We start from the raw sequence: 259493 nt of genomic DNA on the forward strand, positions 1-259493 counted from the left end.
TAAGAAAATAGCAGCGAAGCATGGAAAGCACAGCAAGGCAAGGCTTGGACAGAGAAACGCGACGCCAGGCCTCCCTTTCATGTCTTGGCTGCTCGGTGGGACTGACAGCGTTAAAAAGAGGAAAGTAATAATACCAGCAATGAAAGAAATAAGTGAAAAGTTATGCGGATCCACAGCACCGGGAGCGGCCGAGACTGAGCTCCTGCAGGTGAAAAAGAACCAAGACCCATGGAAGCCCGAACTCCGCGGGGCTTCGCAGGTGCGAGCAGACATCCCTGACATTAGGGATCCATTTTACGCTTCTTGCTTTTCAGCTGAAATATTTATCTCTGAAGAAAAAAGGACAGAAGAAAGAGGCTTAGAGACGCAGGAATTAGCGGAGACGGCAGTCGGAAAAGTACCCGGGCAGATGCATGGCGTGAAGAAGTGAGGAGAAAGGGGGAAAGAGAAAAGGAGAGGAGAGGAGAGCAGGTTCGTCCGTTGCTTCTCTCGCTCTCTCCCGCCCCCTTCACGGGAAGAACTTCCCTTCTCTTTGGTCAAAAGCAAATTATGTTTCCGTGTTCTTCCTACAAAGCTTCCCTCTACTCTCATGCAATTGAATGAAAGAATAAAGTTGTGTCCCCCTCTATCTCCATATTTCTTTTAATGACGGGAAGGGAAAGGCACTTGTGACCCGGCCTGGCCACCGTGGAGAACAGGACGCTGGTCCTGGTGGACCTGTGCTGTGACCCAGCAGGGCACTGCTTAGGCTCTTCCCGCATTGCAGCAGGAATGGGCTCCCTGTCTGCCATCACAGTCTCGGGTAGGACGGGAGGAGGTGGTGGCAGAGCTTTAAGGATACGGAAACCCAAGGGCTTTGGTGACTTCAGTGAGCTTGGTGGTTCTGACACTTTTCATTTTGCTTTTCTATTCTTTGCTCTGCGGGTGTATGTGTTGGAGGATCCTTACAATGAGACTACACACCAGAAAGGTTTAACCCACACATTTTATTCATACACATGTATGTGTATTGGGGGGGGGGGGAGGGTCCTTAACAAATAAGCCGTCACATGGGGGTAACTTGCTGGTGTGGCAGATACTACCCTTGGCAAATAGACTTTAAAATATGATGCAACTCCATCATTGCTGGCTGCTTCAACGGCAGGGGGAAAAGAGGAAAGGAGGAATTGGATTCAGGCAACAACCAACAAAGACATTGAACGGTAGGGTCTGGGAAAACACATGAGCATGGGGGTAACTTGCTTGATGCCGCAGTTACTACCTTTAACCAAAAAGCCTGATACTACACTTCTGATGCAACTCCAACATTGCTCTCTGATTCAATGGTGGGGGAGGAAATTGGACTCAAACAGTAACCAACAAGAGCCCTGACATTGGCGCTCTGAGTAACTGATAAGTATGGGAAACTGATAACTATGGGAGCTTGCTGAGCAGACTGGATGGGCCATAGGGTTCTTTTCTGCCATCACTTTCTATGTTTCAGTGGTTCCAGGGGGTAGGGATGTGCATTCGTTTCATACGTTTCCTATACAAGCATGTAATATGAAACGTATGAAACACATGAAACGAATGCACATCTAATTGACATGAATTGGGAAACGAATGAAACGAATGCACATCCCTACCAGGGGGTTGTCAGACCCCTCCACCCCTGCAGTGCTTTTATTTTAGTTGTTGGTAGAAAGGATATGGGTAGCTATATTTATGGCTGCTCTGGCTGCAGCAAGATTTGCCCATCCAAGTAAGGAACCTAGCACTGAAAATCTGCCTTAGGTGCCTAACTTTCTTCTCTCAGACTGACCCTGCCCACTTTTTAGGTAATTAGATCTAGGTGCCTAGAGAAAAATAAGCACCTATATTTAGGAGCTGTACCTTGTCAGTTTTCAAAGGGGGCAATTTAGGCATTAAACCCTTTCATCATTGGCTTTTTTTCTGTCTGGTTACTTTCTTCCAGTATTATCTAATATCTAGCATCCACTGCCATAGGAAATCAGCACACAGTCTGTCCTAGGTCTGTTCACTTTTGCTTTTTATTAAACAGTCCTCCTGTTGTTTCTGTGATCCTTTTTGCAGACAAACTTGTGAAGGAGAAATTATGTATGTTTATTATTTATTTAAATAATGGATCTCATGATTGCACTTACTGATTTCCAGCCCTTTATGATTCATCCCCCTTTATTGGATGCTGCAACAATCTAATTTCATTTCTCAGATAGGTCAGTTCAGCCAACCAGTTCTAATTTATAATAACTACAAACACATATGAGAGTTATTTATAAGCAGAAAGAAGAACTTGGTGGACTAGATGGCTCAGAGAATTTATAAAACCCTCCAGGTCCCCAGTTCAAATATAACATAAGTTGGTAGGGACAGAAAATTATTGCCACCTGTTTATTGGGGGACGTTTGCATTGCAGCTCCTTTGATGTGTTGGTTCTATAAGGGGTAGACAGAGTGTGTAAGATGGAAGCTTGCACTGCTGATGACATCTGTGCTGCACTTGTTCTGTGATGGGGCAGTGCATGAGGGAAGTCTCTGCTGCTGCTCTCTGAGTTGCATATGTTCCTTAAATCATTGGTGTGTGGAATAAATGTACACTAATCCTACTTGTTTTGTACCTGGTCTATAATGAAGCAGTGTAATGAGTCGCTTGTATTGCTACTGCCTGTGCTGCACTTGTTTTGTGGTGGGGCAGTGCATGAGGGAAGTTTGCAAACAGACACTCTTTCCCTTCTAGCTCTTCCACAATGTTACTTATGAGGACATCAAAGAGGACTGAGCATTGTTTCCTGTGGCAATGTGCTAGTCACTTTCCCCTCACTATAGTGGATTGCTTTCTGGGGTTATGGCATCAGTGATGAAGTACCACCCTGGGTGCTACACAGGATGGACAAACCTTGAGAGAACCCAAAATGTGGTGTCTAACCCAGGCATTAAAGGCCTGCCAGCTCATCTGAGATGACTTACTAATGAAACCGAATCCTTGAGCACCGATGATCCTTTTGGGCAGAAAGGCAGTTCTGATAATGCCATTATGACACAGTTCTGGCCAGCTTATTGTGTTTATACATTATTGTTATTATTTATTTGACTTAATTTACTGCAATTCCAAATACACTATATCATTAAAGATGTTTGACATAATTAAAAAAAAAAACATAAAATAAACACTTTTTAACTAACCAAGACACAAAACAGAAAAAAGTGCAAATTCTAATTAAAACTCTAAACTATAAAAGATCAACTAAAACTATCAGTCAAGATTCCCTATCCTAATATATTGCAGGAGATTATTCCAACGAGGAGGTGCAATAAAACTGAAGGCTATGTTATGCATGTGTTCCAGTCTCCTTTACACAGGTGATGGAATCACCAGCAAGTCCAGCTTAGCCCTCACATTTCATTTTTCATGCCTGAGGACACCAGTCTGTGTGAGAATAGAGAATGGGAGTTGTTACATATGCACCTTTCACTTACATCAAGTCATTCTGTAGGTGTGTCAGCAATGGCAGATTCTCAGTGAAATTCCACAGTGATGGGGAAATTGAGACAGACACACATAAAGGATACCCCTATAAGGGAGTCACAGATCTCCATGCAGACAGCTTGGGTGTGATGCTTGCTCATTGTTGACCTGGAGGAGGAATATCCCAGTGGTTAGTGCAGTACATGAAAAATCAGGGAAGACAGGGATCAAATTCCACTTCTCGACTCTCCTTGGGACCCTGGACACATAACTTTGCCTTCTATTGCTCCAGTGACAAATGTATATTGTAAGCCCTTTGGGGCAGGGACCCAGCTACTGCATCTGAATTATAATTTGCTTTGAGCATGGCTTTGGAAAGGTGAGTAATTAATCTAAATCTGAAATAACTGCAATGTTTGCATCAAGGCAGCCCTATTTAGGGATAACACTACATGCTCAAGCAGGACTTTAGGATATTAAGGAAAGATGGTGGGCTAGCAAAGCAACTGAACTGCAAGCAACAGCAGACAGGCAGTTCACTGAAAGGATGAGTCTGCTCTGATCATTGAGTGTGCCGAGATCTTGGAGCATTGGGCACAAAGGGCAGAGCATGTCCATGTGATGCTCAACCAGTCTTCTTCTGATTACACACCATGCTTGGAGAAATTACACACTCCTATGCCCTCTATTTTAACTGTCATTTGGAAAAGCACCTGGTCAGGACAATCTGTCATCTGAAGTGTTTAAATTTAGTGGACACTTGGTATCAGTTGGTTCTTCATGTGATTAAGCATTTTCTTCACATATGGCAAAGGAAGGAATAATGCCTCAACATTTAATTATCCATATCTTTAAAACTAAAGGTGATTGAGCAGGCTGTGATGAGCATTGTAGTATTGCTTAACAACTTATTTGTGGAAAAATCCTGGCACATGTCTTCCTTAATAGGCTGTCAAAGCATGTCACAGTCAATTATATCATTCCTGAGAGTCCAAGTGGCTTCTATGCTGGGAGAAGCACCATAGAAATGATATTTACAGCTACACAATTGTGGAAGAAATGTCACGTGCAGTTGCAAACTATGCTTTATTTGTAGATCTAACAAAAGCCTTTAATTCTGACAGTAGGGCTGGACTTTGGGATGTTTTGGGGAAAATGATCTGTCAGTAAATTGATAAATGTTATTTGCTTTTTTCATGACAGTATGAAGGCTTGTGTGCTGGATGCAGATGAGAGATCAAAGGGTTTCCTTTTTGCAGACAATTGTGCATTGATAGCATATTCTCTGCATGATTGTTTTGTGTCATTCTCTTGGAATTCTGGTCTGTCTCTGAGCCTAAAAACGCCCCCGAGGTTATGCACCCGTCTTTTCCAACTAGTGCCAGAAATGTGTACTGGAGACACAGACACTTGTCACAGCTATTGACAAATTATTTTATTTTGGCATTCCCAAAAGAGTTTTCCTTGAGCAGCTGGTCAACAGTCAATAGTCATGCGGTGGATGGTTTAAAAGGTATAAAGAACTCAGAAGATGGCTTGGACTGGAGAACAGAGTAGTATCAGATCTGCCACACAGGTGAACCTCCGATTGAACATAACTACATCACGTCACTGATGAAGCCACATCAAGACCACAAAGCAGCTGTGTATCTTCATTATCCTTCATTTGAATGTACTCTATGTGGAAGACTGTGCATATATATTCACATAAAAAGCATCATCACAGAAGAGATTTGTAGTTCTATGACTCAGCCCACATAGTCTGCAGTGCTGCTACCTGTGCAGTACTTGGCTGTCCTGGGGATAAATGATGGCCTTCATTTCACAACACTTAATTAGTGTAGCACCTTTCTGGGTACACATTTCTGTGAACTGCTATGTGTAAAATAATAATTCAGAATAAGGAAGCTAGGCAGATGGCAGCATTTCTTCCTGTAACCTGGAATATTAGATGTTATGGTTGTGGGTTTCAGAGCACACAGTGCGACATATCAATGGGAGAACATATGGCATAGTATATTCTCTCTGCAGCATTGTCAGAGTGAGACTTGGCACACTCAGCTTCCCTTCCTTGTGTTAGTGTAAAGGAACCACACTCGCAGATTGTATCCCCTCTGCAGTGCTTTAATAGAGTACTTTATTTCATCCACAAATGGCAGGCCATCAACATTAATTCATGACTTCCTGCCATCCCCTTCTGCATCCCTGCAAGGGACTATGCTACCAATCCCAGTTGCATTTGTTCACTTTTTCTCTGGCAGTATAGCTGCTAGGGGTGTGCATTCGGATTGACCGCATTAGTGAAACGCAACTCATTTTTTTTTTTTACTTAAAAAATTGATTCGACATAAACGATCGGATTTCCCACATATCGAACATAGATATGTTCGATATGTGGGAAATCGCGATTGTTGAGCCAAAATAAAAATATAAACCCCCCTCACCCTCCTTAATCCCCCCCCCCTGACTTACCACAACTCCATGGTGATGGAGCGGAGTGAGGACGCCATTTCTGCAATCCTTGGCGAGAAGCATGTGACGTCGGCGGCACGTCGAGTGACGCCGGCGTCACGTGATTCCCGGCGAGTTCGCGCCGGACGGCTCGTTCGGCCCAAAAAGAACTTTTGGCCAGCTTTGGGGGGCCTCCTGACCCCCCCAAGCTGGCCAAAAGTTCTTTTTGGGCCGAACGAGCCGTCCGGCGCGAACGAGCCGGGAATCACATGACGCCGGCGTCACTCGACGTGCCGCCGACGTCACATGCTTCTCGCCAAGGATTGCAGAAATGACGTCCTCACTCCTCGCTCGATCACCAGGGAGTTGTGGTAAGTCTGGGGGGGGGGGGATTAAGGAGGGTGAGGGGGTTTAAATTTTTTTTTTGCACATATGTACATATACCCAACTCATTGGATTTTTTTTATGTCCATATTGGCCGCAAGTGGGACCCCCTTTCGGACATAAAAAATATGAACATAAAATTTTGCTCTGCACATCCCTAATAGCTGCCAACATGGGCCATCTCTATAGGCTGGCAAAGGATAAAATATGGCTTGCCAGCCTTGGTTGGGATGCAGTTTGGGCACAGGTACCTACCCCCTCCTACAGCACCTGCAGTTGAAACAACCCCTGTTTGAAACTCAGGGTTCAGTATCTATGGTGCCCCGCATCAATAAAACATCAACAGTTAGAAATGCACGAGACCTACGCAGGTCTAACAGTTTATGTTTGAACCACACAGGGCTCTGTAGATACAGTACTGCAGCTCAAAGGATGGTTCAGCCATGCACACTGCAGATAGGAGAAGGTGCCCATATCAAAGCTGCAGCCTGAATAGCTTAGAGATACTGAGCTGTTGGGGGAGAAGAGGCCATGCATAGATAAAGCAAGAACTGTTGGTTGGGGGCTGGGGGTAGTGCAGGGGAATAACAGGAAGTGAACTGGAGGGAATGAAGGGGAAGAACAGGGACTTGTGGTAGAGAAGAGGAAAACTAGAAAGTGGGGACTGGGGAGAGAGCAGGGACTGGGGAGAGCAGGGAACAATGAGGCAGGGGAATTGGAGGGGAGAGCAGAGGAAGAAAGGGACTTAGGGGTTGGGGGGAAGCAGGAATGAGCAGAGACAGAGGGAGTGGGGACACCGCATATAGAACAAGTATGAATAGGGATGGTAGATTGGCTGGAGTATGAGTGATGATGTAGGGGTAAGAGAAGGGGGCTGAAGATAATGTGAATGACCTAGAGAAGTGGGAGAGGGTGAAAGGCAGTGAAAAGGATTTGCACGCTGGGGAGAAGTGTAAGAGAAAGGGGTGGGTCTTGGAAGGGGGTGAGAGAGTGGAGTGTGGCTGGGGAGAAAGTGAAATAGGGGTAAGAGAAAGAAGAACATCTGAGGCTGGTGGGTGGATAGTTCAAAGGAAGATAGATGAGAGTTGAGGATTTCAGAGGGTGGTGGAAATGGGGGATTAGGGAGTGGGTGAAAGACAAAGGGGTATAGGATGCTGGGGAAGGAGTGAGAGATAGGAGAATGGAAGGGCTGTGGGGGTGAGAATGGGAGATAGAAAATTAGTAGAGAGATGTAAGGTGAAAAGAAGGAGACAGGACTGGAGCATTAAAGAGGTATAGGAAAGGTGAAAGGCAGAAAAGAGAGAAATGGAGAAAAAGATGAAAGGGAAAGATCAATATCTGAGATGGATGGAGAGAAGGAAAGGAAGAAGAACCACAAATCTCTTCTGTGATGATGCTTTTTATGTGAATATATATGCACGGTCTTCTACATAGACTTCATTAAAATGAAGGATAATGAAGATACACAGCTGCTTTGTGGTCTTGATGTGGCTTCATCAGTGACGTGATGTAGTTATGTTCAACCGGAGGTTCACCTGTGTGGCAGATCTGATACTACTCTGTTCTCCAGTCCAAGCCATCTTCTGAGAGAAGAAATGGCAAATGGAAAGAAGACTTGACTCTTTTCCTTGGGCTAATGCCATGTTACAGATTTACAATTCAATGATCCTCTCCACATGGATGTCCCTTTGCTCATCTCGGAGAAACAGGTGAAATTTCCTTCTCCGTTGCTGCTCCTGGCTTGCATCCTTTATGGAATGAAACTTTGGAACATCTTCATATCTGTATATCTTCAATGAAACAATGGCTACACCAGAATAAATTGTCTAAAACAGAATTTGTATTGATTCAGAAACCACATTCAACATTCTATCATGAATCAATTTTGATTGATGATTTGAATTTCTCCATAAATGCCCCAATTAAAAGTTTGGGGGTTTGCATTGACTCCTCTCTCCTTTCATCCTCAAATCAAAGCCACAATTAAATCTGGGGTTTTTAAAGTTACGTTCTTTCAGGGTTAAAACATCTGCTACATAACTCTGATTTTTCTATTTTTCCTCTGATCGATTGTTGCAATGGTCTTTATTTGGGTCTTCCTTTGAATTTGTTGCATCCTCTGCAGCTTTTGCTAAATTCTGCTGCATGGCTTATTACTTGGATCAAACGATATGAACAAAACATATCAGCCCCTGTTCTTAGTGATTTGCACTGGTTACCAATGCAGCAGCGAATTGCGAATAAAATTGGTATGATCACATTTAAGTTAGTTAATTCAAGTTTTTGTCCATGGTCTAAAATTGTATGAACCCTCTCAACAGTTGAAATCTTCTTAACGGGGACTATTTGATGTGCCCTCAGCCAGAGCTGCTCATCTTACAGTTACAAGAGAATCCACTTTTTCAGTAGCAGTGTCTACTCTTTGGAATACTTTACCAATGAAACTCAGAAAGTCTGACTGCATTAAGAAGTTTCGATTCCTTATGAAAAACTTCTTGTTAAAACAGGCTTTGGGATAAGAATGTTGATATTAGTCCTTCTGTGAAAAGCATCTATGCGGTGAATTATGACTTTGTTAATGATGTAAATATGTCTTTGATAAGTTTTGTTTTATGTTAAAAAATGTTATTATCTGTGAATATTTTATTTGTACATCACTTAGGCCATCAGTGTTAGGTGATCAATACATTTTAATAAATGAAATGAAATAAAATGAAAATCCTATCTGAGAACATATGTTTAACAAATGTTCCAAAATCTGAAGACCTCTTTATTTAAATAGGCTTTTAATGATTTTTTTAATTGTAATATTTGTCTGTGGCCGCATTGATAGTGGATTTCATTTTATTTTTCTTTTATTTTTCTTTTTATTAACATTTTTTAGATTTTATTCATAACTATGAGGAGACTGAGACCATTATTACAATGTTTATATGGATAGTATTTTATAATGCCCAGATTTTTATTGTATTATTGTGTTCACCATGTCTTTATTGTAATTATGTATGTTTGCTGATTATGAAATGCAAGTAAATATTAAATACTACAATACTAAGACATTGGAAAATAACTTTGGAGAAGACTAAAAGAGAGACCAAGACCAACACAATCTATAAAATAAAATGCCCAAACAAAAGTAGAAACTGTATTTTATTTACAGTTTTGAGAGAGTGGAATAGTCAGCTTTGGGAATGTGCATTTCTTAGATCTTTCTGTTTTGCTCAGTACAGGAGGAAATGCATTTCTGTTCCTTTTTCTCTGGTGTTGCACTGCATACAGGATTTCCATTTCAGTTTTTTGTTTTCCCTTGTTTTGTTTGAGGTGAGGGTTGGTCTGTGTTCTGCATGTGTGACTGAGGTGAGGGATCTTGCTGGCATGTAGTGTCTGGGTAGGATCTATAGCAGGCTGACTTCTTCTGTATTTCCAAGAGGGGGAGCAGTGGTAATATTCACAGAGCTGTGCTCGAGTCCTGGGAGTTAGTGCTGTTGTGCTATGGTAAGATTGCTATACAGGTTCCCAGTGTCTTTTTTTTGCAGGTATTGTGTTATTTTACAAAATATTTGGCATTGGAAAGGGTTTGTATTGCAGTTACCCAGGTGACATTAGAATCAGAATGAGTTGGAAGGGGAAACCTACTGGTGCATTGTTAGGGGGGTTTCTGGGGATGCAGTGAGTGCTCAGAACTGGAGGTGCAGGGTTTCTGAAGCCCTATCTATATAGGATGAATGATGTAGTATTTGCTAGGGGGGGGGGGGGGCGGATTTCATAGAGGGACCTTTTCTTATTGTGCTCTATATTGAATTTGAAGGCAGGGGGCTGTGCTGTGAGAGTGGGCATGATGTGTGGAGATGTCACTTTCTCAGCCCATCCTGGGGGGGGGAGGAGAGTTCCCTGGAGTCCATCTGATCGAGGCGGAGGCTCTCCAGCACATCACCGGCCGCGGGGTATACTCGCCAGCTTACGGCGCCCGCCGCCTCTCTGCCCTGCAGTACGGTAAGCAGCCTGCGCTCCCGGCTCCCTGGCTGGCTCGCTGCAGTCTCGCCGGGCTGGCGAGCTCGGGGCTGGGCGGGATGTGAGCTCTGCCTGCCGGGCGGCAGCTCCAGCAGTCGGGACGTCCTGCAGCCGAGTTGCAAGTAGGTGCAGCCGCCTCCCGGGCGCGAGCTCTGCGCATCTCCTCCCGGGGCTGAGAAAGTTCCCTTGCTGTTGGCGACTGCTGCATGCTTTTCGGCTTGTGCTGTACCGTCTCTTATGACTTTGGGGTGCATGGTGTTTTTGATATTAGGGACAGGTAGTATGTAGGGCTGTAGATTGTACGATCTGGGGGTGCAACATATATTGGGGTGTACAGTGTTTCGAGGGTGCACCGAATGTTTGATGTTAGGCTCTAATTTTGTGAGGGGGCAGTGCTTTTGTTGGGATGTACAATCTGTTTTGGGGGTATGGTTTTATCGATTCTTTGACTGATTTACAGTCTTTTCTAACGCGCCTATAATGAGAACCTCAAGCTAGGCAGTATACAATGCGCGTTACCTGAGAGTGAACAGTGTGATTTGGGGTGCATTATATTTTGTGGCTGTACAGACTGCTTGATACGGTATAATGTTTTGGGATGCACAGAGTGTTGTTGGGGTGCTGTATATTCTGGGATGCACAGAGTACCTGACACAGTGTAATGCGTTTTGGAGATCAAAGTGTGATTTGGGGTGCAGTATATTATGGGGCTGTTCAGAGTGCTTGATACGGTATAATGTTTTGGGGTGCACAGTGGGATGTTGGGATGCATTATACTTTGCGGGTTACAGAGAGCTTGATACGATATAATGTTTTAGGGTGCACAGTGATGTTGGGGTGCAGTATATTTTGCGGGTGTACAGAGTGCTAGATATGGTATAATGTTTTGGGGTGCACAGTGTGATGTTGGGATGCATTATACTTTGCGGGTTACAGAGAGCTTGATACGATATAATGTTTTGGGGTGCACATTGGGTTAGGGTACAGTATATTCTGGGGGTGTATAGCGTGCTTAATGTTATGGTATAATGTGTTTTGGGGTGCACAGTGGGATGTTGGGATGCATTATACTTTGCGGGTTACAGAGAGCTTGATACGATATAATGTTTTAGGGTGCACAGTGCCATCTTGGGGTGCAGTATATTTTGTGGATGTACAGAGGGTTGATACAGTATAATGTTTTAGGTGCACAGTGCCATCTTGGGGTGCAGTATATTTTGCGGATGTACAGAGGGTTGATACAGTATAATGTTTTAGGTGCACAGTGATGTTGGGGTGCAGTATATTTTGCGGATGTACAGAGTGCTTGATACAGTATAATGTGTTTTGGGGGTGCACATTGTGAAGTTAGGGTATACAGCATGCTTAATGTTATGGTATGTGTTTTGGGGGGCACAGTGTTTGATGTTGGGGTGCAGTATGTTTTGGGGGAGGCAGTGCAGCTAGTAGAGAGCTCTTCGGTGCAGTTTCTCTGCCATGTCTGGGTCTGAGGTTCTGCCTGCCTCTTTACCGAACCTTAGTTGGGCAGAGTTCTGGTCCGGAAGAGATTTGGATTCAGCAGGTGAGGGGATCTTTATTGGACCACAGTGATGGGGTGCGTGAGGTTCCCAGACCCGCCCGCTCTCATTTTATTTCGCGAGCATTAACGTCGGTGCTAATCTCCCAGACCGCAGGAGTTAGTCCAGGATTTAGCAAAACGACCTAAATTATTTTGTAATTGTGAGGGATTGCCCCCTGCCTCAATTTTACTATTGCTTTTTATTGAAGTAACAGCACATCCGGGGCTAGCTTGGAGGAGTTAGCCTCTCTTAAATAAGCAGTTGCATGTACTTTCTTTAAATAAATGCACCAGGGTACAAGGGGGACCGAATAGGAACTTGAAATTTGCCACCTCTGAAAGCAGAGGCAACTGCTGAGACCCCTGTCATTTATCCTGGGAAGGCGTAGGCTAAAATATCTGTTGCTTTTGTACTGAACGTTTAGCGGTTGCAATTATCTTTAAAGCAGCAAACAGTTTATGCAGCTGGATGGGGGCTGCCAAGGCCCATCTTTCCCTATCTCTGCACCAGGGACGTGCAGACCATCCACTTTCTGTGCACTGCTGGAGAAAGGTTTGCATAGAAGCAGCCAGAGCATGTGAGGGACCATTAGGGAAGGACCATTAGGCCCAATTCACTTCCTGGTGCAGTGCCACGGGCCCCATTGCTTTCTGTCCACTAATGATCCTCTCTGCTTATCCAGGGCTTTCTTGAATTCCATTACTGGTTTTGTCTCCAGCACTTCCCTCGGGAGGCTCCGCATGCATCCACTGCTGTCTGAGAAGAAATACTTTGTAATATTGCTCTTGGTACTGCCCCATGTTCAGCCTCATCTTATGACCTCTTCTTCTAGAATATCCTTTCAGCTGAACAAAGGTTGCTTCTTGTGCCTCATTAAATGTCTCTGTCACATCCCTTCCTCTAGGGTACACTTTTGGTGGTTGGAAGGCTCAGCTGTATTGGAGCTAGCAACTCCGCTTCCCAATCTCATCTTTTCATTCAGAAATCCAGTGATGGGGCCTGAACTCTGCCTTCACCTATTCCTTAATCTCTTCCCTTCAAAAAAGCTGGAGATTTGAAAGACATGCAGTGTGCCCTCAGGTCAAGGAGGAAAGCTACCTATGTGTTGGACTTTAAATTTCTCCCATCCGCTCTTTAATAACTAAAGAACTGGCCCAGGATCCTGTTTAAAAACATTCTTTATAAACTCTTTCAGCCAGGCATATATAATGTACTTTCCTTCGTCCTGAATCACCCTTACAAACCTGTAGTGACACTTAAAAATCCGTCAGGGAGAGGGCAACAGAAGAAGATGGTTGATTCCTTCTCTGTTGGGCCCAAGCTAGCCCCAGTGCAATGCAATGGTAATTGTGCATCATTAATGTCACACTGACCATAAATTCATCCAGCATTAAATTACTGCTAGTACTGGGATCTTCAGTGCCCCAGTGATATAGGAGCCCCAGAGATGGTCAAGTGAAAAGTAACAGAGCAGACAAAAAAAATCCAGTCCTGCACAAACTTTTATTTATACTTTCCAAATATTACAGCAAGTGTAAGCCTGACAAAGGAAATAAGAGATTGATATGCTAGTAATATCAATTCAAAAACATACAATAACAAAGCATCAAACTCCAGGTAATCCACAATAAAGGAGATGCAAAAACACTAAACCATTGAAGAATATGGCTTCAGAGATAAAAAGGCAAAATGAAAACTAACAATGAGCTGCAATCCTGCTATATACCACAAACAACCTCTAGCTTAATGTGTGTGTGATTTTTATGTATTTGTGAGTTCTGTTTGGTTTTTTTTGTACTGTATCAGTGCACAAATTGACTTATAGTTTACAGTGCAATGAGTCTGTTTAGAAGAATAATTGTACCCTCATGTCAAACAGTTCCATTAGCACCAGGCTCTGTATTTCTCCACAGATACAGATGCATTTCTAGATATACTTTGTGTTTTGTATTGCTTCCCCTCTGGCAGATGTTCAGATGGTCAGTAAGTTCTGCTGTACTCTAAACTGTGCAGAAGTTTTTCTAATGTATGCAGATGTGAATATGCATGAGTAAACAAGTCAGTAAGATCCAGCTGGGTGACTGTATTGTTTCTTCTTGCCTTCTGTGATTCCTTGTTACAGTAATTATGGCATGTCGTACAGTCACAGAAAGAGAACGCAAGACAGAGCCTGGGGGACTGGAGCTTCATTAAAGCACTGTTCTGTGGCAGCTTCGTTTCCATCCCTGATGACCAGCACCATCCTGTCACACTACCAGGCTTCTGTCTGTCTGTCTTTTACTGTACCTTGGCTGCAATGGGAGGGCATGTACAATGGCTAGTGAGTGTGCGGGTGATGGAGCAGTGCAGTGCAGTGCAGTGCCTGGATGGTTATGTTAAAAATAAAGCAAGGGGCTGTGAGATCCCTCGCTGGCCCAGGTCCACTTGTCCAGGAGTCCTCCAGTACTAGGGCAACACCCTGATTTTGGATGGCTCTAATTTGAATTAATTAAAAATATATATAAAAAGCCAATATTCAAAGGCATTTAGCCCGATAACTCACTAGTTATTCAGTTAAATGGTGAGTTTTCAAAATTTGTGGTATTTTACTATTTAGTGGAATAAGTAATAGACATTCTGGGTCAGGGATGAATTAGCTGAGAAACGTATCCGCCTAACTCTGATATTAGAAGTCAGTAATTAACTTAATTTCCTACCTCTAGACCTGCTCCAAGGCATGTTTAAAGATATCTGGGAAGTTTATCCTTAAGTGGCTAAGTCCTATGCAAGAGAATAAAAAGTGGAGCATGAGCTGGGAGCACAAATCACAGTCCCCAAGTCAATGTTAAAAAAGGGGCCCAACTGAGTCCCCACCCCAAAAAAACCCTCCAAATATTTAGAAAAAACAAAAGTAAGATGGGCCACACTGGATCTGTGCTGGGATCCTGGCCACTTCCAATACTGCTCTGACCGCAGCAGCATTTCCGACAGCATCGTTGCAAGCAGCTGGCTTGCTGCATACATGGAATATCCCAGCACAGAAGGGGGCGGGGGAGGGGGGGAATATCCCAGCACAGAACCGTGCGGGTGGACAGGAGCATGGGGGCGGGGGGGGGGGATATCCTAGCACAGAACGGGGCGGGTGGATGGGAGCATGGGGGAGGGGGGGGATATCCCAGCACAGAGCGGGGTAGGTGGATGGGAGCATGGGGGAGGGGGGGATATCCCAGCACAGAGCGGGGTAGGTGGATGGGAGCATGGGGGAGGGGGGGGGATATCCCAGCACAGAGCGGGGTAGGTGGATGGGAGCATGGGGGAGGGGGGGGATATCCCAGCACAGAACCGTGCGGGTGGACAGGAGCATGGGGGAGGGGGGGGATATCCCAGCACAGAACGGGGCGGGTGGATGGGAGCATGGGGGAGGGGGGGGATATCCCAGCACAGAAGGGGGTGGGTGGATGGGAGCAGGCAGGAAAGAGTGGGGGGCGGGGGGTGGTCAGTACAGACCCATCCTACTTTCATTTTTTCTACATACTTGGAAGTTTGTAAGGAGGGGGCAGGGCAGGTGTTGGACTCTCGGGCCCTGTGCTCCACAGATTTTGCAGACCATCACTTTCTGAGTGCAGCCGGTTAAGGCAAAGGTTAAGAAGCTTTCTTTAGTGGATATTAATGTTAAACCGAAGCGGCCACATTCAGAAGATGAGCAGTTTCTGGTTAAAGGTAGCTGAATTACTTTATTTGGGGATGTTTATCTTGCTGAAGATCCCAGATAACTTACCCAGCTAACCTTAACCAGAAAAGTATTTGTTTCCAGATTTTCTAATATTGAACTGAATTTACAGTATAATAAAAACTTTCATTAAAAATGATGGTGAAAATATTGATTTACAAAAAAGAAATCTGATTCCTTCCTGAGGAGAAAGCGTAACCTTTCTATAGTGAATTTGTTTGTTTTAGAAAAGCGAATGATTTTTTTTCCCCATGAAGATTTCAGTCTGGAGAGAGAGCATCCTTCCTCTCTAACGTGTGACTCTAAACAGAAGGAAAACACAGCAGAAGCAGAAGGAACAGAAAGTGATAACATATTATTTATAGAAGCTCAGTAAGTGCGAATTCTCTTCTCTCCTCCCTTCTAATTAAGCAGATTATGATGGTTACATTGAAACCTTCAAATTGCAGAACCTCGAGGTCATCCTTGGATTCTGCCGATCCAAAAGAGAGGCAACAATCTCTGTGGGAACAGCAGGAGGAGGAAAGCTCCTATCAACTGGAAGATTCCCAAAGCTGGCGTCCCAGTGGAGAAAGATAAGACATGGGCAGCAGCAGATAAAGGCCACAGCGCCCGTTCAGTCTGTTGCAGTACTGTACACCGCCACCTTATCTTCGCTTCTTAGCAACTGAGCACCCTCTCTGCTTGACCGGGCTTTCCCGAATCCTGCTGCTGCTTTTCCACCTGCCCACATTCAGCGGGAGCTGCTTCCATGCATGCATCACCCGCTCTTCCTCCTTGATTTAAAAGAAATATTCCAATCTTCTCACTCAGCATCATCTTTCCTCACTTAGCTGCTTTCAGCCTCTTTTCTCGTCTTCATTTCACTGTTTCTCAGGGTGAACAGGAAGCCTCCAGTGACGGGTGATCTGATCTATTCCCGAGGAGCACAGCTCTCCTCACAGCATAATATGTGCCCGCTCTTAGCACTTTTTCTAATTCCTGTGATAAATCTGGGTCCATCTGCTGACGCTGTTTCCTTCCGCCAGCCATTAACCTTTGGAACAGAAACTTGGTTCCAGGGAAACAAATTTGCAGGAAGTGGCATTTCAGGAGTTCGCTGTGGGCACAAAATTGAGGCTTAATAAAATTTGTGGCCTAAAGATATTCTGCATATTTTGGCACAGAAAACCAATTGTATCCTGAGTTTAAGAAGTGGCTGAGAGGCCACATGTGTGTCAGGGAAATGGACTACAACCCCTTGCTATGTGTTTCAGCCATCACATGGCCTCGTTTTGATGTTCCAAATCCTGCACACAGTCCAGGGCCATTAAAATGAGTGGAGAAGAAAGCCAACCCCCCCGATCTCTGGTCTCTTTTGTGTGACATTTCTTATATTGTGCAAGGCCACAGTTTCCCCGCAGGCTGCAATACCTGTGCCACAAGTCTTTTGCCATTTCCTTCTCCATCATTTCTACAGTATTTCAGCACACTAAAGGCTCCCTGACAGCTATTCCTGCCCTCATCACTGATTACCATCTTCCTATCACTTCTCATCTGTACACAGCAAGCTACACAATGGTAACACTGTATGGACAGGTGATATGTCCTGCCTTACATTATTATATATTCATGTCATAAATGGACAGTTGATATGTCCTGCCTTACATTATTATATATTCCTGCCCTCATCACTGATTACCATCTTCCTATCACTTCTCATCTGTACATAGCAAGCTACACAATGGTAACACTGTATGGACAGGTGATATGTCCTGCCTTACATTATTATATATTCATGTCATAAATGGACAGGTGATATGTCCTGCCTTACATTATTATATATTCATGTCATAAATGGACAGTTGATATGTCCTGCCTTACATTATTATATATTCATGTCATAAATGGACAGTTGATATGTCCTGCCTTACATTATTATATATTCATGTCATAAATGGACAGGTGATATGTCCTGCCTTACATTATTATATATTTCTGCCCTCATCACTGATTACCATCTTCCTATCACTTCTCATCTGTACACAGCAAGCTACACAATGGTAACACTGTATGGACAGTTGATATGTCCTGCCTTACATTATTATATATTCATGTCATAAATGGACAGTTGATATGTCCTGCCTTACATTATTATGTATTCATGTCGTAAATGCAGTGCTTTGCTAATTTTCTTTCTCTTTCCCTGTTTTCCAGTCACAGATGATGTCAAAACCTTCATAGCACAGGCTCCAGATTCCCTCCCTTTCTGTCTCATACATGGAGGATGAGTCACAGGATAGATGGAGGCCTTTGTGGTTGCAGAAGTTGTGGGAAATACCCAGAGCTGGTACTGCCATTAGGCAAACTAGGCAGTCACTTAGTGCCCAAAATCTTGAGGGCAGCAAAACCAAGCCAGCACAGGGAGCAGAAGATCAGAGCAAAAGAAGGCAGTGCTGTGCTGAAGGGATTGCCGCCTGTGCTGGAGCTGCTACCAATAGGTAAGTTGGGGTAGATGGTGCGCGACTTAAGGTTCACCTAGGGCCCAGGAAATGCCAGAGTCCAGCATCCTCTGGCCAGCTTAAACCTCTAGGAAGTACCTGGCACATCCCAAAGAGTAGATCCATTTCTTGTTGCCCACTCCCAGGGATAAGTGATGGCTTTCCCCAAAATCGTCTTGGCTAATGAATGTTTATGAGGTTTTCTTCCAGGAATGTATTCAAACCCCTTTTAAACTTGGCAATGCTAGAAGTCCTTGACCACATCCCCCAGTAACAAATGAGACAACTTAAACTGAGCATTGAGAGAAAAAAGAGAATAAGATGTCTTCCTCCATGCATGTAACCAGTCTTTTTCTTCCCATTTGTACTTTTCTTGTATCTTGTATTCTTTTTTCACTGTCTGCATGCCTGGACATGTGTGTGTGGTGCTGTGTGCTTTCCATGTGTAGGTCTTTCCTGAGTTGATGTGAGGGCATGAGGGCTGTGATCGCCTTCTGTACCTGTGCATGAATCTATGTGGAAAGAACCTTGATTGCCCACACTGTGATCATAAGATCTTGTCTTGCACTTACATTGAGTTATTGCTAGTTACAGTATTTCATGTGGTTTGTTCTCCTCTGGTGCTGTCCATAGTGACCATGCACCCCATGTCCTAAAGGAGGGGCAGCATTTTTTTGTTTTGTCTTTCCTTGTGATATTTGACATCACAATATAAGCTTTTGTCTTCTCATGATGTTACTCTGTCATCTCATGCCATTCTTTGCCTCTTGCTCTATCCTAATAGTCGATTATAGTACTTGAGGTAGTCAATGGCCATATATTAGCAACTGTAGATTAATATTTATGAAAATGTAATGCTCTTTTGTGGTAAGTGGGTTTTTTTTTATTTCTGATGCACAGGATGTCAACCTCATGCTCAGGAGGGAGGAAGTAAAAGAAGCAGACGTCCCCATACCACCAGGAAACAGGTGGACAGGCAACGTGCTAGAATATTCCTTTTTCCTACCTGCAAAAAAATATATATCACTTCTATATTCTCGTGTCTATAGATTTTGTAGTGATGTGTGTGAAAGGAATCCAGGAGTGTTATAGTGTGTTAGTTGATCGTGCTCATGATGATGGATGATAGAGAAGAATTTTTGAGTAAGAGGTAAATATAAAATAGCACTAGAAGCCCTGCCCATAGATGGGCAAAAGAGCGCTATTTTGAAAAATGAAGCCAGCAGGGCAGAAGCTATGTGAATTCACTCCTGCCCCTACCAGACCATGAGGGATTTCCCAGCAAATCTGAGGGGTGGGGAGTGGGCAATGGGAAGGGGACACTTTTTGTAAAACAAGAGTGGATCTTCATTGCAGGGATAACTCTGGTGCAGGGGATGGCACTAGTTCCCCAGATTTGTGGATGGTTTGGGATGGAACTTTTAATGGATCTTGTCAACTCTTTAAATACCAGCCACATTAACTTAAGGATGCTCCCGGAAGAAGAGGTGTAGTAAGAATAGCGTGGCTTGTGAAGTTTAACACAAGTCATGTTATTCGGTTTGCATCCCAATGAGCTGCATGGCTTGCAGTTGTATTGTGCCAGCTTAGGGGCCAGGAAATAGCATGCAGAGCTTGCAAATGCCACACATTATTTTCATTTTTGCTGTGCTAACACATTTTTACTATGTAGTAAATTCTGTTTACCACATGCAGATGCTTTAACATGGCTTAGCAAATAGCCCCTAAATATAAATATAGCTGTGAGTGCAGTATACACCAGAGAAAGCAACTGAACTGCAAGGAAGGTGGGGTAGAGAAGAAGCATTATGGGCCATCCTAAAAAAAAGATGATGGTGCATCCATTTTTACTGGAGCGGCTTACAGGCCTCCGACTCAAATGGAAGAACTGGACAGAGATCTGATCAAAGACATCTGAAAGGTGGGAAAGAAGGGGGAAGTGTTGATTGTTGGTGACTTTAATCTGCTAGACATGGACTGGAGAATCCCTTCTGCAGAATCTAACAGAAGTAGAGAGATAGTGGATTCCCTGCCAGGGGCTCTGTTCAAACAAATGGTAATGGAACCCACGAGGGAGGGAGTTATACTCCAACCTAGTGCTCACTAATGGGGATAATGTCTCTGATGTCCAGGTGCATGCCCACCTCAGCACCAGTGATCATCATCATTTGATATCGCAAACAGGATACGGAGAAGTCACATGAAGACCTGAGTTTTGAATTTCAAAAATACAGACTTTGTTGAAATGGGGAAGTACCTGGAGGGAGAACTAGAAGACTGGGAGAAAATGGGAGAAGTGGAACAACAGTGGGCCAAACTAAAAGGAGCAATTACAAAGGCAAATAATCTATATGTTAGAAAAGTAAGCAAAAGCAAGAGAAATAAGAAACCTATCTGGTTCTCAAAGGAGGTGACTGATAAAATAAAAGCAAAAAGAACAGCTTTCAAGAAATATAAAGGATCCCAAAAAGAGGAAGACAAGGAAGAATATCTGGTGAAACTGAGGGAGATGAAGAAATTAATCAAGAAAGCAAAAAGTCAGGCGGAAGAAAGGATTGCCAAAGAGGTAAAGCGAGGTGACAAAACATTTTTCAGATACATCAGAGAAAGGAAAAAGATACAAAGTGGTAGAGTGAAATTGAAAGGTGAAAAGGATCAATGTGTGGAGAGAGACGAAGAAATGGCAGAAATATGAAACAAATACTTCAGCTTGGTGTTCACTAGAGAAGAACCCGGAGAAGAGAAGTCGCTAGTTAATAGGGATGTGAATCGTTTTTTGACGATTTAAAATATTGTCCGATATATTTTAAATCGTCAAAAACCATTAGGGCCACGATACTATACCAATTCCCCCGATTTATCGTCAAAAAATCGTAAATCGGGGGAAGGGGGAGGGCAGGAAAACCGGCACATTAAAACTCCCTAAAACCCACCCCCGACCCTTTAAATTAAATCCCCCACCCTCCCGAACCCCCCCCCCCAAATGCCTTAAATTACCCTGGGGTCCAGCGGCGGTCCATAGCTAAATCGGGGGGAAGGGGGAGGGCAGGAAAACCGGCACACTAAAACCCCCTAAAACCCACCCCCGACCCTTTAAAATTAAATCCCCCACCCTCCCGAACCCCCCCAAATGCCTTAAATTACCCTGGGGTAGAGCGGCGGTCCGAAACGGCCTCCTGCTATTGAATCGCGTCGATTTCAGCCGGCGCCATTTTGCAAAATGGCCGCCGCAAAATGGCGGCGGCCATAGACCAACACGATTCGACTGCTGGAGGTCGTTCCGGACCCCCGCTGGACTTTTGGCAAGTCTTGTGGGGGTCAGGAGGCCCCCCCAAGCTGGCCAAATGTTCCTGGGAGTCCAGCGGGGGTCCGTGAGCGATTTCCTGCCGCGAATCGTTTTCCGTACGGATAATGGCGCCGGCCATACGCGTGTGACTGAATGCGTGCAGGAGAGGGAGGGAAGGAAGATGTGAATGTAAAGAGAAGTCAGTTTCAACTGTGATAAGAGAAATCAGGGGAGGGGGAGGAGTGGGGGTACTGTGGCCATCTAGGAATACCAAGTTGGATTTTAAAGGCTGAGTACTACAGTACCTGGCAGAAAAAGCAACTCTGGTCTTTTAACAGCAGATTTTGCCAATGTTGAAAAATAAGGAAAAGTTACTAATGAATTTTTTGAGGAATTTTATGATGGAGTAAAATTTATTTTAACTTCTAATGTAAACACATTTTCAGATTGGAGAAACCCCTCCTGTAGGAAATAATAGAAAGCTGTGTCGCTGCAGCTGTGCTCCAAGCCAGCCTCAGGCGGGGCGTAAATATCAACACCACTTAGCTGAATAAGCAGGAATTTATCTAGCTAAGTGGTGAGCCTGGCCCCATTCAGAGTCCACTGCTTAGCCTGATAACTTATCTAAGTAGTTAGCTGGCTAGCTGGAGGGTGGGATGGCATAATGGGAAGGCGGTACTATACTATTTTATTTATACTGTTTATTTTCTCCAACATTGACTATTGCAACTGCCTATTACTTGGTCTACCAGCTTCTAGCATCAGACCGCTCCAAATCCTACAAAACGCAGCAGCGAGAATTCTAACAGGTGTTAAAAAATGTGAACACATTACACCCATTCTTATTTCCCTACACTGGTTACCAATAAAATACTGTTTAGAATAACAAAACCCTGAGCTATCTAGGAACAGGGAAATACCTCCAGTACCTGACCATTACACACAAATTAATATATAAAGATGAATTTAACTGGTCAATCATTAACCTCATTCCTCACATGACTGAACGAAACCTACGTTCAAACAACAAAGGCCTTCTGAAAATTCCCCCTGTCTGAACAGCACAATTATCAACAACCCATCCATCGCCTGCCCTAAATTATGGAACTCACACCTGATGGACCTTAGAATGCAACCCAACTTGAAAACATTCAAAAAAGATCTGAAAACTTGGCTGTTTTTCAAAGCTTACAATGAAACCCTAACGCTCACAACAACATCTCATCATCTGAACTCTCAAATGAACTGAAAACATGCTCAGTTACCAAGATCAAGATCAACATAACTCTGAACCATATCCAGCCGAGAACATAACCTTTCCCACCGTATTACCTCACCCCTCTTTACCGTACCTGCTGACTGTACCTGTACCCACTCCCCCCTGTACATTTACCTTGACGATGATCTCTGTACTACTTATCTAATTTTCCCCCTTTTTTGTTATTTGTAAACCTTTATATCCCTTTGTTGAAATATGTAAACCGTTGTGATGGCATTACCGAATGACGGTATATAAAACTTGATAGATAAATAAATACTGAATAAGTTAGCAGGCCTAAAGCAACCCCTTTAAACGTATCCAGCTAAGTTTAATTATATGTTTGTTACATTTTCAAATTTTACAAAGTATAAAGTTTGCACTGAAACAGCAAGTAATATTAATCAGCTACAACAGAATATACAAGAAATACAAATTTTAAAGCGTTAAACCACAAATAATAAAGAGGAATATTTAGGAAGCAGCAATTAGAGGAGATGTAAAAAAGACAAAAAAACAGAAAAGATCAAAAGTGCTTCATATGATATATCCTGCAAACAGGAATCAAACATTGCGATTAACTGGCATTGCTAAGGGCCTTGAAGCCATAATAGATTTCCGAGAATTAACAAACAATTGTAATCGTTCAGGAAGAGAAAAAATATATGCTTCACCACTGTATCTGACATAACATTTGCATGGATATTTTAATATAAAAGTTGTTTCTAGTGCCAAAACCTTCTGGCGTAATGCCAGAAAGACATTTCTTCTTTCTTGGGTAACCCTAGAGAGATCCGGAAAAATCCTAACACCAGAGCCCATAAATAAGAAAGCAACATTTTTAAAGAAATCTCTGATGATGAAGCTAAGGTCAGGTTCCGAAAAGAAGGATACCAACACTTTCAGACCTTTCATATGTCCTAGAATCTTCGAATTATGAAATATCTGAAAATCTGGCTAACTTCCCTGGATATATTTAGTGGTGCGGCCGCACTGTTAAATATCCCGGCTAAGTTAGTCAGATGAGTTTTTCTGGCCGGTTGCTTTTACATAAGGAGGACCCCTGTGTGCCTTAGGGTTGCTGGAGAGAATGTGAGTGCTGAGAAGGAGCTTGGTCTGTGGTCTCTTCACTTCCTGCACCAGATGAATATCTTATGAACATCTCCTTTGCTAGTTGGCAAAACGTAAAGTATTTTCCACTCTTCCCCATTCAGAGACCAAACTGAGTGTGGGTGCCCTCGGTCCATAAAAGGGAAGGTCAAGTTCACTGCAGCTGATTCCCACTTTTCTTTGAAATCTGGATATTTAACATGGAAAATAAAGAGTTAACAGGCATGTGCATACAGCTTTAAGGTTAATGCAAGATATAAACTTCATAGATCATGAAAATTTAAAAAATTTGAAATGCTTATTTTTCAAAGGCTAGACCAGACTATTTTAGAAACCTTACAGGGGGTGGGGTCCTGTTCAGTGGCAAGGAGACTCTAGAATGAGGGGGCATGGGATGGGGATGAAAGGGGGTAGAGGGAGGCGGATGCATGGAACGGCCTGACAGTGGAGGTAGTAGAGAGAAGCACAGGGGATCTCTTAGGTGTGGTGGGGGTGATAGAACTGAACAGTTGTATGTAGAGGGGCAGGCTAGATATAGAGAGTTTTTTCTGCCATCATGTTTAGTTTTTTCTGGATAAAAATTCCCCCTAAAATAGCTTAGTGTAACTGGTCTATCATTGCAAATAAGCACTTCAAAGTTTTGGTTTCCAAAAATTAAATTGGAAGTGTGTTTTTGCTGCCTAGATTCTCTTTGAAATACTTATTGTAAAAAAAATATTTTGATGTATTATACATGGAGTTTAGCAAGATTTCTTCACAGTTTTAAACTTGAATGACTACATCTGCTCAATGATTATAATTATCAAACAGAACCACAGATGAAGAAAATCTGGAGATTAAGCCTGTAAATTCACTTCCCTGTTTTATCTCTGAGTGACTGGGGAGTGCTCTTCTCTTGGTTTATTTCTCTTCTGAGCTTACTGATTACCTGCCATTTAATGTGTACTGCAGCCTTGATTAACTTTAGATGGAAAGATTGCCTTGCTTTTATGGATTTATATATGATAATCATCAAATCTAAGCTATTAAAGTAAATGCAATGTTAAATGTAAGAAAAGCAAATGTTAATTTTTAAACTAATTTCCTAAACTTGAAACACTTGCCTTTTTTTCCCCGTTGGGTAAGTAAGTCTGAACACAGGCCATGGTGATGAAGCAAGATACTGAAGCATGAAATCAGTGCTCATCAAAGTGATGTCTTTGATTCTATTTAAGCAATGCTGCCTAATATGTTTCATTACCCACTAGAATTTTCTTTCTTAGTCTCTACTTGCACAGGTAAATGGTAAAATCAGTAACACCAAAATCAACTGCAATTCCAGTCACCCGTAAACCCCCTTTACTAACACATTTACCAATCTTTCCAGCTTGTTCAGCCCTGTTGCTATAGTATAGTTTTTCCTTTTTTGCAATAACAGGGACTGTATATTGTTTCCATTAGTGTAGATAGCTGAAAGAACTCCATACTAAAATAAATGTGCATTTGGTAAAAGTGTCGCTCCTTGCTTTGCAGACTGTACCATGGGCACTTCAGTAACTAACAACTGATTCTGGTGGCATGGAGACCCAGCATCTGGGCCACATGGTAGATGGCGTCTACTAGACTAGGTTCTTTTCTCCAGATGTGGAGGGAATGCTCTTTCTCGCATCCTTCCAATGTTGTACAGTTGGCTATCAGATTTTTTAAAATTCAGGTGGCAGCCAAAAAATGTTCTGCAGAGGATTTTTAAAGTGCTAGTTACTATTTTCAATGTTTGTGTTAATTTTGGGGCCTGATAGACATGGGGAAAGGTTAAATGACCTTGGCACACATTCTAACATTCAGCCTCTACATTGTTCTGAACGAAGAAGTCTAAAATCCAGGCCTTTTGGGAAAAGAACATTTTTGTTTAGACATTGTGAATCTTTGTTTATGTTCCTTTCACTCATACAATCTCTACTGCATCCTGAAAAGTCAGGGATAGGACCTTGTGCATTGCTAGTACTGCCTGCCCACACATCTCAACTTGTTGAGTCAATACTAGGTGAGATGCATTTGACTTTCAGTAATTATAGGATTTCCAGTTAAGTCCCTGGAGGTGAATGATCTGCTTCTATTCTCTATAGGTCAGAAAAATGTCTCTCTGCTTGAGACGTGCTCAGCTAATTAGACTTTTTGTTAAACAGATGAGATGTCAAACTCAACCCAACACTTCTGTTTGTGTAAGCAGCTTACCGCCTGGTTATTTATTTATTTGTTTACCCCCTTTCGTTGGCCTCTGTTGGGCGTCAATGCCCTGAGCCTTCATTTGTAACCATAGGGATTTTCCCCTATTTAATAGTCCCCTCCCAGCTCACTGCACCCCCCAATAATTGCAGTATCAATCCTCAGTTGCAATTATGGGCCGTTAGTCTGGTCTGTATTACCACTGTGTGGTGACTGGGACTCACTCCCACCGGGGTCTATGAATGCTGGCCCAATGCGGAACGGAGTCTATAGGGAGCTGAACCCAGAAAACAGAGACAAAATTACTGTAGTGCTGAGAGCACAGGAACTGGAATAAAACCACCCTTCGGGAACAGAGAAGCAAAACTTATTCTCTTTGACTCTCTGGTGCCAGATACGTGGATGTCTCTGCAATCTAGAAAGGTCTTTTTTTGTCCTCAGTCTGGTACAGTTGAATTAGTGAGACATCTGTAAGCAGGTCTATAGATGTTTGCACATAGAAACTTGAATGACTCACACTAACCAGATCTGTTGGTAGCAGAGAACTGCCTTTCTTATCGGTGAGAACAATCTCACGGGAGGTTCAAGCTCATCTTTTTCTTGATGAGTCACAGCAGTCTAACTCTCTGGGTTCTGCTCATATAGTCACATGTAAAGTCAGAATTGCACTGTTATAATGTACAGTACAATTGGGTCTACAGCAGTTATTATTATAAAGAACCATGCAGTGTATCTGTAGCTCAAAAGATTAAATTATTTTAATTTCCTTTCCGTTTTTGTGGGTTATTTTTAAAACTAACTGGAGGTTGGAATAGGTTTTGATGTATCTTAGCAGAACGTGAATATCTGTTAAGGTTGAAGGAAGGAGGCGATAGGTTTATTGTTGATTTATTCACCATCCAGTTTTAAGTAAAAGAGAGTTGATAACTTGGTAGAGTTTACTGGAGCGGTAGGACTTAGATTTTCCTGGTTGGGAATTTTAACCTCCATGTGAATGATCCATCAGGTCCCTTGGCTGAGCTGTTTGATATCTTTCGAGGTAAAACATTTGGTTGAGGTCCCTACATACATACAGCTCTCAAGATCTGTGGCAGTCAGGAGATTTGATTATCACTGATTTTTCTCTTAAGGGTAAGTGAATTGCAGCGGATGGATTTAGGGAATCAGGTTAAGAGGAGCCAGGATAAAACTGAATAGAAGGTTTTTTTTCACATTTTAGAGGGAATTGGGGCCGGATTCTTTTTAAGGAAAAGTGGTGGATGTAGTGGGAGAATTGAATACTTCTTTCTCAGGGTTTAAATGTGGTGGTTTCTGGGAAACCTTAGGCATGCTTACCTTAGTTCACTCCTAATCTCCAGATCCAGAAACTTCTAACTGATATTATTTTAGTACCATTCAAGTGCTATAAAGAACTGGAAGATATGTTAGGGGCCCAGAGGAGACTGATGGCTGAAGGGAAGGCTTTGGAAGAGAGACTGTAGAATCCCAAACAGGGTTTGGAAAAGTTTTGCTCATGTGACTTCATGGAGATGAAATCCATTTTGTCAACTTGAAGACCACTTGGAGTTTGAATTACCCATGCTCCTTGTTTTTGATAAAATGCCTTCTGGTGGATTTGTTGCCCTAGTTAAATCATATTGTGAGCTCCTCTTTACAAGAGGATTGCCCTCGGCAGGGCTTAAGTGTGGTGACTTTTCCTTAGCAGAAGCCTTCTTCGGACATGCTAGCCTGTGCTGGTTATTGTCTGGTGGTTAATTAATGCCCCTTTCTTGCTGTTACTTCACAGCTATGTGGAAGAAGTGGATGGATAGATGATATTCAGTCTGGATTTAGGAAGGGATACAGTATTGAGATGGTGCTGGTAGAAGTATGTTATGTTGTTGAAATCTAGGAGAAACTGTTTTTTAAAATTTGTTTGACTTATCCAGTCTTTTTGATTTGGTAAATCATAAGATTGTGTTAGAATGTTGTGGGCAGGATGGATTAGTGGTTAAGCGAATCTCCTCTTGTTTTGTCTAATAGATGTCTGTGGTGGGGTGAGGGATGAGTTGTCTGATCCATTTCAGATGGATCTCCTCTGTCACCACTTTATATTTTCCTTAGGAATCATGGATTTTGTTTGCTGATGATGTCCAGCTGGTGGTCCCTGTGGAACATGATCCATCTTTCACTTCAGAAGGTCTGAATACAGGATTGAAGTGGTTGTTAGATAATCATTTGCTGTTTAATGCAGGAAAAACAGAAATTCTATTTGTTGATGGTGAAGGTACAGTAGCTTCTTCTTTGGTTTTTCAAAATGAATTAGATTGAGATAGGAAATGTGGGGGAAAAGTAAGGGATCGAGAGGTCTAGTTGGATGCTTTTTTCAACTTGGAATTCCATATCTCTACAGTAGAGCAAGGTTTGTATAGACTATGACAGGTGCAGAGGTTGTGCCCACTGACGAATATGTCCACCTTTTAAGACGTAATTCAGTCTTACATTATGTCTTATTAGATTACTGTAATTGTTTGTTTGTAAGTCTTCAAATCAAAATGTTCAGCATCTACAGGTTTTACAAAATGTGACAAAGATCATTTAGAGCTGCCCCCTTATTACGCTGTTTACTCAGTGGGAGGGATTTATGATGATCCTGATGTTTCAGGTTACCAAGGATGTGGGGGCAGGATATTTACACAAATTGTTGAGGGTCTGTACTCCTGGGCATGCTCGCCTTCTGGTGCCCTCAAATCAAGGAATAAGCAGGCCTGGAATTTGGCTTCTTTGGAGGTTAAGTGGCCTTTAGGAGAAAAGTGAAAACTTGGTTGTTTTTAGGTGGCCAGAGAAAGGTTGGAGAAATGGGGTAGATGGAGCTGGTACTATTGGGAGATAAACTGATGATAAAAGGATTGGTTGGTGAAAGGCAGTAACATGATCTTTTTGGGGACTGGCCAGGGCAGTTATTTCCTCTGTGTTGGATGAAGGCAAGTGGGAAATTAAAGGGGATGATGGGTGAGAGTGGGAGGAGGGTTGAATATAAATAATGTTTCTTGTAATTTCCTTTAATTTTTAAAATTCTGTTTTTAGATGTTTGAGGATATTGCTGGGCACGTCTTGTATCTGGTATGCTGGTATATAGGAAAGAACTGAAATTCCTCTCCTGATTGTTTTTAATGTTGCATTTCTGATGTACTGTAGTTGTCTGGTGGTTTGCGGAGGTTTGGACATCCTTGCATTTTGCTCTGGCCTCTGCATGAACAGATGCTATAATCTCTTCCTGGCTGGTGCAGAGCAGTTCACTGCTGCTCTGGGCTCAGATTCCTGATTGATCAGGTAATGGGGAATTCTCTGGCTCCTTAGGAGATGTACTTTCAGTGTTATTTTATTAGGCACAGACATACACCGAAGAATGTGCTTGGATTCACAGGTCCTGGCATTCTCTGGAAAAATGGAGAATACTTTCTTTTTTTTAGCAGCAAGCAATAGACTGATGCAGTATTGGCTCACGTAAAATGGGTGCTCATGACTGAACGCCTGCTCTCTTAACGCGCGCCAAGCCACCTCTCCTGTGCACGGAATGCATTATTTAAATGAGGGGTCACACTAAAAAGGACGCACTAGGGATAAATTGTGCATCCCTAGCACATCCATAGCATCATGCACCTAGGAGACGTGGCTCAGTTAATGAGCACCCATTTTCCTAACCCACTCACAGCCACAGGTTAGCAAAACAGATACTCAATTAATGTGCGTCTGTTTCCCTAACCTGACTGCTAGCAAGATTTTTTTTTTCATGCTGCTTCCTGTGGAATCACAGAAAAGCAGTATTTTGGACTTTTTTGTGGCGGGATTTCAGACAGCTCGGAGCGCTGGCGTTTCCATGTTAAAAAGTGTGCATCAGGCACACAGTGATTTTTTTGCATTAGGGGTACTAGCTGATAGCCTCATCTACATGCATTTACATGTGATGAGCGCTATTAGCTATGCGCTGATTTGGACGTACATTTTGGATGCGCTAATCCCCTTATTGGATCAGGTGTTAGCCTAGTGCATCTAAAATGCGCGGCAAGAGCTCGTTAGCCTGTGAGCTAGGCTGAGTGCACAATATAGCATTGGCCTTAGTGTCTGTGGCTTTAATGTGGAAACCTTTCTTTGTCTTTTCTGGGAGGTAATCCTGATGAGCATCCTCTGAGCACAGCAGCTGTCAATGGCTGTGACTTGCCAGTGAGTGGGCTTCTTACAGGATGAGAGGCTCACCTTGGGATAACCAAGAGACTGGGGAGCAGGTGGGAGACATGGGGAGAGCCGGAGTGCATGTAAAATTCTGGGCAGATTTGACAAAGAATAGGAGAAGAACCTTGATAAACCAAGTTCTTTGTGTGTGAGAGGCCAAAGACGTAGAGGTCTCTGCAGGAGAGAGAGCGATTAAGAAGAAATACAATTAACAGTAGCAAGGTTTTGCCAAGATTAAAGTTTTAGTGATCACCAGAGACCTGCAGTGCTAGGATGTGCTGTGCTTTGGTGTGAGAAGGAAGTGAATAGTTGATGCCTGCTGCTTGCTCAGAATGACAATAGAAGGGAGTTAAGAACATTGAACCTGTGGAGAGGTGGGGGACCCCACTGTTAAGAACTCCAGCGCTCAAGGCATTGTCCATCATTCTGTTCTCCAAAAATCAGAAGAACATTTTTTGCTAGGCTGAGGTTCTTATGGCCTATTATTTTCACTTTCCTCTGGATCACCAGATTACAATGTGCTGAAGTCCTCTGTTAGCCAGAATGGATCCCATTGGGAGTCTCTGGGAGAATTCTTTCAGGCCTGGGTTTGGGGGCCAGAAGGCTCGCTAGGCAATTAAAATTCCATGTAAATGTCTCTTCCTCCTGATCAGAATCTGCATCATGAAAGTAATCCCACAGCAGATGCGCGCTGCAGGGAAGAAAGAACAAGCAATCTTTTCTTCCCCATCTCTCTTACTTTGTTATGGTATAATTATGAATTATGTTGTTTCTGCATTTATAATTAGACTGCACAACAGATGCGAGGGTTGAGTTTGAAGGAATTTCTTTTCCTTATGATTATTCACCCCATGAGAAGAGATTCAATGGAGTTTTGCACCACTTACTTTACTGGCAAGACAAAGAACTTAAGGAAAGCTTCACTCTGCCAGAGTTGCTGTATTACATCTCCTTCTAATGACACCAATTGGGGAGAATGTAAAATTATGCATTTTCTGGTAATTATTAATAATAATGTTACAGCACAGATGGCTAAAATGTTTCAGATTTGTGTGAAAACGTTAGGCAGAGCCCTGCAGTGTGATAGAATTTTCTGCGGCACTCATAGAAATCTGCAACATTCTCATGCGTTTCCTTTATTCTCTTCCACACCAGCATGCAGAGATCGCTAATAAACTGATGGAGAAAGAATATGATAGCAAGGCTCATTTTCCATGCATACTGCAATGTCAAATTATCATCCTGGAGGGCTGCAAATGAGTCTGGTTTTCAGGATATCCCTGGTGAATATGCATGAAACACATTTGCATACACTGTCTGTATGTAAATGTAGCCATGCATATTCATGAGGAATATCCTGAGAACCCGACTGGTTTGTAGATTTCTAGAATTGCAGTTTGACACCTGATTTATGGCTGTACAATCACTCCATTACTCAGGAAACTCTTCACTTACTTGACCAATGATTTCCTGAATTCTGAATACCTCTAGTGAGAAACTGTTGTCTGTGGGAAAAATGAACTTCATGACTGTGTGTCCATGTCCAGTTATGCTACAGGGTGCATGTCCGGGCATTGTGTCCATTCCACTATAATTACTGGTTACCAGATTTTTCCTCTTTGGCTTGAGTGTCTGAGTTGCTAAGGATGGAATAGAGAATATGATCTTTTGTTCAGGTAGAACCAAATATAGCAGAAACAATGCAAGCCTGCTTGGAAAATTGAATTAAATGCACAGATCTTAATCTTCCATAACCAAAATGGCTTCAGCTGTTTGCTCTTTTCCCCTGTTACTGATAATAGAGATGAGGCTGGAAACCAGAAGCAGCTTGGAACATGACAGACAAGGGATGTTTCTTCTTTGTACTTCTGAGTACACATAAACTCTTCATAACCCCCAAGAAATCTGTTCCCTAATAAAAGCTGACTCTCTTGCCACTTTCAGGAGACTGTAGGCTTCCTACTGGTGCTATTTTCTCTTTGGGTCACAAATGGGGAAACTTTGAGCATAGCCCTCGGTGACCCGGAGGGGAACTTCCTGGATGCTACAGGATCATCCTATACTTCCAACTTGCACAGTTTAACCATCAGTCTCTGGGTGGCTTCATAAACCGCCCCATCCCAGCTTTCTTGAAAATAAAGATGAAACTATTCCCGTTAATTTTGGTAACCTTGGCTTGTTAATAGGACTGTGAAAAAGTTATCAGTTGGGGCAAGTTCCTCCATTTCCCATTGCTGTAGGAGCCCGCTCTCTGGGACAGGCACTTACTGCACCTGTATGCAATTTGCTATAATGTGCCCTGCCTTAGGACATGATATATGGATGCTGAATCAACGATAATAAATGGTGCATCTGCCTCAGGGGTTAGCATTCCTGGTGGTGCTTTCAAGATTTCTTGGCTTGAAGCTGGAATTCCAGCAATTTTCAGATACAGCTTAGTTCTAGGTTTGCAGAGCTGGAAATACTGCACTCCTTTGCCATAGGTATCTGTTGAGTACTGGGTGTGATTTGTGTTGGTTAAGGTAAGCATCCCATTGGATGATGCCTTCCCAAGAAGAAGTGCTGTTTAGGTTTATTTATAATAAAAAGAGAGCAGCTGAGCTGTAGGAAATATAAATAGCTTTCATCTTCCATTCCTAAATGAATAGGACTAAATTCCATGTACAACGTCTCAGGCAGTACCGCATTCTTTAGTTACAGACACAGACATTAATGTACAATGGGAACAATGTTTACTCCATGACAGTTTCCAGGCCACTTACATTTCTGAAGGTTGATCTAAAATTGTGTGACCTGCAAGACATTTTTCCATCCACTCTCTGAGAGACATTGGGAAGAGGGAATATATGGGAACTGTAGTGCAAAGCCATTCTATAGAGACTTGCGCCCAGGACTTGAGTAAGCTGAGTCTTGTTTTATCTTATCAGAGCTACCAGAGCATGTTTTTCCCATCAAAATGTTACTTCAGTTTAACAGCACCAACTGTTTGTAGCACAGGAATATCATAAGTAGTACCTCATCCTCCAGAACCAATGTAATCAGTATCTCACCATCTGAAACCAACTATAACCAGTACCTTTCTCTCAAGAATTGATGATAACAGTATCTCACCATCCGGAATCAACCATTACTTCTCCCTCCAAAATGAATTGGAAGCAGGTCCTCACCATCCTTAATGAATTGCAACCTGTGCCTTGTCATCCTGAACCAGTCACAACCAATGACTCACCATCCTGAAGCAACTGTATTCAACAGGGACATAGCCGTGGTAATTGTGCCCACATCTGATCTCTTCCACCTTGTATTACTGGAACCTCACTTGATATTTCCAGTTGCCATAGGAACTTTTTGAAGCATCTAATTAAAATATTTAGACATGAAGAATGCAGTGTTATTATGAGATACTGCACACTAGAGTATGCCAAATGTCATAACTGCCCCTACAAAGACAATGATACTAATTACACCAATAGCCTTATTGCTGTAAATATCTATTGCTAAGGTTTTATATTTTCCCTACAAATCTATATCTGTTCGCCTCTTGTATGAGTCCTGTGAGTAGTTCCACATTATCTTCTATGCTGCTGAATATAACCAGATAAGTGCTAGTTAATCAGATAAGTAATATCTGGATAACATTAGACCTGCTAATGAGCAGGTCTAACTTATTCAGTTAAGGTAACTGGATAGGTTGCCCCACCTTGATCCCCCCCATTGCCCGCCCCAAAGATATCTGGCTATCTACTTAGTTGGATAAATACTTATCCAGCAAAGTAGCATTTCAATATTGGCCCCCTAATTTCTTATCACATGTTTTCCTGCAACATGTGCCCAACACAGGACTTGCTCGCCTCTGCCCACTTTTCTCTTCACCTTATTCTTGCTTCCAAGTCCTTTTCTACTCTGTCCACTACCTCTGGAACTCCTGGTAGCATTATACAAGTAATAATAACAACTCACTCCTCTTCAGTACACCAGGCCCCCTCCCAGTTTCCAGGCCAGAAGAAATACAGCAGCTTTCTCTGGGTCTAGACTCAGGGCAATCAACCAGTTGCCAGAGCATGCTTGCTGCAAGCTGATTGATCACAAAGGCCATCCCCTGAAAGAGAGTAAGAGGTGTGGCAAGACATGTGCAAGACATGAGGGGTGAGTTGGATGCTATAAATGTGCAGATACACTATCATAGCATCACATACCATAAGTGTTGTGAGCCTGCCCGTGACAGGCACAGGCAGTCTCCCTACCTTTTCTCCATCTTCGCGGCAGGCCGCCACCGATGCTGTCCTCCACAGCCCAGAGGCCGCAGCCGTCTCCTGCTCCGCGTGGCAGGACTGAGCCGCCCGAAGTTTCTTCTTTGCAGCTGGTGCCGCTGCCAGGGTCCTCAAGCAGCAGGGAAGCCGTCTCTCCCGGTGCCTGCCTCTTCCTCCGTCTTCGCGGCAGGGAGTCACTTCTCCTCAGGCCTTCCATGTGGTAGGGATGCTGTTGACGTGTCTTCTGCTTCATCCTTCACCAGAGGCGCGGGCACATGCCTCTCTCTGGTATTTAAAGGGCCAGCGGCGGGAAAAGCCCTGTGGCCCTCAGCAGTGATGTCATCAAGCTGTGCCACTTCAGCCCTATAAAAGGGCCTTGCTGCCATTCCTCAGTGCCTTTGCATCGGGTTTGCACAGTGTCTGTGATCTTCCTTCCATTCCAGGTCTTCCGTGGTCTCCTGTGCCTTGATGGATCTTCATTCCATGTTCTTCGTGTTCCTGAATTTCGTCTCCTTGATGTCCCTGGTCTCGTCCCTCGTCAGAGCTCCCTCGTCATCTGTCTTCTGTTCCTGATGTTCCGTGTCCAGATGTCCTGTGTCCTGAGGTGCCATGTTCCTTGTTCCTGATGTCCGATGTTCCTGTCTTGACTTCATCCGTCTCATCTTCAGCTTTTCATCCAGTTCCCAGGTCCTTCATCTGTTCACCTCTCTTGGTGTGCCATGTCGTGGTCCGTGACCTGCCCATGGGATGGCTGTGTAGGGCACCTCGTGGTACAAGGCCTTCTTCTTGTCTGCAACGCAAGCCTCCGGGAGACTTCTGTTTTAAAGCCTTGTTACTGAGTTTCTTGTTCCCGGTCTACGGAGTTCCCTTGTGCCTGCATCCGTCCATGTCTAAGACTCTGCCAGACCCTGCTCCACTCCAGCGTGGTCCACAACCAGCCATGGGCAGCTGTGTAGGGCGTGCTGTGATGCAGTTCTCATCCAGTACTTTCCCTTGTCTCTTGAATCCTTGCCTGAAACTTCCGAGCAACTTGAATCCTTGTCTGAGTCTTCTGAGTATCCTGAGTCCTTGTCTGAGTATCCAAGACTTCATCCAAGTCTCCTGAGTATCCAGTCTTTGTCCGAGTCTCTGAGTATCCAAGTCTTCATCCGAGTCTCTGAGTATCCAAGTCTTCGTCTGAGTCTCCTGAGTATCCAAGTCTTCATCCGAGTCCTGAGTATCCAAGTCTTCATCCGAGTCTCCTGAGTATCCAAGTCTTCGTCCGAGTCTCTGAGTATCCAAGTCTTCATCTGAGTCTCCTGAGTATCCAAGTCTTCATCTGAGTCTCCTGAGTATCCAGTCTTTGTCCGAGTCTCTGAGTATCCAAGTCTTCATCCGAGTCCTGAGTATCCAAGTCTTCGTCCGAGTTTCCTGAGTATCCAAGTCTTCGTCCGAGTCTCCTGAGTATCCAAGTCTTCGTCCGAGTTTCCTGAGTATCCAAGTCTTCATCCGAGTCTCTGAGTATCCAAGTCTTCGTCCGAGTCTCCTGAGTATCCAAGTCTTCATCTGAGTCTCCTGAGTATCCAAGTCTTCGTCCGAGTCTCTGAGTATCCAAGTCTTCATCTGAGTCTCCTGAGTATCCAAGTCTTTGTTCAAGTCTCCTGAGTATCCAAGTCTTCGTCTGAGTCTCTGAGTATCCAAGTCTTCATCCGAGTCTCCTGAGTATCCAAGTCTTCGTCTGAGTCTCTGAGTATCCAAGTCTTCATCCGAGTCTCCTGAGTATCCAAGTCTTCATCTGAGTCTCCTGAGTATCCAAGTCTTCGTCTGAGTCTCCTGAGTATCCAAGACTTTGTCCGAGTTTCCTGAGTATCCAAGTCTTCATCCGAGTCTCTGAGTATCCAAGTCTTCGTCTGAGTCTCCTGAGTACCCTGAGTCTTCATCTGTGTCTTCATGTTCCTGCCCTCAGCCTCCGTCTGGCCTCACGCACTCGTCGTTCCCCAGCGCGGGTCCAGTAGGGCTATCGAGTGGGCGGAGGGCTACTCTCGAGATCAGCATTGCATTGCTGGATCTCATTGGTGTGTGTAGATCCAGTGGAGGGCTGACCCTACCTAGTTCCTGTTCCGGATAATCCTCGCCTTGTCTTCTCTCCAGCGTCACTCCTGCTCCACCCGTGCTCGTACCAGCTCACCTCCTGCAGTGTGTCTTGGGGCTCCTCCCTGAGCCGTGCCACGGCCCAAAGGCTCACATCCTATCTTAGATGGGACCGCGCCTCCTCGCTCCTAAGAGGGCCTGCAGCAATAAGGGCAGGATGATTTTAGCTGCTCTTCCTGGCACAATTGCTTATTCCTCCCAGAGCCAGCCTGGCAGAGGGGCTCTATTAGCATTGTGCCCTCTCACTCATTTTTAAGGAGTAGTACTTTGAAGGCAATATTTAATTTCACATATGTGCATGGCTAGTATGTGACCCCCTTGTCTCCCGAGCCAGGTAAAGGGGTCCCAGTGATTCGCTTACTGCAGCAGGATGACAGCACTCAATGTGACAAGAATCGGGACCCTAAAGCTACCTTTCAAAATAGGCACTGCTGAGCACAGCCATGTTTAGCTATTATTAGTTATTAGGGCTTCTAGACTGTCCTTCCAATAAAAAAAGCATCACACAAGCAGTTTGCAAAGAATTTTAAAATGAGTCAATAATAAAAACATACAAATAGAGCTCCAGAAACAAATGTTTAGCTACGTAATTACAATCAAAATTAACCCAATAAGTAAATCGCAGCATCAACATACATAGTCCTACACCAGATGAAAGGAAGGAAAATGAATTAAAATTTAAAAGCCAAAAATTAAACATGGAGGAAAGGAAAGAAAGAACCAGCAGGAAAGTCATTTTTCAAACTGGACCTAAGAACGAAAGGTGGACAGAAGAAGGCAGGTTTTAGGTCCTTTCTAAACCGCTGAGGGGGAGATGGGGCAGAAAAGAAAATACACAAAAGTAAATGAATGTTGCCTCCTTGCTTCCCCTGCTCATGGGACTCACCTTCCTGACATAACTATTTAATTTATTTATTTATTTTGGCCTTTTATGTACCGTCGTTCCAAAAGATGATCACAACGGTTTACAAAATCCTCATGGTTGGTGGTCATATACTGTGGGGTAGACTTTCAAAGGGATACGTGTGTAACCCCCGAAAACCTACCCCTGCGCGCGCCGAGTCTATTTTGCATAGGCTTGGCGGCACGCGCAAGCCCCAGGATGCGCGTATGTCCCGGGGCTTGCTAAAATGGGCGGAGCAGGGCGGGGGTGTGGCAGCAGCCCGGGGGCGGGGCCGGGGGCGTGGTGGTGGTCTGGGAGCAGGGCGGAGGGTGTGGCGGCAGCCCGGGGGCGGGGCCAGGGGCATGGTGGTGGTCTGGGAGCAGGGCGGGGGGTGTGGCAGCAGCCCATGGGCGGGGTTGGGGGCGTGGTGGTGGTCTGGGAGCAGGGTGGGGGTGTGGCAGCAGCCCAGGGGCGGGGCCGGGGGCGTGGTTGTGGTCTGGGAGCAGGGCGGGGGTGTGGTGGCAGCCCAGGGGCGGGGCCGGGGGCGTGGTTGTGGTCTGGGAGCAGGGCGGGGGGTGTGGCGGCAGCCTGGGGGCGGGGGCGTGGTGGCAGCCCGGGGCGGGGCCGGGGGCGTGGTGGTGGTCTGGGAGCAGGGCGGGGGTGTGGCGGCAGCCCGGGGGCGGGGCCGGGGGCGTGGTGGTGGTCTGGGAGCAGGGCGGGGGGTGTGGCGGCAGCCCGGGGGCGTGGCCGGGGGCGTGGTGGTGGTCTGGGAGCAGGGCGGGGGTGTGGCGGCAGCCCGGGGGGCGTGGCCGGGGGCGTGGTGGTGGTCTGGGAGCAGGGTGGGGGGTGTGGCAGCAGCCCGGGGGTGGGGCCGGGGGCGTTCCCAAGTCCTCCAGCACAGCGGCCATGCCGGAGGTTCGTGCGCCGGCAGCCGGCCTACGCACGCAAGTTATTCCTGCCAGAGGCAGGCGTAACTCCATCAAATAAGGTAGGGGGGGGGGGGGGATTTAGGTAGGGCCGGGGGTGGGTTAGGGAGGGAAAGATGGGGGGGGATCCAAAAAACAGTTCCCTCCAAGGTCGCTCCGATTTCAGAGCGGCCTTGGAGGGAACGGGGAAAGCCATCGGGGCTTCCCTTGGGCTCGACGCGCGCAAGGTGCACAAGTGTTCACCCCCTTGTGCGCGCTGACCCCGGGGTTCATAACATGCGTGTGGCAGTGCACGCATGTTATAAAATCAGATGCAAGCCGGGCAGCGTGCACAAATGTACCCCGCGAGCGTAAAATTTAAAATCGGCCCCTGAGTGTTCAGTATTTACCTTATAGTTTGATTCTGCATTGTCATAAATATTCTAGGAAGTTGCACTGTGAAATCTGCTGCATATTCATGGGTTTTCTCGGTTGACCTAACAGAGATGAAAGGTTCTGGCCCTGCTAATAATGCATTTCACATCATTCGTAACTGAATGCTCTCTCCATCCACAGTGTTTTCTCTTTTAGGTTAAATCGTATGCTTTTCTCAGGAGCCGTGTTTTCAGTTCACGTCTGAAGTCCTTTCTATCGGTTATCAGACGTATTGACTCTGGAAGTCAGCTCCATGACATGGGGCCCGCTGTGGAGAACATTGGGTCTCTTATTTGCGTTAGGTGTGTGTGTGAGGTCCGAGTGGATGGCACCATTAGCAGGTCCTCTGCTTTGTGATCTTAGGTCTCTCTGTGGTGTGTAGTACTGAATGCTCCTAATAAACATGATGATATTGAATATTAGGGATACCTTCTTTCAAATGAGAGCCTTTAAAAGCAGAGTTAACCGCTTGAAGTGGATCCGAGAGATAATGGTGAGCCGGGGAAGCTCCATGGTCCCAGTGATGTGCCAAGAGAAACCAACACCCTGTCCCCGACATTAATAAGGATTAAATTATTGAGCGAGTTATTGAGCGAAGGATCCATGCTTGTACTTCACTCCTCCTTAATAAAATATGAATCAATTAACGCTGGCCCCAGCAAGGTTTTAAACAAGATAATGAAAAGTGTACACACTCACTCCCTGCCACTGCTTCTTGGTGAAAGCCAAGGCTCTGTAGCTGTCTCATTATGCAGCTTTCCTATTCTTTTTACTTGTTATGTGCTTTGAACTGTATCTAGGTGGGCTGTGATGAAATGGCCAAGTGATCTGAGCTGCTTTCCTTCATTACAGGGACAAGCTCTGCATCATGCTTAATGCTTAAAGAATCCTGGCACATATTCCAGACAGGAAAGGATCATCTCAGCCCTGATCTGTAAGATCTACAGAATCCCAGGGAGTGACTGGCAGTGGGATCCATGGTGATCTCCACTCTCACTTCTCTACCGTTTTTACGCTTTCTAACATACAGAATATTGGAGAGAATTATGTAAAAGGAATCAATATCCATCTGTCTGTCTGCAGGCTGAAAGAAAATGTGAATAGCTTGGGTGCATTCAAAAAGCGGATTAATATTTTCAGAGAAGCAAAGCTCCCCAAAATCCCCATTGCTTTGTATGGTAAAATACTGTATTAGAGGGCTGCTACAATCCCGTTCACCTCTATCACCCGGCCTGCAATTTACCCAGGACAACAGAGGCAGCGAGAGCAACAGGCAGGGAAGCTAACTGAAACAATTAAGAAAGAATGGCTCAAAAGGTGCTTCCAAGATACACATATACACACCCTCACGCAAACTACCTGCCTCTTGTAACCACACACCCCATCTATGCACACATACATCGCATACCCTACAACTCTCCTTACACACACAAAGCTATCACACAACACCCTCCCTGCATACAAAGCTGTCCACCAACACCTATCCACTTCCACACCTCCACATATAAATATATATATACACACACACACACACACACACACCCATACCTACCAGCATACACAAAACCCCCATTCACCCCACACACATATAACCTGCATCCACAGCCACCCATACACTCTCTCTCTCACAACCACATGCTACCTACAAACATGCAACTATATCTCCAAACACAACCCTTCAACAATCCCCTCTCACCCACTCAACCCCATCAATCCAAAAACACAAACTCCACACATCCACATACTCTACACCGCTCTATACCCTCCACATATACACCTGCCATCCAAACACACACCTTCACCATCTACACCTCCACTTCCATCCGTGCACAACACTCCATGCCACAGACCTCATCTGTAACCCCTCAAGCACCCGCATCCTCCATTCCTACTCCCTCCCCCCTTCTACAGATTTGTGTTGGAAAGCATTGCTAAAGGCTTGGCTCTGCAGGCTTTCCTTTCTTGTTTTTTCAGCACTCTGGTGACACTGTGGTACGGCAATCACTCCTCACATCACTGCTTCTAATATTCCTCCTACCCCGCTCTTATAAAGAGTCTTCAACATTGCTCTCCCCCAGGAAGCATCAGAGTTTCCTTAGTGCAGGGAAAAAGAATGTCCTCATGGTCAGCAGAGTGGACATAGCCTCAGGGACACCCGGATTGAAATCCCACTGACACTTCTTATGACTTTGGGTAAGTCACTTTCTCTCCTGTTGCCTCAGGTACCCATTTAGATTGTAAGTTAATTGAGCAGGGATTTATTGTACCTGAATTCTAACAATCCTGTAAGCTGTCTTGAGTATTCTTTAGAAAATTGGACCCGTATTATTTTTTTTTTTTTGATCCATCAGTTTTTCAGTATTATCAGTTCTGTCCATGCTGCTTTGCTGAATCGGCCCCTGTCAGAGTTATCGATGATGGCACCTATCAGCACTATCAATGCTATGCGCAGTTTTTTCAGTATTATCAGTTCTGTGCATGCTGCTTTGCTGAATCGGCACCTGTCGGTGTTATCGATGATGGCTCCTATCAGCACTATCAATGCTATGCGCAGTTTTTCAGTATTATCAGTTCTGTCCATGCTGCTTTGCTGAATCGGCACCTGTCGGTGTTATCGATGATGGCTCCTATCAGCATTATCAATGCTATGCGCACTCTTTTGGTCAATCAGTTTTTCAGTATTATCAGTTCTGTCCATGCTGCTTTGGTAAATCGGCCCCTGTCAGTGTTATCGATGATGGCTCCTATCAGCATTATCAATGCTATGCGCAGTTTTTCAGTATTATCAGTTCTGTCCATGCTGCTTTGCTGAATCGGCCCCTGTCAGTGTTATCGATGATGGCACCTATCAGCACTATCAATGCTATGCGCAGTTTTTCAGTATTATCAGTTCTGTGCATGCTGCTTTGCTGAATCGGCACCTGTCAGTGTTATCGATGATGGCACCTATCAGCACTATCAATGCTATGTGCAGTTTTTCAGTATTATCAGTTCTGTGCATGCTGCTTTGCTGAATCGGCCCCTGTCAGAGTTATCGATGATGGCTCCTATCAGCACTATCAATGCTATGCGCAGTTTTTCAGTATTATCAGTTCTGTTCATGCTGCTTTGGTAAATCGGCCCCTGTCAGAGTTATCGATGATGGCACCTATCAGCATTATCAATGCTATGCGCAGTTTTTCAGTATTATCAGTTCTGTTCATGCTGCTTTGCTGAATCGGCACCTGTCGGTGTTATCGATGATGGCTCCTATCAGCACTATCAATGCTATGCGCAGTTTTTCAGTATTATCAGTTCTGTCCATGCTGCTTTGCTGAATCGGCACCTGTCGGTGTTATCGATGATGGCTCCTATCAGCATTATCAATGCTATGCGCACTCTTTTGGTCAATCAGTTTTTCAGTATTATCAGTTCTGTCCATGCTGCTTTGGTAAATCGGCCCCTGTCAGTGTTATCGATGATGGCTCCTATCAGCATTATCAATGCTATGCGCAGTTTTTCAGTATTATCAGTTCTGTCCATGCTGCTTTGCTGAATCGGCCCCTGTCAGTGTTATCGATGATGGCTCCTATCAGCACTATCAATGCTATGCGCAGTTTTTCAGTATTATCAGTTCTGTTCATGCTGCTTTGGTAAATCGGCCCCTGTCAGTGTTATCGATGATGGCTCCTATCAGCACTATCAATGCTATGCGCAGTTTTTTTAGTATTATCAGTTCTGTCCATGCTGCTTTGCTGAATCGGCACCTGTCGGTGTTATCGATGATGGCTCCTATCAGCATTATCAATGCTATGCGCACTCTTTTGGTCAATCAGTTTTTCAGTATTATCAGTTCTGTTCATGCTGCTTTGCTGAATCGGCCCCTGTCAGTGTTATCGATGATGGCTCCTATCAGCACTATTAATGCTATGCGCAGTTTTTCAGTATTATCAGTTCTGTCCATGCTGCTTTGCTGAATCGGCCCCTGTCAGTGTTATCGATGATGGCTCCTATCAGCACTATCAATGCTATGCGCAGTTTTTCAGTATTATCAGTTCTGTCCATGCTGCTTTGCTGAATTGGCCCCTGCCAGTGTTATCGATGATGGCTCCTATCAGCACTATCAATGCTATGCGCAGTTTTTCAGTATTATCAGTTCTGTCCATGCTGCTTTGGTAAATCGGCCCCTGTCAGTGTTATCGATGATGGCTCCTATCAGCACTATCAATGCTATGCGCAGTTTTTCAGTATTATCAGTTCTGTCCATGCTGCTTTGCTGAATCGGCCCCTGTCAGTGTTATTGATGATGGCACCTATCAGCACTATCAATGCTATGCGCAGTTTTTCAGTATTATCAGTTCTGTCCATGCTGCTTTGCTGAATCGGCCCCTGTCAGAGTTATCGATGATGGCACCTATCAGCATTATCAATGCTATGCGCAGTTTTTCAGTATTATCAGTTCTGTCCGTGCTGCTTTGCTGAATCGGCCCCTGTCAGTGTTATCGATGATGGCTCCTATCAGCACTATCAATGCTATGCGCAGTTTTTCAGTATTATCAGTTCTGTCCATGCTGCTTTGCTGAATCGGCCCCTGTCAGTGTTATCGATGATGGCACCTATCAGCACTATCAATGCTATGCGCAGTTTTTCAGTATTATCAGTTCTGTCCATGCTGCTTTGCTGAATCGGCCCCTGTCAGAGTTATCGATGATGGCACCTATCAGCACTATCAATGCTATGCGCAGTTTTTCAGTATTATCAGTTCTGTCCATGCTGCTTTGCTGAATCGGCCCCTGTCAGTGTTATCGATGATGGCACCTATCAGCATTATCAATGCTATGCGCAGTTTTTTCAGTATTATCAGTTCTGTCCATGCTGCTTTGCTGAATCGGCCCCTGTCAGAGTTATCGATGATGGCACCTATCAGCACTATCAATGCTATGCGCAGTTTTTCAGTATTATCAGTTCTGTCCATGCTGCTTTGCTGAATCGGCCCCTGTCAGAGTTATCGATGATGGCACCTATCAGCACTATCAATGCTATGCGCAGTTTTTCAGTATTATCAGTTCTGTCCATGCTGCTTTGCTGAATCGGCACCTTGCCAGTGTTATCCTTTGCTGCATTATCAATCTAGTGTGGACTTCTTTGTTATTTTAGATGACTCAGCCCTGCTGGGCTTGGGTAAGATTTCTGGGTCCTGGATGATCCAGCAGAGAGGGGAGGCGCTGGGACAGGACTGTATTGTACTGTGCGTATACTTTTATGAATGCTCACCTTGTGTCAACTTGCACAAATACGCCAGAGTTTAGGCGGGGCACTAACTCTGGAACAGAAAACTGAAATAATTTATTTTATGTTTTTTTGTAACATGTAATTTCACATCACATTCCTGTGAAATGTTTCTGTAAAGCATTCAGCAAATAGCCATGGGCCATTTTGATAATTAGTGATCAGCCTCTGGGTAAGTGATAGGCATAGGAACGTTAGTCATATGTTCTCCGTCAAAGGCCCCTTTAGAAGGAGACTTGGCATGTCTCAGAAACCAAATATGAGGGCACCTAGTACCAAAACAAGCTGAGCTGAATGTGCGGTAACAAAACTGAGCCAGGGCCCCAGGAATATCTCATATATTCCAGTTCAGGAAGGAAGTATAAAGTTTGTTGGTAACATCTTGCATTTTCTCAGTTGTGTTTGCATAAAAAGATATTCTCATGGGTCTTTAATGGTTAAAAGTATAATCGGTATGAATAATGGCTCCACCAATATTATGACAATTTTCTGACTGCTGATGCTAATCCACAACAAATAGATGCGCTGCGGAGCAGGCAATGGGTATAATTCAGCTCCAGCTAATCCCGTGGAGTGCTTTTATATAATAACCGTGTGGGCTGAGAAAACCTTGACTTTCTTTAATCTTCAGCCCCCAGGTTTCACTAATCAATATAGACAGCTCTGAGAGCTGAGGAGCTAATTTGTTTACTTCTGTCTTTTTCTAATTATAATGTCAGCTGCTTCTGGGTTCTTCAGTGCAACAACTTGCACAGATTTATTTTCCAAACAATTTGTGGTGCTGCCTATGTCCACTGTGCTCCTCTCCTTCCTCCAAACTCGGGCGCTTAGCCCAGGTGAGGCATCAAACCTGGGAAGAGGGCTGCCCAACTGAGCCTTCATGAAGGGCGGACATGGTGATGCTTACTGGAGGCAAGATCACAGCATCTTCACCCCCTTTTCTCATATCATTCACCTTCATTGTCCTCAAGGCTATCGCCCTCTTAAATATCTCTGCCTGCCTTCTACAAAAGCAAAGAGCAAAGCAGCCGTTTCTCACATGTCTAATGCTTTATTGAGAAGGTAGCAACACAGTTTCATGGGACGGTGTCTGGGAGCCTGACCTGCAGAATTAAACAGGAATAGTGGGACAAAATATTTACACATGTGCACGGGTCACCTTATTCTGAAAAGCTCTCAGCAAATACTGGTATGCTGCAGTCTGAAAGATAAAATAGATCCAAGCTATGCTGGAGAGATTGCATATCTCTAGGACCTGTCCCAGGCTGCAGAATTGATGACCACAAATGCAGAAGATCCTGCTTCACGTTGACATAGAATCTAATCCCTAGGGAGTTGCAGACAAATGTATTTAGGAAGAGTCCGGAAATGGGAAATGTAAGCTCTGTCTAGTGGTCATTAGGAAGGGCAGCTTGCCTCCATCCCTCATCGGGTGGCTCAGTGGTCCAGAAGGGGGGCTCCTACAGTCCTGAGGGGAGAGAGGCAGGAAGAGGCCACCTACTCTCTGGGATCCCAGACTGGAGAGGGCACGTGACCTTGTCTCCTGTCCACTGACAGGCCGTGCCTTGCTTTCTCATCTGGTGGGAGAAGAATTCCAAGAGAATTTCGGTCAGAGGGAGACTTGTCTGGAAGACTGAGTGAGTGCATGAGCAGCTTTTTGCTGGCGTTTGGGGTATGAGAGGAGGATTCTTGGGAGAAGGAAGCCCTTAGGCGTCAGCTGTAATTGCTACTCACTGTGCCCGAGGATTTCCATTTTCAGATTTGTGGGCTGTCTAAGACGTTCATTTTTGTGTCTCTGTTTTTACTGAGTAAACTTCACTTTGCTTTGAAGTGTGTGAGTGTGATCTCCTGCCCCCACCGCTGCATAGCACCAATCCGTGCTTTTATCCAGACGCTGCAATGAATTGTCAGTGCTCGGCAGTCTCTGAAGTGTGGCCCCCTTGTGAAGAGGGGGTGGATGTTACACATAATGTCCAAGGTTGTTGCCAAAAAATCATGCAACTTTGTGCTGGTTGAAAGCTAGAAGTAGCTGGACAACATTTCTGAAATCCAGCAGATGGAAAGAATAAGAGCTGAGCTGATAACCGCTGCCAGGAAGCAGGAGGAAAGGTGCAGGTTCTGTGATTATTGGCAGGCAAGCACCTATTCCCTCACCTCACAACACTGCTTTTCTCAGCACCATTCTTCTTTACTGGCTTGCATTCAGAGAACAGAGTCAGGTTTGTTAAGGGATAGTAAATCAGTCTCAGAACGAGACCTCTTCCCTGTGTGTTTCACCTGCATTGCCTTCTTAAATATCAAACCTATCCCCATTGAAGCTCGTGAGAGTGAGCGATCTCCTTCAGGAAAAGAGCAGTGCAGGGCACGCTGATTACCAAGACTACTGACACAACTGTGACCTAAACGTCCCTCTGATTAGAATGGGAGACGGGAAAGGACTCACCCCCATAACTATATGTGTCAGAGTTATTCGTGTCATACAGCTGTCAAATCAGTAATTGTAGGAATAATTTCACATCTATGACAATTGAAACCTGTGTTCTAATCTAATAAGAAGCTGCGTGTAAACATATTTACAGGCAGGAATGTTGTGCTGCCTGCTGTACCTGCAAATGCCTGCCTCCGATGTCAGTCCTGCATGCAATGTTTCAGGACCACCCTGAACCTGCCAGCAACGGCCCGCCACCCGCACGAGACAGCTGAAGGTCTGGCTTCATGTCAGCAACGGCCCGCCACCCGCACGAGACAGCTAAAGGTCTGGCTTCATGCCAGCAATGGCCCGCCACCCGCACGAGACAGCTGAAGGTCTGACTTCATGCCAGCAACGGCCCGCCACCCGCACGAGACAGCTGAAGGTCTGACTTCATGCCAGCAACGGCCCGCCACCCGCACGAGACAGCTGAAGGTCTGGCTTCATGCCAGCAACGGCCCGCCACCCGCACGAGACAGCTGAAGGTCTGGCTTCATGCCAGCAACGGCCCGCCACCCGCACGAGACAGCTGAAGGTCTGACTTCATGCCAGCAACGGCCCGCCACCCGCACGAGACAGCTGAAGGTCTGACTTCATGCCAGCAACGGCCCGCCACCCGCACGAGACAGCTGAAGGTCTGACTTCATGCCAGCAACGGCCCGCCACCCGCACGAGACAGCTGAAGGTCTGACTTCATGCCAGCAACGGCCCGCCACCCGCACGAGACAGCTGAAGGTCTGACTTCATGCCAGCAACGGCCCGCCACCCGCACGAGACAGCTGAAGGTCTGACTTCATGCCAGCAACGGCCCGCCACCCGCACGAGACAGCTGAAGGTCTGACTTCATGCCAGCAACGGCCCGCCACCCGCACGAGACAGCTGAAGGTCTGGCTTCATGCCAGCAACGGCCCGCCACCCGCACGAGACAGCTGAAGGTCTGACTTCATGCCAGCAACGGCCCGCCACCCGCACGAGACAGCTGAAGGTCTGGCTTCATGCCAGCAACGGCCCGCCACCCGCACGAGACAGCTGAAGGTCTGGCTTCATGCCAGCAACGGCCCGCCACCCGCACGAGACAGCTGAAGGTCTGGCTTCATGCCAGCAACGGCCCGCCACCCGCACGAGACAGCTGAAGGTCTGACTTCATGCCAGCAACGGCCCGCCACCCGCACGAGACAGCTGAAGGTCTGACTTCATGCCAGCAACGGCCCGCCACCCGCACGAGACAGCTGAAGGTCTGACTTCATGCCAGCAACGGCCCGCCACCCGCACGAGACAGCTGAAGGTCTGGCTTCATGCCAGCAACGGCCCGCCACCCGCACGAGACAGCTGAAGGTCTGGCTTCATGCCAGCAACGGCCCGCCACCCGCACGAGACAGCTGAAGGTCTGGCTTCATGCCAGCAACGGCCCGCCACCCGCACGAGACAGCTGAAGGTCTGACTTCATGCCAGCAACGGCCCGCCACCCGCACGAGACAGCTGAAGGTCTGACTTCATGCCAGCAACGGCCCGCCACCCGTTCTCTGCCCAGTTCCATAGAGCGCAGCCTTCTTCAAGCTTTCCAGGGGAGGGAGCTGCTGCTCTTTGTGCTTTCCCTTCCTTCTCCATTCCTCAAACCATTCTCGTCCTCTGCCCTCAAAATCCCCCCATACCTCCAGCCTTCCTTCCCCATCCAATTAGTCTGCTTGGCATTAAAGCTGCAGGAGACTGCCCTGGGCTGCAGGGACAGTGGCTGCGGCTCCTCCACTTAGAAGCCCAGCGACAGACTCCCAGGATTTTTCTAGTCCTGCTTCTATTTGAAGAAAGATTGTACAATGTCCTAACTGCAGCCTGGTTCTGACTTCAGACCCTCACCTTACATTTGTGGCATGGACTGAAATCTTCACAGCAGAGCCGAGGCTCCCACCAAGCCCCTGAATGCCTGAACCTGCAGTCCCATGTGGTCGCTCAGTTTTGCTCAACATTTAAGTGAGCTATTCTGTGACCTTTGACCCGGCATTGCTTAGTAAGTCAGCCAAGGATTTTAATTCCATTCTTTCTAAGAATAATTTCTGAGGATCCAATATAAATATGGCTTCCAGTACAGCTTATTTCTAGCTATTTCTGCTTCCGTATTATGGGATGTGAATTTCTAATGGCAAACGGGTGAGGGTATTGTAACACAGGAAGATGCAGAGCAGCCTCAGGCCTCGGTAGGATGGAACAGGAAAATAAAAACTGAAACCATTTTATGGGGACAGAAATCATTTTGTATTTATTTATGTAAAGTACTTATGAACCGCTTCATTGATTAAGCAATTTCTTAGACACATTCATCTCTGGGAGGCTCTGCTGGGTCACACCATGCCCTAGGCACCTCTGGCCATCATAGTTTAAATGTAACCCCACTGTAATTCTGCAGTGTGCGCACCGTGGAGGGCAGAGGCCACACGAGGCTGAGGCTGTGACAGACGATTCCTGTCAGGCTGCACAATCAGATGCCTCCCCCTCGTTTATTTGTCCTGCTGTTTGTAGCAACGCCTTGGTTCAGGCAGGTGCTCACTTTTTACCTTGTTCTGCCTCAGAGTTGAGCTTTCTTCCACCGCCTCCTCGTCCCTGCTGTGCTCTGTAGTTTTTTTCCTCTTGATGATCCCGGGGACAGATGACTGCGATCTTACCTGGGGGAGGACAGGGCTCTCACGGCTTCTGGTTAGCAAGCGCCAGGGCGGTGGGTTCAGTAACTGTACTGTAAATATGCTAATGAGTCACAGATTCTGTAAAACAGTACCATAAATATGCTAATGAGCTGCTGGTACAGTAATACAATGCCAGCACTGAGACCAAGGCCAGAAGGCGAAGAGAGAGAGAGAGATGTAGGATACTGGAGCAGATCCAGGAACATTTTTCCTTCCATCTGTCGGTTAATGTGGCACGACTCGACCAACCTGTTGGAGAGAGGGGCACAGGGAAAGGGAGGCGTGCGGTGGTTATTGCACAGGCGCTAATGGGGCAGTGGTTCCCTCCTGAGACACTGCAGGGGGATAAAATTGCAGCTACAGCACGCAATGAATAAGGAACTGCATTTCACTGCACCTAGATTCCAGGTCACTTACTTCTTGTTTGTTCTTTTGGGGGGAGGTGTTGCTTTTTTTTGACACAACCTGTTAAGCAAAATGGCTGTGTCTGAGGTGGGGACCAGTGCTGGTGGAGCGGCCCCAGAAAGGCTCACCTGAGCATGTCTTTGGACTTGACCATAGAGGCAGTCCTGTTCTTTTTCCCTAATGTCTGTGTATCAGTACCCTGGGCTGTAAAAGTCAAGGCCCAGCCTTGGTTGTTGTCTGAATCCAATACCCCCCCCTCGAAGGGAAGAGCAAAGCTGCAGTTGCGTTGGGCAGCTGGAACCTTCCAGTCTATTCCTGCTGACCATAGCTCTTGAGGTGAAGAACCACTAATGTGCCTACCTCAAGCAGCTGGAACAGAGCGCGTCCTCTGCTTTAGACCCTGAGTGCGTGACCCTAACACTGCCAAGTCAGTAATATGTATGTGCATGTGGATGTGTCTTACCAAGTAACGTGCATTCCTCTCATGCATGATCGCACTCGACTGCTGGAGACACTGCTGAGTAAAGCTGTTTGATTTTGGGGGAGATGCCACTGAAATCTGGGGAGAGGAATGATGTGGTTGTGGTGGGGGAGGGGAGGAATTCAGGTTCTGCCTGTCCCACCTGTGGTTGTGGTGGGGGAGGGGAGGAATTCAGGTTCTGCCTGCTCCCCAGCTCCTTTGGATGTCATTAAATAAGGGCGCAAATCCATCGCTCACGTCCTCTCTCAAACATTCTGCACAGCTTTCAGATTTCAGCACAGATCTCGCAGTAGCTGTGAAACATTCTGGAAAACAGCTTTCAGATGTTTCTGCTACAGTGCAGACGTGACCCGTGAGCCCTTCCCAGGATGGGACCGGACCTCAGGGTGCAGAACAGTCTTACATTCCCTTTCCTGGGCTGAGTCTGGGAGTGGGGAGCACAGTCCCATTTTCCTCACCATGTCCTGAAATGACCTTAAGTTCTGCTATATTGCTGCACTTTGCCTTCAGAATTAGGTTTCTTTCAGCCTTAATGAACAGAAGTAAAGGAAACAGCATCAAGCATTGCTGATAACATGTGAAGAGGAATCTGAGAAGTCTTGCCGAGCTCTGTGCGTTTTGCTGGAGGATGGGAGATGGTCAATGCCATCTCTATTGCCTGACAAAGTTGAAGTAAGTCCTCGCTCAAAATATCTTTGTTTGATGTTATTGGAGTCCATAAAGATGTCATACCAAGGACTCAGACTGAGTTCCCTGCATGGCCCAAATCACCAATTAGAAACCCACAGCCAGAGTTCACTAATGTTCCTTGCAAGATTGTCTCGCAAGCCTCGATTGCTTTATGGAGCTTGGAGGAGGTAACAGGAGGGTCTTGTAGGTGAAGGAGCCTTTGGCAGGACTTGGTCAAACTTGGACCAGGCTGTTTTGGGGGACCTGTGGAGGCACTCACAGAAATCAGAGCAGGGTTGTTGCAGGGTATGGGCTTTGCTGAAAATGAACCAGTCCTTAACTCACTCAAATCTGTTCCTTTCCCAGGTCCATTGGGTTTGCAAAGAGCACCCTGAACTGCCAAACGCCCATACCAGTTAACCCAACATTGCCACACAGCCACTGGGATTGGTGCAGGGAGGTGACACCCTGGTCTTGCAGCCATCTAAGGTGTAAGCTGATGTCAGGTGACCCACAATATCACTGCATGCTCCACTGGGTGAATCGATTCCCACCGCTTCCACCATCTCCATTCCATCCATGTCACGCTGGAGCACACGTGGCAAAGTTGGACAGGGGCATCAACGTTTTGCTGAGAAAAGTCTCTCTACTGACTTGTGTTGTATTGCTGCTGCCTTGTAAGAAGATCCTAAATGACTGCCTGACAACTCTACTGCAACATCTGTCTTGCAGAGTGCTCGTAACATCAAAGGACGCCCTGCAGCATATGCGGGCATTCGGGCCATTCTGTAAAACTTGTGGGATGGCCTTCGATTGGAAGGAATTCCTGACACATTGTGAAGTGTACAGCAGCGTTTCAAAAGACGTCTCATGCTGGAAACATTTCTTTTGTATTGTAGATTTGTTTTCATAGAGAGACGTGTGGGGAAATGGGTTACAGGTGAAAGACAGGTCTAGATTCTCCTCGGTGCAATGAGGTGGTTCCTATAGAGAGACCTGTGGTGGGCTTGCAAAGGCCACAGAAAGCACAGTAAGAGATTTTACCTCTCCTCTGTGAATAAGCTGAAGGAGGGTTGTGAGGACATCGTCACTCTGTAAAAGGAAATATTGATGAGTTTTTTTCCTCTGCTGGACCTGGTAGGGTGATCCTGGGACAAAAGATGCATGGCCTTGGCTACCTCCTTACTCTCCTCAGCTTTCACTGTCTTCCTTCTGCTCTCCCCGCTCCCTACCGGTCGTCTTCTCTCTTCCTCCTCCTCCTCCTCCTCCTCCATTTCTAACCCAGGATGCACTCTGTTAGCTGAGCCTTTGAAATTGTGAGCTATAAATTTCCCATGTGCTCTCAGTTGTAGGCCTTCTGTGTCTCTTCTGGGCATGTATCCTGCCTTTCTAGTCCACTAAAAGACAATCTAAACTGGCTTACAGCAAGCATAAGTTAAATGGTGCATGAAGAAGAGCATACCAGGCTATTTAACGCGTGCCCACTAAGGTCCAATTCTTTTATATGTGGATACACCTGCTAACATCTTGGGGGCCTGAGTAATGTGCACAGCTTGAGAGTGCTCACTAAGCTTTAGTGAACAGGCCCCTTGTACTCTGCTATCTGGGGGCTTCTTTTGTGTTTGATAATATTTCTGATCCAGGGCTTTGTTATTCGTGTCGCATCCTACAGTTTCGTGCTCCATGATCCAGGATGCCCCATAAATGAAGCCTTTTTATGCTCTCTTTCTCTGCCCACCTCTCATTCCCCACTCCTCCTCTCTGACTGGCTTAGCCTTTAGCAGCCTCCCGGGCACATAATGTCACTTCCTACCTCATTTCTGGGTCACTGTGGCGTGCATGTGTGGAGGGGAAGGTGAAGTCTGCTGATGGATTAGGGGGCCCTGACCTAAAACTGACCCCTTACAGTTACTTTTTAAATTACGTTGGTCCTCTTTAAACTGAGGTGCAAGTAAATCTGTGCCGAGCATTGCACATATGATGAACAAATGGATGAATGAAATACTTTCACCCTGACTCCTGACAATGCTTTCAGATAGAACATCAGTGAACCAAAATTGTTCAAGCAGGCACTAAAAATATTTTATTAAAGCAAGCATTTGAGATTGCAGATTTGCATCCGTAGTTTCCATCTATCAGCAACCTATCACTCATGTGAGGCTCCTGTTGCATTTGGTGAACCATGGGCCCATCCTGCTTTCCGCGGCTCTTACCTCCAGCCTGGGCCCATCCTCACGGCCTCCCGACACTGCGCCTCCCCAGCACGATGTGGCTATCAGCCGCACCCACCTCTGGACTCCCGCTGGGTGCCAACTTTGAGTCCTTCTCAAAATGCGGCAGGAAGCTGCGCCCCGTCGCTCCAGCTGGCCACTCTCCTATGTGGCAGGACGCGGCCGAGATCTCGGGTCCCTGCCTCCTCCTGGTCCTCGCTGGACCACATAACTTACCCACTGCATGTGCCACAGGTACAGGAAATGCAGCTGAAGGAGATGAATTGTGTGCCTGTGTACAGAAAGCTTGTCTGCATATCTGACACCCAGCCTGAAAAGGGCTGATCACAGCATGCCTGGTCAGATTCTTCTGTGAGAGCCTGGGTGCACCACAGGAAGCTCTCAGCAGCTCAGGAGGCCACTACAGGGATGGGCTGTCTGAGTCGAGCCTACATGCAGACAGCTTGGGATGCTCTGCTCAGAGAAGCATGCCTCTCACCTTCCTCTCTTTACATACACCCGAACCCAACACGCATGCACATAGATCTGCATTGCAACATTTCATTTTTTAGTTTAACAATAAAGCTGATATCATCAGAGTTTGAATGTAGAAAAACAAACAGTGATGTGATCCGTTATGCACCAGCTGCTTCCAGTGTGATATGAAAGTTCAGCCTGATTATGTATAAGCAGGACTACATGGGAAGAAGAAAAAGTGTATTATTCAACCCTCCGGTCCAGCAAGTGGCTTTCAAACCTTTTAGTTTTTCTCCTAGCTGGAAATAGCATCATATTCTCAGGTGTAGTTGATATTGTCCAGATCTTTCTGCTGGTGGCTTGCTAGTAAGTATGTGCAGTCTCGCTTTTTCTTGGTATATATTATTGCAATGTTTGCTATTAAATAAACTGAGATCAATATTCAGCAGTGTAGTGAACCAGCAATTTATCCAGCTAAAGTTATTATTAAGTTAATAATAACCAAGAAGATAGTAGAAAGACTAGGGGACACTCTATGAAGTTAGCATGGGGCACATTTAAAACTAATCGGAGAAAGTTCTTTTTTACTCAACGCACAATTAAACTCTGGAATTTGTTGCCAGAGGATGTGGTTAGTGCAGTTAGTATAGCTGTGTTTAAAAAAGGATTGGATAAGTTCTTGGAGGAGAAGTCCATTACCTGCTATTAAGTTCACTTAGAGAATAGCCACTGCCATTAGCAATGGTTACATGGAATAGACTTAGTTTTTGGGTACTTGCCAGGTTCTTATGGCCTGGATTGGCCACTGTTGGAAACAGGATGCAGGGCTTGATGGACCCTTGGTCTGACCCAGTATGGCATTTTCTTATGTTCTTATGAGATGTTGATGATAGTCCTGGAGGTGATCAAACTGTCCAATTATTGCTTTTTTGTTTATCCAAGAAGACCAAGCATCCTCTTGCCAAGTGGTAGGTTTGAGGCTGGTGAGGAGGGTGTTGACATCTTCTTCCTGTAAAGGGTGAAAGGTGGTAAGAGTTTGGGAAGGCTTGGACTGTGCAACTGTGGTGGGCTGTGTCCAGCTCCAAACAAATTTGTGTGATTATTCTTTAAAGAAGTTTGCTAATTATTGTAGAGAAACTATGCTTTTGGAACATATTTCAGAACCCATTAAAATATTCTTCAGAACGTTTCATGACAGTTCTTGAGGTAACAGCAAACTGAAAGCATCTCGTAATTTCTCATATCCCAACTATAAGTGCTAAATTTCTGTTTCCTTTGAATTGGTTTTCCCTTGTCTGATGCCTAATGCAGTTGTGTTCTATCTCAGTAACTTGGCACACATGACCCGTCTCTTGCCTTCTATGTAGAACTTCTATGTAGTCTCTTGCCTTCTATGTAGAACTTGCCTTCTATGTAGAACTGCCTGGCTTATCCAAATCTATGTAAGATCAGACCCATGTAGTTCAGCAACTTACATGCTTTAAATGGGAAGACACTGTGCACCTCTATAAAGAAGGATTTATGAACCTTCAGTAAGCTTTATCTTTTCATCTTTTCTAACCTCATTAATTATGAGGACGCATTGTACTTGTGCTATCAGCAGACAGAGGTCAAATTCCCCAGCCGTGCTCTAAGTTCTTTTTCATTCCAGTTTCTACTTAGGTAGCAGACTGTATGCAGGACACCATGGCAACCAAACAGCCCCCTCCTCTCATGAAGAAGCACAGCCAGACAGACCTGGTGAGCAGGCTGAAGACCAGGAAGATCCTCGGGGTTGGAGGGGAGGATGATGATGGAGAGGTCCATAGGTCAAAGGTAAGAAAAGGTTTCACAGCCCCTGGATGTGAATCAGGACCCTGAGCTGGGGACAAGATAATAGGCTCCATCACTGGAGGTAGCAGTCTGACACTCATGGGCGTTGCACGAGTGGCAGCAGGGGCCACTCCCAAGCAGCTGCATCTATGTGACCAAGGTTTAAACTCCAGGACCTAATAAGAGAAAGGGGTGAGCGAGAAAGGGGTGAGCGAGATGGTGAGCGAGAAGAAGGGGCAGGAGAGAAAGCGTGAGCTGGTTGTAGAAATTGAATGTGAGAGAAGGTGTGAGGTAAACTAAAGAAAGATTGTGGAGGATAAGAGATGAGCTATATGGGGGACTGAGGGAAGAGAGATTATGAGCAAGAAAACGTCAGGGGATAGAGAGAGAGAGAGAAGGGGGAATTAACAGTAAAGACGGATGCGCTCCCTATGCCCAGTATTCAAGGGAAGGGAGAATGTGCTGCCTGCCACTATTTAATCGTTACAGTTCCTACAGGTGACTTTATTATGGGATTATGCATGTATGGATGTTACTTGCCTGGGGCTGTGCGTGGAGTGGAATATAAATGTTTTACATAAATACTTTTCTTCTGGGATTACAACATAGGAGAGGCAAAACATAGCGTCTCGTATTGCTACTTTCATTTCACATATGCAGCCATACTTAGAATGTTTTTTGGAGGGGTTTTTTGGGAAATAGGAATTTTTCCTTTTGTGGTCACAAATTATTAAATAGTTTCTTGCCCTTTCTCCAGATACTGTAGCTGTGAGAGAGAAATTTCTAGCTTTAAGCTTTCGGGCATTTTCAATTGGTGCATCTTCTTTGTGAGATTTTCATGCAAATATATTATTAAGGATGCAGGAAATACGTATGGCTTTGTTGATGTAAAATGCCTGAGGGCATTTCTGCAAGGGAAAACCCCCTGTGGTCGCTCCTGAAGGAGAGGCATTAATCATGCATTGCATTGTGTGCTACATTCTGAATCTCCTTTGTAGGTGCGGCCTTTTGTCCTGTTTCCTATCGTCCAGGTGTGTGCGCTTGAGTCTGATGTTAATCCTATGTCAGAGATATTTATTTTACTACTGGAGATTATCATTTTTCTCATATACGGTGGAAATCATAATGCAATGTAAAAGAACACGGTGCCCTATTAATGTAGCAGATGAAGGCAGATAAAGAGAAATGGGGCTTCCCCAGTTTGCTCATCTGTTTCCATCTGTGCTGCTCTGCAGAGTAATAGAGGTCAGCCTGCTCGTCATGTAAGAATATCCATTTTATATGTATTTTCTTATGTTGCTTTCTTGTCTGGTTGTATTATTGGATTCTAATTATCATTTGTACACCACTCTAGGTGTCCTTTGTTGGCCAGATAAGCGGTAAAGAAGTTTTTAACATAAATAGTTTATTATTTTCACAAAAAGATGACAACCAACAAGAATTGTGCTCAGAAAAACGGTAATCAGTACAAAGACATCAATTATTACTATATCAGAAAAGAGCATGATCAGTATCTCGATGCCAAGAGGACCAACTAATAACAGCCATTGCTGTAAGTCACCTGTAGACGCAGGAAGATGCCCTTTGCCAGAGGGAGATTTTATTTATTTAAGGTTTTTATATACCGGCATTAGTATGCAAACATCATGCCGGTTTACATTGGAACTAAAAAGGAGGAAAGGAAATACAATGAACAGGGGTATTGGGAGGGGGCATAGCATAGGCTGCAGAGGAGATAAAGGCAAGGAAGCGGACAGTAAACTGTGATGAACTATGTACAGTATGGAGTATAACTATAAATACATTATAAATACATTATATACAGGGCTGTGGATCAATTGTGTTAGTCAAGAGGACAGAGGGGGCAGGGTGGAGCGGGAAAGAGAGGTCTATTCGAGGTAGGCTATTCGGAAGAGCCAGGTCTTTAGTTTCTTTCTAAATTTTGCGTAGCATGATTCGAGTCTAAGGGGGGTCGGAAGGGAGTTCCAGTGCCTGGGGCCTGCGATGGAGATTGCTCTATCCCTTGTAGAAGAGAGGTGGGCTTTTTTAAGGGAAGGTATGGTAAGGGTACCTTTATTGACAGTTCTGGTGGGCCGGTCAGAGCGTGTAAAGATGAGCGGGTCATCAAGCCAGTCAGAGTTATGGGAGTAAAGGGATTTGTGGATAATGGACAGGGTTTTGAAGAGGGTACGGGATGTGATGGGGAGCCAATGAAGGTCTTTGAGTATGGGGGTGATATGTTCAAATTTCTTGGTGTTAGTGATGACTCTAGCAATGGAATTCTGGAGCATTTGTAGGGGTTTGATGGAGGAGGAGGGGAGTCCAAGGAGGAGGGCATGGGCTGAGTGCCCAGCTTGGATTAGCCCATGCATCCTGACAGCCTATCCCATGTATAGACTCATCTCGTGCAGTGAGGCAGCACATAACCAACTCCACTGCAATATAAGAAGCCTGATATGGCTAGCTTACTTTTTTAGTTTATATAAAAGAAAAGTTTTTAAGCACACACAAATATAATTCCCTTCTATCAACACTATGCAAACATGTGGAAGCAATGCAAGCTCGTAATAGAACACATAACTGAACCTGTATAGTATGACAAACGAACTACGTCTATAAAGCCTACAATATCTATGTTAACAATCTATAAAGTCTACAATACCTATGCTAACAATTGCATTAAACATCAAAACTTTGTAAACCGTTGTGATGGCGAAACCGAACGAAGGTATATAAAACTCGATAAATAAAATAAATAATATTCACTATCGATAGGAAGATATTGCAAAATGTAAGAATAATCCAGTTTACAATTTTGGGATGATAATATGACACGGAGCTAGGGCTATGCTTAATCAGTTTGACATCAACGACGTTCTATTAGTAAGCGAACGTCTCCAGGCAAAGACTGCAAGAAGGGGCCTCAAATTTTGATGAACTCTTGTAGGTACGAAGTAGTAGATCCACCAGCTTTTCATACCAAATACTGATTGTCGGTGATTCAGAGTCCACCCGTTTCAACAAAAGGCATTGGTTTCCAATGAGAGAGCATCCATATAAAAAAGCCTTCACGTATCTCTTGTTAAGCAATCCAGCCGCATCAGTCCCCAAGAGGGAGTAACGACCCCAAGTTCAAACGATCTGAAATATCTCTGACCAGAAAATGTGTATCTTAGGACAATAGAAGTATTTAAAAAAAAATAAAGAAATATCTACATCTATCCCTGACATCATTAACCTTCATTACTATGGACCTATTGCAAAACACAGATGTGCTGAGGAGGTTCTGTGAAAGATAGCTTGGCACACCTGGCCACAATGTTCCCTTCTGTGAGAGGCCAATATATCCTGGTAATCTCTGAGTCAACCAGATAAACCCCATGGGATGAATATTGGGGGTCAGTTATCTGGATATGTCAATGCGATGCTGCAGCTGGGATATGCTAATTGGCGCCGCAGCAGTCAGAGCCATTTAGAGGGTACCAGCAGGGGAGGAGGGAACGCTCAAACATTTGCCAATAGTTCTGAAAAGATTTTGGGGGCTTGGGATGGTGGAGGACGTAGGCCCACCTGCCTCAACTTCAGCACCATTTGGGGGAGTGGGGAGTTGTGGGTCCCTGGCCACTGGACCATAATTTTAAAATTCGTCGGTACTTATCGTAAGCTTTCAGTTATTCAGGCGCGTAGCCATGTGCAGGTAAACCTTGTTAGTCAGGTTTGAAGTTATCCAATTAAACTCAGCCACATAACTTTATTTGGTGATATTCAGAATTATTTAGCTGGTTAAGTTATGTGTTTTGTGTTTTTTAAATATTACCCTCCAAATGTCTCTGCCTGAATCCCATCCTCCTAGGGCCCCCTAGAGTGGATCTGTATTGCAAGGAGACTGAGATGCAATTACAGAACAGAGAGAAGTGAAACCAAAATACAGAGACCGTAGAAAGGGAGGCGAAAGTCTGCAGGAGTGGGAGAAAGTGTTTGTAGCTGGGGCGAGTCGGTGTTGAGGAAAAGAGGTCTCTACTACTAGCAGGAGTGTTCCATTTTTCCATGGGGGGCGGGAGTCGATGCTGCTGGGTTTCAGCTCCCCCATGTGGGAGCCAGATGGTGAGCTCCTGCCACCATCTTAGCTTGTGGATGTTTTACTTACACCTCTTGGGGTAAGTAAAACATCCACAAGCTAAGATGCTTTTGCCCTGGGATCGAGATCTGGGAAACTTTGTGTTAGGAAGAGGAAGATTTTCCCAACCTTCCTTCCTCTGGTTTTGGTTTCCTCTTTTTTTCCCGAAGAATTTTCTTCTGTTATCTGAGTGCTCCGGGGCCCAGGGATTCAATTTCTTTACCGCCTGAAAGATGAGATGTTTCTCACAGACAGAGAACTAGCGGACCATCAGTGACCCTTTTGGGGAATGAGTTCTCATTCATCCCCAGGGAGAAAGAGGATTAGGAGCGGGAAAAAGAACAGCGGCACCCATGGGTGCATCCACCATCACATCAGCAGGATGTGGAAGAGAGAGAGGAGCATGGAGGGGCCTTCCAGGGTCAAACAAGAGAATGAGGAGAATAGAAAGCTGTTGCTTCAAAGGTACTGTTTAAAAATTGAGATTTTTATTCTATCACATCTAAATTTATCCACCATCTATTGGAAGGAAGCTCAGAATCCACCCACGGTGATTGGAAGGGAAAGGAATAAAACAAATAATTGACTTTAACATCAGAATAAACTTATTAGAAGCCTAAGGTCTTAAAGTCTACATAACAGGACATTTTATCAACTTTCCATTCTTAATCAGTCAAAGTTAAAATGGAAAGCATTTCAGCTTCCAAGGGGAACATTAATGCTGTTTGCAAGAGACTGCAATGTTGACGTAAGACTTAACCAACGCACAAGGCCTGGAAGAAAATCTTCCCACACCCCAAGAGGGAATTCTGGTTTAACATTAAGAAAGGACTTTAACAACTTAAACTTGTATTTGAGGTGTGGTCTTTGGTGTCCTGAGAAGGGGCAGTAGCCCAGGGTAACAGAAAGACATGCACCAGTACCTAAATGCTTTACGTTAAAGATAGATTGTTGGTTTAATCCTTCTGCTTTTCCAATGATTGATAGATCAGAGAGTCCCCAACGGGTTGGGAGAATATAAGAAAATGCCATACTGGGTCAGACCAAGGGTCCATCAAGCCCAGCATCCTGTTTCCAACTGTGGCCAATCCAGGCCATAAGAACCTGGCAAGTACCCAAACACTAAGAGGCAGTGCTTTACCCCCCATATTCAACAACTAAAACCTCATGTTTGATTGTAGCCAAAAGGCCCGGAAGCCATGCTTTACACTACGGTGCCTGGCAGATCTGGCTAGGAGCTTCTTATCTGTGCTGTGTCCTAGCCACAGAGCTCGTTTCCTCTGTCTCCAGAGCTGAACTGCCCCTGACCAAGGACAGGGTGGAGGCAGGAAGCAGAGCCTTTCAGAAGACAAAGGCAGGAAGATTTGGGGGTGGGAGAGGCAGCGGTGGGAAGTCACCTCCACTTCCCGTCTAGTCCCGTGTTTCCCCTGAGGGAGGAAGGATGGATCACAGAGTGGGGGCAGGTCGCATAGCGGCTGTGTGAGGAATGTTTTTCCCATAGAAAATCACAGTCTCCCCCACTCCGTGCCTTATTCTCGTCAGACTAACGTTTATTCTAAAGATTTGGTTGGTAAAGAGCAGGCTTGAAGTCGTTCTTAAACCTGCAGCTAGTGAGGCACTGGTGTCCTCTAGGACAGTGAAAGCTGTAGCATTGCTTAAATCTGTAGTCTGACTTCAGAAAGCTCACAAACTCTGCAACCAGACTTTAATTTATCTTCAGTAATCATTTGCACAGCATCTTAGTTATTCATAATGAGTAACGAAGCCACAAACCAGTGATCAAGTCATCCCTTTTTCAGTTAATTCACACATTTAGATTGTGGTAGGGTCAGCACTGAGCTGGGTAAACTGTTCGTACTGGCTCTGATGACGTAGCCAGATGTGACACAGCTGATTCTGGCCACCTTCCAGTCTAAATTACATTCTCTGCCAATCAGTCTAATGGAGGACTTCCTAATTGCTCAGCAGTGTGAGCTCCAAATTCTTCTGATGGCTTCAGTTTTATCAACTACACGGCTCATTGAAAAGGAGGTCCAGGTCCTCTGAGTCTTATGTGAGGCAGAGTTGTAGGAGTTTGTTCTGGTAGCAAAATGCCCTCCATCCCCTCTACACACAGCCTCATCAGGGGCAACCTCCCCTCACTCCTCTGATGCTGTGCAGGATGGGTGCTCTCTCCTTGTACTGGGTGGGCTCACTCTCCCCTCTCCTCTGATGCTGTGCAGGATGGGTGCCCTCTCCTTGTACTGGGTGGGCTCACTCTCCCCTCTCCTTGTACTGGGTGGGCTCACTCTCCCCTCTCCTCTGATGCTGTACAGGATGGGTGCCCTCTCCTTGTACTGGGTGGGCTCACTCTCCCCTCTCCTTGTACTGGGTGGGCTCACTCTCCCCTCTCCTCTGATGCTGTGCAGGATGGGTGCCCTCTCCTTGTACTGGGTGGGCTCACTCTCCCCTCTCCTCTGATGCTGTGCAGGGTGGGTGCCCTCTCCTTGTACTGGGTGGGCTCACTCTCCCCTCTCCTTGTACTGGGTGGGCTCACTCTCCCCTCTCCTCTGATGCTGTGCAGGATGGGTGCCCTCTCCTTGTACTGGGTGGGCTCACTCTCCCCTCTCCTTGTACTGGGTGGGCTCACTCTCCCCTCTCCTCTGATGCTGTACAGGATGGGTGCCCTCTCCTTGTACTGGGTGGGCTCACTCTCCCCTCTCCTTGTACTGGGTGGGCTCACTCTCCCCTCTCCTCTGATGCTGTGCAGGATGGGCGCCCTCTCCTTGTACTGGGTGGGCTCACTCTCCCCTCTCCTTGTACTGGATGGGCTCACTCTCCCCTCTCCTCTGATGCTGTGCAGGATGGGTGCTCTCTCCTTGTACTGGGTGGGCTCACTCTCCCCTCTCCTTGTACTGGGTGGGCTCACTCTCCCCTCTCCTCTGATGCTGTGCAGGATGGGTGCCCTCTCCTTGTACTGGGTGGGCTCACTCTCCCCTCTCCTTGTACTGGGTGGGCTCACTCTCCCCTCTCCTTGTACTGGATGGGCTCACTCTCCCCTCTCCTTGTACTGGATGGGCTCACTCTCCCCTCTCCTTGTACTGGGTGGGCTCACTCTCCCGTCCCTCCTCTGATGCTGTGCAGGATGGGTGCTCTCTCCTTGTACTGGATGGGCTCACTCTCCCCTCTCCTCTGATGCTGTGCAGGATGGGCGCCCTCTCCTAGTACTGGGTGGGCTCACTCTCCCCGTCCCTCCTCTGATGCTGTGCAGGATGGGTGCTCTCTCCTTGTACTGGGTGGGCTCACTCTCCCCTCACTCCTCTGCATGACTGTGCAGGCTGGGTTGCTCTCTCCTTGACTGGATGCGGCTCACTCTCCCCGTCCCTCCTCTGATTACTGTGCAGGAGTGGGTGACTCTCTCCTTGTACTGGGTGGGCTCACTCTCCACTCACTCCTTGATACTGGCAGGATGGGTGCTCTCCTTGTATGGGTGGGCTCACTCTCCCGTCCCTCCTCTGATTGCTGTGCAGGATGGGTGCCTCTCTCCTGTACTTGGGTGGGCTCACTCTCCCCTCTCCGTTATGCTGGCAGGATGGGCTGCACTCTCCCCTCTCCTTTGTAATGGGGTGGGCTCCACTCTCCCCGTCCCTCCTCTTGATGACTGTGCAGGATGGGCTGCCTCTCTCCTTGTACTGGGTGGGCTCACTCTCCGTCCTCCTCCTTGATACTGTTGGGATGGTGCTCACTCTTCCCTCTCGTGACTGGGTGGGCTCACTCTCCCCTTCTCCTCTGATGCTGTGCAGGATGGGTGCTCTCTCCTTGTACTGGGTGGGCTCACTCTCCCCTCTCCTCTGATGCTGTGCAGGATGGGTGCCCTCTCCTTGTACTGGGTGGGCTCACTCTCCCCTCTCCTCTGATGCTGTGCAGGATGGGTGCTCTCTCCTTGTACTGGATGGGCTCACTCTCCCCTCTCCTCTGATGCTGTGCAGGATGGGTGCTCTCTCCTTGTACTGGGTGGGCTCACTCTCCCCTCTCCTAGTACTGGGTGGGCTCACTCTCCCCTCTCCTCTGATGCTGTGCAGGGTGGGTGCTCTCTCCTTGTACTGGGTGGGCTCACTCTCCCCTCTCCTCTGATGCTGTGCAGGGTGGGTGCTCTCTCCTTGTACTGGGTGGGCTCACTCTCCCCTCTCCTCTGATGCTGTGCAGGGTGGGTGCTCTCTCCTTGTACTGGGTGGGCTCACTCTCCCCTCTCCTCTGATGCTGTGCAGGGTGGGTGCCCTCTCCTTGTACTGGGTGGGCTCACTCTCCCCTCTCCTCTGATGCTGTGCAGGATGGGTGCTCTCTCCTTGTACTGGATGGGCTCACTCTCCCCTCTCCTCTGATGCTGTGCAGGATGGGTGCCCTCTCCTTGTACTGGGTGGGCTCACTCTCCCCTCTCCTCTGATGCTGTGCAGGATGGGTGCTCTCTCCTTGTACTGGATGGGCTCACTCTCCCCTCTCCTCTGATGCTGTGCAGGATGGGTGCTCTCTCCTTGTACTGGGTGGGCTCACTCTCCCCTCTCCTCTGATGCTGTGCAGGATGGGTGCTCTCTCCTTGTACTGGATGGGCTCACTCTCCCCTCTCCTCTGATGCTGTGCAGGGTGGGCGCCCTCTCCTTGTACTGGGTGGGCTCACTCTCCCCTCTCCTCTGATGCTGTGCAGGATGGGTGCTCTCTCCTTGTACTGGGTGGGCTCACTCTCCCCTCTCCTCTGATGCTGTGCAGGATGGGTGCTCTCTCCTTGTACTGGGTGGGCTCACTCTCCCCTCTCCTCTGATGCTGTGCAGGATGGGTGCTCTCTCCTTGTACTGGGTGGGCTCACTCTCCCCTCCCTCCTCTGATGCTGTGCAGGATGGGTGCTCTCTCCTTGTACTGGGTGGGCTCACTCTCCCCTCCCTCCTCTGATGCTGTGCAGGATGGGTGCTCTCTCCTTGTACTGGGTGGGCTCACTCTCCCGTCCCTCCTCTGATGCTGTGCAGGATGGGTGCTCTCTCCTTGTATTGGGTGGGCTCACTCTCCCCTCACTCCTCTGATACTGTGCAGGATGGGTGCTCTCTCCTTGTACTGGGTGGGCTCACTCTCCCCTCTCTCCTCTGATGCTGTGCAGGATGGGTGCTCTCTCCTTGTACTGGGTGGGCTCACTCTCCCCTCACTCCTCTGATGCTGTGCAGAATGAGTGCCCTCTCCTTGTACTGGGTGGGCTCACTCTCCCCTCTCCTCTGATGCTGTGCAGGATGGGTGCTCTCTCCTTGTACTGGGTGGGCTCACTCTCCCCTCCCTCCTCTGATGCTGTGCAGGATGGGTGCTCTCTCCTTGTACTGGGTGGGCTCACTCTCCCGTCCCTCCTCTGATGCTGTGCAGGATGGGTGCTCTCTCCTTGTACTGGGTGGGCTCACTCTCCCCTCACTCCTCTGATACTGTGCAGGATGGGTGCTCTCTCCTTGTACCGGGTAGGCTCACTCTCCCCTCTCCTCTGATGCTGTGCAGGATGGGTGCTCTCTCCTTGTACTGGGTGGGCTCACTCTCCCGTCCCTCCTCTGATGCTGTGCAGGATGAGTGCACTCTTCTGCTGTCTGCTGCCTGGGTGGCAATGGGTATTGTTGGGTGAACAAACCCTGGGGTAGAGCTGCAAACTCCCAGTTCCCTCACTGGCAAACTTCCAACAACACAAAAATCTCCAACTCCAACAGAAGTTTTTCTCACGAACGACAAGAAGCCTTAACAAAAAAGGTTATCTTCCAGCTCTTGGGAAACCTTTAATCTTTAACTAACCAGTTCAGAAGTATTGAATGGAATTGATATTAAGCCCTGATTGCACAGAGGAATTCAGAATGCTACCTCGAGATGTTTGTCTTGTGATTTTTAGTTTTTACGATTGTATTTTACATTTGTAAACTGCATTGATACATTGTGACTTTGTGGTATAAAATTGACAGTATAAATAAATAAATTCAGAGTGTAAAGGTGAGGGCCTTTCTCCCTAGAGTGGTGGTCAGGGCAGAGGAAAAGGCCAGGGCTAGATGTAAATTATGCATGCGGGGAAGAGAAGGAGGACCCACCTCAGAAATGTTCAGAAGGTACATGGGGGTGGGAGATGATTCCCTCCCCCCGATCACTCCTGCTCTGGTTCTCCCTTTCTCACCCCCAAGTTTCCCAGCTGCTCGTCCCAAGCCAAAGACAAATTCAGCTCTGGGCCCCATGCAGCCAACACTGGCCCCATTCTTCAGTGCTGAAAGGAGCCCCTCCCACCACAGCAGGAGCTTTCTGTGAGGGGAAGGACAGACCCAGGTGGCAGCTGTGGCAATGCTTTGTTATTAGCAGCTGGGCCTGCATTGCCCATCCTTAAATTCAGGCTTGAGAAACGCTGCTTCCCCTCCATTCTCTAGATATTCTGGAAATCTCTGGTGGTCACTCTAGATAAAGGCTGGAATGAACCATTCTAGCAGGCATAAGGATGCACGACTATATGTCCCCTGATTTGTCATCACTGCATTGGTTGCCCATTCAGTGCCTCATACGATTCAAGCTTTCCATGTTAAACCTTAATTTATTATAGGATGAGTCCACTCCTTGAATCAAGCAGCTTTATGGATTTATAAGCCCTCGTGTGCTTTAAGATCAGCAAACAAGAATTCACTAGAAGTTCCATCACTAAAATGTGTTCACTTGGATGTGACCAGGGGTTGGGCTTTGGAACCTGAAGACGTTTCTTTTCATCTTTAGCAATGCTGGTCACGTCGCTCCTGCTATGATATGTATGATTGCTGAAGATATGGACGTTTTCCTGTGGTTTTAGTCCCAACATCACATGTGACGTGAACGTGTAGCATATCAAGTTTAATGAATAAAAAATGGCTCAGTCCGCTACTTACTCTCTCTTCACTCACAATACGATCTCTCATACAGAGACGCGCTGCTCTGCTAAGGATCCAGTGGGTTTTACCCAGACTGGAAACCTCTTGTGTTTACACTGGATACCCAGACTGGAAACCTCTTGTGTTTACACTGGATACCCAAACTGGAAACCTCTTGTGTTTACACTGGATACCCAGACTGGAAACCTCTTATGTTTACACTGGATACCCAAACTGGAAACCTCTTGTGTTTACACTGGATACCCAAACTGGAAACCTCTTGTGTTTACACTGAGTTCTCTGATTTCTCATTGTGAGATGATAAACCCCAGGGGGCTCAGATTTTGGCTGGGTTTATCACAGTCACACATTATGCCTTCTAGCAGACCCCCAGAGGCACAGCCCTGATGTTAAGAATGAGGGGGCGTGAGTTTGACAGTATAATCAGGAATCTCTATCCCCTGCACGGAGAGTACATGGTGGAGCTGTCACCTTTCGTAGGCAATTTAACACCTGGAAGCCTATCAGTCATTCACCTCTCTGCATTTCAATTCTAGATCAGTCAAGTCCTGGGCAATGAAATCAAATTTGCAGTGCGAGAGCCATTAGGCCTCAGGTAGGTGTGCTGTGAAGGGGAAGGGTGGGGGTATATTCCATCAGAGCCCTGGGCTGACTGCATTCACACCCTCCTCTCCTCTCCTGATCCCCTCTCACTATCTTACTCTCTTTATCCTCTCTAGACTATGGCAGTTCATCTCAGCCATCCTGTTCACAGGCGTTGCTCTCATGGTAAGTTGGAGGCTAAATCTATTCATTACTCAAGTTCCCGTCAGGCCTGAAGGGCTGTGTCTAGGGAGGCGAACATCTGGGGAGAGCAGACTGGCTGAACATTTGCTGCCTTCCAGCTGTGCCAAATCTCAAACAGCAGGGTGCGGGGAACAGGATGGGCAGGGGTGAGCCTGGAGCAGACAGAGCAGAGGGGAATGATTTTGGGAAGGTCATTGTGGGGGGGGGGTGAGGCTGAGGGATGAAGGGGATCTGCTGTTATGGGAGAGAAGGGGAGAGGGTGGTGTGTGAGTGAGGTAGAAGGAATTGGTGCCAGTTATGTGTGCAGTCTTGCGCCCTCCCTCTACCCCACTAATACAATTCAGATCCTCTCTCTTAATCTGAAATTCTTTCCCCCAGATCCTGGAGACCATCACTCAATCCCCCCCCCCCCCCCCACCTCTTCTCCTATCCCAGATTTCTGATCTTCCCTGTCCTGCTCCTCTCCTCTCCTTCTCAGTCCTTCTCCTCTCCCCAGTTCTGCTCCTCTTTCTATCCCTGGCCCTCCTATGACCTCCTGCTCCCTCTTGTCTGACCTTATGAGGGGGGAGAAGCACAGCACCCATAGTGCTTAGGGGTGGGAAAACCCTCAGTCATTGGTTGCTGTCATCCTGACTTGCTCCCGTTCCCGTCCCTCTGTCCATCTCCATCTGTATTTGTCCTGCTATTGCTCATCCCTGGGGCTGTGACCTTGTTGCCAGGTTCCTTCCAGGTGAGACATTGCAGAGCTAACAGTGACTGATTCAGTCTGAGGCTCCTGCTTGATAGCCAAAGGCATAGGCACACGTAACATCTGTCTGTCTGCAATCAGGGGAGATGCAGATAATGAGCATCTGTATGAAACTAGCAGATTTGGTGGGTGACAGAGTGTCTGTCTGTCTGCTGCTCGAGTTGAAATGTCTTCTCTCTCTCTGCAGGCCCTTACCTTCCCTGACCAGTTGTATGACACAGTCTTTGAGGACAGCTCGGTCAGCACTAAGATCTCCATCCGAATGTATGGCGGTGCCCTCCTGAGTGAGTTACAAAGCATTCAGTCTTGTCAGGAATGTATCAGGCACTTTATGTCAATAAGAACTGAAAAGCCAGGGAAGAATCCATAATCACAGTCCCGTCCCCCCCATAGATGCCCAGATCACCTCTGGTAATCATCCACCCTCACTGAGGCACTACTGCTGCCTCCTGCACTGAGGCCATGACAGCCTCCTGCTGCCTCCTCTCTCTCCCAGGCTCTCCCTGGCCCCCTGTATGATGATGAGCTGCGCTGGTCGCTCGCCGGCGTGCTGTGGGTGGGTCTCGTTCCTAGGAGCTGCCATGCATAAGCTGCCAGCAGCGTCCTGAGCAAGAGCATGAGGCAGGTCGTGGAGCGATATTCTCGGGTGGACATTGTGTTGTGCTCTCTTCTCTGCTGTGGCCAGGTCTCTCGCTTATCATGTGGAACTCATTGTACACTGCTGAGAAGGTGGTTATCCGCTGGACTCTGCTAACCGAAGCCTGCTACTTTGGGATACAGCTCATAGGTAAGGCCTTTCTCACCCTCTGCAGATATAAGTAATTTTGACTGATTTTACTGCTGCTGCCGCGGCCATGTGTCAGGCCCTGAGCTGGAGTTTGCAGTGCGCAAGTTTTGTTAGCAGCAACACTGAAAGCCTCTTGGGCTTGTGAATAATTGTGCCACAATGGGTTGTCGGGACCGTGAAATGGATGATTAAAAGCTGGGCTAAGATCAAGGTCTGTGCTCAGCAACTCCTCAAACACTGCTGCTGCCGCCGCGGCCGTGAGTTTGCGCTCGTCCCATCACGCACTGATGAAGCAGCTTGGCCAGGGTCCATGCTGGTCACCGTGAGTGGCGTGCAGGTATTAATGCTGAGCTGACGTCTCTCTAACCCTCTGCTCCTCTCTCCTTCTTTCCCTGCCAGTGACGGCGCTCAGCCTGACCGAGAACATGGAGATCTCCCACGCAGCGGCCACCCTCCTCTCCTGCCAGGGCCTCGGCCTGCTCCTCACCACTTACTTCTACTACCAAGTGGGACGCAAGGCGAAGAAAATCTGAAATGCCTTTGCCGTTTCTCTCTTCCTTCTCTCCTCCTGCCTTTTGTGTTGTAAAGCAGATGAACTCCTTGCTGTGTCCAGGCAGGATCCATCCCTGGGACGTTTCAGCTGCTCAGAGGAGGGCGTTCAGTGAGTCGTCACTTTGTAGGGAGGTGTAAGAGGCATGAAGATGTCAGGATCCAGCCTTTCTGCTCTTCACACAGGCATCACTGTACCTAAACACGCATGTTCTTGAGTTTCTATGCTGCAGATCTGTGCTTTAGCGCTGCCTCTCCTAGGAGAGGTGACCCAGAGCTGTAAAATACTACAGAGCCCTTTCATGGGAGTCTCGCAGGGCCAGCAGTCTGTGTCTTTGTATCATGGGCGGGGGTCACGTCAGTCCTGGCTCTCTCCCATTGAATGGAGGCATTGGAAGGTCCTGCTTTACGTGAAGTCCCTGCATGCAGTGGGGAAAACCAGGCCTGTCTGATGTCATTTCTTCCCCAGACTTTTTCATGTGCTTCACTGCTTACCAAATCTTCTACTTGCAGGTCAAAGGCAGTTCTGCTTGTGCTTACTTCTAGAAATTTTCTGGAAAAACACTCGAGCAATAAGCAGCAAACTGAACTGGAAAAACTAGGCTTGAGTAGTTGTTTTTTTTCTAGGTATCTGCAGCCACTTTTTTCTTGAAGGGTAGCAGTGACATCTAGTGGCCAGTCAGAGTTTAGCAGTGACATCTAGTGGCCAATCAGAGTTTAGCAGTGACATCTAGTGGCCAGTCAGAGATTAGCCGTGGCATCTAGTGGCCAATCAGAGTTTAGCAGTGACATCTAGTGGCCAATCAGAGATTAGCCGTGGCATCTAGTGGCCAATCAGAGTTTAGCAGTGACATCTAGTGGCCAGTCAGAGATGAGTCATGAGCAGTATCTTGTGCGCAAATAAAAACAAAAAATAAAGACTTTTTTATTGGACTAACTTAGGACATTTCTTAATCAGCTTTCGGGAGCTATTCCTCCCTTCCTTGGGTCTGAATTCTGGGACAAACAGAGTTAAGGGCCCATCTGCATTACAGGAATTGAAGGCCATGCATGGTTAGGCATAGAATTGTAAACTGACCCGAGGGAGGTAGGAATCGCTCCCGAAAGCTGATTAAGAAATGTCCTAAGTTAGTCCATAAAAAGGTATCCCCTTAGATCATGTTTTCTTTATCTTTATTTGCATGTATTCCGTCCCACTGCTTTCTGCAGGTGCGGTGTGCATGGGGAATAGATCATGAGGCTGTTTTCATGTGCAGCTCCACCCATGCTGCAGGCTCTCTCTGAGCCAGAAGGGCCCTGCTTACTGTGCATAAGGAACGGGCGTTTTTCCATGCCTCTCGTTACTGGGCTATTGCCTCTACCTCATAGGCCAAGCTCCTGCTGTGGAAAGATTGTACATTTGCTGTCTCACTGCCAAGGATCTTTCTAGGTTCCTGCCAGGATCAGGAAATGGCCAGAACTGTTATTGCATTATGCCTGCTCTCAGTGCTGCAGCCTCAGTGCTGCAAACTGGCAATGATGCTCACTTTCAGGAATGTCAGTGTCACAAGATCACCAGGACGCAGCCCTGAGGCTCCCCACTGAGAGCTCCCTGCTATGAGCTCCACTCACCACTGACCTGTTTATAATCCAATATACCACTTTAGGGACCCACCCCAGGCTGCTCAACTGGTCCACGAGCCTTCTGTGTGGAAGAAGATTAAAAGCATTACTGAGATCCGAGAACATTACATCCACTGCTCATCCCCATCTAATTTCTTGGTCACCCAGTCAAGGAAATTGAATATTTTGCCTCTGGTAAAACCATGCTGCAATTTCCTGGACCTCTTTACTGCCAGTGACTGACAAGCAGCAAAGGAGACCGACACTACTGCACACTATGGACTCATAAAATGGAAGGAAATGAGGTTATTCTGATACTCATTAAGGTATAGCACAGAATAGGCCTCTGCTTTGACAATGTGACCCTTTCTAAGCACACTGCTCTTTTGGGATTCCCATTGTGCAGGGAAGGCATCTTGGCTCATTTCCTGGTAGATGGCTTATATTTCTCTTTTTCCTGCTACACAGGTTTTGCATTTTGAAATTGTAAGAACTTAAGATTTGCCGTGCTAGGTCAGAGCCTCAGACAGTGACCAAGCCGTGTCATGAGGAGGTACCTGGCAGAACCCAATGGAGATCCATTCCTTGTTACTTACCCCTGAGTCCACCCGGCTAATAATGACTTCTCCAAATCCCTTTTAAACCCATTTATGCACTTTGGTTTTACTCAGCATTGCACTTCTTATGTTCTTAAATTGCAGTTTGTGCACAGAGTAAAAAAAATGCTTTCTCTAATTTGTTTTAAATGTGCTGTTGATTTCATGGAGCGTCCCCTGCTCCTAGCACTACTTGAAAGTATAAGTAACCGTCCTCTCCATCATACCCTTCTCAGATCCCTAACCTATTTAGCCTTTCTTCATAAGGGAGCCAGTCCATCCCCTTTGTCACTTTTTTGCCCTTCTAGTTCTGATTTATCTCTTTTGAGATGGGGCAACCAGAACTGCACACAATACTCAAGGTTATGGTCATTCTCCATTCCTTTCTAAATAATTCCTAACATTTTATTTGCATTTTTGACTGCGGCTGCACATTGAACTGAGGACTTTAACACATTGTCCACAATCATTTCCCTGGATGATAACTCCTAATGTGGAATTAAGTATTGTGTAATATACTTAGGATATTTTTCCCTATGTGCATCACTTTGCACTTATCTATATTAAACTCATATGCCATTCATTGTTGCAAACAGCTTCGAGCATTTTCTATGAATGATGAGGTGTATACATTTTACTGAATAAAATAAATAATACATGTTGTGCTCATAAGTTTACATATCTCTGGCAGAATTTGTCAGATGTGTAGCATTTTAAGAAAACATGTGTGATCAGACAAAACATGTTTATTATTTTTCTTTCAAATTAAACTATTATGCATCACAGAATAGCACAATCATTAAACAAACCATAGCAATAAAGAAAATAATAACATGGTCTTGTTCAAAAGTTTACATACCTTTGAATGTTTGGGCTGATAATATACACTCAAGTTGACATACAGGTTGAGATGGCAATTAAGGGTATTTATTCATTTTTTTTATTTATTAGCTTTTCTATACCGATATTCGTGGGTATCATACCTGTGCATTGTTTGATTGTAATTAGTGCCTGTATAAATAAACAATGAGTGTCTTAGCTCTTGAGAAACCCATGTGCATTTCATCCAGGGCTGCATTGACTTTGGTGGTTACTGAAGCATGGGGCAAGTAAAAGAACTGTCAAAAGATCTGCAAGCAAAAGTAGTTCAACTTTATAAATCAGGAAAAGGATATCCAAAGATATGAAAATGCCAATTAGTACTGTTCAAAGTCTGATCAAGAAGTGGAAAATTATGTGTTCTGTTAATATCAAGCCATGGTCAGGTAGACCAAGAAAGATTTCAGACACAACTGCCAGGAAAATTTGTTGGCATGGAAAGAAAAACCCACACGCAACTTAAATACAAGTTTCTCTGAAACAAGGTGGTGAGGGTGTTTCAGCATGCACAATAAGGAGATACATGAACAAAAATGGGCTGCATGGCAGAGTTTAAAAAAAAAAAGCCACTGCTGCACCAATACCACAAAACAACCCACTTACAAAATGCCAAACAGCACCTAGAGAAGCCTCAGAACAGCTGAACAAAATCATTTAGAGTGATGAGACCAAAATTGAACTTTGTAATCACAACCATAAATGCCATGTTTGAAGAAGAATCACCATCATACCTACCATGAAGCATGGAGGTGCATCTCTGCTATTTTGGGGTGTGGGCGAGTGACCTACAGTGGCACAGAGAATTTAGTCAAAATTGGAGGCAGGATGAATGCAGCACCTTATCAGAAAATATTGGAGGAGAATTTGCATTTATCAGCCAGGACGCTGCACATGGGATGAATTTAGACTTTCCAACATGACAATGATCTGAAACAAAAGGGCAAGTCGACCCTTCAGCGGCTGCAGCAGATAAAAGTGAAGGCTCCTGACTGGCCATCACCATTTCCTGATTATTCAGCCACTTTGGGGAGAACTGAAACTTGTACTTCATGGTAGACAACCAAATAATTTACAGGATCTGAAGGCTTTTTGCCAAGAGGAATGGGCAAGCTTTACCACGTGAGGAAATAAAGAGCCTCATTCATAACTTGCAAGCCATCATTGCTGCATAAGGGGGCAAATCATGATATTAAGAATGAAGGGCATACAAACTTTTGAACAGGACCATTTTATGAGTTACTTTATTGCTCTGGTTTGTTTAATGTTTGGGCTATTCTGTGATGCATAATAGTTTAATTTGAAACACATTAAAAGTAACAAAGATATGTTTTGTCTGATCATTCATGTTTTCTTAAAAGGCTATACATTTTACAAATTCTGTCAGAGATAGGTAAACTTACGATCACAACTATGGGCCGGATTTTAAAAAGGTTACGCACACCGGGCCTATTTTCAAAAAGCACAGTGACGCACGTAAAGCCCTGGGACGCGTGTAAGTCCCGGGGCTTTACTAAAGGGGCGAGGGTGTGGGCGGGGTCAGGGGCAGGCTCCCAGCACAGTGGCCATATTTGCTGCTGTGCCGGGTATTGCGCACCGGCAGTTGGCTGGCAGGCACAAAAGGTAAAATAAAGGTCAGGGGGGTTAGATTAGGGCTAGGGGGGAAAGGTTAGGGGAAGGGATGGGAAGATCAGGCTAGGGGGAAGGGAACGGGGGAAGGCAGCGCGACTCGGCACGCACAAGGTACACAATTGTGCACCCCCTTGCACGCGCCAACCCAGGATTTTATAACATGCGCGTGCACCTGCACGCGCATGTTATAAAATCGGGCGTACATGTGTGCGCGCCGGGTAGGACACGCACATGTACGCCCGCGTGCAACCTTTTAAAATCTACCCCTATATGTCCACTTCCCCAGTCCGGCAGGCAGGGATGTGCATTCCTTTGAAACAAATGTGGTATCAGTTCAGTTCACCTGAAAATGTTCAGGTTTTTAATTTCAACAAATATTGTGAACTCTAAGTCCACAACCTCCCTTCCCCACACTTGACCCCCTGCCGTCCCTTACCTCTTCCACAGCTCTCTGATAAAGAAATGGGCAGGAGTGATCCCCAGTTGCTCCGTCCGTCCTGGTTCCAAATTAAAAATGATGTCATTCTCAGGGTCAGCTGGTGCCAAGTTGCATTAAGGTGGTAAAACAACTTGTGCCAAGCAGCACCATTGTTTAATTGAAGTTGGTGGGTCAGGAGTAACTGAAGCAGAAGAAAGATGCCCATCCCCACTGGAAAGGTCCTTCTGAAGTGCCTCCCTTCCCACCGGTGTTGTACCAATGTTAATGTTATCACTAGTGGTGTGAGAAGCTGCTGCAAGGGGATGAAGGCACTAAGAGTTACAATATGAGACTTGCATTAGAGGAGCTCGTCAGGGATGCCTTAGCACAAGGATTGGTTTTTTCAGATCCTGATTGTAAAGTGTACGTATCAAGACAAGTTTTTTTTTGTGTGTTTTTTAAAGAGCCTTTCTTTCACTGATTTGTAACTATTATCTTTTGGAGTTTGCTCTCTGTTTAACTGTGTCTTTTAAAAGGGATAAACAAAAACAAAGCAGGAAAGAAACAGTGGAATGACTTTAGGTTTGTGCGCCATTTGTGGTTTTTCTGTACTGTGAACTGGTAAATTGATACCTCAGTATCTTTCACAAAGGAGCAAATCTTGCAGATGCCAGCCTGCCCCTCACACAGATGAAAGGTCTTCCAAACATGAATGTTTGGGAATAAGGAATTAGGAAACAGGAAGGAAAGTGTCACAAAAGCTCTCTATTCCAAAGCATCTCCTATTGCCCTCGCCTGGGACATCCTGGCCAAAGTTTCTACAGCAAATTCTTTCTCTTTCAGCTTCTACTTAAGAAACCTGGATTGTTTTGAGCTCTGGCTGTGTTCCCTCTGCTCATGACATCATCTGACAATTAACAGGCAGCTATGAGATGCGAGTAGGCAGAATACAGCCTGGGCTGAGGAATCCAGTTCCACTGAGCAGGATCTGAGAGCGGGATGGCTGATTCTCATTGGTAAATGGAACCTGAGGAAGCCTTAAATTTCTGTCAACCTGAGGGAATTGCCAAAGGCCCTTCTATCAGTAGCATGGACTCCTATATTTAAACCTCTTAACAGGAAACTTGGAGACAGGGAGGGTTTTTTTTTGCCAAAGAAGAAGCAGCGTAAACTAGAAATAGAAAGAATCACTGCTACCTGGTTTCCAGAGCAGATACAGGCACTGCACGGTGCTACTTACCTCTGCACACCCATTGAATTATGATGTCATTGTTGCATACAGCATCCTGGGAGTGACATCATGTAGCTGTGATGATGTGATTGGCTGGAAGAGCTCAGAATACTCTTTCCTTGCACCTTACGGCAACTTTGTTACAGTGCTTAGATATAAAAAAAGAAACTGTAACAGGCACAGACCAAACAGTAGAGCGTCAGGCAGCTATGGGTGGATGCCATTCGTGACTGCACATGGGGCCCAATGTACTAAGACAGGTGTAAAACTTGTGCACACATTTCCTTAAGGTGCTGGCTAAGAGCAAGTTCATTCCTGATGCAGTAAGTTAGCAGATTGCAAATACATCAGGAGGAGTTAAAAAACACAAATGAACCTACAAAATGTGTGCCAAAAAAGAAACTAGCATGCATAAAGGATGTTTAACGCACACAAGCCATGGTTTATGCTTAGGAAACATGATTTAAGCACATAAACCAAGACTTGGGAGCAGAAAACATGGTGTTTGCTCTCAAACAATGCTTTGCTGTCATAAATCGTGGTAATGCACATAAAACATATTTTAGGATCATAACTATGGTTTGTGCACATTGTACAGAAAGCATTATTTGTGAGCATCAGTTATGCTCTTAAAAGCTATGTGCATAAAATATGAGTTAAGAGTATAAAATCTTGGCTCACACATTGTGCTCAGAAAACCCACAGAGAACATACTTTATGTACAAATCGTGTTTTCTGCAGGATTCAGCCCCATAGACCAACACTGGTCCCAGGAATTTTACTCCATCTCTGAGCAGGAATTACATTTCCAGGGTTAAGAAAACCTGAGTAGAGCCTAGGCATCTCTCTGCATTGGGGCGCAATAATTAATGCCTTCTTGCATGGAGGCGTGCTGAATTGTATGCACGGTTTTTATGTGACAAACTCTTGGTACATTGGGAGTAAAGCTCAACACAGAAAAATGTGCATGCAGCCTAGCACTTTCCTACATCGGGAACAGAGAAAGGTTGTCTTAAAGAAAAACGCTGCATGCTTGAAGGTCTCTGCATGCAGCCCCAGCTCATAGACATGAACTGTCTTCTGTGCTGTTACACATCCTCACTGCAACCAATGCAAGGCAATATCCTAGGAGTGGGCTATGGATTCAATTCAAGCAGATTTATCCTGATGGATAACCTGAAAATCCAACTGACTGATTTAGGTAGCCCTCAGATAGAAGAAGGTGTGGATAGTACAGACTCATCCCGAAGGTCTGAAACAGAATTCAGTTTGGATATGGCTCAGCTGGTCAGAATCTACTGCTTGTAGATTCAGGGCAAGGTCACCCTAGGCTTGGGTGCTCACTTTCTGCCTGACTCCAACAATTAGGTGTGAAAGCCGATTACGGTGATTAAATCTCTCTATCCATGCCCTATCCTGAGAACCAGGTAGATCTCAGCTCATTTTTATCCAAGGGCAAATTATGCCCTTTCAGATAAAGTGGAGAGCAGAAGGGGCTGCTATATCTACCTGTACCAGGTATCTATCAGCTCTGCTCAGCCACCACCAGGAATAAATAAAAGGAAATGTCAATTTGCCAGCTTCACCCTTCCCGAACTAATTTTATTCAGCGTTCTCCTCACATTTCAGACAAAAAATGCTTTTATTCTTTCCCTTTCTATTTGTTTCAAGGTAACAGGTGTACATCGCTGATGCTGACCCTTCATTTCATTGCAGTGTAATCACTATCGTTCTGGTACGTCAGTGATGAGGACGGCTGCAGTTGCATCCCTGTTGTACACATGGATCCACAAGGGTGGGCCTGACTAAATAGGAGGGGCTTGGTAAAACTTTGTGCCTTCAGAAATTTGTCTTTTTTTTACCTCAGCTCTGTGAGGAAGGAAGTGGTTCACCAGTGACAGCATCTTTAAAGCACATTTCCTTTGTCAAAAATGTGAAGTATTGAATCAGACAAGTTGGTAACTTCTGCTTACAAAAATTCCACTGTAGGTTGAACATTTAAATCCTTTCACCTTCACAATTTTTTATTTTTGTAAGAAACAAAGACAAACAGGGTGTGTAGTGTTTTGCACTCTGTCCTATAACCACAACAATTCTTATAAAAAAGCATCCGGATAAATTACCTTCATGACATAGAAAAAAGAACATTTACTCTTTCAAAATAGAAAATCTTTCTAATATTTAATCCCTGTTCCCCCCCTCCCCCCCCCCCCAAATAAACCAACCCGCTCAGCAGATTACATCGTCCAAGAAGCTACTGCAGAAGGAATATCCCGCACAGGCTCGGCACAGCAAAGCCGAGTGCACCAGGGCAACGAAAGGTGCCGGTAGGGTGCAGCCTATTTCTACTTCAGTAATTCAAAACTTCTTATGAAAGCAAAGTGTGCTTTCTGTGGAAATTTCACATCAGCCAGGCCTGTTCAGTGAAATGGTCAGGTTTTCAGGACAGCCACAATGAATATATGTCAGATGCATTTGCAAACAATAGAGGCAGGACGTGGGTTATCCTGAAAAGCAGGTCTGCTTGTGGCACTCAGGGACCAGAGTTGCCCACTCCTGCTCTAGCGGATGATTTCTCATATGCAAGAAGTTGTAAGGAATAATAATGTCATTCCCTGACCAGGAAGGGCCAGGTACAGGCATCCCAGATGCACAGGGTGATAGGTGACTTGTCCAAGTTCACACAGCTGTAAATCTCAGTCCTATGCCTTGGTGTGGCTCCTCCATCTCCGATGCCTCTGAGGTTCCCAGGGACTCTGGACCCGACAGCCACCCTACACAAAGAGAAATGATGGCACTTACCCACGATGCACTGCGCACTGCCGCCTTTGCTCCGTGCTGGGATGAGCTGAGATTGGTTATTCACGCCTTAGCGCGGGTGTGAAACAGGATAGAGCTGGCCACATCAGTTACGCTGTTATACTGCGGTCACTTTAGGGACAGGGGAGGGCAACCTGCATGTATAAATTCTGTTTATGTCCACATTTCTCTTAGGTCCCAGCACAGACCAGCAGTTGTGCCTAAATACTGAGAGCTATGAGACTTCCAAGAGGGGATTCCTGGAGACAAAATATCAAGCATTCTGCTCCGGGTTTGGTCTAATCAAAACAATTCCTCCAGTTCTGCCCTTAACCATTGAAAAACTTATTTTCATTCACAGATCTGCAACAATTCTTGCACTAAATTAAATGTTTGAATGAAGCTCTGAACACCTTCCCCTGCCCCAAGAATAGTCTGCAAGGTGCTGTGAAATAATGTCCTTAAGAAAGACCTCATGGCCCATCCAGTCTGCCCATCTGAGCAAGTTCTTTGACCTTCCAATTCCCCTCACTTCCTCAGAGATCCCCTGTGTTCATCCCATGCTTTTTTTTAAATTCAGATACTGTTTATTTCCTAAGATTACCCCTGAGTCTCTCCCCTTTCACCCTCATCCCATAACCCCTCGTTCTAGATCTTCCTGGCTGTTGAGAGAGAGTCCCCTGCTGTGCACAGGCACACTTTGACCTTGCAATGGCCGCCCTGTGCAGGGACTGTGACCTGTAGATAAGAGGCTCTGGTGCCGGGAAACCCAGAGATCTCTGCTTCGCACATCACCAGCTGTCAAGGGCAACCCTAGGGCAATGACTCCCAAGCTGGTTCTGCTCTGCTGCCAGAATCCTGGGACCCGTAGCGATGCAACAATCAGACTGAGGCAGCAGCAAACTTCAGCCTTTTTATCTCCTCAGCCTTCCTTATCATGGACCCCACTTCAGACCTACACTCACAGGCTGAGGTCTGACGTATTAGAAGAGGGTAGTGCCCAATTATCAACCAATTGCCCCCTCCCCCCCAGGTGGCTGAGTACAGTAGCATTTCTCTGAATGAGGGGACACCAATAATGGAATTTGTTTAACTCCTCCATTTGGGAACGCATCATAATGTTTGTGACGGGTGGCGGGGCATTGACCTCCCCCATAATGTGCCGTTTGTCAATCTCAGCCCAAAGGCCCAGTGAGGACCATCCCCATCTCATGGCTGCGACCTTCCATCTGATCCGAGCCAAAGAGAGGCCGAGGAGCTTCTGAATCAAAGGCAAGAGGTGCTGGGATCTGGAGAGAGAGAGAGAGAGCGCTCCCCTGTCCGAGCGTGCACTCTGCCTGTCCCCCTCACTGGGCCCAAGTGCAAGCTACGGCAGAGAACAGGACAACTCACCAAATACTAAAACATTTTTGTGACAGTGAGATTTTGTGGCCAGAAGACGATTCTGAGCGATCCCTGCAGAGAAAGAAATTCATCCCATCCAGGTGAGGCAGAAAGAGGAGGTCTGGAGAGTCTCTCATCTCACTCCACGCCCTTAATGACAACAAGAAAGCCAACCAGACAGAGTAAAGAGGTATTTGCCAGCAAAAAAGAAATGAAATGAATGCTTCCTGTCAGAAGAGACAGAACTTCCTCCTCAGTAGCTCGGTCCTCACCCCACCCTCTCCCCGTGGAGGCTCAGATTGTGCATATTCACAGCCCTTAGTCACAGCAATGCTCTAACAGTTAATATCATGACAGTCTCGGTGCCCGACACGTATGTAACATGCTTTCCAGCTTTGCACATGTCAGCAAGTGAAAGGTCTGCAGGGGAAGATTCGGTGAACAGGGCGAGGTGTTGGCTGTGAGCGGTTGGTGTTCTCCCCTGGATTCGGTGCGGTAGGACTGTGGCTTGCTAACCTGAGCCGAGCTCCCCTTTACGGGGCAGAACTGCAGCTGCCCTCAGCAGTTTCTGGCCAGCAGGAGGCCTGTTACCTGCCATCCGATGCCTGGAACAGAGGGTCCTGCAGGCCCCGGCTCTCACTGCCCCCCGCCCCTTCTCTATAGCGAGAGCCCCAGCCGTTCATGCTCTGCCACTTTCTTCTCATTTCCTGTGTCACTGAGTTCATTATAACCTGAATCTACCAGTGCTGGTGTCAGCCCTGGCTGTAATGGCGTTTCGGTCTCCTCAGATGCCCATGGATGGGTAATGGACCTTCTCCAGGGTGGCAGTGCTGGCCACTTCTCCTGTGCTCCTCATTCATATCTTACAATCCAAGGGTTTTCCTAACAATTGAAAAATTGCAACCAAAAAAAAAAAAAAGGCTTTTTTTCTTCTTCCCAAGTGCGCACTTCTGAGTCTTCCTAGCATCGCTGCGACCTGGGCACGTCCTACTGGATCCCTCGGAACAGGCACATCGCAAAGATCATGGCAAAGAGCTGCAAAGAGAGAGTAGTTAGCAAGGAGACGGGTGAACTGATCATTACACATGCACTGGCGTTTTCCAGCCCTCCGCGGGTCTGCAACAGCAGCAAAGAGACTTGCAGGGGCATCTCATGGCTGCTCCCACGTTTTATTAAACTGGAAGCAACCACAGGCATCCTATGGCTATTTATTAAAATGAAGGCACCCATGGGTGTTCTGTGGCACAGATTGTGCATGAGAAATGTGAACATATCCCCAGGTAACATTCACATCTCCCAAATGTACATTTCTGCAGGACTCAGACACGGCACAGCTTCTCAGATTGCGAGGCACAGGACAGCAGAATATTCACTGCCTGCCTTGCCTCTGCCGTAGCTGAGATTCACATTCACTTGCCTGGCCCCTTGTCCTCTTCATCTCCTCCCCCAAAGCTAAAGAGGACTGATATGTAGCACACGGAGCATGGCCGTGGCCGAGAACACCAGCAGGGACAAAGCAAAAGATAAACCTGCCAGGCCTGCAAATACCAGCAGCCAGGAGAGAAACAATTTCTCTATCCTTCTGCCGTGTTTTCCAAAACTTGCAATCAGAGAACAGGAAAGCACGGCGGAAAGACACAGAACTAGAACCAAAAAAAAAAAAAAATTTCCAAACTTCCAGATCCAAGTGCAGCTTGAGCTGTTGCCTGTAGACATCTTAAGAGCTTTGGCTCTGGTGCAAGTATTAAGTAAATTGGAAAGCCTGAGACGGTTCCCTGCATTCTCCTGCTTAGCTTCAGTCCCCTTAATGTCTGTGCAAAATAAATCCCTGAACTTTCAAGATCAAGAGGGCTGATTCTCACAGGACTGAAAGCTTGCTCTGGCACCATTGGTGGGTGAAGCTTACATGGGGGTCATTTGTAAAGGGAAGTCAAGTCAGCGAGGATCCACCTCCCTGCACGGCCAGCAGAGGGCAGAAGTGCTCTATAATCCTCTGGTGTCTGAGATCTTAATTTCAGTTCAAGCTCCCACTGTGCTCCTGGGTCAGGGTGGCAGAGCGTTGGCACACGCTTACCTGCTCAGCAGCAAATCATTTTAGAGAGCTCCTTCCTCCAGCCATGTCTTGCACACACTGAGGGAATTCGCCCAGCAGCTCCGCAGGGAGTCAGAGGTCAGCAGGGGCTCGGCCCCCAACAAGCTACACAACTTGGTTTACAAGGAAATTTCTCCTGCTGTTCATTCCGCAACCTGCAAGTTTGCTAAGCAGAAGGTGCTGAGAGCCCCCTGAATTGTACCTTTATCATGTAGGACTTTCAGCCTGACAATTGCTTGGTATTAACTTTTATTTCTCACAGTTCATTGTGAATTTTATTAACTCTTTTATAGTCATTTAATTTTAGGGATGCATTAGATCATTATTGCATGTATTGTTTTATGCTGAGAATTCTGTTTTATTGTTTTTTAATGTCTGGGTTTTTGATGTTCCCTGCTTAGTGCATTTTCCCTAAGCGAGCTATAAATCAATAAATGCAATGGTGCTGTCTAACCTAACCCAAGACTGGACCAGGAGTGTGAGCAGGGGGTCACTGGACACTGAGGCATGCAATCTAATTTTAGGAGGGAGGTTCCCACAATGGTCTCCAATGGTTTGTTCTGGTTCTGCTGTGCTGTGCGATGCAAGCGCAGGTGACATGCGACAGATACCTAACAAGACACTGGCGCCAGTGAACCCATCACAGGCGATCCCATAAGGGAGCAATCCCTCCACCCCTAGAGATATGCTTATGCTTATCTAAGGGTATCTGAGGCCATGTCAGGTCTGACTGCCCAAATACAAGGCATAAAGCCCTCTCAGAAGGGACGGGTCATGTACCAGTGTGGCAGGATGGACAAGAGGCGAAGGGAGATGCTGAAGGGATGAGTCATAGCAAAACCACTACTAACCAGAATCCTTAGACACTCCAGTAAGCCTCTCCTTCCCAGTGTCTGTCAGGTGCCCTTGGAGACAGCAGACCCCATGTGCTCCTCCCAGCTTCAATCAGCACGGGGCAAAGAGGATAAGAGCCTGAGCAGAAATGCACAAAAGCCTAACCTCCCTCTCTCAGCTGATCTCTGACGGAGCCGCTGAGCGCCAACACCATTTCACTGCACAATTTCACTGCACCATTTCACTGCACAATGTAAATAAGTTACCTCTGTAAATTTTTACGCTACTATCCTTATTTCCTTCCTCTCCCAGTTCTACAACCTTGTTTTATTGTAACTTTTGCTTCTGTTGCACTTGTTAAAAGAACAGTTTTTTGCACCCCCTGTTATATGTAAACCGGCATGATATGATCTTATCATGAATGCCGGTATAGAAAAACCTTAAATAAATAAATAAATAAATAAATTTCCTGTGCTTTTGCAGCTCCACATTAACTAATGTTTTGAGGAAGCAACAGGGCTGAAGGTGATCTGCCAATATCTTACTTTAAAGTAATGAGAGCATTTAATCAGAGTTTATGAAAGGGGGTAGAAGGGGTCTCAGTAACTGCTGCTGTTGGGTGCTTCAGAAGGAAGGGGCCCGGTTACACTGAATTCAATTTCCTTTTCAATGTAAACGGCACAGTAAGGAGCGGGAGTGGTTTGGGTTCTGGTTTTTAAGCAGCAGTGTTGGCAGATCTCCGAGTTGCAACCTCTTCTTTACTCCCTTTGCTTTCCCTGCCGTCGGTTTCTTGCCTCTGGTGTGGGGTCCTGTCTTGGCCTTGTCTTTTCCTGCAGCTCAGGAGCTCCTCCTGGGAAAGGACCCTCCCCTCCCCTCCCCTCCCCTCCCCTCCCCTCCCCCATACCTCGATGGCCAAGACTCCGATAGCAAGAGCTCCTGCCAGGTAGACGTAGGTTTCAAAGGAGTTGAGGATCACAGTGTAGCAGCCCTAAGAAGAGACAACGCATTGCAGAATAAGAGCTTCCACTTCTCTTTCCCCCCCCCCCCCCATTTGTGGGTGTTCAGGAGGGGGATGAAGGTTATACCCTGCAATAATAATTACATAAAAATGCAGACATAGGCTACAAGGTTGGATAATCTCTGTCCATTCTCACCTTCCTACCGCAGTACCTGAGACCCCCCCTAGCCACCAGCTTTACCCTCTCTGCCACACCACTAAGGATCTTTTGTATTTGCCCTGGGTGGGTTTAACTCCTTGTATCCCAGCACCTCTGCTGGGGGGTGGAACAATGTGTTACTGGCTGCGTGTGGGCTTGAAGGGAAGGGATGTCTGTCCCAGAGAAGAATGTCTCTATGTAAGAGGGGGCTGTGAGAGACTTTACAATAATCCACACAGACACCAAAAATAGTGCATTTATTTCCCAAATCATCCAGCCTCTTGGAAGCCCAATGCAGCCATAGCACGGCTGTTTAAGGCTGTCAGTTGCCCTAGCCTATGAATGCTGTTTAGGGTTGTACATATCACCACATGCAGGTTACTCCATACATACAAATTCCACACGTAATCACCACACTCCCATAACTTCCCAGCAAGCTTTCAATAACCTAAACAGCTACCAAACTAGCAAGGTTGTTGCCCTAACATTTAGTCCCCTAGGTCCCCATGGATTTCCTGGACAGTACCTGACTAGTATCAACCTGCCATCTTCGACCTGGTTAATTTCCAATGGGCTACAGCTCCCCAGAAAACAGGTTGATACTGGTCAGGTACTGTCCAGTAAAGTCCAGGAGGCGGTATGTTAGAGCAACAGCATCCTAGTTTTGGTGGCTGTTTAGATTATTCCAAAGCTTGGTGGTAAGACAGTGGTGAGAGGGATTGTTGAGTGTGGGGTTACATATGGAGTCTTGTACGCTCACCATTGGTAGAAAAACACTGGGGTAGCTCGCATGGAGTGACAATACAACCTGAAATAGCAGTGGTATGATTACATTGGGCTTCTAAGAAAGCTAGGGTGACCTGCATGGAGCAACCATGGTTAAAACCTGAATATAAATGAGCACAAAGAGCCCAGATGTTTCAGACAATAGCCTACTGTTGTGATACCCATAGGCCCTAGGTCTCTATTGCAGATATAATTTGTGATAAGGAGCAGTGAAACACCTTTTGACATGTCACACAGGAAGTCAGTATTCTCGTTCTTCTAAGCTTTTGATTTTGATCATAAGAGCTTTATAATTGCTAAGTATTGTATAATATTTCTGCTTCATTTTTATGCTTTGCTTTTGCTAGACAAACAGATGCTGCAGGTTAACTAGAAAATGCTGTATTATCAAAAAGAACTGGGCTTGAGGGCTACAGGAACTCTGTTTAGAATTAACGAGCTCATACTGGCAATGTAGTTACTTGTAGGCCCAATAGCATAGAAGGCGAGGATGAATTTACATGCAGAGCAAGAACAAATCTACATATGACTATTCAAATTAATTGTTTATAATAGAAAGCCAATCATAGGAATTTTGACAATTATGTAAGCTAGATTAGGGTTGGAAATGTATAACTGTAAATGCTATATATTGTCTTATTATCAGTGCAATCATTTGAGATGAGTTTTATGCAGCACTCTACCTCTCCTCTCTATAAGGCACCTTATTATGAGAGATTTAAAGATCTAAAGCATTTAAATACAAGTTTTTCCACAGCTGACTATATCGGAGAGCCATATTGCTACCATTGGAGTTGGTGGAGAAGTGCACTGAGGCAGATTTTGGACAGGCATAGGACAGATGTGGAGGGCAGCAGCGAGAGGACCCTGAGAGATGTCAGTTGGAACGTGTGTTGGTTTGCCTATGGGGATTTGCATGCTGGTTTAGCTAGGATGGTAGGAGAGCAGAAGAAGAATCTCAGCTGGACAGACTGGCTGGACAAATTACCTTTATCTGCTTTATTTACTATCGGGCCGATACAGTAAAAGTCGCGGGAGAGCGGGCGAGCGATTCAGGGGGAAGAATATGCTAATGAGGGCCTGCGGTAAAAGGAGGCGCTAGGGACACTAGCGCGGCCCTAGCGCCTCCTTTTAGCCCGGAGCGGCGGCTGTCAGCGCGTTTGACAGCCGACGCTCAATTTTGCCGGCATCGGTTCTCGAGCCCGCTGACAGCCACGGGCTCGGAAATGTTTTTTATTATTATTTTTTTTATTTTTGGGGTCTCCAACTTAATATCGCTATGATATTAAGTTGGAGGGTGCACAGAAAAACAGTTTTTTCTGCTTTTCTGTGCACTTCCCCGGCTCCAGCAGAAATTAACGCCAGCCTTTGGGCAGGCGTTAATTTCTGAAAGTAAAGTGTGCGGCTTGGCTGCACATTTTACTTTCTGGATCGCGCGGGAATAACTAATAGGGCCATCAACGTGCATTTGCAGGTTGCGAGCGCTGTTAGTTTTGGGGGGAGGGGTTGGACGCGCGTTTTCGATGCGCTATTACCCCTTACTGAATAAGGGGTAAAGCTAGCGCATCGAAAATGCGCGTCCAAACGCAGGCTAACAGTGCACTCCACCTGTGATCTCATGACAACTCAGTTCTATCAAGAGTCTCTGGAGAAGGAATGAATCAAAATCTTTTTCAAAATGCAAGTGCCTTGTAAGATGGGACCCCCTTATCCTTCTGCTTATTGACATCTCAAAGAACCAAAACAGATTAGTGACAGGGGGCATCCTGTGACACCTGGCTGGCTTATCCCTGTACTGGTACATCTGACGTCACTGTGTACAGTGCTGTGTACACTGCTATGGCCATAGAAAGCTTTAGGATAAAGCATTGAGAGGGATGTGGGGTGACAGTACATTCCTCCCTCATACCTAGAGGTGGAAAGGGAAGAGACAATCTGCTGTCCATGAGTGCTCCTCAGAGCAGGGGGCCTCTCTCCTCCTCTGCACATGCAAGGGATCCTCGCATGTAGCAAGCCTGAAGTGATTCTGGCATCAGTCATATGCTGAGAAATGGACTAATGAAACAGCTGCTCTGTCTAACCCATGCCTGCTACCCAGCTCTGCAGCAATAAAACAGCAATCAGCACAGCGGCGGCTGGCGGTCCCACTACATTTGCATTTATATAGAGTTTTAGAAGAGACGTGTGAGAGCAGGAGGAAACCGGAAGGCCCCGAGCTCCAGGACTCACACACGTCCTCACCTTCCATCTCGCAGCACAGCAGCACTCCCCCTCACCTCTCAGAGGAAATGGGCACTGCCGGATCTCTCCTGGCAGGCACTACCTCATGGCTCTTGCATACTTGGTGAATGTTGGTGCAGTGCTGGGGTTTCTCACAGTCATGGGGGGGCTCAGCTTCACTTTAACCCTTCCTTTTATGGATCACCCTAATATTAACCCTTCTTGCTCCAGGGATCCCATGCGAGGTGTAGACAGTCCCAGCAGCACAGCAGCCGTGGAGTCCATACCCCGGTGCTGACGGCGACCACAGTGGGTCACTTACCTGTCTGTTCTGGTAGAGCTCCTTCCCCATCAGGCACTCCTCTTTGCTTAGAAAGGCCCCTGCCCGTGTCTGGACCTCCCTCCGGCAGCAGGCCTCTGGTACCACGTCATCTGGGTACTGGAGCCTGAAATGCAGTGCCTCATCAAAGTCTTCCGGCCCGTTCACTCCGCAACAGCCAAACTGAAAAACGAAAGCAAAGTTTTCCATTAGAGAGGCAGCGCTGCCGGGATCTGCCATGTGAGGACGCCTCCTGAGGGTGGCAGGTGCCCTTTTCTGTTGGAAAGTTCCTCTCCCCAAATAGATTCTGATTTCTCTTCTTTAATAATTGCTGCCAATTTTTTTCCAGGTTCATTTTTGTCTAGATTTCTATCTGGAACTGTTTTTTTCCAAACTATGTCTCTGGGATTCTCTGTACAGGAAGAGAAAAGACTGCGCTGATATGACTGGGGCAGCCTCTCCTTGCATGTCGCTGATATGTTCCTGATGGGGAACTAGGAATACCACAGGCTGTGTGTGTCTCCTCCATCTCCCCTCTCCCCCTGCTTCTGCCAGCAGCCAATAAATATACAAAGATGTTTGCACGCCGAGGAGATGACAGTAATTTCTACAAGGAAATTAAATTATTATGCCCCATAAAACACTGGCGCGTATCTTATAAAATCTGGGGTCGGTGCACGCAAGGGGGTGCACATTTGTGCAACTTGCGCGCGCCGAGCCCTGCGCGCGCTGCCCGTTCCCTCCGAGGCCGCTCCAAAATTGGAGCAGCCTCGGAGGGAACTTTCCTTCAACCTCCCCCCACCTTCTCCTCCCTTCCCCTACCTAACCCACCCTCCCGGCCCTATCTAAACCCCCCCCCCACCTCTATCGCACAAGTTACGCCTGCTAGAGGCAGGCGTAACTTTGCGTGCGCCGGGCCGGCTGCCGCACACCATGTTCTGGTCCGGAAGCCGCGGCCATGCCCCCGGAACGCCCCCCGGCTGAAACCACGCCTGCGGCACCGCCCCCGGATGATGCGCCGACCACGTCACGCCCCCTGACACGCCCCGGATGACACACCGGCCGCGTCACACCCCCCAACACGCACACCCCAAGAAAGTCCCGGGACTTACGCGCGCCGGGCCGTTTTAGAAGGGTTACGCGCGTACCTTATGCGCTTAACCCTTTTAAAATCCAGCCCCGTGTAACTAAAGCAAGGGTTATTTTTCCCTATATGCAACACCTTGCACTTGTCCACATTAAATTTCATCTGCCATTTGGATGCCCAATCTTCCAGTCTTGTAAGGGTCTCCTGTAATGTTTCACAGTCTGCTTATGATTTAACTACTCTGAATAATTTTGTATCATCTGAAAATTTGATAACCTCACTCATCGTATTCCTTTCCAGATCATTTATAAATATATTGAAAAGCACCGGTCCAAGTACAGATCCCTGAGGCACTCCACTGTTTACCCTTTTCCACTGAGAAAATTGACCATTTAATCCTACTCTCTGTTTCCTGTCTTTTAACCAGTTTGTAATCCACGAAAGGACATCGCCTCCTATCCTTCTGCAAACTGAAGTAAAGTATGTGGCTAAAAAATGTCCACAGACTTCACACATCTGCACAGTTTGAAAGTTGGCCCTCTTTGTTGAAAACCCTGCCATCTGTTGCAGCATTTCTCTCCCTCTCTTGGTAGCCAGAACCCATTCTGTTTATTTATGTATGGTGAACACATCAACATGACTGAGCAGGCCATAGAAGTGTGCTACCAGGTCATCCACCCCAGGGGTGGCTGCATTCCCATAACTGCAAAGCACACTAAGGTCATGCACAGTGGAAAACCAAATTGCTATAAGATTAGCCTCTTACTCCCTACCGAGGTCTGAGAGCACCAATTCTATGACAGCATTGTCTCTCCATTATCTTAAAGCACGTAGAATCCAGCAGCCAATCAGAGCAGCAAAGCATCCAATCGGAGAAGCGCAACCAATCAGTACCCAGCAACCAATCAGAGGCTCAAAGCACCTAGTCAGAAAAGCTCACCCAATCAGTACCCAGCAACCAATCAGAGCAGCAAAGCATCCAATCAGATGACTGTTGTCCCTGACTCACCGTGATCATGACCGAGTTCCACGTGGAAGAGAAGACCTCAGTGTAGTTGTTACCCTTATAATGCATCTTTACCTCCTTGGTGAAGAAATCTCTGGTCAGCTGAAATACATCAAGAAGAGACCATCAGAGGGTGCTCAGACCAAGTTCCAAGGCTAAAATTAACCTCCAACCCCACTTGGGCCTGCTGGCATAATGCAAGCATTAGGAACATGCCCTGCACACCCTGTCTTAATCATATTGTGACCCCCAGAAAAAAAAATGCTGATCACCCCAGCCGACAACCTAGTGGTGACCCAAACAAAATGCAATGGAGATGCAGCTCTGGAAGATCAGTTCTGTCAATATATCCCTCTGCTGATCTGCTGTTCCCAATGATTTACTTAATCATATGCAGGCTCTGCATTTTTATTCTATTATTGTGATGATAATGGGTTTCCTTTGCAAAAATTGAAAAAAAAAATGTACAGCAAAAGATAACGTTTGTTTATAAATTCCACAGCTGTCTCCTGGCTGCTGCTGAAACAAAGGTGGTTTCTGGAATGTAATCCAAGGCCTTTCACAGTCAGAGAAAAGAAAAGTTGTATTTTTGTGAGTCTTTAGTAAATACAAAGGCAAGAGAAAGAAACAAGTTCAAGAGAATAAAGCTACTCGCACCTGCCTCTGATTTAAATGCCACCCGTTCTCCAGGTGAGCAGTGCAAGCAAGGATCAGAGAAACAATGGATCTGGTGGGGGTGAAATTACAGAGCCCAGGACTGGGGAGAGAAGGTGCTGACACCCGGCAGAGTTGGACTGCCAGATATCCCTTCATGGAAGCATTAATTCTGGGGATTAAGCCATGTCCTTCACTTTAGGGGCTGCCAATTAACCCGGGTCCTTTGTGTTTCTTTTGTCCCATTGCATACATGGGCTTGGATTCCTGCTTTTCTTACAAGGATCTGCATGAGGGGGGACTGGAGTGGATTCATTTCTTTGGAGTGGCCAGGCCAGGTGGACTTCTGTAGCTACAGCAGCAGCCCCGGACACCACCAGGACCTGCAGCTTTCCCTGGAGCAGCTAATTACATGGGGTGCAGAAGATGATTGTGTAGTCAAACAAAAAACAATTCCCAATTGCAAGAATGTATGGAACATTTTAATATAACAACTCAGCACTTATTATAGATATCACTGATGCCCTAGAGCACATCTCCCTTCAGTACAAGCCCGGCAACACAGAGGCACCCAAGTCACACGGTACGACCAGGGATGAAGGTCTGCACATAATCCATGTTAGTGACATCACAAGTAAATAAAATGCATCCTTCCATATTAGTTGGATCAGTGCTTTGGAAGTACAGCCACTTGCAGGGCCGTAGCCAGGCCATGTAGCGCCTATGGGCAAGTGAAAAACTGCGCCCTCACCCATTACACCACGAGCTGGGAGACTCTGTGCAGCAATGTCCACAGCCGGTGCAAGGGTATTAGGTACCCTAGGAAACTTTACAGCTTTGTACCCCCTACCCCATCACACCCTCCTCACACACAATTAAATATGCATTCATAATAACAGATACTGCATGAAAAATGGCCTCTGAGATATATTTACACGCACTGCTGTGGTGCCAACCAGAAAACCCTGCAAAAAAGCAAGAGACACTTGGAATTCGTATGGTATTAGGCATGGGCATGACTCTCAGAGAGCCACAAAAAAACAGAATTACAATGAAATAAACTTTCAGTATCAAAACAACACTAACTGCCAGCACTCAAACAGCAACAACTCTGCCTGTGAAAGTTAATCCTGCAAGTATTACACCAGATCTAAAACACCAATACAGCCCCTATTAGGAGAACAGGACAAGCCAAGCTGCTCTAGATCCCACCCTACCCCCGACATACACCCCAGTCCCTGGTGCCTAGTGGGGGTCTCCTCACATTTACATACACCAAAGACTCTGGTGGTCTAGGGGATCCCGGACCCTCCATATCTAAAAGAGGAGTCCCACAGCAATCCTAGTTCTGGGCCACTCAATGCCACTTTACAAGATCTGCCCCGAGCATGAAGTGACCCTGGCTTTCCTGCTGCTCCTCAGGGTAAAAGGTAACAAGCATGATTTTGTTTTATAAAGTTTAAATGTGGGGCTGGCTGGTGCCGCGCCTTGCAGAGGACCTGGACTTGATTTCCATCTCAGGTCCTTCACTTCCCAACTCCACTGGGGATGGTGCAGAGGGAGCGGGCACAAGGGGAGAGAGAAAGTCTCAGCCGCAGGGAGCTGCAGTCTCTGGCAGCTTGGGGTAGGGTTGCTGATTGGCTGTAGGTTTTCAGGACAAGTTGATCCAGTCCTGGTTTTACTCCCCTGCATGCAGGTACTTACAGTCTTGATTTTCTTAGGGAATGCAATAGGGAAATCAGAATATGTCCCAGCATGCAAGGGGGTAAAACCAGGACTGGATCAACCTGTCCTGAAAATTTGGAGCCAGTTGGCAGCCCTAGGGTGGAGGGGTTCTTAAATGGTGGAGAATCCCCGAGTGGTTGTGAATTAAGGCTCATGGTACTGTAGCCCACAAGAGGCTAAGTTCTGATTGTGCTGGAAGCCCAAAGGAGCAGGAGAAAACTGCCAAGCCCAAGAAAAATGTAAAAAAAAGATGAAATAACTAAGCATAGTTAGTGTACAATATAAAGTTTCAACAGCACATGCACAATGCAGCTGGTGGTGATAAATCCCTGACCACAGAACATTCCCTTAGCAAGCAGAGAAGTCCATGAAATATTTCCACACTGTGGTTAGGAGACACTTACGTTTTCCCTGTAAATAAATGACAGGATTGCAGCTGAGAGCTCCGCCAGGAAAATTAACAAAATAAACATGAAGAACTAGAAGAGAGTGAGAGAAAAGACATGTCCTTATTACACAGGTTAGGTATTACCTCAGCCAGACATGCAGCTGTGAAATGTTGCATGTTTCCCCGCCTTGATCCCCTGATCTCTATTACTCCGAACTCAGAGCCCCATTGCAGACATCTGAGCTACTTAACCTAGGTCTGTTCAGTCCAGCCCAAGCGTCTGAGCATGAACCTCTAAAGCCAGGACGTCAGTTCATGAACCTGAACTCCTTCTAATCACCTCCACCCCACAGCCTCAGGTCTCTCTGTCTCAGGAGGAGGAGGAAGCCTTCTCCTTTCTTCACAGCCTCAGACCTCTCTACAGGGTCCCACCACACTAAGAGGCTACTCCAGAAGATCATATTCCTACCCTCTTCTAGAACAGGCAGGGAAGAAAGGGGAACTTTTATACCATCTGCTTCCCTTCAGTAGCCAATCACAGTCTCAGTATTTAAGGGGACAAATACCATTCTCCCAAACTTCACATCATCACTCATATACCACGCCACCCAGTGGTCGTTTACTAGTACTGCCATAACATATCATGGTTAAACAAGGACCCAAGGGGCTCTTGTACAGGTACCAAGCTCGTAACTGGGGATCTCAGAACATTTATGTGTGTAAAGGACCTGATTTTTAACAGCAATTACATGCTTAAAATTGAGTTTTACACATGTAAATGCACTTTTACCCAGGTAAGTGGGCTTTTGAAAATTGCTGCAATATTTGCCATTGAATTGTGCATAGGATATTCACATGTAAATGCACTTAACATGGGTAAATGGCTTTTGAAAATTGCTATGATAGTAGTTCCATTTACCTGTGTAAATCCTTTTGAAAATGACCCCCTAAATGCAGTTTTAAGCATATAGCATTTGCATGTGTGTATAAAATAAATTGTATGCAGGTAAAGTTATGAAATGAATAAAACAATAAGTACAAATTCCTGACTACTAGCATTACAGAGAATAAGTGTCCCAAATTCATTCCTGGTAACCTTACCCTCATTTCCCTGGCAAGAGGAGAGCAGCGTTTCTTTGCATCTGGTGTATGAATGCATGGGGCCACTGACCCCTCACCTTCAGATGTCAGAATGAGGCACAGGCAGGTAAAATGCACTGCTCTCCTCCTGCCGGTGGAAGGGAGGGAGGAGGATTGTGCATAATTTGAGGACTTATCAAACTTATTATGAAATAAAAGGGGTGAGAAGCACTGCCCTGTGCCCCATCACTATTACTGCAAGGTGCAATATTCCCCTGCAGTTTGCTAATTTTACCCACTCATGAGAGAGAGGATGGGAGAGACTGGAGAGGAGAGGGGGAGTGAATGAGGGTGGTTGAGAGGAGAGGACAGCAGAATGGAGGGGACTGGATGGAGAGAGAGGGGAAAGAGATGCAGAGGCCACAGCAGAGAGAAGATGAGAAGGTGAAATAGGAAAAGGTCGGAATAGTTCAGAGGAGAGGAGATTGCCAGCTTTGATGAGGACATTTTGGATAGTGCCCAATGTCATTTGGAGTGTTCGTGCCACCTGAAGCTCCATCCCAAGCTTTTCTGTCTCAAGAACATAAGAAATTGCCATGCTGGGTCAGACCAAGGGTCCATCGAGCCCAGCATCCTGTTTCCAACAGAGGCCAAACCAGGCCACAAGAACCTGGCAATTACCCAAACACTAAGAAGATCCCATGCTACTGATGCAATTAATAGCAGTGGCTGTTCCCTACTGATTAATAGCAGTTCCTCCAGGAACTTCTCCAAACTTTTTTAAACCCAGCTACACTGCTTGCCCTAACCACATAAGACAGACCTTACTGGGTCAGACATTGAGAAACAGGGCATTGCACATTTTATCACGGAAGGAACGCCCTTTCCTACTTTACTGCATTGCATGAATGTTTACACCTTTTTAATATTTACTTCTCATATGAAACCATTCAACGAGCCGGAAATGACAATGCTACGTGCACAGATGGTATTTTAGGTTGTACAAGTGTAACAAATATTCATCAGTTAAACTAGAAAAGGGTGAGAAGGTGGTACAGAATGATACATACAAAGAGTAAGAGGCATTTGTTTTCTCGGATGGCTCCACAGCAGCCCAGGAATCCCAGCAGGAAAAGTGTGGCTCCCATGGTCAGTAGAATATATGCCCCCGCGAACAGCAGGGGGTTCACTGCTACAATTTCTCGAAATCCTGTTGGATCCACAATGACCCAGATTCCAACACCCAGCAGGCAGACGCCGCCCAGCTAACAGGAGGAAAAACACAGATACTTCAGCAGGGGTATCTCATCCTCACGATGCCATTTAATCACTCCTCAGTGGCGAAAAGCTTCCACAAATTAGGCAAACATGGGGATTTCTCAGGCACAACGATTAACATCAGTGAGAACATGACAGTGAGGTCTACGGACGTGAAATATGTAGGAAAAAAAGCAAGCAACCCCATAAGGAAGAGGAAGTGGTGGAAAATGCACCCTACCGAAAATGGCATCGTTGCTTACACTGATACCAATGTGCCCATTCACAGGCCTGCAAGTAGAAGTGCAATGTAGCTTCTCAATAAGTACAAACAACATACAGCTATGAAAGGTAAACATTCATTTGTAAAGGGTATTCACGCCATGAATTGTTAATTTCTGATGTTCTGTCCACTGTCCCGTAAGTGGACAGTTTTGTCAGGAAGCAGAACTCTCATAAGGTCCTGGCAGAGCAATGTCTATAGCATATGACACCACATTGTCTGCTGTCCAAAACCCACACAGACACAGACACCCCTAGACATACCCACACCCACACAGACACACCCACAGACACACTCACACACAGACGCCCCTAGACATACCCACACCCACACAGACACACCCACAGACACACACACACACAGACACCCCTAGACATACCCACACCCACACAGACACACCCACAGACACACTCACACAGACACACACACACACAGACGCCCCTAGACATACCCACACCCACACAGACACACCCACAGACACACTCACACAGACACACACACACACAGACGCCCCTAGACATACCCACACCCACACAGAAACAGACACACCCACAGACACACTCACACAGACGCCCCTAGACATACCCACACCCACACAGACACACCCACAGACACACTCACACAGACACACACACAGACGCCCCTAGACACACCCACACCCACACAGACACACCCACAGACACACTCACACAGATGCCCCTAGACATACCTACACAGACACAGACACACCCCACAGACACACTCACACACACACACACACACCCACAGACACACTCACACACAGACGCCCCTAGACATACTCACACCCACAGACACACTCACACAGACACACACAGACGCCCCTAGACATACCCACACCCACACAGACACACCCACAGACACACTCACACAGACACACCCACACAGACACATCCACACAGACACACACAGACGCCCCTAGACATACCCACACCCACACACCCACAGACACACTCACACAGACACACACACACACAGACGCCCCTAGACATACCCACACCCACACAGAAACAGACACACCCACAGACACACTCACACAGACGCCCCTAGACATACCCACACCCACACAGAAACAGACACACCCACAGACACACTCACACAGATGCCCCTAGACATACCTACACAGACACAGACACACTCACACACACACACACCCACAGACACACTCACACACAGACGCCCCTAGACATACCCACACCCACACCGAAACAGACACACCCACAGACACACTCACACAGACGCCCCTAGACATACCTACACAGACACAGACACACCCACAGACACACTCTCACACACACACCCACAGACACACTCACACAGACGCCCCTAGACATACCTACACAGACACAGACACACCCACAGACACACTCTCACACACACACACACACACACACACCCACAGACACACTCACACACAGACGCCCCTAGACATACTCACACCCACAGACACACTCACACACAGACATATAGCAATGTCACAAGCTTTCTATTCCTTTGAAAAGCAAGCTAATGTTATTATTAATATCAATAGTTTGCTACTTTTGGTGAGGGGATCTGGTGCTGCTTCTTGCTGTCTTATTTTCAGAAATTAAAGTACTATAATAGATTTTGAGAAAAATGTGAACATTCAAGTGAATCTGATGTTCGCTCTGTCTAATAATACTGCAGGTATCTGCTTACGACCGTGCAGAGCTTATGTCCAAGGCAGAAGGCACCTCGTGCTCTTTCACTAGAAAGCAAATGCGTAATTCCTATGCTCGTACCATTAAGCTCATACTTACAAATATAAAGAAATTGAAAACAAACATCAGGTACTTCAAGCAGCTCAGGCAGTCTCCCTCCATGGCGTGGGATTCCAGCTCCTCCTGTAAAACATTAGTCTCGCTCTTAGCCAATCTCTCAGCTTCCCTCACTTCCTTTCTCTCTCCCTGGGGGTCACACTTGCCTGCCTCACTGGACGACTCATTAAAATTACTGGACATTTCCATTTTCCCACCCATGCTAACACTATCCCACCTTTAATAATTATAATAACCTTTAACTTGTCGCTTCAGCCTTCGGCATGCTGATAAGGTCATTAAGTGTCCTCATGCCCGCGGCACTGCTGTTACTTCCCTCTGCGAGTGAACTTCAGCTGCTCCTAAAGAAAGGTTATTATAAAGCAACAGCAGCATCCGTGCTGCTCGGTACAGCAGGCACCAGCCTGCCGCAAGCCATCTCTACCCCACTAACAGGTCCTCACTGTACTGTGAACCAAGGCAAGGGATGGGGACACGAATCCTCTGTACCATAGAAATGTGTTTAGTTTCTGAGAGGCCCATAACCATCGCTGGCCGGATTGCAACGTTGGTCAGTTACATTTATTCAGCTAACCTAATTCCTCCTGGAAGGCCCCTAAGTTATCCAGCTCAAAATAATCCAAAATCAGCATTTAGCCAGATAAATGCCTCTGATTATGAACCTCTTAGGATCTCGTTTGGGCTGACCTAAATTGTTTAACATTTCCACCTTATAAATCAGATCAAAAGGGAAAAATGAGGGAGCTGAACTGCTCTGACATGTGCGGGCATTAAGCAATCTCATCCTGCCTGAGAGATCCTGCTAGGCTTGCTCTTTTCTTTCTGACTGTGCTTTCCTCTGGGGATCATTTGTGCTTTTCCAGTTTTATTTACAAGAGGCTGCTCACAATAACCCTGAGCACAATCTTTCCCAAGATGATGGATAAAGTTCACACTGCATGCACAGCTGACCTCTGCCAATGGCCACTTGTGTTGCAGCTCTGAGACCCTGAGCTCAGTGACTATAGACTCCAGTCAGCTCCTTCATGTCCTATTGTTCTCTCTTCATTCTCTTACTCTTCTCTGTTTCACTTGCCTCTCTTTCAATGCCAGCCAGAAACCCCCAAAAAGGCAGGCATCCAAAATTAAGTCAAGCTCTTGCGCACCTTTATCCTTAAAACAGTATCCACGTTCAATAACTGAGATCTACAGACTTGCTAGAGTGAGGGTGGGCTCCACAATTAAGTCCCCACTGCTAATCTTTTAAACTGATGCCCCGAACAAGCAGTTCCTGGTCCATTGCAGAGCAGTCTCACATGGCAGGTGTGGAGGTCTTGGTTACAGGCAATGCCTGTAATGATGGCAGAGGTTCTGATGATGGAAACCAGTTAAGTAGGGAGATAGGAACTGGTAGTGATGTGGGTTAAGATAATATTTGGGGGTGATGGTGATTGAGAGTGCTACTGTGCTGATAATGTGATAGCGCTGGTAGTCGTAGTGATGGTATATGTGGAGTCAGGGTAATGATGCTCTTAGTGATGCTAGGAATGAGGTTAATAGCAGTCGTGGTGGTGGTTGTGACCAAGAGAACAGTGATGGGCATGGGAAAAGCGAGGTGTCGGCAATGATGATCCCAGTAGCAACCATAGTGACAGTACTGGTGCTGGTGCTGGTGCTAAGTCCGCTTCTGGCAGCTCTTTGCCTTCCTGACGGAGATTCCCGTGAGATGCAGACGAGCGAGTCCCCCGACACCTCAGCAGAGATTCTGAAGCACCTGTGACTGCAGGCACCCTGAAGTGATTTATGCACTAGCCCGTGTGGCTAAATGGCTTTGTGGCAATCTTATCTCTTCATCCTTTATTCAAATGCTAAACTGGAAAAGTCTACTTCAGATAATAAAGACAAGAAAGTCAAATTGTTTCAGGGCTGTCCGAGAAGAGCGATTAAATTGCTTTTCACGAATCCCTGAAGCCGTTGCTGCTGCTCAGGAGGACCAAAGGCCTCTCCTCTGTGACCATGGAAACCAATCACTTTTATAAATATCGCCAGAGCTTTGATAAATAGCACAGGGAGGGTGGCGAGATCAGGTAAACAGCAGGATTCAGTCTCCGTCTCACAGCAACCTGACTTTGTAAGACCAAGAGAAAATTGGTCCTTTCTCTGCTGAAGAGGAGCTGAGCAAACAGACAGACAGATGGGCGATGGAGATGCAGAAAGAGGCAGATTGAGAGACAAAGAGATTTAGAGAGAGAGATGAAAAGATACATTAACCAGAGAAATTAAGATTGGCAGATTGAGAGCAAGACTGAGTGTGTGCAGTGAAACTCCTGGCCAGAGAGTGAATATGAAGGGGAGGCACGGGTAGGTGGACACTGCCTAGGTCAGGCAGGTGGGCTGAGGACACTGCCCCTGTAATACTCCCAGTCTCTGCTCTTTGGGGTACTTACAGGAGATTCTGCACTGGGCCAGCCCAGACAGCTACTCCCACTGAATACTAATCAGCTTCTGCTATTATACTGCTGAAAGTTAGCTGTGCGCTTCTGAAGAGGGCTGAATCCCATTTTCTGTTTCAGACATGATGGTATAGAAATGGATGAAAATAAACAGCAGCTGCTGAGAGACAAACTTCAGCTCTGAGGTTTCCTGCAGGCTGAAGTCCTCAGTTACACTCTGGACATGAGTTTCCTGGACACCAGGAGGAAGGCAACCAGACCCTGACTCTAACCAAAAAACGGGTCTAGAAGGTCCTGCAGCTTTCTCTCTGATCCACAGCCTGGAAATGGGAGGAACCAGGGGGAAATACAGAGGCCTGATGAATGCGAGGCAAATAGGAAGATGCTATGCCCCGTTGAGCGCTACATGGCAAAGGGTAGCGGGTAAGGCTTTGTAGCAGTGAGTGACCCTTGCCCTTGTTCGGACTCTCTGACAGGTACATGTCACTCACGACTCGGCTCTCCCCTGACAGTCCAGGTCTTGCTTTCACAGCCAAGCTCCAGAACGCTCATTATCCCAGCCCAATTAATTCCCATTATTTTCTCTTTCTTCCTGAAATGTTTGCCCTCATCGGAGGCTAGCTCTTTGCCTCTGGGGTTTCTGGTGCTGATTTTCTTTCTTTCTTTTTTTTTTTTTGGTTTATAGCAGCAGCTGCACATTGAAAAGTCTTAACAGCGGGAACGTTTCAAGCATGGAGATGTTTGAAAGGGCTAAAAACATTTTAAGTGCTGCTTCTGAGCAGGCAAACTCCTGCTCCCTTCCCACACACAGCTACGGCAGAGGTGCCCTGCCGCACGCTCTTAAAAAAGAGATCTGCTCTCCCAGCAGGCGTAATTTCTCCAGTGACTGGAGCATGGCAAGGGCTGGGCGTTAGGATGTGAGGGACAGAGCAGTAATGGAGAGGACTCCTGACCTCTATCTCCTTTCCATTCACCATCATGCATGGTCCTCTTGTTTTGCTTTTGTATCCTGACTCCCTCACTGTGCTAGTTCATCATTGAGTATCTTAAGGAATTTTCTTAGAGAGCATTTTTCAAAATGTTATCTCACTGTACTGTCTCCCCACTAGTTGTCTTAATCCCTTAATTTAAGAGTCCTCACACCCTATATTGCACCATCCTCCTAACTTTCCCTTAAATAGCAAAAGCAGACTTGGTGCTCCATGGGCCAGCAGGGGCTGGGGCTACCCACCATGCAACAGTGACACCTACTGGTCAGGGTAAATAAGAGGGCGCCAGGGTGTGTGACACTGGACTGAGGATCATCACTGTGATGGCAGGGAAGAGCCCTGGACAAGTGCAAACAAAGGTCCCAAGAGGAACAGGTTCCTGGGAGAAAACAAAGCCCATCAGGGAATCCAGATGTTTATAGAAACATTGAAAATAAATACCTCCGATCCCTTTGTAAAGATCTTACCTTAGCAGTGACCTGTACTGGGATCAAGTTTCACAGGTCATGTGCTTCACACTCTGCTTTTATTGGCCCAGCTTGTCCTGTAAGAAAGAAATATTCAATTACCGCAAAAGTCAATAAAATACAATCCCATTAAATTAAGAATTAATTAAAACACCCCATGCTGAAGAATACACTTAGCCTAATTGCATCCTTAAGATGTTTTTACATTAATGCTAATGAAAAGCTTTGAGCAGTCAGGGAAAATATTCCAACTTCTCAGAGTCTGTCTGGGCTGTCGGTGTGCCCACAGGCCACATTCACTTACGCGCACACCAGAGGCAATAATTCTTGCTTTAATAACCATGCTAGAGGATCCATGAGTGAAAGTGCAGATCCTAGAGAGCTTCAAATCCACTGCAGACCCTGCACCCCACCACCCCTTCTCTCCTGGCTTCTGGAAGCAGGGTGCACTCTACAGCAGATCCCCCTTCTAATATAAAGAACTGGGTGTACACATACAAACACACACCTCTAAAAATGACACTTATCAAGATTGTGTTCAATTAACCCACAGCTGTACTCAGTAAGAACAGAAGTTTGTGAAGAGAGAACACTGACAGGGATATTTAGATCCCCCTTCTAATATAAAGAACTGGCTGTACACACACAAACACACACACACATCTAAAAATGACACTTATCAAGATTATGTTCAATTAACACACAGCTGTACTCAGTAAGAACAGAAGTTTGTGAAGAGAGAACACTGACAGGGATATTTAGATCCCCCTTCTAATATAAAGAACTGGGTGTACACACACAAACACACACACACACCTCTAAAACTGACACTTATCAAGATTGTGCTCAATTAACACACAGCTGTACTCAGTAAGAACAGAAGTTTGTGAAGAGAGAACACTGACAGGGATATTTAGATCCCCCTTCTAATATAAAGAACTGGCTGTACACACACAAACACACACCTCTAAAACTGACACTTATCAAGATTGTGCTCAATTAACACACAGCTGTACTCAGTAAGAACAGAAGTTTGTGAAGAGAGAACACTGACAGGGATATTTAGATCCCCCTTCTAATATAAAGAACTGGCTGTACACACACAAACACACACACACACCTCTAAAACTGACACTTATCAAGATTGTGCTCAATTAACACACAGCTGTACTCAGTAAGAACAGAAGTTTGTGAAGAGAGAACACTGACAGGGATATTTAGATCCCCCTTCTAATATAAAGAACTGGCTGTACACACACAAACACACACCTCTAAAACTGACACTTATCAAGATTGTGCTCAATTAACACACAGCTGTACTCAGTAAGAACAGAAGTTTGTGAAGAGAGAACACTGACAGGGATATTTAGATCCCCCTTCTAATATAAAGAACTGGCTGTACACACACAAACACACACCTCTAAAAATGACACTTATCAAGATTGTGCTCAATTAACCCACAGCTGTACTCAGTAAGAACAGAAGTTTGTGTACAGAGAGAGGGATATTTGGACTTCACTGTGAGAAATGAGGGATAATTGAATGTTTTTAGATAACAGGTCAGAAGACAGTGCCATGCACACAGCGATACAAGAATAATATGGGCATCAGAAATGTGCACATAAAAAGTGCATGCATCCAAAATGCAAGGAACTGGGTGTCTATGTACAATGAATAAGTGAAACAGCTCAACAAGTTTTGTCTAACTTTTATAGTGATACTATACTACAAGAAGGTATACATGAAGGGTTCCAAAATCCAATTACACCCATACTGAAGGAATCACTATCATAACTACATCAAAAGTCTACAAAAATCACACTTAGTTATACAATAAGCATGTTATGAATACTTTATTAAAACATATTGGACATATATCAAAACATAAACATATACCATAACATAAATATACATATAGGTTTCAAAGAATAATCATAGCTCATTCACCTCATTCAATTTATTTTATTTATTTTTATTTTAACATGCTTTGTATACCGTATATTCGGTTTTGCCATTGTAACGGTTTACAGGACAAGAAATATTAGGAGAGTAACATTAGAGTTTTAACAAAGAATTTCAAAGATAAAGTTGGGTAACATTAGGGAGGTAATAGAGGGGTTAGTTTTATATAGGAAAAAGTTCTTAGATGTCTATTGTAGAGCTTGCGGTTTTATTGATCCTTCATGGATTGATAGGGTGGTGTCTCAGTTTTCTTTTCAATGCATTCAAACCCTAATTCTCACATATTCCACTCATGATTTAATCACAAAATATTCAATAAATGTTTAAATACAAATTTATAGGACCCCTCCCCCTACAAAGTAGGATCCTCTTTGTTTCGCCTGTGTTAGGCTTCTTCAGAGGACCTGCAAAGAATATTTTTTGGTAATATTTATAACCAATGCTCCAATTCACTGTTCAGTTCATACTCATATTCATCCCAATATCACAGAAATTTTGAATTCATGATGTTAGGGGTAATATCCGCTGAACGTCTACAATACTGTTCCAGTATCCAAGAAGTCTTTAACATGAGCCAAGCCTTCCAGAGAAACACCATAATTATTATTACTTATGTCGATTCAATATCGCTCTTCATTCATAAACAGAGTTTCAATTACCCGCTCTATAAATGGCGTTGTTACTTCCAATTGTTCTTGCATCCTTAAAGAATATATACTCAAATTATTAGAAAGAATCTAATAAAAATACTTCCTTAGCCACTTTCATTATATACCCATCAATTTCTTTTTAAACGTATCGGCATTCAAACCACCTCAATCTGCCGAAAAGGCAACAGCAGGTAGTCCCACTATCGAGTCAATTCAAAATAGTTTTCATTATGCGATCTATAAACAAAGATCAAAAATGTTTTTAATTACTTCACAGATCTATAACCAAAATAGTGTAAACGTCTACAAGTATGAACAAATACTTGCCCATCCGATATCTCAATGTGTGCTTCCCCGCACTAAACAAAGCTGAAAGATGCCGCGGTTATGCATTGTGTTTAACTCCACCCTTTTGAATTCTACCCAATCACCTTCATTATAAGCACCACATGTTGAGATCACATATGTACAATCAAACTCAGCTATAGAGACTGTCAGCATTCATTTCACAGCAATGTCCACCATTCTATTTCACGATTTAATCCCTTAGGACTACTTGTGTGGCACTCAAAAATAAACCTTTGTTGTCTGAATGTTAATCTTCTTGAAACATCTCCCCCATGTAAATTATATTCTTGATGGATTACAACAAACTTTAAATCCTGTTCGGTATGTATTAATTCCACCTAATAGTCAACCAAAGGGGCTTGCATTTTGTTAGCTCGAATACAGCTAAGATGTTCCCTAATATGAACACCAACTACCTGTTTAGTTTGTCCTATATACATTAAATTACATGGACAAATTATAGCATAAACTACTTGCATGGACTTACATGTGTAATGTCCTCTAAGTCTATAATCACGTATCAGATTGGGGTGTGCAAATACTGAGATATTTAACAAATGGGCACACACCAAACAGTTTCCACAGGAAAACTATCCCCTCACATCTTCAGGCGTGACATCGCGAGGCCCATCATAAGACCTAATCAAATAGTTTCTAACAATTTATTCTTTTGAATGGCAAAAACAGGAGGTTCACTAAACAGGGGGTCCCCTGACAAAATATGCCAATGTTTTTAAATTATTTTCTTGATGTTAAATAGATGGCTTGAAAATGGTATAGAGCATAGTATTTGATTTAATTTGGATTGCTTACCAGTAATCAACATGTTATCATGATTAGCATACAGTGCTCTTTTGTAAGCTTTATGTAAGATGCTGTAAGAATAACCATGCTGATGGAAGTTTACGCTATAAATTGTAACTGCCACGCCGTGCAGGTTACTCCCATGTTTCTGTTAAGGGTAGTAACTGCCACTCCATGCAGGTTACCCCCATGTTTCTGTTAAGGGTAGTTACTGCCGCTCCGTGCAGGTTACTCCCATGTTTCTGTTAAGGGTAGTGACTGCCGCTCCGTGCAGGTTACCCCCATGTTTCTGTTAAGGGGAGTAACTGCCGCTCCATGCAGGTTACCCCCATGTTACTGTTAAGGGTAGTTACTGCCGCTCCGTGCAGGTTACTCCCATGTTTCTGTTAAGGGTAGTGACTGCCGCTCCGTGCAGGTTACCCCCATGTTTCTGTTAAGGGCAGTAACTGCTGCTCCATGCAGTTTACCCCCATGTTTCTGTTAAGGGGAGTAACTGCTGCTCCATGCAGGTTACCTTCGTGTTACTGTTAAGGGTAGTTACTGCCGCTCAGTGCAGGTTACCCCACTCCCACGTGGGTATCATCTTCTCTATCTGTGGCTCTGAAATTAGTATGATAACTTCTCCACCTTTATTCTAACAATTCTCAAATTTTGTTTCATGCAGAAAGTCAGGACCAGTGTTAGAAACATCGAATACAGCAAACTCCTTATAAGATAGCACAGTGCCTCTTACTAAAGACATCAGTCACTGGATAATAAGGACAGAGTAGGAGTGAATGTGCTCCCTGCCATTCCTCAGTAGGAGGTGTCTAATAAATGCTGTGTTTCATAAACCTCATTATGCCTGCTTTTTCGCTCTTCTTGTCCATCTCCTGTCCTAGGAGTGCACCGAGGCTTCAGGGAGCAGCACTCTGGCACCCAGGATTTGGATCATAAGACTGAGACGTCCCCAGAGGTATAGAGGGATGAACAGTAGAGTTGAAACCATACTCCTGGTGTTTTGCTGAACAGTTACCTGGTGGTTCTGTTGGGAGTCAGAAGGAGGATTACCTTCAAGAAGAAATCCTACAGAGGTGCTTGAGTGGGATTCAACTGGAACTCTACTGTTCTCTTCAAACAAAATGTTTCTGCATCAATGTGGAGAAAGCCCAAGGAAGCACGGCCATCCTTGAGAGGCGTGAATCAGGGAGGTTGCCCTGCTCCCTGTGCTTTTGAGGGCCCCCTCACTGCCAGGGTAGCCATGGCCCTGGTATCACTTCGGAAGAACCAGCAGGATGGGGCAGATCAGGCAGGAGGAAGCCACCGTGCTCCAGCCGCTGCTTTCAGGTTTCCTGCTTCTCTCCCTTCTTCCCCGAGGGCTGATCTTGACCCAACCAACACTTCTGGGTTCATGGCCACTATCAGCCCCGTGGTTTTCATTTCTCCTGCACCTTCAGCTCCTGGATACAAATAAACTTTGGGCCAGTAGAGCCTTGTTCTTTGGCAGCAAGTGGGACAAAGGGTCAATACCCTGAAAATAAAGAAGAACAAACAAAAATATGGGATGGTTAGTGCTGGAGCCATAGGGACTGCTAAAGCAGGGGCAGTGTTTAGGGGACCCACAATCCTGCTCCATAATCTTTGGGGGGAGAATCCTCCCACTTTTCAATCTTTGATGGGAGCTGGATGACTTCTTTCCTCCTCCCTCCCCAACCTCTAGAGGAGTCCCCCTCAGGCAGATTTGCCCAGGGCCTCACTCCCCCCCTAGGGTCAGCTCTGCAAGGGAACCTTTGCTAGAGAGGTTGGTGAAGAAACCCCTAAGTGTGTGCAGATTTCAGACACTGAGTTCTCATGACCGTGTTTATGGATCGCACAAGATACAAATGTACAGTCTGCCAAGTGATTCTTCTGCATCAAATACCTCAGTAAAAGGATTTATTTGAACATCACCAGACAGTGTAGCAGAATGTTAGTCCTAATAAAAGGTATTGGAAGAGACTCCAAAAGCATAAGGGCCTTGAAAGTCTTTTCTTTCCTGCTATCAGGAAAGACCCCTGGGAATGATGGTCACAACATGGCCTCAGAACTCCCAAAGGAGCTCATGCTTCAGACTAATTGGTGGAACAGGGGCCACATCCTTATTTATTAAGTAGAACATGATTTTTGGCTGACAGCATGGAGATCCTGCCACCCAGTACAGCACAAATTGCATTTCATCAACTGGTGTTGATGCATCTCTGGAGGATACTTCTCTTCAGATCATGATCAGTGGTCTCCATCCCTATCCCCAGATACCATCTCAGACCTTGCTTGTGCCATGACATTTTCCGCTAATCTCTCTGATATTTTCCACCAGCCATGACATCTTCCATCCTCCCTTTGTAGCCCGGGGATCCTGATTATTTCACACCAGGCATAAGAAAAAAGATTCAACTTCTTTGCCAGCTGTAGGAATTTGTCTACCAATTCTTATTACATAAGGTTGATAACTCTTCAGAAGGCTAACCCCAAGGGACACTTCTGTAAGCCACCCTGGAGAAAAGTCTTAGGGACATCAAGCAGGCTGGAGAAGTGCACACTCCAGATATAGCGCAAACCTAGATGCCTCTCTCCCTCCCCCCGGTCCCCCATTCCCTCAGTATGTACCTGCCAAGCTCCCAGCCCACAGCAGCACGATGGACAACCTCCCCGTATACACGCAGCACTAGCCCTCAGACTCCAGTGCCTCTGAGTGCCAGCTACATGTGTAAAGTCAGACTGACGGATGGACAGACAGCGATCACAATATGCACATTTCTGGGCTTCTGAAACACACCACAAAAGAATGCTAAATGAGGAATTAAAGTTATCTTATTAACAGCTTCCCATTGGTTTTATTTAATCCGGCCAGCATTTGCAATTTCACGGTTTAAGGAGAAAGAACATGAGCGAAAGCCTTTGACTGTAGGATCCCCAAGTTTGTAAGTTATATCAGTCAATTTATGACAATATATTATTTTCCTTCCTTTATAAAAGAATTGAATGGAATTTTAGGAACAAACACACTCAAACCTCTCACCCTTTCAATATTGTTTTACTAATGGAATTTGCTTGAACATTTTGTGAAAAACATGCAAACACATAGGCTGGAGGCAGACAGTGAGCTGGTCATCATCTGTACAATAAATGAGTTATAAATAAGCAGCCCAGTCCATAGGGTCACTTCCAGGAATGGATCCATCTACTACTCGCACATTGACATTCACAATTGGTCTGTCCTACTCCACAAAGCTGGGAGACCTGCGAATGGCCTGCTGCTAGGAAAAACCAAACAGAACTGCCTGAATCCTCAGACTGAAAAAAATTAGGGTCTGGGAATTCATTAACTAAACAGAAATTCCTCTGACGTTTTAATTTCAGATTTGAACTTTGGAAGTCATTTTACTCTACATTTGCCTGTCATATGGGCTTTCTGGGGAGCACATCTTACTGCTTGGCACCATGGGCCATGCTCCCTACGTGCTCCTCTGGGACCAGCCTGCCAGGACAGGGGACACAGCACACCACACCCAAGATACAGTCAAACAGGGTGGTGGGAAAACCTTTTGAATAAAGCTTAGGACTGAAGCCACAAACATTTCCGGGTGTTCAGGGAAACAGCGGCAGCACGAATGCACACACTGACCCCCACTGGGGAGCGCAATCTCCCTACCCCCAGGCAATTTAAAAAAGGAGTTTTATGCACAAAAATAGCTTCAGAAATTTCCCCCTTAATGTTCATCTTTTTTCTTGCATCTCTTTCTCTTTTAGCCTTGGAACAATGAGTCTAACGTAGGCTTTTTTTCACTGTTTCTCTCACAGACTGTTTCAGGCAAGTTTTGGCAAGAGCCTTTCCACCAAGTCCGCTCATCTATCTCCCCCACCTCTGAATCTGTTTATGGCCATGACTGCTTCTTCAGTACGCAGCACGAGACATCACCCATAAGCGATTAAATAATAAAGCTACAAAGATGACAGTAATACTGCAGTCAATATTCATGATAAGTTTTCCTGTTCACACGTAGGCAGCTAAAGAAGACAGATTTCCCTTCAGCTATAGTTTGTGGTGTAGGCAGTTTCCACAGAACCAGTTATTTTAGACTAATCGCTATCATTTTATAATTAGGGATGACACCACCGTGCCTAATTGTACCTCAGCAACTGGAGGAGATTTAATTACCGGCTGCAGCAGAAAGCAGAAGAGCTAGCAGAGATGTCTGGGCCAGCGTGGCAGCTGCAGGTCACGCCACAGGTTGCTGTAAGAAGAGTCACGCTGGGCACACTGCAGATCCCCTCAGGCCGAGCACCTGCAGGGAGGTAGCATCTGGGGAGAGGCCCGATGACGGTTCCTAAGTTCCATCCTTCCCTACCACCATCCAAAGAGCGACAAGAGGGGAAAAAGCAACTGGAGCTTTATTTAGAAGCCACTATGGGTAAGTACTGCAGATGGGACTTCTCTGAGGAATAAAAATCCCAGTAATGTTTCCTCAACAGCCCAATAAAAGGCCTCTCTCTCCCTAACTGTAAAATGGCTACGAAGGAGAAGGAATTATAATAGGATTTGGTTTGGAAGTGGAACTATCGTTTAACTATCACCAAGATCCTGCAGTGGACACCACCTCTGTCTCATGATGTACAGTGTAAGACATGGAAGGCTGCTGGTGCTGATAAAAGCAATCATTGTATTTCATATCTATCTATATAGATATATAGATATACATACACACACACATATACATATATACACACATATACATATACATATATGTACACACACACACACATATATATATACACACATATACATATACATATATACACACACATATACATATATATACACACACACACATATATATACATACACATATACATATACATATATACCGTATATACACACACACACACATATATATACACACACACACACATATATATATACACACACACATATACATATATATATACACACACACATATACATATATACACACACATCCATGGTGAGGGGTGAGAGCTGGGGGGATATGAAGTGAGCAGCTTTCACCCTGAATAGGCACATTTTACCTTGAGGCTCTACAGCCTCTGTACCGGGCCCTGAAAGAGCGATGGAGCCTGCTTGATTTGATGCGTGCGTGACACTTACATCAGTGCGGTTGGGGACAGAGGACCAGCAGATCCTGCCCATGATGTCAGAGGTAATTCTGCCTCCTGTAACCAAGACTGCATTGTGAGAGCTCTTTGGAGCCTTCATGATACAAAGATAGAGTTAAAACAAGGAACAAAATAGAAAAACAAGACTTATGATCCCCGGAATAAAGTTGTCCTTGTTTCTGTGGCTCCCAAGGACTTGGTTTTGACTTGGGATGGGCATAGGTGAGTTTGCATTCTGCAGAAATTGATGGCTGTCTGAAATGCTACAGTAACCCTCTCAGAATACATTGCATTGTGCTTGTAGCAACAAAGTGTGTGCCACAAAGCAAGAATGTAAACTGCTGCCATAGGCTTTCAGACAATGTTACACTGGGTTAATGGGGGGACGGGATTGTTCAGGAACAGAGAAGGAGTGTCTCACACCGATTCCTGCCAAAGGAAAGGGAAAGCCCTACAGTCTCTACGAGCAGAACTGAAGACTGTCACGAGATGAGGCTTAACCCAGAACTGGTAGAGAGCTGCAACACACACTTACTACAGGTGAATCAGAGAGAGAGAGACACACACACACATACACACAGAGACAGGCAGGATAAAGAGAGGGAGAGAGAGACACACACACATACACAGGCAGGATAAAGAGAGGGAGAGAGAGACACACACACACATACACACATACACACAGAGACAGGCAGGATAAAGAGAGGGAGAGAGAGACACACACACATACACAGGCAGGATAAAGAGAGGGAGAGAGAGAGACACACACACATACACACAGAGACAGGCAGGATAAAGAGAGGGAGAGAGAGAGACACACACACACACAGAGACAGGCAGGATAAAGAGAGAGAGAGAGACAGACAGACACACACATACACACAGAGACAGGCAGGATAAAGAGAGGGAGAGAGAGACACACACACACATACACACAGAGACAGGCAGGATAAAGAGAGGGAGAGAGACACACACACATATACACAGAGACAGGCAGGATAAAGAGAGGGAGAGAGACACACACACATATACACAGAGACAGGCAGGATAAAGAGAGGGAGAGAGAGAGAGAGGCACACACATACACACAGAGACAGGCAGGATAAAGAGGGGGAGAGAGAGAGAGAGACACACACATACACACAGAGACAGGCAGGATAAAGAGAGGGAGAGAGAGACAGACAGACACACACACACATACACACAGAGACAGGCAGGATAAAGAGAGGGAGAGAGAGACACACACACACACAGAGGCAGGCAGGATAAAGAGAGAGAGAGAGAGAGACAGACACACACAGAGACAGGCAGGATAAAGAGAGGGAGAGAGACACACACATACACACAGAGGCAGGCAGGATAAAGAGAGAGAGAGAGAGACACACACATACACACAGAGACAGGCAGGATAAAGAGAGGGAGAGAGAGACACACACACATACACACAGAGACAGGCAGGATAAAGAGAGGGAGAGAGACACACACACATATACACAGAGACAGGCAGGATAAAGAGAGGGAGAGAGAGAGAGACACACACACATACACACAGAGACAGGCAGGATAAAGAGAGGGAGAAAGAGAGAGACACACACACATACACACAGAGACAGGCAGGATAAAGAGAGGGAGAGAGAGAGAGACACACACACATACACACAGAGACAGGCAGGATAAAGAGAGGGAGAGAGAGAGACACACACACATACACACAGAGACAGGCAGGATAAAGAGAGGGAGAGAGAGAGACACACACACATACACACAGAGACAGGCAGGATAAAGAGAGGGAGAGAGAGACACACACACACATACACACAGAGACAGGCAGGATAAAGAGAGAGAGAGAGAGAGAGACACACACACATACACACACAGTCAGGCAGGATAAAGAGAGGGAGAGAGAGACACACACACACAGTCAGGCAGGATAAAGAGAGGGAAAGAGAGACACACACACACAGTCAGGCAGGATAAAGAGAGGGAGAGAGAGAGAGACATACTGTAAAGGTACAACGGGACTACAGAATCATGGTCAAATTACAGACAGGCAGTTAGAGAGCTGGATTGAGAGACAGATGTGCTTACTGGACAAGGATGACACATATACAAATACTTAATATTACATAGTTATAAGCTATTCCCAATTGCTTTTACCAGCTAGACATTACTCATTAGAATGCAGTGTAAAACTTCTGTTCCCAGAATGTTTTAACAACCATTCTGCCAGTGATCCAAGCTTGGTAGGGGAGAAAGGGCAGTGAAATTACATGACTGCCTCAGGACAGTGCTGTGGGTCAGCCATACCATGTCCCCTGCCCCATATGTGTGCCTGCATGCACCAAAAAACAGGGGAGGGGAGTTTCCATGCACTCAAAAAAGGAGTAGTGAAGGGGCTTAAGGGAGATGAGAGAGAGAGGGGCAGAGGGACTGTTACTCTGTAGCACAGTGCCTCTCCCCAGAGCTGGAGTGCAAGACATGGCTAATCCTCTCTGGCATGATCAGAGTGAGAATAATCGGCAGGATGCAGTCCTGAAACCTTCCCTTGCACCAGTGACTCACTGACAGTAGTGCTAGCAAGCAGCCCACAATAACTTGAAACGGTGTCAGGTATTGAATTCACTGAATGTCTAATGTAAAGTGGAAATTTTAAAATAAAATCATTAGGAGCATTAGCTATGATTAAGACAAAATGTTATTCCTGAACTTAAAATGCTGCAGAGCATCCCAGCACACTCTGTAAACCCAATTCCATCAAGATGACAGCCATTCAGAGCCAGACGGGATGAAAGCAGCTGAGGCGCACTAATGGTCCAGACACCAACTGTACAGTTACAGTGTCCGTGAATGTCAAATAGTCTGCGGGCAAAAGCATAGCAAGTGCAATTAATGATCGCTGAAGCATTACCAGAATATCTGCCACTGGCCTCTGCATGATCCTTGCTCGTATGAGTCCCAACAACTGCACCACCATACCAGCCCCAGCTTATACCCCAGTACAATAAGCAGACTGGCATTGTAGTGACCCAAAGACTGCCATGAGATAATGTGAAAGAACCAGCACACAAAATCTCCTTAGCCTGGGAGGGATCAGATCTCTTGCAGCAAGGTTTGCGATGATAAACTGCTCCCTGCATGCCTGTGAGAAACAGGCAGAATCCTTCCCTGCCTGTGAGAAACAGGCAGAATCCTTCCCTGCTCCTGCAACTTCTTGACAGCAGAATGAGCTCTTTGCACCAGATTTCAATTTTTGGAAAACAAGTGCAAAGGTCAAGCAAGTCATTTGCCTTACAGAATTCAGATTCTGTGCCTCTTTTTATTTCTGGAAGAAGGGAAATCCACAGGGTGGGGGAGGGGTGGAGCATGTAAGCAAAATCCTCTGTAAAATATGCTGTGGGACTTTAGCCCTCTAGGACAAACAATTCACAATATGTTTTGGGGAAGATTTTGCTTTTGCTATTTCAAGGTAGTGCAAAAAAAGACTCTCTCCCCAAAACAGGACTGCTGCGACTGACTGCATCCAGTTATAAGGAGGTACATTTGAAACCGCAAGGTGTTTACAAATGAAAGATTTGAGTGCTTCTCCTGTCTTCCAACGAGAGCTGCCCATTCCAGCCATCAGTGATGCAGGCCACGCTAGCACCCCAGTATAAACCGTGCCAGTCCATTATGTCCCAGACTGGCATCCCAGTACAAACCCCTTCAAGCCATGCTGCACGCCCCTTCACATTCATTCACAAAGAAATATGAATAGATCCTCGAAGGCTGAATGGCTCTCTCGTCTGGATAAGCCCAGGGTCCTGGGATGTTTGCAGGGTGCGAACCCAGGGTCCTCTGTGAACACAGTACACAGAATCTGTGCAGAAAATGAGAAGAGGAACACTACATCAAGCGAAACGGGTAAACTATTAAAGACAAGAAGAAAACCTCCACAGAGAGAAAATAACCCAACGCAGCGAGGACAAAGCTCGGTGAGACTCCTGTCCAGGAACAGTTCTCCAGACCGCAGCTCTGTATCAATGACTTTCCAATCAGAGCACCCAAAACTACCCAAGAATGTAGGATAATTTACATGAAAAAGACCGCGGGCTTCCTCAACCATTATTACATAGCCCCCATGTGGCTGTAAATCCTGCCATCTCTCTATCAGCTTTGCCTCATCTTCCCTTCACGTTACATTTCTTTAACAACATAAGAAAATAACGAGTGCCATGCTGAGTCACGCCAATGGTCCATGGGGCCTAGCAGCCTGCCTCCGACAAGTATCCGGCACTGGCAGATCCAAAAATCCATTCCCTGCTGCTCACTCCTGGGGATAAGCGGTGTCGAAGTTGTACCAAGAGGACTTTTTAATATCCTACTAGAAAGGAGTCTGCAGCCAGCTTGCAGGTACCGTTCAGGGAAGGTGCACAGGGAAGACCTGCTAAATCACACTGGCTGTTAATTTCCAGGCCTTCCTATGGAGCCGTTCACCAAGCCAGCTGTGTTGGTTTTTACTTCTAATCATCAGTCCAAAGTAGATTCAAATATATTGTATATATTTTCTTCTGCAGAATAAACATTCACATTAGACTTAGCTTATCTCCATATCTCCACAGCTCAGCCTGACAGGGACATTCAATTGATATTCTCCCAGTGTCTCAGCATCTTTCCTGCATCTCTCAGAGCCAGGCATGGATCTTTGGACCAGAACCATGACAACTGGCACAGTGTATAGCTCTGTATAGTGCTCCTGTAAATTTACAGCTGCTATGGGTTAGAAGTTTGGGTATCAAAAGAGTGTGGACTAAGATTTTTAGGCACTTTTGTGCTTTTTCCCTTCCCTGGGATTGAATTATTGCCAGGGAGTGCAAATGTATTTATTTTAAACATTTAAAAAATTTTTCTATGCTGCTCCTTTTAGTCTTGAGATCACGCTGAGCATTCTGTTTTTATTAATTTTTATGATATTTTTACCCTTTCACTTTTGTTTTATTATTGATATAGTTACTTTTTATATTTTATGTACCTGATGTTATGATTTCATTTATTTTTCTATTTTGTAAAGTACTGTGATTGAATATAGAAGAATGGTATATAAATAAATAAATAAATAAAATAATATATACTCAAATACAAGCCAGTGACTGTGTCAGTGATTTACTGGAACTTGACTTCTGTACTGAAATGTATATTCTGTGAATTTTCACCTGCAATCAGCATGCTGTGTCTAACTGGACGATGGCCGGAGAACTGCAGCCAGCCTAATGGTGCTGGAAGCCTTTTACCTTTTCCCTGGGAGCATTCCCAGGAAGCTGGAGGCACAGGGTGTGTTCCAGCAGGCAGGCATCACCTATATTAATGCCCTCTGCATCTGACTGCCTGGCAGACACTTTCCATATTCCTCTACTACAATGATGCCTTGGTTTAGCCTAAAACCTCTGCATGAGCTGCAGGAGCTGCCGTCTGCCCTCATTTTGTAGCTGTTACAATGATTCCCACAAAAATTCACTTGGTGTCTGCAGCTGGTGCCTGTGATTGAAGGCTGACAAGAGGTGAGCAAAGGGCTGGTGACAGGGAAGGCGGGAGCCTGGATGTGGGACTGCATGATAATCATTTTCGGAGTTTCAAGACAAAGAAGGGGTGAGAGAGGGACAGAGAGAGAGAAAACAATATCAGACGTGGGGAGGGAAGAGCTGCAAACTCAAGTGATCCAGCTGTGCCTTACTTCAGATTGTAAGACAGAGGCAAGTGAAGTGGGATGGAAGGAAGCAGCCTCTACCAGAGCCGTAGCAAGGCCATGTAGCGCCTCTGGCCCTCACCCGTTACACGACGCCACGAGCTGGGAGACTCTGTGCAGCAATGCCCACGGCATTAGGTGCACACTAGGAAACTTTACAGCTTTGCACCCCCCCCCCCACCACATCACACCCTCCTCACACACAATTAAATAATACCCAATAATTAAAATAAGGATTTTTTAAAATTCCCTGTTACCCATACCTGGGAACTTCTGATTTCCAGATGCCCTAAAATTGCCATAGATTAGCAGGCAGAGAGGAAGTGGGGGTCAGTCTCCCACACACATGCTCTCATGCTCTGTCTCCCACACATATGCTTTCTCCCTCTCACACATACACATGCTTTCTCTCTCATTCTCCCATACACATGCTCAGTCTCATTCTCACACACATATATACACATGCCCTCTCTCTCTCCCACACACACACACCCACATGCTCTCGCTCTCACTCTCCACTGAATCAGCAGGCAGCAGCAGTCTCCTTCTTCAGCTCCCATGGCCAAGGGAACAACTTCCGGCCACAGGGACCAATCTAGCTCTGACTTTGAGCTCCTTCTGGCATGGCAGCATAGGGCGCACACCTCCTCCTCTTCCAAAGCAGCATGGCCCTGCCGAAATCAACAGCATGGTCGGCGGAGCCTTAGTAAATGGAAATTCCACAGCCCCTTTCTCTCACACAGACTCTCATTCATACCCTTCTCTCTCTCACACAGACTCTCGTTCATACCCCTTTTCTCTCTCACACAGACTCTCGTCCATAACCTGTCTCTCTGTCTCAAACCTACACACACAGATTCTGTTTCACACATAACCCTTCTCTTCCTCACCCACAGGCTTCTGGCTCTCATACACACACGTGTACAGGTCTCTGACTCTCAAACACATTTACACACAGACACAGGCTCTTTGGCTCTCATACATGCATGCCCAGCAGTCTTGCTTATCAGCCCCCAGCAGACTTGTTCCTAGCCCTTGCTCCCCTCCTAGACCCCCACTCCCCAGCACTCTTCCTCCCAAACCCCTCTGAAACCCCCAACTCCCCAGCAGTCTTGCTTCCCTTTCCTTTCCTCCAAATAACTCACCCCCAGAATTCTTACTCAACAGTCCCCCTCCCCTGCCAGACCTTCACTTCCCAGCAGTCTTGCTCCTCAGCACCCCTACTCCCCAGAAATCTTGTTCTGCAGTCCCCTCTCCCCTCCTAGACCCCAGCAGTCTTGTTCCCCCTCCCACACCTTCTCACCCACAATCCCGTCACTCACCACAGGTGACCAGTGTATGATTTCAGTGCACGCTGCTCACCCCCCGCGGTGCAGCTGTGATCCCCTCACTCTCCCCCCGCCCCCCCCCCCCCCCCCGCTCCTGAACAATCTAAGGATCGCGGCCCTGCAGGATGGGCGGCTTCCTCTCTCCCGGCTGCTGGTACCTGAATGATGTCTTCAGGAGCTGAGGAAGAAGAAGCAGCCTGTGCTGCAAGGCCATGACTCTTTTATTGTTCAGGAGCAAGGGGGGGGGGGGGTGAGTGAGGGGATCATGGCAGCACCACGGGGGTGAGTAATGTTAAGAAAATCATGCGTCGTCCCACTACCACTAATGAGGCATCTCCCTTGTTCTGATGCCTATGAGTGGAAAAAGCAGTGCGGCCCTGCCAGAGTCATCAGCGTGGCCAGCGGGCTGTGCTGCTTTTATACCAAGTCGCACAGCCAAGCCGCACATTTTACTTTCAGAAATTAGCGCCTACCCAAAGGTAGGCGTTAATTTCTCTCAGCACCGGGAAAGTGCACAGAAAAGCAGTAAAAACTGCTTTTCAGTGCACCTCTGACTTAATATCATGGCGATATTAAGTCAGAGGTCTCAAAACTAAAAAATAACTAAAAATTTAAAAAAAAATTTAAATCAGCCCGCGGTTCGCAGGTTGAAAACTGGATGCTCAATTTTGCTGGCGTCCGGTTTCTGAGCCCGTGGCTGTCAGTGGGTTTGAGAACTGACGCCGGCAAAATTGAGCGTCGGCTGTCAAACCCGCTGACAGCCGCTGCTCCTATCAAAAAAGAGGCGCTAGGGACGCGCTAGTGTCCCTAGCGCCTCTTTTTACCGCGGGCCCTAATTTGAATTTTTTTTTTTACTGAATCGCATGCACAGGAGAACGGGCGCTCGCCCACGTTTCTTTCTGTATCGGCCTGAAAGGAAGGAAACTTGTGGTCTTTGATTCCCCAACAAGTCTCATTCACACATCCTCCCAGTACAGCAGAGTGTGGTAATGTGTTTGTGCTGCGAGGGATGGGAGTCAAATGGCCATAAAGCCTACATCCTGTTCCTTATGTCCATAACAGCATGACAAAGGGGCATTTTACACAGGAAACTGGAAAACAGCCAAGCCATGAATCTCAATTACAGAAGAGACTTTGCAAACTCTATGCCAGTATTAGGAAGTATTGCAATGCTAAAAAGCAGCGAATCCCTTCCCTGCCTTGCTCTGCTGTGGCATTACACCTTTAACTTGTGCCCGAGCTGCACATGGGATCAGATCAGTATCCTCACCTCACTGCAGACTGAGATCATCTCCAAAATACCCTGCTTTCCAAACAAAGTTCATTCCTGTCAAGCACAGACCAGACCCATTCGGAGAACCTGCCCAGGGAGCATATTAGAATAATAAGGTTCAGGAAACTTTCCTGGCATGAGAAGTTTTCCCTGTGTGGCCAAAGTGATACAGAAGTTGGTAAAAGGAAAGAATTTGTAACTACAAAGGCAATTCACAGTTTTGGTGATGCTCAGGGTTAGGGATGTGAATCGTTTTTCAACGATTAAAATTATCGTCCGATAATGTTTATATCGTCTTAAATCGTTATAGAACACGATACAATAGAAATTCTAACGATTTATCGTTAAAAATCGTTAAATCGTGTTAGTGCGCACTAACTCGAGTTAGTGCGCACTAACTCCCCGTTAGTGCGCACTAACTCGATTTAGTGCGCACTAACTGAAAATGATACAAATAAACACTTTCCAGGTCACTGAAGGTCAGTTAGGAATGAATATGTGTTCCTATTGGCTGGCTGCCCTCTTATCTATTGATATTACCAAGGTTACCACTGAGGTGATGGTTGGGGGGATGGGAAATGGAACTGGAAACTAACGAACACCAACAGAAAATGAAACAAAGTGTTCACACTTCCCAGGTCAGTAAAGGTCACTTAGGAATGAATATGTATGTATGTATTCCTATTGGCTGGCTGTGCTCTTATCTATTGATGTTACCAATATGGTTGGGGGGATGTGAAATGGAAACAGTTGGAAGCTTGACAAAAAAAGTAATGTAATGATCAGCACTCACGTGACTAGAACTTGTTTGTTTATTATTTTTGTTAGCAGGCACCTGAAATGCTAGTGCATGTTGAATTTGCCAATCACTGTGCATTTTAGAAAAGTGGTCCTGGCTGGAACTGTACACAGTTCAAATATATGTAATTGATTGTTGGTAAGTGTATTTTTTAAGTAGCCACACTGGCACCAGTATGTTTACTTTTCCTCCTACTTAACTCACTAGCTCAGCTTTGTAAGAAGGGCTTCTCTGCTTGTGTGTTGTTTTTGTTTGGTGTGAGGAGAGCAGAAACATCAGATCTTTATTCAATCTACTACAGTCATCTCTTACAGTGCCCTATCCCTATTAATACCAGGAGTGTTGTGATCTTCCTGCACACAGTGCCCTAACCCTGATACCAGTCTGAGACAGCTCCCTCCCTGCATTACTAGTGAGAGGCTGGCTTCACAGACAGGGGGGAGCTGCCTGACCCTCACTCCTGACTTCCCCCATGTCCCAGCTAGTGAATGGTGTGTGGGTGAGGGGGGGGGGAGGATGGTGAAGTCTGAGACAGCTCCCTCCCTGCATTACTAGTGAGAGGCTGGCTTCACAGACAGGGGGGAGCTGCCTGACCCTCACTCCTGACTTCCCCCATGTCCCAGCTAGTGAATGGTGTGTGGGTGAGGGGGGGGGGAGGATGGTGAAGTCTGAGACAGCTCCCTCCCTGCATTACTAGTGAGAGGCTGGCTTCACAGACAGGGGGGAGCTGCCTGACCCTCACTCCTGACTTCCCCCATGTCCCAGCTAGTGAATGGTGTGTGGGTGAGGGGGGGGGGGAGGATGGTGAAGTCTGAGACAGCTCCCTCCCTGCATTACTAGTGAGAGGCTGGCTTCGCAGACAGGGGGAGCTGCCTGACCCTCACTCCTGACTTCCCCCATGTCCCAGCTAGTGAATGGTGTGTGGGTGAGGGGGGGGGGGGGGAGGATGGTGAAGTCTGAGACAGCTCCCTCCCTGCATTACTAGTGAGAGGCTGGCTTCACAGACAGGGGGGAGCTGCCTGACCCTCACTCCTGACTTCCCCCATGTCCCAGCTAGTGAATGGTGTGTGGGTGAGGGGGGGGGAGGATGGTGAAGTCTGAGACAGCTCCCTCCCTGCATTACTAGGGAGAGGCTGGCTTCACAGACAGGGGGGAGCTGCCTGTCCCTCACTCCTGACTTCCCCCATGTCCCAGCTAGTGAATGGTGTGTGGGTGAGGGGGGGGGTGGATGGTGAAGTCTGAGACAGCTCCCTCCCTGCATTACTAGTGAGAGGCTGGCTTCACAGACAGGGGGGAGCTGCCTGACCCTCACTCCTGACTTCCCCCATGTCCCAGCTAGTGAATGGTGTGTGGGTGAGGGGGGGGAGGATGGTGAAGTCTGAGACAGCTCCCTCCCTGCATTACTAGTGAGAGGCTGGCTTCGCAGACAGGGGGGAGCTGCCTGACCCTCACTCCTGACTTCCCCCATGTCCCAGCTAGTGAATGGTGTGTGGGTGAGGGGGGGGGGGAGGATGGTGAAGTCTGAGACAGCTCCCTCCCTGCATTACTAGTGAGAGGCTGGCTTCACAGACAGGGGGGAGCTGCCTGTCCCTCACTCCTGACTTCCCCCATGTCCCAGCTAGTGAATGGTGTGTGGGTGAGGGGGGGGGGGTGGATGGTGAAGTCTGAGACAGCTCCCTCCCTGCATTACTAGTGAGAGGCTGGCTTCACAGACAGGGGGGAGCTGCCTGACCCTCACTCCTGACTTCCCCCATGTCCCAGCTAGTGAATGTGTGTGGGTAAGGGGGGGGGGAGGATGGTGAAGTCTGAGACAGCTCCCTCCCTGCATTACTAGTGAGAGGCTGGCTTCACAGACAGGGAGGAGCTGCCTGACCCTCACTCCTCCGGGGTATTGTGATCTTCCTGCACACAGTGCCCTATCCCTGATACCAGGGGTGTTGTGATCTTCCTGCATGCAGTGCCCTATCCCTATTAATACCAGGAGTGTTGTGATCTTCCTGCATGCAGTGCCCTATCCCTGATATCGGGATGTGTGCAAGAAGATCACAACACCCCCGGTATCAGGAATAGGGCACTGTGTGCAGGAAGATCACAACACCCCCAGTATCAGGAATAGGGCACTGTGTGCAGGAAGATCACAACACCCCTGGTATTAGGGATAGGGCACTGTGTGCAGGAAGATCACAACACTCCTGGTATTAATAGGGATAGGGCACTGTGTGCAGGAAGATCACAATACCCCTGGTATCAGGGTTAGGGCACAAGTTCTAGTCACATTGACTGATCACATTACTTGTTTTGTCAAGCTACCAACTGTTTCCATTTCCCATCCCCCATATACTGTCAGTAGGAAACTTGGTAACATGAATAAATAAGAGTGCAGCCAATAGGAATACATATTCATTCCTAAACTGACCTTAACTGACCTGAAAAGTGTCAAATTGTATCATTTTCAGTTAGTGCGCACTAACTCCCAGTTAGTGCGCACTAACTCCCAGTTAGTGCGCACTAACTCGAGTTAGTGCGCACTAACTCGAGTTAGTGCGCACTAATCGGAAAAAAACGATTTTTAACGATTTTTTAACTAAAAAATCGTGCCTAAGACGATTTTCTTGCCCTGCCACACGATTTCTATCGTTAAGACGATATGGAAAACGATTCACATCCCTACTCAGGGTGGGTTCTGGCCTGGTGCTAGGATACTGGACAAGATATTTTCCCGCTGTTACTGCTGCTGTTTCTTTTTTTCCCCCACAGGATTATGCAGAGTTCTTTTGTGGGAAGCCTTTGATTTTCTCTGTCAGCTTTGGGAAATTGACATCTCTGCTCTCTTTGTATTTTGCACAGCACAGGAGGAAATGCATTTCTTCTTCTCTTTCTCCAGTGTTGCACTGCATGCAAAGTCTGGCTGCTTGGCGTTTCCAGTTCAACGTTTGCCATGTGTTTCTCTTTCTAATTTGTGGTCACTTAGGATCATATGCACGAAAAGGATTTTCCCATTTTTATCACATTTTGCTCTCAGTCTAATTTCTTACCTAATTCTGATGGCATTTTCAGTCTCTTCAACTCTTCCATTTTTATGGGAATCTCCAGCTAAGGGGTCTTTTTACCTAGCAGTATAAGGCATTTACCATGCCATAAACCCCAATAATGCAAGTATGCTAATGAGATGCATTGCAAGCAAATGTATGCAAAACAGCTCATTACCAAGCAATACCATGCAAATAAAAGAATTCTGCTGTGCTGAAAATCCTTTACTGGGGCAATGGAAGGACTTCTGTGCCAGGTCCAGAATAAGAGGGGATGCTCCGGGCCTCCACTCGGGCACCAGAGATGTTGGGGTAAGGTGCGGGGGTTTGGCGGGTGGGCATATTCTGGGGCAGGGGTTGAAGCCTGGTGCCGATCCAATTTACTTTTCTTTTTTTCCCTTTGCTTCATGGGGTGGCAGGTGAGAAGGGGTTCTTGAGAAACCCCCAGGGCTCTGGCCAGTACTAGGCAGGGGGTCTCTAGGGCCCTTTAAGAAAATAGCAGCCATGGGCTGCAACTGCAGGGCATTTTTAAGGGAATACTAAAACCTGTGGAATTTACTAAGGGTTTACTAAGCTGTGGTACATGATATTTTCGCCTGCAGGGAAATGACCACAACTTAATAAATGATCCCCTAATTCAGCAGTCAGGCTCCTGTCACTCTCCTGTAGAGCGCTGAAAGTCTTCAGGGTTATTATCTGGGACACACTGAACCTTTAATGATGGCCGTGCCTTATCTGCAGGCTCTTTGACAGTCACTAGTTCATACTGAGAAACTCAGAGGAATTTGCATGTTTTTTATTTAATTACTTGTCTTTTCCAACTCTGGGCTCAAGGTAAGTTAATATTCAGGTGCAGGAGTCGGTTCCCTAACAGAGAGGTCACAGCGGGTGAGGTGGCTTCCCAAAGCTGCAAGGAATCTGTGTGGGAAGAGCAGGATTTGACCCCAGACTCCCATGCTTCTCAGCTGATGTCTAATTTAGTCTCTACATGTCTAACAATAATCATCTTTTCCAATAGCAACTTTTCTCAAAGCAAGGTGCTTCGGAAGCGATGTACAAGCAGCCACCTCGGGGGTGACTTTTCACAGTTACAGCTAAGAATTTCTGAACAAAAGGAGATCAGGAATAATATTATTTCCTACATATGCTGTATTATTGTTGGATAAGCCGAGGCATCGATAAGGGCAAGTAGGGCCTAATTGAAGAATGTCTGCCTCCCAGACCTCAATGCCTTTGTCACGATTTCTCCGAGAGAAGCACTGGACTGCAACCAGGAGGGCTTCTCTCCCAGGGCTTGAGGGACATAAACTGATCTGGTTTTCACACTGTCCACAAGAAATATTTCTCAGAAAGATTTGCATACATCATTGGCTAATTTGCATTTGCCATGACCTTGAAACCCAGTTCTGGCAGTGACCTTGAATTCTCTGGTCTAAATGTTTGCAGATATCAGCAACAAACTAATACAAGATGGAGTTACAGACTCAGCCATGCACAAGAAAATCCAGGCTGATCTCCAACATAAGCAAAGTTGTCTGAGTCAAACTAATTCCATGTTCCAAATGTTAGCCCCTTCTAGAACTACAATCTGGATTCCATCAAACAGGCCACAGAATGGATTTATTCATTTCCAGTTTGTCAGTGCAAAACTCAATGGCTTGCAGCAGATTACAACTGATACAATGCATTAAAAATCAATAATACAATACATGATGCATTGAATAAAAACATAATAATCAATACAGAAGGAGACCAGTACTATCAAGTATAATACACTGGTAAACAATTAAAAATCAGAAAAAATAAAATGTATGTAGTCTATAGAGGCTTATAAACATGCGTTGTCTAAGCCTCTGTAATTATAATAGTAACCTTGACTGTCTTTGCTCCTGGTCACATAAAGAAAGCTAAATTTGGTAACTGGTACACACACAATAGACCTGCCCTGATGAGTCCCCTGTCAGGGCCCCTGGTATTTCTCTCATGCCTTAGGAAGTGCTTACAGAAAGGGATGTGTGGGGAGGGCATTAGAAGCACCTGAAGGGAGTCAATGAACGTCTTGGGCTGTGCTGGGGAGGAGTAGGCGAAGAACCAGGGAAGCCAGGGGTCAAACCTTTCCCACGGACTCTCCTGATCTTGGGTAATTACCTCTGGGGACAGGAACATACTTCTAGTATCTGAATGCAATCAGTTTGGGTTTGGAAAGGTGAGTAAAAATCAAATTTAAAATCTAAATGCAGGAGGGGAAATCCAGTTTACAACATGGCCTATGCTTTAACCAGGAACACAAGGGTTCTTTCTTAATGTAACTGCAACCTTAATGTAATACTGACTGGAGCAGACCCCAAGACCTGGACACTATGTTAATCACTGGAGCGGCTTTTGATTCTTGACTGTTACTATTTGGGAACATCTTAACATCTGTCTTTGAGGGTTTTTTAAACTATCATCTTACACATTTTATAAAGAAAATTGAGGTGGCAATTCAGTTTGTGGACATGTCCTAGGTTAATCCAGACGGTGTGTTATGCTGTCCAAATGCTTAAATTGGATTAACCATTATTCACTTTTCAGAGGATGTTGCAGATCATTTGCCTGAGGCACCGGGAGGCATAGTTTAGCTCTTCAGATCTCTGTGGCACCAAACCTCACTACACCTTCCCATGAACACAAGCACGGGAGTTACCTGTGAATGGGACGTCATAACAAGAAATAAAATGCTGATACATAGATAATTTAGATATACCCCTCCCCTTCCTCCTTGTGCTGGTCTCATTAGCACAGAGGTACCTACAGCAACAGCTGTGTGCAACTGGAGTTTAAAAATCAGAAAGAGAAACACAGCTTTGAAACAGCAGCAAGAGCGACATAACTTTTCCATTTGTCCTCAGCTGAGACGCAGAAATGTTTCAATGACCCCAGCATTGTCGGCTGTGCTACTGGGACTGCATCACAAGAAAGGCAGCCAGGCCTCTCCAGCACACACAAGACAGGAGGCCCTCCTCCGAATACAGAAACATGGGCTTGTTAGCTGAAGCAGAACTTGGCAGCTGAAGACTCACCCCGCAGGATGCCACTTCTTTGTGATAAGTAGTTTGCTCTCAGAGAAGTTGTTAAACTTCTTAAGATCCCAAGCTGCTTGCCAGCGCTATTCTCATGACCCACTGGACTTGTTCCAGCATAGGTCCAATGCTCAGGGACTTAATGATTGTAGTCCATGGAGAAAATGAGATGCTTAATGACACACGTCAACCTAGCCCACACTAGAAATTGGAATGTTCACAAAAGGTGTGTAGTGCTAAAATATAGTGCTACACCCTCAAACTGAGAAAAGAAAATAGCAAGTACTTGCAGGTACCAGTCTCCAGCTCCCTGTACTTCTGTCACCTTTCAGGAGTCTTAAAATCCATTAAGAAAAAAATATGAAATATTCAGCACTAATAGCAAAGCTTCTTTTCTTTTTAAACATGTGTAAGGGCTTGGTGGTTGAGTACTAAACCCCTCCTTGGTTACTGGGTTCTTTACACAAAGTGTACTGGACTGGTCCTCAGGTGATGTCTTCACTGGACAAGGGAGACATATCCCACTTGTGGCTGGCAAAATCCTCTCCTTATTGGCTGACACCTTCAGACAGGAACAAATTCCTATAACACCTTCATGACACACAAACTCAAACCCGAGAAATGAGTTCAGTCCAATGTAGGTAGTTGTGGATCTATTTTGCCAAACTAATCAAAACACAAAAAACAGTGGGTTTCTTAAACAACTTCCAAGTCACGGGCTCCACAGCGAATAGGTTTGCAGCAGACAGAGGCATATTACAGCAGCAAATTCATGCTCTGGCAAACGGCACATCTGGAATGCTCTCTGAGAGTTTAGTTAAATGAGGAGTCTCCCAGCGGGAAATCTGTTCCTTCTTTAAGTCCCCTGATCCTCCTAAGCAGTCTCCTGCATAGCCAGGACACTGGGCCTAGGAGTAGAAAAGAGTTACTCCCTTCATGGAAAAACTGCATACATCTGCTACTGCAACAGCAGTTGTCACCACTCTACACCACATCACCCTTACCTCTCTCACCAAATCCTGTGCTCCACGGAGAATTAGATCTAAAATTGCTCCCCCTCTTGTCAGTTCCTTAAACAATTGCTCCATAAAAATGTAATTTACTCTATCCAGGAACTTTATCTCTCTAGCATGCCCTGATGTTTCATTTACCCAGTCAGGATTACTAGACTAGTGGTTAGAGCAGTGGGCTATGAACCAGGAGACCAGGATTTGAGTCCTGCTGTCCCTCCTTGTAAACTTGGGCAAGTCACTGTACACTTTGTTGCCTCAGGTACAAAACTTAGATTGTAAGCTGACTGGGGAAAGCAAAATACCTACAGTACCTGAATGTAAACAGATATGATATCTCAAATCAAATGTCAGTATATAAAAAAAAATAATAAAATAAATAAATATTGGGGTAATTGAAGTCTCCCATTATTACTGCACTACCAGTTTGGTTAGCTTCCCTAATTTCTCTTAGCCTTTCACTGTCCATCTCACCATTTTGGCCAGGTGGATGGTAGTATACTCCTATCACTATACTCTTCCCCCAACACACAAGGGATTTCTACCCATAAAGATTTGATTGTGCATTTAGGCTCATGCAGGATCTTTATCCTGTTGGATTCTATGCCATCCTGGACATAAAGTGCCACCCCGCCTCCCAGATGCTCCTCTCTGTCATTGTAATATAATTTGTACCCCAGGATAGCACTATCCCATTGGTTATCCTCCTTCCACCATGTCTCTGAGATGCCAATTACACAATGTTAGGTTCTATCTTAGGAATTACCACCCAGGAAAGAGATCTAGGTGTCATAGTGGATAACACATTGAAATTGTTGGCTCAGTGTGCTGTGGCCATCAAAAAAGCAAAGAGAATGTTAGGAATTATTAGGAAGGGAATGGCAAATAAAACAGGGAATATCATAATGCCTCTATATTGCTCCATGGTGAGACCACACCTTGAATACTGTGTACAGTTCTGGTCACCACATCTCAAAAAAGATATAGTTGCTCTGGAGAAGGTACAGAGAAGGGCAACCAAAATGATAAAGGGGAAGGAACAACTCCCCTATGAGGAAAGGCTGAAGAGGTTAGGGCTGTTCAGCTTGGAGAACATCAATATCAAGAGATATAGTCGAAGTGACACAAGAATTTTTTGAAAGTAAGTGTTCTCCGACACTAGCACCATTTCTTTATGATGTTATATTCACAGGGTCTAACGCTATACACTTTATTTTAAGCTTACAGTCCTTTGTGCCGGCAAGAAACATTATCTGATTCCCTGAAGAAGGAGTTATCTCCGAAACACCGCAGTGTCTGATATCGTCAGACCAATTTCATCAAGCCTGGCTCTTTACCTTTATGTGGACTGCACCGTTTGCCTCTACCAGCGAAACCTGGATTGGAGGGCAACATATTCTCAAGATAAGTGTCTTTTGTGATAACTTCATTGGTTGAAGTATCTTTCAAAAACTATTTAGCTTCTATTGGAAGCAATTGTTAAAACAGTGACCAATGATTAAAAAGGCCTAATGCCTCCCAGAGCTTTATGAGCCTGTAGCAACCTGGGCACGTTATATGAGGTCACTTTGAAACAACCATTTGTTGACCTGCTCACATTCAGCAGGATTTAATTTTTTTGTGTTTCAGCTTGGAGAACAGACATCTGAGGCAGAATATAATAGAGGTCTATAAAATCATGAATGGAATAGAATGGATAAATGTGAATTGGTTATTTATTGTTTCAGATAATAGAAGGACTAGGGGCACTCCATGAAGTTAGCAAGTAGCACATTTAAAACAAATCAGAGAAAATTATTTCACTCAATGCACAGTTAAGCTCTAGAATTCATTGCCAGTGGATGTGGTTAAGGCAGTTAGTGTAGCTGGGTTTAAAAAAGGTTTGGACAAGTTCCTAGAGGAGAAGTCCATAACCTAATATTAACCAAGTAGACATAGAGAATAGCCACTGCTATTACTAGATTCAATAGCATGGGATATATTTCATGTTTGGGTAATTGCCAGGTTCTTATGACCTGGACTGGCCACTGTTGGAAACAGGATGCTGGACGTGATGGATCCTCGGTCTGACCCAGTATGGCAACTTCTTATGTATTTATGAGATTAGTCCATGGACTGTAATTACCCTTATTAATTTCAATGTGTTATACACAAGTCAGACTTTACACGCATACCAGTAAGTGCTTAAATATCTGAATGATGGCAGATGCAGTAAGCTACAAACAGCTCAGCCCTAACTGCACGTCTGGCTCCAGTCCTGCAGTAATCCCTTTAATGGCATTAACAGGCGGGGTGTCCACCAGGAGTCGTTAAGGGAGTGAGAGAGAGCCTTGAAACAGCCTTATAAACTGCCTTCAATAAAACACCATTTATAGAGTTTCAGAGAACTAGTAGAATAAATCTGCTTTTTTCTTGTAGGGAAAAAGATGAGGAGATTGGAAGGCAGGGAAGAGGGAACAGGGAAATAAAAAAAGGAGAGAAGCAAGAGAGGAGTGGAGGATAAGAATGAGAGGAGGATGGAAGGGACGGAGAGGAAGGAGGAAAAGGGAGGCTTGGGAATAAATGCACGAAGTGCCAGTTGTTACCCCTAAGAGAAACATGGGGTAACTTGCAGGGCTTGCTGGGCAGACTGGATGGACCATTTGGTCTTTTGCTGCCATCACTTGCTTCCTCCTGCCTTTTTCCCACTGGGTAAAACTGGAATGCGGAAGCCGCTGTTGGATCTGACCCTGTCCCTTATTATTTAGAATAAATCTGAGCACTGCATCAGAGAGTGGGCATGAGATAAAATCACTCTGTGTGTTGCATCGAACACCAAAAAACTAACCTAGAAATGAAGGGCAATGAGTTATTTCCTATGCAGGATAAATGAATTTCTAGAGAATATGTGACTGGTCTTCATTCAGCCAGAATTTGTTGCTGCCTCTGTGTGCTGAAAGTCATCTGTTACCAATTTATTAAACGTCCTCCATGTTTCAGTAAAACATTTGACACTTTTATGACTTTCTGCTGCTTCTCTGTCTAACTTATCACCAGACAGATGTTTGCCTGACATCCAGAACATACTGCGTGCTGCTCTTTCACCCGCAGAGCTCCCTCAGGCTGGGCACTGGGGACTCACTGGATCTCTTTCTGTAATGCCAGGCCACTTCACACTCCTGGAGACGGCTTTCTAAGGAACGGTGTTTGCTTGTATATATTAAGGCTGTAAGCACCAGGCGAAGGCTCTGGAGAAGCCATACAATATCTCACCAGAAACCACAATCCGTTTCTGGCCTGAGTTGCAGTCTAGTGATGAGAGCTCCCGGCCGGGAGAGCTGTGACTTCCTCCAAGCAATGCAGGTGGGAGAGGCAGAAGGGTAACAGCCCAGAGGGTGGGAAGAAATGGGCTTTATGAAGGGCCACACCTTGTCATGCTAGTGTCATGTCTCATGTCTGTGTCATGCTGGTGGCCCATTGCCACTGCTGCTCACTGTCATGCAGAAGGTCCCTGGTTTGATCTCTGAGTCGGGTCTTATTGCCCCATGGGCTGGCGGTCATTGCTGAAACTTGACACCCAGTGTCTGAATTTAGGGCTTCTGATTGCATGACCTGGCTGAATAAGGACAGAAAATGATTTTACATTCCTATTCCCACTCCTTTCATCTGTCTTATTCTAATAAAGCTAGAGGTAGGTGCGTTCCCCCTGGCCTTCTGTGAGTGCCAGAACTGCTTGATCTTCATCCTAAGAAAGCGCTCGAGCACTCCCTTAAGGCTCCTGGCGCCTCTCACACATGCACTGCAAACATGCTAAAGCGGTCACTGGTCATCTTGCTGGATCTTAGCCATGAGGTCCTCTGGTGCTACCCGGTCGGAGACATTGGTTTCAGTCCTTCCATAAAACAGGACTCATTTTGTGCTTTGGAAAGAGAGTAACCTTCTGTTATTGAAGGGGGAACTTCACTCCTACAAGCTCTGGCACAGAACATGCACATCTGGACTTCCCTCCTAGCTGCAGCTGTGGCCTGCCCTGCTTCTCCTTACATGGGGGCCATACTGGTGTCTGCTCTGTAGTGTGTTAGGAAAGGACAGGGAGGATCCCGCCGGCCATGCCTTTGCTCAGTTAACCTTTCAGCACCACATAAATAACTTTATAGGAAATTGAGCCCCTCCGGCTTCCAGTTCAAATACCTTAGCACTGTTTTTAAAAAAATGGGGCAAAATCTGCACTAGCAGCAGTGGGGCAGACTTTACTTATCAGAACACAACTCCAGGAACAGACATAAATGTTTATCTTAAGGATAATATACTTTTAACAGGAGTGCTGTAAGTGGATGTGCCTGTAATATGACTGCTTTTAGCAGAATGTTTTTATAAGAGCAGCTCTAGCCAGAGCATGGATGTGCACCAGAAGCTCTGTAGGCAAACTTAATGGGAGGTCTTGCAAGCAGGCGGCCTTGCAGTGGTATTTATCTGCTGCTCACTCGCAGGCCGATGCAGGAAGCTGCGCGTGATTTCAGCACACGGTTTCACTGCTCTCCCAGTGCAGTAAGGTTACTTGCTACAGGACAGCGTCTGCAAGCCTTGCTGGTAATAATTTGTTAGCACTGAAATAGGGGCGCAGCAATGGGGGGGGCATGTGCTCTCTCACTTTTGGCACAGGACCCCATCCCTAGAAGCAGGGTCATGTGCCACCTGAGTCAGCCCTTAAAGGGGCACTGCAGTCCATAATTATCGAGGGAACCACCATTACCAGTGCTCTTGGCCAGAGGTGTAAATATTTGAGGCCATCAAAGCCTTTCTCTTTACTTTTCTCAGGTAATTATCCCAGCTCCTCTCAGTCCCTTGAAAGAGAAGGGATGCCTGGGCTGGCTGGAAGCCTGTTTACATGTGGGGTACAGGGCAGTGATGTACAGTGGGGGGTGATTCTGTGAGTAATGGGAGGGGTACAGGGCAGTGATGTACAGTGGGGGTGATTGTGTGAGTAATGGGAGGGGTACAGGGCAGTGATGTACAGTGGGGGGTGATTGTGTGAGTAATGGGAGGGGTACAGGGCAGTGATGTACAGTGGGGGGTGATTGTGTGAGTAATGGGAGGGGTACAGGGCAGTGATGTACAGTGGGGGGTGATTGTGTGAGTAATGGGAGGGGTACAGGGCAGTGATGTACAGTGGGTGGTGATTCTGTGAGTAATGGAAGGGGTACAGGGCAGTGAAGTACAGTGGGGGTGATTGTGTGAGTAATGGGAGGGGTACAGGGCACTGATGTACAGTGGGTGGTGATTGTGTGAGTAATGGGAGGGGTACAGGGCAGCGATGTACAGTGGGTGGTGATTGTGTGAGTAATGGGAGGGGTACAGGGCAGCGATGTACAGTGGGTGGTGATTGTGTGAGTAATGGGAGGGGTACAGGGCAGCGATGTACAGTGGGTGGTGATTGTGTGAGTAATGGGAGGGGTACAGGGCAGTGATGTACAGTGGGGGGTGATTGTGTGAGTAATGGGAGGGGTACAGGGCACTGATGTACAGTGGGTGGTGATTGTGTGAGTAATGGGAGGGGTACAGGGCAGTGATGTACAGTGGGTGCCGGGCATATTAAGCTCACTACTGCCACCTCTGGTGGTTCTACTACCTGTCTAATAAAAGAACTAATGTGTGTCTGTCTCCCTACTCAAGCCTAGCTGGTGGTCCCTCTCGGGATATCCTCCCGGGGGCGTGGTCATCTGCCACCAGCCCAGGGATTCACCACTACTATCTCAGATTCATAACAGATTGCTAACTCCTCACAGAGAACCCTAACAGATTGCTAATTCCCAGCATAGCGGAATATACCAGAATCTGAGACACTACAAGATAGCTGACTCCTCCTTCTTAGGAGCCATTCATTCACATTGCTCCTCCCATCTAACGCCCAGCTTTCTTACAGAGTACATCAGATTGCTAACTCCCTAGCAGATTCTCAACAGATTTCCAACACTTATCTGCTTCAAAGAAAGCTGAATGAGGTCCTCTCAATGAATCAAGAAGGGCCGAGGGGCACCCCAACAGTGCATCTGAGCAATGAAGTCACTGAAGATCATTTAAGCGGTTTGTTCCAGCAGGAAATGTGGAGCTGCTCCGATATCAGAGGCACCTGGAAGGCCCGCCTGGCCAGATGTTGGCTAGGGGAAGCTATGTTAAGTCATTAACAGGAAGCCCAGTGCAAACCTCCGGGTAGCTTGAATGGTTGGTGCTGCTCTTGCAGGTTAGACCTCAGAGGAAATTAATCAGGGCGTTTAAGGACATTCCATAGCATGAGAACATTGTCAGAAGTGCCAGGGTATAACATTGTCTGCTATACTCCCCCATACATGATTATAATTCAACCACTTAAAGAGGCTTCCTCTCCAGCTATGCAGCATTACTGAAGGCTGTCACCTGGAGAAAAGGGAACGAGCTAAGAAGTGTCATATTATTAAAGAGTAAACCTGCAAAAATTACATCACAAGAGTTGTAAACGGTGTTTCAGGCTTGATCAATGCACAGCATTTCTGAACTGTTCAGCTTCTCTAACGTCTTAATGTAAAATACATGAGGCTGTCTCTGCCCATACAAATCACTCCTGGCTAAATCCAGCTTACGGGTCCCGCATGCAATAAGTCTCACATTCTGGAGGCAATAATTGAAGTGTTCAGCATTCCTGGAGGCCCAATTCAATTATATCACTGCCGTTTAGGATTTTAACCGCCGCCCTGTGCAGGTTACCAGAACGGCTGCACCCTCAATAATATTTACTGCGAAAGAATCTGAAGACCAGGGGGGGTTTCCTCTCTCCCACCCCTAGAAGGATGCTCTCACCACGAGCACGTTCCCTGGATTGCACATTTTTCCTCTGCAAGAACTTGAAAATCCTCCTCTCGTCAAGGGTTCCTCAGAAACACACAAGCTAGCAGCCTCTGCTGGCCTCTTTGGGATAAATCCACATGCCTAGCAATGTTCCCCTGTTCCAGACCTCAACTCCATCTCTTGAGGTAATCTTCCCAGGAAACGAGGAGTATGGCACATACTCCCATCCCTGATCCTCGCTCTCTCAGAGCATCCTGCATTCCAAGCTCTGCCCCCTCTCCTGAAGACCCAGGCACTTTCCCTGGAGAAGAGACCTCCTCCCTCTCACTAACCCTAGTACTCTCTGACCCCATAGATACGGGTCTGTGAAGACACATAACCTGTAAGAAAGGGACACTCGTGGGCTTGGGACATCCTTACATATTAGGGATGTGCAGGTCAAAACCTTGTTTTTGTTTTATTTTAGCATGCGCTATTTTGAAACAGTAAAATGAAATTAAACTAGCCATAATGAAAATGCACATCTCTACTCCATACACACAGTACACAGGCAGCAAATCATTTTCAAAGGAAATGAAGAAGTTGTGCCATGAGTAACATCAGAAAACATTTTGTCAGGGAAAGGGTGGCAGATGCATGAAACATCCTCCTAGAGAAAGTGATGGAGACAAAAAGTAGTATCCGAATTAAAGAAAGCATGGGTCAGGTATAGAGGAACCCTAGTTCCGAGGAAGGGGAGGGAAAAGCGACAGACCAACTGAAGTCTAAGGCATTAAGTCAGGAATAAAATTGGGAAGTCTGGATGGATGTTATGGTCCTTTTCTCTGCTCCTATGTTCGGCTGACCATTGCTTCAGTGTGATGGACTGCACGTTGCTTTCAGATAGAAATCTAACATTTAGACAAAAAAATACAAACTCTGCCTAAGCATTATGAAATATCAACCTGATGACTATGTGTATCTCATGGAGACTTTATAGGCTTTTAAACTATATTAAATTGTCTTGCCCAATAAATCTTGATATTCATAACTTTCTGGTGAGAAATGAATGGCTTTGTTCAGGCCGAGGCTGGGCCAGCCCCTCCACAACTCAGCTAAGCCTTACAGGCTCAAGTCACATCAAATAACGTACGCCACTTGAGTTGTGTACAAGGGGTCCTGGATTAGGTTCGGTGCGTGGAAAGGGGGGGATATGACAGAGGTGTTTAAAATCATGAGAGGTCTAGAACGGGTAGATGTGAATCGGTTATTTACTCTTTCTGATAGTAGAAAGACTAGGGGGCATTCCATGAAGTTAGCATGGGGCACATTTAAAACTAATCGGAGAAAGTTCTTTCTCACTCAACGCACAATTAAACTCTGGAATTTGTTGCCAGAGGATGTGGTTAGTGCAGTTAGTATAGCTGAGTTTAAAAAAGGATTGGATAAGTTCTTGGAGGAGAAGTCCATTAACTGCTATTAAGTTCACTTAGAGAATAGCCACTGCCATTAGCAATGGTTACATGGAATAGACTTAGTTTTTGGGTACTTGCCAGGTTCTTATGGCCTGGATTGGCCACTGTTGGAAACAGGATGCTGGGCTTGATGGACCCTTGGTGTGACCCAGTATGGCATTTTCTTATGTTCTTATTTATAGATTGGTAGAATGTATTGAGAAGTGGGATTCCTTTCACCAGAAACTCAGCCCTTTCACTCTCTGGTCAGGAAATGCTTCATGGAATAGAGGAGACAAAAGACTACACTGTTAGAGGCTGTCGATATTTCTGCATTACAGGCTGGGACCATCAATAACTTCCAACTGTTTGTAAAACCAAGCATAAGCTCCGACATTAACAGATCAACTGCTGTATTCCTTCCAGAACTTCCTATCGTTTACGCTGGAGAAGACCAACAGCAGTTTGAGGTCCTGCTGAGTTCCTGGCACAATGTACGTATATCTAATGTTATCCAATGTTACTTCTGCAAGATTCTTGCAGTTTATTTGCTCAGGCACCTCCCTCAGATATCCTCATCCCCTCACCGCTGAGCTCAGCACACAGCCTTTCTTCTCCCCTGTAGAGCAAGAGTTGCCAGGTTCCCCTTAGAAAGACTGTCGAAAGGCACACAGGTGTTTCACTAATTTTAACCAAGGCCCAACCATTCCAAATTTCCACAGTATCGAACTTAATCACTATCTAGGCATGCACCTCTGTTCTGAGCAGAAGATGTGCTGTTCACGGCTTGATAATGCGTTACTGCATGGCACAGCTTCACGGACTCTGCTTTAGTTATGTGAACATATCAATGAGGCTGGCCATCTTACTTTGCTGAAAACCTGTCAGATTGCATCAGAGTCTTGTTCTTTTACAGGGCTCAGGTTCAGGCAGAAATGCAACAGTGAGAGGACCATTGGGGAAATGACCGACCTGTCAAACAAAGATACACACCACAATCACATCAAAAAGCCTGACACAGTTCTCAGTGAGCTCACCTCTGCAATAACCCTCAGCATCACCTCCACCTCCCCCCCCCCCCCGCCCCCCCATAAATAAGCAAAACAGAGCTCCTTCTTTGGAGGACTCTGAGGATGGGGGGTGTGAAAATGTTTCTTCATGCAAGAACATGTGGAGATAATTGCTTGACTGGAAAAATGACTTGGAACGTGGAGTGCAGATAGATTTGCCGCATTCTGATTTTAGGCAGCAGTGGCAACTGGGTCAAATCTTGCATCAGAGCTGGACCTTACTGAATCCCAGCATTGCTCACTGCGTGCGCAGAATAACGGAGCTAGAACAGGGCAGGGAGACGCACCAGACATTTGGTGGTGTGGGGGGGGGGGGGGGTAGGGTGGTTGGGCATTCCTATCCTCTACTACAAACCTAAGGACAGTTAACACACTTGACCTCTGGCGTGGAGCCAGACCTACACAATGGTGCTTTATTTCAACAATGGGACCACGGATATCTGCGCATTAAGAGTGCAAGAGATTTGCAAGCTTGGCATAAAGGAGGGGAACATGAGGTCAACGGTTTTGTGCCTGCAAGCTACGCATAGAATATAACTTGTAATCACAATGTTCTCCACTGTTTTACTGCTAATATGAAACTTCTCTCCATGAATTTCCTGCACTGTTTATTGACTTTGCCATAGGATGAGAGAAAGTAATACTGACTGTACTATCTGCAATCCACGTTCCAAGTCATTTTTCCAGTCAAGCAATTAACTATGAGGATAAGAATATTGGTACTGCAGTTCCCATTTCCCCAGGAGGAATCTAGCACAAGATACAATATATCTGAGTGCTATAATCCCCTTGAGTGCGTGCACTATCATTACCGACACGCTCTCAAGAGTCCGTCTGATTCTAAAATGCTTTTTGGCCCATAAGTCTCTGCCTTTATCTTTTTAGCACTTCAGGATGATGTGGTTATAGACAAATCTTCAGAGAGTGCCAAAGACCCCGTCAACATGGACTTTCCTATTTATTACTAAGGCAAGAAAAATGCCTTACTTAAAAAGTTTGGAAGAGCCCTAGTTCCATGAGGTGAGCTACTCAGAGAAGGTGCAGGGGGTGATGAGATTAGAGAAATATGGAATATAATGGCAGATAATTATCATCATCATTCATTTCTATAGCACATACCAGATGTATGCAGCAATGTACAGAGACATGTAATGCACAATCCTTATGCCTTGGAGCTTGCAATCTAATCAAGACAGACTGACAGGACACACAACAAAAGCAAAATAAGAGATTTTGAGTGAAAACAGTGAAACCATGATTGGGAAGAACTAAACCAGGTGGGTTATAGGTGGGATTAATTGAGGAGGGAGCAACTTTGTGAGCAAAGCTACAAGGAATGAGGCTTCTTAAAGAGTCCAGAAAACAGCTGGTGGGACTCTAGAGAGAATGATTAATGGGGTTCACTTGAGGACAGGGATTGACTGAAAGCTGCTAGAAATCAGGACTCATTCTATAAAGGAAAAGCAGAGACAGTGACAGCACTGCAGGAGACTCAAGCTTTTCTCTCACTTACTGCCCTAAGAACACCAAACAATTCTCAGCCGAATAGAGGCACAAACATATACAGTATAATCTTATTCCAGCACAAACAATCAGGATTAGCAAAGTTAGCTTCTCTGCAAATAGCACTGCAAGGCCCATCCAAACTCACCATTTCCCCTCCTGCTGTAATACTAGACCCCAACCAATCTTTGACATCACCTGCACTTTTCCACAGGTCCTAGATCCAATGTAGAAAACTTATTTGGATGTGGGAGAAAAAGGCAGACAATTTCATGCTTTCCTTAAACTTCTCTTTTTTTGGGGGGGAGGGGCTTGCTCCTTTGGACTTCCAGCTCGGTCAAAGGCTTTCCCCTCACTGTTGCCCACCACCACACACACATCTGGTCCAGCCACTACAGTGATAGTTCCTGGCCAGAGGCCTCGGGACCCAGGGTGTGTGAGACTGAGCCTGGCCACTAAGTGTCACGGTTACGTCCCCTCCCACCACCACCCACAGCATCTGTGAATGTTGTCTCTGCAGCAACTCCTGCCCTGGCTGGCTCAGGGAACAGAAGCCTGTCTCCAAACCTGAAGCCACGTCTTCTGCATGGCAGTGCCCAGCTCTGCCACCGAGTCATTGCTGGGGATGAATGCTTGGGAGATGAAAAGGGGTAGTGATGAGGAGGGGTGGTGGGGGGATGACAAGCCACAAGGAGGAAGTGAAAACTGGGCAGAGCATGAGTACAGGTGAATGCTGGGGAAGTGAGCAGAAAAAAATGAATCTAAAGGGTGACCAGGAGGGTGAGAGTGAGGAGGAGGAGATAAATGATAGGGGTGAATTTTGGAGGTGGGAAGGAGCAGGTGAAAGCTTGGGGGCATGAGAAAAGGGTGGACTCTGGAAGGTGACAGATCATAAGGAGGGAGAAAATTCTGGTGGAGATATGAAGAAGGGGTGAATGCTGAGCAAGTGAGGAAGGGAGAGGGGTGAGGTGAGAAAGGATAAGGCAACCATGCGCATGTGAATTTTTCTCCCTTAAGATTTGGCAATCCTAGAAGGCAGGAATTTGAACACAAGCCAAAATCCCCTTCTACTGGAGCATATGGAGGCGGGCATAGCCATACCTTTGGAGCTCTCTAGTAACTACTGGAATCCTAGTTCAACTTCTCATCACAGAAATTAAGTACAAGGAACAAAGTCAGAGCAGTTTGGAAGCCCTCCAGCTGAGTAATCTATTATTATTAAGTCTTGCACCCCTAGCCACAGAAAGGAGCATTTCCCTACCCGAGATCCTCTACAACAGCTGATTGACATGAAGAGCGTCAGAACTCTACATCCATCCAGGTATTTCCCCTGAAGTATCTGTGGCCGAATACAGTATAACATTGAAAAGCTATGAGCCTAGATTTGTTTGTAAAAGGGTTAGGATGGGAGAATGCCTAAGACAGCTCAGGGACCAGCAATAAAGGTGTGGGGTTTGTGTATCTCTGACAGCTCAAGAGCAAAGGACTGACATCTCGGGACCAGCAGTGAAGACCTGGCTTTGGGTGAAAGTCTGATCATGACTGGTAGTAAAACGGCTAAGGGGATGAAGAGGAGCAGTCAGGTTTCTAAGAGTCTAACCATGATGTCGTGAATATGCAGTCGCAGGCATTCTGATTACTACAAAGCTTTGTGGTTAGTTCACACTCAGCACTTCTCCTTTCCCATGTCTAAGTGAGGGATCTGGTTTGCTCATTTACCCAAGATGGTAATAGTACATGAGGAAGACGAGAGAAGCTATCAGGCTCTGCAGCCTCCAGCTGGGATAGATCCCTGCAGTATGGGCAGAAGTAATTGGCAGATTGAATGGGCCAGTTGTCTTTTTCTGCTGTCATGTACTATGTTAAGTTAAAATGCTATAGGCTCACCTATCCACAGGACTTTATTTCTTGGAAAAACCTGACTCACCAACAACAAATTTGAATCTAATGATAGAAAGATGGGGAAGCCTGTGTGAGCTCATCACCTGCTATAGGATGATATCTATAGGATGATCCAATAGGATGATCCATGCTGGATACATGGTAAAAAGGGAATGTACATCACTCACATTTTCTCTTTAAACCAAGACAGCTCACAGAGGATAACATCCAACATTTACATGTGGAATATTCTGGGTGTCTGGCTAGGAATCAGAATGTGCTGATCATTCACAAATTGTACATTCTTCCTAGCACAAGATGCTGGGAGTGGCTCACTGCCAGAATTTTAAACAATTCCTTGCAAGTTAAGCTTTCAGTCTGGAACTACCTTCAACTCGTCCCCCTTCCTCACCAAGGACCGTCTTGCATTTGATGGAAAGCAATTAGCATCCCAGAAACACAGCCCAACCTAGCTCAAAGCAACTCTCAGAAACACAAATCAAACACAGCTTAAAGCTACTCCATAGAAAAGGAAGCTAATTAACAGACAAAGAGTCCCACAGGTCTCTGAAACAGCTGAAGAGTCATCTTTCTATCAAGTTGATAAGGAGGCAAACTCAATAAACCAGGGCTGCAGTACCTCTGCACATGTGTTAGGAAAATCAGTGTTCTGGGTTTGATGGAGATTTCACTCTTCCCTCAGGTGCTGCCATGCTAAAGTCAAGAGGCCTTACCAGCTGAAGAGAGGCCACAACCGAATGACCTAAGACAGAAACATAGAAACAGAACACAACAGCAGAAAAAAAAGACCATTTAACCTATGTAGTCTGCCCATCTTTGCAATCTCTTCCTCCAAGAACCTTTGTCTCATGTTCTCGTAGCTCCGATACTCTTTCTCTCCACTGAGAGGTAGTTCCATGTGTCCACTACCATACCTGTAAAGAAATATTTCATTAGGTTACTCCTGAGTGTACCCTCTTTCACCCTAATTTCAGGACCCTCGTTCCAGAGGTTCCTTTCTATTGAAAGAGAGTCTTCTCTTATGCATTTATTCCTTGCAGGTAGTTAATTGTCTCTATCATATCTCCCATTTCCTACCTTTTCTCTAGGGTATACTTGTTTAGATCTTTGTCTGTCCTCCTCTGTTTTATGATGAAGACCACTGACTATTTCAGTAGCTTCCCTCTGGAAGGACTCCATCCAATTTATATCCTTTGGAAGATGTGGTCTCCAGATCTGTACACAGTACCCTAAGTGAGATGGCTTGCTATCTTTGTGCTGCCCCAGTCGGGGGTCACCCCGGCCCCATCATGGACATCATAAGAAATTGCCATACTGGGTCAGACCAAGGGTCCATCAAGCCCACCATCCTGTTTCCAACAGAAGCCAAACCAGGCTACAAGTACCTGGCAATTACCCAAAAACTAAGTAGATCCCAGGCTACTGATGCAATTAATAGCAGTGGCTATTCCCTAAGTCAACTTGATTAATAGCAGGTAATGGACTTCTCCTCCAAGAACTTATCCAATCCTTTTTGGATAAGTGTGTAACGACCCCTCATTGAGCATCACCGCACATTGTGACAGAATGATGAGAACTGCTGTGATGTTCCACACCATGGGAAGGGCTTCAGCACTCCAACGCCAGGTAGTGCCGCTGGAGAAGCAGACACTCGCCTGACTCTGGTAAGGGTCTATGGTCATCAGTAACTCCAGGAAAACCAGGCCGCACGCATCGACAGTTGCAAATTAAAGAATAATACTTTCTGGATGAATCGCTTACTGGAAATGTATGAATGTTTCAAAGTTCAGTCCAGGATGATGGTTACAAAATGGCAATTTATTTTCAAGACAAGAGGTTAAAATAATTGAAATAATCAAAATCTGTAGCCACAGGCTTCACAGTAGGAAAAGTTATTACAGCGTATCACAATAGCTAAACTCCTTCTTCAACAGTCCTTTCTGGTAAACCAGTTCATCTTCCCATCTCCTCAGGCTCTTCGCTGAGGTTTGTGATCAGATTCTCATCTGAAGTCCAAAGTTCTAGGAAGGTCTTCATCACACTCCTCCTAGAAGCCATGTCTGTAGGTCCTGAGGACTTAGGAGCTTAGCTATTTAGGCATAAAGCTTCCAGAATATCTCAAGGAAAATCTCAGAGGCTATTACTCTCCTGCTCTGTCTGGTATCCAGGGTGCTGCTGATCCCAGAGCGAAACACTAGGGGTCTCACTACCTGTGTTTCTGGTCCCAACACTGACAATCTGAAGGCTTAAAGTCATGCTAAGTCCCTGCTGTTATAGCCAAAGTTCACATTTATGTGACCTGGAGGCTACCTGAAGGACAACGGAGCCTGCTCTGGAATTGGTTAGGGAGGGGCCACTCTCAGACTGTCGCACGCTTGTTCCTGAACTGAAACATAATTCATAGCATAGATAAAAGAACCTATTTGTCCTAATCAGTGTCTGGGCTATTTAAAAGCACTTCTGACTTGAAGAGGTGCTGCAGAGATCGCAGGTCCCACAGATACCACCTGTGTGTGGGGCGATGATGGGAGGGTGAGAATGGGCGCAGTCATCCGGGGGCACCTTGTACTTCCACACTCGAACATGCAAATAAAACAGCAAATAACACTGAAGGAACAAAAACATCCTTCAAGAGACCCTTAACTAAGGCATTTTTTTTCTAATGACATTATGCCTGGCTTCGTTAGTGCTACTAATAAGTGCTGTCCTCTCCCGGCCTCATTTCAACTCCCTGTTGGTCTATTAGGAAAGGAAGAGTGAATAATACAATGTGCAGGTTCCTTTCATTAGTGACTCAGAAAACGTTCTTCCTCTTTGGCATTTAAACATCAGATAAAAGGGAGAGGGGGAAAGTCTCCTGGAGCCCTCTTGGTGCTGTGTATCGCAGGGAAGATGCAAAAGGATTAATGAATGGATTATTATTTCATAGCAACAAACGTCCATTATTTTTAGACATGATAATAAGTTCCCAGTAGGTGTTCATTCAGTCGGTCCAATATTCTGAACATTATGTAAATCTGCACAGGCTGTAATGTGATCTTTGTATAAGCACATTTCTCACTTAACCTGTGCCAGGCTCCCATAAGAAATGATAAATGCACCATATAGCATGGACTTTTATATATCCAAGTTATTACTTTGGAAAATCTTGGAAAAAGATCACTATAAATGATGTCACAAATGGCAGAGTCTAAGTGGTACGTGTACTGTGTGATAACACCCAGGGTGGTGCTAGCCTGTACCCTCAATCTGTTTGCCAGCACCCTGAATGTCATGCCTTGCTTGCATGCATGGCTCCAGGAACAGCTGTTCCCTTCTGGAGTCTGAGACACAGGGTGCCTGAACTCCCATGCAAGACCACCACTGACCATTTGGAGGTCAATATTCAGCAGCAATATACTCAGCTAAAGTTAGCCAGATATATTGTCACGGATATTCAGTGTAGCCCTGCCTTTTAGATGCTCCACTGAATATAACCAAATATTCATCCTAGTTAGCTGAATAAATGTATCCAAGTAACTTTAGGACTGCTCTCCAGAATGGCCAGACATAGCCAAATAAGTTATCCAGGTAACTCTGAATATTGGAGTTCGTCAGATACGTTATCCTGCTTAACTTACCTTGACCCCCAACCACCACCCCCAATTTAATATAACTCTAATCTAGCTAAATAGCTAGCAGGAAGAATCGGAGCTGTTCAGAGCAGCCAGTTTGTCTGCTTAAGTCCCAAACCATCTGAATAAGGATGGTTGATTATGGAGCTGACAGCTAACATTCACATTCAGACTCTCTCTGATATCGGCAGAAGGCATCAGAGCTTCCACAATAACAGTTACTTACATAGATTGAGATGCTGCAGCCAGGAAGACCTCACCTTGTCCTCCCAAAGCAGCTGGGGTATGCTCCCCTCCCCCCAGGGTGCTTCACCAGGAACACAAACTGATCATAAGTCGGGGTGACTGAGGTTCATTATATTTCAATCCCTGGGAGCAGGGAAGCAACTTTCAGCTGTTTCTGCTCAGATCTGGCCCAGCTGCTGCTGCTTTCAATTGCAAATACAAAGCCAAGATTGCAACTTAAATACTTTGAAGCAACTTTTGTCTTAAATGGTAAACAAAATTATTCTGCATTGTTGGGGATGGAGCAGACAATGGATCCCATCTGCAGTTTTCCCAGATGTTGCACACAACACAAAATCTGAAAGTTCCTTCATCAGATGAACGTAGTGAATGGCAGAGAATCTACAAACAGCAGATGCAATATCCTATGAATCATAATCACAGGCACACATGGGCAAAGCTATCAAACTCTCCCCCTTCCCGTCATGTTCTTAAAGTAAGCACTATCACAAGAACAATACTCTCTCCATCCCCACCAATGCTAGGGGCGGGCTATCACAAATGGGCAATGTTATCAAACTCCAAGACCAGAGATTATCATGCAAGAGCAATGTTAAGAACAGGTCCCTCCTTTCTCATCAGCTCAATGCTGGGCACTATCCTATATGGACAGCGTTATTAAAGTCTCCCCCTGCTCAACAACCCCATTCCAGGCACAATTACACGTGAGGTGGACACAATGCAATCAGTCACATGCATTCATCAGATATCAATTTGCAGTGCAGCATTAATCTAGAACTAAGGGCATTACGTGTGAGAGAGAGAGACTGTTCTAGCAGCTATATTGGTTATAGAAAAAAATGGATCTTTGCAGGATGTGATACCTTTTCTTGTATTAATAGAAAAGTTATAGAAAGAAGTATTTGAACACAAGCTTCTGAATAAGGGGCCTATGAGATTTCAGAAAACGGATGTACAAGCTCTCCCGAAGTTAAGACCTGCCTTCCTGAAAACCTTCAGGGTGAAACATAGGAAGTATTTGTGGTCTCTGTGTTTTCTGATGGCAGTACATAATCTTCCAGTCTTATAAATTAGTCTCTTGGTTGGCTTCCAGTGAAACTTAGAACAAAAGCAGCATATTATACACAGCAAGTTAAATTATGCAAAAAAGATGGAAAGTTATGCAAAACACACAGCTCCCTTGATTGAGACTGGCATTAGCTGCTGCTGAAAGCACAGAAGGACTGCACTTTGCTGGATCCAAGGAATAAAAAGAAAAGAAAAAAGGTGAATCACTCCAGAAATGTCAGATCGGGGCCAGCCAGTGACTTCTGCTGAGCTTCAGAACTCAAGCGCTCCCACAGACAGCACAGGCAATTAGAAGGCCACTGTGTTAAGAGGCATTAATTACTGCAACTTTGGACCCTTTCTATCTGCTTCTTATCGATTGAGGCTTTGTACAGCCTCATTCCTTTCCCAGAGATCCTTATTCCTAGGTGATCCAACCTTCCTCGTTTGGAAACAGACCTTAATAATGACCAGAGAGATGCTTTCAGCAATTAGGGCAGAGGTTCTGATGACTGCAAACAGGTCTGGTTTCCAAATTACCCTGAATATACAAATTAACCCACTTCTTGAACCAAATCTATGGGGAGGTTGCAAAAGACAAGCCAGCATAAGGCCTTCGAAGTGTGCAGTTAAAAACTGAAACACCCCCCCCACACCCCCCCCCCACACACACACACGTGCACACACGCACACACTCACACACACACACGCACGCGCGCACACACACACGCGCGCGCACACACATACACACACACACTCACACACACACACACACACACACCCACTCACGCACTTCCTGCTGCTCTAGGCTGCTTCATGCCACTGTAAAAATGAGGTACTTAGATTACATCTGTGTGTCTGTTACTCTCACGTCTTCTCTGCTGGTCACCTCTGTTTCTGCAGTATGAAAAGGGCCTGCAAAATATAACTACCCACGTAGGTCATTAGTGGGCTGTGGCCATATCATTGTCTGACGGTGTTAATACCCAACATAGCGTGAGTAAACTGGGTTTTCCCAGGATGTTAACTGAAACTAAAGACAAAAGTTAAATAAACTGAACCTAAACATTATGATGCTAACTTTTAAAGAGCCACACAGGCACACATGTACGCGTGTATGAGTATGTGGCCATATTATAACAATGTGTATATGCGCGCATGATATAAAATAGGATGTATGTGCATACATGTGCACACAATTTATATGTACGTGCAAATGTTCTCTTACAAAAGCACCAGAAGATCCACACAACCAGGTTAAAGGTCAACAAAGTAACTAATCTTGAAATAAATCAAATCATAGCTAAAATTAATCCTGCTATTCACCCATGTGACCCAATTCCTGCCAGTTCCTTGAAACAAGTACATGCAGTTATCACACTGACTATTACATCCTTAATTAATCATTCTCTCTCAGAAGGAATCGTTCCACACAGATTAAAACAAGCAGTAATAAAGCCATTTCTAAAAAATAAAACTGTAGAACCGACTATTGGGACAACTATTGTCCAATATCCAACTTGTCCTTTCTCTCAAAAGTTCTTTAAAAACCAGTGTAAACCATCTGGAAGACCAAGATATTCTCTTCCCGAATCAATGTGGATTTAGAAAAAATTGTTCAATTAAAACATTACTCATCTCTCTAATGGACTCTTTATTACGAGGGTTTGATACTGATGAATCTTATTTTCTAGTATTAATCGACCTAACAGCCACCTTTGACACTGTGGACCATAGCCTGCTGTGCCAATAGCTGAGCAACATTGGGATCGACGGCTATGTTCTTAGATGGCTCTCCTCCTTTCTATCTAATAGAACATTCCAAGTCAAAATGGGCAACACATCTCTGATACTTTCCATATTGATACAGGTGTCCCTCAAGGTTCAGCCCTCTCGGCAACACTTTTCAATATCTATATGATCCCATTGTGTAAATTACTGGTGAAATCCCTGCCTTTTGCTTAAAGGCTGTCCTCTTGTGCAGAGACCTATAGTAATATCTTTATATCATCACAATATTCATTATGAATATTTTGAAAACCTGGCATGCTATGGGATCTCCAGAACACTTTTGGGAAGCCTGATACAGGATTACCAGGTGGCTCTAGATCACCAGGGACAGGCTGAGTCAATCCTAGTTTCACCACCAGAACCTGGCCCTGATCTAGAGCCATCTGTGTCTCCAGCCTTTTCAAACAGGAATGAGATGCCCATATCACTATTCACATCCAAAAGGAAACCCAATGTAACTTTCCCATTTTCAGAGCTGCTCACATAACCTTGGTCTATGAGTTCCCACATCTCCAGTCCTTTAGCTGGTGGGAATTTCCCCAGTTTTTCTCAGGCTACGGACTCTCTGGGGCACTCCTACTTCAGACTCACCCCTAAATCTTCTCAGAGGGAAGAATTACTTTGTCTTCTTTCATCTCCTGATTAGTTCTGTGGGATGAGAAAGAAACCTCTTCTTCATGACCTCCAGCCTCTCCCCTTGAGGAGAAGATCCCCTGCAAGGTTCCTGGGTCCACCAACCCTCAGAATGGCTGCTCCAGCTGGTCACATCTCTGGAGGTCCCTAATACCTTCCCTACTTTGTAAATGGCAGGGGTAGAAAGAGCAAAACCACCAAAAGCATCTCACTTTTATTCCTCCTACTAACATCTGGTCACCCAGTCAAAACGGCCCACATTTTTAAGGGAATATACTCCACCTTCCCCAAAGCTACAGTATCGCATTAACTAAAAGGCTCACATCTATAAAAGTGTCATCCAGTGGTCATTTGTTAGTGCAACATTAAAAACATACAAATAATTCCCCAACATGTCAAGCATAATGACTACAGGGTCTCCGCACTCAATCATCTTGTGCAATGAGAAACAAAAGAAAGTTAATTTTGGGGGGTCTCCCTATATTGGGGCCCTATGTCACTTGATCTATAGCTTTGGAGGAAGTCTGGGTGGGGGAAACCTATGACCTTTCCCAGGATGTACAACTGAATGGTTCCTTAAGATGTCTGAAAAAAGTTAACCACTATGGACAAGTGTTGATAAGTTAATCACATTGAACAATCCCAGATGGCCACTGGGTATATTAAAAGTCCGCAATATATGTTGAATAATGAGAAGGCAGTTTAGGATGTAGATGGGGATCTACTTTATATGTCTCTTTTAAGAGGTCTGGGGACAATGGATCCTCGAAAGGGAGTAGTATGGGGATTATATAAAATGGTGTTCAAAATTTGGTGAGAGAAGTTGGAAGGAACCCACAGAGGTATGGAGCACCAGGGGTGCCTTAGCTTATGGAGTGGGCTCTGCAGGGGCTTTCTCCCTCAAGGAGAAAGTCTCAAAGCTGGATAGATGTTCTTCCTCATGGGGAAAACAACCAGGGGACCTAATCTGGGTCCTGAAGGTGGAGGAATTACTTATGGACCCATAGTAGATGAAAGACTAGGAAGTGAAGTGGTTTTGCAGGGGTGAGAGCTTGGGATACTGGGAAATCCCTTGCTATTGCCTGGAAGAGGAGTTTGGATGCAGCATGGAAGAATATTTCTGGGGTGAGGAGGAGCATTACACCGTGTCTAATGAGTGAATACTAATGTAACTTAAGTAATATGAAACATGAGAGGCCTGTGAGCAACACAGTGTAGGAATTGAACTTTTGGGTATTTCTCCTAACCCTGGGGAAGAAGTAGAGAGTTGATATTAAAAAACATTTGTTCATAGATTATGGTTTTTTGCTAATACTGCAGCTTGGCTGTAGACACCTGTGAGCCCTGAGTTTATTTAGTACCATTCAATAATGTTGTTAACTAACAATTGGAAATCCCATAAATAAAAGTTTTGTTTGTTTAAAGATATCTCCTGGTATGAGACCCTACTTCACTTGAAGGTGGGAGTTGGTTCGGAGGGCTGCTATCAAGGTGAGAGGAGAGAAGAAGCAGTCAGAAGAGGGCACAGAGATTAACAAAACCTTTGCCTCTGGGTCTGATCCAGGTCTTCTACACCATCTGTTTGAGCATGTATTCTCTATTAAACCTACGAGACTGGTTCTGTTCTCCTAAACAGGCATCGGACACCTCTCACATTTCTTGTGCCCTGTCTGAGAGCTTACACAAGTCTGTAATGAGATCAAACCAAGACTTGCTCAGTCTGTCTGCTCCAACATGGAATGATCCAGGTCTTCTACACCATCTGTTTGAGCATGTATTCTCTATTAAACCTACAAGACTGCTCCTGTTCTCCTAAACAGGCATCGGACACCTCTCACATTTCTTGTGCCCTGTCTGAGAGCTTACACAAGTCTGTAATGAGATCAAACCAAGACTTGCTCAGTCTGTCTGCTCCAACATGGAATGATCCAGGTCTTCTACACCATCTGTTTGAGCAAGTATTCTCTATTAAACCTACGAGACTGCTCCTGTTCTCCTAAACAGCCATCGGACACCTCTCACATTTCTTGTGCCCTGTCTGAGAGCTTACACAAGTCTGTAATGAGGTCAAACCAAGACTTGCTCAGTCTGCCTGCTCCAACATGGAATGACTTCTACGAAACTTGTGATTCACACTCCTGTACTGTAACAACTGCACATGCCAAACTCATTCTCCCTCCCTGATTACTACATTGTCTTTCTCCTTCCTGGCTTTTCACTAGCTCAAGAACCTGTTTTCAATAAAGAAAAACCTCGGAGCTCTGCGGTCAGAGATGCAGGCTAGGAGGGCGGAAGCCAACTCAGTCTTCAGCAAACTCATTAAAAAAAATGTTGTAAACTGGAGAACCAAATATTCTGCTGTCCCCAGCGTACGGTGGCCTGAGCTATTTAATAACGGGGAAGTTAATAAGTGTTAGGGCAGGTCACTTGAAATCCAGTCTTCTGTAGTAATAAACCCCAGGTCTTCCTTTCTCCCAGAAGAAAGGATGTGGGATTTGTGTCAAGTCCTCTACCATGGATTCTGCATCTTGGAACTCCCTTGGCTGTTAACAACTCAGATCTTATTTAATCAACCTTCCTGAATCTGTGCTGGAAGCTGGGTCTCACACAAGCACATTTCTGAGACGTCACTTCTTTTCCAAGATTCTTCTTTAATCCAGCTGAACAGGCACTGGTGTAAGTTTAAGGGCATTTCCAGTAAAGCAGAATCAGAGGCATGAGTTTGGCTGGGGCTCTATTTGCTTTTTTCTTTGACCAGCCTTGTTAATGTTCTCTGTATTACTTTGATTTATGATCAGTCTGTTCACAATTAACAGGCTCAGAAGAGGGACACAGTCTGAAGCAGGCCCTACAAAAAGCCAAAATAAAACCATTTCATGCCACACAGTTTTTCAGTGAGCTGGCTCATTATCTCATCTGCAATAAAGCAGGGCCAGGACGTTCTGGGCTACCAATGGCCAATGAAACCTCACGCCAGTGGGATCAATGAGCTTCACACTATATCCCTATGTATAAGGATAACTCCCCCCCCCCCCCCCCCGGGGTACCTGAAGGAAGGAAGGGGGAGGTAAATTCTTATTCTAATAATCCATCTTGAACTGGTTTCAAGAGTAATTCAGATTGAGAAGGATCCTGTAAATTACCTGATTTATCTTGTACTCCCTGGATCCACTGAGAACAGTAAAGACATTGCAAAAAAAATATGTGCATTTTCTCTCAATGACTGAGAAAAGTGCATTCCCAGTTGTGGGGGGAGGTCAGAGGGGTGACTACATACAGAAATGCATATTTAGCGCTGTCATTTTCTACAGAGCCTTACACTAGTGTGGAGAATAATTTTGTCAATTAGTGAGTTCACTGAAGAAAGTCTTCATGTCTACACCAGGCATCCAACTCACTGAAATAATAATGTTTTATTAGACGAGATCAAGAAGATGCCTAATAGAAAGAGTGAAATTGCTATTGTAAACCTTATCAGCATTAAATAAGTAACAAGAGCAGGATTTTGAGATCTCTTGGAACGCCAGTGAAGGCAAGATTTCCTGTCAAGCAGATTCATATTTATTTATACCAACAATGTATCTCCGTGGACAGGTTTGGTATCATCCAGTCCTTGAGGAACTCAAATGGTTTGTGTTTTCAGTATTAGCAAAATCTTAGGTCAAATATATGCAAATCTCATAAGTATTCATCTTGGGAGCCCCGAGAGCCACAGCTCTTGAAGACCAGACACCAGTATCCCTGTTTTCTAGGTTAATAACATCAGCCAATTAAGGAAGCTCTGTTGCCCCATAAGTAGGTTAGTTTGCAGTGTATCCTTCTTTGGAAATCTGACTCACAATGAACATCTCTTAAGCTCCAATGTTTGTAGTTCTTAAGTGCTAAAAGCCTGCTGTCCTGGTAATCTTCTGGAAAAGAGAATTGCAGAATTTGCTTGCATAGTTACATAGTTTGACTGAAATACTAGGAAGCCAATCCACTAAAGGTTGCTACTGGTTATTGTATATGCTGCTAAACCAGTAGAATGTGCAAGACAAGACATGTTTTTCATTAAATCCATAGGGGCAGATTTTCAAAGGGTTACACGTGTAACATACGAGCGTAACCCCCTGAAAAGCTGCCCCTGTGTGCGCCGAGCCTAAGCCCCGAGACGCGCGTATGTCCCGGGGCTTCGAAAAAGGGGCAGGAAGGGGGTGGGTCCAGGGGCGTGGCAGGGGTCTGGGGGCAGTCCGGGGGCGGGACCGAGGCCTCCTTCGTTGCGGCTGTGCCGGGGAATGGCGCGCTGGCAGCCGGCCGGTGCATGCAAGTTACGCCTGCCCAGAGGCAGGCGTAACTTCTGCAAGAAAGGTCAGGATGGGGGTTTAGGTAGGGCTGGGGGGCGGGTTAGGTAGGGGAAGGGAGGGGAAGGTGGGGGGGTGGCGGAAGGAAAGTTCCCTCCGAGGCAGCTTCAATTTCGGAGCAGCCTCAGAGGGAACTGGGAAAGCCATCAGGGCTCCCTTAGGGTTCAGCGCGCGCAAGGTGCACAAGTGTGCACCCCCTTCAGTGCGCCAACCCTGGATTTTATGACATGCGCATGGCAGCGCACGCATGTTATAAAATCGGGCATAGATTTGTTCGCGCCGGGTTGCGCGAACAAATCTACGCCTGCACGTATCTTTTAAGATCTGGCCCTTAATGTGCACATGAAGGCGCTTGCTAACATAATAAAATGTAGCATTACAGTGCAATGCTAATGAGCCTAATAAGCTGCAAATGAAGGCATAACAAGATCATGCAAATTATCAACCTATTCACTAAACCATGCACTAATTAAGGACTACATACACTACAGCCAATATTGATCACCTTCTCCAAACCACGTTAGGCACTGATTGAACACATTATAAAAGCCATCTATTGGCCAGAAGCAGTTTTTTGGGGGAAAAGGGAGGGATTTTGGCAGCTGCAGTAAGCAAAGAAAAGACATGGAGAGAGAAGAGAGGAGGAAAGAGGAGACAAGAGTGGAGATAAAGCTGGCAACTATGACCTCAGATTTTCTGGTCCAGGATAAAGGCTGTTGACAATAGTGCCACCTACGAACACCTTGCACTGCCCTTTCTAACTCCTTAGCACATGGAATAGAAGGAAGGGTGGAACTTGGGTTGAAGGGGATGTGGTACTGGGTTGGGAGGATGGAGGGAGTGGATAACAGGTGGTGTGGGCCATGGAGTAAGCAGCCTAGCACAGAGCAGGTGGTAGGATCCTAAATAGGAGAATGGAAAGAGAGTTGTCAAAGTGCAAAAGATGGAAAACAACCTCTACTACCTCTCTAAAGATTCATATCCTTCTCCTGTCTTTCAGTCACTTCTGAGGGAAGGGGTAATGGAAAAGATAGATCCCATCTCGTAACACCTAAATCCACTCAATAAAAACAAATACACTTTTTTCCAAAACAAAACACGTGTATTGAGAAAACATATAGCAACAATGTTGCAAATGTACATAACACCACAGTCAACAGTAAAACATATGAGGTAGAGTGTTAATAAGGCAACGTAACATGTCAATCATTCTTTTATGCAAAAGCAAAATGTCCACAAGAAAAGTTGGACATTGGTGGGACCTGCAAGTCAACAACAGTAAGAAAGTAGAAAAGTCAGTCCTTCAGCAAGGAAGCATCGCTGTGCACAGTCAACAGCTACAAGTTAACTAAATAATGATCAGCTCTAGATCTTCCACCTCTGGTCTGTGCCTCTGTGATATTTAGGTTTCTGCATGGTGCGGATGGACAAAGAGGCTGTCAAAGCCCTGCTGGAGGGTGAGGCAGAGGTCAGAGATGGCCATCTGCCCATAGTCCAGTGCTCCCAAGCAGACTGTTCATGTACCACCCTGTCTATGGGCATTTAGCACTGTCAGATTCACACAAACACAACTCTTTTCTGAGAGACCTGAAGTCTTTGCAGACTGTGTGGGACAGGCGCTGTGGTTCCAACAAGCAGAGAAGGATTGAAGATGTTGACCTTCACAATCTATACAGGATGACTCTGCCCAGAGTTCAATGGAGCTATCCATAGGGCCCAGGTGTGGGATGTCTCTGATGGCAAGAATTCTAGTAACGACTCCGCGTAGAAGCCATCCGTGGTCTTCAAATCTGGCGTACCCAGGATGAGGCTCTGTGCTGCAGATTCAGAAACTCAGCTGATTCTCCAATGTGGCTGAAAGAGGCATTGCTAGGTACTTAAAAGATCTGGGGCTCAGGCCCAGTGCCAACGCAAGGCCAAGTGACCCTCTCTGTAGGGCAGGAGAGGGTTTACCCTCTGAAGAGCTGCTTTTCTTAGGCCGTTAGGAAGCTTGTGTGCTTGCATCTGTCTGCGCATGAGCTTAAGAAGTAAAACTAAACCAAACTGCTCAGGTGCCCAGGAATGAGGGAGACGGCTCCTGCAGCAAGCAGACAGCAGCATCTTTCTGGATGTTGTGTATGATTATTAATTTAGTAGTGTTTTCTTCCCTAATATTTATTTAGCCTAGCACTGCCACATGGTGTCTTAGCAGGGCTCCAAATATTCAAAAAATGTTATAGCTGCATGGTTTCCTAGTAAAGTAAGAGAGCAATTAGTCCATCCAATCTGCCAGTCCATACTGCAGCCATACTGCACGACTTATCCTGGATGTTTTTTATCCTTTTCCTCCTTTGTACTCCACCATTTTGGGCAGTTAGCACCCAACATCCCCTCCCTTTCCATGTCTAACCTCAAAGTTTTGTAATAATCTAAATAAATAGCTCCCAATACTGCATGGCTGACAGCCACACATTCAGCTCCTGAGCTCTGCTGAGCAGAAGAACCAGCACCTGTCTTCCACTACCATCTCCGCTTTGCTACTCCTTTTGCCATTCATTCTGGCAGCACAAATACTTGTTGAATTGCTCAAGTAAAGCACCTTAAACACTTAATAAATGCCAATAGCACATGCTTCTACTGTCTCTTCCTTTTGCCAGTAAGAATCCTCTGTTCTTATCCCATGTCCTCTTAAAGTTTGATACTGATTTAGCCTTCACTACCCACTCCAAGAGGGCATTTCATGCATTCACCAACCTTTCCATAAAAAAATGTCCTGGTATTATTCCTGAGTCTATCCCCTCAGAGCCTCTTCTCATGAGCTCTTGTTCTAGAACATTAGGAATTACCATTCAGGAAAAGGATCTAGGCGTCATTGTTGATAACATGCTGAAATCTTCTGCTCAGTTTGAAGCAGCAGCCAAGAAAGCAAATAGAATGCTAGGGAATATTAGAAAAGGACTGGAGAATAAAACAGAGAATATCCTAATGCCTCTGTATCCCTCCATGGTGCAACCTCATCTTGAGTATTGTGTGCAGTTCTGGTCACCACATCTCAAGAAAGATACAGCAGAATTAGAAAAGGTACAGAGAAGGGCAACCAAGATGATAAAGAGGATGGAACAATTCCCCTATGAGGAAAGACTAAAGAGGTTAGGACTCCTCAGCTTGGAGAACAGACGGCTGAGGGGAGATATGGTAGAGGTCTATAAAATAATGAAAGGAATGGATTGAGTAAATGTTAAATCAGTTGTTTACTCTTTTGAAAGTACAAAAACCAGGGGACACATAATGAAATGTTAGATAATACATTTAAAACTAATAAGAGAAAATATTTTTTTACTCAATGTATAATTAAGCTCTGGAATTCATTGCCAGATGATGTGGTGAAAGCTATTAGTGTAGCTGTGTTTAAAAATGGTTTAGACAAGTTCCTGGAGGAAAAGTCCATTAACCATTATTAAGATAGTTGCAGAAATCCTCTACTTATTGTTGGGATAAGCAGCTTGGAATCTCTCTACCCCATGGGATCCTGCCAGGTACTTGTGACCTGGATTGGCCACTGTTGAAAACAGGATGCTGGGCTTGATGGACCTTTGATCTGATCCAGTATGGCATGTTCTTATGTTACGCATTGAAAAAAGGCTTAGCTCCTGTGCATCATTAATACCTTTCAGGTTTTCTAATGTCTCTGTCATATCGCCCTTGTCTCTTCTCTCCTCCAGGATACAGATACTGAGATCATGAAGCCTTTCTTTGAACTCCCTCCTTCTGAAGTATGGCCTTCAAAAGTGGGCAGAATACATAAAGTGAAGTCTTATTAATAACCTGTACAATGGCATAATCACTTCCATTTTATACTAGTTATACTTCTCCCTTTTCACCCCAGCATTACTCCAGTTCTGGAAACTATCTTGTCACACGGTCCCTCTACCTTGAAATTATTGGGTATAATCACCCCAGGTCCCTTTACCCATCAGTATCTCATCATGTACCACTCCCTTAGATTTATGCATGTTTTGGTATTTAAATTTAGCTGGTGACCACTCTCAAGCTTCCTTATTCTTATATCACTTCTACTCCCTTTACCATCCACTCCATCAGGTGTTATGTTTGACACTGTTACCTCCCTCAGCAATACACTCTCGTGACACCATCACCTACCAGCAGACCAAGACACTGGTGGCTTTTCTAGGGCATGTGCATGCTGACGTCACAGGATTTAAAGGGCCCATGGTGGGAAAATCCCTGCAGTGCTCTTAGATGACATCACCAAGCTTGTCCTATAAAAGATTTGCCTGGATATCTGCTCAGCACCTCAGCAACAGGTCCACCTACTCCTCAGTAGATTGTCCTGTCTTCAGTCCCAGCATCATCTTCAGTTTTTCAGTTCAGCACCCTTGTCTTCAGTTCTCCAGCTTTTTCCTCAGTGCCTGCCTATTCTTCTCCTCACCTACCTGCTTTGCCTATCTGTCCCTCCCTTCCTCTTGGACGGATTTCCTGGATGGACCTCTGCCTGATCCTGAATACACCTGACCGCTGCCTGCCTCTGACCACTGCCTGCCTCTGATCTTTGCCTAAACCTCAGACTCACCTGACTTCCTCCTGCCTATGATCCAAGCAACCCTAGGACCTCCTCTTCTGCATTGGCAGAGACCCCACCTTAGTCTTGTCAGCCCTAGCACCCAAAAGGCTCAACCCACGGAGAACAAGGGCTGGTATATGTGAAGCTTCCACTGGGTCTCTGTCTCATCTGGGTCTGACTGCCAACAGTAGGAGCTTGCAGGGCTCCTCTCTGTAGGTAGCACCAATCCTGCCTCAGCCCAGGGGTCCAAGAACACAACATCAAGCATGTCCACTTTGTTGCAAATCTAAGTGTCATCTGCGAAAAGGTAGAACATTCCCTCCTAACTTATTGATTACATTCATGACCTTTCTTTCCGCAGTGAACTCCATGCACCACTGCACTCACTACCAGTTTCTAATCCAGTCCATCACCTTAGATCCCACCCCCTAGACTGCTCAATTTATTTGTGAGCTACCTGTGCGGGACAGTACCAAAGGCTTTGGAAAATCCAAGCACATGGCATCCAGTGCCAACCTCCAAGGCAATTGCTGGACAAAATAGCACCCCAGGCTTTCAGGATCCCCATCCCTTCAAGCTTGTATGCTTGCAGACTCACAGACTGACCCAAAAGGACAATGCGGCATCCCCTATGGCATGGCAACCTGTGCAGTTGTCCTTCTTACCCATCCCTGGCAATGACCTTGCCACATCTGATCCAATTCTCTGATCACCCACATGAAATCAATCAGCTTTCCCTGGCATGATTTCCTTCTGTACAAACCATGCTAGCTTGGATCCCAAGAATTTCTAAAAAAAAACAAACCTCCACTCAGACTGGTAACTCTCCACAACCCTTTTTTATTTGGCCCATCCCTCAGAAATCTCTTAAAATAAATACTGTATAGTTACCAACAGGTGTATTCAGAGACAGTTATGGATTGGAAAATGCTCCCCTTCCAGCTGACCCTTCAGTTTAACTGAACTGGAACTTGTATTTTCACAAAGAATTCTGCTCACATCCTTAATTGAACTCTAATGACATGTTGCTAAACACATTGTAATCTTCAGGAGTGTCAGAAGCACTCCATGCCCATAGTAACACCGTTCTCACAGCAAGAGATTTCTCAGACGCATAACATTTGCATCTCATTATCTTATTGTAGCCACTTCACCTTTTAAGGTTTCTATATTTAACAGGAAGCTGCTTCTGATTTGTCATTATTAAATGAACAAAACCCGTTCATTGGCACACATTGGGTAATTGTGCTCCAGACTGAATTGTCCTCTGGCAGAGAACCCTTCAGATAGAAATTTGCTGATAAAAATAGAGATATTTTTAATCCCTACTCTTTGAGACAGCAACCTTCATATCTGAGCTAAGTTTATCTGTTATCTGTCAGAGTCAAGGAAGGGACACTGATAATTTGACTTGCTCTGTTATTTCTAGGTTTTCACTTATTTCAGTACAAGTTAAAGTCTTCCATGAAAGCCTTCTAGCCTAAAGGACTTTTAAAATGCTGATGTGGATGGTTTCAGTTTCAGCCAGGGCTCACAGGTTAATCTTCTGGCACAGAGGCAGCAGCTCATTAACAGCCACAAGAGGGCGCTGCTCCCGGTTACCTGCCCCTCTTGCCTTCCCAGTTTCCAAGCTGTAATTAATGTATTTGTCTCTTACTTTTGTAAATACTATTAATTTGCTTTTAGTTGTTTGCTATTCCCTAGTTCACAGTTTCTGTTCCATGTAAAGGCAATGCCTAAAGTTTTTAGTTATCTGTAAACCGATACGATGTGCAAACGGTTGTCGGCATATAAAAGTTTCTAAATAAATAAATAAATAATCTCAGGGTAAGGGAAGCAGTAAGGTCCAAAATAGCCTCTAACAACACAGGATAATATTGTAGTCCAAAAAACTTTCAATAGTTATTTTATCATAAGAACATAGCAAATGATCAAGATTTGGTTCCATATTTTGTTTTCATGTTTTCAGTATGGAAACCATAATGTTGAATGTTTGATGCTTTTTTTCTGCTGAAATAATTTCCCCTAATCAAAATGTTTTGACATTTTTTTCTGATAAACTGTGACTATTTTTTTTTATTTATACATTATTAATTTTCTTCAATGATTACATTCATGAAAACTTAAGAAATATTTATCACAATTAGAACAGAAAGAAGAAATTTTTAACAATTCCAAATAAAAACATCATTGTTTACATATCACATAATGTGGGGGAGAAAAAGTAAAAATAATTTTACTACCAGCAAACCCTTTAAAAAATGTTTTTAGTTCTACTAGTAAGGCAATATATATGGAGTGAGGAGTTTTACTTTATTTTCCTTAATGATTGTCGTTCTCTGATATCTCTACAAGATTTTTATCCATCAAAAACGTTTTAACATTTGCAGTCCACTGAGATTCAGCTTGTTTTATCAAGCTTAAGTCCCCTTGAACTACTCCTACCAGTTCTTTAGGATCTTCTGTTGATGTTGGAGATGACGATGCCTCGCCAGGACTTAAGGAGATTAACGATGTAGCTCCCATACAGTCCTCACTCGGCGTTTCCATCAGTCTTGTGACATGATGGTCCACTGGGCCGGGGTGATGGTCCACTGGGCCGGGGTGATGTTGTTGCACTGGTGGTGAAGTGATCATTTTCGCTTTTCTTTTCCTCCCCATCAAAAAGGAGGAAAAACCTGGCGTTACCCTGACACCAGACTCACCCGGACCAAGCTGTGCGCCGCACTACCGCCGGTTTTGTAGGCAGTGGCCGCGCCCCTCTGACGTCACTCTCTGCGACTCAGCTCTCACTGGAACGGATGTATTCTCGGGGAACTCCGGTGACAGGTAGGCCTCGGGAAAGTGGGAAGCCCGACTTCTCTCTCCTCTGCACACTCCCCCAACTGTGACTATTTCTGACCTGGATTTTCCACCTTTTAGCTAAAAGCACCCAATAATCTCCATAATAATTTTGGCGTTATTATAAACCATATTTTATTTTATTTATTTATTTCAAATTTTTATATACCGGCATTCGAGACAGCAGTCACATCATGCTGGTTCACATAAAACAGGGGTGCATAGTAAACATAACTATAACAATGGTGCTGAAAAGGCAGTTACATATAACAGGGTGATAAGAACTTGGCTGAGAAGGAAGAGAAAGGACAGGATTAATTCACACAGGTAAACGATAGAAGATATGGTTAATCAAGATATGGTTAATCAAGGTGTAGTTGGAGATTAGTTGACCATGTTGGTGTCTGGGAAAGCTTGTATGAATATCCAGGTCTTTAGTCTTTTTTTGAAGGTTGAGATGCATGGTTCTGTTCTGAGATTTGAGGGGATGGAGTTCCATAACGGTGGAATGGCTGTAGAGAAAGCCCGGTCTCTTAGTGTGCAGTGTCTGGTAGATTTGGACGGTGGTACCTGTAGCGATCCTTTGTATGCATCTCTTGTCGGTCTTGACGAATTGTGTAGTCGGAGAGGGATCTGTATGTCAATGGGAGCCAGTTGGTGGATGATTTTGTATGTGGTAAGAATGGCCTTGTATATTATTCTAAAGTGTATAGGTAGCCAATGGAGGCTCTTTAGAATGGGGGTTATGTGGTCCCTTCTCCTGGTATTTGTCAGAATTCGTGCAGCTGCATTTTGCACCATCTGAAGCGGTTTGGTGTACGAAGCGGGAAGGCCGAGTAGGATGGTGTTACAATAGTCTAATTTTGAAAAGATGATTGCTTGTAGAATAGTTCTGAAATCTTGGGCATGGAAAAGAGGTCTAATTCTTTTCAGGACTTGTAGTTGGTAGAAACAGTCTTTGGTGGTTTTGTTAATGGTGCTTTTTCAGAAGTGTACAAACTGTAAGGGGTCACCAAAGTGTCCCTTACTAAATCCATCAGTCTTCACGGACGCTGGATGTGCGACATCAGAGGGCATGGGCGGGTGTAGTTTCCTTGACACTCCCTAGTAGGGCAGTAACTTGTCAAGGAGTGAGATTCAGACTAACAGAAATGAGCCTTGTAGATTCATCCTTTTCTACTACAAATGAACAAACAAAAGTAAAAGGGTTATTATCCTAAATGGTTGTCTCCGGTATCATATATGGTGGTGCATGCCACTGAACAGTCTGTCAGTATAATACTGCACCGTGTGAGAGTTTTCCACCAGTTTAGTTCAATGTTTTAGTTTTTTCTGCATTTAAATTCAATCACAGTCACTCTCCCTTTGACTGTCACCAGGACAATTGGTTAAAAGTCACCGTTACTTATCTTACATATTCGCTCTTCCATTGTGCTGGATGAAACAATATATTGTCTTCCCGGTGGTCTGACTGTTTCACAAGTTCATGTATTCCGGGTGTTCTCATGTTCTACAGTTTGCCCGACACTGTAAGTGTTTCGACAGATTCCCTCTGCATCAGAAGCCTGGGAAAGCTAAGCGCATTTCATTTCCTTCAAAATTTCCGCTTGGAATGGCGTGTGTGTGCATATTTTTATGCACACATTTCTGAGCTAGTGTGCTCAGAAATGCACCAGGGGTCTCAGCCATTTGTACACTTTCAGCCTTCCTCTGGTGGCAAGGGTCTCAGCCAGGGGATATTCCTTTTTCTAGTGGTGGGGTCTCAGCCATAGGTACTCTTTCTTTAAACTTTTTTATTGAGAAATTAAAAAAACCCCAAAGAATTGCCTGGCATACATTTGTTCCTTATGCATGCTGGGTATGCTAGTGGTGGAGATCTCAGCCATGACCACACCTTCACTTCCTATCTGTACACACAGGGGAAATTACGTACAGTGAGGAGTCCCTGCATTTATTTGCCAAAGCAAAAGCCTTTTTCTCTTTCTTCCTTCCTTCATGCTTTCCTTTCTATGGCTCTCAGATTATAAATCAGACCTCAGCACGTTTGGCCATCCAGTAGTTTGCCTGCTTCCTGGCTCTCTGCTGACAGATTGCTTTAATTCCCTTCCTGCTCTTGAACCTTCCAAAAGTAAAAAAAAATGATCATCATCTAAGGCTTGCTTATCTTCCGTTGTAAGATTGCCATGGAAACCGCATCCCCTGCGAGCTGTACTGTCACAACATCGCAGCTGGGTGCAGGGGCTTGAAGTCCGAGCCACCGAGCCTCTGTGGCCAGGGTGTCTCAGCATCCTTGGCACCCCCACCATCTTCCCAGCAATCCTCCCAGTGCCTGCCAGGACTGCACCGGGGGGGCAGGGATGGAGAGCATGGGGGTCTGCTTTGACCCCTTAAGCACAACTATTGCACATTCTTCTCACTCCCTTTTTTCCCAATGTTATTTAGTGGGACATTAAAAGGAAAAATGGGTCTTTGGGATTTTTAGGTTCCCTAAGAGGCGCCCCAGATGAATCCAAGGCAAGAAAATGATTTGTCACATAAATTGTTTTGTGATTTGTATTACAGCAGCGAGATCTTCCTCACCAGCTGCAGCAAAAAGTCAAAAGTGGCCCAAAAGTAAAAAGATTAAAAAGGGTCTGCCTGAGGCACTAAGACTCAGGAGAAGAATGTGGCTCTCAGGGACCCTGCATGCAACACAACACAAGATTTCTAGAGGTGCTAGACAAATACTAAGCTCGTTTTCCTCCACTTTAGCAGATCAGGTTCCTACTTGCTTGTATTCCAAGCCCCTGTGTAATCTGGAGGGGGCCCCTGCCCTTGCAGTAGCACTTGCTGGACTCCCAGGGTAGGAGGAGCACTAAGGAGGGGAGGAGGCAGCCAGAACCACCCAGAAAAGCTGCTTCCAATGTCGAGGTGGAATCGGAATCCTGCTCTCCAAGATTTCTGCTCTGACACTGCCACTTTATCTGTTGGAGGGCTAAGTTTATAAATTAAAATACATTTTGTTCTGTGTGGCAAATATTTTTGGTAAAGATGATATTCCAAAACCACCAGTAGAGGCTTCTGAGATCCTGGAGCACTGACTGGGACTTGTCAGAGAAAAGGTACGAAAGGGTAAGACTGCACCCAGCGACCCCTATCAGCTGCCCCTTAATGAGGGTCAACGTCTCAGCCCTTTAATCTCTGCATGTCAGAATGGAAGCTCATCCAGACTCTTTGAGGGGTGGAATGTGCCAGTTATTAATTAAACCTATCAGGCAATTAGTATTAAAACTTCATCTTCCATTGCTACAGTTGCACAATTGCCACTTGTGTCAAAGGGAAGTGATTATCAGGGGCTACGGGTTCTTTGTTTGCATAATCGTGAGGGACAAGATCAGTGATGTGCTGGACGGGACTCCCAGGGGACCCCTGTTAAGTTGTGCGGGAGCCACTCAGAGACAAACTGCTGAAGGAGCCCTGCAGAGATGGCAGAGGGTCAGCACAGCCGCCTCCCTCACAAGGGCAATTTTAAAATGCCCCTATATTGTTCCACCTTCACACCCTCTCCTTTACCTTCCAAAGTGCTTCTGTTTCTAAAACTACGTTTTTTAAAACAAATCATTTTTTCAGTAACGTATCACATCTTTAAAGTCCAATTGTCATAAAGGAGTTTCTCATGCACTCCTCGCAGTGAAAGGTCTGTGTGGGACATTTTTTATAGTCTTACATAGAAACAGAGAGCAAAGACCACAGGGGCCATCTGGTGCACCCAATTTCCCTTTGTGCCTGGTCTTCAAGCTTTACTTTCATGTCCCGAACTAAGGATCTTCTGGGCTTGTCCCTCGTAAATTCTGAGATTGTTTTTGCCTCCAGAACTGATGATCCCTGAGGCGCTCCACTGAGTACCACCCTGTATCGGGCATGAGCAACATTTATCCCTCAACAATATGTGAATGCTATGTGAGCCTATCCCTCTACCCTCTGTACCCCTGACATTTATCTGGGCTCCTTCACCAATGCACTACAGTAAATAACTAGAAGCCCTAGCAGAAACATGGGCAGGTCTGTCTGGCAGGCCCTGGGGGCAGAATTAATTAGTAGCTGGTTCTGTCTGGCAGGTTGAATATTCTGGTTGGGCATGGAAAGGGAGGATAAGAGTGGGAACCAAATAGAAAATCTTGTGTCCTCATCTTTACCCAGGACAGTGGCATACTAACCAGGAAAACGACAAAATTGTCCTGAATAGGGAGTGCTGTCTTGCATGCAGTCACGTTGTGTGGCTGTGCAGCTGAGATGTATCCTTCACAGTGTGGACAGGCAGAACCGTGCAGACTGGATGAGCTGCTCTGCCTTTTTCTGCCAATACATCTGAATTCTGAATACTTTGCTTCTTTTCCTGTCATCCTCCAGACATTTCTCTCTTTCCCCTTTCAGCCTTATACTTACATCTTTCTAGTTTCTTCTATCACTAATAGGCTGATGTAATAATATACATGCACAAAACTTTATTCCCAACTTAAAATTGGCATTTAGCGCATAGAAACTGTGAGGGGAAAATGTGAGTAAAAGCGTGTGCACAAATTTGCGCTCCTCCATGCAAATCCTATGTCAATAAAGGCTTTAGCTGTTACTCCTCGGTGGAGAGAGGTGCATGCACTTAACTCATGTTTTCTTAACACTGGAAATTTCACCTGGTCAGAGGTGTAAGGTTTCTCCTACACTTGGGATTTATTTGCATTAATCACAACTTGTGCACAATCATGTTTTATATGCACACATTTTATTTTTAAGTGCATCAGGAGTTAACTCTTTTTTAGTGCAAGAGTAAAGAGAATGTGCCCTGAAGCTCAGCACACATTTTTCCCCCAATGTGTTATTGCACTGGGCTCTAAATACGAAAGAACTCTTCTCAGCTTGCTTTACTGGCTTAGCTATTTACCCCTCCATTTCCAGTTTTGTTGGCCTGGCTACCTTATCTAATTTTGTAAGCTGTTCTAGATAATTAACATTGTCCTCCTCTCCCTGGGATCCTTTGTATCCTCTAGAGGTGCACATTTGTTTTAAACAAGTGCATTTTTTGGAACAAAAAGACTATTTTTCATTCATTCCAAATGGAACCAAAACTATCTGAAAATGTTTGATTCATTTGGAAAGAAAAAGCAGTCTTCCCCAAGCTCCCACCACTACCTTAACTGTGCAGCTGGAAGAATATACTGGGGGAACTCCATTTGTATGCATTATAAGTACGATCAAGCAGCAGTGGTAAAGTTTCGACGTTTAGCCACTAGGGCGGTGGTGTGGAAACCTTTAGGTAATTATTTTGGAACTTTATATTCTCCTAATGTTGACAGCACTTGCTGCAGATGATTTTTTTTATGCGTCCCGATTATCCCCTTATTGTTTCATGTTGATTTGTGTTGTCTTTGCCGAAATATTTTAACAATATTTGTTACATTGTTGCACTATATTACTACTACTGTTTTACTGTTGCTATGCTCCTTTTTGCTACTGTTATGCCTTTTTAACTCAGCAGTTTTCTGCTTGCTTTCTTAGTTCCTTTTGCAATTTAGTTCCCTTCATCCCATCCCCGTAACCTGTTATTTGTAAATTTTCAACCTTTAGTTCTAATGTTGCTACTAATATCGGTATAAAAAAAGCTTTAAATAAATAAATATAAATAAACAGATCTGAAATAGGAAAAGTCCATAAACCATTATTAAGGTGGACTTGTGGAAATCCCCTGCTTATCCCTGGGATAAGCAGCTTGGAATCTCTCTACCCCATGGGATCCTGCCAGGTCCTGGCTTGGCCACTGTTGGAAACAGGATGCTGGGCTTGATGGACCCTCGATCTGACCCAGTATGGCATGTTCTTATGTTCTTATCATTAGCCTACATTGCACATCTCCTTCAATATAAACTGTTAACAGAATGCAACCTTGAATCTTTTACTCATTCCTTGGCAAGAGCAGGTGCCTCTCAGTCACTTCCCCCAGCTGGAAATCTGAGTGAAAACAGAGCCCCATGCAACCTATGTACACATAGTACATACCCCTGCCTGAAAACAACCCCTTCATAATATACTTTGGGTACTACAAGCTGAATCTTGTTTCTCAAGATCATTCTCACACAGCAGATCTCTGTTACCACAGTCACAAATCATTTCTAAAGCACCTTACCTACCAAGCCAATGCTTCTCCCAAGGTAATGAACAATACTGGTATAGCAACCTTTCTTATAACAAACAAATCCCTTGTCTCCCAGCCTGCTTCTTATAATGAGGATTTACTGGACCCCTTGCTAGGTCTTCCGCTTCCTGGCAATGCTGCGAAGGTGAGGGCATCACAGACATTGCTTGGCATCGACACCTGGTGGCTGGATTCAGAGCTCATGATTGCAGAGGAAGCTCTGGTGCGTGCCTTCTGACCAAGGTAAGGACACTCCCTGCAATGAGCAGGCTAGGGATGTTGGAGGCTGAAAAAAATTGGGTAAAATGAATCCCTGGATAGCTGTGAATGAAAGCTCATGGAGCTAGGCTGCAATAGAACTGGAGGTACAGTATAAAGGATCAGGAAGGAACTTTGCAACAAAAAGCCAGCACAGAGGGTCACATAAGGGAGGTGCTGCTCATTCACAGCACACATCTCAGTTCAGCAATGGACAATGACCCTTCCACTTCCACACATCCTGCTGGGAGCGTCCAAATTATCCCCTTGTAACTAGTGGACAATATTTCAGCTGTTCATCTGGCCCCTGTTAGTTAATGGGTGAATGGATTGAAGGGTCGCTGCTTCACTGTTATGCCAGCAGCACATCCCACCTGCCATGTCTGAGCATATTTACTTAGCCATAATCCTTGGTACTGGTTCACTGTCTCCAGTCTAAGGATTTCTGCAATCTCTCAGGAGTTGTCAGCTCCTGGGCTTGCCTGCCATGGATAGCAGAAGAATAAGCCTGGCTGAGTATTTAATATCTGAAGTAAATATTTGTGCTTGAAGATTAGCACAGCAAAGGTGAAAACGTCCTATCCTCCTGCCCAGCTGCTTCACAGGCACTAACGCCAGATATTTTACTGACTGTGCAGGGATCAGATATCTTCTCACTGCAGCTGACACGAGCTGTCCAAATCATGATTTTATTACATTATACATTAATATTCATAAAAATAACTCAAGAAATGGGAGAGTTGGTTGTGGTGTAAGAAATACACAGACATATCTGGCCCTCTGCTATAATGACATTAAAAACAGTGATGGATTTAGGATTTTGGCACCCCTGGGCAATGTTGGTGCTGTCACACACATCCCCTCCATAAGGTCAGACAAGAGGGAGCACAAGGGCTAAGGCACAGCCCCTCGGTTTCCTGCGGCAGCTCAGGGGTAGATTCTCTGGCAAATATTTCCATCTCTTTTATTTTATATTATAAAAATAAAGTTGTTTGCCAACCTTGCTTGTGTCTGTATAATTTATTTTCTTTTCATTAGGTGAGGAAATGGATTATTATATTTTTTTAGTATATTTATGTACTTTACACCATGTATCATTCATTCTGCTGTAAACTGCTTAGGGCATTCCCTGGGGATGAAATTAAGTGGTGTATAAATAATATTAATGTAATATAATGTAATGTAATCTTAAGCATCAGAAGAGGGATGGGGAAAGGAGAAGGTGAGGATTAGGGATAGGAGATGGGGAAGATCAGGAATTGGAGATGAGGAAAAAGGAGTGAGGGGGAGAGGTTCTGGGACTGAGAGAGGAGGGAGTAGGAAGGGTTTTTTGGGGGGAGGGGGTCAGGACCTTTGGGAGCTTCTAGAACTGTGGGGTCTGGGCAGGGAAAGGGGTGCTCCAGTCCTGCTCATCCTTGCCTCCCCAATCTGCCATTTACACACACACACACAGGACCCCTCCTACCATACCCCTTTCTCTCACACACAAATGCATATACCTGTCCCCTCTCATCCTCCAGCCTCTCTCTTCACCACTCAGCTGCTCCTAACCATCCCAAAATGACCCCTTTTGTTCTGTCTGCTCCATCGCCTCCACTCCTATCCCTTGGGCCGATACAGTAAAAGTTGCGGGAGAGCGGGCGACAGCCTGCTCTCCTGGCGCACGCACAGGCCACTCTCCTGTGCGCGTGATTCACTAAATTAATTTATTTAAATTAGGGCCCGTGGCAAAAAGAGGCACTAGGGACACTAGCGCATCCCTAGCACCTCTTTTTGGACAGGAGCGGTGGCTGTCAGCGGGTTTGACAGCCGACGCTCAATTTTGCCGTCGGTTCTCGAGCCCGCTGACAGCCACGGGTTCGGAAACCGGGCGACTGCAAAATTGAGCGCCCGGTTTTCAACCCGCGAGCTGCGGGCCCATTTCACACTTTTTTTTAATTTTTAACTTTTTTTAGCTTTGGGGGCCTCTGACTTAATATCGCCCCGGCACCGGCAGAAATTAACGCCTACCTTTGGGTAGGCGCTAATTTCTTAAAGTAAAATGTGCGGCTTGGCTACACATTTTACTTTCTGTATCGCGCAGGAATACCTAATAGGGTCATCAACATGCATTTGCATGTTGCGGGCACTATTAGGTTTGGGGGGTTGGACACGCGTTTTCGACGCGCTATTACCCCTTACTGAATAAGGGGTAAAGTTAGCGCATCGAAAACGCGCGTCCAATCATGGGTTAAGAGTGCACTCTGCCGGAGCGCACTGTACTGTATCAGCCTGCCTGAATGATAGAAGGAAAGGGGCTGGATTAGGGAGCAGCGCAACTCTCCTTTGCTCTGCCATATCTGCTCCAGGCTCCAGCCCTCTCTTCCTGTTCCCTGTACACTGTCTGGGAGGGGAGGGGCTGAGTGAGATTCAGCATATCGGCTGCTGCACCAGTTTCTTTGCCACTCTAGTGTGCCTATTGACACTTTCAGGCCTGATCACAAGCGGCTTTGTGATATTGGATAGCCCATGACAGAGGTCATTATGTTGCTGATGCTTACTCAGATCCTGTACAACTTCTTTATTAGCCCTAATTGTGCTGTTAGTAGCCTTGTTTATTCAGATCCATTTCAACAATTAAAATAATTAAATTACTGCAATCCTTATGTCAAGATTAATTCCAGCTGCTGCTTTCTTTTACTGCATGAATGATATAGTCCAAGTGTACGGAAGTGCATTCTGCTGTCATTGGCCATTGTTGAAGCTTATTCCATAGTTTAGCTGCTGCAGGGATGGAAAGCTCCAGTCCTTGACTGCTTTACACCTGGGTTTCAGGAGGATAACCAAAAAGAAGTCAATGAGCACTAAGCAAGCACCATTATGAAGTTTAAGGTCAGTGGTTTTTGCTTTAGTGCTGTCTTAAAGTGATTAGTGAAATGTTCTGTTTTTGGGATTGGGCAGCTCGTATTGTAACAGGAAGCTAGGAGAACTTCTTCTAGGCCAGTAATTGTTGGATTTGCATTGGCTCCCAGTGGGTGCCAGATGCACGTTTAAGGATTTGGCTCTGGCCTTTAAAACACTAAAAGGAGTAGGTTCACTGCAATTGAAAAATCATCTCAGCTGGTACAAGCCTAGCAGAAGCTTGAGCTCCTTGAAAGGGCATTATTTGAGAGTTCAAGAGGTTAAAATGTTTCGACATTCTCATCTGATGCTAAAATCTTTTTCAGGAATGATTCCCCAACTTTGGAATAATTTGCCTCTCAGTTTGAGAGAAGAAGGTGATTTGTTAAGATTTAGGAAAGATTTAAAAACTTGCTTGATGAAAGAATTTGTCCAGCAGGGCTGAAGAAAGGAATTGTTTACCATGGTTGACTGAGCCGACTTGTTTAATTTCTCTCTTTTATTTTGGAAAATGTATTTTAAATTGTTTGAATTTATGTTGTAAATTGCTTAGGAAGATGTAATCAGTTAGGCGATTAATAAAACCTTTTAAATAAATAAGTGGCTGAAGGGCAAAATATAAATAATTTAAATACACAAATTGTATGCAGATACATTTCAGGAGTTCTCCCTTTCAGTATCCTAAGTTGATTATTGAGGAACTTTAACTAGTGACCTATAAGAGAAGGGTAAGGAAAATGCTAAAGGGGTTGGAAAGGCTCCCCTAGGATTGAGAGGGGACACCAAGGCTCAAATCCCACTGCTGCTGCTGCTTGTGACCCAGGTACACACTTACAGGCTGATGAAGAAAGGGGTGCTCAATCGAATGCACCTTTTTATCTGCACTTGAGCATACATGTTGTGTGTGCAAAACTTACTCCCGATTCAGCAAGGAAATTTGCATGCAGAAAATGTGCGTTCCCTCATATGGAAATCCATGCAAATGAGGGCATTAAGAAGTACTACCCATTGCATCTGCCAAGTGCACCTTACTTAGAGCTGGAAAATTAACTCTGGGTCAGGAGTTAAGTTTAAAAAAAAAACGGCTGCAGGTATCTGGGTAACTACTGACTTATTTGGGTAAGTTGTGGTGGCTACCGGCCTTTACCCACATAAGTACTGATTATAAGGTACTTATCTGGCAAAGTAGCAGTGACCCATGCCAAGATAGACAGATAAATCAATATTTATCTGGCTAAGTGGTGACAGCTGCCACTACTTATGGGATAGCCTGGCAGGGACGGTCACTCCTCCCTTCCTGCGTTAAATGCACGTTTTAAAGTTTTAATGAGTTTTTAAACTCCCAATGCATTAGTCTGTCATTAGCTTACTGCATCAGGAGTTAAAAAAAGAATCTTGGCTTTAAAAAGGTGTCCGGAAAACCATTGCACATTTTATTAGCGCCAAGATTATTGCATCGGCTCCTTAGGGTCTGATTTATTCAGCATTTTTCCCATAGACACAAAATGGGAGAAAAGCCTTCGTAGATCAGGCCCGTTAGATTGTGATCCCTCTGGGGACAGGGAAATCACTTACAGTACCTGAATGTCATCCGCTTTGAAGTGCTGAAAGGCGGAATATAAATCAAGTAAATAAAAATAAATAAGAAAGATAAGGGATGGTTATTTATCCCTTTAGCTAGCACAAGGACCAGGGGATGCTCCATGAAACTTACAGGCAGCAGAATTGAAACAAGTTGGAGAAAGTCATTTTTGACTCTGTGCACTATCTGTGGAATTTGTTGCCAGAAGATGTGGTCGGTGCATCCAGCAGAGCTGAATTTAAAAGGAGTTTTGATAAGTTCCTTGAAGAAAAGTTTATAAGCAACTATTACCTAGGCGGACCTGAGGAACGCAACTGCTTATCCCTGGGTGTGGATCTCCTGTTTGGGATCTTCATGTACTTCCTAGAGATCCAGTTGGAGACAGGAAGCTGGTCTGACCCAGGAGGGCAATTCTTACGTTTATCCAGGGCTGAGCAGACTTTTGGCCCAGAAGCTTCACTAGAGGTGCAGCCAGGATGGGAGGGATCTGAGGTGGAGGTGAGAGGAATTCACAGAGACATCTGAGCTGAGATCATGTCCAGGTGGTGACTTCCCATGGGACACAGTTTGCCCACAATATACCAACCAAGGGTGCTTGCCACATCCTGTTGCCTCTTGTTCAAAACCTTAGAATGATTGACCGGCCAGAATCTAAGGTCACTGTGGTGCAATGTAGGCCTCGTGCTGACTAACATAAAACAGATGATGGGATGGTCATTGTCCAGGGATAGTTTTGGTCATCTGTGCAATAATTCACATGTGTAAAGAGGCAGTTTTAATCAACCAAAGCCCTTGCTTTTACAAATGATTTCTACCAGCCTAGGCACAGAGAGGATGCACGCGAGAGCCAGCTGTGCAAACGAGGAACGTCACTTGAAATAAACACTGCATAAAGAGCTTGGATTTGGATGTGCGTAACTTGTGGAATATGGGAACACGTAAATAAAGAAATAATGAGGTTTTCAACATCCAGAAATCTCCCTGCTGCTAACAGGGAAGGGAGAGAGCAGGGGATGCCTGGGAAGTTATACAAGGCCCGGATCCAGGCTGGAAAACCGCAGTCCCACCCCTCTGTTTTGTTTCAGATTCCAGGGATGAAGACTCAGACCTCTGCAGTTAACTTGTGCCAACTGGAAAACAAGTCAGAGATCCAACAACTACAGGAGCAAATGAAATCTTATTCCACCGGCAGACGCGTCCCATGTCAGGCCACGGGGGGGATTAGCGGGTATCGGTGCTTGGGGCTTTCTGCACTAGAAAAAGCGAGGTCCAAGCTGAAAGCTTTCAGTTTGTTGTGGGGTTTCTGGGGATTCTTGTTGTCTAATGTTTATTTTCATTTGCTTTGTTTGCCAAAAGGAAACTGAACCTTACATTTTAAAAAACCGAAGCGCCCTGCTTTCCTCGCAGCCCCTGGCCCACTCCCAACTCCGTCTCACCTCCCTGGGAAAGGGGCCACAGCCTGAGACTGGCACCGTTTCTAAAGCACAACCAGGGGAGCAGGAGCTGCTGCTCCTCTCTCCTTTGTAAAAAAAAACCCAGCGAGGTAAGAAGGGCGGAGAGGCTGAGGGCTTGGATGTGCTGCTAAATAATGTTCACTTTTTACCCAAACCAAAAATCCCAGTAATATTCACATCTTTCAAAATGAAACTGTTTTTAGTTTGCTCCATTTGAGTAAAAGAAATGCACATTCCTACTGTTTACCGTTTATGATATTGACCCTGATTCGGAGATCCTACATCCCAAGTTTTAACCTTTGCCTTTTGCTAGATTTTTATTATCGAACGTGGCAATGTGCAGGAATTGCACCAACTATTCAGAGTAGGAGGCTGCATGAAAATAATTTATTTCATTGTTTGGTTTTCTTTGCATTTCGGTTGTTTCAGTGCATGCTAAATAAGTTTAGTGTATGCTAAATTGGTTTAGCACGTAAACAATTTAGCTTGCGTTAAAAGAACAGAAACAAAATGACATTTCCTTGTTTTGTGCCAGTGTAGCGTGGCTTCCTGTAATTCTTCATGAGCGCTGCACTTAAACGGGCATGGAGCAGAATTTCAGGACACATCCTGGCCAACGTTTGTTGTTTATATACACACACACACACCACACACACTCCTAGCCAGTCTACGGCACAGACATAATGGGTGCCTATTGAGAAAAGCAGGGCTGATCCTGAGCCTGGACGCGTTCCACAGCAGTTCGGGAGGGCTCCCTGCTCTTCTGTAGAGATTCTCCTGATGCTGCTTCACAGCATGGAGAAGGTTATTTTTATTGCTTTCCTGTTTTTCTTTCCCATCTTCCTGCAGATGTACAAAGCCCCCACCTGTTCTTTGAAGTCTCAGCCATGAAGGATGCATTTCCTGCAGTGCCCAAAAGAATCTCCAGGGAGCCTCAGCTCAAATGAAAGCTAAGCCTGACAGGTCCTTATCTCCGGGTCCAGCCACTTACCAGATCTTTCATTAGGGACAAAAGGATAGGCAGAAACCTCTGCAGAACAGGCCCCATTGAGAGAGCTAGAGGGGGGAGGCAGACAGCAGCAGACATGGAGAGAGTTTAGTGTCATGATGCGGGTATTACACATTAACTCTGCAATACCTCTAGGTCCAAGGCCTCTCTTACTTGCTGGCAATACAAATCAAATAAAAAAATGTGTTTCAGATGCAGGACACTTTGCCATGACAATTTGAGCAAGTGATTTCAGTAATTGCCCATTACATAACATTTTCGTTCAGGGGAGCAGTCACATTTTAACATTTTGCAGTCCTATAATTATCTGAAATCATTTTGTTTTGGGAAGAATTTTTTTTTTTTAATTTTATTTTTATGCTTTTCAAATAAACAGACATCAATTCACTTGTGTCAACAAAAAATCTCAGGTATACATGGCAAAGTAATATTTACCAACCAAAAGAAAAACATTCTTTAAATCAACCTATCTAAGCTATTTTACAATACAATTATGGGGGGACCCTATAATCGAGCAAATACACCAACTATGAAAAGAAAAATAAATAATAGGAAAAAGGAGAGGTTACTGATATTTATCATAAGCCGACGATTCTGAGAACATTAAGGTTTACTCAGTTTCTTGGATCTGTTGATGAGAATCTAAATACTTTTCCAACTGAACAGGATCAAAAAATAAATATCTAGCCCCATTAACTCTCCTAACACATTTACAGGGAAATCTAATTATTATCTGTGCCCCCATAGATCTTGCCCAGCTTGCCAGAACTAAAAATCGTTTCCGCCTTTGCTGCATCATCTTAGGGACATCTGGAAACATCCAGATTTTTTGTCCCAGATAGAATGAGCTCCTCTTATGAAGAAATAATTTCAATATATTGTCCCGATCAGAGGACAGTGTAAATTTAACCAGCAATCTGCCCCTTTTTTCTATCTGGGATTCCGAGGAAGTTTCCAGCAACTCTGAAACATGCAAAGATCTTGCCTCGGTGGGCTGATTATTCATTCCTTCATTATTTATTCCAGGTAAAATATAGACTTTAGATAATGGTGGTAGAATATCTATTGGCAACTGCAAAATCTCTTGAAGATAGTTTTTAAACTGTTCTCTTGGTCAGACATAAGAACATATGAACATGCCATACTGGGTCAGACTAAGGGTCCATCAAGCCCAGCATCCTGTTTCCAACAGTGGCCAATCCAGGGCACAAGAACCTTGCAAGTACCTAAACACTAAGTCTATTCTATGTTACCATTGCATTTTGGAAAGTTCAAAATTCTTAAGTTTGAATATCTCACTGAATTCTCCAAGTTCTCTATTTTTCTATTCATTGCCATATCCCCTTTTATCAAGATGTTTTGTACCTTATTTATTTGAACAATTTCTGTCTCTATTTTTCCACTTTTTCTGTAGGTTGAATACCACCAGATTAATATTATTAAACTGTACTTCTGTCTCTTTTATAACAGCAGTCAAATTTACTATGGAATTTTGTAAAGTTGAACTAGCTTGCCATAGTGAGTCCATGGTTACTACTCTTGGTTTTTCTAATACTATTTGTAGGGTAAACCGTCTGTTCATCCTGGATCCTTGGAAACTGTGCACTCTCTCTCAGATCTTCTGTGGCTCAATCGTCACTACAAACTCGATCGTTTTCAAGATTGGGCCCTTCCAACCATGTGGTAGACATTGTTATTTTACCCTCCAAGGCCAGTGTCACAATGACACCACAGCTCCCTCCTCGGCAGCACGCACCTCAGAAGACGCCAACCATTGATAGGGTGGGTCTGGGCCTGCAGTAGCTGCACTCGTTGGTGGGGAGGGAGTCGTCAGACCTAAGGGTCTTAGAGTCACTTCTTCCATGAGTGGAGGTGTTTGCTCCCCAACTGCCACTCTCGCGGGAACCTCTGGAGCAACAGAATCTGCTGGTGGGTAAAAGCCTGAGGTCATCATCTGTATCAGTGCAGGTCCTTGAGAGGCCAAGGCTCCTTCTCTGACTCACCCTTTCCTTTTAGTATGCGGCATTTTTGTGAACGAAAAAGTAACCAAGTCGAGAATTACAGGAGCTAATACTTCCACCTCCTCTCCTTATGGCGCCATCTTGGATTGAAGAATTCTTTTTTTTAAGACAGTTTCTGGAAGACAGGTTTTCAGACTAAAGTTACCTGTAGCTTCCTCACCTCATGTTCTCTTCTTCCCAGTAGATGTTGTCAGGACCCTTTCGCTTGACGTCCTCCATCTTCCAGATGGAACTTGTGTTCACTGGTAAACTCTTCCAAACCATAGCTAAGGTCATTTACTGGAGGAATCTAAGATATTGTTGCCTCCCTTTCTTATACAACTATTGATTGTTTTCTGCAAACTGTTCTGATGGCACAACCGAATGACGGTATACAAAACACTTTAAATAAATAAAAATAAATAATCTTTAGATTCCAGAGTTGATAATTCAAAAATAACTAAAAACAGTCTCTAAGGACACAAGAAGATTTTTAGAAGTCTTGTCTGACTTTGCTTTAATTTGATATCTGGAGGAGCTCTAATCCTGGTCACAGAGATTTCATCATTTTCTCACATCCCCATAACTCCCATTCACGTACTCACTCTCTGTTGTGAGAGAATCATCTTAGAGGGAGTGTGAAGAAAACAGGGGATGAAATATAACATGATCAGTACCAAGGATAAAAGATCTCTAATGAGTCTTTGTTGGAAGCAGATTATGTTGTAATGGAAGGAGGAAGGCTCACAGGACTTCTCCATGCTCACCAGTAATGAGAAAGCAGGAATCTATTGACCTATGTAGAAAAAATTATGTGGGCAGAAAACAACGTAAATCTCTCCCATAGTGTCACAGTGAGATGTGACACTATGGAATTCTAAAAATAGAACCAATACCCAAGACAATTGGGTGTCCTTGTGGAACCCAATTTGAGGAGGAAGAATTTATGCTTTATCAATGTTCCTCGGCTGCCTGTGGTCTCTTGACAAGAATATTTTTGAGAGATGTAACCAAGGTACTTAATGCTCCGGAGCCTTCGGTACCACCAGTATCAAGGATTTATTCTTCTCCTTTGTTCAAAAGGAAAGAAGGAGATGAAGAATATAATCCAGAGCTCTCTCCAGTCTCTGATCACCATCCAGATGTTACGACTTTGTTACAAACGTCAGGTTCGGTTGCAGCTAAGGCATCTACTCTTATAGTCTCGTTGACTTTAGAATCTGATAGAGGCTCATTACTGAAGCTTCATTTCAGGCATCAGGGAGAACTTTCTGCAACAGAGGGTTAGACTTTTCCAGATGTTTCTAAGCAAAGGCAGAAAAAGCGCAAACAGTTTTTTGTTTGTTTTTTTTCACCCAGGGGCTTGATTCTTTTTAAAATTCCCAGATACATGCTGTATTAAGTTTAATAGTATTTCCTATGTATTCTGTGACCCTTTTGGAGTGATAAAACTGTGCAGCCTGATTCTTTACCAGCTCTTTCTTCTGCTCCCTCATCATAACCAGACCCATACCCTTTTCAGGGCCCAGCACGTGTGCCCGGCCACACACATAAGTGCAGATTTTTACGCACATGGTCATTTTAAAATTTGGATGTTATTTTGTTAATATTTTATTTAAATAACACATTTGCAAAATTTCAACATCTAAGAATCTGCAAAAGAAGAGATGGCTATACTAAGATGAAATCCCCCTGATGCAGACATTTGAAATACGGACCCATGTCAGGGAATATTTTTCACATGTTATTAAGATAAATGTATTTTAAAATGCAAAAGAAAAATTGGACAGTGACCTATATGTAAGGCAGTGAAGGTGATTTGAATACTGGGAATGCCTATTATGATGACCACAATAGATGGTAAAAATGTTGTTGTTAAGGAATTTGATGTTATATAATTGGAGAATGATTAACCTCCATCATTTCTGGAGACCAGCATTTTAGAGCTAAAACTAATTGTTGATTTCATCAACCAGTCTCACTCCTGAACAGAGACAGCAAGTCTTGGCTGGAGTCCTGGAGGCTTGCTCCTCTAAATTACTACCTAGCTTAGTTAACAATGACCACGCTGGCTTTCTGCCAGGCCGTCAAACATCAGACAACACTAGGAAAATTGTAGACTTGATTTGGCTTGCTAAATCTAACAATATTCCAACTATGCTTTTAAACAGGGAGGCTGAGAAAAGCTTTCCATTTGGTCAGATGGGATTAACTGATAATGGGTCCTGAAAAAAATAGGATACAGCTGCAACTTTCTATGCTGGATAAAATGTCTTTACAGTGTATGCAATGTATGTATGCATAAAGGTAAATGGTAGGTTTTCAATATTTTTTTTATTTTAGAGAGGGGAACCTGACACAGGTGCTTTTTTGCATTGTCCATGAAAGGAGAATTCTGATATAGGTGGAGCGTTAGGGAGTAGCAGAGAGTTTTACACTGCACTTTTTCCAGACAATATCTTTCTCTCTGTAATCCTTCTTTTATCTTGCCAAATTTTCTAATGGATTTCAGTAGATAGAAGAGATCTGCGTTGCAAACTAACTTGTCCAAAAGGAAAGTGCTTAATCTAGGTCTTCCTGAATCTATTCAAATATAACAGAAATACTTCCCTTTCATTGGGCTAAAGATTTCACTAAATATTTAGGGGTTACTATTTTGGGAGATAAAAATGTGTGATTTAAAGCAAATTATTTTCCATTTATCAATTAAATATTTCAAGTTTTGAAAATATGGGATAAATAAAACCTATCTTGCATCAGAAAAACACAGTGGGGTAGATATTCAAAGCTGGTCGTGTAAGTAACTTAGTGGGTCATTTTCTATCTAGCTTGATAGGGGCGGAGTCGGGGTGGAGTCGGGGCAGCGTCAGGGCGGACACGGTGGTAACTTCGCTGGCGGCAATAAGGTAAGACCCGTTATCGCCGCCAGTAGCGCATCCAATAGCACCACCTTTCACAGTGGTGCTATTGGATGCAAAAGCCGGCAGCGATAACAATGTGGTGGTGCGATCACTGCCGGCTTTCTCAGGCCCACCCTCCCCCGCTTCACCCCCCCCCCCCCCCCCGCGGGATTCACAAACCTGTGCGCCGATAGAAAATCCAGGCCTTAGCCGGTTAAGTTACAAATCATGTTCAGAAGTAAGGCGAAGCCACTGAAATATGTCTACCCAGCTAAGTGTAGACCTACTCTATTGGGTGTCTAAGCCTACATGGATACTTATACAGCTAAATCTGAATATCAGTAGTTAGCTGTGTAAGTTAAATGGCTAACTCGCTGAGACCCCGATCTGCCCAGTACACACCTACTTTTACTGCGTGTAGCTTTTAGCCATATGAGGGACTTTTATGGCTTAGCAGCAACCCTTGAATATAGGTGAATATTCACCGGCCACTACTTAGTCCCACTTATCCTGCTAAATAGCACTGAATGCACTTTGAATATCAGGACCAGTGATTGGATAAATATCCTCCCTAAACTAGGGTAACTTTTGCAGACATTACCAATCTCAGTTTCTATAATAATTTTAGATAAAATTCAGAAAACAAAAAGATTTGATTTTATGTGGAAAAATGTACAAGAATTTCCATGACGTTAGCAAGTAGCACATTCAAAACAAAGCAAGAAAATTATTTTTCACTCAATGCACAATTAAGCTCTGGAATTCATTACCAGAGGATGTGGTTAAGACAGTTAGTGTTGTTGGCTTTAAAAAAGGTTTGGACAAATCTCTGGAGGAGAAGTTAATAAACTGCTATTAAGCCCTACACACCAAAGCCAGGAGATATGCGCATGTATCAGCCCAGTGCGCGCCACGCAGATTATAAGAGGCACCCAGGTATGCACGAATCTCTTGGGAGGGTGTGGGCGTGGCCTGGGTGTGAGTGAAACCAGCATGCAAGTGTTTCTGCACACCAGCACGGGCCATGGTCCCTATCCGCATAATTTTACTTCTGCTATGGTCGGCGTTAAGACATGAAACAAAACAAACCAGGATAATCTGTGGGGCTAATATGGTAAAAGGAAGGCAGATTAGCAAGGGGGTGTTATAAAATTGCCATGACCATGTGCAAGCTGGTAAATGCACTTACATGTATGTGGTCCCACGCGCAGGTCTTAAAATTCACCTTTTAGGGAAAAGCCACTGCTTATCACTGTGCAACAGCATCATGGGATCTATTTACTGTTTGGGATTTTGCCGGGTACTTGTGACCTGGATTGGCCACTGATGGACACAGAAATGCTGGGCTTGATGGACCCTTGGTCTAACCCAGTATGGCAAGTTCTTATGTTCTTAATATGGACCTCCTAGAACATACACAAATAATGGTCACCCCTGTATTAATCTGACACTCTAAAACTGGGACAAATTTATTAGAGGTCTTGCGTTAGATAGGGAAATTTTAGAAATAATGCCAAGAAGATGTGGCCATTTGTTTCCTCTGAGTTTATCATCACTTCATTTTGCTATTTGGGAAGAAAATGATTTAGGGTACAATTGTCAAACTGTCCACCTAGGTGCAAAGGCTGCTGCGGATATTTTGTTCCTGTGGATCTTGCACTTAATTTTCAAAAGGAACGTACCCACAGACCTTCCATTTAAAAACTGCCATGGGCACAAAATACCCATGAATCTTTGCACTTGTTCTTTTGTACAGGCTAAATTTGTATGGAAGGAACGTGCTTAGATTTTGTTATTTTGCAATCCAACTCAAATTATGTGCCCAGAAATGCCTCCTATCCCCCGAAATCCAGCTGAAAGTGCTTGCACCATGGAGCTCTGCATGCACCTTTTTTTTTTTTTTTTTTTTAAATAACACTTTATTGTTGTCCACCAAAAAAGAGAAGAGGATAACATCTCCATAATGTAAACAAGAAGAAAAACAAAGGAAAAATGACAAAACATATGTTTAAGACAACAATGAATTTACAAATACAAACCTGCACCCACCTTCCCCTGACTTTCTGCACAGCTCCAAAATACAAGAGCCCTCATTTCAATATACTGCAAGGCTAAGCAACAAAACATAGGAGTGATCTGACCACAAGATAGCTATCATAACCTGTGTTCCTTCCAAGACAGGTAAGGATCCCATATTACATAAAATGTCCGCGGATTATATCACTTAACAGCTGTAAGTTTACTCATCGTACACACAGTCTCAGGTCTAGATAACACTTTATACATAAGCAGAGCAACTTTCTGTCTGCAAAGCTGGTGATGTGTTTCTTTATTTACAAGAAACTGAAAATGAAGTTAAAAATGTCTTCCATAAACCCCAGTCTCTGATAGAAACACTGTGTCTCACTAGTGGCAAACTCTACTGAAGGAAATGAGAGTGAACTATCTACAATCTGGTGGGTTGCTGGACCCCAGGCAGAATGGATTCAGCAGGGGAAGGTCCTGTCAGACAAATCTGATTGATTTTTTTGATTGGATGATTAAAGAATTGAATCGAGGAAGAGCGCTCGACGTAATCTACTTGGATTTCAGCAAAGATTTTGTTACGGTCCCACATAGGAGGCTCGTGAATAAAATGAGAAGCTTGGGAGTGAGCACCATGGTAGTGGTGTGGATTACAAACGAGTTGCCTGACAGGAGACAGCGTGTAATGTAAATGGAACCTACTCTGAAGCAAAAACGGTGTTAAGTGGAGCGCCACAGGGATTGGTTTTGGGACCGGTTCTGTTCAACGTCTTTGTGATCGACATTGCGGAAGGGATAGAAAGTAAAATTTCTCTATTTGTGGATCATACTAAAATCTGCAATAGAATGGACATGCCTGAAGGGGTATAGAGAGAATGAAAAAGAGTGGCCGAAGATATGGCAGCTGGGATTCAATGCCAAGAAGTGCAGCGTCGTGCATCTGGGGTGCGGAAATCCAAAAGAGCTGTATGTGATGGGGGTGAGAGACTGATGTGCACAGACCAAGAGAGGGATCTTGGGGATGATAGTGTCTGGTGATCTGAAGACACTGAAGCAATGTGACAAGGTCATAGCTAAAGCCAGAAGAATGCTGGGATGCATAAGAGAGGAATAACCAGTAAGAAAAAGGAGGTGATAATCCCTTGGTACAGGTCCTTGGTGAGGCCTCATCTACTGTGTTCAGTTCTGGAGTCCGTATCTCAAAATGGACAAAGACAGATGGAGGAGGTCCAGAGAAGGGCGACCAAAATGGTGTGGGGTCTGTATGAAAAGACCTATGAGGAGAAGCTGAAGGATCTGAATATGTACATCCTGGAAGAGAGGAGGTGCAGGGGAGATAGGATACAGACCTTCAGATACCTGAAAGGTTTTAATGATGCACAAGTGACAAACCTTTTCCATTGAAAAGAAATCAGTAGAACCAGGGGGTCATGAAATGAAACTCCAGGCAGGACAACTCAGAACCAATGTCAGGAAATATTTCTTCACGGGCACCGGGCTTTTAAAATTCACATTTAAGCTATTTGGGATAGGATCCTATAACTTTCACTGCTTGCCCGTCTCCTCCTGGCTTCCAATTTTGTGGATTTATTCAAGTTTCACGTTTATGTTTTCCTATAGCCCCTACAAATGTACAGAAATGTTTATGTTGGGATTGCTTTGTAAATTATAATGCATTCATTTTCAAAAATACTTAGCATTGTAAGCATTTCAAGATGGCAGGTAAATACCAAGGCTGGCCACCAAAATAATGAAAATTTAAATGAAGAATTCACCTTTGACCTTCTGAATCATGCAGGTCACACCACGTCCCACCAGTTCCCGGACCTCATCACTCTGTGGGGCTCGGACCCTTCATGCAGTTCTGTCCCTTACCAAGCATCCCATTCTCAAGATCGTGTTTGCCAACTTAACCCCAGTAACAGGTATATAACTGGAGTACGGTGGTAGAAGCACTATGCTAGTACTACACACTGCAGGCACTACATTGGAGTACTATGAAGGAGGTATCCACAAAGCAACTCCGATAGTAAAACTCTCTGTACCAAGTTATTATTCTTTGCTATGTATGAAGAGACAGAAGGTCATCAAGTACAACAAAATCCAGTTAGAGACCGAAAAAATGTTTCAGAAAGATACAGAAATAGTCCCAGTTGTCTTAGGCCCCACATCTTGTGAGAGTGTATGTATTGCACCATAAGAGCTGCAGAAAAAAGTTCTCCTTGATGCAATGCAAGTAATATGCAGAACATGAGCAGTAAATCTGAAATACCTTGGTGTAAGCGTGCGATCTGTTCCTGTCATGGTATGTGCAAAATTAAGCCCTATAGAGATTCTGCCAAGAGTAGCACAGCAGAAGAACCATGCTGGAAAGACAACAAAAACTGCAAGGCGTTCATCAGTGCACATCGATTCTGCTAATCCCGAAGTTTACAGCAAAGCACAACACAAAGATTATACGAATCAGCGAAAACCAACCTGTTCATCTGACCTGCATCTTTCCTCTTTTCTGAAGGACAGAATGCTGCTCAGGGCGTGCTCCTCCTTCCCCTGCACCTGGTTGGTCACTGGGGAAAAGAAAACACAGACTCAATTTCCATGCCCCGTTTGGAAGGGCCTAGAGTGGCAGAGCTAAAAATAACTTGCAAGAAAAGTTTCCAAGGGTGGGGTCTGTGTCTGTCCTGCCTCCTGGGAACACTGAGATGAGAATGACCAGGTGCATATTTATACTTCAAATGCTGCCTGTTCCCCAAGACTTAATTCAAGTTCTGAAATAAAATGTGGGAATGAGAAAACTGAATGTTCAATGATTTCTGTGACTGTCACAAGTAGGCTGGGCAAAAGCTAAACTCCAGCCACAGAAAGGAAACAAAGCTGCATGGTGGGCTGAACGGCTCCTGTAAGTGGAAGATTACTGCTTGATACATCTGAAACATTAATAGAGAATGCAATCTCAACAGCAAAGTAGTTTAGTTTATTGATTTAATTAATCGTCTTTCTAGCTTGTAAATCAAGGCGATGATTGTAAACTCAGGAAATCCCATGCCTCTCACAAACAGATGCTCTCTTTTAGGGTGCCTCTTACCTGCTGAAATAAGAAAACATTTACAATCATGCAATCTCTAGGTAGCATGTGCTTCTGTAAGAAACTATACAAACTTAGGTACTCATTCTGTGTCTATGGGGAAAATGCTTAGTAAATGAGGCTCTGAGATTGTAAACTCACTGCAGACAGGAAAATAATTGAATAGTAATCTGCTTTGAAGTGGCTGAGCAGTCACAAAAGGTGGAATAGAAATTAAAAACAAAACACATTAGCTGGCATTAGATAAGGACTAAGTGGCTCACCCAGTCTGACTGGTTGTTGCCGCCTACACTGCTCTAGATAAGGATATCTCCTAGTTGTCAGCCATACATACTTGACTACCTGCAGAATATTGCTCCTTTTCCAATTCTCAGTTTCTTGTCTCCCTTCTTCTTTCATTCCTGATAGATTCCCTGCAGAATGCCTATAGATAAGGGAATGACTACACCCTGACTAAGAACACGTTTCTTTGAAACACGGAGTTGCGTGGACCCTCAGTAGAAATGGCGGCAGTTATATTTATTTATTTATTTATTTATTTAAAAACTTTTCTATACCGTTGCTAAGTTAAATACCGTCGCAACGTTTTACATGTAGGCACATATTTAATGTAGGTAAAAGTGTACTATAGTACATTCTAACAGGTGCCGTCAAAGGTTCAGTTACAATATATCATTAGACATAGTCATTTAGCGAAGTAGTTCATGACCAATTGTACCAAGGTACTTACACCGGTAGTTTTATTACACATAGTATTATAATTATGGTTTATTGTGGTGTGAAGTTCATAGACTAATCTACTGTGCAGTCCTAAGGACTGTGTGTCGGTGCCTTTCTGTCTTTTCCTGAATAATTTCTCTCTATTTTCCTGTCTCTTTGTAAAATGTTTCTTTAAAAAGCCATGTTTTTAAACTTTTCTTGAATGCCTTGAGATCACTTTGTAGCCTGATCTCTGGAGGCATTGTGTTCCAGATTATGGGTCCTGCTAGTGATAGGGCTCTCTCCCTCACTTGTGTCAGTCTTGCTGTTTTAACTGATGAAATGGTTAGGAGGGCTTTATTTGCTGAGCGGAGGTTCCTGTGTGGAGTGTGTACCCGTAATGCTGTGTTCAGCCAATCTCATAAAGTCTAGAAGATCAGTTTTTCAATGCAAATACATAGGTGCAAGATAAGTACAATTATCTAGGAAGTTGAGTTAATAATAACATTATTATTCATGGTAGATTTTATTTGCAAAAAAAATTATTCTTGCAAAAATATTTAAACAGTGGGATATCCAGAGACCTAGGATTATACTCTAAATAAAGCAGAGATACAGAGTATGTGAAAACATTAGGTCATATATAGTGACCATCATAATAGGCGTCATCAACCATAACACCAGGGGTCAGACAGGAATATTTCCTTGATTTATCGATTCCAGATAGATGAACATACAACATCCAGACCTCCCCTTTCTTTTACAGTAGCTCTCGACATCTATCCCTGGCAGAACTAAATTCTGTCACCGTTCTAGATTCTAGCACCTCTGTTGGTAGATAATTCCAGACAGCCATCCAGCATTTCCTTAAATAATCTCGTGCACCTTGGATGGAAGTGCTTTGAGACTGTCATTATGATAATTGTACTTTTAGGCTGTCATACAAGGAAGAATGTTATTATCTTAGTGTAATGCCTGCCAGACATTAACTCGCCCCTCCCTAGTGACCCTCCAGCCCTGCTGGGTCTGATCAGCCTGTGCTTCCTGGCTAAAACTACTGCAGGATATTATGCTCTTATCCTTTTTTATTTTGTAAACTGCTGTGATTGAATACAGAGCAATGGTATAAAAATAAATAAATGGAGAAACCAGAGGCTTGGCATTAATCTGCAGAGGCCATTGCCTTCTGTTTTATAAAGCATTGTCCTGCAGCTCCCTATAAAAATGCTGAACACCCATTGCCTCGCCGGAGGGGGTCCCGTACTCTGATTCGGTGCTCTGAATGGCAGGTGCTGAAGCACCGCAGAGGACTGTGATCATTTATTTAAATTGAGCGTATCTTTTGGCATTTCCCCAGAATTCCTTACACTCAAACACAAGATCTAATAAATAAAATTCCCTGAGGACAGCAATGAGGAGGTGCCCCTGCCCGCAGCTTCTCACACTGGCATCCCAGGGACAGCTCCTGCTGACGTTGCCTCTGTCTCCGGGACACCCGCACGATTCTCTGACTGGGCTCCCGCAGGTGCATCAGGAATTAGCCCCTCCATTAAACACCGTTACTGCAGCAGCCCCTCTTCATCGGCTACTAATGAGGCCTCACAGGGCTGAGAGGTTGCGCGCTTGACGTTTTCACGTGAAACATTTCTTGTGTTTCTTTCACTTTAATTTCTCAGCAGCATTTAATCTGTAGCAGAGCCATAGCCAAATGAAAAAGTGCACCCTCACACGAACTGGGAGACTGTTAAATGTTCTTAAATGTAAACCATGATATTATTATTTATAACCTTTAAGAAGAGAAAGGTGTTTTCCAAATTATGGCCCTTAAGTCTGTATGGATGTGATCCTTAACCTCTATCAGAACTGACCCTTAACCTCTACCCAAGTGATTAGCAATCTCTATCTTGTTAAACAGTAGGGAATGAAGGGGGAGTGTGTGCTTTAATCCACAAGAAGGTCATGCATTTTTCGCTTCTACTGAATTATATGATTTTTTATTATATTAAACTAATTAGGTTCTAGATCACAAAGCAAAATCTCTCCAGTAATTGGCACATTATAATGTACCACAAAACTCTGCCAAAAACACAATCTTTATACCAAACCTGCCACACCATAACAGAATTAACACCCAGGACTCATGCAGCAACCACATGGCTGACCCCTTTGCCACAGACTTTTCATTCCTTACTCTCTCACTAGATCTGTCTGTTTGCCACAGGATTAACATGTTGTGGCAGCTGTACACAGCTCATTAGGTTTGTAAACCAATCTCTTTCTTTTTTTTTCTTTTTTCATGACCGGGATAAACAATTTATAAACACATATCTATTTTATCTTGTACTTTATTTGTATTGATCTTGATATTTTGTTATTTTATTCATTTAAATTGTTTTGTTGCATTGATATTTTGTACTACTTTTATTTTGTTATGGTTTATGTTATATTTTTGCTAGTTTTAACTTGTTAGCCTTGTTTGAATTTTATTTGTACATCATTTTGGTTTACCAATGAAATTAATTGCGATTAATCAAGTAATAAACATAAATTGGGTCTTGCATTTCTGATGACACTGACGGACCCAATTACATTTCTAGTATATGGTGTTTGTATGTAATCTGAAACAGCAAATCCTCCCTCCAACCCATTTCTTTATCCACTCACAAATCACAGTTGTATTAAATTAGTCCAGCTAAAAGAGAACATGTACAACTTGTCTGTTGACCCTTATTTCTACATATTTGAGTGGATTAACACAGCAATCACAATACTTATGTTGGTGAAACCCTTTGCTTGAATTCCAGCCCTGTGCTCCCATCCAATCTGAATGCCAGCCTGTGAAACCTGTCCGATCTGTATTCTTATTCTCTGCTTCTGGATCTTTTGAATCAAGTCTCAAAATATCCCTTTCTAGTTTTCAATTTCTAAATCCTGTTGCAGTTAAATGCATCTCTGAGAGTTTTCACCCTGGAGAGTGAGTCCTAGCAAGATGTAAAGAGGAATATTGCTGCGAGCTGCTACAGTACTAAAGGCCCTGCTAAAGTTAAAATGGCAGAGCCAAGAGCTTTCTAGTCGCTTAATGTAACAGGAAGCTTTAAAATCCACCTCATTCAAGTCAGACTTTCAAACATACGAGCTGATACAGTAAAAATCGCGGGAGAGTGGGCGAGCGCCCACTCTCCTGTGCGCGCGATACAGTAAAGTAATTTATTTAAATTAGGGTCCGCGGCAAAAAGAGGCACTAGGGACACTAGCGCGTCCCTAGCGCCTCTTTTTGGACAGGAGCGGTGGCTGTCAGCGGGTTTGACAGCCAACGCTCAATTTTGCCGGCGTTGGTTCTCGAGCCCGCTGACAGCCACGGGTTCGGAAACCGGACGCCGGCAAAATTGAGCGTCCGGTTTTTGACCCTCGAGTCATGGGCCCATTTTAAATTTTATTTTTTTTTTTTTTTACTTATTTTTTACTTTTTTTAAGTTTTGGGGCCTCCAACTTAAAATCGCCATAATATTAAGTCAGAGGGTACACAGAAAAGCAGTTTTTACTGCTTTTCTGTGCACTTCCCCGGCGCCGGCAGAAATTAACGCCAGCCTTTGGGTAGGTGCTAATTTCTTAAAGTAAAATGTGCGACTTGGCTTCACATTTTACTTTCTGTATTGCGCGGGAATGACTAATAGCGCCATCAACGTGCATTTGCATGTTGATGGCGCTATTAGGTTTGGGGGGTTGGACTCGTGTTTTCGTCGCGCTATTACCCCTTACTGAATAAGGCGCACTGTACTGTATCGGCCTGTGTGTATTTATTCTACAGTTTGGAGCAAGGGACGACATCTGTGAACTAGCAATACTTTGATAAATCTCAAGGAACTACATTGCCAAATTCACAAGAATTTAGGCCGTGTGCTTCTTTAAAATCATGCAGTGCAGTGAATCCCAGAGCATTTCTGTATGACAGCCAGAAAGCTGCGATAATGAGAAAGACATGGAGACAATATGCAAGGCAATTTAGGAAAATAAAGCAAGAACAGCCTATGAGAGAGAAGGAAGTGCAGGGATGGAGGGAGAGGGAGAAAGGGAACATGGAAGGGAAGGTATAAAGAAGGTACATTGGGCCTTCCTTAAAAGTCCAGGACCAGGCATTTAGCCTGTTCCACCTTAAGACAGACATAAGGGAATTCTGGTTGCAGGAAGTTTCCCCTGAGGAGAAGGATAAGACCCCAGGGTCCACTCTAGAGGGAAAGAGGAGGCCTCAGATGTGAGCAGAGGAATGGCACAGCTATGCTAAAACGACTTATCTCCAGCACTGCTGAGGGAAGCAGGCGTTTGGTTGCTTAACTTGTCTGTAAATAATACAAGTCTGTAGAAGAATAGCAGGAATCCAACCTATGTCCTCTGGTAAGCCAAAGAGCTGTCACACTGTGGTACAGAAGGCCTCACATTTGCATGAAATGATACAAGATCTTTCACGTTTTAAACGATGGTGAAAAGCAAGTGAAGAAGTGCCCATGCGTAAAGTATGCTCTGCTTTCAATCTGGACAAACGCGCTGCATATCTCAGACTCTGCCTCTGATAAACTGCAAAGTTTGCTACAAACCACATTTAAAATAATGTTTTAAAATAGTTGTTCTCAGCAGATACTTGCTGAATGCGAGCTAGAAAAACAGATTAGCCCGAGCTATCTCCCCTCTACCAGGGGGCCTAGTACCAGCTGTAAGAGATGTGACTGGAAATGACTATATCTGTATATTTTATATGAACATATGTGCTACACTCATTCAATACATCTGTGATTAGCTTTCCTTCTTCTGCTCCCCTCAGCTATTCACCCTTATTTCTCATAGACAGGTGAACCTGATCTCTATGGTCCAGCACTGGAAATGACCTCATCTCTATGGTCCAGCACTGGAAATGACCTCATCTCTATGGTCGATCACTGGAAATGACCTCATGTCTATGGTCCACCACTGAAAATGACCTCATCTCTATAGTCCATCACTGGAAATGACCTCATCTGTATGGTCCATCACTGGAAATGACCTTATGTCTATGGTCCAGCACTAGAAATGACCTCATCTCTATGGTCCAACACTGGAAATGACCTCATGTCTATGGTCCAGCACTGGAAATGACCTCATCTCTATGGTCGATCACTGGAAATGACCTCATGTCTATGGTCCAGCACTGGAAATGACCTCATCTCTATGGTCCATCACTGGAAATGACCTCATCTGTATGGTCCATCACTGAAAATGACCTCATCTCTATGGTCCAGCACTGGAAATGACCTTATGTCTATGGTCCAGCACTGAAAATGACCTCATCTCTATGGTCCAGCACTGGAAATGACCTCATCTCTATGGTCGATCACTGGAAATGACCTCATGTCTATGGTCCAGCACTGGAAATGACCTCATCTCTATAGTCCATCACTGGAAATGACCTCATCTGTATGGTCCATCACTGAAAATGACCTCATTTCTATGGTCCAGCACTGAAAATGGTTAGGGCTCACTAATTTCTTCTTATTCTGCAGGTTTATAAAGATTTTTAACTCCATTCAGTTCTAGAAATTTAGACTCTCTTAGGGTCAGATGATGACACTGACTGGCTTGAGCGTTCAACAGAAGGACAGAAAAACAATAACAAACTTCTGACTCACAATGAACTGCAATCACACTCCTGATTCCATTATATGCAAATAGATGCAAATTACTCACTGCATCTGCACATAGAGCGAATGGGCAAAGAGCCTGGGGTGGGTGATGATGGTCTGATCACATGAGATTAAACTTCCCATTACAAATGATGAACAAATGTGATTTTATTTATTTATTTATTTTATTTGTATTTTTCTATACCGGCATTCACGGAGTTCGTATCATGTCGGTTTACATAAAACAAGGGGTGAGAAATACATTATAACGTAAATAACAAATAACATCAGAGTATACATTAAAAAGTAAAACAAGTGCATGGAAGAAAAAAAGTTACAATAAAACGGGGGTCATTCTAACTGGGATTAGAGTTAGAGGAAAGATAAAAGTTTAACGAGAAGTAAAACATTGTAATGATTGGTAGATAGAGACTGTTTCAGTTTAATAGGAAATGTTCAGTAGGGAATTTTGTAGGGGAGGGTCCCAGCTGCCAGTTTCTGGATGTTATTTAAGAATGTAATTACGTTGATTGCTTCAACTATGTATGTTGAACTTGTAAAGTGCTTATATTGTAAAAAAATGCTTTACTCTTTATGCGGCATATAAGCGTTTTAAATAAATAAATAAATATATTGATGCCCGAGGGGCAGCGGCCCTCTATCATCTACAGGAAGGAACACCACCTTGTGGATATTGGTATAAAAAGCAATTAAGAATCTACCCTGAATTGTTAACAGTGCTCCATCAGAGCTTCTTGTGTTGAGGGGAGAAATCTCCATTGCAAATCTGGATTTTTGCAAATTGCTTTATTTGGCAAGAGATTAACACACTGCATATCCAGCTGGCTCAGTTCCATCTGATGTGTTGTTTAAAATCACACCACACTTATTTATTTATTTATTTATTTATTGTTATTTATTAAGCTCTTATATACCGTCGTTCAGACTGGCCATCACAACGGTTTCCATATGTAAAACACAAATAACAGTAAAAGTAATATTAAAAGAGCAATTATTCCGAAAATATGACACAATAAAACATAATAAAATACAATAGACAAAGTAAAACACAATAAAACAAATCATACAAAATTAGAACATTTCTCTTTCAGTTGTTATAAAATTGAAAACTTAAAAGTTTATTCTCCATACCAAAAGGAAACTAGCAGTGTGTGTGTGTGTGTGTGTGTGTGTGTGCGTGTGTGTGTGTGTGTGTGTGTGTCTCAGTAGTAGAAGAGCTTCAGGTCAGGATTAAGGAGCATTGCCAGAGCTGAGTGTGGAAATTCAGAATTAGAGCAGCAGGGGTGCTGCAATTGGAGTGAGATGTTTTTGGAAGAGCTGTGTGGGAGTCTCAGTACTGGAATAGGATTGAGGTGCATTGGAAAAGTCAGGCCTACAGTCCTGATTGTGTGTTATTACCTTCTGTTCATGAGATCAAAAATCTATTCGTTTTTAACATTTTACATTTTATTAGTCTTATAGTTTTAGAGAGAAATGGCGCTACCTGAATGGAATCAGAAGTACTTGTGTATTGTGCCTGTATGTCCAAATCACAAGAAATTTATGCTACTAGCAATCACCCTGGTGTGAACCACTTTCTAAAATTCAAATAAGTGGGCTTCCAAGCAGCATGTGCAGCTTTTACAGACTGTCACCTTTCCCCATTCCCTCCTGAGCCCTGGACAGATTGTTTATTCCTCTCATTCCACATAAATGCCACTCACCACCTGCGGTCTTTCACATGCCAAGCACCAGAAGAAATGTCTGTAATAGGTGAGATATTTTATTTACACCTTCGGCAATCTGGAGCTATTTGTGCCGGGTTGCACAGCATGGCAGACAGACCTCATTTCTGGATTTCCCCACAATCACTGCAGCTTCTGCATCACAAACAGATTCTTTGGCATCAGCTTGTCTTGTACAAAAAGCGCCACTCAGTGCTGTGTTCTTGGTGCATGCATGCGCCTGAACCTAACTTACCTATTGCCTAATATAATACACTGAGACCGTGTGCAGTATAACAGGGATTCTCACTTCTAATCCTCTGCCCGGTTCCTTACTTGGGATGGAAAGATCAAGACAGTGGATGAGGATGGACAGAAAGCCAGATGACAGTAGGGAGGGAAGGCAAGAACTGGAGCGAAACAGGGATGAAGATGAGGAGATGTGCTAGGGAAAGAGTACTGTGCCATGTACAGTGAATGGCATCAATGCAGGTTTTCTGTTAAAAGGTGAGGTGAAAGAGGCTATTGTAGCCAAAAGAACTTATTTCAAAACTGCAAAAAGGATCTATCTGAAGAAAATAAGAAAAGGATAAGCTTCATCAAGTTAAATGTAAAACACTGATAAGGCAGGCTAAAAGAGAATTTGAAAAAACGCTGGCTGCAAGGGTAAAAACTCATAATAAAACCTTTCTAAATATGTAACCTATCATTAAAATCATCCATTGTACCCGAACATTGGAGGGTGGCCAATGTAATCCCGACCTTTAAAAAGAATTCCAGTGATGATTCAAGAAACTATAGACCAATGAGTCTGACTTCAGTGCTGGGAAAAATCATAGAAACTATTCTAAAGAGCAAAATCACAGAGCATATAGAAAGACATCGTTTAATGGGATACAGCCAGCATGGATTTACACAAGGGAAATCTTATGTCACTAATCTACTACATTTTTTAAGAGGTTACTAAAATTGTGGATAAAGGTGAGTGGGTGGATATTGTGTATTTGGATTTTCAGAAGGCGTTTCGCAAAGTGGCATATGACAGACTCCTGAGAAAATGTTATATTCACAGAGTAAGAAGCAATGTCTTTTTGTGAAGTGCAAACTGACTAAAAGATAGGCAACAGAATAGAACTAAGTGCAGAAGGGTAAACAGTGGAGTGCCTCAGGGATCTGTACTTGGACCGGTGCTTTTCAATATATTTATAAATGATCTGGAAAGGAATATGATGAGTGAGGTGATCAAATTTGCAGATGACACAAAATTATTCAGAGTAGTTAAATCACAAGCGGATTGTGAAAAATTGCAGGAGGACCTTGTGAGACTGGAAGATTGGACGTCCAAATGGCAGATGAAATTTAATGTGGACAAATGCAAGGTGTTGCATATAGGGAAAAGTAACCCACACTGTGGTTACACAATGTTATGTTCCACTATAGGAGTTACCACCCAGGCATCATAGTGGAGAATGCTTTGAAATTGTCGGCTCAGTGTGCTATGGTGTACAAAAAAGCAAACGGAATGTTAGGAATTTTAGGAAGGAAATGGCAAATAAAATGTTGGCTGTCATAATGCCTCTGTTTCACTCCATGGTGAGGCCATACCTGGATATAGTTGACTGGAAATGGCAAAGGTCTTACTGGACCTCTCCTCAGCATTCGACACTGTGAACCATACCTGCCTCATTCAGCGTCTAGCAGATATTGGTATAACAGGTTCAGCGCTCAACTGGTTCAAATCTTTCCTTGAAAACAGACAATACAAGGTCAGGATTAACAACAAAGAATCACTCCCTATCAGATCAAAGCTGGGGGTACCTCAAGGATCATCCCTTTCACCAACACTATTCAATATTTATCTCCTTCCACTCTGCCATCTACTATCTAACCTCAAGCTAACACACTTCCTATACGCGGATGACATTCAGATCCTCATCCCGATAATGGAATCCCTCCACAAAACGTGGTCTTACTGGAACAGCTGCCTTTCGGAAATCAAAAGCATGCTAACAATCCTCAACCTCGTGCTAAATACTAGCAAAACTGAAATCCTCATAATAGCTCCAGACAAGTGCTCTCTATTCAACCCAACTAGTTCCACCCAACTCTCCTTCACATCAATCGACCACACACCACAAGTAAGAGATCTTTGTGTACTTCTGGACAACCAACTCAACTTCACCAAGTTCATAAACAATACTACCAAAGACTGCTTCTTCAAATTGCAAGTCTTAAAAAAATTAAAACCTCTTCTACACTTCCAAGACTTCCGCTTGGTACTACAATCTATCATCCTCCCTAAACTGGACTATTTCAACTCACTCCTCCTGGGCCTGCCAGCCAACACCATCAAACCACTTCAGATGGTCCAGAACGCGACAGCCAGAATTCTCACTAACACCAAAAAATGGGATCACATCACCCCTATCCTCCAAAATCTTCACTGGCTGCCCATAAAATTTAGGATACAATTTAAATCCCTCATGATGATTCACAAGGCTCTTCACAACATCTCCCCCCTCAACCTATCCTTCCAACTACAGCAACACGTCTCCAATAGACCGATCAGAAGTGCATACCAGAACATGCCTCACACCCAGCCAACAAAAACCTCATTGAGGAAACGAGCTCTGTCCACTGCAGGTCCCCATCTTTGGAACCTGCTCCCACCGGATCTCCGCCAAGAACCATGCCTTCCGACATTCAAAAAGAAGCTAAAGACTTGGCTATTCACTCAAGCTTTCCCTGAGAGCTAAAATCTGGTGAAGCGACAGACGATATACCTACCTCTGTACATATGTTCCTGATTTATGGTTCCTGATTTATGGTTCACAGTTACATTTAATTGAGTTTATGAAAGTTCTCTTTTAATAGTTTTCCTGTATACTTGTGTTAATGTATTCTGCCTTGAGGCGACTGTTTTAATGTATGTCCGCCCTGGAGGCGACTGTTCAGTTCCTTGTAAACCGGTGCGATATGTATTCTTTACAGGAACATCGGTATATAAAAATTAAAAATAAATAAATAAATAAATAAATAAAATGATAATGGGGATGGAACTGCTTCTTTATAAGGAAAGGTTAAAGAGATTAGGACTGTTTAGTGTGAGAGGGGAAATGATAGAGGTTTATAAAATCATGAGTGGAATAGAACGTGTAAATCTAAATCGATTAATTACTCTTTCAGAAAATGCAAAGACTAGGGGACACTCCATGCAGTTTTGTAAGTAGCACATTCAAAACAAATCTGAGAAAATTCTTTATCACTCAATGCTCAATTAAGCTCTGTAATTCATTGCCTGAAGATATGGTTAAGACAATTAGTATAGCTGGGTTTAAAAAAGGGTTGGACAAATTCCTAGAAGGGAAGACTATAAACTATAATAAACCAAGTAGACTTACGGGTCGATTTTTTAAAAAGTGCGCACGTTAAAAATGGGGGTTATGCACGTGGCCAGGCCTTGCACGTGCTGCGCACATCTTCAAAGGGGCTTGACCATGTGATTAACCCCGTTACGCGCCAAAATGCCGGGCCCAGTTAAAGGGGCAGTCTGGGGGGTGGGGAGGGGTGGGGCCTGAGGTGCCGGTACAGTGGCCATTTGTAGGGAAGCACGCGCCGGCAGTCGCAATCCTCCATACTGTGCTGCCAAGATTTCAGGTACTCTCTGCCGCCCATTATTTCTCATCAAACTCATTTTTTCTCATCTTAAATCCACCACAGAATTTACGACTATAAAACAGTAAAGACTGTTTTCCCGAGTCCCTGGACTGCTAAAATAATGCATCCTCCTTCCTCGTGTCTGCTTGACCCCTTAAAATCTCCTGGCTTGCCTCCATTTCACCCCACTACACAGGAGCACTGAGCGACTGGTGCTGAACGTTTCTAGAAAATGGATCCTCACTGTCGGCACCGCCCTCCTAGCCCTTCGTCCTCAGTCTCAGCGGTGCCACCACCATTGCAAGACTCCATCCCGGAGTCTACAAGCTGATGGCTCGAAAGAAATCAGGGTCTGGTAGGTGTCAAAGAGCCAAAATGAGGAGGTTCCTGGTGCCAGTGTTAGGGGACCTCCATCCACTCTCAGCAGGGAGCCATTAAAACAAACCAGCTTGCCCCTTTGATATTCACAGCACAGGTTTAAGCATTCACCATCACTCTTCAAGCACAGCATAGATCAAGCTCAGAAGCAAGAAACCCAGTACAAAATCCTGATTTCTTGGGACACGACCCTCCTCATGCTCATAAATTTTATGTCGTTGGTATCAATCTTCCCCTTGCTTCTCTTTGTTGGAACACATTCTCACAGAAGGACATGCCTTGTTTAGTTTAGTTTTAGTATAATAAAATTTCTTGATCGTTTAATGTACACGCTCCAAGCGATTAACAAAATGGCATACATAATCATTTTAAAACAAAAACAAAATTAACAAACAACAATAAAAGAAAAGACTCATACCATAGACATAGTCCAGATCTTAAAGGGCTAAGTTCAGCTGAACGTCTGCTTGATCAGGAAGGCCTTTAACGCTGCTGTAAATGTTTTTGTACATTCCATAAGTCTCAGCGATACGGGAATGGAATTCCATAGGGTAGGAGCAGCAACCAAAAAAAGCAGATAACCTCGCTGCTCATGGGTGCCTCAAGAAGGCCTCTCTCTCTTGCGATCTAAGGCTCCTGGTCAGTTGGTATATGCGCAATAAAAAATGTATCCAAGGAAATGAAGAGGTGCTGAGTAGCTTATGAGTCAAGAGAAGGATTTGTGATTGAACTCTGTGGCAGACAGGCAGCCATTGGAGATGGTATAGAGTTGGCGTAATATGATCAGAACATTTGGATCCAGCACCCTCAGCACATGAAGATCCGACAGAGGTCCAGAGTAGGCCAAGCAAGGCCAAGGCCTCTGACAAGGCAAGAGAATGGGACAGCAGCAGCTTCCTTCTGAGCTACTCAGAGGCCGTGGGAGGAAAATCGGGAAGGCACCCCAAAAATGCCCTCGCTAGCAGCGCCAAGAACTCTTTTCTCTCCTAGCCAGAGAGAAAGAAGTAAAACCCAGATAAACGATTTGTCATGATTCTGTCTGCTTTCGTTTATCGGTGCCTACCAATCGATCATCCGCGTGAGAAACAGAATGCCAGAATCGTACAAAACGTGGAAGCACTTATCTGCTTAAGTTTAAATTCAGGAAGCCGTACAGCTCATGTCTCGTTTTTCATAAGACCTCCCGACTAGACGTAAAAAGAACCCGAACCCCACTCTGGTGTCAGCGTATTGTAAGATTACCTGCTGGTGCAGCAGACGTGAAGGGGGCAAGGAGAGAACAGGTGAGAGGGAGAACGGATTCAGCTGCTCCAAACTCCTTATGATCGTGAAATGTAGCAACAATTCAAATGAGATCGAAGACGCCCCAAAGGATGAATCCACTAAAGGCAGGGCTTTGTCAGCTAAAGGTGAAACATCTACAGGCACAAGAGCCGTACTGAAGTAGTAGAAGTTTTTTTATTCAGTCAATATAATTACCAGGCAGACGTATCTTCCATATTGGAGCAGTAGAGCAATTTATTGCAATGACATTGTAGGTCCCCTGACACGGGCAGAAATTCGTATGCTGTAATAATGAAAAAGTACTCGGCCTACCCCCTGTTATTTGTGCTATTCAGTGAATGGGGATATGCAGGCCTCTTCCCTAAAGCTTTGCATTTACACTGGAAAGCTCTGGGCCAATAATGACCAGGAGCCCAGCGACAACAAGGGAAACTTCCCAGCTGAAAGAGAGCTGGCAGCAGTCTGCTCGCTGCTGGAGATGGAAGAGAAGAGAAGAGTATTTGTGTAACAGCAGGGTACACCTTCAATGCAAGGCGCACTTTGTGATTTGTCCAAGTGTGAGAGAGGCCATTCTTCCCCTGCTCTGAATGTTGTCTCTTCTCTCCATCTGCCCACCTCCTGAGACCTATTCTCTCTCTAGCTTTTGCTTTTTTCTGCTGTGTTTTGGAGCGTGAGGGGAGAGAGACGTCACACTACTTTCAGCATTTCACTCCAACAAGAAGGGGCAGACTTTCTCCCTCTGCAGTATCCTAAACCAAGCCTAACCTCGCTCGGGGCCACTTCCCCACGTACCCTGGCTGAAATATTCCTTCTTTCCTTCCATAAAGCTTTTAGCTGGCTCGAGGGAAGGGAGGGAAGCAACACTCCTAGATTTGTAGGTGTTTTCAAGGGCAAGGAGCCAGCACAGGGATTCAGCTGCCCTCCAGTCAGGGAAGACCCAGATTCGGGATTGCTGATTCTGTTTGTTTCTGTTTCCCCACTTTTGCACTGTTTGCAGAGTCTGCCTGACTTCAGTTTTTGACCTTGTGTTTCTAAGGTGTGGTCACTTAGGACCCTATGTACTAATAGGTTTTTCCCATTTTGTGTCTACAGGAAAAATGTACAGTGGGTCCCATGTCCTGGCCAGTCAGGTTTTCAGGATATCCACCAAGAATAGGCATAAGATACATCTGCAGGCACTGCCCCCAGACTGATTATTGAAACATGGTTTTTATGGGCTTACCAAAGAAGTATTTGAGGAAGCTACAGTTGCTACAAGATTAATCTGTAGGTTTGAAATGAGAAATCGTGAGGCTCCTGCTCCTTCAGCTGCTCTGATTCCCACTGGAATCTCGTATTCAGTGCAAGATTTTGATCCTGGTTTTTAGCTTCATGCCATGGTCCCTGCCTGCTCACTGGACCAGTTCATTTAGTATGCTCTGACCGATCCATTGAGTTCTTCTCAAATGAGGTTATTCTGTGTTCCTGGGGTCCGAGAGATTAGGATAGAGAGGATTGTCCCTAAAGTCTGTAACACCCTCCCGTTTGAGATTAGGTCCATAAAGGACTTTTTAAAATTCTGTAAGTAATTCAAGGCCTGGATGTCTTTGTGTTGACACTGTGGACAGATTGACATTAAGTTGATGTTTTATTTTGAACAGTGCTTGATGTTTGTTAATTGTGTTTTTTGAAGTATTATTTTGTTTTGTGATGTTACTGTAGTATGTTGAAATGTTTTTATGATTTTTATTGTATTATATATCACAATGAATGTTTTGGTTAATTGTGCTGTACGCATTGAATGTATGAACAGATATAAATAGATAATTGTAAAACACTCAAAATGTACTCACTGGAGGAAAGAAGGGATTTGGCAAAATGACAGAAACATTCGGCTTCCATAAAGTTTTTCATAGAAAGGGAAATTCAGGGACAAGGGATCATGGAATGAGTTGCAGGGAGGAAGCTTCAGATGAAACATGAGAAAACACTTCTTTAGTAAGAGGGAGATGCCTGGAATCGCCTACTGGAAGAGGTAGTGGCATTCAAAATCGCGACAGAATTTAAAGATGCTTGGGACAGACACATGGTGCAGCGGTAAGGGCAGGTGTGTGTGTGTGTGTGTGTGTGTGTAACAGAATGAAGAAATGGGGGAGGGGTTTGAGTGTAAAGGGCCAGAGAGGAGAAAATACAAACACAATGGGTGGAGAGCGGCTTCCAGAAAGGCTGGGATAAGTCACAATCTGACCAGACAATAGCCTCACTAGTGCTGTTTGTATTATTACAAAGCTTGGTGGCCAAATGAGGGGACCTGAGTGTTGCATTAATTATGGGCAGGCTGGCCTCTCAGCGAAGGTGGTGGGGCGAGGGCTGTATTGGAATTTAAATATTCTTGGGACAGATATGGAGGGCTGATTTCAAAGCCATGTAACTGGGTATATCTGACAATGACCCTCCTCACGTGAGCTTCCACAGAGTGCATTCATTTAACCAGATTGAGGGAGGGCATTTTTGGGGGCAAGGGAGGGTGGGATAGGGAAACCACAATGTAGATTGGATTTTCAACTCTAGATGTGCTCTTTTCCAGCCATAGAAAAAACAGGCATGAAGTCCAATGGGCAATTTTCAAAGGGAAACTATTTTGCATCTACATGGACTTTCTGAAAATTGCCCCTATAGACGAGGGTCAGATTTTCCTTCTTGGTGCTCCCTAGGTCCCCTCCAACCCCAACCCAATAAGGAAGTGAAACAGTGAAGGAGGCATCTCCTCCCTCCTCCACGAGCACTGCTCTCCCTCAGCAGAAGGGTCCTGTCGGACCTGCCCCATTAGAAGTGGGTCAGCAGCAATTCTACAGCGCTCTGAATGCTCCTGTTCCTTTAAGGAGGGCAGGCCTGATGAGACCCTGCTGCTCATGGTGAATGGCACTTGGAAGTAATTGGCACCAGAATGGAGGAGGAGCCTGGTGCTGCATGGCAGCTGCCTATACTGCCTAATAGGAAGTAGGAGCCTTCATAGAGAGCAGAGCTGGTGTTTATTTAAGCCTGGGAATTTATCTGCTCAAGTCCCCAAAGTGGTAGACAACAGTACAGACTGGATTGGCCAGATGGTCCATATCTGCCATCATCTGCTATGTTAATAAGATGCCCCACCCCAGGCTGGTTTCAGTGCCAGGCCCAGCAGTGATGTCCCTCAGGCTGGTTCTGTGCTGTGCTCAGCAGTGATGCTTCATACTGGGCTGGATCTGTTGTGCCTGGCAGTGATGCCCTGCAACAGACTGGACCTCTGCCATGCCATGCCCAGCAGCAATGTGATCTTAAATCTGTGCCGCAGCTCTGAGATAACCCAGCATGGCTCTTTTTCTGGGTCTTTTATTAAGTGTTGTTTGGAGCTCTCTGTTTGGGATCTGTGCACAGTTTATCAGCTTAAATTCATTATCAGCACATATGGTCTTCTCACTGTGGGTTCTGGAGAGCTGGCCATGCCTCCCCCTCGCCAAGCTGCTGATATGGCTTCCTTCTTTGAGCCACACACAAGTGCTAGCTTCCCCCTCCCCCCAAACATGCTGGGCTGGGATAGGGGCCATAACTCAGGCACTGCCATAAGGAGAATCATAATATTTTAATTATGGAGGAATCCCAGCTATGAAAACAATGGTTAGGAACGGGGGTGCAGTCTGTACAGTGCCAGAAGCTGCCCCCAGAGTTTGCACAAGTTCTGTAATGAGACAGGGCATGGGCAGCAAGCGTTGTCTGTAATAGGAATAAAACAGCTCCAGCACAAGCTATCTTCTTTCCTTTCAATAACTCCTGTGCCATGCTGTAATCCCGGCTAAGCTCCCCAGCCAGGCAAGCATGCAGCACGCACTGGATACTAAGCAGCTGCTTAGACAGGAATATCACATCAGCCATCGTTTGTTCTCAGGGAATAAACACTGCTGCTTCCCCGCAGATGTTGCTGATCAATTTGGGGACAGGTAGCGCTAAGTATACAGCATGGGAGGCTGAAGGCTCATCCCTAAATTAGTCAGAAGGCACACAGGGCAAGTAAGGAGATAAAGAAAGAAATCACACATCAGAAGTTCTGCTGACCCATTTGTAAATCTCACCAAATATTTGAGAAAGCAAAAGCTTAAAAGTTGACCTATGATAAGGGACAGTATTCCAACAGGGACCTTTGTATCTTGATGTGGGTGCAGTTGGCGGAGTTAGTACCATCATGCAAAAGCCAGGTTTCAGATAACTGCCACACGCGATCCCCCCCGTTAGAATTATTATCCTACACCATTTTATAAGGAGCATTAGGACTAATTTGTAACAGAACAAAACAGGGAAAGTGAGCTACATTCACCGATGCGGAAGGGGATAAAAGGATTTCCTGTCCCTGTTAAAGGGAATATGAAATGCGCAGAGATCTGGAAGACTCATGGGTGGAGTGGCTGATCCATATGGGCAGGATGCACTGTCTCCCCAACCTACAGGCTCCAGGAACTTCCAACAGAGGTGCACTCAGCTGAGATTGCACACCTCCAGAGTTTGCTTAACTAACAGGATCAAGAGAGCCATCATCCATGGCAGCAAGGGGGACTGCTGAAAAGCAGCTTTCTTCATATCTGCAGGAAACAGAGACCCGGGGCACGGTAAACCCCAGAGTCTGCCTAGGTCAGGCCTTTCCAAATCTCTCAGTCGAATTTCCAGGAATATACCTGAGGTAACTTTGCATATTCTGAGACTCTGATGTATGCAGATTTCTCTCCTGCATATTCATTGCGGGTATCCTGAAAACCCAACTGGCTGTGGGGTCACCAGGACAAGTTTGGGAAGCCCTGATTATAGTTCTCTCCCTGACGGAGTTCCAGCCCCCACATTCCCACAGCTCCCTGACTGGCCAGCCATGGTGGGTGGGTGCACGTCACCTCAAAAAAAAATGTTTGCTGATTACATTAAAAATTTTAAGGGAAATAAATCTTTCAAGGTTCACATACAGACTTACATGAAGCAGTGGGTCACACCTCCCCAGTCTGGTTTTCAGGATATCCACAATGAATATGCATGAGGTCTGTCCCATGTATATTCATAGTAGATATCCTGGAAACCAGATCAGCTAGATGTGTCCCAAGGACCGGGTTGAGTCCCCCTAAGATGAAGCACATAAGTCATTATTTGAAGGGTTTCTCCCCCCCTTTAAGGCTATAGCATGGTTATGCTACTGTACCCCTGCAGGGAGCACTGTAGTGGGAACACCGGAGCCTGCTTTGAGGCTGCAATAATCTTGTTGGAACCTGCTCTTTTGTGGCTTTTTTTTCCATACAGATTTCCCCATTAGATTTGCCAGCTGCTCCCGTGTTCCATCAGCCGGCTGATCCAGTCCTGGCTTTATTCCACTATGTGCGGTGGAGGTGTAAGTCTGACTTCCTTAGGAAAAGTTGGTTCTGCTCCTCCATACATGCACTTAGGTAAAACCAGGACTGGGGCCAGCAGTTGACAGCCCTGCCTGCTGGCACTGTGGATGTAGCAGCAATGCATTGGAGCTACTTGTGCAGACCAAAAGAACCCTCTCACTTCTCAACGGCTGTTACAGGAGATTGAAAGCAGCACATACTCAAATAAAATACACTAAGTGACCACCAAGAATTCAAATATTTGGAATTATGCCAAAATAGGGAAACATCCAAAATACAGAGAAGAGGCATAAAAAATTGCTTGTCTCCGTCACATGCACCCAAGCTCACAATGTTTCTTGTACTTTTACAAATGGATGTTTACAACAGAAAGTTGCTGGCAGAGATGGGCTGGCAATGCAACAGAGATGTGAACCAGAAACCCCAATCTGATCTTCCCTATTCACCCACTCACGGCCCCATTTTTAACAATTCACTTCACATCCTTCAGGTCAAACGTATTTGCAAGCTGTTTAGGGGAATGAATCATGAGGACCATGTAGATTACTTGGTACAGTGCTGCATACAATAGAATTATGCAATTTTAATTTTAAATCCTGATATTTCATTTCAAAACATGGCTTGTACTGAGGGGGCGTGCAGAATCTTCCCATAAGGCTGTAGCACTACATACAGAGCCTTGCACTCAGAGGAGAACTTTTACCAGGCCTTTCACGGCTCAAAATGTAAAAATGTAATAGTGTTAAGACAAAAAAAACAAAAAGAAAACAAGAATAAGAGCTAAGGAGCACAGCTATCGATCCGACACTACCCTTAGGTCTGTTGTTTACAGGTTTGTCCAAACAAGCAGGTGTATCAGCATTGTAAACAGCAGCAACACCAACAGAAGGATCTTAATTGTGTTGCTACTGCAAAACCTGATCACCCCAAACATTTAAGTATCACTAGAATGTTTGCCCAAACAAAATGTTTCACCAATTCTTTGCAATTAAATGTAACCAGGACTCTAAAAGCAAAAAAGAAAAAGTGAAAGCCCAGACAGAAGGAAAAATGAAGGTTATACATTGATCTGATGCTGCTTTACACTGTCGAACAGTATAGAGAGGGGCTTTCAGCTGGACCTCGCAGACAGCCACCTCTGGGGTGCGGGGAAGGGTGGCCCTACACACTGCATGACATGTAATGCCAAGAATCAAAGTATTCCCTTACTAAGCAAGCATAGTGACTCAGAACTCCTCCTGACTCCCAGCATCATCCAGTCTAACCACTAAACTAAATACGTAAGCAAACAAACCACCCCTACATCTAGCAGGACTATGGGAGGAGGCGATGTTTCACTGGAGCCGGAACAGGTATGTGACAGTCGTCCGTCATTCCCACAGAGTCCGCACCTGTCCTCCCCTCCCCCCAACATATAAACTTTAATAAAACACCAAACTGAAAGCATCTGAAGAACAGAGTGAAACGGGGTATCCCAGGGAGAAATGAGATGAAAAGAAAGCAGCATTTGCAGAAAAGAAACAGTAAACATGAGCCGCTCCCAGGAGGGCCCTGGAGGCTGGGGGTCCTGTTAAAGCCTCAGCAGGGCTAAGCTGGCAGGCAATGCGGGTCCTGTTCCCTCTGCAGATGCCCTGGGCTGCGGTCTCCTACCTGCTGCTAAGAACCTGACCCTCCCAGCACCCTCCCAGGGAGTCTCCCTCTCCTTAGTCTCCGGCCAGAGCTGGCATTGCTCTGCAGTGTCTATTGCTTGGGCAATGCAAGTAGGAAAGTTGGCTCAATCTTGCCCGTGGGAGCCCTGCCTCGGCTCTCGCTGCCCAGTGCTGACCCTGCGCACTTCCTTTCCCGCATGTTTTCCGTGCATCTGGGCTTTCCTCTCACTGTCTCTGTTCCTTATCTTCTTCCTGCCAGAGGTTTCTGCAGAACTAGAGAAAAGTTGCATGGACGGAGTCCCCATCCCATGTGCTGCCTCCCAGTGCAAGGTCTGTCCCGGGCAGAGGATTCAGAGAGGAGGGCAGGGAGTGAGGCAGGGGATACCCGGAGGGGGGCAGGGAGGAGAGGGGACAGGGCAGAAAGGTAGAGAGAAGAGGGAGTGAGGCAGGGGATACCCGGAGGGGGGGAGGGGGGAGGGAGGAGAGAGGACAGGGCAGGAGATACAGGGAGAAGGGGAGGGGAGGAGGGAGTGAGGCAAGGGATACCCGGAGGGGGGCAGGGAGGAGAGGGGACAGGGCAGGAGATACAGGGAGAAGGGGAGGGGAAGGAGGGAGTGAGGCAAGGGATACCCAGAGGGGGGCAGGGAGGAGAGGGGACGGGGCAGGGGGGATACTGGGAGAGGGGTAGGGAGAGGAGGGGGCAAGGAAGAGAATACCCGAGGGGAGCAGAAATGAGAGGGGACTGGGCAGGGGATACCGGGAGGAGGGAGAGGAGAGAGTGAGGCAAGGGATACCCGGAGGGGGGCAGGGAGGAGAGGGGACAGGGCAGGAGATACAGGGAGAAGGGGAGGGGAAGGAGGGAGTGAGGCAAGGGATACCCAGAGGGGGGCAGGGAGGAGAGGGGACGGGGCAGGGGGGATACTGGGAGAGGGGTAGGGAGAAGAGGGGGCAAGGAAGAGAATACCCGAGGGGAGCAGAAATGAGAGGGGACTGGGCAGGGGATACCGGGAGGAGGGAGAGGAGAGAGTGAGGCAGGGGATACCCGGAGGGGGGCAGGGAGGAGAGGAGAGGGGATGGAGAAGGGGAGGGGGAGGGAGTGAGGCAGGGGATACCCGGAGAGGGACAGGGGCAGGGAGAAGAGGTGGCAAGGGATACCGGGGGAGTGGAGAGGGTGGGGCAAGAGATACGGGGAGAGAGGGAGTTAAGCGGGGGAGGGAGGCAGAGCCGGGGCTTGCACTCACCGGCGCTCCCTGAGCCGCTGCTTCTCCTCGGCTCTTCCTGCCGCTTCTCCGGGGCCCCGGGCTCTGCTGCCGAGCGGCGGCGCTTGCGAGGAGAAGCTCCGAGTTTGCCGGAGTTGTGCAGCCGCTGGGAGCCGAGAGCTGAAAGCCAAGACCCAGCTCCGCCTCCGCCTCCGCCCCCCGCTGCCCCTCTCTCTAGCGCTCTGTCTCTTTCTGGCTCTGTATTGTGCTGTGGCTGCATTCATGCCGATTCCCTTATCGGTCCCTGACTCTCTGACTCTGCAGCTCTCCAAACGTGGCTCTCTCTCCTGGGGGGTCCCTCCCTCCCTCCCTCTCTCTAGCGCTCTCTCTAGCGCTCTGTCTCTTTCTGGCTCTGTATTGTGCTCTGGCTGCATTCATGCCGATTCCCTTATCGGTCCCTGACTCTCTGACTCTGCAGCTCTCCAAACGTGGCTCTCTCTCCTGGGGGGTCCCTCCCTCTCTCTGTACTGTAGCTCTCCCCCACATCCAGCCTCATGTCTCTCTCTCTATCTGCTGAGGGGCAGCGTCGCAAATGCGTTGACAGGAATGAAGCTCACTCCCAGCCCGGGCTGTTGGGAATGATCCTAATCTCTCAGATTATGGCTAATGCTCTTGGTAATACTTGCAATGTAAACTATAATAATAACCAAGGAAGCCGCTGGTGGTGTCGCCCCCAAACCTAAAACATAAAGAACAATTCAGGGTCCGGTAGTAACCATTCTCTATAAGCAAAAAATGTGATTTCAAACCTTTACTTTTTTTAAATATTTTTTATGGATATACAAATAAAAACTCTATATATGCAAGAAACCTCTCTGGGTGTTTTCTTTCTCCCACCTATGCACGGAATAAAACCTGTTGCACTTATCTTGAGAGTGATTCTGCATAGATTTACTTAGCGCCCTCCTGGTCAATATATTCTGGGACAAGAGCCCGCCGGACACTGCACACATCTGCTTCAGGGGCTGGAGAGAGGCTGCATAAAAGCAAAACCTAGAGAATGGTTACTACCTATGGTAGAGGTCCGGACACTAGAGCTTGGCAATTCAGCTACAATACCCGGTATTGCTCTACAAATACTTGCAATGTGCCAAGGAATAGGGGCAGACATGAGTTCTTTTTAATCAGGTTGGTGGTGCTCAGTACAACTGGGACTATGTTTGTCTCTTTTTACCCTGTGTATTGCTCTCTGATTGCTTGGATAAGGACTTGAGCATCTTAGGTTGCTTGGAACTGATCTATCAGCAATGCCATTATTGTGTTTTTCTCCAGTTTCTAGCATCAGGCTTCTTGTTGGTTGGAATGGGAAAATGCCAGCTTATCACAGGGTCTTTATCTACAATTCTGCTGGGGCCATGACCCCAGTGTGTTGCTGGAACAGCGATGTAATAGTGTTTGCACGGGTTCCAGTGGATGAGCCTTGCCACATTGTACAGTTCTTCTGGCATCAGCACGTCATACCCAGCCGCCAGATGTTTGTCACTTTCCAGGTCTGTTTTACTAGTTTTTGGAGGGCTGCCATCTCCAAAAACAGAGGGGTGGGTAAGAGCATGTAAATGTACCGGTGAGGGCATGGGCTATATGTATTGCCAATTGTTAAGCTGGTTCAATATTTGTTGATCGTTAATGTTTAAAGTAATGTTAATTGGCTGTGGCCGTTTCTTCCACTCAATAAAGGACATCATGGTTTACCTTACTGAGCCGTGGGTGTCCAGAAGCTACGGCTTGCACAAGTTATGGCATCAGCACGTCATACCCAGCCGCCAGATGTTTGTCACTTTCCAGGTCTGTTTTACTAGTTTTTTCCTGTGCTGGCTGTGACCCATCTTGACCATATTTCTCTGCTGCGATTATCCATTTCTCATGTTTAGGTTTATGTTCACCTCTTTTTAGCCATTCCTGTGTCAGATTTAGATCTACATAGGGTTAGAACATAAGACGTTGCCATACTGGGTCAGACCAAGGGTCCATCAAGCCTTATCCTGTTTCCAACAGTGGCCAATCCAGGCCATAAGAACCTGGCAAGCACCCAAACATTAAATAGATCTCAAGCTACTATTGCTTATTAATTAATAGCAGTTTATGGTTTCTAAAGTAATCCTTTGTTTTGTGCTTCTCCAATTGTTTTCCTGCTCCCATTTCTCTCTCACTGTACCCTATCCCTTTGTGTCCCTCGCTGTAGCTATCCCTATATTTCTCTGTATCTGCTCCTGTGTGCCTCTTTTTTTTCTCTTGCTGCCAATAAATGCATTTGCAACTTTCAGTCTCTCTGCAGTTTTGTATCTTGCTTTTAAAGTGAGATCCAGATTAAAGAAGCATCTGCTCCAGTCCCATCCTTTGTCTCTAATATACATCCAAAGTTGCCAAATTCCCTTTAAACCTTTACACATCCAGCTAGAATTAACCGTACAACAATTATCAATGGCAGACATTTTGATCCCAGTTCCACCACTCCAAGTTATTTATCCCTTGTTTAATGTAAAGCATTCTTACATGCGTGTTATGGTTATACTGTAAACCGAAGTGATATGTAATTTTCTACATGAATATCGGTATATAAAAGTGCTAAATAAATAAATAAATGCCAGAAACTTGCAGGACCTGGTGCTGGCTCCCTGCCCTGCCCTGCAACGTTTGAAGAGCCAAGGGAAATACAAAGGTAAAACCAGACCTGGCAAGAGTTTAAGGGAGGCAGAGGGGCTAAGGTGTAAATTTGTTTTAAAAGGGATGGGGGAGGCTTGGGGCTAATGGGAAGAAATGTATTTTGTGAGCACAATGTTTGAGATATTTTTATTTATTAGAATGTTATATCCTGCCTGTAAAACGTTACCTGAGTGAATAGACAATAAAATACATTCATAATCAATCCAATAAAAACATAAAAAATAAAGCACACCAAGACAAAAATAAAATCTGCAAACCAGGCTGGAAATATGAGAAATCAAATCACAGCCATGAACAGCTATTACCCCTTCCTCTTTTCCATAGCTGTTCTCAGGTAAACCTGAAGGGTGTGACCACAGCGGGATCAGTTTATATCCCAAACCCCCAACAACATTTTCTTGGACTTTGCAGTGCTGTTCCTGACCTCCACAGTCTTGGCAGTGGGTTAGCAGGGATAAAGCAGGCTTTAAGCACTGAGCAGTTTTTTTGTTCCATAAATGGAAAACGGGAGCAAAGCTTTAGGTCAAAGGCTCCTGTGCAATGTGCATGCAGTGTGCCTCTGGATAAGGGGGGATGTGCACACGGGGGCTGTGCATGCAGTGTGCCTCTGGATAAGGGGGGATGTGCACACGGGGGCTGTGCATGCAGTGTGCCTCTGGATAAGGGGGGATGTGCACACGGGGGCTGTGCATGCAGTGTGCCTCTGGATAAAGGGGGATGTGCACACGGGGGCTGTGCATGCAGTGTGCCTCTGGATAAGGGGGTGTGTGCACACTGGGACTGTGCATGCAGTGTGCCTCTGGATAAGGGGGGATGTGCACATGGGGGCTGTGCATGCAGTGTGCCTCTGGATAAGGGGGGGTGTGCACACTGGGACTGTGCATGCAGTGTGCCTCTGGATAAGGGGGGGTGTGCACACTGGGGCTGTGCATGCAGTGTGCCTCTGGATAAGGGGGGATGTGCACACGGGGGCTGTGCATGCAGTGTGCCTCTGGATAAGGGGGTGTGTGCACACTGGGGCTGTGCATGCAGTGTGCCTCTGGATAAGGGGGGGTGTGCACACTGGGGCTGTGCATGCAGTGTGCCTCTGGATAAGGGGGGATGTGCACACGGGGGCTGTGCATGCAGTGTGCCTCTGGATAAGGGGGGGGGGGGTGTGCACACTGGGACTGTGCATGCAGTGTGCCTCTGGATAAGGGGGGGTGTGCACACTGGGGCGATGCATGCAGTGTGCCTCTGGATAAGGGGGTGTGTGCACACGGGGGCTGTGCATGCAGTGTGCCTCTGGATAAGGGGGGATGTGCACACGGGGGCTGTGCATGCAGTGTGCCTCTGGATAAGGGGGGATGTGCACACTGGAGCTGTGCATGCAGTGTGCCTCTGGATAAGGGGGTGTGTGCACACTGGGGCTGTGCATGCAGTGTGCCTCTGGATAAGGGGGGGTGTGCACACTGGGGCTGTGCATGCAGTGTGCCTCTGGATAAGGGGGGATGTGCACACGGGGGCTGTGCATGCAGTGTGCCTCTGGATAAGGGGGGGTGTGCACACTGGGACTGTGCATGCAGTGTGCCTCTGGATAAGGGGGGGTGTGCACACTGGGGCGATGCATGCAGTGTGCCTCTGGATAAGGGGGGGTGTGCACACTGGGACTGTGCATGCAGTGTGCCTCTGGATAAGGGGGGGTGTGCACACGGGGGCTGTGCATGCAGTGTGCCTCTGGATAAGGGGGGATGTGCACACGGGGGCTGTGCATGCAGTGTGCCTCTGGATAAGGGGGGATGTGCACACGGGGGCTGTGCATGCAGTGTGCCTCTGGATAAGGGGGGGTGTGCACACGGGGGCCGTGCATGTAAATATTTTCATTCCTTTGAGTTTTCTTTGGTTTGTTCCTTTTATTTGAACTAAAATAAATGCCAAAGCAAAAAAAACAGAAAGAAAGGAAGGGGCTGGGTTATCCTCTCCCCCCACCAGGGGGGCAGGAGGGATTGAGAAACCCTGCAGGTGGGGCAGAGGGGGAAGAGCCAAGGAAACTAATTAGTTTGGCAACACAAGGGGAGGGGCTGAGGGTTGGCAATCATGGTGGGAGGTCACGCCGGGAACCCAAGGCTGCATTACTAAATAAAACGAGAAACCCAAAACGCTGCCGCGAGGTTACTCACCAACACAAATAAAAGAGCCCACATAACACCTATTCTCTACAGTCTGCACTGGCTACCCATAAAAGCCAGAATCACATTCAAGACATTATCAATGATCCACAAGGATATTACGGGCACCGCACACCTAAACCTAAACTCGCAACTCCGACCTCATACATCACAAAGACCTATCAGATTCAACTACAAAGGTTCCTTATACGCTCCCCCGATCAAAACTTCACGATCTAAACGAGCACTTTCCTCAGCTGGGCCCACCCTCTGGAACTCATTACCACCGGATCTACGCCAAGAAACCTGTCATATAACTTTTAAGAAAAATTTAAAAACGTGGCTCTTCCGGCAAGCATTTCCAGAATCGCAGGAACACTCTGACACGGGCCAAAGAGCAAAAGAGTAAAATTAGTTCACTACAAGTTCCATGACCACACCTCAAGTTCCACGACCGCCCACACCTCTTCAAGGCCCGATTACACCTCATCTGGACAACCCACTTACAACCCACTTGTAGTGAAAGCCACCTCATCTGGACAACCCACTTACAACACACCTGTAGGGAAAGCCTCCCGCATGGATGCACTAATTCTTTAGTTCATGCATTACTGATATCTAAACTCATAAACATTGGTCACTGTTCAGCTCATCATTTATTTTTAGTTATCTCCACATGAATCCATGTTATTTGACAGCCCACCTGTTTGATTGTTCCACTTGTGGATGCATTAATTCTTTAGCCCATGCATTACTCATAACCAGGCACATAAACATTGGTCCCTGATACCTGTATATCCCAAATTAACACATCATTTATTCTTAGTTATTCTCTACATGTTTCACGTATCATAACGAGTTACTGTTGTCTTTACATATATATTTTATACTATTCTATTTATTATTTATTTTATTTCAAGTTAGTTATTTACACCACTATCTATTTTATTACATGTTATTTACTATATAGATTCTCGTCATTTGATGAGTCACTGTTGTTTATTTAATATTTATTCTCATGTTCTGAAACTCCGTTTATTGTAACACCTCACCGCGATTGTTTTGTTTTATGTAAACCGACCTGATTTGATATTTGTATCGAGAACGTCGGTATATAAAAATGCTAAATAAATAAATAAATAAATTTAATTTTCTTTTGTTTTATTTTGAAATGACATGCAATGAAATCCTCTTTCACAGCATTCTTTGATGTCATTTGAAAACAAATGCACACTCATAGTGCACAGTATGACCATGACATAGGAGGGATGCACATAGTGAGCCAGGGAGCTAGGGGTGTGCACAGTATGCCAATGGCATGGGAAGGACACACACTGTGCCAGTGAGCTAGGAGTGTACACAGTGGGCATACACAGTTGCCAGGGAGATAGGAGTGTGCATAGTGGGCCAATGGCATGGGAGGGATGCACACAGTGTGCCAGTGAGTTAGGAGTGTGCACAGTGTGCCAATGGCACAGGAAGGATGCACGGAGTGTGCATAGTGTGCCAGGGGCATAGGAGGGATGCACACAGTGTGCCAGTGAGTAGGAGGAGTGTGCACAGTGGGCCAATGGCATAGGAGGGATGCACACAGTGTGACAGTGAGCTAGGAGTGTGCACAGTGGGCATACACAGTTGCCAGGGAGCTAGGGGTGTGCACAGTGTGCCAATGGCAAAGGAGGAATGCACAGTGTGTGCACAGTGTGTTCACAGCATAGGAGGGAGACACAAAGTGTCAGGAGTGTGCACAGTGGGCCAATGGCATGGGAGGGATGCACATAGTGTGCCAGTGAGTTAGGAGTGTGCATAGTGTGCCAATGGCACAGGAAGGATGCACGGAGTGTGCACAGTGTGCAATGGCATAGGAAGTGCCAGTGAACTAGAAGTGTGCACAGTGTGCCAATGGCAAATGAGGGATGTACAGAATGTGCACAGGGTGCCAGTGAGTTAGGAGCAGTGTGCACACTGTGCCAGTGAGCTAGGAATGTGCACAGTGGGATGATGGCATAGGAAGGACTTACACAGTGTGCCATTGAGCCAGGAGTGTGCACAGTATGCCAATGACATAGGAGGAATGTACGGAGTGTGCACATTGTGTCCACAGCATTGGAGGAATGCACACAGTGTGCAGTGAGCTAGCAGTGTATACAGCATGTCCATGGCATAGTGTGTCAGTGAGATAGGAGTATGCACACTGTGGTGATGGGTTAGGCACGGTGAGCATAGTGTGCTAGTAAGAAAGAAGAAGTGTGCATACTTTGTCCATGGCATAGGTAGGATGCACACAGTGTGCCGATGGGTTACGAATGGTGAGCACAGTGTGTCAGTGAGAAAGAAAGAGTGTGCACAGTGTGTCCATGGCATAGGAGAGATGCACACAGTGTATCCATGGCACAGAAGGGATGCACACAGTGTGCCGATGGGTTAGGAAAGGTGAGCACAGTGTGTCAGTGAGAAAGAAAGAGTGTGCACAGTGTGTCCATGGCATAGGAGAGATGCACACAGTGTATCCATGGCACAGAAGGGATGCACACAGTGTGCCGATGGGTTAGGAAAGGTGAGCACAGTGTGTCAGTGAGAAAGAAAGAGTGTGCACAGTGTGTCCATGGCATAGGAGAGATGCACACAGTGTATCCATGGCACAGAAGGGATGCACACAGTGTGCCGATGGGTTAGGAAAGGTGAGCACAGTGTGTCAGTGAGAAAGAAAGAGTGTGCACACTTTGTCCGTGGCATAGGAGGGATGCACACAGTGTGCTGATGGGTTAGGAAAGATGAGTGCTTGGGTTAGGAGGGATGCTGTGAGTTGGACTACTTTAACAAGTCCTGGAGTGCATCCTGTACTTATGCTGGCCTGCACAGTCTGCAGCATAATGCAGGGCAGATGGGCAGGGAGAAGCACTCTGGGAAGTGGGAACTGCTCCCAGACAATAAGACATGGCTCAAGAGAAAGAGAGAGAGAGTGATGAGGGAGCCCCAGGAGCAATCTGGCCTCCTTGGCAGTTAAACATAAAAGAAAAACTCCCGAAAGAGAGGAAGTAACAAATAGCAAAAATCTGACAGAGCAAATAATAAAGCACAATGCAGCAACATAGATCTGCACCTTCTTCAGCAAGATGGCAGAGAAAGAATGAAACCAGCCACAACAAAGTTTGGAATAATGCAATCAAATCTGATTGTTACAGAGCAGATTAGATGGGCAAAATATTCTGGAAACATCCCAGCATTTGGAGCACTGCATCAAGTGCACAGTGCAAGAGAGACGAGAGGCAGAACATATGGAGCCTGGAGGGCACTGGGACTGAGCTGCAGTAGTTGGCCAAAATGTCCAGCTCTGGAAGTCAGGCTCAGCTGTCCTTGCTGGGATTGCCAGCTGACCATTCCTAACACTATTATCATTCCTTTATTTGGACTTTGCACAGAGTACGGATTAAAGGGTGGAGTTGTGCTTTAGTGGTTCAGCTATTACACTACATTGTGTATCACTTGAATCCCACTCTATGTACTGCACCACTACCCATCTAGCAAGAGGACTGTACATGGTCTCATGAACCATTCTCAATCTTTTAAAGTAAAAGAAGGTATCCCCAGACCCAAGGACACTGAGGAAGGATCCGTCTGCAGTTTTCTTTCCTTGCCAAACTTTCTATAGGTCTGAGTCAGTCTGTGACAGTTCCCGTGATGAGGACAGAAGGTACCAGTCATCTGTCACCAGCAGGAAAGATTCTGTTCTCCAATTCTGGATCCTTCGATGACACATAAAGGAGAAATAATCTGAGTCTAAAGTGACAGAAGGCTGCAGTTCCCAAGGTCTGATGTTTAAAAAGTGGGCCATAAGCAGATTAATGCAATAGGAGAGGAGCTCGCCTGTCACCTTGGACAATTCTGGAAAGGCAAGAAAACAAGCAAGATTCAATTTGATTGAAGGACAGCAGCAGACATTACTTATTCTCACTTTCTCCCATGCACTATCCTCTGTCAAATGATCGCATGCCCTTCCTGCTCTGTCACATGCTAGCATGTATTCCCGCTTTCTCTTACATACTTGCATGCACTTCCTGCTCTGTCACATGCTAGCATGCATTCCCGCTTTCTCTTACATACGTGCTTGCATGCACTTCCTGCTCTGTCACATGCTAGCATGTATTCCCGCTTTCTCTTACATACGTGCTTGCATGCCCTTCCTGCTCTGTCACATGCTAGCATGTATTCCCGCTTTCTCTTACATACTTGCATGCCCTTCCTGCTCTGTCACATGCTAGCATGCATTCTTACTGTTTATGAAAATGACTTCTTTGCTTGTTTCCTCTGTGCAATGTGCAAGGCAGTAAGATACATATCTCTGTACATTTATTTAACAACTTGAATTATGATTATTGGTAATATATTAGTAGTACATTCTTTTTAGTATTAATAGTAATTGTTGTAATCCAATTAGTTTGGTAAACAGATGCACAGGGAGAGAAAGTGTCAAGGGGCAGAGCTAAGATTAAAATGAAGGAGGTAAAGTGATGAACATCTGTAGCTGAGAATGCAGAGGCAACGAGCTGGGAGCCAGACACTCAGAAGTCCATATTCAAAAGCATTTAGGTGGATAACTTAGAAGTTATCCAGCTAAATGCTGGGAGGAGTTGAGTTAGCAGCTAAGTTATCTGCTAACTCTAGTATTCAGAACTTGCTGGATGAAGTAACTGGCTAGGTCTGGTCGGGCCAAAGAGCTGCCAAATAAAAGTTGGTGGTTGCAACATTGAATCTACCTCCAAAATTAGCCAGGTAAGTTTGCTATGCAGAAGGAGGCTGAATATGGATCTCCGAGAGCTCTGTGCACAAATGGAGACGCAGTGGCATTGCACCCCAGCACCAGTGTGAAGCTACCTCCCTGCTCCCTGAAAATGCATTGCCAATTATCTGCAAAGCTCCCTGCGCACCCGCCAACCTTCCCAGGACTATTGCGAATGTGCTTCACAGGCGCCTTTTATCCCAACAATAACTAATAGCTGAGAGTCTGAACACTGTTACAGATGCAGTGAAGTTGGAGTAAGGCTAACAGATTTATGGTGGGAAAATCCGGAACACGCATTCCCCCCTACTGCTGGTAGTGGGCAGCTAGGTCATTTCAAGGGCGGGGTGGTTGTCCATGGAAAACTGTAGTAATCTACTCCCAAACTATATCTAAAAGCACATTCTTTAAATTTCAAACCGAATACAAAAGCTTCGGTGCTGGTGGTAATTCTTACATACAAGGGAATTAATTATGCACCAGAAAAATGCAAATCAGCCAACAAAATCCAGCTGTTATCAACCGAAAAATTCTAAAAAAAAAAAATCAATAAAGAATAAATGTCAAAGAAGGAAAAAACAATGTCAATTCTGTGTTTGGGAGCCAGGTCCCAGGATATGGAAGAGTTATTAATATTTTCTATCAGATACTAAAAGTTTCCAACCGTTGTCATTCCAGCTCATTGTCTCTCTTTCTTTCATTCTCCGACTGGATACTTTATTACTTTTTCTTTCTTCTTCATCTCCCTGCCTGCTTTTTCCCATTCCTCCTCCTTTCTGTCTTCTTTCTCCTATGCTCTCTCCTTCATTCCTCTTTCCTTTCCTTCTACATTATCTTCCTAATTTCCCCCAGCAAAATCCAAGGTCCTTTCTCTCTCTCTTTCACCTTCATCATCTCTCATGGGCCCTCTCTCCCTCATCAACTACCCAACAAGCAGTCCCCTTTCCTTCTCTCTCATATTCCCCACTATTCAGAGTACTCTCTCTCCTTCCCCCTGCCCCTCCAGTCCTGCTCCTCTCTCACTTTCTCTGCATACCTACCATTTTCCTCCCCGTCCCCACCTCTCTGCCCCATCTCAAATTCAGTCTTCACTCTCCTCAGTCTCCAGAAAGATCCCCTCACATCCTCTCTCACTAACAAAAAAAGCTTTTTCCGCATCCTCTCCATCCCTCGAAGACTCTCGCCACATTCTGCTCTGCCTTCTCCCCATCTCTCTACCTTCTCCTCCACTCAGAAAGTTCTCTTGCATTCTCCTCAGCTGTGCCAGGCCACCACCTCCTTGGAGCTCCTACCCTGTGCAGGTGCACACAATGGCCCTGACTGTTCCCTGTTTCTCACTCTTCCCCCTCCCTCACTCTGCCAGTTACTTTCAAAGGGTCAGATTTACAGAAAGTGTGTGTGTTTGTTTGTGTGTGTGTGTGTGCATGTGGAGGGGGGGTTTCCTCACATGTGTGTCAGACCTCTAGCCTCTTGCATGTGGTGTTCACCAAAAGCAATATCCTGGTCTCCTTTCTTGGGGGTTAGCAAGTTGAACAGAAGGTGGTTTGCAAGATTCACGACTTTAGCCAGAGTTCCATGGGTTCTAATCCCTACCCTGTAGACAAGTCTTGATTTGCCTGTGCTTTTTTTGGGTATTAATAATAAAGTGCTTTTGCTGTAAGATATTCAGGGAAAGGACTGTGTTGCTATCTTATGAGTGGGGTAGAATGGGTAAGTAGGGATGTGGGTAGCCAAAGGACAGATTAAGGCTGAAATCTTGCATAAACTTCTTTATTAGTGACAAGAAAACAAAGAAAAGCAGCTCTGCTATTCTTCACAATTCAACAACCCAAATGTACTATTACAATTTACAGTTCAGCAGTATTTTCTTTCTCTGGGCTTCCTTCTCTCCCCTGGTCCTCCTGTTCCCTCCTGGGTCTGGCTAGTTATTAAGAACCTTCCCAGGGACCTTCTTCCAGACCTGGATTCCCTGCTGTCTTAAGCTTAAGGTGAACCAGGCCAGATCTCTGGACCCAGTCCTTTAAGTTGTTTTGGGGTTTTCTCCCGTATAGTTTTTCACAAGGGAACAGTTATTCATCGTTTTGAATAGTACTAGGAGACACTCCATGAAATTAACTGGAAATAGATTTAAAACAAATTTGGGAAAGCATATGTTCAGTCATTGCACATTTCAGCTGTGAAATTTATTGCTGGAGGTTGTGATCAATACCAGGGCTTCAAAAAGGTATGGCCAAGATTATGAAGGGCAGGTTTGGTTTGACTTGATGTAGAATATATTCTTGGAAACTGCCTTGAACCTTGGAGTAGGCAGTAGATAAAATGTTTAAAATAAACTAAAAGCTATTAGCCAGATAGACTTGGGTATCTCCACTTCTGGGAATGAGGAACAGAGAATGGATGTGTTGAGTACCTGGACTGGCCATGTTCAGAAACATTTGGTCTGGCCCAGCATAGCAATTCTTATGTTCTCATCATGTTCTACTAGACATACGATGTCATGTCTGACTGTAAATATTCATGTCATGTTTGGAGAGAATATTACAATTCCCTCTTTGATATAAGCAGGAAAGTTGCCTGCTTCCTGCCCTGCATATAAAGCTTCTGCTGGCCTGTGATATCCCTGGGCAGCTCCTCCTGTTAGGCTCTTTGTAGTCTGACAAGCACTAGCCTTGCTCAGTAAAGATGACTCAAGCTGTGTTTCTGCTACGCTAACACAGGCAGACACAGAAAAACTACAGGTAAAGCAAAAGCCAAATGCAACACAAACCAATAATAAAATATTAGGAGGTGCTGCACGTCAGAATTGGGGTGAACTGGGTGTGGGGCTTAGTACAGTGGATATAGCAGGTCAGGATAGGCAGAGCTGAGTGTGGGAATGGTGCGGATATTACATACTGCTATATATAACTCTTAGTTTCTTCAACGATATTTATTAAAAGAGACCAACAAGTCTGAAGAGAAATAGCTGCAGAGTGCACACACCTGTGCTGGGACCGGTTTCCAGCTCCTGGTGACCAGTGCTGATTGTCCCAGCCTGTAGGGCTGAGCTTCCTCTTGCTGCACTGCTCACAGGACAGAGGGATGTTGGGTGTCCAGATGCCAGGGCAGGTGGAGGAGCTGGGGCTCTCATGAGAAAGCTTAATAGCCCTTGAGACTGGCTTCACCTGTCCTATGCGATGAGATGGGATGGGATTCAGTGAGAAACACAAGACTCAAGTCACAGAATAAGAGAAAAACAACTCTCCCCATGCCAGGTTTCTGAAACATCTTGGCCAGAGGCAGCAAAGGAAATGGGCAGAGGCTGTGGAATGGAGGAGAGTTAATGTGTTCGTAAGCAGGCTGGAAGTCACTCTGCATTTCTCAGCCTGGACATGAATCTCTGCCAGGGCTTCAAAATGAATAATTGAATCTTGGGCTAAGGGTGATCAGCAGGACCAGAAACTGCCTGAGCCTGAATAGCCAGGAAGGCTGCGCCTCGTAGCTTCCATTGCTGCTGTGTCATTGCCTTGGTGTCACAGCAGCTCCTGGTCTTCACGCGGCTCCATGCATCACTGCAAGGACAAGACACAGCAGCTCCTGGTCTTCACGCGGCTCCATGCATCACTGCAAGGACAAGACACAGCAGCTCCTGGTCTTCACGCGGCTCCATGCATCACTGCAAGGACAAGACACAGCAGCTCCTGGTCTTCACGCGGCTCCATGCATCGCTGCAAGGACAAGACACAGCAGCTCCTGGTCTTCACGCGGCTCCATGCATCGCTGCAAGGACAAGACACAGCAGCTCCTGGTCTTCACGCGGCTCCATGCATCGCTGCAAGGACAAGACACAGAAGCTCCTGGTCTTCACGCGGCTCCATGCATCGCTGCAAGGACAAGACACAGAAGCTCCTGGTCTTCACGCGGCTCCATGCATCACTGCAAGGACAAGACACAGAAGCTCCTGGTCTTCACGCGGCTCCATGCATCGCTGCAAGGACAAGACACAGCAGCTCCTGGTCTTCACGCGGCTCCATGCATCGCTGCAAGGACAAGACACAGAAGCTCCTGGTCTTCACGCGGCTCCATGCATCGCTGCAAGGACAAGACACAGAAGCTCCTGGTCTTCACGCGGCTCCATGCATCGCTGCAAGGACAAGACACAGCAGCTCCTGGTCTTCACGCGGCTCCATGCATCGCTGCAAGGACAAGACACAGAAGCTCCTGGTCTTCACGCGGCTCCATGCATCGCTGCAAGGACAAGACACAGCAGCTCCAGGTCTTCACGCGGCTCCATGCATCACTGCAAGGACAAGACACAGCAGCTCCTGGTCTTCACGCGGCTCCATGCAGACTGGGGATGGCTGATTCATGGTTTGCCCCAGTACATTCCTCCACTTTCCCATTAGAAACACTGGACCACATGCTTGATAAATCTGTCACACCTTGTCTCATTCTTTTCTTGATATTTTCCTCTTCTGTTGGAAGCTCTTGCAAAGCTTCAAATTGAGGAAGTCTAGCGGATGTTGAAAAGGGAACAACTGTCGACATTTACTGTCTAGCAAGGAGTGCCATTTTGGGTCCACTGGTTATGGCGTACACTACAGAGAAGTTGTTTCATTTTCTCAAACTGCAAAAAAATACCCACAAAAACACCCCCCCCCCCACCAAAAAAAAATAAACAAATTACCCAGCAGAGATGGGCAGACAGGCAGGCAAGCTTGGTCCAAAAAGAAATATGATACGTCAGCGTGTGCATCCTGTCTGATCTGAAGGTGAAATGAAATAAAGAGGGAATTACCTGCCACTGCCACCATCAAAATATGTCTCTCAGCTTTGCAAACTGAAACCTTGTGGCGGTGGTGAAGACCAAACCAGCAAAAGAATTCAGTAAAGCCTGGGATCAGGATTCTTGCTTGTAAAGAAGTGAAGGAATAGCTGGAGATTAACTGGGCTCTATAGAATTGCAAGCAGAATTACATTGGGCAGACGATGGGCCTTATGGTCCTCGCCTGCTGTCATAATCCAGTTTCCTCTGCTGCTACTTCTCCTAAGGCCCTGCATCACCATTCTAAGTGGGAATAGTGAGCCTTAGATTATCCTGAGAAGCTGTCACTTTCTAAGTGGGAACAGTGAGCCTTAGATTATCCTGAGAAGCTGTCACTTTCTAAGTGGGAATAGTGAGCCTTAGATTATCCTGAGAAGCTGTCACTTTCTAAGTGGGAACAGTGAGCCTTAGATTATCCTGAGAAGCCGTCACTTTCTAAGTGGGAATAGTGAGCCTTAGATTATCCTGAGAAGCCGTCACTTTCTAAGTGGGAATAGTGAGCCTTAGATTATCCTGAGAAGCCGTCACTTTCTAAGTGGGAATAGTGAGCCTTAGATTATCCTGAGGAGCCGTCACTTTCTAAGTGGGAATAGTGAGCCTTAGATTATCCTGAGGAGCCATCACTTTCTAAGTGGGAATAGTAAGCCTTAGATTATCCTGAGGAGCCGTCACTTTCTAAGTGGGAATAGTGAGCCTTAGATTATCCTGAGGAGCTGTCACTTTCTAAGTGGGAATAGTGAGCCTTAGATTATCCTGAGAAGCTGTCACTTTCTAAGTGGGAATAGTGAGCCTTAGATTATCCTGAGGAGCTGTCACTTTCTAAGTGGGAATAGTGAGCCTTAGATTATCCTGAGAAGCTGTCACTTATCACCGTCTTTAGCTTCTGCAAGTCACAGGAGTATAAGTATAAATCAGAGAACTCTCCTTTCCAGTGAGGAGCAGAATAACTGGGCAGGCCAATTGATATTAATTTACTTGTATCTACTTTGTTACGAGAAAGGTGTGGCTTAGTGGTTAGAGCAATAGCCTATAAGTAATAAATACCAATTTTCAAATCCTGCTTCTCTCACTTATGGTGGTCACTTTACTTCATGCTGTCTGAGGTACCAGCTTAGATTGCAAACTTGTTGGGGAATGCATTTATTGTACCTGAAAAATTGTTGTACACCCCCATGAGCTAGAAAATATTGACAGGGGATAGAGGTGGATTCTTCCATCTGACTTACCTGGTATTTGTCTTCAGAGACAATGAGAGATGCAGTCTGCAGAGTGGCTGATGACACCCAGTGTTAACAGATCTAAAGAGATTTAGAGGGCTGATTGATTTCAAACTTTTTCTACTGCTTCTCTATGGGGTAATCCAGGGGAAGGTGAGAAAACTGTGCAAAGTTATTCTAGTTATTAGGATCGTATTTATAATTATCGTTTAAGGCTGGTTAAGGTGGAGCATGCACAATGAGCTTACAGGGTTCATCCACCATCACTGCCTGCTATGACCCAGTCTTTTGCCATCAATGTCTCTAATTCATTTACGCAAAATAAAAAAAACCCTTCCCATCTGAGACTGCTCCTGGTTTGGGAGAGATGGGTTTTTTTGTTGTTTCATATGAATTAACTGCTCTTGAATTGCACCAGTGGTAACAGCTGCAATTAGCTGCTCTCTTCCTGCCCTGCCTTCCTTACTGGTGAGTTTCTAGGAATGGCATTGCTGTAGGGATCCGAGAGGAGATGTATTTCCAGATGGTTTTTATTAAAAGTGAAAGGTCCTTTGGAAGACAGTAGTTGGTGTGGGGAGATTCTCACCTGCTGTTCTGAGACCAAGAAGTACCAAAGCAGTCACAGATGCAAAGGCTCTGGGAAAGCAATTATAGGCTTCCCTGTGGTCTACAGCCTCTGCCTATGGGCCTGGCTTTTCCTTGGCTATTCAGATCAGGGTAAAGCAGCCTAGCTCCAGACAATGCCTACAGGCAGCCCCATGCAATAATCTGTGCCTTAAAAACAACACATAGGTTAAATTGGTTTAAGCTCCTGATGCAGTAAACTAATGCATCGGGAATTAAAATGTGCGGACACCCAGTTCAAATGGGAGCTCAGCACAGGCTGAATGCGCATTTTAACGGGAGGCCGCTAGCTTCTGCGAGAGAGTCCCCTCTCTGGAGCTGCCAACTAACCCAGCGGATCTCCCAGAACAGCTGCAGCAGGCACCTGAAGTCCTGGTTTCACACACAACCAAAAGGACAGGAGGGGGGGTGCGATGCACGTCTGAGCCAGCGCTTCCTGCTGCCGTGTTCATAAAACTGCCCCAACCGAATAGGATGCTAAGGAATAAGAAATAGTTACTTCTACACTGAACACCCCCCTCCTTCCTAGTCCTGGTAAACCACTAGTCCTCATAAGAGAGGTGTGAACCACCCCCAATTCTGGGTCATAGAATATTTGGAGGAACCTGGAAAAATCTTGAAAGTTTGTCAGACCTTTCTGAGGAAATCTGAGGCAGATTGTAAAACTTTGCTTTGGAGTTTTGAAAGATTAAAACCAGATTTCGTGGGAAGGAGCGAGGATCTGCTTCTGAGCCTCTGAATGCAGCAGTGTGGCTGCTGTGTTACATCAGCTGACTGTGTAGAAATAAAGGTTAAGCAATAAGCTGTAGCTGGTACTTTTTTTTTTAAAAAGGATTAACACCACATTTGTGACAAGCTTGTAAGAGCTCTGCTTCCTTCATCAGGTCTCCCTGAAGATTGATTTTTTTTTTTTAATCCAAGTCAGATTTTGGTCTTTATCTGCTGTAATTTACTAGGTAAGATTTTTAGAAATTCCTTCAAAGTTTCTCCAACTGTACCAGCAAAAAAAGAATCAAATGCTGGGGAATCTGTGGCCGATTTCAAAATTCTGTGACTTTTGAACCACACTGCGATCTCATTGCTGCTCAAGGCAGGTGATAATTGGGCTCCTACAAGCAATCAGATCCTAGCATAGGCCACTCCTGTTCGGTCAGAGGATTCTTTCTTAAGGAATCTTCCCTGGCAGTGAACGTGTGAGAAAGCATGAAAGACAAATAGAGAAGTGTCTGAGAGATGAAGCACGAGCAGGGAGAAAGAAAGGGAAAGATGAAGTGGCCAACTGGTTGCATTGTTTACGACAGGTTTTTCAGTCCTGGTTTCACCCTATTGAATGTAAGGCCTTGTAGTTCTGATTTTCCACAGAACATTACTGCTTGATCCCACCTAATGGTGAGGTCAGGTTATGAACAACATCTTTGTTCCTCTATTCAAGGAAGCTAAGAAAAGAAGGTCCTCAGAAGAGCAGTTCTACAATTCTACATGAACAGGACTGGATCAAGTTGTCTTGATAGAAATGGAATCCGTTGGCACTCCTACTTTGAGAGAGAAGGTATCTGTGTGTGGTACCCGAATACCAATGGCTTGGTGATATGACGTGCCCTACTACTTACAGGCCTAAATATAAACAAAGCTTTATGAATTCCAAACCTAATCTCCCCACAATGCCATATACCATCTACCACTTCCAACATCTCCTAGAGGTACTATTCCTTGCACCTCTGCAGCTGCACTCTTGGCTTATGGTATTCCTAGAACAGGCATTGTTTTAGGATAGGCTCATAGTAATCTCTGTATGCACATACACTCACTCTTATCCCATCATGAACAGGCCCATACAGTATAGGGACAGCCAAAAAACATTGAGCAGTGGCACACAAGACAACAGCAGCTACCTGTGGTCATCTGGAGTCACATCCATTCACGCTAAAATCACCTTCTGTCTGCCTCTGTCATCTAAGTCTGCTGCTATTCCATGACTGGGAGGGGAATCACAAGAATAATGAAAAGCAGTGGCTTTACTTATCATAGCACAAAAACTTAGCTTTTATTCATTCAGATTCAAAAACGCTATTGGCGTGACAATCTGTATATGTTGCCACAGTGATTCTGTAATCAGGGGTAAAATTGCTAAAATATTAAAAAGAAAAAAGTTTGTGTACTTTCATGTGGAAAGGATTGACTGGATATTGTTCTTTTAAGAGAAACATTGAAAGTTGTAGCAGTTCTTCAGCAGCTGAAGTTTTTTCATGGAGTCTGCAGGGGGAGGTCAGCAACAGGCAGCTGACTTCACAGTAAAATGGGTTGCCATGGGAACTGAGACTACATTTTACTTTGCAGCAGCCACAGAGTTTTGAAGAAAGCAGCAGCGTGGACTTTTCTGTGGGTGAGGCAGCAGCAGCAGCAGCTTGGGTGAGAGGATGGCAAGGTAAGTTTATTAAACCAGTTGTGGGAAGGAATCTGGTAAATACAGAAAAGTGCTGAAAATTATTATGAGCAGGAGAGAAAAAAACCAGGTGAGCGTGAAGGAAAGTGTATTTATTTATTTATTTAGATTTATATTCCGCTTTTCACACTTTTTTTTCAGTGCTTCAAAGTGGTGCAAATGCTGGGGGTGAGTACCCTGAAGAAGATTGTTAAAGATAAAGATTTCTATGAACATAAAGCAGAGAAACAGGCTGTGAAAAGGAACAGAGAAAGACGAGACTGCCAAGCCTGTGAAAATGTAGAGACTGTTTCCTGAAGAGAGAAAGCAGACAAAATTTTAAAACTGTACCAGGGAGGTCTTGAGACATGAAGGTGCTTCAGGGAAGTAAATTTCCAAAGACAGGAGGAGCCTAAGGATGGACTAGAAGGAATAAAACTGTAACCTGATTTTCCTAAAGGACTTGAAGCTGTGTATGAGATAAGAGATTTCAAATTCCTGTGAAATAGAGTGACCTGCTGATGTAAAACTTCAGCACTAGGGACACAATTTTAGTTTAGTTTATTTGACTTGATTGATTACTAATGGAAGAAAAGTAATTAAAGTGATGATTTTATTTTCAAACAGAAAGATTCTCAGTTATCTATTAGGTATCCTCACCAGTGAGTGATGCACACATCTGGCTGTGGAAGATTTAAATGATGCAAGGGAGATAGGTACTCATATTTTTTTTAAGCATAGGGGGCGCTGGTGTGACCAAGAGAAACCTGAGCAATATGTTTGAGAAGAGATGATAGAACCTGCTCCTTGGGACTAATTAATGTCACACACATTTGCAAAACACACAGGGTGCAGAATTATTCTGATCAGATTCAGAATAAGTATTGAATTAGAACTCTGTTATTTTAAGACTATAAAAAAGTCTGTCATGGGGTTGGTGCTCCAACTCTTATTCCTCCAAGTAAGAGACTTTTTTTTTCCTCAGTGCTCCCAGTCTGGGGAGTTGCCAGAGAGTGGTCTATTCCCCTTCCTACACGAAGACCTCAAACAGCTTCTGCTCTGGGGCCTCTCCTAGGGAACTGATGAATGGTAATCCTTACTCAGATTCAAATACAGTCTTCCTTAGGAAGCAAGTTCAAATCCAGCCCTAATATAAAGCAAGCAATCCCAATGCCAGGAGCTGAATGGTCTGACTGGCTCCCCTGCAGGCACTGCTCTGTGGCAACACAGTCTTTATTAAGCAATCAGCTTTAAATTCAAACAGAAGAAAAACATAAGGCAAACAATTTAACTGCAGGGCTCTGAACGGCTTGAATAGATCCCCTGCATGCACTCTCACTGCTCTGTGGCAAGTCAGTCCTTTTTAAGCAGTCAGTTTTAAATTCAAACAGAAGAAATAATAAAGCAAGCAAAGCCTTTGATTTACAGCCTACCTAGGCTAAATGGCAGGTTGCTAGTTGGCCAACACCCTTTAGGAAACTGAGAGAAACATCTTCTATCAAACCTCAGTTACCACCACCCACAGCCAACCTTATAGCAGAATACCCGTGTAGTATCCATCAGCTCCTCTTCTTCTGCTGGGGAACAGACTTCTCTCATCTCCTGCTCTCCTGAATACCCGTGTAGTATCCATCAGCTCCTCTTCTTCTGCTGGGGAACAGACTTCTCTCATCTCCTGCTCTCCTGAATACCCGTGTAGTATCCATCAGCTCCTCTTCTTCTGCTGGGGAACAGACTTCTCTCATCTCCTGCTCTCCTGAATACCCGTGTAGTATCCATCATCTCCTCTTCTTCTGCTGGGGAACAGACTTCTCTCATCTCCTGCTCTCCTGAATACCCGTGTAGTATCCATCAGCTCCTCTTCTTCTGCTGGGGAACAGACTTCTCTCATCTCCTGCTCTCCTGAATACCCGTGTAGTATCCATCAGCTCCTCTTCTTCTGCTGGGGAACAGACTTCTCTCATGTCCTGCTCTCCTGAATACCCGTGTAGTATCCATCAGCTCCTCTTCTTCTGCTGGGGAACAGACTTCTCTCATGTCCTGCTCTCCTGAATACCCGTGTAGTATCCATCAGCTCCTCTTCTGCTGGGGAACAGACTTCTCTCATGTCCTGCTCTCCTGAATACCCATGTAGTATCCATCAGCTCCTCTTCTTCTGCTGGGGAACAGACTTCTCTCATGTCCTGCTCTCCTGAATACCCATGTACTATCCATCAGCTCCTCTTCTTCTGCTGGGGAACAGACTTCTCTCATGTCCTGCTCTCCTGAATACCCATGTACTATCCATCAGCTCCTCTTCTTCTGCTGGGGAACAGACTTCTCTCATCTTCTGCTCTCCTGAATACCTGTGTAGTATCCATCAGCTCCTCTTCTTCTGCTGGGGAACAGACTTCTCTCAACTCCTGCTCTCCTGAAGCCTCTGAATCTCCTCCTCTGCCTGTCCACTCCCCCTTTCATTCATCTCAGAGTCTCCTCCCTTAGTATCTGTCCTGGCTTCCCCACTGCATCCTCCACAAAGCTGGGTAACAAAGATTAGAAATGAAATTCAGGAAGTGCATTAAGATTCCATAATAAATGTTGCATTTGATTTGTGTGATTTACCTGTAAGAGTGTTTAAATGTGTAAGCAAAGAAATACAAAGAGTAACGGCTAGTAGAGCTAACATGGTCTTAAAGAGAAAAAGCAAAAGGAGCTGAGAAGAAACCTCTCTGGCTAATGAGCAAGGAGAACCTGTGTAAAGAAAAAGCGATGGAAAAGAGCCTCCTACATGGGGAAGCTAATGCAATATCTACTTCTGTCCCCCTTACTAATATGGGACAAACCTCTTCATAGAGGCCCAGTAAGCGTTCTACAATTATATCAGGAAAATGAAGATATTGATAATGAATAAAAGAAGGCTATTAGATGGCGTGCTGAATCAGTAGATTCAGAGGACAGAGTTTAAAACTGGGCAAGGACATGTGACTGTAACAGGCTCTGAAATGGTTTAAAACTGAATTTAAATCAGGATACCTTCCATAGATTCTGTGCATCCTGGGTTACTAATATCAACGCACTGATGTCTGAAGATCAGAATCAATAACTGGTTTGCAAGAAGCTCAAAAGAAGCCAACGTGATGGGCCAATGTGCCACTATTCAGTATCTCACACCAGCCCTCAGGGCCTGGCAATCTCAGCTCAGCTAATCAGCTCAGACATGCAGGTGGTCTCACAAGGTCTACACACAGACAGGTCGATGTAATAAGGTGCGCTCAGCCATGCACACAAATTAATGCTCCAGAGCACACACTTCCGTACATACAAAAAATGTAGGCACATAAACCTGAGTAAAACTGTGTGCACAGCTCAGCCTGCCTCCATGCAAACCCCATGATAATGCAGAAAGATGCAGAGGCTCAACCCAGGTTTTCTTAATACTGGAAATTTAACTCCTGGTCAGAGGTGGAGCAAAGTTTCTAGGGCTACTGTTAGTCTATGGGGCTGCACCTCAAGTTAGTGGTATCGGGCTCCTGTACTAAGAATTTATGTGCATAAAATATGATTTGTTGACATAAAACATGTTTTCTGCTCAGAGAATGTGTTATTTATGTATTTAAATTTACAATAAAGCACAGCAAAACCACTGCCCCTGTTCTACCCAATACCAAATGCCTGACCACTCAATAGCAGTAAAGAGCTTTCCCTTTAACCCGTCTTTCTGCTGAAGCTCAGTGCATGTTATTTACCTATGTCTCATTGCGTAGGGGCTCAGTTTCCCTACTGAGGAAGGAATGCGCCCTTCCTTAGGCAAAAAAAGAGCTCTCCACTGTGCCTGTACCAGGCATCTCCTTCCTCCAGGGCAGATTAGGGCAGCTGGCAGGGAAGAACTAATTCATGGCAAAGACCATCCAGTCTGCTTTAACATCCCTGCTTTTACCTTTCCCTTCTCATCACTAAGGATCCTCCATGCCTGTTCCATGCTTTCTTGATCTCTTGCATTGGGAGATTGTGCCATACGTTTACCACCCTTCCATATGACATGGACACCACAAATCACTCCCCCCACCCCCTTCTGTACCCAGAGACATGAAATCATTAGAAGAGACGGGAAGCAGGAACACCACTTTCATAAGAACTGCATATTGTGATGGGGGAGCTGGAACATAAAAGAAGTATTGTGAATGAGCAGCTGGTCCACCACTGCTGGCTGCATTGCATGCATTGCATGCAGACGTCTGAGGTGCAGCTGCACAGGTGGCAAACTTACAGAATCAGCTGGAAAGGGCCCCAGAATAAGCCAACATTCTTCCTGCGAGGAAACTGAGATAAGAGCACTTCTGTCATTCCTCTATCACTTGTAAAATCTATAATTCATCGGGTTCTGTGCTAAGCTGTTCTCCAGAGGGCATAGGGGATCTAAGCAGGCATCAAACCCCATCCTCAGTCATTGAGATAGTGAAACTGACTCTGAAGAGAGAACGGGGTTAAGTGGAGAGCCACAGGAATCAGTTTTGGGATTGGTTCTGTTCAATCTCTTTGTGAGCAACTTGGCAGAAGAAACAGAAGGTAAAGTTTACTTGCACATGATACTAAAAGTGCACACTACTGAAGGAATAGAGAGAATAAAAAGAGATTTAAGAAGGCTTGAAGAGTGGTCGAAGATTGGCAGCTGCAATTCAATGCCAAGAAGTGCAGAGTCCTGCATCTGGGGTGCGGCAATCCGAAAGATTGTATGTGATGGGGGTGAGAGACTGCACGGACTGGGAGAGGGACCTTGGGGTGGTAGTGTCCAGCGATCTGAAGGCGGCAAAGCCATGGGACAAGGTGTATTCAGGTATTAGGAGGAGAGTTGCCCGTGACTCACTGTCTAGTCACTTCCTCCTGATGAATAATGGGTTTCTTTAGTTATAATGTAAGAGATTGTCTCTTCTATTTACCAGCTACCTCAGTAACACTGCTGCTCCCTCTCCTTCTACACTTGGCCAGTAACAGCGTTCTGGCTCCTGGAAATAGGATGGCATCAAGCCACAACTTTAGAAAGCATTTTTATCTGTAAGACACAGATCAGAGCAAGCTGCTGATTGCCTTCACCCAGCCTTTCCTGTCAGACTTTTCCAAACAAAGCGAGGAGATTGTGTGCATGGATCTATCCAACAAATAGATAGGAAAGATTCCCTTCTAGGGGAGTAGGAACATGGGGTAGGGGATGGACTCCTACTATAAAGGAAGGAACTAAGACTAAGAGGCACGAGTCCAGCTTCAGATCTCAAACCTCTCGCTGATATTCAGAATTAGCTTTAATTTAAGTCAAAGTTTTGGGGAGAAAATCCTGGATTTACTTAAATATAGTTGAATGTTGAGATGCTGGGAATTTGATCTGTTTAAATCATTCAGTTGTAAATATTTTATATTGTGAACTGCTTTGATTTGTTTTGGAAAAGTGGTATAACAAATGAAATAAACTAAGTTAAATGTTTGTAGATCTGACATGCTCGAAGAGAGGCAGAGAGAGAGAGAGTGTTGGCTGCCAGTCAAGTATAGAATCTGCTATAAAATTGCTATGATAATACATTCTTTATTAAACAATTCAGATTCTATTTGGTTATGCTCGACGTTACGAGCATACAAGCTTAGATCTGCTGCAAAAAAATTATTAGAGATACCATTGGTCAGAATACCTGCATTAAATGTTACTAGACAAAGAGCCTTCTCGGTGGCTGACTCTATTTTGTGGAACTCTTTGCCTAACCCTTTAAGACAAATAGCAATGATTTTAAGAAAGCATTAAAAATACATTTCTTTATTGAAGCTTTCGGAAACAACGGTCACTCACAGTAGTTATCAATCCATTTGTGAGGGTATTTTTAATGTCGGGATTATCTCTATAAGCTTGATTGTTAGGATTGTATATCTTGTTTTCCAACTGTCCTAGTTTTGTTAAAATAATGGTAATTTCTTATAGTGTTTTTATTTATGATATAGTTTTAAATTTTATTATTTTATATTGATCATGTTTTGGATTGTATTTTTCTTCCAACTGAGTCTATTTTATTTTGTCATTGTTAGCCATTACTATTTTTAATTTTAGTTTTATTATCATAGCTCGATATATATATACCCTGGTTTGTTTCAACAGTTTCATGATCCTAGTTCTGTATTCCTCTGTTTTATGTAATTGCACTATTTGAGGCACTGTTATTGTTATTATGTAAACCGTTTTGATTTGTAATCCTGTTACAAGAAATTCGGTATATAAAACTGTTAAATAAATAAATAAATAAATATTATTGTAAATCATTTTGGTCAATTTTATATTGGTAAGACGGTATATAAATATTTTTAAATAAATCTCAATACTGTAAGAGCTGGGGCAGGGACGCATTGGCAGACTTGCTAGAGCAGAACCGGCTGCTCCCTCTGCCTCTTCCTTCCACCCTTCCTGATCTGAAGGAGCCCATGTCAGCTGCACTCAGGCAGCACTGCACCTACCTCTTCTTTCCATGGGCTCTGCAGCTCACTCATTGACCACAAAAGCTGGGATTACCTGTTCTGGGTCAGGCAGACATCCGAGTTTGCCATCCAGGCAGCTAAACTTTTTCTCCAATCAGTCCTCAAGAGAAAGATTCTTTAAGTTTGAAATTATTTATTGTACAGGTAAATTCTACTTACAATTGTTGCATCTCAAACGCAAGCCCCAAGGCAATGATCTTTGGTAACTGGAGACAGGGTAGCAGGAGGGAGAAGGAGGTCTCTTGTGTTGCAGGAGTTGGTTTATGGTAGAGGTAGGAAGCATGAGGGATATGAGGCTGATTTAGTCTTCAGAGGAAGGCAGAAGAGAAAAGGTAAAAAACCCGATCATTTCACAGGGTTTTTACAGAGCGCTGCTAGCTCAGAAGCAAGCATGGGCAAGACTGAGCTCTCGTCAAGAGCTACTAAAGGAAACACCTCCACAACCTGGGGGCAGGGGGGCAAGGTCCAATGGCAGTGAGCCTAAGAACCATGTGACACGGGGGGAGCATGAAGTGCAGTCCCTTGAGCCTATAAGGTACCTAGGAAGACTCAAGTTAGATTGAGGGGCATTCAAGCTCTTCCGATAGTGAGAGAAAGTGGAGGGGGGAGGGAGCTTCTCTTAAGGGCAAAGGCTCCTCTTAAAGGCAAAGGCTCACAGACTTTTATCATGGGTTACAAAAAGTGTTTCAGTATCAAGAATCCTCAGAAGGGAGGACTGCACTAAACACAGTTAAACTACAATATAAGAACATAAGAACATAAGAAAATGCCATACTGGGTCAGACCAAGGGTCCATCAAGCCCAGCATCCTGTTTCCAACAGTGGCCAAACCAGGCCATAAGAACCTGGCAAGTACCCAAAAACTAAGTCTATTCCATGTTACCATTGCTAATGGCAGTGGCTATTCTCTAAGTGAACTTAACAGCAGGTAATGGACTTCGCCAAGAACTTATCCAATCCTTTTTTAAACCCAGCTATACTAACTGCACTAACCACATCCTCTGGCAACAAATTCCAGAGTTTAATTGTGCGTTGAGTAAAAAAGAACTTTCTCCGATTAGTTCTAAATGTGCCCCATGCTAACTTCATGGAGTGCCCCCTAGTCTTTCTATTATCCGAAAGAGTAAATAACCGATTCACATCTACCCGTTCTAGACCTCTAATGATTTCAAACACCTCTATCATATCCCCCCTCAGTCGTCTCTTCTCCAAGCTGAAAAGTCCTAACCTCTTTAGTCTTTCCTCATATCCATTAAAGAGAGGTTGGCCCCTTGCCCCCTCTTCTGTATATAGTATTTATTCCATTTTATTTCATTTTATTTATATATTTATTGCTCCGTTCACCCCTTCTTTATTTTCCTACTCCAAGTTAAGGCTTCCTTGTTATAATGTAACTGTATGCTCCGTATCTCTTGTTGATTGGTTAATTGTATATTCTGCTTAGTTCATTGTAAACCGAATTGATTTGATTTGTATCAAGAAAGTCGGTATATAAAAGCCTTAATTAATAAATAAATAAATAAATAAACAGGGGAGTTGTTCCATTCCCCTTATCATCTTGGTAGCCCTTCTCTGTACCCTCTCCATCGCAACTATATCTTTTTTGAGATGCGGCGACCAGAATGTACAGATGTACAGATACAAACATGTACCCACTGCTGGGGACAGAACACTACCTTTCCTGTATAGTCCAACACATTCAAAGTTGTAAACATTTCATTATTAATGAAAAAAATGTCCTAAAAATTAATTGTATAATTTTGGTGCTACCACACGAACACCCACTTAGCACAAAGTATGGATTTTTACCTGTTAAAGGAACAAAATAGGTAAAAAAAAAATGGTTTTGCACCCTGGGCTGGCAAAAAGGCTCAACTGGCCAGGCCTAGAAGCATAGACACCAAATCCTGGATGGGGACAGGTGGGATAAAGCCCGGCTCAGACATGCTTTGTTGCCATAAACCCAGAGTCCCCAGTAGTCCCCTAGTATCGTGCTTCTCAAGCCAATCCTGGACCATCCTCTAGCCAATCTGGTTTTCAGGATATCCACAATGAATATGCATGAGAGAGAGATTTGCATGCAGTGGAACCTGCATAGCCTAATCCGTCTCATGCATATTCATTATGGTTATCCTGGCTGGGGGGTATGCCAGGGCTGGTGACTTATAAAAAAAGCCGGCCACTCAAGCTCAATGAGATTATACACTGCATCTGATAGACAACCAGATGTCATATTATTTAAAGGATGTGAACAATTCTTCCTCTGGTGGCTGCTTTGGCCTGACTGTCAAAGTGCTATTGTGATGTCATCAGCTCGATGACTCTATGACGCCTGTCTCGCCTGATTGGTCAGAGGTGGTCTCTGGCATCACTGAGTTCTGAAATGAAGGAAGAGCACATGCAGAGCACTCCCTGGAAGTTTACTTAATGGCTGCACAAATGAAAGCATGTTATGGCATGGTCACTAGGTCCAACACGCGAGGGGGAGGATGACATGTCCAGTATGACGTTTCCTCTCTTGTCTTTCCAGAAGTACTCTAACATGAAATAGGTCCAATGACTTGTTAATAATGAATAAACTGGGGTCTGCCTCACGTATTTCACGAGCTCTGCTCAGAGATGTTGCTGCTGTTGCAACTGATTCTGAGCCAACTGAGAGCATCTTGCAGCTGGAGATGGGAATCCAGGGCTGTGACATCAAGAAAGGGTCTGCACCTTTGGCCAGATTCCATAGCTAAGGCAGAAGCTGAAAAAGAGAGAGCAATGCAAAATTAGGTATATGAAATGGGTAAATATTACAAGCAAAATGCCCAGGACTGTGTACTTACTGCCCGCACGTCAGTCTCCTGCCTGTGGCAACAGCTGGGAGGCGAAGTCTGTTCTCACCCCAAAGCCTCTTTACACTGCTCACTCACCCACCTTTCGAGTGCGCCGGAGAAACAAACGTTTTCTTCCATCCTGTCCCTCATTTCAAGCCCAAAGTCAGTCAAAAGTGAACATCACAACAGCCTGCTTTACAAGCAGTGGCGTAGCCACCAGTGGGCCATTGCCCATCCAATTTGGACCCAGGCTCACCCAACTGGAACCAGAAGAGGAGCGCCGGAACTGCAAGGTCATTGCGGGATCCCATCCCAGCGCGACTGGGTGTGCCATTCCGTGCATTTGCACGGCCACGGAGCAGCACACATGGGGAGGCGACGGGCTGGCGGCTGGTTAGGTTCCGCTGCTGGCCCGCAGGCTCTCCAGGGAGGCGGAACCGCTGCGCACAGCTCCCGCTCTCCCCCCCCAAGCAGGAAGATCGGTGGGCCATATGGCCCAAAGATAGAGGAGGCCGGCGGTAGCAGGAGAGGGCAACCGATCTTCCTCCTGGGGAGGGAGCAGGAGCTGTGCGCGTATGTGTGTGTGTGGGTGAGAATGGGAGCTTGAATGTGTGTATGTGGGTGAGAATGGGAGCTTGAATATGTGTATGTGGGGGTGAGAATGGGTGCCTGGATGTGTGTCTCTGTGTTCATAAGATTGGGAGCCTGGGGAGGGGTGAGAAAGTGAGAGCTTGTGTTTGTATCTGCAGAGAATATGAGCTTGTGAGTGGGGGGGGGGGGGGGAGAGCATATGAGAGTGAGAGCTTGAGTGGGTGAGGGAGTCTGTGAGAAAAAGCATGAGTGAGTGTGTGTGTGTGTGTGTGTGTGTACGTGAAGAAGACAATAGCAGAAGAGAGACACTGAAATGGAATTAGGAAATGAGTGACAAGGGAAAAAACAGGAAAAAGAAACCAGGACCAACTGATTAGAAAAATACAAAGATCAAACAACAAAGGTAAAAAAAAAATGTTTTTGAGATTTTAGCAGTTGGAATATGCCATCTTTGGGAATGTGCATTTCTTATATTTTTGTATTTTGCTCTTTCTTCAGTATTCCGCTGATCAGAGTCTAGTTTCTCAGGCTTTCTATTTGCGTGTTTCTGTTTCTAATTTGTAATCTCTTATTTCTGTATTAGGTAAGGGTCCGTCTCTGTTTTGCCTGTGTGTACGTGATGGAAGTGCAGTATTTCTGCTTGTATGTAGTTTCTCTGTAGCAGTCCAGCTTGTTCTGTTATTCCCATAGGTGATGTATTAGTATTCTAGGGCCTGCAATGCTGCTTTTTCATAAGGTTGCTGTTATTTGAATCCTGAGAGTCCTGTATGCTATGGCAAGGTTCTAGACGTCTCTTTCTTTGCAAGAATTTGTGTTACTTCACAAAATAGCAGTGGTGGGTTATTTTCTTTGCTGAAGTGACACCAGAATTTGAATTTCATGTTAGTTGTAATGTGAATTGTCCTAGCTCTGCTCTGCACCTGTTCTGATGATTGATTATGTTTTGTTGTATTTATGAAGATTTCTGGCTTTCTGCAAAGATGATTCATGAAAGAATCTTTTCATTTTTGTTTTATTACATGATTGATTGGATCTGATTGTTTGTTTTCTTTGCTTTTTACATGATACACTTGTGCATTTATAAACTGCATTAAATAAATATAAAATAAAATAATACCAGCATTAATCTGTAAGAGCTTGAAATAAGTGAGGTAAATTATTTTAAAGTTTCATACATGATGCAAACTACTTAAGCATTGTAGGGTGTGGTATATGGCATTGTTTATCAATAAGAACACATCTAGTAGGGTCTCTGACCTGCATGCCCACAGCTCACCCATGTTAACCTTGTGCCCACCCAAAAACATCAATTCTGGCTCCTCCACTGTTTACAAGACTTGGATTTTACATAATTTGTCAGGGTTCTGAATTGGAAGCTTCCCTGCTACCCCCTTCCCCCTCCTCCAAATGTTAGTTTGCCTTTCCCTCCTGCTAATTAAAAACTCAACCAGCTTAGGCCCCCCTGGGGCTTCAGAGAAGTGAATGTTTTCTCAGGTTCAGTCTGCAAACCTCCGTCACTTCTGGGCCTCAGCCACAAACATTTAGCAGGGCTATTAATTTACTCCTGCGCTAGCCTTCAGGCTCAGGCATCCACCCACTCCAACACGGTTCCCTCAGTAGCAAAAAACCCAATTTAAAGGAATTGGTGTGGATTAAGTTTCTAGGCTGGGGTGAGGGGACCTGGTGAATGTTTGTTTTATTCTGGGAGCTGGAAGCAGCTGATCTCACTCAATGTACAGAGGTCTCAGTGCCGTCAGCAGCTTCATGCAGCAAGATTTGTGAGGGAAACAGCAAAGGTGCAGAATTAATGGGAAAGTTTTATTCTTCTGAATCCATGGATTATGCAGTCCGGAGAAAGAGTCATTCAAATATAACCACAGATGCGCATGCACCGATATATAGAAATACCCACATAGATCTATAGAGTCACACACACAAACACACAACAGATTACACAAAGATTTAGAAACATTCTCACACACACTTTAATTGCACACATCCAGGGAAAGAGGCACAGCCAGGGACCTTGTGACGGGGTCACTATGCTAGACTGGATAGGAAGAATAAAGCTAGGAACCAAAGATTCAAGGGAAGAGGGGGAAGGAAAATACAGCAACGCCAGGCTAGAGACTTGGTTCCTTCCCCCGGATGTTACAAGGACAGAAGAACCACAGGTGTGGGAGGTTAAGGGTGGGACTTCCCTGGAGCCAATCAGCTGGCAGAGGAGGAGGAGTTTCCACAGGATAAAAAGGACTCCCTAGTAGAGCAGTCTCAGTCTCCTGTGGGGGACTGAGGAGGAAGGATCGGATTTCCTGTCAGCTCTGGGAGACTTCGAGGCTGGACATTCCCCGACCGTGTGAAGGACTGCCGCAACTATCACAGAGAAGGTGAGCGCGGGGACTTCTGTTGTTGGACGAACGACAAGGATACTTTGCCTGGAGAACTGCCAGCGGGTGGTTGTATCTTAGGGAAGAGGAAAACATCCCGAGAGATACGGTGGGTGGTGGCAGATAGGCCCAGTTGGGCCAGACTTTGGAACAGTGGATTTAAGTTGGTTGTGGTTGGAGATGAACTTTTGAAGCCAGCCTTCAGGAACTGAGTTGCTGGCTCAGTGGGGAAGGCATCTGCCTTCTATCCAGGTGGAGGGGGTTCAAACCCCACTTGAGGACTTTGTAGAGAAAAATAACTTTAACCTATGATTTGAGTTCCTGAATAACCAGGGCAGCTCATTCAGGGATTGGACCCTGGAACGGACACAATTAACGAGGTGCGGACCGGTGAAAGCATCACAGACTTACACACACAGATAAACCCCACATAAGTCTTTGAGGAAACGGATGTAAAGGTGAGATCAACGGTGCCGGATCTGATACCCCAGATGCAAATCAAACACCATTGCTCTGCCGTCCAATGATGCACTCATGCTACAGCACACTTCCCTGCTCCCCCTAGCCAGCTGGTGTTAGCGGGCACAGGGGAGGTGCGTCCAGCTGGTGCCAGTGCCTGGTGCTGCTTGCTTTCCTGTGCTGGGGGCCTCTGGTTTCCTTTCTGCCTGGGGGGAGGGGAGCATCTTCTTTTCCTTTTCTGCCAGTGCAACTTGGAGCTCATAAAAGTTCTCAGTCCTGTTAATTAGTTACTCTAAAGAGCAGCAAATTGCAAAGGTCTCTGCAAGCTGCAGAAGGAGCAGCTGAGGAGTCAGCCCTGGTTTTGTACAAACATAGGACATGACAGCAGCTAAAGACCATGAAGCCAATGTTTAACAAAAAGCTGAGCTCCTAAATTTAGCCCTAAATTAGGCAGCCATTTTCAGCCAGACTGAAGATCCTAAGTTTTCAGCTGAAGATTCACATAAAGTTAGCCTCCTAAATAAATGCAGGCCTTTTATTCATTTATTTATTTATTTCACATTTTTTTCTATACCGAGCTTCATGGTTGAATACCATATCAGATCGGTTTACATCGAACGAGGGATAGAAACTTGTAACAAAAAACGGAACAATAAGTTATAATCAGAAAGAGAGCAAGAAAGTTACATTGAACAAGGACTATAAACTTGGAGGCTTTACAGCTTGGAAGTAAATAGAGTAAAAAAGGCCCGAGTAGGGCCATAACTTAAAATCAAAAGTCATAAGATAGTTTAATTGCGGAGGTATTGGATAAGAGGCATCTCACAAAGAAGGCATGGTTCCATGGCTCGTGAGTAGGATGGTAGATTATTGTGTGTCTGAAGGATCCAAGAAGGCTAGTCGGAACAGCCAAGTCTTAAGTTTTTTTTTAAAAGTTAGTAGGCATGATTCCAACCTGAGTTCTGCAGGAAGGCTATTCCAAATGTTTGGACCTGCTAGAGAAAAGGCTCGGACCCTGGTCGAAACTAGGCGAATGGTTTTGGTTGGAGGGGGTTGTAACTCTCCTTTGTGGATTTCTCTAATCGGTCTGTTGGATGTATGGAGTTTGAGGGGAAATTCAAGGTCAAGATGAAAATTTACCTAGATTTAGGCGTCAAGTTCTGAAAATCGGTGCTGAACTCCTTTCTCTCCCCACCCTAAATTTACCCCCATAGCCACCCATTTTTTAGGACCTAAAGTTAGTAAATTTCTCAAAAGGCCAAATTAGTAGCCTAATTCCAAAAGTTAGGAGCCTAAACCTTTTGAAAATGAGCCCTATGAGGTTAATTTTGAAAGAGTTTAGGATCCTAACTTTTTGATTTAGGCTACTAATTTGGTCATTTTGAACATTCACCAGGACCAGGTTTGGCTCAATATAGGAACCTAATTTAGGAGCCAAATTTTTCTTTGTACATCGGCCTCCACCATTCACATCTCCGGCTCAACTTCCTGGTCCCTTCCTCTCTCTCAGATCGTCCGTGCTTGTCCCATCTGTTTCTGCTCTTTATATCAAAGCTTTTCCCAGCCCATGGCCCTGCAATCTTCCATGGCAAGTTAGGGTGACAAATTTTTTTTTTTGGGAATATATTTCCAGGATACTACAGAATCCCGCATGGAATTCCAGAAATAGAGCTTTTTAAAGTTTAAAGCCTGGATCCTATGATCATGTGGGTGAGGAGTTAGGTGTAGATTTTGTCACCGAATCCTGCCTTTGCTAGAAATTCCTCTAAAAATTGCTATTTTTATATCAAAATGAGAGAGATCAGTGATCTCATTTGAAAACAAAAAAACTGGCTATTTGTTAGCTGCATTTCATTTGATAGTGCATGGCGTGCTCAGAAAACTCGATTTCTCCCTTTACAGGGAGATTCTTCTCCCTGTAGAGGGCTCTAGAGGTGGAAAGGTCCTCTCAGCGGTGTTTGTAGCATTAAGATGTCGCTCAGAACACAGGGCTGCAGTCCTGCCTCACCTGAGGGCCGCTATCCTGCCACCATCAGCCACATCCAGCAAGCGCAAGGCTACCCATGATAGGGAGGAAGGCGTCAGCTTTAGCATCTCCGACTCACATCAGCTGAAAGGAGACTGAAGAGGTGACACAGGAGGCAGAGCTGATGCAGCCCCGCAAGCGGGCAGAAGAAGGGAAGAATATAATATAAGAATTGCCATCTCAGACAGCAGCCAGTCTGGGTCACAAAGACCTGGCAGATTCCCTTTCCAATCGTTCATCACTCCCAGGGATAAGCACTGGCTTTCCCTGGCTGATAACATTTTACAGCCTTTTCCTTCAGGAGCTTCTCCAGTCTTTTGAAACCCACTGTTACCTTGCCTTGACCACGTCCTCCGGCAACAGATTTCATAACTCACTTCTGCAATGAGTAAAATGCTTCCTACAATTGTTTAAAATCTGCCGGTTGCTAGTTTCATGGTGTATCCCCTCGTCCTAGTGTTATCTGAAAGGGTAAATAACCGTTCCACCCACTCATGATTTTATAAGTCTCAATCCTATCCCTCTCAGACATCTCTTTTCCAGTTTAGAAAGCTCTAATCTGTTCCTCCTTTCTCCATAAGGAGCTTTTCCGTCCCCTTTATCCCTTATGTCACCTTCTCTGTACCTTTCCTATGCCCCCCCCCCCCTAGTCTTTTTTGAGATGGGGCGACCAGACCTGCACACAATACTTAAGGTGCAATTGCACCATGGATCTATACAAAGGCATTAGGATATTCTCAGATTTGTGCTCTGCTCCTTTCCAAATAATTACTAACATTCTAGTTGCCTTTTTGACGGCCACGGTTCACTGAGCCGAAGATTGCAAGGTATTGTCCACATGGACTCTGAGGTCCTTTTCCTGTCGGTGACTTCTAACACAGATCCCAGCATTGTCTACTTGTAGCTGGGATTATTTTTCCTTACGTGCATCGCTTTGCACTTATCCACGTTACATTGCATCTGCCATTTAGAAGCCCAGTCTCCTAGTCTCACAAGGGGGAAAGTTTGAAATGCTGTAACTGTAAACAAGACAGAAACTTTTACCCTAGTGAGAGAGGAGCTGAAATAGTCCTGTGCTTGCTCTACTGGGTGGGCAGAGCTTCACCGCAAAAACTTTCCAACCAGGGTAGAATTTGATCTATTGAGGAAAAACTTAAAAAAAGAAATCAACCCGAGAGCCAAGATCAACACAGCCTGCCTGTTAGGCTGCGCTTCGGGCTAAGGACACAGAAAGTGCTGAAATGTGTGGTGGAAAGGGGGCTGCTGTCCTCAGCGGGGGGGCTTTCAGCTGAAATGCAGTCTCTTTCATGTGGGCAGGGGCAGTCCTGGGGATGCAGGGCAAGGCTGCAGTCTCTTTCATGTGGGCAGGGGCAGTCCTGGGGATGCAGGGCAAGGCTGCAGGTTTACTTAAGGAGCTGATAAGTGGCAGCTTGGCTCCCATTCCAAAGCTTCTTTAGGTCCCTAATATATTTCATTTCTTATCTTCTTACACATTGGACTCTTTTCCCACCTCCCCTTCCTTGAATTGACTCTTGCACCGTCTGTTCAGTATCACAGGTCCCCTCTCTTGGGGTGCCAATACCTGCAGTGGGGGTTCTCTGAGGATCAATACAATTTATTTACATATAGGATGGCTGACAAACTTTAAATTTAAATCTCTCCTCCGAATGAATCAGCAAAGAGTTTATGTGGTTTTAACTGCTGATGAAACTATCTAAAACCATAAGAACATAAGAACTTGCCATACTAGGTCAGACCCAAGGGTCCGTCAAGCCCAGCATCCTGTTTCCAACAGAGGCCAATCCAGGCCATAAGAACCTGGCAATTACCCAAACACTAAGAAGATCCCATGCTACTGATGCAATTAATAGCAGTGGCTATTCCCTAAGTAAACTTGATTAATAGCAGGTAATGGACTTCTCCTCCAAGAACTTATCCAAACCTTATTTGAACCCAGCTACACTAACTGCACTAACCACATCCTCTGGCAACAAATTCCAGAGCTTTATTGTGCGTTGAGTGAAAAAGAATTTTCTCTGTCTTAAATGTGCTACTTGCTAACTTCATGGAATGCCCCCTAGTCCTTCTATTATTCGAAAGTGTAAATAACCGATTCACATCTACTCATTCAAGACCTCTCATGATCTTAAACACCTCTATCATATCCCCCCTCAGCTGTCTCTTCTCCAAGCTGAACAGCCCTAACCTCTTCAGCCTTTCCTCATAGAGGAGCTGTTCCATCCCCTTTATCATTTTGGTTACCCTTCTCTGTACCTTCTCCATCGCAACTATATCTTTTTTGAGATGCAGTGACCAGAACTGTACACAGTATTCAAGGTGTGGTCTCACATTGGAGCGATATAGAGGCATTATGACATTTTCCATTTTATTCACCATTCCCTTCCTAATTCCTAACATTCTGTTTGCTTTTTTTGACTGCTGCAGCACACTGAGCAGATGATTTTAAAGTATTATCCACTATGACGCCTAGATCTCTTTCCTGGATGGTAGCTCCTAATATGGAACCTAACATTGTGTAACTATAGCATGGGTTATTTTTCCCTATATGCAACACCTTGCACTTGTCCACATTAAATTTCATCTGCTATTTGGATGCCCAATCTTCCAGTCTTGCAAGGTCCTCCTGTAATGTATCACAATCCGCTTGTGATTTAACTACTCTGAATAATTTTGTATTGTCCACAAATTTGATAACCTCACTCATCGTATTCCTTTCCAGATCATTTATATAAATATATATATTGAAAAGCACTGGTCCAAGTACAGATCCCTGAGGCACTCCACTGTTTACCCTTTTCCACTGAGAAAATTGACCATTTAATCCTACTCTCTGTTCCTGTCTTTTAACCAGTTTGTTATCCATGAAAGGACATCGCCTCCTATCCCATGACATTTTAGTTTTCTTAGAAGCCTCTCATGAGGGACTTTGTCAAACGCTTTCTGAAAATCCAAAAACACTACATCTACCGGTTCACCTTTATCCACATGTTTATTAACCCCTTCAAAAATGAAGCAGATTTGTGAGGCAAGACTTCCCTTGGGTAAATCCATATTGACTGTGTTCCATTAAACCATGTCTTTCCATATGCTCTGTGATTTTGATCTTGAGAGTAGTTTCCACTATTTTTCTGTCTCTTAGTACTTTGCTGCCATAAATTTGTAGGCCATGTGACTTCTAATTCCCACCCTACCTCTTCTAGGGTTGTCAAATGGATCTGATTTTTCAGGACAGGTTAAGTCAACCCTGGTTCCCCTCTTTTTCACTCACCAGCACCTCCAATCCAACCCACCTCACCCACTATGTGCATGAACCTAGTCCTAATTTCCTGAGGAAAATCAGAAGTGAAAGGCTCTGCAGATAATGAAGTGAAAGTAGGGCATCTATTTCCTGAAAAAATAGAGCCAATTGGTCACCCTGTTGTGGTGCTTACAGCCCTCATTAGAGATGTGGCTTGCAAAGGAAGAGGTGAAGCAGCAGTGCCACACATGAAGTTGTTGTTTTCCCCTAAGTTTTTGACTTTTGATCATAGGTAGTTTTGTAATTACTAGCAACATTATTATTTGTACCTCAGCCTTGACTTGTCGTCTTAGACACACAGACGCTGTAAGTTAGATAAAGTTGCTGAGCTACAAGTTTATAGACCAGTTGACATTCCAGCTACTTGCGAGCCATAGATAACATTATTTGCAAATGAGGTGAGGATAACTAGCATGGAGACCCAGAGGAAATTACCATATGGCCATTCTTATTATTTGTTTATAATAGAAAGCCAATCATAGAAATCCTGACAATTAGATAACCTAGTGTAGGGGTGGGAAATATATAACTGTAAAACCTATACAAAATTCTTGTTGTCAGTGAATCATGTAAGAGGGAGTTTATGTTGATACCTTGCGTGGCACTCTGCCTCTCCATAAGGTGCCGCCTTATATAATTAAGATTTATATTGTTTTACAGCATTTAAATTAAAAAAAAAACTTTTCTCTGCAGCTGTTGGCTCTAAGCATCTAATCTCAGAGAACCACAACAACCCTTCACCTGTCAGGCAAACTCCTGTCTCAGATTATTCAACTGTAACTGGGCAATAATATTAATAACATTGTTGCTCATTAATCCATCCCATGCCTGGCTACGTTCATGCTCCTAATGTGCCCCCTGACTGTGAGGTGAGTGGGGTCCAGCTGTACTGGAAAGTTACATAACGATTATTATAATTTAGCACACGTGTCTGCTCAGAAATGGAATCTGAGATGAGGGGAGGAGAATGAGGCAGAACTAATTTCACTAAAGCCGGAATAATGGGGGAGGGAAGGGGTACAGGCCAACCAAACCTACTTAGATGGTAGCATCCTCTGACCCAGCGAGAGGCTGCTTGTCAGCACTGCCCGGATGGATCACACCACATACGGTCAGGGGCTCTCTTCCCTGAGAATGCGTCCCAAACACAGGTTTGCAGCAGCCAGCCAGGTCCAATTCAGAGCTCCAGCCAAAACCTTCCAGTTCCAGGCTTCTGTTCTGATATAATAGGACAAACCTCTTATTGCAAACTGAGATTTTACAGGCTCCCTCATGGCTACGAGCTGTGCAGGACCCGGGAGCCTGCAGGCTACAGCTCATGTGGCACCCAGGGTCACAGGCCACGCAGCACCCAAGCCTCTGCAACATCCAAGGCTGCAGGCTGAGCATTATCGAGGCTCCCATGTATACGAGTCACCATGGCTCCTAGACTGCAGGCTGTGCATTATCGAGGCTCCCATGTATACGAGTCACCGTGGCTCCTAGGCTGCAGGCTGTGCATTATCGAGGCTCCCATGTATACGAGTCACCGTGGCTCCTAGGCTGCAGGCTGAGCATTATCGAGGCTCCCATGTATACGAGTCACCGTGGCTCCTAGGCTGCAGGCTGAGCATTATCGAGGCTCCCATGTATACGAGTCACCGTGGCTCCTAGGCTGCAGGCTGAGCATTATCGAGGCTCCCATGTATACGAGTCACCATGGCTCCTAGGCTGCAGGCTGAGCATTATCGAGGCTCCCATGTATACGAGTCACCGTGGCTCCTAGGCTGCAGGCTGAGCATTATCGAGGCTCCCATGTATACGAGTCACCGTGGCTCCTAGGCTGCAGGCTGAGCATTATCGAGGCTCCCATGTATACGAGTCACCGTGGCTCCTAGGCTGCAGGCTGAGCATTATCGAGGCTCCCATGTATACGAGTCACCGTGGCTCTTAGACTGCAGGCTGTGCATTATCGAGGCTCCCATGTATACGAGTCACCGTGGCTCCTAGACTGCAGGCTGAGCATTATCGAGGCTCCCATGTATACGAGTAACCGTGGCTCCTAGACTGCAGGCTGTGCTTGAATGGCTCTTGGTTGGCCTTAGGCAGTGATAAGTTCCACTTACTGCAGCCCCTGTCTCGCACTGCCCCTTGTCTTGGCCTTAATTTTTTCTCTCTTTCCTACTCCTGCATCTTTCCTCCCTGATTGCCTATTAAATGGATTGTGCCCTGGCAAAGAAAGAGGTCAAATAATGACCCCCATGAGAAACAAACGTGTGCTGACCTTCAGCTACTAAGACACTAAGAGAAGTTATAAGAAAGCCCAAAGACATTGTTTAGCACTCACAGAACATGATTTGCACATACAAAACACGGTCCTGCTTCAGGTCCAGAAACTTTACTGCACTTCTGAGCAGGAGTTACATTTCCAGATGTAAAAGCTGAGTTCAGCCTGCTCTGGGGAGTAATAGCTAATGCCTTGATTAATACGGGAGTTTCCTAGAGATGCTCTAACTTGTGTTCACTTTATAGCATTTACGTTGATTTACTCTCCCTGCAGCCCTGGTAAGGCAGGGGCGCTAAGGTGGGGGAGCAGCAGGGCTCTCACTGCTTAAAAATCCAAGAGCAGCCTCAACTGCCAAAAAGGAAAAAACCCCACCCCTGTGCACGTCTTCCCTTTCTCAGTGAAGGGAATCTACATCTGCTTCCTGAAATGCCTCCTCGCCCCTCGGCTTACAGCAAACTCAGCACTTTTCTAGCTTAGGATTGTGTTTGCTAAAAGCAAAACCCCTTCTGGAGCAAGAGAGAGGGAGAAGGGCGCAATCTCTTGGGCAGGCAGCTGTGTCAATAGGAACCGCAAGGCACGGCCCTCGTTGAAAAGGCTCAGAGCCTTGGGCACATTTCTGGGGGGATGAGAATGGGAGGGGTCTGGGACTTTGCAAGAGAAACAACCAGGTCTGGATAGAGTTGCCAAGGCGGCAGCACCTCTGCTTCCCCTTCCCTGGCCTGGAGGGGAAGATTTATCTGTGGAGCAGTGCGGCAGCTGCGGCCTGAGGGATCACACGATTTTCACAGCTTTGCTGGGTGCTGGGATAGCGGAGTCAGAGGAAGGGGCGCTGGCCCAGTACCGCTGATTAAACATGTCAGTCACTTCATCTGCTTCTTCCTTCCAGCTTCAAAGCTCTGTCTGTATCCCAATGCCATCCTCTCGCCGTCCCTCTGTAGCTAAGGATTATCTCCCTGCTTTCTGGGAGCCCATGCTGACATTAGTGAGGGTTTCACCTCCTGTTTCAGCACACATTTCCCCTCATTTTTCCATGGTAAGTTTACACTGCTATTTAACAGAGTTTTTAACTCTTGAAAAAGGCGCAGTAAAACGGGAGTAAAAACCAGTGCTGAAATTAGCATGGATGCATGCAAATCCCATGAACAAGAGGCTTTAGCTGTTCCTCAGGCACGCATGGAGCTGCATTAAAGGACAGACTGCTTAAGGCACATTTTCTTAATACTGGAAATTTAACTTCTGTGTCCGAGCAGCAATAAAGCATCCCTCATATTTCTGCTGGTCATGTTATATCAAAGGCCATTTTGGCAAGGAATGGCAAGTACAGTCAAAGCATAAGCTCGCTAGAAAAGATACCTACAGATAGATTAACAAAGCATAAGCTCTCTGGACACCCACACTGGCACCGTGCACAAACTATTCAGCAGGTCAGGAAAAGCAAGAAAACCTGTGCCTGGTACCTGTCTCAGAGCTTATGCTGGAAATTTAACTCCTGGGGCTGAGGTGCGTAAACTCACATTTCTGCTGGCCAATGTTGTCTGTTGTTCTGTCCAGTGTGATTCTCCACTTCAGGCCCTGGAAGGACTCTGGGGTAGACAACTACAGTTGAAGAATGTGTAAGCTCTCTGGGATGGGCACCTACAGGGGAGCAGTGCACCAAAGTTGGGATGCACTGTAATAAAATACATACTGTTCAGCTGAAGGTACCTTCCCAAGAGAGCTTACATTTTGTTCAGCTGTAGGTGCACACTTTAGAGAGCTTGCATTGGAAATGTAACCCCTTCCTTAATCTGAGATAGAGTAAACTCATATTTCTGGTGGTCAGTGTTGTTCACTTCCTGTACCTAGTGTGACGGAAACCACGAGATGCTACCACATGGGCACAACAATAGCATATGATGGCCACCAGCAACGTGGGTAAACCTTTACTCCCATCTCAGGCTCAGGAGTTACATTTCCAGCGTTTTGCCAGCTGAAGCAATTTTCATTGTCCGCCCTCCCCACCACACCCCTTGACCCTCGCTCCATGGCTTAGTACAGCCCACCCACAGCACTAACCTCTGGCACAATGGCCTTGCATGCAAAATTGCCTCTTGATTTGGGGTCATTCTACCATGCAAGGCCATTTGGGCCCCGCGGTCTGGCATCAGTGAATTCTGTTCAGCCTAAGAGGGCTTACCCTGTAATTTCACTTGGCAGGCCTTGCCCAAAGGGCCTTGCATATGAGATTGTGCCCAATTTGGGATGCATACAAGGCCTTTTTAATCGCACTCCTTCTAACTTCAAGCACTTACCGCCCTACTCCTGTTTTCAAGCCCTTGGTGTCATTTTGGCTCTTGTGAGTGTTTCTATCTCATGGGAGGTGTATGCTTCCTCCGGGTTTGTCTCTCTACATCCCTCGGAGGGTACCTACCTGTGTGTCTCTTCCCCCCTGCTTTCTCTTTGTTATATACTCTGATGATTTCCCAATGAGCTTGAGTTTTGCCAGTTTCAGAGACACGAAGATGAAATTTCAGCCCTGATGATCCTCAGACATTTGTCTTCCCAGGAATCCCTTGCCCACTAAGACGAATGCCCCTGCAGACAGAAGAAGCTCCATACATTTAGTTTCTTCAGAGCACGCGTTTTATCTGAATCATGGCTGGAACATATTCCCCATTCTTTCGGTAATTTGGCTGTCACTAACATTTCTGTCTTGTGACGTTTCACAGTGTAAGGAGGGCAGGAATACACTTCTTTGGCTTGGGTATTTATGTCCCTTCCAAATCTGGTGCTCTAGGGAGTTGCCATGCCCTAAATCTGTGCCTCATAGTGACCAGCACCAATGGGAAGGGATGCAAAGGTCAGGCCAGGCCTCGGGAGGGATCCCTGGTTTCTGGGTCTGGCAGCAGAGCCCTGTTAGAGGTCATTCGGGAGATTGCAAAGGTTTCCTTTTCACTACTGCTATTGATGTTGCTACTGTGAGCCCCAGTGGGATCTGGCGATTGTCACAGACATTAGCATTAATCTGACGCTTCTAGAGATGCAATTGCTCCTTCTCCCTTAAGTAGTAAGCTGGCACGCGTCAACCAGGAAGAAGCACAAGCAGCCGGACCAGAGTCCTGCAGATGAAGCATCCCAGGAGCAATGCCCTCAACTGCAGAGTAACCCTCCCACCTGTGCTGGTGAAAAGGGTCATTGCACCAAGGCAGGCCCCCTGCGAGAGCCATCGGACCAGGATCAAGGAGGAAGGGGTGAGGTAGCCACTGGAAGACGATGTCCTGAGGTTTCGTCGCAGCTCATGATATCTCCTGAGAAGATGCTTCTCTCTTATTTTCCACAGTGCCAGGAGTCTCATTTCTGGTTTCCAGCCTCTTCTAAAGAACTCTTAGAAAGGTAATTTCCCCTGAGCACAACCCTTAGGGTTTTCTGATAGCACTTCTATGTGATCAGAATAGTCCCAGAGCTTTAACTCATCTTCCAGGGATAGTTTATATTACTCAGCACAATGAAGATGAAATTGCTCTAGTGATGGGAGATGCTACCACGTCCGTCTTCAATCTCCAACCACAGCTTTCTGCTATTACCTTAAACCCGCAGAATTTCACTTAAATCCTTTCGGCTGCAGCCCTGCTCTTCATTGACCTGATTCTGTCTCACGCCCCACGTGAGGTTTGTGCTGCCATCCTTCCCAGTTCAATAACACAACTCATAATTACTGCACCAACCGTGTCACCATGATTCTACTCCCTGCAGAGGCTGGAGGTTTGATGACTCTTACAATGCTGTGCAAACCTTGTAATCAGCCCCCATTTTCCACGCAGTGCTCACTGCTACCTCTCCCCGGGTCCCCATTCACCTCCCAACCTCTGGCAATTACTTCCTCATCTCTGTAAGCTCAGAGGACGTTACCTAATCCATGCTCTGTGATTTAACACTTTCTTCTTAAGGGCAGAGGTCGAGCAGAATATACAATAAGGCAAGATCCGCTAGTTAGCTCAGAATATCATCTTCCATGGGATGGGCCAGGAGAGAAAGAAAGAAATTCAATTCAATAGCAGAGTCTTAAAAAGTGTGCCTACGACTAAGGGAGAGAGAAAGGAGGAGGTGGTCAGGGTCACACGTGCTGCCAGGAATGAAAGCCAATTAGTGGAGCAAAATTGAAAGATCCCATTATATGTGACTGGGGAGGGGATAGGAGTGAGGAGGGATAACAGAAGTAGTAATACTGTTAGAGAGGGGAAGGTAATGCATGCATCCGAAGCCTTACGGATACTGAATGTAGGAGGTCAGAGAGAGTGGGAGTGGAAGTGGAAGGTTCCCCTGACACTCACTGGGTGCTGTTAGAGAGAGGAAGGTAATAAATAAGTGTCCTTACTGCATGCATCCGAATCCTCAGGGATGCTGATTGTAGGAGGTCAGAGAGAGTGGGAGTGGAAGGTTCCCCTGACACTCACTGGGTGCTGTTAGAGAGAGGAAGGTAATAAATAAGTGTCCTTACTACATGCATCCGAATCCTCAGGGATGCTGATTGTAGGAGGTCAGAGAGAGTGGGAGTGGAAGGTTCCCCTGACACTCACTGGGTGCTGTTAGAGAGAGGAAGGTAATAAATAATAGTGTCAGAGTGTCCTTACTGCATGCATCCGAATCCTCAGGGATGCTGATTGTAGGAGGTCAGAGAGAGTGGGAGTGGAAGGTTCCCCTGACACTCACTGGGTGCTGTTAGAGAGAGGAAGGTAATAAATAATAGTGTCAGAGTGTCCTTACTGCATGCATCCGAAGCCTTACGGATACTGAATGTAGGAGGTCAGAGAAAGTGGGAGTAGAAGGTTCCCCTGACACTCACTGGGTGGTGTCTTGGCAGAGAGTTTGTTTTAACAAAACTCAGTATCTCACACTTTCCCTCCTGTTCCTTCATCATGAGAAGTGGCTGAGGTTCAGAACCAGAGACCTCAGGCCTTCCAGAGGGAGATTTTGTTGGAATCCAAGATGGATCCTCAGGTTAAGGAAACCAGCACAGATAAAAAGCAGTGATACTCCTTGCATTTCATGCAAGATTTGCCTTAAGTTTTGCAGAATGGATTTCTGCTCGGAGACTGTAACTTTCCCCCTTTGCCAGGAAAGAACCCAGGGGGTATGAGGTTCTATTATTATTATTTGTTAGGCTTGATGAATCACAATTCTTACACAGGTATATCAAGGCGATGAACATAAAAAATAAACATACCATACACTAAAGCTGAAAGTGAGTAATACAAATTATAGATTCAATATCTGAAACTAAAATTAAATTGACTTAAAAACAATGAAAATAAAAGAAGATAAAAAACCAGATATAAACTATAGAAAGTAAGATTAAATATCTGTAAACATACTTAGAACAGAGATATCTACTGCCCCAGCAATCTCAAATGTGCCCCAAATTCCTAAGCAATGGAACAGGGAGTACAAGATGAGTCACTGAGTGACCCTTCACATGTAATACTCATTCCACTCCAGATTCACCCTTCATTCCCTGATATGCCCGGCAAAGGGTCAGGGATTTGTCCAGAGTAGGATACCTGAAACTAACTCAGGCAATGACCTTTTAAAAAATGGCTTAGTTTTTCCTCTTCTGCATGAAAGGGTAATGCATCCCCTTCCTTATGACAGCTGCAGATGAGGGGGAGGTCTGAGAGCCGCTCTGTCCTGCCCCTAGCATACTCTCTTCCTGCCTTTCTGTTGTGCAATGCTGAGCTGGTATTCACCTGCAGCCCACAGGTAGAATGACGACACACCTGGCCCTGTTCATGGCATTCCTTGGTGGCCACCGTCAGTGATGAGCGTCCATCATTACAAGTTCACTACAGGCACAGAGGGAGTGAGCGTGATGATGTGATGTCCTCAGGGGAAGCTTTGTTTGAGCCTTTACACAGCATGGCAAGAAATTGCTTGAAAAGATGAAAAAAAGAAAAATTGAATGAATCCCAAATCACTTATATGGAGTTTTGGCTGCTTCTCTCCCTCCTTTTTTTCTGGCATTGCTGCGCCCAGGCTGTCTTCCTGCTGTTCCCATTTCAGTGTCCCAAAGAGCTTTCTCCATCTGATCATCTGCCATATCCTGGACCTCTTACAGAGTTCCTCATGGTGTTGTCTTCACGCTGGGAGGTGACAGCTCTGGTCCTGGTCCCCTGAGATGTCATCATTACTCTGCACCAGGAAGCACTGCAGTCAGATGAGCAGATGAACCTCAGCCTAGGTTACGCAATAATCCCTGCTCAGTTATAGGGGCTTCTTGTATCCTGAGACTGAATGCAGTGAAGCTGGGCCACTGACGGCGAGGAGCACGCATGGAAGGCAAGGGCCTTGGAGAGCTGAGTTGCTGCTTCCACGGGGGTCCACCATCCACAGCAGAGATTACGCTGTGGCACACATCATCATCCTCTGTCCTTCCAAGTAATCACACCGGATGAGAGGGCATGCCCACTGCATGAGGGTCTAAGAGAATCCTATCCTCGCTGAAAGGCAGAGGCCGCAGGTAGCTCCAGCACCTAGCGCCACTGTGCTCTCAAGTGCAGGAAAGTAAAAGGCAACTTCCAGGGATCTCACTGCCGCCAAAGGATTCCCAGTCCTTGATGGCCTAAGGTGCAGTAGCCAGATCTGGGAATCCTGCACAGCAGTGTCATCTGACTGGTCCCACTTAAATGGCCCACAGTGACTCTTGCCCTTCGAGCAGACACCAGCACAGACAGTAAGAAGAAAACACACCAAGGAAACAGAACTGAACCGGAGCTTGCTTCTTACCAGAGGTTTGAAAACGTCTCCCTCTGTTGCACTAAAGTCCATCCCGAACATTTTAGAGTAGACGCAGATCCTGTGTTCCTCCATTTAAGGAAATTGCTCCAATTAAAATTAAAGCTGATTATTGTCTTGCTGAGTTCCTGTCTGCCTGCTGAGGAAGAGCATACAAAGGAGAGATTGTGGGAGCTGTGAGACAGGGGGGAAGGATTGCAGAGGCTCTGGGCCAGGGAGCACTTGTGCACTCTCTGAGTCAGCAGGACAATTTGCTGAACCTTTCAAAGGCCTTAGCAAGCTGCAGTCTAGCTGTCTTGCCTTTTCTGTTTGACTTTCCTGGCTGGGTTTCATCTTAACTTAACTTCCGATGTGAAGTTACTAAACAAATGTCGCTGTATAAAACTGCAAATTGTATGATCTACCTGTGTCTGTTTCTTTTGGGCTGAATCCCCACAGTACCTCGCCCGGTGTGGATATGGAGGTTGCTGACTATCATGTAGAGGTCTTCCTCCTTCCCTCCCTGCCTTATAATGAGGATGGGAAATACGTTATTGTTTTTTATGAGATGTTTTATGGCTATTATATTGTACACCGCTTGGAAATGTTGACAGGCGCTATATAAATTTGTTAGCTAATAAATACATAAATATTTTCCATTACCACTGTCCCTGTTCAGGCGTTAGCCAAAACAGCTTTACTGAGGTCTTGGATGGTCACACTCAGAGGTTCTGAAGAAATTAAAAAATTGGATTTTTTATTTCTTCAGTTCCTTGCAACAACGCCATCATCTCCTGGTAATGATCACTAGCCCCGAGAAGCCCTTCATCCCCAGGGCTCACTCAACGAGCAGCGATGGTCTGCCAGTTAATGAATGAGACCAGAGGCAGCTTACTCTGATGGTAACGAACAGCCCTGATGTCAGTACAGGTCAGACATACATTCAGCCTTCATGAGAACATGGATCCTCGGCCGAGGTGGACTCTCGTATTCAGCATCCAGCCTGGACACTTACCAGGCACAATATCATTACTGGCATCTGGTGGGGGGGGGGGGGCAGGGCAAGCTGACTTCTCTTATGCTCACATCCAGGGCTTCATGCCTGGAAATCACCAACAAGGGAGGCTGGAAAACTAAAACGTGCAGCTCATGAATATGAAGGGGCAAGGCCGGCAGTTAAAGGCCTTTCTCACCTTCACATTCAGTTGGCCTTCAGGTGGGGTGGGAGGATGCTGTCTGGGTCTCCCCCATCAAGCACCAGGTTCAGGGACATCGGGAGAGAGCTGGTGGCCATGACCTCTCACCTCTACAGCAACTGATGGACAGAGTGTGTATCTGTGAAGAGAAGACAGCTAACGGTGGCACTCGAGGGAGCAGCCTCTGAAGTCAGAGAGGCACAATAATTCCTACTTGGCAGCAAGATCTGCTGAAGGAAATGTAATGAGAATTTAATGGTGGCATGTGGAGAGAATACAAGCGACTCCGTGCATTAAAGATCCTCAGAGCACTTTCATTAACTGGAATATTACACAGATTAAAAACCATCACCCCAAGGAGCAGGTTCATTAAACCCCCAGCAGTAGCAAGCAGGTGGCCTGTGGTGTGCCGAGAGATTGTGGGCCACAGTCCCATCTCTGCCTCCTACATTCTGTAAAGGGAAACGTGCCAGGACGGGAGGCAATGCCATAGCTGCCAAGCTGAAGTAGCAAATAAAACTTTTCTCTGGCCTATCTCAGAGTGATAGACGCTATTTCACCCCAGAGAGAATCATTTTCCCATGCACCTGCTGGGTGACGGGGACAGAGCACTCAGGAAGCAGCCGAGTGTAAATGGTCCATTAGTGTAACCTCCAATCCATGTGCCCACGCAGGGTGTATAAGGGGCCCGGCTGAGGCACATTCAGGTACTCCAGAGCAAAGCTGAATGTCAGAAAATATCCTTCCAGGTTAGATGTGTGTTAGGGATCAGATTCAAGAGAACAAAAGAAAAAGAACAGAAACCTGCACCTCAGTTTATTTGCGCTGTTTTGTGGTCGCATATCTTTTGCACAAGGACTTAATTTCCTGCAGGAAGAAAGTATTCCACAAAATAACTGCACAAGCTAAAAAAAAAAAAAAGCCCAGTTATGTGAAAAACACTGGGACATTTTCTGAAGTTGGCGGAAGTGGGGTGCCAGGTTGAGAGGGGAAGGGTCACGATGAACTCTGAATCAGGTTAGGAGGGGATCACGCAGTGGGCGACAGGGTCAAGAGGGGAGAGTAGCGTCCGTGGCGGTGGTGAAATGTTAATCCTTTGGGCTCAAACCTCTTCACGCCAGCTACAGTTGGGCAATTATTTCCAGTGCTGCAGGACTGAGGCACAGGTCCCTGCAAAACCTCAAACCAAGTGTGGGATTCCTTTCTGATCCCAGGGGGTAGGGCGGAGACTGCACCAAACCCATGGATGTGAATGCCCAGCAACCTCAGGAGCCTAAAAACGTCTTATGAAGTGACAAGCTGTCAGTCGACAACATATCCCATAACAGGGCTGACACGGAGCTGGCAGTGCTGGTGAACCATACTCCCAAGAGAAGTCCCTCTTACCATTCTGACCATGCAAGCTTTATTGCCGTTTTGTTATGGATGTTTCACTGTGCTCCAAGATGGTACAACAGAGCAGGTTTATATAAATTAACAAACGGTGACTAATAAAAGGGAGTGGGGGTTGCTGGTAGAAAGGTGCAGATAGATCATGCGAGATGCAACAAGCAATTGGTCAGGCAGAATGGGAGAGCTGGCTTGGGTTTAAAGGAGTAGAGCTGAGTTTGGTTGCTCTAATGATCTCCTCTCCTCTCCTTGGTTTATTGTCTCAACACTCCTCCCCCCCCCCCTCACGGAAACCTAGCATTTAAACCCCCCCAAAAAACAAACAAACTGGCCTATGCATACTCTAACCAATGAATAGAACAGAAGCTGACATACAAGCTTGTAAATGTCAAATTAATCCAGGAGCCTTTCTAGTAAGATAAGGAGTCAATAGTCTAGTCCTGGAGCTGTTCTAGTCTAGTGCCTCCTCCCCTGCATGGAGTCATTCCCTGGGGAAGATAAGACAAGCTGGAGAAACCCAATGAACTGAAACTGTACAGCAGGACGAGGCACCTCTGCTTTTCAGGATATCCATAATGCATATGTACGAGATTTGAATACTCTGCCTCCTTTGTATGCAAATATCTCATGTATATTCATTGTGGAAAGCCTGAAAACCCAACTAGGCTGCACCCCTCGAGGTTTGAGTGGTCTTTCATTTTAGGGTAGCTCTTGTCCTTGTGCCAGCAACTGCTCAGCTTTTCAGGATATTTCACATTAATATGCATGAGAGGTTTGCCTACAATTGGGGCAGTGCACATGCATATTTGTTATGGATAATACTGAAATCCCAACCGCTTGGTGGGCCTCAAGGTCCAGAATTGCTCTCCCTTGTGTTAGGGGCAAAGACTGGTCAGTTTGGATACCAGAAATGCTTACTGTCCTGCAGTTTCAGGACAACTGATGCTTGAAACTTCCAGTGGACAAATTCTGGGCCACCCTGTGCTGCTGACGTGGGTTTTCAGACATCTACTTGCAAATTTAGAAGAAATCTCTGTGTGATACTGGCTGGCGTTTTACACATCAAGGTAGATCTGGATTTGGTGACCCACAGCTCTCCAGTCACTCAGCCTGCAGCACTCTTCAGCTTGGAGGAGAGAAATAAGAGAGGTAATATGATAAAGGTTAATAAAATGATTGGCAGCATCTAAATAGGGAACAATTACCAGAGCCGTAGCTGCCCTGAGACCGATGTGCCACAGCCAGAGGCGCAGGAAGCAGCACTGGCCGCCTCCTGCGCCAGCAATGAGGAGCACAGGGGCTGCAAAAACCTGCAGGCTCCTCCTCTCCTTTTTTTTAATTTTCAGATTTTCACATTACAATCAAGAATATCTTGATAAAGACGTACATGGCCACAGTAATTGTACAAGTACTATTTAACCAGAAGGGGAAAAAAACAAGTTGCCATATTTATTTAGTGCTTTTCTATACCGACATTCATGATACAGATCATATCAGATCGGTTTACAAGGAACAGGGGGAAATAACATTAACATAAACAAAGATAGCGAAAAGTTACAATAAAATAAAAAGTTACAATATGAGTTTCTAAGTCCTCTGTCTAGGAGGCATTCAATTTGAAACATTACAAAGGCTTTACTAAAACATTAATTATAGGAAAATATAGACTAAAAGGAATCTTATACCAATTAAAGAGCTTTGGGTTATGAACTAAGGGGCTGCTGCTCCTGATCTTTATCTGTAATGAACTTAACCAAATGAGATGACTGAAAAAAACAGTATTTAACCGTCTGATATGTAATGCAACATTTGCAAGGACATTTTAATTTAAAAGAAGCGCCCATTTGCAAAAGCCTAGGCCTTAAATTTAGAAATTATTTCCTCTTTTTTGGGTATCTTTAGTAACATCTGGAAATATTCTTACATCTGACAGAATTTTTCTTTAATGCTTCCGAAAAATAACTTTTGGACCCACTCTTTATCAGTGTTTAACAAAAAGGAAACAATCAAAGTGGCTGGCTGAGCCATTTCTAAATTCATGGACTCCAAATCTCAGTCACATTTAGGGGTAATGGTGATATTGGCTGAAATTCTTGATCTCTCTCAGAAGTAATTTTCCAAGAGGGAATATATAATAAAGTGGAGGTAGTGCTTGTTGGGGTATTTTCAACTAAATATTCTAAAGCAAATTTATTCCACATTTCTTTCGCTGATAAGGTTGGCAACTTCGGGAAGTTTACCAGCCTCAAATTCCTACTTAAGAACATGCCAGACTGGATCAGACCAAGGGTCCATCAAGCCCAGCATCCTGTTTCCAACAGTGGCCAATCCAGGCCATAAGAACCTGGCAAGTACCCAAAAACTAAGGGCCTTATTTTCCAATATCGCATTGGTAACGCATTAGGGGGCGTTACCAATGCAAATGAGGCTTCTTTCGTGCAGTGGGGAAACATCGTGTGCGGCGATGTTTTCGCCATTCGCGAAAACATTAGCGCCGCACGCGATGTTTTCCCACTGCACGATGATTCTTTCAGGGTATCATCGCGGTGCACGATATTTGCCAGTTTCATGTATCACGGTGCACGATATATATGTGAGAGAGAGAGAGAGAGAGAGAGAGAGAGAGAGAGAGAGAGAGAGAGAGAGAGAGAGAGAGAGAGAGAGAGAGCGAGCGAGCCTTACTATAGTGCCTATGCCCTACATAGGTATTTGAATCCCTATGGGAGGGCTACCTACTAACTCGGGGTGGGGATTAGGTATGAGCGTCGGGGGTTGGGGGCCACTTTTGCATTCCACATGAGACCTACGGACAGAACAGTGGTCTCTAGTGCAGATTTGCTGGCCGTCGGAGTGAGGACGCTCACTCCAAGCGGAGATTTGGCCAACATTTTCTCCACCTAGCATGTTGTTGCCCAGGTAGAGTGTCCATCAAGCTAGGTGGAGAGAATGTTGCCCAAACCACTTCTTGGTGTGAGCGTCCTCACTCCGACGGCCAGCAAATCTGCACTAGAGACCACTGTTCTGTCCGTAGGTCTCATGTGGAATGCAAAAGGGGCCCCCAACCCCCGACGCTCATACCTAATCCCCACCCCGAGTTAGTAGGTAGCCCTCCCATAGGGATTCAAATACCTATGTAGGGCATAGGCACTATAGTAAGGTTCTCTCTCTCTCTCTCTCTCTCTCTCTCTCTCTCTCTCTCTCTCTCTCTCTCTCTCTCTCTCTCTCTCTCTCTCTCTCTCTCTCTCTCTCTCTCTCTCTCTCTCTCTCTCTCTCTCTCTCTCTCTCTCTCTCTCTCTCTCAACGCGATTCGCGAATTTATCGCACGCGGTAAAGTGCTTTGAAAATGAGGCCCTAAGTCTATTCCATGTAACCATTGCTAATGGCAGTGGCTATTCTCTAAGTGAACTAATAGCAGGTAATGGACTTCTCCTCCAAGAAGTTATCCAATCCTTTTTTAAACACAGCTATACTAACTGCACGAACCACATTCTCTGGCAACAAATTCCAGAGTTTAATTGTGCGTTGAGTAAAAAAGAACTTTCTCCGATTAGTTTTAAATGTGCCCCATGCTAACTTCATGGAGTGCCCCCTAGTCTATTATCCGAAAGAGTAAATAACCGATTCACAACTGCCTGTTCTAGACCTCTTGCCTGATTCTCAAGATTTTCCATCTTTCTAGACAAATATTGATTTTCTATCATCTCATTTTGATTACTTAATCTTTTTAATTCACAAGTAGTATTATCTATAGCCTGATCTCTTCTTATCTCCCAAAATTATCTTTAACTTTAGCCTCCAACATTTCCATATTATTTACCAAAGATTTCAATTGCAGAGTTACATTATTATTTAAAACCACTAAGGTTTCCCAGATGACTTCTAAAGAAAATACAGGCAGTCTTACAATCAGAAGTATTCCCTCTTCTCCAAATTAACAGATGTAAGAGCAATATCCTGAGGCTGCATCTGTCCCTTTATAACAATACCCTCCGAGTTGCCATACAATTTGGCCCCTCCTGCGGTAGGATTCAAAGCTCTTTCTGATTCACCTAATTCGCTACTCTTTTCGAGCAGCGATGGGGTGTCCTTATGAGATTCCGGTCTAACCATCGCAGGGTTCAGAGGGGTGCTCTTTTATCTAGGGATAACGAGATCGCTAGGTCACGAAGGGATTCCATGCCTTCCTGGGTCCCTTCTGGCGACATTTCACCCGGAGTTATGATTCCTCTTCTGATGTGGGCATCCATTGGGCCCAACACCGGACTAGCTACAGTACCTTCTACTGAGAGCCTCTCACGAGCCCTACGTTTGCAGGCAGAGTGAGGCATATCATAAAGATAACTCCCAAGAAAACAAAAAGCAGGTACTTAGCCGAGTTGGATCGTCTTCTTCTTGAATTCCTCCTAGTGGAGATGAGAAGAGCCTTGGAGCAAACAGGAAACTAACAAAAGCAACATTAAATGTGAGCAATACCAAAGCCACGTGCCCCTTTGGAGTGCGTGTCTTCGGCAATGCGCCGCCGGCGGCTGCGCGCTGCAGAGAGGCAATTTTTATACCTCCTCCGGGGTCGCACGCTGGTGATGTCACTCCGGGGCGTGTCCTCGGCCCACCTCGTCGGGGCTCCAGTGACAATCCAGCCCCGATAGGCCTCCGGTCCACTCCTCCAGACTCGCTCACGGGACACTCTCTTTCCTCTTCCTGGGCTCCTCCTCTCTTTTTCTACCTCTGCAGTGAAGACCAGCACGGTCCCATCCTCCTCCTCCCTGACCTCGCACCAGCAATAAAGTGCACTAGAGCAGACTGGCCCACGGGATTGCGAAAGCATCGCCTCCTTCGCTATCTCCCAGTCCTGGCAGTGGAGATAAGCTCAGCCCGTAGGTCTGCGAAAAGCATCAGTTTCCGTCTCCCTCTCCCAGCCCTGGCAATGAGAAACAGCTCAGCCGCGCCCTGCGGGGCCTCATCTGCCTCCTCACCCCAGCAGTGAGGAACAGCGCAGCCTGTAATGTGGTATGAAGCATCGTCCTTCCTTTCTCACCCCCACGGCCCAAAAAGCAATGACCTCCTTCTCATGCTCCAGCCCCCTCCCCACAGTCGGAAGTAGGAGCAGCAAACCTGAAGGCGAGAAGAAAGAGGAAGTCTGGTGAGCCCAAAGGGCTGAGGAGGAGGCAGCTGCTGCCCCTTTGCTTTCAGAGGCTAAAATAAAAAGCGTGTGTGTGACAACATATGAGTGTGTGTGACAACATATGAGTGTGTGTGTGATTAAGCATGTGAGAGGGAGTGAGTGTGTGTGTGTGTGTGAGACAACATATGAGTGTGTGAGACAACATGAGTGTGTGTGCGTGTATGAGCATGTGAGAGAAAGCAAACTAGGGGGTGGGTATTACTGAGCATGCAAGAGAGAACAAATGAGAGAGTGAGTGAGTGTGTGTGTGTATGATTAAGCATGTGAGAGGGAGGGAATGAGTGAGTGTGAGAGGGAGGGAATGAGTGAGTGTGTGTGTGTGTGTGTGTGTGTGTGTGTGTGTGGTTGACCATGTACGCAATTACCCATTCCCCCCATTCCTGCTAATGTATGACCACCTCAGGGCATCTGGATATAAAAATTTCCCAGGTATGGACAGCATATTTATTTTATCCTTAGTTTTAATTATTAAGTGTTTGATGTATCAGTTGTTTTGAAATATTTTATTAGCATTTGGAAAAGATTTATGAATTTTTAATTATTGCATGTTCTATTGAGTTTTTTAAATTTTTATTAATATGATTTTACTGTTATGATTTTTATTTCTTGATTGTGTTTGATGTTTTATGAGGCATGGTGATGTTTCTGTTTTCCAAAGCTTTACTGCATACAGAGCCTGGCTTGTTGCAGTTTCCAGTTCAGTTTTTGCCTGCATATTTCTATTTACATTTTATGGTCTCTCTATTCAGTATTTGGTGAGGGTCTGTCTACGTTCTGCTAGTGTGTAGTTTCTGTGCAGGGATCTATAGCAACCTGGCTTATTCTGTTTTCCTAATAGGAGGTGTATTTGTGTTTTAGAGCCTAGTGTATTAGTTACAGTGTTGTCTTTTCATAGGTAGGTTGCGTTCCCTGAGGGCCAAGCCTTCACAAGAGGCCTAAAACCATATGGGTTCCAAATGCCTTTTTTTTTTTTTTTTTTACTTTTTTTTGCAGGGTTTTCTGGTTGGCACCACAGCAGTGCACATAAATATAATATACATGTTGCTGTGATATTTGTACCTTAGAAGGTCCTTGTTCATGTAAAGTCTGGCATTATGAATGCATAATATTTAAATGTGTGCGAGGAGGGTGACACCTGCTGGTTGGATTGGGGTCCACGCGTGCAGGGTTCTGAAGCAAACCCTGGTGTGTGGACCCCAGCCCAGGAGCATAAAATAAGGGGGGAAAAGATCCTCGCTAGTTGTGAATGAAGGTTCATGGTGGCAGGGTCTGTGTTCTGGTTCCCACTGACCTGGAAGCCGAAAGCCCCTCCCGGTGAGGGCTCGGACAATAACCCTTACAAAAAGAGTGGGCGGGACCAAGGAACGGGCCATTTCAGTAAGAGGTAGAAGATTTACAAGAAGTTGCAGCATCTTTTCACTGCACGTACAACCAAGCTCTGCAAGTTGCTGCCCGAGGAGGTGGTCAAGCTGTCCAGCATAGTTTGGTTTAAAAGGGGTTTGGACAAGCTCCATGTGGAAGAATCCATGAACAGTTAGGAGTCTTATTCCTGGGCGCAAGCAGCAAGAAATCGGAGCTGGGATCTGCCAGGTGCTTCCTCGTGTGCTGGAGCTGGATTGGCCACGGGCCGGGCTCAAGGGACCTTTGACTTGACTCGGCCTAGCATCTCTTCTAGTCTGATGATTTGTCACACAGTTCATTTAGGCGTTTGCTGCAGGAAATGAGCCCCAAGCCCTCTTAAATTATGAAATGTAGATGTTAAATGTCTGCAGGCAGGGGCTGAAATCCCAGCCCTTCCTTCACACCTTGCACTCAGGGCTGCAGCTAAATATTAGAGAATCTGAGGAGAAGGGCAGAGCTGCCTACTCTTTTGGCTAAGCCAGTGGTATTCACCCCCCACTCATGAATATGCATGAGAGAGATTTGCATACCCACTGCCTCTGTTGTAGGCAAATCTACACCCTGAATATTCCTAGGGGTATCCTGAAAACCCAGCTTGCTTGCAGCGCTTGTGAGCCAGGAGAAAATACCCTGGGTTACAGCGGCTTTGATGGTGCCAAGGGCTGTGAAGCAGCAGCTTTGGGCAGTGGTGATGCTCTGCCAGGGCAGCCACCTGGCACCTTTCTGAATGTGTCCATCCCCCACGGCTGGGCCTGGCATCTTATATAAAAAGATAAGAGCCCCTACCACTGAAGTTTATTCTTATCTTCATCAAGGGAAACAAGGAATCAAAGCCTTTTGTCTAGGACCAATACAAAGTCCTAAAACAGGGCGACAGCCTGACCACTAAGCACAGCGGGAGGGTGATGCCCGTGGAGCGGTCTAAGACAGGAGAAGGTCAGAGAACAGACCAGGCTGGGGTCTGCTCTGCTTTTCAACAGTTTAATTACAAAAGAGTTCAGCAAGACAGAAACAAAATGGCTGCTTACCTCAGCAGACTGACAATGCAAGAACAGTTTTTCCAAAAGAGCACAGCATTCAATTACAGCTTCCTTCTTCTCCCTGGGGCCTCACCTTTGTATCCCTTACCTCAGAGAAACCCCCCCACCCGAGCATCCCTTTCCTGTCTTAAGGCGGAGCGGGCCAGATAGCTGGAGCAGGCTGAGGCTCTCTGTCATATCCAATACGCTAGCTGTCCGATGCTGTAACCATAAATTCTCCTGTCAGTTGTACTTTAATACGCAACCGTGCTTATTAAGTCTGTCGTAAATCCGAGTTTGTTGACTGTTATTTGTTATTTGTAATAATTTTAAGTCGTTCTCAGCTTTATCTATAAGCTCTTACGAAGTTAGCCCTGTTATTTGTACCCTCTTGTTCGATGTAATTTCCAACTTTGGTTCTATGTAAACCGACGTGATATGTACTAGTACATGAAAATCGGTATATAAAAGCCTTTAAATAAATAAATATCCTCTATCACCAGGAGATAGAGGCCCCGTCACCCCACCCCCATGAGCAAGCAGAAGTCCCAGCAGGGGGAGGGGGAGCAGCGAAAGGCAGGAGAGCTTTAAAAAAAAAAAAACCCACTTTATAACAAATCTCTTTATTCATAGAAATGTCCATCTTTCCACAGCCAAGCTCTTTACACATTCTTTGCTTTATTACAAACAAACAGCGGAACATTTTCCTTCCACCAAACACTAACAAAATAAACCAAAAGGCAAAACACCTTAGTTACTAATCTAATGCGCATCCTAAACCCTACACCCAGATAAAACAGGCACGGCCACCCTTTCAGCCGCTTTTCTCACCCCCAGAAAGGAGGTCTTAACCCAGTACCAGGATCCTCACCCTCAATATGCACGAGAGAGATTTGCATGCACATCTCATGCATATTCATGGTGGATATCCTGAAAACCTGACTGGCTAGATGAGTCCCGAGTAGAGGGTCTGGCCTTGAACAGTTTCCCAAGGCTCTCCTTGGAGGATATCATCCTAACTGTACTGGATATACATGAGAGATGTAGGATATTCAAATTTATCTTATGCATATTCATTGTAGCAAGCCTGAAAACTTGATTAGATTGGTGAACACGTCCAGGCAAGGGTGGGAACTAGAGCAGGGCCTATCCAGCCAGTCAGGATATCCAAAATGAATATGGAGGATAGAGATTTGCATATTCATTGTAGATATCCTGAGAAGTAATCTTAGGCTCCCTTCAGGCTGTGTCATACGCTGGGCTGGAGCAGCGTTTCCCAAACCTGTCCCAGGGACCCCACAGGCAGTCTGGCTTTTCAGGATAATAAAAAAAATAAAATAAAATCTGATCTTACAGTGAGGTTCAGGCAGCGAGAGGAGT

The 259493-nt window shown here is 45.2% G+C and overlaps 2 protein-coding genes and 1 long non-coding RNA gene across 8 annotated transcripts; 2 read left to right on the plus strand and 1 right to left on the minus strand.

Annotated features, from left to right (window-relative positions):
- Window positions 1-10187: 10187 nt before the first annotated feature.
- TP53I11 (tumor protein p53 inducible protein 11) lies at window positions 10188-71866 on the plus strand. 3 transcript variants are annotated; one of them, XM_029582671.1, is made up of 7 exons: window positions 10188-10293; window positions 55040-55203; window positions 66747-66805; window positions 66930-66978; window positions 67932-68028; window positions 68430-68531; window positions 68931-71866. In XM_029582671.1, the coding sequence occupies exons 2-7, from the start codon at window positions 55063-55065 to the stop codon at window positions 69062-69064; spliced, it is 582 nt and encodes a 193-aa protein (XP_029438531.1). In that variant the 5' UTR covers window positions 10188-10293; window positions 55040-55062; the 3' UTR covers window positions 69065-71866. The 3 variants fall into 3 exon arrangements, with proteins under 3 accessions (XP_029438531.1, XP_029438530.1, XP_029438532.1); XM_029582670.1 differs by lacking the exon at window positions 10188-10293 and adding an exon at window positions 10300-10433; XM_029582672.1 differs by lacking the exon at window positions 10188-10293 and adding an exon at window positions 19004-19027.
- A 5572-nt stretch (window positions 71867-77438) lies between these two features.
- TSPAN18 (tetraspanin 18) lies at window positions 77439-202374 on the minus strand. 4 transcript variants are annotated; one of them, XR_003853225.1, is made up of 11 exons: window positions 202148-202374; window positions 179880-179968; window positions 100211-100287; window positions 96305-96388; window positions 94036-94230; window positions 91902-91976; window positions 89122-89220; window positions 87029-87208; window positions 83448-83531; window positions 79627-80652; window positions 77439-78209 (listed from the first exon to the last, which is right to left on the minus strand). XR_003853225.1 is itself a non-coding variant. In XM_029582489.1 (11 exons), exons 5-11 carry the CDS (start codon window positions 96365-96367, stop codon window positions 80605-80607), a joined length of 744 nt encoding a protein of 247 aa, XP_029438349.1. In that variant the 5' UTR covers window positions 96368-96388; window positions 100211-100287; window positions 138852-138968; window positions 179880-179968; window positions 202148-202374; the 3' UTR covers window positions 77439-80604. The 4 variants fall into 4 exon arrangements, 3 of the variants coding, with proteins under 3 accessions (XP_029438349.1, XP_029438348.1, XP_029438350.1); XM_029582489.1 differs by adding an exon at window positions 138852-138968 and having other exon boundaries at window positions 77439-80652; XM_029582488.1 differs by having other exon boundaries at window positions 77439-80652.
- A 17457-nt stretch (window positions 202375-219831) lies between these two features.
- LOC115079461 lies at window positions 219832-221471 on the plus strand. The gene is made up of 3 exons (XR_003853295.1): window positions 219832-219950; window positions 220739-220826; window positions 220986-221471. It is a non-coding gene; the product is annotated as an uncharacterized LOC115079461 (long non-coding RNA).
- The last annotated feature ends 38022 nt before the right edge of the window (window positions 221472-259493 follow it).

Source organism: Rhinatrema bivittatum, chromosome 17 (genome assembly GCF_901001135.1).
Source record: "Rhinatrema bivittatum chromosome 17, aRhiBiv1.1, whole genome shotgun sequence".
Taxonomy (NCBI): Eukaryota; Metazoa; Chordata; class Amphibia; order Gymnophiona; family Rhinatrematidae; genus Rhinatrema; species Rhinatrema bivittatum.

Coding starts and splice junctions, on each gene's coding strand:
- TP53I11 (XM_029582671.1), top strand. CDS start 55,063: ATGCAGGACACCATGGCAACCAAACAGCCCCCTCCTCTCATGAAGAAG. Junction 66,806..66,929: donor CGAGAGCCATTAGGCCTCAG/GTAGGTGTGCTG, acceptor TATCCTCTCTAG/ACTATGGCAGTTCATCTCAG. Junction 68,532..68,930: donor CTTTGGGATACAGCTCATAG/GTAAGGCCTTTC, acceptor TTTCCCTGCCAG/TGACGGCGCTCAGCCTGACC.
- TSPAN18 (XM_029582488.1), bottom strand. CDS start 96,367: ATGGAGGGAGACTGCCTGAGCTGCTTGAAGTACCTGATGTTTGTTTTC. Junction 89,221..91,901: donor CATTTATTTACAGGGAAAAC/GTAAGTGTCTCC, acceptor GATGTATTTCAG/CTGACCAGAGATTTCTTCAC. Junction 80,653..83,447: donor TCGGAGTCTTGGCCATCGAG/GTATGGGGGAGG, acceptor CTCTCTTTGCAG/CTCTTTGCCATGATCTTTGC.